We start from the raw sequence: 288,358 nt of genomic DNA, 5'->3' as shown, positions 1-288,358 counted from the left end.
CCTTGGCCCTGCTGGAGATGCACCTGTGGATGCACGACAAGGTCCGGTTAGCCCTACCAACCGTGACCTCGCATTGTCGGCCCATGTTCATCTTGGAGTCGATAATGACTCCAAGATCCCTTTCTGCCTCCGTGCTCTCAAGAAGGGAGTTTCCCATCTTATAAGTGTGCTGCTGGTTACTATTGCCCAAGTGCAGCACCCTGCACTTGTCAGTATCGAAACGCATCCTGTTTTTGTTAGCCCACCCTTGTAACCTATCCAGATCTTGCTGCAGTCTTTCCCTCCCTACTAGCGTGCTCACCTCACCTCAAATTTGGTATCATCAGTGAATTTAAATAGGTTGCTTTTCACCTCATCGTCCAAATCGCTGATAAAGAAATTAAACAGCATGTGCCCAAGGACGAAGCCCTGGGGGACTCCACTGCCCACCTCTCCCTGGGTTGAATATGACCTGTCCACCACCACCCTCTGAGTACGACCCTTCAGCCAATCTGCAATTCATCTGACTGTGTAGGCATTAATGCCACATTTGCTTAGTTTTTTAATGAGGATGGGGTGGGAGACGATGTCAAAGGCCTTGCTGAAGTCCAAAAAGACTACGTCCACGGTGACACCTGCATCCAATGCTTTTGTGACCTGATCATAAAAGGCAATCAGGTTGGTCTGACATGACCTGCCCCTAATGACACTGTGCTGGTTGCCCTTGAGCATCACCCCGGAAGCCGGCCCATCACAGATGTGCTCCTTGAGAATATTCTCAAAGAGTTTCCCTAGGTTTGAGGTAAGACTGATGGGCCTATAGTTGCCCGGGTCCTCCCTCCTCCCTTTTTTAAAGATGGGGACCATGCTGGCTATCTTCCAATCATCTGGCACCTGTCCCGAGCACCACGAGCACTTGTAAAGCTGTGCCAAGGGCCCTGCAATAACCCCTGCTAGCTGCCTCAATACCCTGGGGTGAAGAGCATCTGGACCCGCTGTTATGAACACCAGCCCCTCCAGAAGCAATCTAGCCCGGTCCTCCCCAACCTGAGGTCTGGAGGCGTTCCCCTCGAGTCTGTCTTCCATCACAGCAGGGGGTCGGACCTTGCCTCCTGCCAAACCCCCAAATCTCAATCCCTGTGCAGCTGGTCAGGACCAAACTAAGCACTCCTCCCCCAGCTAGACCATGCCCCTGATTCTGGATCAGGGTTGGGCCATACTCCCTTCCCTATCTGCAGGGCTAGGTTGGTCTCCCCACTTCTCTGACAGGGCTGTCCCCACCCCCTTCCCTCCCACTGAGCCTGGGCCATGCCCCCTTCCTCCACAGGGGTGGGTGCGGGCCTTGCCATGCCTCTTCCGCCCCCCTTCCCACCCCATCACTGCCAAGTTAAGGAGTTTGACTCAACCCTTTTCCTCTCCATGGGGTTGAGTCAAACTCCTTTCCCCTACAGGGCTTCATTGGATCCAGCCTGCCTCCTTCCTCCCTCCCCTGCCTCTGCATGGCCAGATGGTGCCCACTATGCCCACCTGAGCACAAAATCAGAAGCACCAGCTGGATTCAGCCCACAAATGGACCAAGCACTGACAATCCAGCCCAGGCAAAAAGGTTGGGCACCATTCCCTTAGACCATATTTAGACCTCAAGCATACCATGCAAGGTGACAGCTCTCTCAGGGATGCCATGCTGCTCCCTGTGGGCTGCCTCCTAAACCAGAAGCTGTGTAGCCATTAGCGCATGGCGCAGCAGGCAGGTCATTTGTCCAGAAGCAAGCTAATTAGCACTGTCTTTCATTAGTGCTAACTAGCCAGCCTGCAGTGGTACTACATGGCTTCTGCTTTGGAAGACAGCCCACACAGAGAAACATGGTGAGTTTGCAAGCATCACTGCCAAGCTAAGTAAGTGTATTGTCTAGTCATAGCCTCAGTCTCCACTGTGAATCTGACCTGGCATGAAAAATGAACAAATAAGTAACCCTTGATCCATGCACTATTTCTGCTGGGTTTATCTTGCAGCTTGCTCACAGATCCTCACTACACATGTTGAAGTGTTGGATTGCCACTGAACAGTACACAGTGTACTCTGCTTCTCAGTCACAAAAACATCTGCTATAAACAATTTTCCACTGATCCTCCTGTCATGATTCATAGTATTCTGTATGAATATCCTTGAGTATTTCTTATTCTTAAAATGCACTGGGATAGCTGTAGTACTGTCATTTAAACAATAATTTTTGCTCCATGCTTAATAAGTGTTTCAACTACATGGATGGTTGACCTGTTCTTCAGTGCATTCTTGTACTTTTCTTTTCTCCCTCTTGCTCTCACATTATTTGAGGTAATATATGTACTAGTATTAATCTTAATTAGGGGCACCCAGGCTCCACAAATGTGAAGCCTGAATGTCCCAAACATTCAGACATTTAGAACTTAACCTAAGCCCTTGAATTTTCATCTGGGATTTATGGAACACCTCAGTGTTACCTGGATTTCACTTTTCAAAATGCCCTCCATATGCCATTTCATCATCATAAACAGGGGAAATAGCTGACAGACACAAGCAACACCCTTTGTGCAGGGGATCCTTTGTATATACCCAGTGCAGGAACTGGCTCTATACCCACCAGTTCCTATTTAGCAGCACCTAGGTGTGAGGTGCATTCTCACTGTTTGGGGCTGTAGAGCATCCTACCCTTGGTTCTGGGCAGCAGCCATAAAACGAAATAGCCCAATAGTGACTTTCACTTATTTTAGGGGGCAATAAGGCCCTCAGCCAAGTCCAAAATTCAGGAACCACCTTCAATCCACTCCTGTCCCTGGCTTTCCCGCTAGAGCAATAGCATCTTCTGAGATGTAGCTCATAACCTGGCCCCATCTGTTTGTCAAAGTAGCTCTGGGAGTTTTCCATCTCCAGAGTGATTTGCTGACAACACGAATCAGACAGTGGCTGAAGGAAAACTTATAGTGTGGCAAGGAATGGTTGGCAGGATCACACACCAAAACAACCTGAAGGTATTAATATCTAGTGCTGATGATTTGTCAGCCATTAAAACAGAAGGCTGTGTTCACAGCAGGTAGCTTGCCAAGGTAAATTGTTTCTATAGTTCTTTTTAAACAGGCAGTCTCAGCCAGATTAGTTTGAAATTTTTGTAAACGCAGCATGTGCACATAGAGCAGTGATTTTGCAGTTGCCTCCATGTGGTGTGCTTTATTTTTAGTATACAAGGGAAACAATTTGGATTCTCTTAATGCCAGTTTAGTTTTGCTTATTTATTGCTGTTATCATCAGACATCTCTGACTCCTGATGACTCAGTGCCTCATTTGAATGCAAAGCTGAGCTGAATTGAGGCATGGAGGAAATTGGGATGACTAACACAAAGAATGAAGGTCAGAAGAAAGAAATAAGATGTACAGTGGGAATGAGGTGTTTATTTTTCACAGGTAGATGAGGTATTATATCCTGAGGAAAAAAAACAAATCATAATTAAGGCAGAAGGTAAAACAGGGTGGCACCTCAGAAACTAACCAGCTTTTTTGTGGGCAACAACCTGCTTAGATCATTTAGATGCCAAACTCTTATAAATGTCTCATGAGAATAAGCAATTCTGGATTCTTCAAAAGTTTTTAACTGGGCCAAATTTAGGCAGGTTTTATGAGGATAGCAAAAAGCATGTCCCTGATACCAATACAACCACTACTAAATTTTAAGTCCTTCCTCAGTAGTATGGAGGTGCTAGAGCTTCTCAATGAAACAGATATAAGGGTTGTTTTGTTTTGTTTTGTTTTGTTCTGTTTTGTTTTGTTGGTGATTCTTTGCGGGGAGGCTAGAAGAGAAGGAGAGGGGAGGAGAAAGCTGACGTGGACTAAATTAGATATTCTTCTCTCATCTCATTGTCAGAAAAAAAACTGAATCCTTTGTTCTGAAAGTTGTTGTTTTTTTAAGTCAACCTGAAGCAGATATCTGGCATGGAAAATTTCAGTCTAAGCAAGTTTGGCAAAGCAATAAGCAAATGAAAGCAGGGTCTTAAAATGGGAAGTCCTCTGTCCCTTAAAAAACAGAATTTTCCTGTAAGATACTTTGGAAAAAATGTCTCTGTAGAGTCCTTTGTTGTGTTTCTTTCATTTTGTTTGCTGCATGCATGATCCGGATCAGCAAGAAACAGCAGTAATAAAATGGAGTCATTAGCAGGCACCAGGCACTACCATTTGCCGTCCCTTAGGTGCTGTGCCTCGTCTATGTTCTTGCATTACTGAGAACCAAACAAACTGGTTTTCACACTCCTATAATGAAGAATTTAATTTCATAATTTTATACTGTATTTTTTTTATTTGAGATTTTCTCTCACTCCCTTTTTTCAATGTAGGAAATCTGAATCCTGTTAGGTTTTAAAGATTTGACTGCATTAGCAGCTGTGGGATTTACCGTGTAACCCTATTACTGATATACTCAAAACGACAACAGAGAGCTAGGAAAAATTAGGATAAAATTTCTCATATCATGATGAAAGAAAGGTATACTTATGTATCTCACTTTCTGTTCATATGCTCTCCTAATAAACCATCTGCTACTGCCACTGTTGGAGACAGGATACAGGGCTAGATGGACCATAAGTCTGACCTAGCATGGAACTTCTTACATTCTGAAATGTAAAAATCCATATACACTATGAAAATAAAGTTATAGGAACTTATATATTGCTGGAATACACATTTTTCCTTGCTTATATTTATCACTTTGGCTTAAGTACTATTTACTGTCTAAAGGAAACTTAGCTCTCCCAGTGAGGCCTGACTTCGGACCTACTTCAGACACAGCCAGATACTCTTTGCAACTGCTACAGTGATTCCCAAGAACATTGCTGTACAAAAGATTGTGGCACATAGCTTGGACCTTTGGAATCTCACTGTTAGGATCAAAGTGCAGCTAATGACATAAGTCCAGATTGCTCATTTGAATTTATTTCCTTTGGACACCAGACAACCCCAGTTACCAGACAACAGCCAGAGCTACTGCCTGACCAAAACAGCTCAGTACAGTACATTTTTTCAAGGAAAGTGCATGCCTTAATGCCTCTGTAAGTATCAAGTATATATGGCAAAGTATAATGCTACACCTTTTTTCCCAGAAAATTGGAGATGAGATCATTTATTGATCTTGCAAAGTGAACTAAAAGAGAGATTTTTGCTACAGCGCTGTCTACAAATATTAAGATTCCATAAAACTTTAAAACAAAAAAATATATAGCTAACACTTGGCATGGATTTATAAAAGAATGAATCTTGACAGAGAAATTTGATTTTAAGTCTGTAATAGATGAATAGCAAACAATCCAGTGTATTTATGCATACCAGATTTCACTTAACTACACAACACAGTGCCTGTCCTGATTTTGTGGCTATAGCTTACCATGTTAGTTATCTGTATGTTGGTTAATGGCATAAACCACATAAATGCATAGGAACTCTTCACCCCAAATGTCTACTATATTGTGTAATGTAACTGCATTCCTTTTACCTACATAACTGGTGAAACTTGCTAGCAGCTGTTAAATTAGGGGCTGCTAAAACAGTCCTGAACTATGTCACTTAGGGACATAAGGCATTCTGAGAAACAAGGTGAGGAGCCTTAATGAGGTATAAAGAGCTTAGCACTAGCTGTTCCTCTAATTAAAAGTATTGTTTACAGCAAATTTCAAAAAGTGTATACCCTGTACTTTTTCAGTCTTGAGTCCATATACATAAACAGAAGGCACTCTAGATGCCAGGTATTCCAATTTTAATGAAGCAAAATGTCATCTACTTCTTTCCCAGATTCCCTTCTATGAGATCATGGGCATTCATTCACCCCTGCTGCTTTTGCCATTGTTTCCCACCCCATCAGTGCTTCTTTCATGTGCTAGAACTTGTTCCTACGCTAAGACCAAGTCTTCTCTCAACCACTTTCTCATGTGCCACACTTGTGAAGTAAAATTACAGGATGTCTGTAATCCTATATCATGTTCCATATCCTGTGCTAGCTGGTACAAATAAATCAGTTTTGATAACTCCAGTAGTAAATAATTCTGTGCCTTTCATAGTTTCATAGTTGGTAGGGTCAGAAGGGACCTAAGCAGATCATCAAGTCCAACCCCCTGCCATGGCAGAAAAGAGTACTGGGGTCAAACAACCCCAGTGAAGTGTTCATTCAGCCTCCTTTTAAAGACCCCAGGGTAGGAGCCAGCACCACTTCTCTTGAAAGTTGGTTCCAGATCCTAGCAGCCCTGACAGTGAAATAGCACCACCTGATATCTAATCTGAATCTACCCTCTGCCAGCTTGTGACCATTATTTCTAGTCACTCCTAGTAGTGCTCGGGGGAACAGGGACTCCCCCAGTGCCTGCTGGTCCCCTCTGACTAGTTTGTAACAGGCCACTAGATCCCCCCTCAGCCTTCTCTTGTGGAGGCTGAACAGGTTCAGGTCCGGTAGCCTTTCCTCGTAGGGCCTGCTTTGCTGCCCCCTGATCATGCGAGTGGCCCTCCTCTGGACCCTCTCCATGCTGTCCACATCCCTCCTGAAGTGCGGTGCACAGTACTCCAGCTGCGGCCTGACCAGTGTCACACAGGGGGGGATCACCTCCTTGGACCTGCTTGAGATGCATCTATGGATGCATGACAAGGTATGGTTAGCCATCTTGACTGCATCCCCACACTGCTGACCCATGTTCATATTGAGATCAATGATGACTCCAAGATCCTTTTCTGCGTCTGCACTGACGAGAAGAGAGTTCCTCAGCCTGTAGGTATGCTGCTGGTTCTTCCTCCCCAGGTGCAGTGCCCTGTACTTGTCAGTGCTGAAACCCATCCTGTTCTCATCCACCCATCACTGTAACCTGTCTAGGTCTGATTGCAGCCTATTCCTTCCTTCTAGAGTGCCCACTTCTCCCCACATCTTAGTGTCATCTGAAAATTTGAACAGGGTATATTTTACCCCTTTGTCTAAGTCATTGATGAAGATGTTGAACAGTGCAGGTCCAAGGACCAAACCCGTTGGTCTACCCCTCCAGGTAGAAAATGACCCATCCACCACCACTCTCTGGGTGCAGCCCTCCAGCCAGTCAGTGACCCATCTGACCGTGTAGGAATCGACACCACAGTTTCCTAGTTTTTCAATGAGAATGGGGTGAGAGACTGTGTTGAAGGCCTTCCTAAAGTCCAGAAAGACTATATTCACCATGACACCTGCATCCAGGGATTTGGTGACCTGGTCATAGAAGGCCACCAGGTTGGTCTGATGGGACCTGCCTCTAATGAACCCATGTTGGTTGCCCCTAAGCATAGTCTCCCCTGCTGGCCCCTCGCAGACATGCACCAGGATAATTTTCTCAAAAAGTTTCCCCAAAGCCAAGGTAAGACTAATGGGTCTATAGTTTCCTGGGTCCTCCTTCCTCCCTTTCTTGAAAATGGGGACCACATTGGCCCTTTTCCAGTCCTCTGGCACCACACCAGAGCACCACGAGTGCTCATAAATCCATCCTAGGGGTCCCGCAATGACCTCTGCTAGTTCCCTCAGCTCTCTGGGGTGGAGATCATCAGGATCTGCTGATTTAAATATGTCCAGCCCCTCCAGAAGTTCCCTGACTAGGTCCTCGCTGACCCTAGGCCTGGGTGTGCCTCCCACGGGGCCTATGAGGGTCCCAGTGAGGGGGCATGACCAAGTCCCTACTCAGAAAAATGGAGGGAAAGAAATTGTTAAATAGGTTAGCTTTGCTGTCTGGTGCAACGACCAGATTTACTAGCGTGTCCTGCAGAGGCCCCACGTTACCCAGTACCTTCTTTTTACCCCCATGTATTTAAAAAAGGACTTCTTGTTGTCCTTGATCCGGGTAGCTAGTCCCAGTTCCATCTCTGCCTTGGCCTTCCTGACCACCCCCCTATAGTCCCAAGCAACAGAGGTATAGTGGTGATGGCCCCTCCCTTCCAATGGGTGTACACATCCTTTTTAGCTTGGAGACGTTTCCAGAGGCTCAGAACCAACATAGTCACAGCTTGTGCAACACAGCAGCAAAGAGCAGGCAGGAAGAACTTGATTAGTCCTAGGGAAACCAGAGAAAAAGTAGGTTTCACTAAAACTGTCTACTGAATCACTACCAATCACAGCTTACAAATGGCTGCTCTCTGACTCTGCTGACACCTTCTAGCTCTTTCTTCATTGCCTTATCTTTTTCTGCAAACTGCATTTTTACAAGAAGAAAACCTGTGGTCCAGCCCTCTGCACAGATACAGCATTTATTATTCCTGAACAATCTCTGACAAATATTTATCCAGTCTTCTCCTGAAAACCCAACACAAAAGAGTTTCCATAACTTCCCTAGGCCACTTGTTCCAATATCCTGCAGTTCCAACTGTTAGGAAGATTTGAGTTTTATTCCTGAGAAGCTAAATCTGCTTTGCTTTAGTTTTAAGTCATTGACTCATGTTCTGCTGCCTGTGAAAAAAGGACAACAGTTGATCTCTTTTCTGTATAACAGCCTTTCAAATATTGGAAAACTGCTCTCATGTCCCCCTTCATCTACTTTTCTCCTAACTAAACATACCTAGTTCTCTCAACCTTTGCTCATACAGCTTTTATTGCCACCCATTACTATCTTTCTTGCTTTTCTGAATCCTCTCCAGTTTCTTTCCCCCTTTCTTAAAATGCAAAGCTCAGACACGAAACAATATCACCTCCCATATGTTGCATACAATACTTCTGTACGAATAATGCAATCCAAAATTGCATTTGCTTTTTTACTGTAATTACATCATACTGCTGACCCCTGCTTGAGCGTGGGTTCCACTATAACCACCAGATGATTTTTGGCAGTACCACTGCCCAACCAGTTATCCCCCATTCTGTATTTGTATATTTGCTTTTTTTGATTTCCTAGGTGTAGCACCTTGCCATTGTACTTGTTAAATTTCTGACAGACCCTTCCTCTTAGCCTTGACAATACCTGCTAAGGTGCCAGCATTAGCTCTGATGTTCATGTTGCGGATGCAAAGGGCACTGGTGCAATAAGCTGATGCTACATCTATTAGGGCCAGGCAAATATGGTCACTGGAGTTTGCTGTGTCAATCGCCCTGATGCCTTAGTGATCAGCATCAATGACTGGTGCAGATTTCAACAGGATTTTCTTTTCCCTGCCTTCCTCTCAGTGAATTAAGTGTGGTGTTCATGTGGAACACTCACAGTTGAGAAATGTTTGGATATTTTGTGGGTGGCTTTTTTCTCTGGATAGAGAGGGCATATTGTCATTTAGTCAAGCTAGGTGAGTCTTACCCAAATGTGCTTCATCTAAAAAGATTTTACATATCAAAGACTTACCAGAGTTGTAGCCTTTCCTCCTAATAAAGAGCCTTAGATGGGGGTGGGAGGAGGTGTCTATCACTGGTTAGGTAAGACAAAAACCCTTGAGGGTTTGAAGTCCACTATGAACTCGAGCACATCTTCCTGTTGTATGGCGAGGTGACATACATACAGTTTTTTTAATAACCCCCAAGGAGAATAATAAGATAAAAGAGGGGAAGAATGTCTTCATGAGTTTAGAAATTGAGTTTACAGAGAATATCAGGTCAGATGCTTGCTGGGTTCCAGCTTGCTGCTATGTGCAGTACAGTGGAAGGGAGAGGGGGTCACAACAGCTCTGCCCTCTATTGCCTTGCAGTGAGGGAGATGGTATTGCCATTCAAAAGAATCTGGTCCCATGCCCTAAGGGATCCACACAGCTATATACTTGACCTAGTACATATTAGATGCTTCTATGGCCCCATCACCTTCAGAACTAATCTAAGCACCTCATAATCTGTAACGGATTTAGCTTTACAGCCCTCCAAAGAGGCAGGGAGCTACTAAACCAGCATTTCTCAACCTGTGGATCACAACCCAAAAGTGGGTCACATGAATATATGAAAGGGTTGTGAACAAACTTGAAAAATGGATTCTTCTTTAAAAGAGAAAAACATAGGAAATCGTGGCTCTTCCCTTGCAGGCTGGTAGAGCTCCAGCCTGCAAGGAGCTGCTTGCCCCCCCCCACACACACACACACCCCTTGCCCCATGCAGTGGAGGGGGAGGGGACAGTGGGTCAGGAATGAGCAGTGGGTCAGGACTAGCCAATGATATTTACAACTGGGTCCTTGTACAAAAGGTTGAGAACCATTGTATTAGACCATTTTACTCTGTATAACAAAAATAGCCAGTTATGTAAAACTGAGAGGGAGATCAGAACAGAAAAATATACAGTATTCAAAGATGTATGCCAGGGTTCCTATATCACCAGTAACTAAATCCAACCCTGGTAACAAAAGAATACTTTCCGCTTTCTACAAAAAAGTGTTTCTGGATTCTACAGCACACTTCACACCATCTCAAAAGGAAAGAATCAGCCTTGAATTTTTGCTTACAACTGTTTGCTCCATATATCAAAAGCCACAATCATAAGTTGCTGAAGAAATCAAGCTAAAGAAAATGCAGTTTGGACTAAGTGGGCTCCCTCCTTATTCCTGGGCATTTTGATTATCCTCAGCAAAAATGGGGGGAAGAGAGGAAGAAAAATCCAACAGTATTTATTATTTCTTTTCAAGTTCTGTTTTAGGAGAGCATTAAGAATTAATCTGTGATGATAGTAAGAGAAAACAGCTAAGAGAGATTCTTATAATAATTCAGCTTTAGTAAGCTGTGAAGTTATTAAGTAGCTGGAAAATTTTAAATGTACTTTATTTATATTAACTTATGCTCAATGTTTGAAACAATAGAAACATTAAGGATTTGCATTTAACTATCACCACCGAGAGAGTGGAAGGTAATTTGTACGTAATATTTCATATAATATTATACATTTAATTTTGATTGTGCATTGTGGTATAGATTCCGTTATCAGCTTGATCCAATGTATTTTTGTGTGAATGTCAGCTAAATTTGGATACAGCTTCAAATGCAGACTACATGAGCATAGACAAGTTTTTACTTTTTAATCCTTCAGAAGCTCAAACTATATGAAATAACTTTTCAGTTTTACTTTAGAACAGAAAGAGTTAATCTGTTGTTGTTTATAGAGATTTAGACATGATAAATTAGCCACTAGATGGCTCCTTTGGTGTTTCTTGAATGAGAGAAACCTGTTGAAAAGTACAGGGAAATTCAACAGAAAAATCAAATATAATACTTGAGATCAAGTGAAGTCACTGAATTAGTTCATAGTAAATTCCCCATTTACACAAAATGTAATTACAATAATTTCATTGTGTTGAGTAATGACAATGAAGATAAAACACTGAAAAATAGTCAGAGATAGTAAAACATACTAAAAATGCCAAGCAAATTAGAAGAATATCAGTACTGCTCCTTCCCTATGATCTGAATATACTAACTTTGTAAGATAAAGAAAAGATATTTTAATTGTACACACAAAGCAATGAGGACTTAGGAACTGATAGAGCCAAGCTAAAGAAAACACAGCTTGGGGTTAGCTGGGCTCCCTCTGTATTTCCATTTACTTATATTCTCTGTGTAGATTTCTGGTAGAAGGAGAGGGAATCCAATTGTACTTGGAATTGTTTTTCTCTTTTTCACACTTTCGTGCTACAAGGTATATAAGCTTATAATTAACATGCACTGAGATTCAAAGGAAATACTACAATGATAACATGCTTAGAACTGCAATGAAAATTCATTTAAAAATCAAGTTCAAGAGCTTCTGAGTTCATACTTGGGTCTCTTCATACACACAAGTGCACACACACCCACGTGCAAAATACCACATACTTTCAATTTAGGTTTTTCAGTAAAATGGGACAGTGCAAAAGACCGTACATATTCAGTTTTTGCACATAACTAGTTATTATTCCACTTCTTTGGAATCAGAAAACATAGTGTTTGTATCTCAAATGTTATTGTGATGCTACAATACAAATATTATGATGCTATACACGCTATACAAATAGTGCAACATTAAAACAGCTGCATAAGAACGCCAAACTGGAAGGGACCTCCTGGATCATTGGGTAGTCTTTTTCTAGAACAGGCAACTATACCACTTCACACTTTTTATTAATTGATTAAGCTCCATCTTAAAAGTAATTAGGTTTTTTGCCTTTACTACGTGTATTGGAAAGCTATTGCAAATCCTCACTACTCTGGTAGTTTCACATTTTCTTCTAATTCCCAGGTTAAGTTTATTCATGCTAGGTCATACTGTTCTGCTGCTCACTTTACACAACTATTCCCACTAAAGCCAATGGGACTGCTAGTCCAATAAGTAAATCAAGGCAAAAATGGGTGAAATTTGTCCCCTTCTTTCTTTTTTGGAAGTGCTGGTTCTTCAACCCCGATTTTATTTTTAAATGCCTCCTTAAATTGCATACCTATTACAATTATTTTGTTTAATGGGCTATTTGTGATTGAGACTTATGCTAAAACAAGGAAGATATAAAGAGTTATAACATTTTCAGAGCTATGCCTTGTTAAAACCAACCCAACAGAAACAGAAACAGCAGTGCTTTTTCCAATTTAATTCAAGTCATTCAGACGGCTGTCAGTATAACGTCATCAGTATAGATAATCAAACTTCAGTCAATCAAACTTTTACTGTAGTAGAAACTTCATCGTTACACTCTGCTCTGACCACGTGAAAAGATACATTAATAAAATTTAAGGCTGGAAAGAATCATCAGACCATTTGGTCTGACAACCTATATATCACAGGTGATTAAACATCACCTATTTAATCTACTGAGCACAGTAACTTGTGTTTGACTAAAGCAGATCCTCCAGAAAGGCATCCAGTGCTGCTCTGAAGCATCCAGAGACAGAAAATTCACCAATTCTTCGGCAGTTTATGAATAATCCAATGGTTGTCCGTGGTTACCCCAATGGTTAATCAGGCTCAACATGACAAGAGTGCATTATTTCCTATTTACATCTAGTTTCTGCTTCCACCACAGGTTCTTATCACACCTGTCTGCTCCTTATTAGAGAACCCTTTGTTACCCAATATTCCCTCCCTCTGGAGGGACTGATTCTTTGTAAACAGCTCCTCAAGCTTCTTCTCATTAACCTAATTGCTCTAATTAGCTCCCATTTCTCACGGTGAGGCATCTTCTTCAGCTCCCCCATCAGTTTTGTGCCTGTTTTCTGCACCCTCGCCAAACTGCGAAAAGCCTTATCAAATTATAGACACTGGAACTGGACACAGCATTCCAGTAGCAGTATTGCTCTTTAGGTGTCCACAGATCCCATTAGCCCTTTTTTGGCCCAACAGTATAATAATGGAAGCTCATGTTGAACTGCTTGTCCAAAATGACCATTCAATCCTATTCCAGAGTTACAGGTTTACAAGATACATCCCCACATTATACAAGTATGGCTTGCATTCCTTACTTCTATAAATACAACTTTGCTGTTGTGTATATTAAAATATATTTTATTTGAATGAATCCAGCTTATCAAGTGACCCAGCTTACTCTGTATGATTGTCCTGTCATTATTGGTACTTATTCTGCCAATCTTTGTGCTGTTTTCTGTTCCAGCTGATAAACACATCCTTTTCACTAACTGTTATTTTTCGCCTGTTTTGGGGCCAGATCCTGCCCTCCTTACTTGGGCTAAATATGACTTTATGCTATGAACAGTCCCACTGACATAAAAGTACTATTCAACATGATGAACAGTGGTAAACTCTGAGCTTCTAAACTGGAGCAGCGGTTTTCCTTCAGTCTGCACTCTGTTGCTAGCAATCTGACCTTCACTTCCCAGATAAACTGACACAGACATATATCAAAAAAGGAAAAAAACAGCTTTTAACGTCAACTCGCCATAATGTAACACAATATTCTGCCGCAAAACTATGTTACCCATACAAACATTAAAATTGAGAAGAATGAGTTGCATTCCTGGAATTTTTACAGTAAGGCAAAACATTTCCATTATGTTTCACAGGATATTTTGTTGTTGTTGTTGTTTCCACATTAAAAGGGACACCGGAGACCTGGCATCTCTTAACGTCATTCTATATGAGATATTACATTTATAGATTCTCTGCAGCTGCAGTGTGAGCCACATTCCACCACCTCATCCAAAAAAAAACTTATATGTCTTAGTAAGTGCAAAAATATTAATGGAAATGAAATATAGTCCCCCTTCCTCCGAAATGGGATATTTTTAGCCTAACTGCTCTAAATGTATTCTACTGTTGGGGGGGAGGGGAGACCGAAACAAGAAGCTACGGAGAGAACTGCAAAAATACGCTCTCACTTTCCAAATAGTGCTAAATGCAAACAACTAAACTTACATGGGATTCAAACTTGACCGAAAGTGATAAATTTCTTTCTAGTATATTTCAGACTCTTATTTTCATTCACGGTCTGTTTGTTAGGTTTTTGTTCATTTACAGATTCTGCGTTTAGGCTTGCTTTCCCCAGGCATACATCTCTTCATTTTTTTCCCATGCATACAGTTTTTAACTTTTACACCACCAATTACGCTATTGCCAAACACCAGCCATTTTGTTTTATGTCATGTTATCGCTTATAGTCTAATAACTTGCTTATCTCTCCATTGATCAAATTACACAGTCTTTTATAAAAAGAGACAATTCAACATATGTGTGTCTCAATTCTAATTTGCACTTTGTAGCACATTAAAATAAGGCAAGAGCAAGATTTACCTGTAAAAAGTTGGAGGGGCAGCTTCCCTCATTCCCAAAGCCACTTTGATCATTTTCAAGGTAGTACGGTACTTGTTGGCTATGGTGATGAATGAACGGAGAGAGCTGGGGCGCAGTTTGTAAGAACACCACTGGGCTCGGTGGGACATTGTTCAGTGAATGAAACCCTCCCAAACTGCTGGATCCATATGATTCAGAAGTAGGGGCATAACTGAGGCTAGTAGAGCTGTACACTGGAGCAGCAGTGGCAAAATCGTAAGTGGTGCCTTCTGGGTAGTTAAAAATGCCTGTCTTGTTGCTCTCCACATACATCTCACTGAGCGAACGATCTAAGGGAATCTTCAGCTGAGGTCTGCTCAAAGTCTCCAGTTCAGTGCCTTGAATCTGGTGCAGCAGAGTAACTCCAGAGGTTTTGGTGTGAAGGGTCATGGTCATTGTTAATGGCAGCGAGCAAGAGGCATATCGGTTTTTATTGTCAGCAGACGAATCAGCAGCTGGTAGCCCACCTGAAAAAAGAACAGATCATAGTCTGAGGCTCCACAAATATCATGTTAAGGCAGCACTGCACAGGTATTCATGTAATCTCAGCAAGGAGGAGCATACATTCAAATACAGCACTAGCACTGAGAAAACTCCCCCCCCCCCCCCCCCCCCCCCCCCCCCCCCCGCCTCTCTCTCCTTTCTCTGCAACTTTTAAGTACTTCTCATCTGAGCTAATATGCATTACAAAGGTGCTGGCCATAGGCCAGGAACTCTTGCCTTGTGCTGACATTGGTTTAAACATCACTTCAGAAGCAATTAGTTTTGGAGTGATACCAAATAATTGTTCTACTACACTTTACTTCACTCTTATTAGTTGTTTAATTTTTCACTTCACAGGGCCCTGATGCTCTACAGTGCTTAAGGCAAAACAGTACTTATATCAAATTAGGAAGACTAGTCCAGTGGTCAGTCAGATTACTGCTTTTTATTTTCCCACCAGGCTCCAATCTATCTCTGCTTATCTCTTCTCCCGTTTGATTCATTTTCATGTTTGCTAGAAATATGTAATGTGTACATTGTAATGACCCTGGCTAGGACTGTGCTGTAACTGAGATATGGCTGAGTACAATGTGTGTGTACATGTGTGTGTGTATGCAGCTAGTCACAGTCAGTAAAACTCCATTTAGAAGAAATTAATGGATCTACTATATCTATGTAGGAGAAAAGGCACATAAATACACTTTCTGCAATTATGATTATTCTTGTTATTTAACTGGCAGCTGAATGCAAGAGGAAAAAGAAAATCCTTTCAGATTCTCCTGTACATCTCTGCCTGCTTCTTGTTCATTATGTAAAATCAGAGCAACATAAGCTTAAATATGAAATAAAGCATCAATTAGACCTTGCCATATTGAATCCCAGATAGCTCATCAAAAATAGGGTTAATTATGTGAAACATGAATTGAATATTAACAAATTTAATAGGAGTATTTTCTTCCTGATTTCCTAGTGATAAACACTTAGGACATGTCAACTGAGACACCAGTTTAGAAAATCCAAAAAAATATAAAAGGTCCAATTTTTCAATAAAATAAAAATGTCCCTCTTAAAGTTACTTTAATACTAAGCAAGAAAAACAGAATTATACTGAAAAAGTGTGGCATGCATGTGTCTCCTGGTAATCTTTTTTCATTGTATTTTAACTTAACAGAAACTGTTGGTCCTGCACCAGTCTAATGAAAACCTCTGAAAATTGTTGCAAGATCTCTAGCAATGCTATTATGGTCTGTGGTTCCGTTGGTACAATGGATTGGTTTAAATACCTAACACACAAATACAGGGCTCTAGTTAACATGGCTTGAATATTAATATAAATCATACCAAAATAACTACATGCATCAGACAACCATTTGAAAATCATGTTAATCAAATAGGGTTGAAAGAAGTATAGAAATATCTTTGCAAGTTTTAACATGAATTAGTTTCAAATCAACTTTACAATAAATGGTTTAACCTAAAGAAAATAACTATTAATATAACATATCAGAGTTTTTGCTAAACAAGAAAAAAATAACCTGTACTTGTACGATTTCACAGAAACATACTCAAACTCTGCATACACACAGCAGCATACACTTCAATGTATATGTACTTGATAGATTCCCCCCACTTTCTACTCCCAACTCAAATTTCAGACTGTAGACTTTGATCAAATAGATAACAATGTTTAAATAAGGCTGAACTAAACACATACCTAGTTTTTTAAAAAAGATCAGACAATCATACCCAGCAGTACAGAAAGTCTTCTAAGAAATATTCTGAAAATATGTCAAAATGTGCAAATGTGTGTAAGAAAGAGCGTGCGTGTGTGCACGCGTGCATGTGCATGTGCAGTGTGCATGTCAGTTTTTGCCAGGGCTCATGAAGCAAGCATAGCTCTCAGCAGCTTCCTGAATACAAGAGCCAGTAGCTGTGCTACACAGACCAAAATGCATGGCAGTTTACAAGTTTAAGGTTAGTTACTGCATGCAGAGTCATTTAGCATATCTTGAATATATTTAAACCACAACATTATCTAACATGATCTGCTCTTATACTGCATAATTTGAGAATTATGATTAATTTTACTATTAGGAGGGTAGTACACATTTCTAAAATATGCTACACTTGTACATTTAAGGTTTGATTTAAAACACTGTATGATTTTATATTGTTTTATTTGAAAGATATGATATCAGAATATAATAAATGTTACATTGCCCTATAGTTGCAAAAACAAAAGTGACTTGACTTTTGAACACAGTGCCGTGAAATTTGAATGTTTAAAAGCAAAAACAAATGGCATTTTCACTGAATTTGCCATGGGGGGAGGGGGTTAGGAGACTAAAGCTAAATTCCATCATTTACAACTATTTGCTAAACGGCATTGAAAGGCTTTGTGTGGTACAACAAATGAAAACAATAGTACAGAACCCCGTCTTTTCCCCTTTATAACACTTTGGTTCAAAGTCTCCGTACCAGCTTTGTGTAGGCTAGTGTATGGAGCTGCAATGATGGCATGCAGGGCAGGGTCCAAAAGAAGGATGAAAACATGGAAGTAAAATTTACCTGTACCCAGTAACAGCTATGCAACTGATGCAGAGTGTCTGCAAAGAAATTTAAGCTGTAACCAGTTGTCAGTGTTTCCTGCAACACCCAGCCTACCTAGAAGGTACCTGTCCTGCTGAAAAGGGGCTTAGCAAGCCCTGACAACTACTCTGGAAGTGAGCTTGTTACCGCACCTGAATGTAAGGGAGGTGGGAGTGGCTCTCTTCAGTGAGGATCTAGGGGGCTGGACTAAGCAACTTCTGTTGCAGGACACCGCCAAACCTGGAAAGAAGTTGCCCCCAGATCTTCTTTGTTGCTGTTTGTTTCAGGAGGTTATTTTTTGAAAAAAGTTATTTACTTTGCAGCACATAAGACTGGTGAAAAGTTTCTAATAACTTGTAATATTTTATACGTTTACTTTTTTCTGTAAATCTCAAATCAATTTGTAAAGTTGTAGGTCATATTTTACAGATAGGTCTAACACGTTTAAAAGGTTTTGTGCACAATCTTGCACACACAAAAGTGAAAGCCCCAGAATTTGAAACAAGGTCTTTGTGCTTAGAGGCCAGAGCTTATTCCGCTTTGTACAAATCCAGCCTGGTCACTCTGATTTATTGATTCTTAGATTTCCCATCTGCAAAATATACCTAATACTCGTACTTGGCACTTTTGCTTCAGTGGATCCCACAGTTTTTAATAAAAAAGGGCACAGTATCCCATTTTACAGACATCCTGAAAATAATTATGTGATTTGATAACATTTGTGTGGGCAGTTTTTAAAATACAAATTGCCACTTACAGTCTGTGCATTAAGGATACATATAATTAACTAAATGGTTAATTTAGCCCACATCTGCTTGCTACAATGCCTGTCCTTAACTCATATGGATCAAAAGTGCTTTAAATATCAAGTAATATCAACTCTACTGATTTCAGACCCAGTGCTTACACTACTAATGCATGTTCAGTTGTAGCCTAGCTACCAAATATCTTGGTGTCCCATTTCTCACATTTGAAAAAGGCTATCTTGCTATATATTTACCTAGAACTCACATACAGGACAAGGCCATCTCTCTCTCTCTCTCTCATAAAATGTGAAGAGAATTTATTTTGAAAAGCTTAATTTGTGACATAGTGACATTAGACGTTCATCTCTAAATTAAGCATTTAGATCAGTTTTATCTAATTTGCAAAGAGTAGGAATATGAAAATAAAAGTAGTTATCATGCAAAAGTGGATAAAGAAGCTAATACAAGAACAGGTAGGGGAAAGAGAGAAACACGGGGTACTGCAAAAGGAGAGTCAAGCCTCTGTGGGCATGTCTATACTTGCATATTAATACATATGAATGAACTCCGGAGCTTATCACTCCAGAGATTGTTCCTGGGTGCGTGTCTTCAAATGCGCCTGGAATCACAGCACATTCAGCTAAGTCAGAGCAGCCCCTGCTGGCTCGGGGCCTAGGGAGTCAGTTTGCCACTCTAACCTGGCTCAATATGCTGCAGAGGGGCTAGCTCTGGAATGAGGATGCTTCACTGTAGGGCTAGGCAGCAGGCAGCCCCTGCACTGAAGCACCTTCATGTGCCAGCCAGCTGGGGCAGTGTTTACATATGTGCTGCTGTGGAGTTTTTTACTCTGTATCAGGGAAGTACTTGTACGTATGTCTCACATTTACACATGTGCTTCTATTACGCTGCAGTAAAGTAATTTACTCTGCAGCAGGATAGTACTTGTATTTACAAAGGACTTGTATTTACAAGTACGATCCTACTTCAGAGTGACTTTACTGCAGCCTAATAGGGGTGCATGTGTAGACGTGAGACATTTACTGTGCAGCTGATTAGTGTACTGCACAGTAAAAGTCTCATGTAGACACACTCTGTAACTGCAATGTATACACTTCATTTCAACAAGAAAATCAAAGCAGAAACTAGCTATACATGTGCTGACTTTCATGGTGAGCCCAAAGCCTAATACTAAGATTCTGAAATCAGTCTGCATTTAGATGTGTATCTTTTATTAATTCTAATTGAAAATGCGTAACTAACTCCTCTGTACTGCTTTAATATTTCAACCTAGAAGTTTGCTGTTCAAGACACTTCAGAGCTACACAGTCCAGGTCAGTGTTTCCATAATGAAGGATTCACTCTGAACTATGCTGGATAGAATAAAATACAGAATGGACTAACTAAACACAACTTTATGGTTAAAATAAATGTTATTTGAAGTTCATGGATCTCTCTTAACTTAAGAATTGTATTGGTAATTTTTTTTTCCATACTGATAGCAATCCAAACCATTTCAGGTCACTAATAAAATCTGCTGGTTTGTGGTTATCACAATTCTTCTAACTTGGTTGATGAAAACTGATCCTCTAATTATCTTAATATGATAAACATCAAAGTAGCAGCTGCATTCAAGCTGAGTGTTGGTTCTATTTTTTCACTGACAATAAACTGATCAGCTAAAACATAATACTAAACCAAATTTAGGATGCTACAGTGACAAAAACATGGGTATACTTCTATTAAAACACCAACCTTGAGACATAGATGAGGGGGAAAAAACATGAAGGAAGAAGTAGCCTTTGCACTGATAAAAAATGAAATGACACCAACAGGATGGTACATGGGCTACTGAAACAGAAAAGGGCAAATTGGTGGACAGAATTATGAAAGAAATGACACAGATCCTTACCATAAGAATGAAAAGGAAATTTGAGGGTGTCCAATCTTCTCTGCATTCTCACCTCTAGAAGTTTCTGACTAAACTAAAAGTCCCAGTTGAGAATTGGGGAGTGCTAGATAAGAAAGTCACACTTAAAAACCAAACAAAAACAAACAAAAAGATCTAGCATGACCCTGAAACAGATTCTTGATGCTGGAAAAGAAGCTACAGCTATTTAAGAGAGGGAGTGATTAAGGTAAAGCAGCTGTTACATACAAATTATTAGAACTGCAAAGAATCCAAAAGATACTGAAGTGTCCCAATCTACTTCTCTCCTCTTTTTCCCTGGCTTCAATTTTATTAGGAATCACAGCAAAAATAGCAAGCTCAGAATTAAGGGTATACTGTAAGTTTGCCCCAAAATTTGCTGAGCATGAGACCATACACTTCATTGGTTTGACCCCACACTATAAAAACAGAAATGTTTTTAGCTGCTGCATTTTAAAAAAAGAATCGATTGCACATAATAGAAGAAAGAACACTGTGTTTTTCCAAGAATCCTCCATAGTACTGCAGAAAAATAATGCTGCTTTATTTGCCCAGTGAGGAAACTCCTAGAGATAGACACTTAGGGAACAGCACCATCTATCCAACTACTTTATAAATCTTCACTGCAAAGGAACATAAAACCTTCAGACCACCAGACCAGTCCCTTAGGAGCTCCTTACACCATTGGCAAAAGATTAGCTCTTCAATATATTACTTAAGGCTTATAATGTTTGAATCTCCACATGTTGACCTGGGAAACATCTGTTCTGCTGTTTCCTGGTAACCTGCTGTAAACATGATTAGGACTAAGAGGCTGAGACCTAGGATGCCCAGTTTTACATTTAAATGCTAAGTTAGCTTATATAATAATGGGGGAATGGCTAATTTCTTATGCAAAAAGTTTATCTAAATTCCCAAATGAAAAATATAGATGCTGGAAACAGCTGCTTAAATATTTTTTAAATTAAACAAATGTGTATGAAAAAGTTAAGTTGGTTAATTTTTATAATTTTTATACATTACAGTTCTTGGTGATTCTTCCTGCTTGCTCTTTATAGTAAATGAGGATGTACTACATTTTTTTTTCACTGATTAACAGAACATGCTGCTTTTAATATGATCAAACTGTTAAGGGGAGGTGGAATTGATCATATATTCTGTTCCTGAAATGCCTATTTCATTCAAAAACTGATCAAAAGAAAACTGTGAGCAAGACAGCTAGCATTAGCTCTCATTAAAGTTGCCTTTTGCTTTCTATTTTAAAAGCTATTTTTCAGTTACTTGTAGCATTACTAAACTTTTAGCCACACAAGCTTGAATTTTAAACATTAGCATCTACTCACTCTTAAATGTTTTGGAAAATTTGAGCCAAATTTGAAGCCATTTCTGGGCATGAGGTTAGGGAGAAACGCCCTGTTTAGCCTAGGGGTGTCAAAGATACACACACCACATCTGGCCCATAGAGACTTACCATCTGGCCCCCGGTACTGCCTGAAGGTCCAGATGGAACTGGTCTGGTGCATGCTGTGTGTGGTCCACAGGGCCAGTCTTGGGTGTGCTGCATGGGGTGCCAGTCCAGGACATGTGCTTCATGTGGTGCCCGTGCCAGAGCAGCCCTATGTACTGGCTCCAGGGCTGGTGCAGATGGGTTCACAAACCCATCCTGAGCCTTGGAGCCAGCGCGTGCCTCAGACTGGCCCTGTGCACCACCACATGCAGCATGCAGGGACTGGATCAGCACATGCTGCATGTACTAGGTGGGCTGTTCTGAGACCCACACGCAGCACTGTGAGCTGAATGACAGGGCTCTCCCTAAGATAAACAATGCCTTTCTTCCTAACTTTGCTTCTCAAAATGGTTCCTTTTATCTCAAATGTTCCTAAACATTTCAAAGAAAGGTAGGCTGATATGTAATATTTGAGCCTGCATGGCTAAAAGTTTGGACCAGGGCACGCAGGAACAGTTTGTAGAACTTATCCAGCCCACCGACTGGCCCTGCACCCTTCATCTGGTCCACAGGGCTGATACCCCTGGTTTAGGCCATGCTAAAAATTCTGATAAACTCCTCTTTGAAATGCTCTTAGCAGTTCACGTAGGAATGAGCTGAGTTTCCTGGGGTCTGAGATGCATCATCACCAGCCTTTTCTATTTGGGAGTAGAAAAAGAGACCTCTTCCCCAGTGCTGATGTGGAACCTCTTCTATCACATCCAAAGAGTGACGAAAAAGACATTTGTTTAAATAGGACCTCATAAAAAGGGATGGGGGAAGTTGTCAGAAATAAGCATGGAGATGAACTAGATGGTATAACCAGTTGAAAATTTGTCCAAGACCATAAGGTCTGTAGTAATACAAGCTAATGTATGTATTAAGCCAGCCAAGTAGTTCCTCCCAAAGGGAGCTGGAATCACAAAAACTGGTTCAAATCTCTTGCCAGCCTTATCAAAACAACTATTTATGCCCCAAAGTAGAATGAGATGACTGGGACATCATGGTGGGTTGCTTTCGCCTCTTTCACCTCTAAGAAGTGCTGTCTTGGTAAGTTAGAGTATCTGTAGTAGAGAAAAGAAGGCTGCAGGATCAGTCTTTGAGGTACATCTGGCTGTTGTCTTATATGCTTCCTTTTGGGCACCAGCATGTAAGTGCCTAAAGAACAGGATGTTGCCCAAGAGTCCTTCAAAGTATGAAGCACATTACTTGCCTTGGTGCTGAACTACTTTGCTCCCTATAGCAATAAGTCTTCCACAGTGGCCTGTGCTTCATGTGGAAACCCTAATCCTTGCATCCAGCATTTCTCAAATGTGGTGCTTATAACTCCACTGCTTCAGTGCTCATGACAAATCACTTTCTGGGCTCCAGCAGTGGACAAACCAAAAAAAAGGAATGCAGTAGTCCCATTCAGACCATGAGCAAGGCCAGAGTATAATAGCAAACCCAATATCCTAGGTCTAAAATAGAACAAAATAGCGTTGGGTAACAAGGAAAACACAATAGTCTTGTTGTGTGTTTACTTACCTTTATGAAGGCCCTGGCATCTAGTAGTCTCTGGTTAGGTCCTGGCATTCACAGCCAATTTCACAACCATGCCTTCTTTTATAATGACAGGATAGGCCATCCCCTAGGGGAAAATGTTCTGGCTAATATCTAGATGCAGGTGTTTCTATTTGTGTGTTTTCCATGACAATACTGCCTGCTATTTCTGAAGCATCTTGCTGCAGGATAAATTTCAAAGACATCTGAGCTACACAAGACAGTTCTTTGCACAGTCTTTCTAGAAGGCCTTTTCACACATTTCAAAGTAATAGAACCTAGGGCTTCAATCTTTAATCATATCCATCAGGGAGGTTGCTACTATGATGAATCTCAGCACAAACCTACAATATTTTGCAAGTCCCAGGAATTTCCAACTCTTTTTTTTTTTGGATCCTTGGAGCATTTAAGTCCTAATTCTGGTCCTTTTAGATAAGGTGCCATGTACAAACTCTCCAGAACCTTCCTGAATGGCAGGAGGATTATACAGTAGACATGCAGCATTTTTCTTTTATTTGGTTATTTCAAATGAATTGGCCTCCCCCATGTTGTTACAGTATTTTGTTAGCTTCTGACACGTCACCAACTGGTTGGACTCCATACCAGGAAGTAGCAAGACTTCTCAGTCTCCAGATTTAATTATGCATGTGCTAGAACCCTTGTTGGTGGACCATCCCTGATCCTGTTGAGCATTAAGGAAATTCCTCCAGTCCCAGGAACAGAGAATTGGAAGGAGCTCCTGGGCCATCAATTCTAGTCCCTTGCATTCATAGGCAATCAAACTTACCTGTGGAACCCCCCAAGTCACCACTTTAACACTACCCTCCAACACACACAAGACACACAACCAAAAAAAACAAGAACACCATACAACGTACTCTCTGTAAAAGAAAGAGTCAAGGACACTGCCAAAATCCTGCCACTGCAATGACTGAGAAGCAATTGGCCAATAGGTGCTCAACTGATCTTAGGGGGATCATGCCACATGCTACAGAGGAAATAAAATATGCCACAGTCCTTGCCAATCTCAAGTAGAGGGAAAATTCCTTCCTGACTCCAGACTTTCAGGGAGCTTGAAGTTACATTACACGTCTTTGTCTTATGGCTCTGTTCTCACAATAGGTTCAAGATAACCCACAGCTGTATCCAATGCAGGAGTTAAAAGAGGGAATATGCAGTATATGACTGGATACCTCCTACACAACAAATAAGAGGGGAGTTAGGAATTGGTCATAGTGGCTGGGGTCCAAAGCAATACATTTTTCAGCATCTTTTGCAAGGTCTGGTTGACGCACTCCACCAGACCACCTGTTTGCCAATGAAGTCTGAGAGGTCATCATTTTCACCCTGCTATGTACAGGTTTCCCTTGCTTTATGTGGGTTCTGTATGTGCAAATTCACTCTTAAGCAATGGCCCTTTTTATACTAAAAATTTGTTATATGCAAGGTAAATTCGCTCTTATGTGATCAGTGTGGCAGAAGCCCACAGTCAGCTGCTTTGTGCAGTGCATTGTGGAAGTGGCACGCACCAAAATATGGTTTCCTGTGTGGATCTGTGCTCCTCATTCATTGTCTGTGACACACGTTTCTCCCTATTTTCATAGTGCCCTGTGCTTGTGTGTACTGTCTGCTGTTGGTGAATACCAAAATTCTCTTGTAAAAGTGGTAGAAATGGGTCTGGGAGGTCAGTACAATTGAGGTCTTGGAATGTATCACTATTAATTACATTGTAAAGTGGGTTCCCTTTACGCAAATTCAAGTTATGCACCGTTTTCCAGGAACGCATGTACAGCATAAAATGAGGGAAGCCTGTATCCCTTTCACTAAATCGTGACATGAAGTTGGTCACAGAGTAGTTTAGGCTTCCCAAGGCACTCTGGCCCTGACAAAGAACCCCACCAATTCCCTGCTGATAGCCTATACATCAGTAGAGTACCCAATGATATTATTTCTGGGTATCTTGTGGAATAATGAAATACCATTAGTAGTTCTTGATATCTCACTGTACTTTTCTCTAGGGGCCCAACCAGGTCATTAGCTAGCCTTTCAAAAGGTTGTCCACCAAAGGAAGAGAAACTTAAGGGGCTTTTCCCGCCTTTTTAGGAAAAATATGTTAACAGAGCAGGGAGGCACAAAAGCCCTAGATCTTTTTATAAACCTCAGACTTGAAGCAGCCAACATGAGTGGCCAGGGTTATCTCATGGCCAAGATGGGCTGCAGAAAGAAGGGCACAAGCTAAATGCTGAACTTCCTACCAACTGAGTCTTGGAACTGAGATCTGTGATCAGATCTCCTCCCTCTTTCTCCCACTGGTAAAGTCCTTATGCCTGGGGCCCAAACTTATGCTATGAATGGATTAATAATGGCTTCTTACTTCCCTATGTACTACCAGCAGCAGGGCCAAGGCCCATTTCTCCCTCTTTGTCTCTAACAAGGTTGGAACACTGTTAGGATTTCTTGCAGGGAAGTGGTACCATTAGATGAGTTTTAGAAAGCTTCTTGTTGGATGCTTTTTCCTGGATCCTTGTCTACCCCTACCAGGTCCAGGGGCTTATATGTCCTCCTCCACTGGACTCCCAGGTGCCCCCAGATCTTTCCAGCATCTTTGTAAAGGCCTTGTCACACCTTACACTATGAGCCACAGTGTTAGTGTTGCTTGGAGTCTGGAACAGTTACAACTTGAGGCTAGTAGGGGTGTGTGAAGCTTTGGTCACTGATTCAACTCAGAGAAGATTTGGCCAGATTCAGAGGCCAAATCACCGAATCCAAATCAAATCAGGAGGCCCAAAAAAACCTCTGAATCGATTCAGAAAAGATTTGGAAAATGAGTCAGAGATTTGGAGATTCGGATGGCAGTCTTTCAGGGGAACAGAAACTGAGAAGAATGAGGGGGAGCAGGGGAGAAAGACTGACATCTGTAGCTGGCCAGCTGACCATGAACATGGTTGTCCATGGGTGGGTATTTGTCATACAAGTGACCCAGACCCCCTTACCAAAAGTAAGCTCCTAATACAGTATTTGGCAGGAAAGATCCAACCTTGGCCCAAAACACAAGGCTGGTTCTTCATCGTGAGGCTACTTTGCATCCCCAGCTTGGCTCACCCTCTTGGGGGACTGCCAGAAACCTACAGATTCTCATTCTTTTTTGGGCCTCACACATCTTGGTTGCCCTGTCACAACTGCCCAAAGTCCCCAGAAATTGTAAGGAGTCTTCTGATTAGCATTTTAGGGCCCAAGGTTGGACTATCAAGCCCTTTGTTCTCTCAGCTAAGTCATCCTTCACCCCAGGCAAATGCTTTCATCTAAACTGCATTTTCTTGCTCTGTCCCTATGGTCACCTTCCAACCACCTAATTCTCCATAAACCTTACTGCTTTGACTTGGGCCTGTGCCCAATGCCTCAGTGCGTAGTCCTTGGCCAGAAACACTTGGACTTATGAGCTCAATGACCTAAATCTTGGTTTAAGTTTCTGCCTATAACCACCTCCACCTCTAGTTTTTGGGCCATCACAGATGGGTAGAATCGCAAAGGGTACCTCTTGTCTTAGAATCCTTGCTGGTATTCCTTCTTCAGGGGTCCAGTGCAGTCCAGTACAACCACTTCCACACAAACATAGCCTTGTATAGTGACCACATCAAGTCCTCATATATAACCTGTCCTGCTCCCATAAGGTAGGGGACTTACAGGATGCCACACACCACACTGAATCTGCTGAAGCAGTGGCCACCACCCACTCAAACAACACAGAAAAACCATCCGGGTCATCCTGCAAGCCCATCTTCAAGAACCTCACTGGTAGAGCTGCTGTATCGTGGGTCCTGGAAGGGAAATACTAACAGGCTTCAATAGCTGCAGCAAGGCTTCTGCTTGATGAATGAGTTTTTGTCGCTGCTCCTTTTGCTGTGTGCCTTACATATGGAGCAGCTGTCACTCTTGGGTGGCCATCTGATGCTCATGCTGCTGGCTCTTGGTCATTCATTTTCATGCATGATCCAGATCCATATTGCCAAGAAAGCAACATCCAACAATAGCTTATTAAAAACATTCATTCCCAGCCAGGAGGCTGCTGGCTGCAGGAGTACTGTTCAGACCCCGAACAAAGCCTAGGTAAGCAGCAAACCAGTATCCCTGGTCAAAATAACAACATGTCACAGAGCAGGCATGACTGAGTGTACCACCATACATTAATGATTTGGTGGCCAGCTTCAGATCTGTATAACTCATCCCAGTGCATTGTTTAAAAAATACTAACAACCAATTATTAAAATAGTCCTCAAGTTCTATACACGAGTGAAACCCCCGTAAAACATCAACAGTTTGGGGCATCAACTAGTTCCCAGAGAATACAATTCCTCAAATTCACAGTAAATGTACCAGAAAATTTAGGGCTGGTGTTACTTTAAATGCTATCCAAGAAGCTATTAGACAGCTCCAAACAGTAAAGAGTTATGGGCTTTCCTAGTGGATACTACAACAAGCATACCAAAGAAATTATCTTAGTGATGGTATTGACTAATAATGTGCAATCATAACCTGCAAAGAAAACCAGACCAAGCTGTGCATCATCCCCCTTACTATTGTGCATAGTATAAGGCTAATCATGAGCTTAAAGTTAAGTACGTGTTTAAGTACTTTACTAGATCAAGGCCTGAACCCCTGCCCTCACAGACACATCCTCTACCATTGCAAAAGTCAAAATCAGCAACTGTGGAAGTAATATTTCACTCTGCTAACTTGCAAAAATATTTTACTGCTTTCCAACACTCTATGCCTCAGGTATGAGGGCTCCTTCTTACTTCAGGGAAACTTTCCAGTCTTAAAATTGACTTAATAAATCTATAGTCATGTCCACTGGAGCCTGGACCAAAACGATGATGCCAAAAATCTTTCAGTTATAATTATTATTTGTACTGCAGTAGCACCTAGAGGCCCCAATCATGAATTAGACCCCATTGTGCTAAGTAGTGTACACACATAAAACAATAGGTACTTGTTTTAAAAGTACAGATTTAAATAACTAGGGTTATAATGCCAATGAATCAAAGCAATGCCTTGAAAGAAAACAGTTGACCACTACTTCAACAAACTACAGACGAGCCTGATAACACTGCAGAATCTACCACTTTCTTCATGGTGCCATATTTATTTGGGATCAGGAAGGAATTTCTCTCCTAAGTCAGACTGCCAAGGACCATGGGCATTTTGGCCTTTGTAGCACAGAGCATGACCTACTTCCTAGGATCGCCTGAATATAAATCAACCAATCAGAGGTCAGGAAAACAGATCTTACGATGACAGGCTGAGAGCCATGGGACTCTTTAGCCTGGAAAAGCGCAGGCTCAGGGGTGATCTGATGGCCACCTATAAGTTTATCAGGGGTGACCACCAGGGTCTGGGGGAACGTCTGTTCACCAGAGCGCCCCAAGGGATGACGAGGTCGAACGGTCACAAACTCCTGCAAGACCGTTTCAGGCTGGACATAAGGAAGAATTTCTTTACTGTCCGAGCCCCCAAGGTCTGGAACAGTCTGCCAGCGGAGTTGGTTCAAGCACCTACATTGAACACCTTCAAGAGTAAATTGGATGCTCATCTTGCTGGGATCCTATGACCCCAGCTGACTTCCTGCCCTTTGGGCAGGGGGCTGGACTCGATGATCTCCCGAGGTCCCTTCTAGCCCTAATGTCTATGAAATCTATGAAATTATTTCCCTGTTATTGCAGTGGCAGACCACTGGTAGTGCCTTTGTCTCCCCGACTTTTAATTATGGCATGTTATAAAGTAGGGACAGCCAATCTGCAGCACACATTCTACAAGTGGCACAGGCAGTCTGCGTGTGTGGCATGCAGCAGATAAGGGAGGAGCAGGCAACACAGCAGCAAGTAGGGCAAGGAGCAGAAAGAAGAGCAGCAGATAGGGCAGAGATCACAGGGCAGGGAGCAGAAAGCAGCACAGCAGACCAAGCTAGAGAAGGAGATCAGAGTGGCACTCAGGGAGGACACAAGGCTTAATTAGTTGCACGCCTGCCAAAAAGCTGGGACCCCACTGTTCTAGGGTGTTTCTGGTGTTTCAGATATTTGAATCTTATAGTTGTATATGAGTTTGAAGTGATGGTTTGGGGGTTTTCTTAGTTAAATCATTGTTGAGGAATGGCCAGAATTCCCTTTCAAGTTTTATATTCCTATTTCTTATATGTAAAAACTACTTTACCCTTTTGCAGAGGGAAAAAAATCCATGAATGAAGGTATCAAACCACTTAAAAACAGGAAATATATGAAGCTTATGATTAGCATCGGTAAGTTGCAATTGTCCAAGGAAGCTGTGGTTACAAACTTAGAAGACTGTAACTATCGCATCACTACGTATATTACAGGTATGGCAAAACTTCAGTTTTTGGCCATCACAATATGGAAGATACACACAAAAACCCCAATCACCAAGAATTGTCCAAGCAACGTCAGTCACTACCATCAGTAGGGTTCGATGGTCACAAGCTGATGAAAGTCACAAGCATGGGATACCCTTAGCACTGTTGGCAGTTCACTTAAAGTTTTCCAAGTTGCTTCTATACTTTTCTAGAAAGACAAAAATGCACTGTCATCTCTCAAGCGGAACAAATAGGACCTCAGTGAGTCGGTAACAGTTGCTCTTTCTTGGCAGATGTTAGCTTGTTTGAGGCAGAGAAGATCAAAGGACATAATTTGATGCCAAAAAAGAAAGGTCAGAGTTATTTCAGCATTCCCTTTTCTTTATTTGTTTTTCTGCATTGTTTTCTGCAGCAAGATGGAGCTCTTCCTGAAGTAGATAGGTCAATAATGCAGTGGCTGTTTTGTAATCCAGGCCTTCCAATAAATTCATCAGAACTGTTTGAACAAGTTTTCTGTGTTAATGAGGGTATGAATGCACAGTGTATAAACTGTGCATTCATACCCTCTTAACCACGGGAAACTTGTAGCACTGCAACCAATGAATTGAAGAAAGAGAGGGAATGTGCAGAGGTTGTTGGCATGGATGACACCCACAATGAGAGTAAGGCCATTTTGGTTTGGTTAACATTCATTTAGGTTTTTTTTCCTACAAATGAAATGAAATATTGTTATTCATATTGTTCAACTAAAAAGTGACAGAGCTGTACCTGAATATTCACCATAACTATAACCTTAATTGTGTACCACTGAGTACTGGAACTAGAACACGGGGGAAAGAAAGTCTGCTTTGCTTCATGGCATATTCCTCTCTAGTGTCCTAAAATGTTATTGCGACTCTTCTGCAATTTAATAATAGACTTTCAGTCACTATAAATGGGACAGGTTGTGGACCACTGGAGCTGTGACTGTGGCTCTACCCTGAACTAGCAGAGTTGTAATAATTATGTCTGGATTAGTGGAAAGGCAGCATCCAACTAATAGCAATGGCAAGATGTCTCTTTGTGGAAGCACTTCCTTAGTTTAGGGGTGGACCTGCCAAAATGCATTCTGAATCTTTGCTAAAAGCTAAGAAGGTCTGAGACGGAAAGGGAAAAGGCAGGAAAGGGAGTATCAAAGGGCCATCTGTATATCAGATCTTCATACTGCATGGAGGGAAATTGTAATCACTGTGTGGGGTGGGTGCTTTGCTTATTATTTGTATAAGCATAGATTTATTAATTGTGGCTGTATTTACCCAAATGAATACTATGTCCCTTCTCGTGTTAATAATAAGCGGGGGGGGGAGTTTTTTTATTTTATACACAGACTCACTGCTTGTAAGAGGGCAAGTATTGCCTGTATTGGGCACTCAAAGAAGATACTTTGTTTTTCCCAGGTTTTTGAGTGGGGGGGTTGAGCTGCTGATGTAAGAAGAACATCTAGATATTTGAAACCCATGTTTGTAGCTACCAACAACACAGAGCAGTAGATTTATATATGTAACCTCTGGTGAGATGCTGTGACAACTACTTCAGTGAGACTGACTCCTGCTTTAAAATAAGGAATGCATTTGCAATAGCTGGAAGAGAAAACATATGTACTATTAATCACCAAGATTGAAAATGCAATGCACCTGCCATGGAAGTCAGGAAAAACTGTTCTACCCATGATCAGATTATTATACACACACAAGCTTTTTTTCCCCCCCTCTGTGGCTGCATTCCCTTGGAGCATCTGATTTAAGTCACTTTTGAAGACAAAATATTTGAGTAGATGGACTATTACTGTGCTTCAGTAAGGAAATACATGTAAATATAAGTTCTTGTAATGCATTTGTGCAAAAACTAATAATGTGATTGAAACAATGCACAAGATACAAACTGATTCTTTATCAGTCCTGTTTTAGAACATTATTGTACTCTCTATTTATATAACTATCACCAATATAAGTCTGTGCCCAACAGTTAGTGAAGCTAAGACAAGTGATTGTCCTTTGTTTCTGTGGCTAGCTATAAATTCAAAATAGTTTTAAAAACTGTTTTAAAAATAATTGACTACTTCTATATTTTCACTAGCCATCATTGCAAAATATTTTGGAATTACAAACAACAAAATAAATATTGTGCCATACCTCTCTCCAGTTTCGATCTTGTTGTGCAACAGATGCACAACCACATTGTATAATCCCCATACACTGTAGCTCATGTCTTGGAAAACAAGCAATTAAAAGATCTCTGTGTATTTCATATGGTCCTAATGCAGAGTAGTTACAAAGTATTTGCAACTGGTGCAAAAATACCATACTTATGCAGGACTGGATTCTACAGTAATTATTTTGCTGTTAGTTAAAACATTCCTTTAAGTAAGGGCCACTGAAAGATTCATATTTTAGATTAAAATTTGGTCACATCGTTTTACTAAATATTTCAGTGAGTAATTTTTTTTCCTCTTCATGTTTGAGACTGTTGACTTTACCAAGAGATTTGTGTTTATGGTTTCAGAATATATATTTTTGTAATGAGCTATTTTAGAGCCTTTATCTTAAGAGTTACTTCAACAGGTGAATTCCTTGAGCTTGTCCCATAAATAAGTTTTATTAGTTTTGGAAGGCTAATGAGATGCTGTGGTTAGCTTTTGCTCACACTGATACTTGGCTAATGAATATATTTTTATTTTTAATATAATTGTTTATTTATGGCAAATTCAAGCAAAATGCAGAAGTCCTAAAATGTCTGAAGCTTGAAATAGGATCACAGAAATGTAGGGCTGGACGGGACCTCAGATATCATCTAATCCAGCCCACTACTCAAGGCAGAAGCCCCTGGGACTAAACCAATACAACGAAAATGGCTTTGTGTTTTATTCTGGGTGATTTATAATATTAGTTAATTCTTGATCCTCAGTATATTTCAAATCGTAAGGTCAGTGACAAGTTAAATATATACCTGCATTATAAGATCCAAGCCCCTTGCTCTAATCATCTTTAACATGCAGAATTTCTACTTTCACAGCAGAAATTTTCATAACATAATTAATTCTTAACAGTTATGTTATTTTGTGCCCTTGGTCAACTGAATCCATTCTACCCTGTGTGGCATAATGTGGCCTCATTGCTCTAGACTAAATGGCTAAAATATGCACTTAGCCTTCATTACAATGAGGTACTAACACCCAAGAGGGGTGCTCAATCCCCAGCCCATGAACCAAATCCAACCTAGGGAGCCATGTAATCTGGGCCACAGGGCTTTCCCTCAGACTAAAAATTTGGCAGCAGGGAAGTGGTGGCCGCATTAATTGCTGCTCCTCTGCTGCCAAATATCTGTTCCTGTAGGGATCCCCATGACCCAGACAGCAGATCCCTACATGCTAGATCAGGTGCACCGGGCAGCATGGGGATGATCTAGGTGTGTTCTAGGTGTGTAAGGCCAGGCTGACATGATACAGGACCCAACCAGGGCATGTAGGGCCAGGTGAGAACAGCACAGGCCCAATCCAGGCCCAGTCATAGTACAGGGGTCACAGAAGGAGTGGTGCAGGCCTGATGCAGGCATACAGGGCTAGGCAGAGGCAGCACAGGGCCTGACTCTGGCATGCGAGGCCCAATCCAGCTTGTGGACAGGCCCTGTACTGCTCACTCACCCTGTAGGGTGAAAAGACTGAGCATCACTGACCATCAACATGTAATACATCTCAGATACCTGCATTCTGCTAGTCATAGGTGCAAGGGAAACCCTGCTGCTTCAGGTGAGGAGGCAGAAGTGGAGGGAGCTGCCACACTGGAGGCTGGAGAAGAAATGCCCATCAAGAATGATAAGCAGGGCATGGCTCCAGCAGAGCAAGCAAAACAGCCAGAGTGGGGCAGGGGAGGGGGGGGGGGTGAGTGCTGCAGTGCCACACACAAGGGGTGCTGGCTGCATGCCAAGCAGCAGAGGGTAGGAGGGTGCACAGGGCCAAATGCGGAGCAGGCACAGAGATTGCACATGACTAGATGTGCAGTGGTGGCCGCACAGGCCAGTGGGTGGTTGTGGCGGCTACCACTTGCAAGCTTACTCCCCCCCCCCTTCCTGGGGGGCAACAGCATTATGGGGTGTTAGATGGTGGAGCTCCATCCCCACCTGTCCCCATCCCTCCCATCATTCTTGATGGGAAATTGGCTAGTATTTCTATATTATTTTATGTTGTAAAAGATTGATTCAGTTATGTTGAGGGTGTTGGATGTAAGGTGCCATGCTTAGGAATGATGACTGGGACCCTGAACTATTACCAGGGATCTGGGGTTTCCATTCATTGCAGAAAAATGCAGAAAAACATGGATTTTTTCATTTAACAGAGAAAGACATGGATTTTCTCCTTTAAAGGAGAAAAACGCAGAAACTCATAGGTTTCCCCTTTCAGGCTGGCAGAGTTCCAACCTGCAAGGAGCTGCGGGGAACAGGGAGAGCGATTGGAGGCAGGTACATGCACGCATACATGCACACGGCAGCCAAGCAGCAGCAGTGAGCAGCTCCTCCATCTCCCTGCAGGTACACCTATGAGACTTGGGAGAAAGGGCACAGGAAACACATTGGGGGGGGGGCACAGGCAATACATCAGGAGGATAGGGAACCAAGATGATGCGGGGGGGCACATGCCCCCACCCCAAAAGATATCTGTGCCTACAGCAGGACACAGGGTTGCAGCTAGGCCAAACCAGCTCTGGGCAAAAGTCACCTCATTTTCCAGCAGGCAGGACCCAGCACTGGAGGAAGCGCCGCTCCTTTATGGCTGCCAAAGCATGGCAGCAACGGTAATACAAAGTTGTGCCTCTGCTGCTTCCAGACGGGCAGGGGGTGCCTCACCTTGGCAGCCATGACAGTGTGGCACTCCCACCCACACTGGGTCCCACCCACTGGCCTGCAGAGATGGCTCCTGCCCGGAGCTGTTCTGGTCTGTCTATGGGTGCAGAAATCTCACAGGGCATGTGCCTCCCACCCCTCTGCCGTGTTGTCTGTGCCCTCTCCCACCCCCCCACATCACCTGTATCCACACGCTGTCTTCCTCACACAACCACCCTGTTTCTCCACACACTGAGGGGCTGCGGCTAGGGGACACATGTCCATCATCTTAGGTCCTCCCCTGGCAAAAATAAAAGTGCCTATGCTGCTAGTAACAAAACTATGCAGGATGCAAATGTTAGGAGGTGATTTCAGCTAATGAAAATATTAATCTTTTCTTTATAAAGCATCCCTCTGATGAAAGCCACTGGATTCTTTCACCTAAAGGAGTACCTGACAATTTACTTTTTGAGCTTGATTGCTCAACCCTGATTCATAGTAGTGAGCACTTAACCAATAGTCCCAATGAAAACAATGAGACTTTTTACGCAGGTATAAATTATTCTTCTGCAAATTATTATTTGTATTTCATTTATTCTCTGTAATATCCCATTCTAATGTAGCACATTAAATTTAGTACCTCCAATGTGAGGTATTAAATTAATGCACATTAGGCTGCCCTAATGTGCAGTGGCACAAGCACATGCTTTTTAGGTGACGTTTAATGCACAGTAGCCTATTTTACTGTGCATCAGTGTAATAGCATTTTTTAATGCACTGCTTTAATGTGCAGTAAAACAGTCTACTGAGCATTAAAACACATGTGTAGACATGCCCGCTGTGGACTGAAATGACAGGATTATGAACACCTTTCTCAAGGAAGTTCTTATAGGATAGTGTCATCTTACATACTTCCCAGAAATAAACAATTGGCCAATGAAGATCACCATGTCTAGTAAACCTAGAAAAATATTTATCCATTACTAAAATGGAATTTCTACCTTGTGGGCCAGCAAGTGTTTTCAAACAGATCTGAAATGTAGCCCCACATGGAGCACGTTACAATAACCTAAACTTGAGGGGAAAGTCTGTCTCCATAACAAAAGGCTGCTGCCTTCAAGACAGGTGATAAATTACAAATTCTGACCACAGCTCTTAGCAGATCATCTCATAGGAGCTGGGGATCCAAAGAGACTCACAAACTATGATCCATGATATATGCACATTCCCAACCAAAAAGGCAGTAATGACTCAACCCGTTCACCCCCCGTGTTTCTCTGACTCTACCAACCTTGCCTCTGTCTTGTTTGATTGCAGTTCAGCCAGATGCAAATTCCTTTCTCATCCAGATTCTAGTGATTTTAGGTGAGAAGGAAGATAGTATTGGGTGTCTAAATATTGAAGATGGCATGTTTTTTCCTAGAAAGTGGACTAAAGGTGCTGTTTGGTTTTCTAATTAGTAGATGTGTATTGGATCAGATAGCCACCTAATTAATTATTATTCCTCAGTTCAATAGTTCAACTTATTGTGAATATATCCTGTACATCAGGGGGGCCAACCTGCCTGTGTCTTGGGGCACACATCACAAATGGGACACACATGTCACAAGTGGCACAGACAGCTCCTGTGTGTTGCATGGGGCAGATCAGGGGGAGTGGTGGAAGACAGAGAACAGGACAGGCAACACAGCAGCAAGTGGGGCAGAGAGCATACAACAGAGCACCAGACAGAGCAGGGGAAGGGGATCAGAGTGGCATTTTGTGAGGGTACAGACTAATTTGTGTTATGCCTGCCAAAAAGATTGGCCCCACTGTAGTTCATCATAGCAACCAGTGAAATTTGAACCAAGTCCTCATAGATAAGTAGTGCCACCTCGAGATGGACAACAGAGTCCCTCTGGCAACCGGTTCCCACACATCTAGAAAGTCAACTGGAGTTCTTTATGGAAATGAGTGTGACAGCAAATCAGCTGTTTCTAATATAAATGAAGAGACATACAGCATCATAGTCTTTATGGCTGCTTGCAGATGTTAAAAAAAAAAACACATTTTACTTTAAATTCTGCATTCTCCCACACCGAGCCTAGCACATGCCCAACCAGCTCGCCCATTGTCTTCTAAAAACTCTTAGGTAAGACTCCTAAATTTTATCTGTCTTAGCCATGTAATAAGATCAAGGAATTGGTCCTTGTTCCCTGTAATAAAAAATTCTTCCATACCTATTAACAAAAAATACATTTTCCACATGCAGAAGCAATCTACCATATCTCAAACTTGCGCAGTTAACAGAAGTCCTATTAAGTCATAATCAGCAATAATCATGGACAGTTCAGCAGAATATAGTGCCTACGAATATGAAATCTTGTATCTTTGTGATTACCCGCTTAAGGCCTATCTATGTGTTCCAAGAATAACCTCCAACATTTATACACTCAGAGGATGGTGCAGTATGCTGATTTAGAAACTAACACTGTTATACAAGATTGTATGTCTATTTGGGAAACTAACATATCTTTCTTCCCCTGCAAGTTGTATAAGGACTTCGGATAAAAAGAAAAAGTATGGTACAAATGACAAATAGATGCTTAAATGCATCTCGCTCTTTCATCACTAGTAAAAATCAGTTTTTAAAAGTGTGAATGGATCTGATTGTCTTGCCACCAGAAAGTAATTTAACACTATTTTCTGGAATACTCTGGTTTCTTAGATTAATAATAAAACTATTAAAGCTTCAATAAAAACATGTATCCTTTTAAATAAAATACCATGTAATATGTTCTTTACACATAAACATACACATATGTTAAATAAAACATAACTGTTATTTTAACATTTTTTTTACTTCAAAATAGCAAAAAAAAAGTACAATTCAAACTAAAGGTCACTTCACACTTCTCTTCTTAACATATGCCATGTCCTTTTCTTTTCAGAACAAGAAGACAGACTAAGTGTTAGCTTTTCATTTCCAGATTTCTGTCAACATTTTGCACTAAATTATAAATGTGATTCAACAGTATGGCCTTTGGAGACTTATCAGCTGACTGCCACTATGTGAAGGATTTATCACCTGAATCAAACCGAAGGAAAACCTATCTTATCTACTTCTTACCTTCAGAGAGAAAATGATTTATGGTGTGAGAATAATGGGGAAGCTTGGAAGCATTGACCACAGGCTATTTGAACCCAGCATAGCAAGGAATGTGACCACAACATGCGTGCGAAAGTAGAGCAGAAGTTCAAATTTGGGAAAATGAAGAAATATAAATCTCAGTCCTGAAACCTTTATTCACAATAGTTCACTAGAACTAACTGTGCAAGTAAGGACTGACTATCTTACTTGGGGTTTCAGAATCAGGCTCCTCAAGAATAATGTTTGATACAAGGAACTATTTAAATCCACCAATGGACAACAGCAATAGGGGACCCCATAATTATGTTAGAGCAGGCTACAAACTTTCTGAAAAAGAAGTAAGAAACAAAAAATGGCTCAACATAATGCTCTAAGATGTGACACTAAAGAAAAGTCCCTGTATTTTAAATAGAAAAGGGAAAAAGCATAAACTAAACACATGATAAAGCAAATCTTGTAAAAGCAAAAGCAGAGCATAAAAGCAGAATGAAGTGATGCTTGCCAAAAGGATTAGATCAGGGTGGGCAAAATATGGCCTGCAGGCCAGCTCCAGATTGGACCTGGCCTGTGGCTGCACCCATGGTGCCAGGCCCCACCCACTCATGTCAGAGCCTGCAGCCCGGCCCCAGCCAGTGCATGAAGCTTCATGGGACTGTTCCTGGTGCAGCTTCAGCTAGGTGCTGCTCTGCTTCCCCTGCCTCCAGCAGTGGCTCCTGCCCTTGATCTTGCCCCTGCCATGCTATGCCACTCTGGGTGAACAGCTTCAGCTGGGCAGGTCCCGCCCCAACACATAGAGCTGGAAGCCAGGACCTGAAGTTGGAGCCTGGTGCACTGGGACAAAAGCCACCCATTAGGAGCAGTGTGGCATGACAGGGGCAGGAGTCACTGCTGGAAGCAGGGGGAGCAAAAGAGCACCCAGATGCAGCCACACCGTGAGCAGCCTTGCTAGAAGCCACTCCTGATCTTGCCCTTGCTAGGCCATGCTGTGCCATAGCGTGCTTCTCTGGGCAGGTGGGCAAGCAGCTTCAGCCAGGCAGGTCCTGTCCCAGCATGCAAGGCTCCAACTTCAGTTCCTGACACTGCCCAACCACCTGGTGTAGTGCATGTGGCAGGGGTAAGAGCAAGAGCAGGAGCTACCACTAGAGGCAAAAGAAGCAGAACAGCTCCTGGCTGGGCCAGGTTGTGGGCACCAGCAGAAGTGCAGCACAGGCTACCCCAGAAAGAGTGGACAGGGCTCAGCTTCATGAGGAGTGCCACAGGACAGTGTGGACCTCACTGCCCAGCCAAACTCTACTGCATTCATGCCCCCCATGCCTCACTTACGGCAGGCTCCCAGGACCTAGTGCCCAGGCAGCCCCGCTCCCAAATACACACACACATGCACATGCCCCCACCCCACAGCCTCACCACCCATCCAAGCTGTCACTGCTCCACAACCTGGCCCCATGATATCAGCCTTGCCCACCCCTCCCATCCCTCAACACTCCTCCCCACCCACCTTCAGCCCCATAGGGAGTTTTGGTGAGTTGCTACAGTGGAGGGGGTAGAGGGGTTGTGTGACCCATCCCACAACAACTCATCAAAACTCCCCATGTGGTCCTCAGGCCCAAATAATTGCCCACCCCTGGATTAGATGAACACAAAGGACTTTATGTATTTTATGGGGAAAGTGAAGCACCAGAGATAAAATACACATATTAATAAATTAGATAAATTAATTACTTAAAAATGGCTGAGTTTCTAAACATTTTTAATATTGTCTTTAACAAGAAAATAAATAAAAGAAGCTTAAGTCATTAGGAAATGAAGATGACTATCAAATGAGTTGTTCTGAAGAGCAAATAAAAGGATACTTGGACATTGAAACATGCACACATCAAGTTGACCTAATAACATGAAATGTAAACTTGTTTTTGCAAGTTTCATTTACTTATGTATATGAATTACTTTATTTAGGAAAGTATCCCTTTGAAATCCAGTCCCAAGGAACACAGCAGATTCAGATCTGGTCTTAGTAGCAAGCTTGAGTTCCCAAGCAGAGGAAAAAAAATCTCACCAGGGTTTATAGCTTATATAACAAGCATAATATCACCAGCCCTTGAGCACCTACAGTGTTGTACAATGGACACTGTAACAGGACTCGTCCCCCAGGATTGGCCATGATGTCCCCTGGCAGCCATGTGATTCCTGCTCCACTCTAGCTCCTCGGGGTACCCTCCCTTGCTATTTCACGTGTCATATCTTGATGTTGCTTTGGGAGGCTCCTCTAAGGTCTCCAGGGTGAGTCCAGTTCCCTGCTATCTTGCCCCTCAGGCACTAAGTTGTGGCCCTTCCAGCCCTAGGTCACCAAAAACCTTCTGGGTTGTATTCATGGCCTCCATCCACCCCTATAGCTATGTCCATGTATCAGCAAAATTACTCTTAATCAGACACCAGGTTGTACAGGCTTCAGCCCCCTTGGCTTTAGCCCGCTGGTTACTCTATCTGGGGACTCCTAAGCTACAGCCCACTGGCTCTGACCTGGCTTCTCAGTCCCAGGCAGTCATCACTCATGCTTCACTCTGTTGAGGCTCATGTTCTGTCCCTCTGGGCCCTTAGCCACCCCCATCCCATCTTTGGGACACAGGCTCCAACGGATGGGCCACTGCATCCAGATGTCTGAGAACTGCCTCCCTCACCAGATTCTTTTCTCCCAGCTCTCCATTGGCCAACACCCAAAGGGTGGCCAAAGGAAATAGTACAAAGACATGCTCAAGGTCACCCTCAAGCACAGAGGCATTGACACCAATGGCTGGGAGGAGCAAGCTGCTTACCATGCAGCGTGACACCACCTGGTCCACCAAGGCATGAACCACTTCAAGGCCCAGTGACTTGATACCAAGGTGGAGGTGGAGGAAGGAGAAAGAGACCAATCCAAGCCTGTGAATTCCACTCCCCTGCACAACAATATGCCCCCATTGCTGAAGAATATGTGCATCCAGAATCAGTCACCTGAGGACCCATCAAGCCTGACAGATGTCAGCCTCGAATTCAAGGGACTGCTGATGATGAGTAGGGTTCTCTCTTTATCACCCTCTCCTAACTCCACAATATGCTTGGGAGGTCTGTGAAAAGAGAGAGATTACCTACCCTGAGAAGCACCCCGGCCAGAGGAGTCTGCTGAGCCTCAACGTCATGGCTACACTGCAAAGAGACCTCCCAATCCTTATCAGCTCACTGAGTGAATTGGATTGGGTTAATTAAGCTGCTGGGAGGTATTTCCGGGGCGGCACACTGGGGTAAAGGGCGCAAAAGACCAACAAGGTCTTCAGAGCTCAGAGGACCTCAGATGAAAAAAAAACAGTCTCGCCTTAATTGGCCAGTGGCAGCAGTCACTTGAGGCAGCAGGGCACTAATTACTGAAAAAAAAGAAAAAAAACCCAACAGAGCACTGGATCGTGACTTTGGCAATCCAGTGGGTATACTCTGAAGTCAAGAAGGAGAGAGTCAGCACCAGAGATCCTGTAGTAAGGGAAAGATCACTGAACAGACAACAGGTTTCTTTTTTTTTTTTTTCCTTTTGCAAAGAGGGGTTTTTTGGGGGGCTTTTTTTTTGCATGGCCTGACCCTTTGGCTAGTACCAATCAGTTCTGGGTCAGGGAGTCATCTTCCCTCCCCAATTAATTGAGTCATCAAAGTCATGGCAGGCAAGATGTCAGAGAGGAAGACCGACCCAATTGTTTCTCTGGTACCGGCTCGGTGAGGGAAAAGACCAGTGAATGTCAACAGGATGCAAAGGCCCATGCCCATACAGGGTGATATCCCGATAAGGTCCTCTCCCTCCCTCAGTCACGACTAGACTGACTACTGGTTTGAGGGTGACCATCTTATACTCCTACGGCCCTCCCCTTCTGGCCAGTTTTCCCTATCATACCATGCACACCCAGGGTTCAATCATTGAGCAGTTCTGCCCTGCTTGGGTTTGAGGCACCTGCTGCATGGCTGCTGGTGACTGTGGAAACCCTGTCTCTACTCCTTATATTTTCTCTGCAGGTCTCACTTCCCCTCTCTGAGTCACAAAGACTCTCCCTTTAAAGGGCCTTCACAGGCCCTACCTGTCCCCTGCCTCTCTCCCAGTAACAGGGTGAGAGGGTTTTTTATAGGCATGACTGGACAAATGGAGTGGGAGCACTGGTAGATTCTGGTGATCCCCCAATGGTGTAAATAACTCAAGTGTGGGAAAAGTGGACAAGCCCTAAGGCTGTTCTAACTTTCAGCAGGAGATGAACAGAACCCTTGCCAGTTCCAATAACAGAGAAGTGGGCATAAACATTGAATATAGGTAGTCACCTGGCCTTCTGTTTCCAAAATTCTGCGCTAAGCAGAGATTCTACAGACCTGGTAATTTAGGCTTATATATGTAAGGAGGTATAATATGTGTACAGACACAGAGCTGTAAGTACAACTTTAAGATCAGCTGTATACAAGTCAGGCCTTGTCAGTACAGATCTACTAGGATATACTATCACAAAAGTGTTCTCAGTGTAGATTCAGTAAAAGTAAAGCTGAGTGAAATCATCACCAGGGAATTTACTGGCACTGCTACAGCAGTTGAAGGTTATACTTCATCACACCCCTGCCCAGCAAAACTACGACAGCAAACATTTGTGTAGACCTGGCCTAAGATAAAGTAAGTCATTGCTTCCCATTTGAGTGTTTCAATTTGTAGGCTGAATTACTTCTGTTGGCCTTCATCTTTTGTTAGCATTTTTCTGAAAAAATATTTTAAATAATTATAATAAAATATTTTACCTGATGTGAAGTGACTAAAACAAAGTGTGCTGTAGTCATGCTCAGAACTTTATGCATCTTCTTCACTAGGCCAGATAATTACTAGTAGCCAGGCTATGAGCTTGGATAGAAAATTTCAGGAGTGGCAAGGCTGACCTACACCTGCTGAAAGCTGGCTCTTTAGGCTAGGGACAGACATTACACATAAGCCCATTTACGTGATCAGAAACTGGTTTCAACCTTTAACAGAACAGATGTTCAGTGCACATAAGCCACTTTGAAAATGACTAAAACCTGTTTTACCAGGAGATAAACCTTGTAGTATCAGACTTAACTGATTTGGCTCAAACCAGTTTATGCAATGTCTGTTCCAGACCCCTTGCTGTTTTAAGTTGAATCAGACTCCCTCAGCATCCCGGCATGCTCTCTGGGTGGGCAGGGCCCTCTGCTCCATGGCAGAACTGACCTTCCCCTCTGCTACTGGCTGCAGCTCCAGCAGAGACTGCAGGTGTCTGCCTGGCTTCAGCTCTCTCCCATCCTCCCCTCTAAGCCAGGATTCCCCTGTTCCCTCTGCCTTACACAGACACACAGCATTAGCTAGCAGACCACGGTCCATACTATGGCAGATGGGACAAAGGCAGAATCAACAGGTAGCTGGTAATGTCCCTCTGCTGTTTTCTTAATGGGGTGATAACCACTGAGTTAGGGGTAATAAACACTGTGTTATGAATTCCCTGTTGGGCTGGTCCAGGAAGGGGCAGTCCCCTAATCAAAGCATCCTGCGGGGGCCTGGCCACACACCTGCTCCCTCAGCTCAGCATCATGGAAGGGAAGGAAGGGCTGCTCTAGCACCCCCCTGGCTTCTTGCCTGAGCCACTGCATGCATGTGCTTGCATTTTTTCCATCCAGAGCAGATGTCTGTATGGTTACAAGCCATTTTAGCCTAGCCAGGTTACACTAACCTGAAAAGACAGAATCAATTCAGGCTTTTTGAATGTCTGTCCCTAGCCTTAAAGTTGTCAAGATTTTATTCCATTTACTGTGTAAAATTTTATAGGAAGCAAGCAAAGGCTTCACAGGAACTTTTGAGTTCCTACCTATTTCAGTAAGTGCTAGTTTAAAATACAAACAAAAGGATATAGGGTTTCCTTAATTATTTACCAGAATCCTTAATATGCTGTGTATAAAAATGCAATGCAACTCTTTTGCTCAAGACATTAAACATGTAATTAAAGAAAAAACTGAACTTACGCAAACTAATTTTTCAAACCCTCCTAACTCATCCAAATCAAAAGCTATTTTTCATCAGTACATTCAAATGGATTTCTCCTCCCTCAGAACTATTTCCCTGCCAAATTTTCAGCTCTTAAACATTTTTAACAGAGCAATATATACAAACTACTGTGCTACTTTTAATATGAATATAGGTCATAAACCCTTACAAGCAAGGAAATTCTAAATGAAGCTGATATATTATCCATAGCAAAGCAGCCTTTAACATATGCAGGCTTTGCTTGTGTTACACAAAGATAGCAAATGAGTGCTATAATATCTATGTGAACTAACAGTAAGTAATTAGGCTACTGGTGGTCAGAATACCCTTACTGAAGTACAGTGCATAAATGCAGATAAAAATAGTCATCCACAAGGTAGCTATCAGGAGATGCTGTCTTGAGCTATCACCTAGAATCAGGCACCTCCTTGGTCTCTAACCATCCCATTTTTCAGTCCCACAGACATCTTGCAGGTCTGAAATACCTCAATCAATTTCCATTTAATAAATAACAATAATTTCTGAAACACTTTTCATTCTTGTTCTTAAACGTTTTCACAAATATTAAAAAAAGCCTCACGAGACTGTGATTTAAGCAAGTATTTCTGTTCTATTATACAGGTAAAGAGAAGCTATAGCTTGGCTTGCCAAGGTCTTACTGATCTGCTGCAGCAATAAAAGAGTAGCAACAATTGCTGCAGGGAATCATGGCTACTTGCTCCTTGATCTAACTAGTACACAAAGCTTCATCATTACATGTTGTTGGGCATGTCTACATGTGCATTTAAGCGCAACTAAATTTAATGAGCATTAAGCTAATGTCCATTAAGTGATTTTTGGCAGGTGTTTACTCATACAGGGACCTGGCCTTAAAGTTAGTGCCAAGTCCCTGCAGCCCTGCCTAGTGGCTGGGCAGACCTGGCACTGAAGTTAGTGCCGGGTTGTGTCTACGTCTGTGGTAATGCGCTTTAACTAACAGAACCTAAATTTGATACTTGCATCTGCAGGTATCAAATTTAGGTGTGATTAATCTAATTTCACCATTTTAATGTGCATTAAGGGCGTGTACATATCAACACATACCCATAATGTACATTAAATTAGGCTAGCCACTGGGAAATGACAGCCACACCATTTTTAACACCACAAAGAGTTCTGTGGCTTCTTTTGAATCAGTGTGCTGGGCTTTTTTGGATTTCAGTCACCAACAATATCCCTTACACAAGAAATAGAGAGGAAGGGAAGCAAATTTAAGCCTCTAAAAACCAGGAAATACAGAGTTATAGGTCACATCACCACCTAAATGCAACCTTAACTCTGCTCCCTTGAATTGTCAATAGTAATTGAAAATGATTAAGTAAAGTTAATGCTGTAATAAATAGAAGGCAGAGTGGATTTGCACTTTATATATTAACTAAATCAGAGCTTTTGGCATAAGCTTCTGAGAGTCAAAACTGACTTAATTAAATATCATTGATTTGGTTAGTCTGTAAGGTGCAAATCTATGCTGCCTTCTGCCTGACTTCAGACTAACATGGCTAACTCCCTCGCTGTAATAACTAGACATGACAGACTGTGACAAGGCACCAGCTTCCAGCTCCAAATTTCAGCACTCTTGGCTGTATTCACTGTGCTATGTAGGTGTCGCACTGAGTGATGAAGGAATTAGTTAGACCTGGTTAGGCTTTCATGATTGCAATGCCCAAGAACAGATGTGCGTATACCTTGAGGAATCTTCTATGGATTAGAAGCAATTTTAACCCATTATTGCCCTTGTAGAGCCACATTTCTATCAAAATTAATGAGAGACGAGCAACTGCACAGTTGGGATAGACTTAGACAAGCTTTCAAATGCAATTAAATCTTATTCATAATTAATGATATTCTGAGTAATTTTGGTATTCAACCAAAATTAATGATTTTCTGGGCATAAGGACTGTTTGATAAAGTATTTTAGTCATAAATAATTGCTTTTAGTATATTAACAGAGCAAAACCAGGTGTGAAAAAGAACAACTCTAAAAATTACTTTGCTTTATTTATGACCTCCCAACCACAAGAGCAAAGTTTCCTTATTAGAAGTGCATTACTCTTGCTGTTGTTATCATCTTGTGGTGTTTTGTTTTGGTTTTTTCCCCATATTTTAAAAGCTTTTTTAGATTAATTTTCCATTTCAACTTATAACTGACAAACACAAGAAATACAGTGCTTAATAACACTGGATTTTTTTTCTTCTATTACTAAATAATCAGGTAATATAACAACTGCACATAAATTGTAACGAAGGGCAAGTAAAACAAATTTTAAAGTGCTTTATAAATAGCTTAATAAATAAAAAGAACTTTTTGCCACAAAAAAACAAGATATATATTTATAACAGTGAAATTTCCCCCATGGCTTCTTGGCAACAGAAATCATAGACTAAAAAGTGATGCTTTCACAGCACTGCAAGTTCTCTTAAGAATATACATAAAAATAAAGCCAATTCATCACTGTGGGGAGATAAATAAAAATAAATACTGGCTTCATAGCTGCTAGTATCTAGTAAAGTTCTTGCAGAATATTTTTTCCTTGTATTCCAGCCACCGTTTCCTATTGCGTTAAGGAGACTTCATCTTTGTCTCCACTAAGGAAATAGTCTAAAAATCTTCCACAGCTACAATGCACACACCACTTCAGCTCTGCTCTTTTTAACAGTGTTGGAAGCCAAAGTGTGGCTGGGTAACTAGCCACTGTCACAGTTTTTAACACCACACACAGGTAGGTAATGGTTAGAGCAGGCATAATTGGCTCATCTCCCTTAGTGTTTCCACAGTTCCTAGCATTAGTGCTGCTGACTTGGTGTTAAAAAATTCCCTTAGCATAAATATCTTGACACTAGAATATAGTGAATTGCCAGTGTAAATCCTTGTCTAGTTTATTATAATTTAGTAGCCCTGGGATTAGCCAAGGTGCTGATTTAAATCTGGTGTGGTTCCCAGTTTCATTTTTTTCTCCTGCCTCTTCTATCCTAATGAGAGTTTGCTCATTAACCACAGAAATGAATCTTGAAATGTGAAGTACCAGATTAGAATGAGAATGGTTACACATAGAAGAAAATAATTCAGCAGAGCTCCTAGGAGGGCACTTAAATCTCTGCATAGGATCATATAAACTGATCAAATCATGTAGATGAGCTAAACAGATTAAGCTCCTTACATTTCTCGGTTTAAGATTTCAACACATCCCTGTTCCGTTTCTTCTGATTCTCTCCAGTTTTACAATATCCTTTTAAAAGTGTGGACAAAAAACCCCCACCCTATACACTGTTTTTTTTGGTGGAGATCACATCAGTGTCATATAGTTAGGAAATCACTTCTCCACCCATACTTGCTATTTCCATGTGTATACATCCAAAGATTATGTTAGCCTTGTTTGTCATGGCATTTTTGCACCAGGAATCCCTGGCCAGCTTGTTTTTTTATAATGACTCTGGGTACATACAGGCACTAAATTTAGATTAACTTAACCAAGATTAGGTTAACCAAAATGTCCAATTATATAGGCACGCAGATGGCTTAAATTGCCCAAAAATAGTGCACCTGATCTAAGTTTGTGCACCTAAGTATGTGCACTAATTTAGACTGAGATCAGGTGAAACCAATCTATGAAAGGGTTACCCTGATTTCACAAATTCTTGTATGTGTTTGCTGTGTAGCCCTGGGGCTGGGAAAGCCCAAATGCTCACCCCAGCCAAGGGGGGGAACTACTTTCCCTCCTCCCACCCCTCCCCTTACTGGGCTATTTTTGGCCCCTCAGCCCCTCCCATCCCAAGTTACACTGGTTCTCTGCATGGCTCCCGGGAGCAGCAATGACTGCAAGCACTGCTCCCAGCCCACATTTATGTAGCTTAAGCCACGTGAATGTAGACCAGGTGGAGCAAACCCTCTATGCCCATACTTCTACTGCATCCTTCCTAACCCCCACTGTGCCACAAAGAACACAGAACATAAGGACCGACTTCTTGTACCCGCTGGGACATACCAGAGACTAGCAATGAGGCATAATGAATAGGTCTGGATCAGCCTGAGCTAGCCATGCTCAGGCTCTCTGTCCTGGGGGAGAGGAGGCACTTAGGTTCACTCCTAGTGACCACTTATACTGGTGCATCCTCATGGGAGTGAGCAAACAAGTTATTTCCTTGAGGTGAACTCAGGTCAGAAAGGAAGCTGCGCTGATATGACCTAAGTATCTTACAGGATAACTAGATGCATCTACAGATGCGCTTTACTGAGGAGCTGACCAGTTAGCTCCACAGTGAAATGTCACCATCTACACATGTGCCAGTAATGTTAAGTATTAGGGTGCAGTAAATTAAGTAACTCTGCCATAAGGTAGTACATAATAAGATAGTACAGGGACAGTACTGTCTTATGGCAGTCATTTACTACTCAGAAACGCATGTGTGGACGGTGACTGGGACCACAGCAGTTTGAGCCAGGGTGGAGCAGCCCCAGGCTGGCAGCAGGCTCAAAGGGCCAGCTACATAGTCTGCAGTTTCAGCACTCTCGTGCCCCAGCCAGCCCCTCTGCCTCCCAATGCTGACCCCTCCAAGCCTGTTGCCAGCTCATGGCTGCTCCACCCTGGATCAAACTTCTGCGGTCCTGGGTGCACATACAGATGCTGCATTCAGGAACAGTTGACATCGCCTTAATGGCATGTGTAGATGCAGCCACTGTTTCCCAAGATGTGGAATATCCTGCATTCTTTACTCCTAAATGGATGGTTTGGTGTGAATTTCCAGCAAAAATAATAAAAATCACGTGAACAAAAGCTCCTCCTCTCCCTCCTATCCCCTCCCCTCCCCCCATGCATGCATCTATCTGAATAAAAAGCTTTTTGAGTGTTCACAAAAAAGCAAACTGAAAAAAAGTATTCAGGCTAGACTCTGAGTTTGATTTAGTAATCATGTTCCCAAACCCATTTCCCCCACTATTTGACTACCTTAACTCCTCAGAGCTCATCTGAAGTAATGTTTTTTAGTTTCACATTTCTGCCACACTGAAAAAGGGAACTTGACTTAATTCTGTCCTTTGGGAAATTCCATGAGACTCCCAGAGCACCTCTACAAATGAAGAAGGAGTAAAATAATGTGGATACCAGGACAAAATAAAAGTGATTAACAGTTCCTGAGAAACAAAGTAGGAGAAAATTTAGGAGGCATTTGCAAGGAAGGAAGTTTGGCCTGATTGTTAATATACACAGCAGAAAGACTGAAGTAATGGACTTTATTTCTGACTACACATACACAATTGCTTTGTCACCTTGGGCAAGTCCTTTAAATTCTTTGGGTACAAACAGAGGTGTAGCCAGGCAGCTCCACACCTGAGGCAGCCGTGCAATGCCCAGGGCAATGTGGGATGCCATGGTACTGATCACAGTGGCATAATTGGTCGCAATTGTGATCGTGGGTTTTTTTGCATACTCCCCCACAAAGTGCCTGGGCTGCTGCCCTGGTCACCCCCCTCAGTTACGATAGTGGGTATAGAAGCATGGAAGAAACCTTTGTGGAGCACCTAGATTAGGATCTACAATGGTAGCATGTAATTTATTTGGCAGTTGGGTAACTTGAACTGCAACCTGACTATAAATTCTAGACTAAACATATTCTTTGATCAATTTTCCCCTTTGGGAAACAGATAAAAAACACCTCATTCACTTGATAAAGGTTAAATTCATTAATCTTTACAAAGTGCTTACGGCTCTTCAGATGGTCAGCACCAAGAAAGCAAGAAGCATTATACTAATCCTAAGGTTGCAAAACTTGTCAAAGTTTGATGGCTTTGGACAGACATAAGAAAAGTCCTTCTGCTATCCAAAATTTATATCAGATTTATGACAAACACTATAACCACCATTACACCAAAGAGACAAAGCCAACATAGAAAAATGTAATGAAACAGTCATCACCCTAAATTCATTAAGAGACTAATTGTAATCTTACTAAAATCAATGGTGGTTTTGCTTTTCAGTTAAAATAAGATCCTTTTTTACACTGTAAAAAGCAAAATTCAGACTCAAAACAAAAAGGGGACTGGCTGAACTTGATTATAAACCAATTCAGGCAACACAAGAGATAAAATATACTCTAGAAAGCCAACACAAAGCAAGGAACTGCAGTGGAACCACTATTGCATAGGCTGAAAGAAAGGACTGAGGGCTTGTCTAATAGTTATCTCTGTATAAGTTCCCAATGGATTAACCTAACTCAGAGAAAAACCTTCTTATTCCTGAAAAAGAGTGTCCGGGGGGGGGGGGTCTTATATCAAAACAACTAGCTTAATGAATTTAGAAAATTTTGGTAATTTTCCAGCTGTAAGCAAGCTGATAGAAAATGCAAATGGAAAGCTTCAAATTGTCCATTGCATTAAAATGGTGAAGGAGTTAAAGGCACCAGATAGCAATTAAGAATGTTGCATTGAGGGCTAATTGCTTATAAAGTGTTCACTAACATTATGGCAGATAGCAGCATAACTGTTAGAGCAATAAAAGTTAAGGTTCAATATAAGTGCAGACACTGTTATAACATCCCAGAAATCATTTCAACACCAGGCACTAGAAATATAACTAAAGCCTGTTAAAGTCCATTAACTAACTACAGAAGGTTAGTAATATTTTGGCTATTAATTTGTAGTTTTTTCATTAATTTACAACAATTTCTAACTCAACTTGTGGTCTATAGAAATGGAGCTTGCTGTACGTAGTGGAAAAAATAAACCTAAATCTCTGAAAACTTTAGTCTTAAATTTTAGCTAATGGAATCTGAAGTGAAAGATCTACTTGATACACCACACAAGGTGTCCTGTACCAATGCTTTCAAAAGTAAAAGCAAACATTAACGAAAATGAAAAATATGGGTTCGTAGAGGAAGGTAGTGAGCCAATGAGTTTGGGTGTGTGCCAACAGCCAAAGAGGCAAAAACGAACTGGAGATTAAGAATTTGTGCAGACTTTAAGCTGTTGAATGAGGTAGTGAAACAAGAAAGATTTATGCTTTCTACATTAGATGAATATTGCCCTTAAATTAACTGAAGCCTGTGTTTTCTCCACACTCAACACTTCCAAAAATATTTCTGCCCAATGACAGTGCTCAACTTACTACATTTATAACCCCATTGGAAAGATTCTGTTTCCAGCAAACACCATTTGGAATTACCTCTTTAATGGAAATAAATGTCTGACAGCCAAAGTGCAGTAGTAATAATAGCTGTCTCTGGCAAAGTTGACCTTGTGGTTTGCATAACTATAGGATGGTCATCCACAGCTCTTAAGTGAAAGGTGGATGTCACAGATCCTTAGGGTGATCTTGCCTCTCACTTCTATAACCTCTCAAATATATGGGGAAGACCTCATAGCACCACTGCTGTAAGACTGAGTCTTCACTTCAGCATCTCTATTTATCACTGTAGCTCTTTTCATCAAGTCTAAAAGAACCTGAAGCCTTCCTAGTAATTTTACACCTTAGGGATGCACTTAACTTGAAGATGCTTCCAGCAACGCAGGACAGACTTTTCAAAACCAATTTAATGTAGCAAAACCCCCAGTTTTTCCTTTTTTTTTCTTTATTTTAAAATGCACTCCCTCCCCTTTCCAACCATTTCTGACTTTTTCTCTCCCTCCCTATTCTCTATAGATAAATATAAGTAAGCTAAGATGTAAGATAAGCTTTAACATTTTATTTTAGGTAGTTTTATTTTTCTCTCCCCTCTTTGCAAATAAGTTCCCTGCTATTTTGATATTGATACCCACTGTTTAATAGTGATAATTATTATGTCTGTACTACTTTTATATTGTGTGATTATTGTTTTAGGCCTATATATGTAAGTTAGCATAAGTCATGTCAAGTTTCCATTTTGTATGTTGTGGAAGAAATCAAACTTCGCATTGTGGTTGAATCAGAACTGACAGAGCCAGCTTTTCTTTATTTAGAGCTATACTGTGATCACAGGGAGAATTCCATACAGCATGGGGAATCACCCTTGTCTGTTTCAAAGGATTTCTCAGACTCTCTAAGTTTACAAGCGTATTTATACTAAAGACAGAGAAAGAGATAAAAAATACACCTTGGAGAAACAAAACAATAGTAAATTACACAGAAACTTAGAATGTTTACTTAAACAATTATCTATGCATAGGGCTATCCTTATCTCAGAACATTTGAATTAAGCAGTATCAGCATGTCTGGTCTTTGTCTGTTTTTTCTGGTCAAGTAAGCCAATTACTTCTACAATGTCAAGCCTCCATCTTGCGTCCTCTGCCCAGGCATCCCCTGTGTTGCAACTGTATGATTCATGTACCCCTCCCAGATGAATGAGAATGATTGGGAATGATTAAAAAACAATGGTAGCAGGCCTCTACTGAATGGTCTGTAATGACTAGGCCATCACCTCACATTGATTCATCCAGGAACCATGGACTTCACCCAGAAACAGAGACAAGAATCCAGCATTTGAAAGACAAAAGACCCTGTAGACCCAGCAACCTTACCATTGTACCACACCATTACAGACACCTGAAACAGCACATCCCTGCATGGAGCGCACATGCTCAGTATGCCAGGGGCTGACTCTTGCCTGGGCATGCCTCCTATCACTAGGGTCACACAAGGTCTGCCCCTATAAAAAGGGGCAGTGAAGACAGACCCAGTGGGACGCCCTCTCCATCTGGACCAGCACCATGCCACACCACCGAGAGGCCCTGCTGGTGACCCCCCTCTGGATAACACCTACTGGACAAGGACCCCTTTTCAGCCTGGATAGGTAGCTATCACCCCCTACCCCCTCCCCAACCAAGGATTTGGACTCTGCTTTCCCTACCTGGACTCCAACCCTTCCACTGAGTCTCTTTCTCCTGCTGCCATTGTGTGTGTGTGTGTGTGTGTGTGTGTGAGAGAGAGAGAGAGTGTGTGTGTGTGTGTGTGTGTATGTGTGAACCAATAACTTCTTGGGGCTGTGTAGTGTGTTATCTGTGTAATAAAACTGCTATTTCATAGATTTCATAGACATTAGGGCTGGAAGGGACCTCGGAAGATCATTGAATCCAGCCCCCTGCCCAAAGGGCAGGAAGTCAGCTGGGGTCTTAGGATCCCAGCAAGATAAACATCCGATTTACTCTTGAAGGTGTTCAATGTAGGTGCTTGAACCACCTCCAATGGCAGGCTGTTCCAGACCTCGGGGGCTCGGACAGTAAAGAAATTCTCTCTTATGTCCAGCCTGAAACAGTCTTGCAGTTGTTTATGACTGTTCAACCTCATCATCCCTTGGGGCGCTCTGGTGAACAAACGTTCCCCCAGATCCTGGTGGTCACCCCTGATAAACTTATAGGTGGCCATCAGATCACCCCTGAGCCTGTGATTTTCCAGGCTAAAGAGCCCCATGGTTCTCAGCCTGTCGTCGTAAGGTCTGTTTTCCTGACCTGTGATCATGTGCGTGGCTCTTCTCTGGACTCTCTCAAGTTTCTCCACATCCTTTTTGAATTGTGGAGCCCAAAACTGGACGCAGTACTCCAGCTGCGGCCTCACCAAGGCTGAGTACAAGGGGAGAATGAAGTCCTGGGATTTGCTCGAGAAGCATCTATGGATGCAAGCCAGCGTTTTGGTCGCTTTATTAGCCGCAGCATCGCATTGCAGGCTCATGTTCATCTTGTGGTCAATGATGACCCCCAAGTCTCTTTCTTCTGTAGTGCTAGCCAGCGTGGCATTGTTGAGCCTATAAGGATGCTGCAGGTTTTTCTTCCCAAGGTGGAGAACCTTGCATTTGGACCCCTGAGTTGGGTTTTGCTTTACTATGGTTTGGCCCTGCTCCAATCTCTGGTCCTCGCCCCTCTAACTTCTGTCTCATTTCTCCCTTTCCTGCTTCTGGCTCACTGCCACCTCCAATACCTGTCCTGAGCTCCTCCATGCCTCCAACCCCCATGTTTCTTTGTCACTGTCTTATCCCCACTGCCTTTTCCCCTGAGCAACCAGGTTTCTGCCTCAGTTTCTTTCCTGGCTGTCTCCTCCTTGCCACCACTTATCTGCCTCCCCCCCCAATATTTCAGCTGTCTGCCTCAGTTTCCAGCCCCAGTCTACCTTAAGTAAACCCAAGCCTCACTTCCTTAGCCAGCTTCTCTGTAGTCTACTGGTTCTAATCCTGGTTTTGGCAATTTTCACTCCCTACATATCAGCTCTCTCTCTCACCTGAACCTTCTCCCAAGCACACAGATACACACGGTACCATCCAAGTTAGGACCTTACCTGTGTGTATGTGTAGGTGGGTTGTATGTGTGTGAACTGGTGAGTGTGCGTGTATATAGATAGATAGATGTCCTTGTGTGCATGAAATATGAATTAGTGATCTGTGTCTAACTTTTGGGGTGTATAGTGTATGTGCTTGAACTGGTGATAGGTATGCATGTGCCTAGGCTGGTTTGGATGTGTATGTGCCAGAGCTGGTAGTCTGTGTGCATATGCACCTAATTGATTTGTGTGTTTGTATATGTGAAATTGTGTCACACCCTCCTGGCTAACAGTGCAATATTGAGATCCTGAGAGTTGGCCTGACCCCACGGAGCAACATTAGTATTATAAAATAATACAGTAATTTAAGTCCTTATGCTAGAATAGAAAAGTAAACCTTGTACTTTAGTCCAGGTTAGCAAAACCTCAGCCTCTCTAGACAAAAACATCTCTCTTGTACTTACCCCTATGCTGGGCAGCAGAGTCTTTTTCCCAATATCCTGACACCTTGGTTCTAGTCACAAATTTTTCACATTAAAAGATAATGTCCAGTCATTTTCTCTGATAGGTAATCACATTCATTTGTTGATAGATCCTGATGGTTCATTTGTAGCAACTAGACACATTTACACAACAAACACCCCTCTCAAATACCCCTGTTTGAGAGGTTAAATTAACTTCTTTAGTCTTAGTTGGTCATAATACAGTGATGTCTTGTGGGTAAACTCAGTCATACATATTTTTCATAGAAAATATTACATAAATTTCCCACATTCTCCACAGAGATCTATTTATAAGTGCAGGGTAGCACAAAGAAAACCGATATGCAGACAACAATTAAGAATTCATGAAGCTTGCCAACTAACTTATTTGACAGAAAATTCAGAGCTCCGTGGCTCCATGGGCATCACTCACAAAATCCTTTCTATCTTATAAACTGACCTTACTCAGTTTGAACTTTGACACTTTTGAAGCCATCTATAGCATCACCTATCGTAAGAATGGACTGTAGTCGGAGCACAAGAAGAACCTTGCTTCTAGCTTCATCTTTTTTTAGGATTCTTACGTTCAAAATCTGATGGCATGCATAGCCCCAGCAGTCCAGCTACAACATCAAGGCCTTCAGTGCCTACCTACCATTAGAGAGGTTCTACACTCTTTTCTAGTGAGAAGCATTTTTCAAGAAGTGTCATCTAAAAAGCTGCTGGCTACTCCTAGGTGATTACTGCTGGGAGCAAGGAATTTAGCAAAAGTTGAGTTTAGTTAACTCAAATAAATAGGAAGCAGCTGAGTCATAAAGGAGGAGGGAAAAATCCCACATCAAACATTCAAATTAGGCCTAACTAACCTTCCACCTAGTATACCAACTAATTTCCACAACTACAGAGGGTCATAGGCAGCCTCAAGTGACCCATGGTCACAATGACTTTCTTGCATCCTAAAAGACAACATTTTGCAAGCACTACTGAACACTATAATTAAAACTAAAGAAGGGCAAGTATGAAGTTAAGAAAAATGACACGATAACACAATAGTTATATGAGCTCTCAGGCACAAATTCAGTTTTAAAAAGCCGCTTTCACACATTCCATTTATTTGGTTTACCTAGCTAGTTATTTGTGCCACATTCATCACAATAATATCTGACCATCTTCTGAAATATCCATTAAGGACCCTGCCATACTTTCTTCATTTCCTACTGTGTTCCTGGGGGCTGGGGTGCCATGGACACACAGTTGACAGCCCAGAGGTCATAAATTCTAAGCCGTAGCAAAAGTGTGATGGTACGTTCCTGTAAAATTCTAACGAATCTGTGAATTCTGCTAAATACCTTGTCACAAGGACACAAAAAAGGAAAGGAAGGACTGGGTCCCTGATTCTTTGTCATAATGAAGCCCCTAGGGAATTTTCCCTTCTTACTGCCACTCCTTGGACACATCTACATGAAACATGTCTCCTCTCCGTGAGACATATTAGCCTAGCGCACTTCACAGTACAGGCAAGCAAGTATGTGCACCCGTACTGCACAGTAAAAATGGCTGATCACGACTAAATTTGATGCCTGCATTTGCATGTATCAAATTTAGGCATGATTAGTTAATGTCTAGTAACACACATACAGAGATGACCCAGCACTAAGTTAAGTGCTGGGTCTGCCCTGCCACTAGGCAGCCAGCCTGAGCCCTTCCCCAGGGCTCCTGCTTGGGAGCTTCTCCTGGGCCAGTGCTGGACTGCGCCTGTGGCAGCCCCTAGGTACAGGCTATAAAAGCCTGCAGCCATTTTGTACTCTGGGGCACACTTCACAGTTTCATAGTTAGTAGGGCCGGAAGGGACCTGAACAGATCATCAAGTCCGACCGCCTGCCATGGCAGGAAAGAGTACTGGGGTTAAACTTCACAGGAGCCTGAGGGAACTATAGGCCCTGTGTGCTCCCCTGGCAGGCACAGGCTGCCTATGCCTGTCTACCCGCAACACTGAGCTGCTGCTTGGCCACTGCTGGGTCACACAGCTACCAGGGCACCTCCACTGAGTCAAGTGGGTGTTAGTAAGGGCTGCAAGCTGCCACACCCTCTGTTCAGCCCAGTCAACTCCCTAGAGCTGCTTGCATAATGACTCTGGCAGCAGGGCCAGCACCAGCTCCTTGCTGTTCACCCCCAGCAGCCTGCTCTGTGCCTGCAGGTGCTGTGGGGCATAGCCTCCACCATGCGGCTCCCAGTCCATTGCCGTGCCCCTGCACCGGGCATTGTGGGCAGATGCCTAGGGTCGGCAACACAGGAACAGCTGCACAGAGGCCCAGAAAACTGGCACAGGATAGAGCTTGTCATCCTCTTTCTCGTCAAGGCCTGGACCCACCCACATGCGAATGCCCGTGCCATCTACCTGGGACCCCAGTTGGAGCCTGGAGCTTGGTGACCTCATGGCACTCTGGGGCAACATAGAGGTCCAGAGGCAGTTCAAGAAGTGCAGGCACTTGGATGCCCATATTCATGAGGCCCTGTCCAGTGGGCTGTGGAAGCACACGCACTCCCAGTCAACATGGCAGTGCTGCATAGAGGTCAAGGCCTTGTGGGCATAGTGGGTGGCTGTAACTGATCACAGTCATCAGTCCAGTTGTGCCCACAAGACCATGCCCTTTATGTGGCAGCTGACCAGGATTTTAGTGCCCCAGAACCCAGGCTGCAAACCTGTGGTTTTTACCATCAGGGGCTTCCTGCCCAAGCCCCCAGCTCATCCCTTCCAGTGGTATGTCCCCAGAGGAGGGACCCTGGGGCTCTCAGCACCTGGCCCCATCCAGCTTCCTGGCTGCTATATCCCCTAGGAATTTGGGGAGCCCCAGCCAATGTAGCCCCAGAACACACCACAAGGCCAGCTCTTCCCTGGGGAACACCAGGTGCAGCTGGATGCCATTGCCAATGGGAAGGCCTGCACTGAGCCACCAGCCTCACCAGCCCTGGACACGTGGTAAGTCCCACACTAGGGGGAAGCCCCTCCCAGCCCTAGTCTGCTGCTAGCCATAGCCCCTGACCCACCTCACCAGCTAGGCCTCTCCTCTGACCCACCTCACCTGACCCACCTCACCAGCCAGGCACAGGCCTCTCACATCCCAAGGAAGGCATCGGTACCGGTGATGATATTCTCCTCAATAACAGGGGTCAGGGATGTGTAGCACTGCCACAGGTAGCCCTCCAGGCAGTGGCAGAGGTTGCACAGCAGCCCAGGTTTTCCCCCCATGCCATCATAGCTCAGGAACCCAAACCAGAAGTGCAGGTGTGCCCAGGGTACTGGGAGGATCAGCAATAGTGTGGCATAGTGGCTTGGGCACCTTTCTGTCTGCACAAACAGCTCATCACGCACTGCCCAGGGCACATGCAGCAAAGGCATGCTTGGGGTGCAGTGGTGGCATGCCAGGGGGCTGGTCCTTGGGCACCTCCCCAGAGAGGCCCCCAGTAAGGAGGGTGGGGCCGTGACCAGCTGCTCATCCCGGTTGTGTGAGAGACTCACATCCCCTGAGCCCAGGTGCTGTGGCCTAGGCAGAAGTGCAGCAGAGCAGTTGGCCTGCAGAGGGGGAGAGTGGGGTCTGAAACCACAGCAACCTGGCCTGTCCCACCCTAGAAAGGGGGCAGGGGAGGCAGACTGTTTGCACCCAGCAGGCCACCAGCCCCAGGGGAGTATGCAGGGATGATGGCCTCAGCCACTGACTGCCTGGGTTTACCATGGTCCCTGGGCACCCATACACAGTCAACCCTCGATCTGAAGCTGGGCAGAGCACAGCCTCTGGTGCAGAGCATCTTATCTTTGAAATGTTGCAAACAAGCTTCTGTCTCTTGCCTCTCCAAGACCAGCACCTGAATGCAGGAGAAAGGCAACCAACCCCAGCAAGGATGATGGCTCAGGGGTGCCACCACTCAGTGATGGAGCCCTCTGCATGCACCAGCTGTGCCAGTGGTGCACACAAGACAAGACCCTCCTTCTCCAGTGGCTGGTGGCAGTGGCCAAGGAGCAGGCTCAAGAGTGCCTTGAGCTCCCCAGGCAGCAACATACCCTCCAGGCCCAGGAAGTGGAGACCACTGACAATGACCACTGGACCCTGGACACCATCCTGACGGTCCCATACATGCTGCCCAATGCCTGTCACCTGGCCTTAGCTCCACAGGCCCCTAGTACCCACCCACCACCCCACAGCAAGTCCCTGCCTGTGCCTCAAAAGAGGGCCTCCAGAGTCTCCCACCTGCAGAAATTCCTGGCCCAGCTGGGGCATGTGGCAGATCCACTGCCACCCACCTGGGCGCCCTCCTGGGATCCGCTGCCATGGATCCACTGCCACCCACCTAGGCCCAGGCCTGCCACTCATCCCAGCTCTACACAGGTGTACCGGAAGTGCCAGGAGCAGCGCCACAGGGGGACACTGGCTGCCTAAGTCCAGGGCCAGCAGGGCCAGGGAGGGAGCCATCTACCCTAGAGGAGCATCGGCCACTGTCACACACGGATGAGCCTGCCACCCACAAGCCACAGTCGCCACAGACCCTGGACACACAGCAGAGCAGCACAGGGGGCTGGTCCAGAGCTGCTGGGAATGTGGGATAAAGGCAGCTTGCTCTGGAGCCAGGGAAGAGCTTTGATCTGTAGCCTGTATGCTCTGGGCAGGGGTGCACAGGCAGGAGATTGCAGCTCTGCCCCAATTCCTTGCATCAGTGACGGTCTGTCTGGAGATGGGGCAGAGCCACAATCCCCTTCATGTGTGCCCCTGCCCAGAGCATGCAGGCTATAGACTGCAGCTCCAAAGCAAGCTGCCCATTCTGCGTTCTAGGCTGCTCCAGAACAGGCCCTTGTGTGGCTGTGCCACATGTGTTGCTGGCACAACTGAGGTCTCCATGGAGACTGGCACAAATCATGCAGGCAGGGGCAGCTGAAAAATGTAGTCCTGGCCAACTGGCAGCCTGGAGGTTCCCCATCCCTGATCTAGAGGTTGGTGGATCTTCATAGTTTCATAGTTGGTAGGGTCAGAAGGGACCTGAGTACATCATCAAGTCCAACCCCCTGCCATGGCAGAAAATAATGTTGGGGTCAAACAACTCCGACTAGGTGATTATCTAGCCTGCTTTTGAAGACCCCCCAGGGTATGAACGAGCACCACTTTTCTTGGAAGTTGGTTCCAGATCCTAGCCACCTGACTGTGAAGTTGTGCCTCCTGATGTCTAGCCTGAATCTACTCTCAGTCAACTTGTGGCCATTATTCCTTGTTACTCCTGGTAGTGCTCCTAGGAACCGGGGCTCTCCCATTACCTGCTGGTCCCTCTGCTGGTCAGTAGAACAGGATCTGCTCCTCTCCTACTGACTAGGCCTCAGAGGACTGGGAGCAGACACTGGCAGCAGCATCCATTCATTCCAGCAGAAATTAGAAACAAGGAGTTTATTGCCCTGCTTGCTCAAAAGCCACAGGAGAGGAGACAGAGCAAGTCTAAAGGTTTTGGAGTTGAAAGGAGCCTCCCTCCTCCTGGCCCAAGCAGCACAAAGGAGCTGAAAAAAAAATATTCTTCTTTATTAAAAGGTAAGAGTTTAAATTTCTCTGAATTCAGTATATTAAACTACATTTTAGCTGCATTAGTATATTTTCATAACCTGTGTCATTCATAATCGAATTCCTACTAATCTGATGTTTTATGACATATCACCCAACCTTAGCAGTGAGGTGAGGTCTGCAGGGCAGGGAAGTTGTTCACAGTTAACTCTAAGTAGGCTTCTCCTCCATCCGTTACTAAATTTGTACATGCTGTAGCTTAGTGTTTATATATGTAAACTAGCCACTAAGTTACATTTTTCTTTTCTCTCCCTCAGCAAAACAGTACGACCAACTTCTAGCATATGGAAGTATTTCCACACTGCAAGTTATTCTGAGAAAAAAAATGTGATTTGCAAATACTGTCAAATAAAATACATATTTCCAAACGCTACTAGGATGACCAAACATCCTTGTATGTAAGAAGTGTCTTGCAGACATTAAAAAATCTTTCATGGGTAAGGGAGGAGAAGGTAGATCATGATGATGAAAGTGCAAGTAGCTCTTTCCAAAGTTCTCAATCCACAAGTCATCCTACTGCTGCTGCTTCTACAACATCAGCATCACAAAGGGTTGCCCAATCAACATCCTCAAGTAACCAAATATTGCAACCAACTGTATACAAAAGACTCTCAATTGCTTAATTTGTAGACAAGATGACACCTGAAGATCATGAGAGAATTGACCGAGCTCTTGCAAGAACAATATATTCTTATGGGATGCCATTGTCAATAACTGAAAATGCTTACTGGCAGGAAGCTTTTAAATTACTAAGACCATCATACCATTTGCCCAGCAGACATTCTTTGAGCAATCCTCTTTTACAGTCAGAATATGAACATGTAATGCAATCTGTGCAAGGAAAAACCAATGAAGCACTGTGTCTTGCAGTACTTACAGATGGATGGACAAATGTGCAGGGAGAAGGAATCATAAACTTTGTGATAACAACACCTCAGCTAGTTTTTTATAGAAGCATTGAAACAGGAGAGAACAGGCATACTGCAGAGTATAACAGTAGTAAAATATGTGAAGTCCTACAGAAGATTGAAAGTGGTGAAATATTTGCTTTGCTGACTGATAATGCAAGTAACATGCAAGCAGCATGGGCAATCATAATGGATAAATATCCACATATTACTGCAATAGGATGTGCATCCCATGGGCAAAATTTGCATCTTAATGACATCATGAAGTTGGACACTCTGCAAAAGAGCTAAAGAAGAACAAAAGAAGTTATAAAACATGTAAAAGCTACTCATATTGTAGCTGCAGTCTTTAAGAAGAAACATGAAGAAAATAATGCAAAGAATAAAATAGTGGCACTCAAACTCTGTAGTAAAACTAGATGGGGTGGAGTGGTGATCTCATCTGAAAGTTTACTAAAAAACAAAGAAGCTCTTCAAGAGACCGTAATAATTGAGCATTTTGAAGTACCAAGAAGTGTAAGGAACACTTTACTTGACAAGGATGTCTTCTGGATTCAGCTGCAGAACTCCCTGAAGATTACAAAACAAACAACACACTTAGGACTTGATGTTGAAAAGGTACTTTCAAAAGTTGCAGAATATAGAACATCTTCAGGTATTTGGTCCATGAATGTAGTCTGGGACTCTGCCACACATATCCCTCCTGCAGCATGGTGGCAAAGCCTTTGCACAACACAGCCTCTGACTTCTCTTGTTTCTCACCTGTTTCAGATTCCTCCATCTTCTGCGGCATGTGAAAAAAAAATGGACTATGTTTGGAAATACTCACACCAAATCAAGAAATAAACTAACATATAAAAAAGTAAAGAAGTTTGTCTCAATCCGGGCAAAACTTCAGTTTTCAGAAGTCTGTGAAGATGATAAAAATGAAGGATCAGAAGAAGCAGAAACTGCTGATAGTGATAGCTCAAAAAATGAGACTGATTAGACAAAGTTTCATGTAGCAAAATTTGTATTCAATGAGTCTTGGGGTTTGGGGGGGTTCTTTTTTCTCAGCTCTTTTTCTAAAAATGAATGCTTTCTGTATCTGCTTAACACTGTGGAGGAGACTAAGTCCAGAATACATAATAACTTTCTTTGTTTTACTATAGTGTTGATGGTTTCTTCTATTTTCATTTTAATTTTTGCCTGCTGGCAAAAAATAAACTGGCAAAAAATAAGAGATTTTAGGTTCCTTAGAGTTCAGTAGCTTGTAGCTCCATTTGTAACAAAAATTAAAAACATTTTAAAGTAAATTCAATTAATAAATTTGTACTTATTGTCTGAATAAACTATGCTTTTAATAAATATACCAAACATGATAATTTTATGTGTAAACCAAGTTATACATAATACATTTTATGGTCTTAAAGTAGCAAAGTGAATTTAGATCTGTAAAGAGTACTAAGAAAATGAGTATATTACTATTTTTCAAAAAAACCCTAGGGAAAAAAACGTTTTTTTCCCATGGCTTCAAAATTTCCAGAAATTTTACATCTCTAGACAGTGCTCAGCTGCAGATCCTCCACTCCTGGTGTGAAGCATCCAGTTTCCACCAGTGCACCCAGTCCAGAGCACCTGAACATATGGTCATCATGCATGTTGCCTACCCAGTCAGCACTCACATGGGTAAAGGTCCCTGTCACGGAGTGGGGCCTAGGAGTGGCCGTGATCCCACTAGCACTCCCTACAGTGTCAAGTAGGTGATCCAGCACCCTCTTTTCTCACCCACCACACCTTGTTGGTATATATAAGTTTCTATGGGACGCTGCCTTTGATCCCCTTGTACATGGTGTTATGCTGAAACTATCCCCCGTTCCATATGGGGTGACTCGGTGCACCCCAGCCTTATGGGCTATGCGTGCCTCCTACCTCCCCTTTAGCATGCCCCAAGCCTCGCAGCTCTTCTGGACGTTATCAGGTCCTTTTCCTTTCTGCGCCCTGCCTAGTGCCCTTGGGCTTGCCACGCCCTTGGCGCCTCTGGTGCCCCTTCTCTGGTGCCCCTGAGCTTGTCACACAACCGGCGCCCCTCTATTCGTTAGCCCTCTCAGACTTACTAACAGTACTCTTCCCAGTTGGGCTCAGGTGGCCTGAGCCTTACCTAGCCCCTTTGACCCTTCGGGGTCCCCACCACTGTGGAGCCCCTCTGGGATCCTTCTCAGTCCGCACCCCTCCTGGGGTTTCTATCAATTCCCATTTGGGCTCAGGCAGCCTGAGCCTTACCTGGCACCTTTGACCCTTTGGGGTCCCCACCACTGGGGTTCTTCTCAGTCCGCACCCCTCCTGGGGTTTCTATCAATAGTATACGCCCCCTCCTGGGGCTTCACTCAATACTTGCCCTCACCGGGGCTTCTCTCTGTACCTGCCCTCTCGTGGGGCTTCTGTCAAGAATGCGCCCGCTCCTGGGGCTTCTCTCTGCCCTCTCCGGGCTCTCTGTAATTACGGACTGGCCCTCTCCGGGCTCGTCTCTCTAGTAGCACCCACCCTGGGCTTTTCTTCATGTGGCTCTCCCCTTGGAGCCTAACACAAGCCCCTGCGGGCTTCTCACTGGTGCTCCTTGCCAGTGGGGCTCAGTTGGCCTCAGCCGTGCCTGGCCCCAAAATCCTCTTTGCCCTTCTCAGGGCTGGGGTCTTATACCCCAACTACAGTGCCCTCACCAGCACTGTGCCCCTCCCCAGGGCTGGGGTACTACACCCCGCAATGTAGCACCACACTCCAGCGCTGGGAGCACCCCCACTCTACTGGGGCGCTCCTAAATGAGGCCTCCTCTCTCCCCTTATAGCCTCACCCGGTCCTCCGGTACAGTAATGAAACAGAACCATAAGCCAAACGGCTGTAACACAACAACAAGCCTCCTGGCTATAACATAGGATCTAAGCGCACGTGGCTCTCTAGCAATGGCCTTCCAGTCAAGGTTCTCTCCACCCTTACCATGGTGCAGCCCCTTGTGTGCTCAGGCTGCACCTCTCATCTCTGCTCTTCTCAGCTCTCCTGCAGAGCTCCTGCACCTCAGGCTGCCAGACGGGAACTGCTAACTAGGCTGTTTATAAAGGCCCGGCCCTGCCCCCTTCTGGTCACCTGACCAGCACGGTTGCCCCAGCAACCATCACCTGAGCTGCCCTTGTGATGGGCAGCTGCCCTTATTCCTTCCTAGGAACAGGGCACCTGCGTGACCCTGTGACAGTCCCCTAGTAATCTACAACCACCTGCAAGATCATGAAGTGGAAGCCCCTGCGGCTGCAATAGGGACAGTCTGTACAGGGTGGGGAGGTCACTGGTATGTGGATGCCATCCAGGGCCCTGATACACTGGGGAAGCCCCAGTGCATGGAACCCTACAATCACCACCCGGAGGTCACAGACATGGAGGATGGTGTCCATCAGTACATCCTGGAGGGTGCTGCACATCTCCATGATGGCCTCCCTAGTGGTGGCCTTGCCTACACCAAACTAGTGTCCCACATACCACAGGCCAGCTTAAGCAGATCCAGGTCCAAATGGCTGTCGGCAGGGAAGGCTGGGCATATGCTAGTGTCCTGGTGCTCCAGGTGGGACCAGAGCTACTGGAGAAGTTTGGCAAAGGTGGCCTGGGTCATCCTAAAGGCACTGACCCATTGCTTATCACCCCAGTTGTATTGCACCAGGCACTGCCACCAGTCTCAGCTGGTGCAACGGGCACAAAGGCAATGGGGCTGGAGGCCCAGGAGGGTGATGGCAGCCTCAACAGTGGCCTACTGGAGCCCATCAACACTGCTGGCAGCAGCAGCAGGTTGGTGGTGGGGGCCCTTGGAGGGCACACAGTGGTTGGCCAGGTGGTTGCTGCATGTGAGGGAGCTGGGTGGAGCCAAATGGCTATGGATCAGACAGTAGTGACTGCAGCAGGCCAGCCGGATGATGAGACAGCCAGCAGGATCAGGAGACCCTGTTCCTCACTGGTAGGGCCAAGAGCTGGGCAGCCATAGCTCAGGAATGCAGAGGTCCATGTGCTGCCTCTGCATGTGCCACACTGCTCATCAGAGCACACGTACTGGCTGCCCAAAAACACAGTGCAGAGCTGCCAAGTGCTGGCAGCTGGGGCTGGAGACTGGAGCTCCCCTCAGTGGCCACAGGGCTGGAGAGACCTGGCACTAAATTTAGCACCAGGTCGCTGCACATGCAGACATCTCCCAAATTCACTTACTGCCCGTTAGCTTAATACACAGTAAATTTAGTGGCACATAACTGTACATGTAGATGTGTCCCTTGAGTCCTTGGTGAGTTGGGTTCTCCACACCACCAGGGTATCTCTGACTGACCTCTATTTCCATACACAGGTAGGCTCCTTCCCATATGTGCCACTCCCGAAAACTGTGAATCTAATAGTCTCTGAGGGAGTTGAGGTGGAAAAGGCAAGGGTGCCTGCTCCCTGAGAAGTCAGAATTAACTTCATTTTTAAAAATGAAAATAAATAAAATGGGTTGGCAAGTTACTTTAAACAAGTCAGAGGCCAATATTACTCTTACCTGCCAGCAAGAGGAGCTTCTAGTAATAAATAAGACAGCTTCCCCCAGTCTTTATGGCTACCCTGGGGAGATGTCTACACATGCAGGGAAGCGGGAACAGATTTGCTACTCATGGCAGAAGTCTGCTCCTGCCCGTGCTGGCCCTGCACCAGCCTCCTGCACCAGCCAGGGGCTGGCAGGCAGCAGAGGGCCAGGAGGTAGCTGTCTCCTGGTGGGGCTGGAAGCTGCCAATTGTGAAGTGAGGGCTGGGAGCTCCCTGATGCTGGGGCAGGAGGATGTTATCCTCGCCCAGGCTGCAGTGGCAGAAACCGCCCCAGCAACAGGTAGCTCCCAGGGCAGAAAGCAATCTCTTGCCCCCTGCTGCCCAGTTGACTGGGAGCACATTTGCTCCAGTTGACTGTCTACACATGCTGTACTACAGTAATTACTCCCAAGTAAATTTGCTACTTGTATTTACAGGTAGCAAATTTACTCATGATTAGAGCAAAATAATGTGCAATAACCCTCTGCACTTGTAGATGGTGACACTTGCTGCAGGGAAATAGAATGGTACCGTTTGATTCCTTTCCTTATTTGGTACAGTGTGTGTTTGAAAGCCCAAGGGGGGTGCCTGTGTGTGTGCACACACACACACACACACACACACACACTTATTTTGATGATTATAGATTTACCTGGAGAACGGATTCCTTTCCAATTCCTTTACTTCCTTTTCCAATTCTTTTGCCATGCCCCACCACATAGTGATGCAATGCCACTTTATCACAGAATGTCAACTCCAGGGACAACATACCACTACAAGAATTCCTGAACTACTCAAATTTTACTCTATTTTAGCTACAGTTCTGAAAGTATAATTGAAGTACAACAGTTCTGAAAGCACAGAATTTAATGTGCTGGCTCTCACATAGTTAAACAGTAATTGTAATGCTATAGGATTACGTTCTGATTTTCCTCCCAGGAGGAGCCCTGGAGAAAGGATCAGAGCTCCAGAAACCAGGCAGAGGATTTTTATGGCACTCTTCACTGTAGTGCAGATAAAAGTAGAAAGGGGAAGAACACTAAATATCAATCCTTACTTTAGAAATAAAAGTGTGACCTTCCTGCAATTCCAGCAGCTAGAGGCCAGCAGGACAGGCAGAACATTCACCACACTCCTGAGACACAGAGCACTGCTGAGGGCACTTGGAGTGCTAGTACAAGCTTTCTACCAGGGTCCTAGGCAGCCTCAAAATGGTGGGAAAGCAATTCCACATGCTTTTTTCCCTCCAGCATGCTTTACAATGCAGGACTAGCCAGAATTTATTTTGTAGACTGTGGCATAACATCTTATGATAAAAATGCTTAAGTGCTATTCTAAACACAGTACAGTTCTATGGTCACAACTATTTATGTCTGCAATACTCCTGGGTCCCATTAATAAACCTGATAATTCCTTTAATGGATAGTCTTCATTCCACCATAATTGCATAAATAGAATATTTCCACTTTTCCATGCATTATAACTTGCACCAGTTAATTCATTTTATGTGCCCTGCTCTTCCAAAAGCATTATAATTTGCTTGGAGGTGTATTATATTAAACTCCATTATAGGAGATATGACACATCTGCCGATTATTTAGGATGCCTAGCCAGAGCCAGTCTTAGCGGGGGTGTTGTGGGCAACTGTCCAGGGTGCCATGGTCGAGGGGGCACCACACACACGCACACACACGTGATGCCAAAAGGAGGGGGTCTCAGCAGGGTGGAGCAGACTTATTGGGATTCTGTTTGTGGGGGGGGCATCAGCAGCAGCACCTGCTCCCAACCAGGTGGGGCAGTGCATGCAGGGATCCCCAGGGCTGAAGCCAGCAACCCATGGAAGAGAGTGGGGGGGGCTCCAGTAGAGTCTCGCCTGCACACAGCTACTTGCGTGCTAGGCCCTGGAGGAGCACCTTGGTGGCTGTGGGGCACTGAAGCCCCCATGCCACCACTTGTCAGCTGCTCCTCACAGGCTTCTGCTCCCTCTGCTTCAGCTCCACAGGGCTGCAGCCAGTGGTCCCTGCAGACACCCTACCCAGTTTCCCAGTTTCCATCAGGTGAAACCCCTCTGAGGCAGGGCAGCAGCGCCAGTGATTTGGGAGTAGGGTGCCAAAATACAGGTTTGCTCAGGGCACCATTTTTCCGAAGGTTGACTGGCTGCCCAACACCTTCTATTTTAAGATCCTGTTTTTGGATGCTTTAAGAATTTGCAAAGCCATAACCATCTGGGTAAAAATTTATAAGCCAGGACTCTGTCCAAGTTTTCCTAAGAACAGGATTACATTATTTTGCCCATGTTAAAAAATCCCAGTTACCTGTTTTATGAATGGCTCTACCATTCTTTCCAGCAAGAACTGGCCTGTGAGTCAGAAATAAGCCATTTGCCATCTTGGGATAATCCAATCCTATTTGGTCACATTATAACATGATCCAGCCTCTCCCAGCTCCCACACTTGACTAAACAATGCATGTGCCCTCGTGGGCAGATATGGGGGTAGGAGGTGCATGGGGACAGTAGCACTCTCACCCTTTTTGTTTCCTGGTCCACCTAAAGTTTCAAATTAACTGCCTTACAGTGACAGCAGCCTTTCTGTTCAGGCAGGGAGGGACACAGCTGACTTAATGGCTCATTATAACCTATCCCATTCCTTCTAAACTCTTCATTGCATGGGTGTTAACAACCCTCTCTCCTTTTTTAGAGAGATTTTTCACTAATCAGGCTATCCTTTCTTCTGCAATTCTGCTCTCTGTTAGCTGTCCCTGGTAGTGCAGCTCCTATTTCACAGCCCTGCAAACTGTTTTTAACTCTAAACAATTCAGGTATGGAAACATTAACTCCGGTAAACATTAACTCAGATGATAAAATCACTTGTCTATACATAAATGCATGAAGACTGAGAAACAAGCAGGAAGAATTGGAAGTCCTTCCACAGGCAGAGAACTATGACATGACTGGCATAACAGAGACTTGGCGGGACAGCTCACACAACTGGAGCACTGTCATGCCTGGGTATAAACTGTTCAGAAAGGACAGGCTGGGTAGAAGAGGAGAAGGAGCTGTCCTTTATATAAAAGAGCTGTATGACTGCTCAGCGCTGCAGTATGAAACTAGAGACAGGCCTGTCAAAAGTCTCTGGGTTAAGAGCAATAAGGGTGATGTCATGGTTGGTGTCTGCTATAAACCACCAGACCAGGAGGTTTTTCAGACTCAGCTAGACAAAGCCTTGGCTGAGAAGCTACAGTTGAGGATGGTCCTACTTTGAGCAGGGGGTTGAACTAGATGACTTCTTGAGGTCCCTTCCAACCCAAATTTTCCAAGATTATATGAAAATGTTCTTTGTTTTTTGATTAGACACTGGGTTCTTTGATAATGTGGACCAAACCAAATGAAATTGTTGTTCCCATCCCCACACCCCCCAGCTTTTGTATCAGGGTTGACCGTGTAGTTTTAGTAATAGGTTAGACCAGGGATGCTCAGGCCCTGGCACACAGGCCACACCAAGCCCACAGCGGTAAACCATATGGTCCTACAGTGCTCCCCATGGATCCAGAAAATTGGTGGATGAGGAATGACAACAGCATTAATTGGTGCTCCCAAATTGCCAAATTTCTGGATCTGTAGGGAGTCTTGCTGATGGACAGGATGTTTCGGGGCAATAAATCAGTGGCACAGGGCCTGACTGAGACAGTACAAGGCTGACTCATGCACTGACCCTTCACAAGATATGGCCCATGGACCAGTCCCATGCTACTCAACTGGTCTACAGGGTCAAAAGGTTGAACACTACTGTATTAGACAATGGATTGGTATAGGATGGTTTGGATAAGGATGATCCTGCCTAAGCAAGGGGTTGCACTATGGGAGTCCCTTCCACCCTACTTCTCTATGATTCTATTAGATGCACTATCAAGATGAATCTGAAAAGACATGTGAATTTAATTCTAATGACTACAGGATTACAGAAACAATATCTTATCATTTATTTTTTGCCTAGTTCGTTGTGTTTTTATACATAGTATAGAGCAAATGAATGCACCTTCCAATAAGACTGAAGTAAAAACACTTATAAGTTTAAATTGAATAATATATCCCTGGGCCCCTAACTTATTAGTAAAGCTTCTAGCTTCTAGAATAATATGTGTTACGTTATATGTGATGAGGCACCACAGCATTTACACCGCCCTTTTCAGAATTTTAGATCTTCCCATATGTGCCATCTCCGCAAAGTGTCCATCCCAGGATTACAGGAGCAAAGCTTGACTTTCCCTATAATGGCTATTCTGGGACACTACACAGACATTGTTCTCTGTAGGTGTGGAATTAGGCTCACTGGTGCTGTCACTCAGAGCGTCACAGCTAGGAAGAGAAGTAGCCTGTCTGTCCTGTGATCTAGGTACAGTCCCTGCTGAATCCAGACAGTGTGAAAAGGAAACTGTCTATTCACACATAGAATTGACAAATATCAGATCAAAGGATAAAAAAGGAGTGGCTTGCAATCACGAGTCTGGCAAACCTGGAACTGAAGCGAGAGGGAGAGAAACTGGGACATGGAAACTCATGAACAACTGGTGCCTCCCAAGACTAGGAGGTACCATTTGTGGGTGGCAGTGGGGACCGCCTGCACAAGCCAGCAGTGGTGTCGGTGACAAGGGGGTGTGGCGAGCAGCGACCACCCACAGCCGGTGGCGTCTGCGTCAACAGAAGTGGGGGTGGCAAGCGGCAACAGCCTGCTGAAGCCAGTGGCAGCCAATCTCAGGAGAACACGTGCCTATGTGGAAACTGGGACTAGATGCTGAGACTGGTGGGAGTGGTTAGGCAAGAAAATTAAAGAGGAGCATGCTCTGAGTCCCAGAGTCAGTAACAGAACCCAGTCTCGCCATTCTTCTTCTGTCAGCAGACATCTATGAAAACCACTGACAAGTGTTCCTCATGTCTTCTACTGCTATGACTTATTCTGTAAGATTAAATGACAGACATCTCGGCAGAAGATCTGTAAGTATGCACCCTGCTACTGAACCACATGGTTGTCAGCATAATGCCATATGATTTTTACTTACTTTTTTATTTGAGACCTAGAAAATGACACAAGAAAAACTATACAGTAAGAAACTTTCGGCCCCAAACCCCAAAAGCAGTGTCTATAAACACACTAGGCTGCACCAGGACAAGCCAGCTAGCGGCTGGCTCTCTGAGTGACAGCTCCAATGAGCCTCACCCTGGTGGCACAGCTACTCTACTTCCAGCCAGTGAGGGAGCACATACAGAATAGCATGGTGTTTCTGAGGAAGCAGCTGTTTGGCATGGTGAGTTTGGAATGGCGTGCTGCTGCAAGGTCAAACACGCGAAAGTTAGGAACTGTAAGACATAAGGCTGAGTACATTTGCATCTAAAATACTACACAAAGCAGATTCTACACAGAGAGAGAGTGAGAGAGAGTGCACAAGCTTTTCTGGGCTAACGCACCTTTCCTCAGATGCTGTAAAAGGACATGCACAAAGCAGTGTAGAAAAAGGAGAGATATAAGACTCCCAGCCAAGCTTAATGTGCCTCTCTTATACATGATCTAGTCTTTACTTGTTCCACAAGACCCTGCCTCATTCAGCACAGGAAAGACCTACTTTGGGGATGAGTTGGGATGACATAGTATTGTAATTAAAGGAGATTGTTGTCTGTAGGACCCTTACTTCATGTCTGTAGCAAACAGAAGGTATGCAATGAATGAATGAGGCAAAGGTTTGCAGGAAGAGAAAGGATGAGTGCATGGGAAACTGGATGCTCTCCTAGGCCTCTGCCACACAGTCCCTGTACTGAACAAGTCATATAGAATTTGTGATTAGGACACTCTCCTGGGAAGTGGGAGACAGAGGTCTAGACATCCACAGGGTTAGGGGGGCCTAAAACTCTGGTACCTCACTTCCTAGGCATGTAGTTTAACCACTAGGCTGTGGGGCAAAAGGGTGTGATGGCATCACCATAGTTCTCAAATAAGGATCTGGAATTAATGAGTCTTCCAAGACAGAACTGGACCACAACAGAGCATAAATGGAGTTAAATGACTGGATGGCTGCATTGGTTTTCTTCCAAGTATGCACAGTAGGCGAAGTATTGCTGTTCAGGGATCGCTTCAGGCTAACAGGCAGCTGCATGAGGAGCCCAGGCTCCTCACTGGAATTTTGGCTGTGGCACAGGATGGTTTAGCTGCCAAAGGATGTATAAGAGCCACTTAGGTGACTTAGAGCAGATAGGATCCTGGTCCTCATCTTCATTTTAGAGTTTGAATAGCGAACAGTAAACAAACCCTGTGACCACACACTAAATAACAAGGACAGACTATTGAGGAGCTGCCCATTGTCTGAGCACCTCATATCCTGTATATAAAATAATACAGAGATTTGAATGAGTATGTCACTGAAGACTGCACATACTCAAGAGAGGACTGTATTAAGGTTGCATTTCCTTATTTTACAACCTTAACAGTGGTTCTTTAACATAACTTTATGTGCATTTGGTGTTCATTGGGTAAAGATAAACAGATGATAAGATGAACAAAAAAATAACACTTCCATCACCTTTAAGCTGCCAAGTAAGTTAAAAAAATACTGTCTGGTATTCAGCATTTAGCCTCTGAAATTGCCATCAGAAGACAAAGGGCAAAACATGGGATATAAAATACCCTGTAGCTCAGCTGTCTGTATTATTATTATTTTAAAAAAAAAGAACTCTTTAAGAAAAAAATACAACATATTCAAATCTCTATGTTTTTGCAGGCAGTCTGTGTATTGCATACATATCTTGAAAATGTATAGGCATACTTTTATTACAATTTGATTTCATATGCATCTGAGTTCATAAACGTATCATGGTCATAAGTTTATTTGAATATAGATTGAAAAAATATTGCTTCCCAGTAAACATTCTGGAAGAAGTATCAATAGATTTATTTTTATGGCAATAGGAATTACTGTGATGTTTCCCTATATGTATGCATATAAAGTGCTACAACAAAGCATTTCTTAGTCTCAGACAAACAATACTACCAGAAATAAATATTGAGAGAAAAGAGGACAAAAAACAGAGTTTAAAGATTATAGCCACAACACAAGCCCTTTCTACCCGTTTTAAAAACCTCTACAAAACATCCTCTTCAATAGTCAGGGTAAAACACCAAGAATTTTTCCCTTCAGCAAACGCTATTCATCCACCTTCTACTTGTAAAACAAGAGGAAACATTATCTTCTAAACAAAACTTACAAAGCTGATGGGGTTTAATTCCTCAGAAAAGTACTACAGGTAGACTATGTGCAGGCACATATGGTTACTGATAATTGAAGCTATTTGCTTTTAGCAAATCTAGTTGATGCTAAAAGCTGGCTCTTAATAGAAAACTCCGTGAATAAAAAGAAAGACGTTGTGTTACATATAATTGATTGTCTTAGAAAAACATCTTTATAAAAGAATTTGCAGGCTAAGCATAGAAATTAAAATTCTGCCACTGAATGCACCTGATAAGCATTAACCGACTTCAGTCGGAGACCAAAATTTGGCACACACCCTGTTCAGACCCTGGCACCTAATTCTACAAAGAACTGGTTTCTGCTCATTTCTATATGAGTGAAATGAGGAATCCTCCATCATTGTAGCAGATGGATCAGCAGCCAAGCATACTTCTTCAAACCCAGGGCTGCAGTAGTGGGATCCACAGCCACTTCTAATGGCCCCTTGAAGTAGCTGGTTATATGATTGCCAGGGTCCATGTTCACATGCAGATACGTGCTGTCAGATAACTGCAAGAAGTTTCTATTTTTTGTTGTTAATTTTTCCCTTATATTTTTTAAACAATTAAGTGAATCCAGGCTTTTTTAAATAATATATGATTGACAGAAACAGATTTCATAGATTTCATAGACATCAGGGCAGGAAGGGACCTCGGGAGATCATCGAGTCCAGCCCCCTGCCCAAAGGGCAGGAAGTCAGCTGAGGTCATAGGATCCCAGCAAGATAAGCATCCAATTTACTCTTGAAGGTGTTCAATGTAGGTGCTTGAACCACCTCCGATGGCAGGCTGTTCCAGACCTCGGGGGCTTGGACAGTAAAGAAATTCTTCCTTATGTACAGCCTGAAATGGTCTTGCAGGAGTTTGATGGGAGAGTCAGAGTTATGATTCTCATGCTATGCCAGTACCTGTTTAGTCTTGCAATCAGGCTGAATTAGGGAAAGACTTGCATATATGTGGCACCCCTTGCTCTTCAGTATGACTCTGGGAAGCTCGCGTAGATCTGATCACAAGATTAGGCTGTAGTTAATTTCCTGCAAAAGCCTTGTTCTGATACTTTTTACAAACATTTGGGTTTCTATGTTGCAGCTTGTTCATTGTTAGACAAATATGAATTACTCTTAGGCTTAGGAAATTAAGTATCTTTTTAACAGCATCTAAAACTAGTTTCCATGTGCATATATGTATGTATGTGTGTATATATTATAACTCTCTCTCTATAGCCATTGATTCTGCCCTTCAAATCTTTGCTTCTGAGAATGTGCTTCAAATGAATGTGGGAGATGTCTAGAGTCTGTCAAATCCTTCTGAAAATGTATATACTGGAAAAAGGCATGCATGTACCTGTGTTCATATGAATATATGTACATTTAGACAGAGCACGTATGTTATCATGCACACATGTCATGTTGTCTTCAGGTGGCCCATCTGTATTTTATTCTACATTACAACTATGGTAGATCAAGAAATTATGTTTACTGACTCTTTTCTACAGCTAGAAAATTATTATTAAATTGCAAAAAGACTATTAAAATCATTATGCAGGGAGTTAAAACAGGCACTGGCAACAAATCATGAAACGTGCTTAAAATCTGGAGTCAATGATTTAATTTTTGCTGGTGTGAAGAATCTGAAACAACAACTCATCTGGGAAGCATTTCACTGATGTAGGAACCCCAAGGGCTTACCTCCCACAACCCATTTGTCTAAAGTAATGATTGATTCCTTAGAGGCAATGTTACATGCAAACAACAACATATTTGTGGTGCCTTCTGTGAATTTGCGGGTGTGTTCTTTGCATTCAGGGTATATGAGCAGTCCTGTATACAACATGTTTTGTTTACAAGAAGCTGATTAGGCACACACATGCTCCTCTAGTGCCAAGGGAGGGTGTAACAAGCTTTTTGCTAGTTTAAATGACTTTATCACCAAGTCAGTAAAATAATATAACTTTGAACTGTACTTAAGTGAGATAAAGCCTTCTTTAAAAATGATAAAAGTTGGAGGACAGAATTAATTCTTCAACATACCTGGCAATGAAAAACAATGAAAATATTTATGAATTCATACAACAATGAACAAATATATCAAATCTGACCCCACTTCCTTTTGTATTAAATGTCTTCCCATCTCTACAAGCAGTAAACTCATCTTCTAAGACCTTAGCACATCACAGGCTCCAGCTTTATATCCATTTACCAGCTCTCTCAGTGAGAACTGTAAGATGCATGTAACTGAATCTGAGAATAAAATGTGGTTCAACTATATGAAGAATATTCTATGTAATCAATCAGGCTTTGTATTACCTGAATGATAGGTGAATTCTACCATTTTTATCTCTCTTTTTGCATTTGTCTGCTAGAGAGGAACAGCATGCACATGTACCCACACACTCAGAATAGTTACCTTTAGAGACTGCCCCAACAATCCTGGAAGACCTTGAAGATAAAAAACAACAAGTATTTGTGAATCTTATTCAATAACTAGTAACTCCACACAGGTCAATAGTAAAAGCACTCCCTGACCTCACAAATTAAGAAATTGCAGGAGAAGAAAAGAATGAGCAAAAGGGAAAATGAGAGCATGATGAGTCTCCAGAGTGACTCTTACCATGGACTTAGTACCTGTAGATATGGAGTGCCTTCTTTGTAGTTTTCAGTCAATTATATTGAATGGTACACAGTCCGTATGTAAGGGCTTGATTAATCAAATCCAGAGACTACTTCATGGATCTGATCACATACAGAAGATTGCATTTCTGTTCTCTTTTCTGACATTAGTATGGCTGCAATAATAACTATACAAAAGGGCAGAGGATGGATCTATAGACCTCCATGATGTACCACAATGATGCTTAAGAAAAGGAAAATAGAAGGAAAATTAAAAACTAAGGGCTTTTTCAAGTGAGGTTACACAAGACTGCAGAAAACACTGCCATCTTACTGCTAGTAGAGGATGCTGTTAAGTGGATCCAGAGAGCTAGCTAGACAGCAGGAGGAAAGAAAGAAATGAGAAATGAAGAGAGGCTAAAAAGAGAATTCTTCATGTACTGAGTGCAGCAGTCTGAGAAAGAGCAATGTAACACAAACAACCTGTTCTTCAAATTGAGTCTGAAAGCTTTTAAAAAGCAAGAAGCTTGTTAAAAATAAAACCAAACTATGGTCATGTAAAAATAAGAGTAACAAATCCTTGAGTAACACGCAAACCAATACCCAAGAACACTTGGATAATAACATTCCTGTAGCAACTTCCATATGAAAATTTCTAAAAGCATTAACAATATTCAGGGATTAAGCCTCATCACACCACCATTATCACAGCATCGGGAAGTGGCAATCGTGCACAAATACAGACTAGAGAATAAATGGCTTAGTTGTAGTATTGCAGGAAAAGACCTGGGGGCTTATAGTGGATGACAAGCTGAATGCAAGTCAACGGTGTGCTCTTGCTCCACAAAAAGCCAATAGCATACTAGCTTGTACTAACAGGACTATCATCTGAAAGTCAACACTTCTGCTCTTGTTTCTTCCACTTTGTTCAGCACTGGTGAGGCCTCACCTGGAGTACTGAGCCCAGGCTGGGCACTGCACTTCAAGACTTGAAGAAATTGGAAAAAGTCCAGAAAAGGGCAACAAAAATAATTAGAGGTTTAGGACACGTAACTTAATAGAAAAGGCTAGAAGACCTTAAACTATACAGCCTGGAGAAGAGAAAACTGAGGGGCTGCATTAAGTCATGAGGTCCCTTTGAGCCCTACTTTCCTATGATCCTCTGAGATGTGATAGCCAACAAGAGGATGATTATAGATAAACTATTCTCTGTAGCTGTAGGGAACAAAATAAGCAGTAACAGTCCTAAATTATATGAGGTAGTTACTTTGAGCATGAGGAAGACCTCTCTAACTATAATGGTGGTTAAGCATTGGACAGATTACCTAAAGAAATTATGGAATCACCATCCTTGAAGTTTTTAAGAGCTTAGATGAGATGGTTTACCCAAGGATGACCCAAGTAGCGGGGTTGGACCAGATGACCTTCTGAGTTTCCCTCCAAGCATATTTTCTAGAATTCTAAGAGCAGAGAAGACTTCACTAGAGGATCAAAGTAACAGAGACTCGTATCTGGGACAACTGAATTAGACCCCAGTCAATTCACTTCAAAGCCCTGTATTGCAGCCTTACCATACTTCCTGGTATTTTGTTCCAGTTCATAGTAGAAAAGGGTTGTTCACAACTATAACTACCTCCCAAAATGAGCGTGCACACTACACCCTACGGGCACAGCTCCAGACCTCATAGTTCTATCACAGTGATTCTCAACCAAAGAGCCACAGAGCCCTGGGGTGCCTTGAGATCCTTTCAAGGGTGCTACACAATTTTAACACTGTTAGGTGTACAAACATGATTCACAAGATAAACCCAGAGGGCCTTTATACACATGATCTAGGAGGCAGGAGAGGAGGGGCCTTTAATTAAAGCAGCTCCAAGAGTAATAAATAAAAGCTCCTGGAGCATCACATGTATCAGCATCCCCACGCTGAAAAATGGTAGCGGGGGTGCTTTAATTACAACTCATAATGAGCTGCAGTTAAAGCACCCATGCACCATTTTTCAGTGTGGGGACGCTGATACATGTGACACTGGAGTCTGCTGGAGCACAGTAATTGCCATACTCCAGTGGACTCAATTAATCATGCACTGTAATTACAGCCTCGATGCACATGTATAGGCACCCAGAGATTTCAAATAGGAATTTGGAGGGTTCAAAACATTCTGACCTGTTTGTGGTCTTTTTTGAATTTTTAGCAACAGAAGAATTGCTCTATTATTTTTCTGTGGTCAAAAAATGAGTGAAACTTAAGAGCTAGCATTCACCAAGGGGTGTCTTGAGTCTTAAAAGGTTGAAAACCACTATTCAATCCCTTATAATGGAAATGAGGCATAGAAATTTAAGTCCATTCATTCTAGCCAAATGTTGGCTTCAACTTCCCTGGATAATCTGAAAATGGATCTGAAAACAAACTGAGCATTTTTTTCACCTTTAAGAGTCTGAACCATCAAATCTATGGCTCTTGAAGTTTCTGGATCCACTTAGCACTGGAAAAATGTATCTTTAATATCTGTTGGAGAGTTGTGAAGTTTACACAGTACCTCAATCATACTCCCCTTTTCCATACGTGTATATCTGCCATCTCCAATAATGCGCTGCTTCTGGTGCAGAGATAGCAAAGCTGATACCTGCGCACCTTAGCAAGAGTACAGCAACCATGCTCAAGCCCTGATATAAATGAGACGTTATGAATATACAGAGCTAGCATATTCCACAGAGGAATGGGGAAAGAACATGGAAAAAGAGAAGCTGGAGGGATTTGGAGGGAAAAAATTGCATTTTTGGTTAGCAATGCATAAGCAGTGTCACTGGCTGGGCTACTACAGAGCAAATGTAAGAAGGCATTCAAGAGACTGGTTTGTGGAGAGGAGGAGAAAGAGAGAAAGAAATTAGGACTATGACAAAGGGCTGTAATGGGATGAGGAAAGGAGACAAAGTGGAAACCATTCAGCCACTGGGAAGGCCTCAAGCTGAGGGAGAAAAATAATAAGAGCCACTTTGTCTTAATCACTGAAAGGTAGTCTTAGTGGCAGTACTTCAGTCTGTAGTATTTATCATTGAATAACACACTATGTTCCAATGTAGGCAAGGCCTAGCTAAACAAGCCATCTCAGTTACCGGCAGGAGCCTAGCTGCAGTAGCATGGTGCTCCCTATCTCTACACTGCACCATGGTGAGCCGTATATACACACCACAGTGCAAAGAATGGTTTCTGTTGTGGCATCTTTCTTTGCACTACGATTTGCACTGGTGTAAACACCATTTCAGCAGACTCAGAGCCAGTACAGACAAATCTAGGCAGCCAATGATTCTTCAGGTCACATGCAGAAGGCTTTCTTTCCAAGCATAAAGACTACGTTACATTCTGCAGAAACAGCAGGCTGCCATCCAGCAACATAAAATATTTCACTGAGCTGGATATGGCCTTATATATGCCATGCATCATGCACCACACAGCATGATAAATTGATGCAGATTAAAAGAATGAAAGAGCCAGAAAAAGGTATATTTTCCTTTCAACTGAGATTATGAAGATTTTGATTCAAATTCCTATTGTAAATGGATTATAAAAATCAACCTTCATCTTCTGTTTGCCAAGCACAAGTGAATAGAGTGGCTGAAACCAATTGTACAATCTCTTATATAACAATTTTCTTTTACTGATGCTTCCCAGAACAGATTAATGTCCTGTGAAGTTAGCCAGCAATTTATAGGGGTGAGTTTTATTTTGCCATTGAAATATAACAGCCATTCCAGGATGAAGAGAACATTATTTCTTCAAGTCCCTCAAAAAAAAAAAAAGCCTTGGACTGCAAGTTAGTTATTTAAGTTTTTAGATATTATCTCACAAAAAAAAAAAAAAAGAAACAGGCACAGAGCAAACAGATGTCACAAAGTAGGAGGTAACGTCAATGCTCTGATGTACAAAGAAGGGAGTAAGGTTCATGGCTTCAAGTTCGTGAGTTTCAATGATTTTGCAAGAGTCCATATCCCTGACAATGCAGAACAGCTATTCGCTTATATTTTACAATAGAGCTAATATATTTCCAGTGTCCCACAATCTGCTTTTTCAGAATAACAGCACCAACAGTTTTACAATATGGAATAGAACAGATGTCTCTTGTTACTAGCTGGGGGAAAAGGTGGAGGTTAGACTACTGTAATCATTGTACCTGCATAGCTCTCTTGCTGCTGTTATCATGAACCCAGGAGTTATTCTTTAGGTACAAGATACATATTATAGCTGTTAGTGACTTTGTATTTTTGAAACTTTTTGATGTAGTTATCACTACAAAGCATAGTCATTTTTTCAATACAACAGACTACTTTATAACACTATCAGACACTGTAGATAAACACAATGCCTAGAATAGTAACCTTGATAGCATGAAGTCTGCTTGTATAATTTGCACTTCAGAGCCAGAAATTGTGGGGAGAAAAAGGGAGATGGAGAGACTAGAAGGGGAGGTTTGGAGAGGTAGAGAAGCTGGGAAGGGAAAGAATGAGACAGATGTGAGCTGAGTAAATAGGGTGAAGAAAGAAGTATAAAAGGAAGAGTCAGAATGAAAAAGCAAAAAGGAAAAAAACAGGGAATAACAGGGAACTTGGGCCCTAATCTAACAAAGCTCTTAAATATGCACTTACCTTCAAGTATATATATATATTTTTTTATTAATTCTATATTAATCTTTTCCACTAGCTTGCTACAATCCACCGCTCTGAGAAGCCTAGTTGAGGACTGTCTATCACAAATGACCTTTCTTTTTTAACATAAGACTCAGTATTGCTTAAAATATGTTTTGCAGTAAGGGACATGACTACATTTTACATAAGCAAACACCAGCATCAAAATATGATTTCATTCCCTCCCTGCCCTACAAAAATGAATATAGTTAAGCAAAATCATTATGAACATATATGTTTCATAGGTGGAGGAAGAAGGAAACTTTGGAAGCAGAAACATTAAATGACCATTATTGGTGAAAGTAGATAACAAAAATAAGTTCAATGCAATACTACTGCAATCAAGAACAGTGTGAATTCAGAAGTTATAGGTTAATAAAATATGTCAAAGCAGAGAGGTAGCAGGCCTATCTAATCACATTAGAGAACAAGATGACCAGTTTCTTCACTAGTTGTCTGTAATGCATAGGAAAGAAAATCTAGTTTTATCATGGGACACTACAGTCCAAGCGTCATATGCTGAACATCTCATTTTTCCAATTTTAAAGCATTCTTGGAATTTCTATAAATTAACCATGGTTTTTTTAACTTCAAAAAGTGCTGCTTCAAGCACATAAAACTCCACATTACACATGACTTTTGTAAATAAAGAATTGACTACAGAACTTAAAATTAATGGTTGCTTAGCTGCAAGTAACAGTAACCCCTGATTACATTTGTTAAGTGAATGTAATCTTTGGGTATTTCTGCAACTGCTACTAGGACACTAAACCACTTCTGGTGTCCACAATTCAAAAAGGATTCTGAAAAATTAGAGACGGTTCAGAGGAGAGACAAAGAATGATTCAAAGATTAGGAAATATTTTTAATACTGACAGATTCAGTCTTATCAAACAGAAGATTCAAGATGACTTGATTGATTTGGGGAATAAAAAAATGATAATAGTTTTGCAATCTTTTTGACAAAAGTAAAGCCAGATCCAGTAGCTGAAAGAATTAATAATTAGCATATTTAACCATGGGAACAATCTACAAAGGGCTGTTGGCCAGTCCACTTCTGGCCAGTCCACTTCTATTATTTGTCCAGTCTGCTTCTGATACCAATGTCCACATCATTAATAAAAATGTTAAAGAGCCCAAGGCCCAAGGATGGAGCCTGGAGGGACCCCACTGGTCATGGCACACCACAATGATTGACTTCCATCAAATACCGTTCTCTGGGTCAGACCACAGAGCTGATTCCCCAGCCAGTGGACTGTGATGTAGCCAAGGCCGCAGTTGGCCAGTTCTTCTATGAGATGATCATGGGATACCAGCTCAAAAGCTTTTTTAAAATCAAGACATATGACATCAATCTCCTCTCCCTTGTCCAGGTGATATGTCATCTGGTCATAGGAGGCCTTCTTCCAATCTTCAGGTGCTTCACCTAAGCACCACGAGTTCTCAAAGATCCAGGTCAGTGGCTAAGATATGATGCTTGCCAGCTCCTTAAGTACCCTGGGGTGTAAAATGTCTGGGCCAGCTGACTTGAAGGTGTCCAGCTTCTCAAAGTGTTCCCTCATGTGGTCTGCTTCGATGAAGGTTAACAATTCTCCCTCACCCTGGCCATTCTGTACTGTATTGACCAGGGCCATCACCTGGGGCTGGTGAAAAACAGACGCAAAATACTCATTAAGCAGGTTGGCTTTTTCCTGGACATTGGTTGTTAGTCATCCTATATGGTTTTGCAGGGATCCAATGTTACCCTTGCTTTTCCTCTGGTTCCCCACATACCCAAAAAAGGACTTTTTATTATCCTTGATGCGTGTAGCCAGTTGGAGTTCAGTCGCAGCCTTGGCTTTCCTAGTTCACTCCCTACAGGTCTGGACCAGTGCAGAATACTCCTCCTTTGAGGTGGATCTAGTCTTCCATCCTTTGTAGGTCTTTCTTTTTAGACACAGGAGGTCCACTAGTTCCCTGCAGAGCCAAGAGGGCTGCTGTGCCCTTTTGCTGCCTTTCCTCCAAGACAGGATAGGCATTGCTTGTGCTTCCAGGATGACTCCCTTGAGGAGCAACCACTCATCTTGAACTGCCCTCCCCTTCAGATTGGTAATGCTATCTCCATGTGGACCAGTCAATAATTACAAAATCCTTTTTTCTCTTTATCTTTTTTTTCTCTAAAAAAGGGATTCCTTTTTCATGTATGTGCTCATGAAAGTTTCTGAATGATAAACCAGGACACGATAGTCCTCTATTTATCTAATGAGTAGCTATTACTGTATTTTCTTACATGCAACATACCCCTTGCTTTTGGAAGGCAGAATGTAGAAAATTTTTCTTTTGCCAGTCACAGCCAACTGTGACATAGACTATGTTCTCTTGGAAACACAGTGTTTCAAAGATGTGGCACCAGGAACTTCCTGGTCTGGCTGACTATTTCCTTCAAAGTTATACCTGGGCACTTTATGTCCCAGGACAACTTACTTTTTGTCACACACTTAGTCCTCAGACCTTGGCAAAGGGCAGTAGCAAAATTGTCAGGTCTTTATTTTAAGTAGCTCTTTATATATATATTCCTGTAAATAAAGTGTTTGTCTGCATCACAAGCCTCATTAAGATACTACTAATAGCAAACTCGCTGTTCCAGGTATGAGCTATAGTGCTCAGCCAATAGCTAATACAAGCCTCCACCCCTTCAGTTTTCTGAGCCAGAGACAAGTGGCAGCCATCCTGGCAGCTGCATGGCATGCACACTGTCTCCAGGAGTGCTTCTTCTCCAATGAAGCAAATAACTTCCCACTTAAAACATACATCCTAATTTTGAGGGGATGTATTTCTGAGGAAAGGTACATGTTGCATGTGAGAAACTACAGTATATGGATAGTAAAATTTCCAGCTTCTCATTTCTCAATCCCTCAGACCTGAACTGTGCTGATCTGAATGAGGATGAGGTTGCCATTCAGTTTCCAGGCCTATTAATTGTTTTTAGCTTCTTTCTGAAGTTGTCCCAAAGTAAAAAAAAATGATGATGATATTTTGTGATGTGAATATGAAACAAGACTGGTATCTACCAAGAGACTTCACATGCATCACCAATGTCCATTATGTAGTAGTAATGGTAATTTACCATACCATGGTAAGCCACAAACATTATATAGCTGTAAAAAAGACTAATGTGATCCTACAAAGTATCATTGTATAGGGCATTGATGAGATGTGATCTGGAAAAAGTATATGATTCAGGTCACTCATGTACAAGAAATATTAATTTGTGTTGGAACAGCAGCAGAGAGTGGCTACTAGGTTGACTGAAGAAATGGAGAGACTTTCATATAAGCATACACTAAGAGAAACTGGCTTGTTTAGTCTAGCCAAATGAAAGCTAAGAGGGGATTTGATTATTGTCTCTAAATGCCTCACAAGGATAAAGACCACATAAGATGAGCCATTTAAGCTAAAGGACAATCTTAGCACAAAAACAAATGGATATAAATTAACTAAATCAAATTAGGCTGGGAATGAAAAGTGTCTAATTCTCAGAGGACAGAAGTTCTACTACAGCCACAGCCTTCCAACAGAATGAGTGGCAAAACAACCTAATCAGGTTTAAAATGGAGTTTGAAACATTTATGAATGGATTACATGACAAGGTTGCCTGTGACAGCCAGGATTGGACTCAGTGACCCAATGGGACAGGGCTTGATGACCCAGGAGGTCTGTAAGACTTTCAATCTCTGTAGCTGAGGCTGGATTTAAGGTATTTTTCTAAGTGAGATCAAGGGTTCAGCTTTTACCAAAGATGCTTGGTTTTTCCTTTGATTTAGCTTCTGAATCATTGGCTATTGTACAACAGCAACAGCTTGTATTTAAGAGTTGCTGAACAGCAGAAAACAGACATTTGTCAATGATATAGTATGTACATTTCCTAGGCTTAAAAATGCTGCTTTGAACCTAATTGGCTGATCATTGTTTTGTCTGGTTGTCAGTCATTTCGAAGGTTAAATCTGCTTGGTATCTTCCTAAAGGTTACAGAGGATTTATCCCTCAGGCAGGCTGAAATAGCCCCTAATACCTGTGCTTTGTCTACCTTTTCAACAGAAAACCACTTATTTCAGTGTCTGATTTATAGTATTTAAACTATTATTGCTTTACCTGCATCCTTGCTGACTTCTCCCTTACCACTCTTTCCCTGTTGCATTTTAAAAGCATCCCCACATCCTTCATGCTACTGTGTTTGAGAAGGGGGAAATACAAGAGAAAACATGTATTTAAACAAGAAACCAAAATACTCTTGAAGCATCATATCAGAGTGCATGAAAATAATCATTTTAAGATGTATATGTGCTGATCCTTCATGCATTTTGAGCAGACAATGCATCTGTTGCTGCTGAAGATACTCTGTATGAAAATGGACATGATGTAATAGAGGATGCATTGTTGACAGGAAGACTGCCCAAGAAAATTAGGTGCTAACAAAATCATGAAAGTATATTTACAGTGACATTAATTCCCCAATGATTGAAAAATTATATATAGCAGAATCACAGTGTGTACAAACACCACTGAAATGCAACCACGTCTGGCACAAATCACAGCAGCTGTTCACTAGGGCATAGTAACTCCACACAACACTTTAGGACAAGTAGTTAATCCAGTTGAAATGTATCCAAATGAAAAATTTGGGCCAGCACAACATAACAATTCAAATTGCTGTTTGGCCAAAAGATTGACATCAAAGACCCTATGGCACTTATCATAAGAATAAGGGTGTTAATGACTACAAGAAGTCAAAACCTCTGTTTTATTTCTCACCCAGAAGTGGGGTGAAAAGCTAGGGCATCAGCTCTTATACAGAAAGGGCCCTCTTGACAAAGCCAGAAGTAGTTAACACAAATAGAAATAGACTGTTTTCTTGGGATGATAGAATATGGCTTGGCAATGGTCGTGGATAAACAGACAGCAGGCAGCAGAGCTGTCTGAGATTTGCGGTATTCTTGGAGGGTATTAGAGAACTGCTGATTTATAACATTATAACAAATCATTATCTCAGAAAGAGCACCATGCCTAAAAATGAATCCCAAACCACTTATCTGTATCTCACTATCTAAAACTTGGAGTTCAGATAAAATGTGACCTAGCTACAAGATGTTTCTCATTTTAGCTTGCAAACTAAAATGCTAATTGGCTCATTTGCCAAACAAAGTCGTTTTCTCACCTCTATTTGAAATATAAATGAGGTAAAACTGTAAGTTTCTCCTGCATCCACTTTCAAGGCCAGATCAGATACAAAACAGATACCCTATTGTTTTGGATTTACAAAATTCAAATTCAACCAATGTAGGCTTTGCAAGACTAACCCCTGTCCTGACTCTGCCCTTTGTTACCCTCCAAATGGATTTATTGTCCGTAGGAGTAAAGACAGAAACAGACAATAGATGGTGCATAAACTGTCTTGACAAACCAGCAATAACATGTGGTCAGTTTGATCAGTCAAGGCCAGTTTTGGTCAGTTAAGGACATAAATCAGAAAGAAAGAAATATATTAATCAACTAGAACTAGAGGAAGTTCAATGAAGAACACACTGCTCGACCACCAAAGCCTTATCACTTATGTAAAGTTCCATGGAATTTAACAGAAAGAACAAAAATGAAGGTCTACAATAATTTCCATAATAATATAATAGGATACTAGATAAATTATTCTAAAAAGTTGCACAATTGCAGAAATGTATACATTCTCTGTATGGGTTGTTGTTACCCTCCATTCTTGTTGTCACCCCCCCATTCTGTAATTCTGTATTACAGAGGTTCCCAAACTTTTTCTTATTGTGCACCCCCTTCTAGATTTACCAGCTGCCCGCATACCCCTACCAGCATATGCTGTATATTTTAACCCCTTAACTGCTAATTATTATTATAATGAAAATTAAATCCACCGCTACACAATGTTTCCCAGGTACCCCCCGGAGATGTCTTGTGTACCCCCAGGGGTACACATATCACAGTTTGGGACCCCCTGCTGTATTGCATTTTATAGAATGCTTTATAATATTCCTTACGGAAATGCATACCATCTTCTACGTGATTTTTCCATATGGTAACTCTAGTGTGAGTTGTACATTAATAACAAACAAACAGCGTTCCTGCTTTGTAATGATAAAGCCAAATGAGATTCTAGGAAGTTAATACCCTTTTTACTTGAAGAATCAAGAAATGATTGAAATTGAACCCCAAAATTAAATGCCTAGTCTTTTAAACACTGATTTACTCTAACAATTATGAAATAAAGAAAGCAGAAAAAAAAACAGGAGAGGTCACCCAAATTACAGGGACCAAATTGTTTATTCCACAGAACCCACTATAATAGGCCATACTGCATATAAGAGAACGTGCAGATGGCATAACCACTCCAGTAGCAAACTAAGTGTAAATTTATCTTCTCAGTTTAGCAAATGTTTACTATCCAAAATTTACTTCTCTAATGCTAAGAAACCTTTATTTTTTAATTTATAGCCTAAATTTATTCATAGCAAGTTAATACTCATTTGTTCTTGTGTCGATATTGTCCTTTTGCTTAAGTACTTAAGTTCCATTGAAATCCCTGTGATTTAAATATATGCTTAAGAGCTGTGCTAAATCAGGTCCCCCATTATTAAGAAAGGGAAACAATTAAAAACCTAGCTTACTTTTCTAAATAGACTTTGTGTTACTGCAATGCAGTACCCTCTTTTTGTTAGCAGTTGATGTTTCTTTTTAAATATCTGCAAAATGTGTTTGTGAAGTGAGTTAAATAAGCTTTCTATAGTTTAATATTTTAGTGCTTCACTTTTGTAAGTAAAGATTTTTTGAGCTTTGTTCCCACTATTTACATTTTTTTTTTTAATGTGCAATTTGCAGTTTGCAGACTTGCCAGATTGTCTCACATTTCCCCCTACTATTTCTGAGGCCCTTTCAGGTATCTTGTATACAGCCAGATTGTAGGGGAGTTTTGTCAGGTTTCTCTTTTCTACAGCCATAAGGACAAGTGTTTCCTCACTTTCCCTGCCTGTTTCCCTGGCTTCTCTTGCTAGCTCCTGTTCCTTTTTTTCAGCTTGTATGTGTTCTTTACACCAGGAAGCAATTATAGTAAATATAATGAGAAGGCAGCACATAAGGCGTGAATGTTGGCCCTCTGGCCCTAATTCTTTCTATTCACTCTCCTTGAAATGGTCCCACCTCAACTTCAAACCTTTCTTTCCCTAAATTTCTTCATATTCTCTTTGGTCCTGTCTCCATCACCCTGTATTTGTCTCCAAAAGGTGAAATGTATTACTATAGTACCAGGAAACTGCAATACCGATCATCCATTCCTCCCTGCTGTCTGCTTCTGTGGACTAAACTGAGTGACAGAGGGTGTAGCTACACATACAATTAATGTGAAGCAATAAAATCTGGAGCAGTTTCAGCTGGAGTAAACTGCTCCTGGGCACAGTTTTTACATGTGTGTCTGGGACAGCAGCAATTTGAGCAGAGGCAGAGCAGGCCTGGGCTGGCAGGGGGCATGGGGGTCAGCCCCAGGCTCCGGGTGGTGACGTCAGGCATCAGGAGGAGCTGGCTGGGAGGTTCTGGCTGCATTTAATCACAGTTAATCATTCAGCCATAAAATAGTACTGTCAATGACAGTACTATCTAATGGCCGAGATAATTAGTTTATTGTGACCTAATACCACTGCACATGTAGATGGTGACTCTTTATTGCGCAGCTAATCGGTCTGCTCCACAGTAAAGTGCACATGTAGATCCATCCAGAGAGAGGCAAGGGAATTAGACAGCACCAGGAAGAGAATGAATAAAACATTCTGCAGCCTAGGCAAAAGCTACCTCTAGAAGCCAGCAGGAAGAGGTGAAAGGGAAATCTCACTTGCTGCTTGTTACGCTGCTTATAAGTGACACTTCACCTGTCTTGAACAAAAGAATTTAACTAGGGACTCATACATGACTGTCACTCCAGATGAGTGACACTTGTTGATCAACATAAAGCCAAATGAGGACAAAAAAATAAAGGAGAGAGAGAAAGGAATATAGTTTAAGATTCATGCACAGGCAACTTCTCATCTGACTCCAAGTCATTTAATAGCATGGTCTAATCTTCTGTGATTAAAAAAAAGTATAAATAAAGGAAGAAAAGTTAAGCAGTAAGAAAGTTAGAAGAAAGGAGAGTAAGCCAAAAGCTCAATAAGGGTGACAGTGGAGGTCCATTAGTTACACTTTGTTTTTTACATGCTGCATATTATTAATGTTTTATAGGAAATCTACATCTTTCTTAAAGTTGGGAAAGATGTTCATGTGTCACTGTGAAAAATAGCAACAGGCATTTTGCAGCTGTTGATAGGATGTCTCAAAATTCTGGCTGTTACCAGCTTAGGGCTCAGTCCTGTGTGGAGGTGAACAGACTTTATAATTCTTAATTTGTATTGAAGCCAGTGGGAGTTAAAAGTATTGATATGATGCAGAAATAGTTCATAATCTTGAAGAAAATGTTTTGTTTTGTCAAATAAAATTGATACTCTTTACAATTTTATGAACAATCACATTTATTCAACTGGAAAAAATTAATGCATTCCCTTCCCCTGCCCATGCATGTTTGGATGCAAAGTATTTATCAGCAAATACCAATGTTCCTGATATCAGAATAAAATTATTAGTATATCTACTTGCTTCCTGAATTTCATCCAGCTTGAGAAATGAAAATGGCCTTCTGTTTCCAATCGGTTTCGGTTTCTGAATCACATATGCCAGCACATGGCTCTTGTGGTTCGGTTTCCTACACCACAGGGGGGAATATCTATATCTGAACATTTCATACAACACATATCTAAGCACAAGCCTCTGTTTCATACTTACAATGAAAGAAAGAGTTGGATTAAAAATGCAACATTCCTCATGAATTATTTTCCTTATGAAAATTTCTTTCATGTGATGTGAATTTATATCACCAACCAGTAAAAAAAATGGAATAAATTCCAAAATTATACATTCAAAACAATTTTTAAGTGCTTAACTAAACAGAATGTGTATCTACAGAGACCTATTGATTTATCTATGCAGAAAGACTCAAGAGATACTTCTGCCTTCTTATAACCCTTTCTTCTATGATATTGTTTAGCTGTAAGGACATGAACCGCATCTCATGATGAGGTTAGATATACACATAAAAGCAGTCACAAGCTATGATGATGATTCTGATGCATAAAAGGGCTGAAACATGGAGCCTAGTCTTAAGGGCACTAACATCAAAAGAAACAATTAAATGGACTTCATAGGCCTTTGGATCAGGCTTTTACTGCAAAGCTCATTTTCCATACAAAACACCAAAACTCTTGCATCATACAAACCCAGAATCTACAGCACAAAAATAGGTCTATAAAGGTGACCTGTAAATGCCAAAATTGGCATTTGTGCCCTGAAGAAAAATTAAGTATTCAAGTAGAATTTCCATATATGTTCTCCTGGAAAGCAAACAGCATCCCAGGAAAAAACAAATATAATATTACAAATAAAAAGGTCTCCTATACGAAAGGATCAAGAACAATTACAAGATAATCTTTGCTTATTGACTTAAGACTCTGGTCACAAATATCCTAGTAATGGAAAAGGAGATGCTTTGAATAAGACTCTCACCTTGAATTGAGAATGGGCCCATAGCTGTAAAAAAAAAAGAGGGAAAAAATCTGACTTAACATATTATTTAATGTCTTATTCTGTAAATAAAATTTTAGGATTTGCAGAGATCAAAATACAGTGTTTCCACTCAGGAAGGAGGGCCATCTACTGTTTGCCACTGGTAAAAATTATCTGAATTCCACTCCAAAGGTTCTTCATTCCTTCATATATGCCACTTCCTTGAACTGAATTTATTAAACCCTTGTTAAATGTAATCCAATTGGTTGAAATAAGGTCATGTGATTTAAAATAATTTTATTTACTATTGTTCTCCTATCTGTTCAATTCTGGCTGAGCTTCACATGACTTGGACTGAAATGTTAGCATGGCTGCAACTCATGCTACAGAACATTTAAAAGAAAATAATATTGTATTGGAAACAATCATTGGAAACTTGTAATATACACAAAGCAACATTTGGAACACATTTCCTCTGTTTTCTGTTGCTTTTTTAGGCTTTTCAACCACATTGCAGGACACAGGAAAACAGGAACATAGTAAAAAAAAGTAACGTTAGAAAAAAAGTTTTAAAAAAATGTTTAAGTATCCCCATGGGCACCATGAGGCGTTCCCAGCAATGTTTTGAGTAAAAACAACATTTAAAAGTGAGCGTGAGGAACAGAAAGTGGAAAAAAGAAAACCCTAAGAACTATTTTCACTTACAGTTATCCAAGAAGACTGTTGCCATTACTTCTGAAGTTTCCTTATTGGCTGAGAGGGTCACATGACCCACTAAACTAAAATAGAAAAGCCTCAGTAAAGAGAAAGTGAAGTAGCAACACAGTTCATATTAAATAAATTTTTTTAAGGTTATGTAATGAATGGATATGTTAGAGTGAATGTTTAGTTTATTGAAAATAAGTATCATCTATTGGACTGAAAAAGTGACTTCCAGTAGGCAATAGCTGAGAGCATTATAATCCAGTATTAGTCACTATTTCAAACCACAGCGGTATGTTTTCTATTATAAATCTCAGTTTCCATCAGTTCTAATTTAAACTGTTGGTTGAGCTAATAAATCTCAATAAATCACCAGAAGCCTTAGAAAAATACATTCTCTGGTTCATTTCAAAATCAAAAGCATCCTCTACCATAGCTGTTCTCATCTTCAAGAAGCTAAGGGTTATATAACTGTCTGTGAAAGGGAGTGAATACACAAGCATACATATCTTTTTGAGATAACTGCTGGAGCTATATAATGTGTTGCAGAGCGGTCCTGCTTCCACACTCTTTCAAATGAAGAAAATATATTTGCAGAACTACAAATAATTAAAACAGGTGCCATAACTCTTCAGGTTCCAAACAGAGATAAAGTTCAAAGGATTCAAACAGTGCTGATGTGCTAGTAATGAAATGCAAATGAGATATTCTGACTAAACACAGGTCATTGTTTAATTACACTAGACAGGAAAGCAGCTCCCCCAGCAACTTAAAAAAATTCTAGCAAAACAACGCTGCTGCAGTATGGATTACTGTGAATGCCCTAAGTAACTTTTACATCAATTAATTTTTTTTCACCATATACTCAACTTTCTTGTCAAGTTATTTTGTTCCATCTTCAGATTTTAAAAATGCCAAGTGTTTCCTTGGTTTTATACTTCTGTCTTTATAGTTATGGAAAGGAAAATGTAACGAGTGATACTGCAAACAAAAAACAATTGGGGGGGGGATCAGGCAGAACGAGAGGTCTGCTGCGATATGGTGGTAGGACAAGGGCAGCAGCAGATTTATTGTTCCACTGGGAAATTCTTTATTAGTACAATCCTCTCAGCAACAAAGAAATATACTGAAAAGTGCACCTTTTCAAAGCAAGTATTTAAAAAAACTTTTGAAGAAAAAATCTTCAGGAATCGTATTTGGAATCAGAGTTTCCCATTGCTGAAGAAGACTGGAATTATGAAGGGGGAAGGAAAACCATATTGATAAACTAAATTAATGTCCCTCGCTACAAATAATACTAAGAAAATTTGTTCTAACTGTACATTCATACAAGAAATTCAGATAATCTGTATACACATCCCAAAGTTTATGTCCGTCCTAAGTTACATGTCTGTCCTAAGCAAGAGAGCACATTTTCCCCATTAAAACTGTATAAATTATTTATTAAATTACAGATTCTGATAAATATAGATTAAGTAATATTTTTCTCCAATGGAAATCCCCTTAATTACAGCAAGACTACACAACATAACTATGGGTTCCAGAAACTGTCCCATGCCTAATGGCAGACATTGGCCCACTCCTTCCAGCCCTCTGTTCATTAGCAATTGAAAGAAAAAGACTAGATATTCACCATAAGTACCAGGGTAGGAGAATGAGTCTGAAGCAATGTCAACTGCCTTTCAAGTTTAAAAAGAACCTTTTTGTAATTAGTAAACCCAAAATATCTTTGGTTTATTTTTTTCTTGGAAAGTCCATTTAATATTTTTCATCTGTGATTCATATATGGAAGGATTTGTTGTCTATATTGTTCTGTCCAGCATCACTGTGGTATCTAGGTATGCTTCCATATCTTAAATTTGAGCTCTTAGAACAGGGGTCATCAACTTTTTTGAGCAGGGTGCCAAAAACACCCACAACCTCGACTTGTAACATGTTGGTGTGCCAGGGCAGACAATGGGAGAGCCAGAGGGGCCCGATCCTTGTTGTGGAAGCAAAGCCCGCGTCCCTTCCCCACTGCCTGCCCCAAGGCATGCATGGCCACCAGAAGCCTAAGCTGCTTGCAGCTGGCAATGGGGAAGCTGCAAGCAGCTGCACCAGCATCCATGAAGCCCCAGCCCAGCTCAGTGCCAGTGGTGGGTGCACGCACGCCTTGAGGGGGACTGTGGGGAAGCAGTTGGGGCTGCACTGCCACAACCAGGATTGGGTCCCTCACGGCTCCCCTGCTGTCCTCCCCACAGCGCATGTGCCAAGCAAAATGCCTTCACATGCCACTAAAATTAACAAAAGCTTTCCATTGACTTCAATAGGAGCAAAATTAGACCTTCGCCTTCCAAATGAGAAGATAGCATATTCCATTAAGATCCACAGATAGAACAACAAAGACTGAAGCCCACTGCATGTACTGCTAATCTGTTAGCAATGCCTGGACAAAAAGTATGTCCTGAAGTCTTTCAGATGTGAAGAGAGTATGTTTACCCATACCTGTGAAGAGAATGAATTGCAAAACTGCAGTCTCCTCTCTTGAAAAGGTCCTGCCACCAGCACCCATAACCTCCATCCATGGAACACAGTTTCCACCTTGTGGAAAGAATGCTGTAGTTATCTTTCAGGTAATGGACACCTGGGCCTGCACAACTAGGACTCTGTCTACAGGCACCGGTATGTTTAACTTCACAAGGCAGGCAACAGAATCAATGCAGAGAGTAGAGTTCAGGGGTGGTGTGTTCTTTATTGCTCACCTAATTTATAAAGTGGGCAACTGCAGTCTGCATTAGCTAAATTCCCTGAGGTGCTTTCAGAAAATAGTGCCAACATGGTAGTGTTTACCATGATGGTACAAATAAAAAGTTATCAAAATATGGATTATTGAGGCAAGTTCAATACCTCGTGGGGGGATGGGAAACAGCACCCTGTCTTGTTAGCCTGATATGAAATGATACTACTCAGGTATCCTCAGGTAATTGTAATCCTCAGGTAAGTGTTGCCTCAGATAACATAGGATAATAAGAGTAAGGATGAATACTTAAAAGAGCATTTGATAATAGTAGGCAAAACATGCTCAACTGAAAGAATGATTTTATATTACCAGGCGCTCAACCTGTTGATCAGCATCATTTCCTTCGTTTTCAGTATGCACTGCAAAGAAGTAGTAGCATATTTAGAACTTTCACTAAAATGATACAGTGAGACTGACAATGATATTATGTATAACAATACTATATAATGTATAGCGATCAGTAAAAATACACACTGGGGATATACATGCTACCAGTTTAACCAAAATAAAAAGAAACATAATATATGAGGATGCAAGAAATAGATCAAATAAAACAATATTGCAATAGTAAAATAAAAGAACACAAACGGGACTTTTATTTTAGCATGGCCCTTATTCTTTGCACAAGTAATGCAAATACACCCAGGACAGTATAAGATAGGCTGTATGTTATTACAAAAAGGAGCCAAATTATTTTTTCCTCGTGAATCCATCATCTATATTTTCCAATTAATGGAGAGATCCAGTCTAGTTTTTCTGTTAGTTTTCAAAGAATGTGCAAAACCACACAGACTGATGTAAATCATCTACCTCAGTCTTCCTACAAAAACATACACTGTCTGTATATGTTTCCCTCCAAACACAGTCTAGTAATGACCTCTTATTATTTATAGTTTTGTACGTCAAATAGGTAGGTCTCTAGGCCAGCTGTTCCCAAACTGTGGGTTGCGATCCCAAATGGGGTCATAACAACATCAGTGGATGGAGTCGGGGGAGTGGGGGGCTGTGGGTTGAGAGTGAGGGGCCATGCTAAGGAAATGGGGTCATGCTGAGGAAAGGTTTGGGAAGCACTGTTCTAGGCCAAAAGAATGCTTTAATAATCCATTGCCACCTGCTGGTTTCTATCCCACTTTCTACCCTGCTAGGTGACAATAAGGATAGTGATGTCTGGGTCAGATGATAAGGAGCTGCATATCATTAATATATTGACATTACTACAGGTATCACCTCACACTCTCCTCCACTTCAGAACAGAACATGATAGGAGTAAACCTTGCCAGGACTAAATCCACAGCTGAGAGTCCTTGGAAAGAAACAGTCACTCATCACCAGTTTCTAGAAACGATTTAAAAAGGCAGAGGTGGAATCTCCTTCAGAAGACTGGCACTGCCTCTTCCAAATTGCACTCTTTCTCATATCATGGACACATCCTGTTGGAGATATAGGCTGTATTTCCACACCTTCAAGTTTTCAGGAGTGCCATCCATCAAAAATGATGCAGGCCAGAAAACTCATAGTAGCATGCCCAGGAATGCCAGAGCATGCCTCCCCAAACTTGGTGACATAGAAATGTAATTACAGCAGCAAAAATCAGGGTTGGAAGAAATATATCCCATTGAGTGAATAAAGCACAGGTAGAGGAACAGCCAGGTAGAAACAGAAAGAAATGCTTGAAGAAAGTGGAAAGGCATTGCAGGAAGAAGAATAAAGCTAAGAGACACACAAAGGGCCTTGAGAGAGAGACAGGTGAAAAGGAGCGCAAAGAAAAGCAATAAACAATAGAACTTAATGCCAGGTGAAAGAATATAAGGAAGACAGGAGAGGGTCTTGATATGGGGAGTGAAGCCTGGAAACAGGTAGAATGGTAAACTATGGTATTTCCTGTATTTCAGAAAATCAGAAGCAAGTCTGTGGTATTCTGCATACCAACATCTGTTATGTTTATTAGCATTCTTCACTCCTTGTTGCTCTACACTTATTATGGTGGGTAAACATTCAGCAAATTATTTATTTTACAAATGTTTGTTTGTTATATTTAAACAGTTCTTTAATGTTTCGAGTATTAATTTGTGTATATATTATTCAAAAATACTAGTGGGTAGTAGAATATACCCACTAATATATTTGCCAAATATGCTTTCCTGCTATTTGATTTACCCTAACTGCAAGAAACATTTTCTTTTTAAATTTGTTTTATAAAAAGTGATTAACAGTACTCTGCAATCAGTGCTTATTTAAGTATAACTGTTTTAATCCTTGTAATTGCAGGAACATGCTTTGTGGGAAAGAGATATGCAGCTTTTTGCATTTTGACTAACCAATATAGTTCTTGGATTAGTAAATGCTGGGTAATTTTGTCAAACCCTTCCAGGACCTCCTCACATCCCAGGGTCAGAAACTCTGTTTAATAGAATGTCTCTCAGGTTGTTTTTTAAATGCAATATTCTGATCCCTCTCATATCTGTGAGCATTGTATGTACATTATAAATATTTTTCCCACCACTGATACACAAAAACTAAATCACTGTAATATCATTGAGTTCTCAAAACCAATAAAGCACCTTAACAAGGACAATCAATTTCTTGCAAAAGATATGCAAATAGATCAATAGTCTTTTCATCCTTTATTATCTATTTAAATAAATCCAGATATACTTATAGCACAGTACCCAGTTGCACTAAGAGAAGACCATTGAACATTACAGACTGCTTACAATGGAATAAAACTGAAGCGCTTTATCTTAAGTCTCATTTAGAAAAGATGTTCAGAGTGTTCTGGGTTTTTATGTTGTATGTATAAAATGTTTACAATTTTGGTTTGCAACTTTGGTACTGGATATTTTTTCCAACAAACACTAAAGGAAAAAGTAATTCTAAACAATATACAACTTAAAACTAAGAATAGATTGCCCTCTCTCACTTCTCCTTAATGTAGTTGTAATCCATAGCCATTTAAACCTCACTAATTCTCCTGTTGTTAAAATTGACCTCTGTGGCCATGTCCAGACAAGCACACACATGCAGTTTGCAGTGCCACAGACCTTTCTGGCCCCTGCCTGCCCTCTCCCACCCAAAACGTTTTTCCCCACACTAACCCCATGTGCAAGGGCATGTGCCAGGGTAAAAAGGAACAGCAGGAATTTGTACCGCTGCTTTTTCCCCACAGCAAACACAAGCCCTTGCTCGTGGGAACACGGCCTGTGAAACTAAAGATTAGCCTGTGTGCAGATGGCCACCTAATTTATTTAAACTGACCCACACATCTGTCTCCAGATTTACTAAAATCTTAACATTAACATACATATGATATCCTCCTGAACTAGTCTCTTGGAAAATGCTACCCTCAGGTTCTCAACTGAAACGGTCACTTAATGGATTTAAATCTCAATGATTGGAAATACCAACTATTTATACATAGTTAAAAAGAAAACATATTCCATCCCTCCCACAAAAAATCCAATCTGCTCCAGCAGTAATAAGATCTACTACTCCCACCTGGGTATGCCAACATATACTTAAAATTTATATCCTACCCATGTTACTACCATATATTTATTAAATCATTCTCATATGTCATACTCTTTAGGGAGAAAAATATTTAGTTTAAAAAATGTTAAGAAAGAAAAAATGAACTTTAAAGCAAGGGAAAGGCTTACTTACAATGCAACCACCAAATGATAAAGGAGATGTTACTGTATCAAGCTGGAATGTAGAGAATTTCACAGTATCATTAAGAACAGTTTGGGAATAGAAATATTTTAATCCATGTTCACACTCTCAGAATCAACTTGGCACACAGCTGAGAGAACTCAAGACAACTCAAACAATAACTCCACCACAATGTCTCAGCCAAACTCTTAACAGCCAGCCAAATCCAGTCCTTATAAACCTGTACAAGAAATAGCAGAAAACTGAGGATTTTCAAGGTACCTGTATGTGAAATTACCAGATGCCCAACCTTTGGATCCAATTTACCATATATCAGTTTAGTGGTATCTGAAAAATGTTTAACCCAGGTTTTTCTCTCTACTAAGAAATAAATATCAAAGCTACGGTTTTCTAGTAGCAGCCAAAAAAAAAGCCCAACAAACAAAAAAACAGATGCATCTTAGCTTGGTGAAACTCACATAAATTGTAAGAAAACAGAAAATTGTGTAGGTACAGCCTGCGTTCCCAGAGTGTCTAGTCCTAGAATAATCTATTTGTAATGGCTGGGACTTAATAACAACTAATACATACCCTGGCCTTTCTCCCACTGAAGTGAATTTTTAATTGTTTTCTATATGAGCACAATTTACCATACAACTGTAAGAATTTGTTATAACCAAAAATGGACATTCCAAAAAACACATTTCCATTGGATATAGTCCAATGACTTAACCAATCCTGGTAAAATCTTATAGGTCTAACTTTTCAAAAATTACTTAGTGATTTTTTTAATTCTTCTATCTTTAAGTATGCACCTTGAGTCATACTAAAAGTTTCAGAAAGTGGTAAGCGTGCCCTTTTTTGGAAAAATCAAGCCTTCAAAAGCTATCAACTTGAGCATCCAAAAAGTGATAAATGCTAAATTACTAGGTTTTCTGAAAATGTAACTTAGAGAATCAGGAGAGCATTCTGTAAAAATGCGAATGATGTATACACTTCTTGTAAAATGCAGTGTATGCATAGGCAATTCTTGATCCTCTGGATCATGGTATACATGTAAGAGGTCTAGTCAGGTGCCTGTTGAATTTGCTTGTACAGAGTCCTCCAACCATCACATCAAGATCTTCAACCATAGGCAAGAGTATGGAGGAGTAGAGGCTGCCCAAGACCTACCATCCCCTCTCTAGACCATTAAGACAGAATACAAAGGCCAAACTGGCCGTGTCCAGATGAACGCAGCCATGTGGTTCTACACATCTGCGGCACCACACACTGCATGCTTTGTTGTTCTCCATGCTGCAAGGGGATACGCAGGAGTCAAAAAAACCCGTGGAGAAAAAAAGCAAAGCTGCGCACAAAATGGCAGCATGTGCCTGGCTACCCGGAGTTACGCCTCGCTGCCAGCCAGTCTCTATGCAGCCGGATCACTGCTGCTGCAGCTGCAGGAGGCCCCCAGAGCCACAATAAGGCTGTTGGAGCCAACCCCTACCCCACCTGAAGAACCTGCTGCACAACAGCACACACGTGCACAGGTGCACCACCGCTAGTTGTCACCGGGGAACCAAACATCCACACATGTCTGGACACAGCCGCTGAGTCCAGACATTTAGTTCCTCCACAGTTGTAGCTTCTGCCAGAGAGTAACAGACAAGAACTGCTGCTGACTGCCTAATGCTTCAGCAAGGGCACATTTCCATCAGGGTGATGTCCCATAGCCTTTCTCCAACAAAGGAGTACCCACAAGACAGTGGGGGCTATGGCTTTCAGGCACCCTATGCTCACCTTACTCTGGACTTGGCAAAATGGTGTTATTTTATAGGAGCTACCCCACCACAAGTAGCCAAACCAGGCAGATGCAGTTTATAGTCATACCCAGTAGGCATGTCTACACATGTTTTTATGGTGCCTAAACTTAATGCGCATTTGCCTAATGTGTATTAAGGCAATCTAGGCGTATGTCTACATGTGCACATGCTAAGGCACATGGTGTGAAGACCAATTTGGGATTAAATTAGCCCCAAGTCAGTCAACATTTGATACCTGGTCTTGCAGGTAGGGCCACCCTTGTGGGGGGTGAATTGGGGTGACCGCCCCAGGCCCCGCAGAGCTGGGTGGAGCAACCACAGTGACTCCACACTGGTGCTGGCTTCACAGCCAGCTGGCCTCTTGCCCTGTCCCCCTCCCCCCCACACCAGATCTGCCGCTGAATCCGGAACATCTGGCTGCTCCGCACCACACACACAGAGACACACACACACCCGAACCACTGCCAGCTTCCTTGCATCTGGGGGTGGAGCCCTGCACAGGCTGATTTGCCCCAGGCCCTGCTTGGGTTGTCTCTGCTTGCATGTATCAAATTTAGGCACAAATAACCTAAAATTGCCATTTTTAAGGCACATTAAGGACTCACATATAAAGACCCACACCCTTAATGTGCCTTAAAATGGCTAATGCACCTTAAATTGGCACATGTAGACATGCCCAATAAGGCTGATAACACAGCCCAATCAAAGCAGTTTGCATAAGAAAATGCAAACACCAAATTCCCTGTATCTATTCTCAGCCATTCCCTTTATGGAACTGTTTCAAAGTTACAGGCATATTTTGTTATCATAGAATAAATAATGTGTTTTTCTACTTTTGTGATCAAATAAATAACTGAACCCCTTTCCCATCAAACCTTCCATTAAAAAAAAGGAGAGAAATTCATCTACAGATAAAGATCAAGCATGAAACATGAGCATAGAAGATGAAAATTTGGGAAAGTGATGAATCACTGTACAAGAAGAGGTTATTCTGGATATTGTCACAAACTTTAACTTTCATAGATTTCATAGACATTAGGGCTGGAAGGGACCTCGGGAGATCATCGAGTCCAGCCCCCTGCCCAAAGGGCAGGAAGTCAGCTGGGGTCATAGGATCCCAGCAAGATAAGCATCCAATTTACTCTTGAAGGTGTTCAATGTAGGTGCTTGAACCACCTCCGATGGCAGGCTGTTCCAGCCCTTGGGGGCTCGGACAGTAAAGAAATTCTTCCTTATGTCCAGCCTGAAACGGTCTTGCAGGAGTTTGTGACCGTTCAACCTAGTCATCCCTTGGGGCGCTCTGGTGAATAAACATTCCCCCAGATCCTGGTGGTCGCCCCTGATAAACTTGTAGGTGGCCATCAGATCACCCCTGAGCCTGCGCTTTTCCAGGCTAAAGAGCCCCATGGCTCTCAGCCTATCATCGTAAGATCTGTCTTCCTGACCTCTGATCATGCGCGTGGCTCTCCTCTGGACTCTCTCAAGCTTCTCCACATCCTTTTTGAATTGTGGAGCCCAAAACTGGACGCAGTATTCCAGCTGCACCCTCACCAAGGCCGAGTACAAGGGGAGAATGACGTCCCGGGATTTGCTCGAGAAGCATCTATGGATGCACGCCAGTGTTTTGGTCGCTTTATTAGCCGCAGCATCGCATTGCAGGCTCATGTTCATCTTGTGGTCAATGACCCCCACTTGAGCTGCCACTACAGTTCCCTCTGAAATAACAGTGGCATTGATCCATGCACCTAAGCCAGGGAATTCAAAAGTAAAGCTTGTGCTCCATTATTTATCCAAATCCCAGTATTTTTCCAACTATTACCTGAATCACGAGTAGTACCACCATTCACTTTCCATTTTCAATTGCCCTCTTCAATTGCTACAACTTTTTTAAAAGTTCATCAGACACAGTCTTGAGGCCACTAACTCAGCAGTCCTACCCAGTATGCTCATGTCTATACAAGGCCAAGCCCTTTCATAGGACCAGGTCAACTGTGGAAGAGATTCCCAAAGGAACTAACAACAACAAAAACTTCCCTATACCCCAACTCCACATGCAAAACACCCCTCTGTAATCTGACAAGAGCATACACTTAAATAAAATAAAACAAATCTACAATTTTTCTGAATCTGCGGGGAAACTGGAATACATGATTTTTCAATTTTCTGGCAATTCTAGGAAAAGGCAGGGGAGGAGGGCTTGTTCTGGTTGAATAAAATGTATGGTTTAGCTCAAAATTGAAAAGGTTAATGCCAGATTTGACTTGTTCCAGGGCTTGTTTTTCAATTTTAAATAAAGTTGAAAGAAATATAAAGAAAAGTTATTTTGTACCAAAATATAAACAAGATTTCATTTTGAAAATCTCAAGCCAAAAAAGGTTTTTACGTATTCTTTCTTTAGCAAGAATAATTTGCTGAAATTGCCTAATCTGCAAGATTACCTAATCCATATTTTGCAGGATTGCCCATCTGAATTTTTTCCAGAAAGGTTTTATACAGCTGAGAATTCTATGTATGGAGTGGTGACAAGGTTGATCCCAAGAGTTTGGCATTTCATATGATAGCATGTACACTATTCCAATCTAATGTTACATAAACCGGCATGATTTATTTTAAGCAGATGACGATCACAGGAAGTTATTATTTTATAGAGGTACAGACAAAATATAAATTATTACAGATATCTAAAAGCAATTTGGTAGCTAAGCAGAAACTCCAGACTATGTATATGTGGAAGAAAATCCTCTGGATGCTGACAAAAATATATCAGAAATAATTATATCAGAATCAAAATTAATATCAGCAGTCGGTACAAGTAAAGGCAGTATCTTACTTTTGTCTCATCGGGATTAATATTTTTGTTAATTTGTAACCATTCTCTAGATGGTCTTTCATTAAATTTCTTTTGAAAAAAGACGAATTAGTAGGAAGCAAAGCATTATATTGATTCAGTTCTATAATTTTACTTGTTTTGCCAAATCACAGGAGATCAGCAAGTAACAAAAGTAGATTTTTTTAATTACCGTTCTCTCCATAGACATCATGAAAGAAAGAAATCTGGCATTCTGAGAAAAACAGAAAAGCATTTTTTCACATAGTACTTGCCAAGCAGCATGATGTGGTTAGAAGACAATTCAGATACTAAGCTCTTAATTCAAACGAACAAATAAAATCCTTCATTGCAAATGTAGGATTTGAGAATAGGAGTTATTTAAAACAAAAAGTTAATCCAAGAGGTCTGAAAAGACTTTTTTTCAAAATCAGAATACCAGTAAATAGGATATCTGCCAGTATTTTATAAAAAGGCTTTCTTGGAACATGGTTTTGTATAAAATTATATGTATTTGCATAATACTTATCATTAACACGCTTACTAATTATGTAGTGGATTCCAGCTGTTTTCTCTTAGTATAAGCAAAAAGCCCAAAGTATGGAGGGCACCTGCCAGGTCCTCTAACACTTGATTCTAGGCACATAGCTAGAAGTAGCCTAGAGAAACTGGTTCCTAGCTAAGGGCAACCTGTTTCCTCTCTCCAAGATGATGATGATGGGTGTTCTCTCCTTCCATCTTCCTGTCCTCCTAGATGAAACAGAGTGGCAGTGAGGAAAAGAAAGGGGAGGGGAAGCCTGCATAGGGCACAGTAAAATGATTTAAGGGATGGAAGGGGAGATTTTATGGCTGGGATGGCAGGGAGGAGAGGGCTGTGAGGTAGGAGGAATTGGAAAAAAAAAAGGTTTCCTGTCTCCCTCTTCCTTGACCCTAAACCTTCCCCTCCATTCAATCCCTCAGATTATTGTTTCCCTCCAAACACAGACCAACTAATTCACGAGTTCTGCCACCCAACACCAATTCATTCACAGATGCATAGATTGTAAGGCTGGAAGGAACCTTGGAAGATCACCGGGTCCAGCCCCTGTCTTATTCAAAAAGGGCACATTAATTTTGGCACATGCAGACACCCTTACTCTATACTGTTTAATTCTGCTACTCATTCGCTCGCACACCTATGATGTGAAGCCCTACACCTTTTTCTTTTTTACTTTGTCAACTCCTCTCTGCTGGGCCCTATTCCTTGCTCCTCTTCCCAGGAAGGGAGCAGGGACCCTGCTGCTCTCCTGTGGAGGATAGATGCTTTATCCAGACAGCATCAGAGACTCTTTATTCCCGAGAGGGGATGAGGGGGTCAAGAAGCTGGGAGAAGAAGCTGTAGACCTGGGAGGACCATGAAACCACCAGCCCTTCTAAGTTAGCCTAGAGCACCAGCATGCGTCTACTCCACAGCACAGGCTACCCTAAGCATAATAAACTTGTCCTTGGTTCTCTACCCTGACTTCTTATGAAATATTGAGTCAAATCTGGGCCTTGGGCCTTTTCTTCAAGATTCCCAGTGGCCTGGGCTGAGCACATCTGAAATTGCTTGGTGAGATCCATAATTGGCAACTCTGGTACATACCATATGGCTAAGCTCATTCATAGGAGGTCAAACCTTTCAAGGGGCCAGCCCAAAACTGTGGAAGAAATTCCAAAAGGAATTAGGGACCAATGTAAACCTCACTATAACCTAACTAAGGTGCAGAGTTTCACTGTGACCAGAGTCTACACTTAAACGAAATTAAACCGAAAGACAAAGCCTACCAAAACAAAACTCAGTGCTGCCCATCTAACTGTCCCCAAAGGGAAAAGTTCAGAAAAAGAATGAACTACAAATACAACAGATACCAGGTCTTCTTGCTTACAGAACCATTAGAAGAATTTAGAAGTTATAGATAGTGCTGAAGGCTAAATAATAACTAATGTAGAACAGAACAGGAAACAGCCATCTCCAAGACAACTGTGAGCCCAAAGGATTTAGCTTTCCAAGAGAACCCCCTTTATGCCTCAGCCTAACATGCCATTGTTTCAGTAAACAAAATCTTGAAAACACAAGTAAAAGTAAAAACAAGGACAACAGTAATGAAATACCTAAAAAAAAACCCAGAAAAAAACCTGTTTGCAGCATTCTGTCTCTTGCTGTGCCCCCCCAAATTTGCATAAATTATTTATCACAAATTTCTCTTTAACAGCACCCATCCTTATTTTTTAAATACTTTTTCAACTGATGTTATAAAAATGTGTGCCTTTGGTCTGAGGTCTCAGTATGCATAATGCAATATTGCATTATTAATATTAGCAATATTAGCAATATTAAAAGGCACTGATTTTTTTTCACTATTGCTCTTTCTCCAAAACATTAGCATAGTTTGTTTGTGTCCAGGCTTTGGGCAGTGGAGATCTAATTTATGAGCTTCTTTCAAATTTTAAAAAAAAAAGAGAGAGAGTAGAACGTTTCAAACTATATTTAGGCCTCTTCCAAAAATCAGCAGGGACGTAATGACAGATTTATGAGGACAGATAAACTGATATCTCTATTTGTGGGATTAGGTGCTCTTTGAGTACAGGGAGACAGCTGCTTCAAAGAGGCAATTAACACATTTTGGTAAGGTGGGCCAGGAAAGAACTCTTCAACTCTTTGGGCTTTGGTAACCTTTTCTTTGGGAGCAAGGAAAAAACTCTGTTCTTAATTTGAATTTATGTTGTCTGAAATAAAATAATTAATAATCCTAACATGAATAAGGAAAAAAAGCTGTTCACATTTTATTAAGTGTTAACAGGTCAATTCAAACTGTGAGCAGGACAACTGGTTTCTCCTGGTTTGGACACAGCCTAATCCAAATATCAGTCCCAACAGGATAATGGGTGACAAACTAAATCAATGAAGCACAGCCAGATATGTTCATCTTAGATACTAATCAATGCATTTTTGTGGTGTGTCATAGACAGACATCACAAACCTTCTGCCTTTCCCTGAAGTTGTAGAAGAAAAACTTCCATCTGTCTTAATCAGCTAACCCTGGAATCTGATAAATTCCAAATCAGGAGTGAATAGAAAAAAAAATGAAAATGAAAATAATACAGTGAAAGTAAAAAAACAACAAAACCAACTACAGAGGCAGCAGAATCCAATTACAGCCTATCAAAATATCAGGTACACAGATATCACACAAAAAATCATCACATTAAAAAAAGTATACTAAATTGTGTTGGGCCTTCTTATTTTAATTTGGAATTCTTTACTACGTGAAATTTTTAAAGTTAGACTGGACAAATCATGAGAAACTTTTCCAATTTGACTGCCCATTGATAGGATAATGAATTAATAAGTAATTTCTAGCTTTTATGCTCTTAATCAACTAAAGCATTTATGAGTAAGATACTGTATTTTATTTCAAGGCACTCACAACTCTTGCTTTTAATTGTTGTAACCCATCTACAAGAGATTTCTAGGAATCATGCTTATAAATCAAGTATCTTAATTCCCTCAATATCTAACATGGTTCCTCTGTTTAGCATGGATATGCACACAGTAACATGTTAGCATTCTGGCTTTTTAAAACTTAGCTTTAAGATAGACTCTACATTTAATATGTGGCCCTACACATATTGATTTGGGACAGAATAGGGGAGTTGTCTCCTTGATGTGTCCAAGAGTGGACATTCAGTTATCCAGACTGACTGGCTTGCTTAGAGTTAAGGAAGGTCTTACACTCTCTGATATCTGTCAAAACTTTTCTTGTGCTGTTCATAACAAGATGTGCGGTAGGAGTTGCAGTGATGTTCTGGAAATGGATTGTGGAGGCCCCTACTTGGGTTTTAGCTAAACTAAAACTGTTTGCAAGTGGCATAGTGTAATATGACAACAGGCCTTCTATGTGCCTTAAAAAATTTAAATTGGCCTTCACTATCTTCACTGTAGCCCTGCTGAACCCACTTCTGTATGAAAAGCAAGGGCTCATAAAGAACATTTGTAAACCACATCTTGGAGTGGTTTCTTGAAAGCCTTCAGTAGGGAAAGTGAAACTCAGGGGGTTACTTTGAGAGCTAAGAATGAAGCACCTTCCTTAAATTAGAGTGCAGAGCTTGTTTTCCCAGTCTCAGCAATGCTTGGAGTGGGTTTACTTTCACAGTTTGATATCTGACCTTATTCAATCTATGTATTAGTTCTAGGTTTTTGCTTGCCTTACAGTTTAGCAGAGGTCAGTCAAGGTCTTTCTATATATGTCTTCTGTGTAGATGTTACCTTGTGCTTCAGCTGCTCATGCAGCTTTCTGGTGGTCGACGTGGACTTCCTCTAAGGTATGAATCATATTTGTCCAATGGGACAAAGCTTGATTCGAGTCAGAACATGCAAGAAGACATGCTAAATAGCCCTTTTAATGGCATCAGTTGGACATGCAAGAAAGATAGGGTTGTGCCTCAAAGTTTGCTTAATATTTCTGCCAACTATACAGCTGGTCTAGCAGAAAATGGCACCAAAAAAACCCTTGCTTCTCACATATGTCCTAGACCATCATGGATACAACAATATTCCAACAGAGGTATAACATCAGGAGAATGCACCACTGAGTGCCAGAAGGTCAGGATTTCTGAGAATGGAGAGGGAATGGGGCATGGGAGCCAGGGCTTCAGAAACAGTTTCCAGCTGTAATATGGTCAGACTGTCTCACCTCTTGCTGCTAAGCCACAACCTTGAACCTGGGGCCTCAACCTGATCACTTATCGTGACCTACCACCCTACAGCTAGCCACTCAGACTGGTCAAGGGTGTTCTGAAGCCTCCAACAAGGCCTAGCTGTCCACCCACACACTGGCAATGGAGTGGCCAGCTAGAGTCAGCTGACCCCTACCCAGAACAGGAAGGGACTGGGTAACAGGGCTCAGACTTATATGAGGCTGTCTTGCTTTTCCCTCTAGCTGTACTCTTGACATAGTATCCATGCACCTGTCTGCTACTGCTGCTGCTGCTGCCTGGACTCCACAGGGGTAGGGGCACAATACTGGCATCCCTACTAAGCTGGAGCCCAAGTTGGTGCCACTTGCCAACCTGAAGTTATGCTACTCTAACTCTACTATATATTAAACATGGTATCCTTAGCAGGGCATTCAGCATGCAGGTGCCTAAAAGCATGTCTGCATGTAACTGTGGCCGATTCAAACTGCCCTCAGTGATGGAGTTGCTATTGGGCTGTTTGGGAAGTTGGCTGTAGACTTGCACTGATGGTTGCTATTTCTTTCATGGATCCCATCAGCTACTGATATAGGTTGATGCTGTCTATTGTCTTAGCAGGAGCACCTAACATCTCTTGTTGCTCTGTGCCATTCCTGACCTGTCTAGCCACTGTAATGGTTTTCTCAAGCAGCAAGCTATGTTTGAGCTGTAATTTCTATGACACAGAAAACACACTGATTGCATGTCATTTCATCATGAAATCTTTCAGAAAAATTTCAGGGCTGGGCTAAGGTATATAGGATCATAATGAAGTCTTTAATTGGGTCCCCCTCCTCTTAATACTGGAAGAAGAACTTGCATCTCTTTTCTGACTGTTTAAGGAGGGAAATAAAATGTTTGTCAAAAACCAAAAGTGGTATCACATGGTTTTGTTTCTTAAGTCATAAGCATGATATCCCCAGTAATCTGAACTAATATAGGACAGGGTCCTTCTCTTTTTTCAGGAGTGTTTAGCCATATAAAACTTGAGCTGACAACTAGATGTCTATGAGGAGAAATCAGAAAAGAACTGTTTATGGGGTAGAGATACACAGATGGTTTTGTGCTTTTCTCTGCCTTCCAGCCAACAATTACTTTGTGAATGTCTGCTAGAGAGGAGTTTTAAGTGTATGAAGGGGAAAGTCTAGAAAATCATTAAGAGAAGCTGAAATCATCAGAGAAAAATATCAGTGGATGAGAGGACTAAGTAAATTAAGTGGGGGAAAACGTTTTATTTGTTATCTAGGACAAAGGATGACAAAAATCATAGCAGTGGTATAGGCCCAAGTAGAATGACATTCTACTTGCTGATTTAGCTGCGTAAGTCACTCACATGCATATGCATAAACTGGAATTTTAGTTTCTATTCCTGAATGTCTTCTTCCTCCATCTGTAGGACTTACATGTGTAGTGCTCCCTAAAGTTAGCTGTATGAAACAGCATGCATCTGATCCTCAATCAGTTATTTCTTCTTGAATTCAGCAAAAAGAGTTATCATTCTCTTCGCAGGTAGTGAGTATAAATAAGGAAGTGGTTTTACCTCTGTAAACATCACTGGTAAGATCCCTTTTGATTTCCTCAATCCACCTTCATCTCTCTCAACTCAGCTCCCTCCCCCTTCCCTATCCCTTGTATTAAAAATTATTTTTTCCTTTTTATTTAGTTTTGATGTTCTCTGCAAGTCCATTCTTAGCATGTGATAAAGTAGGGTAGCCTATGAAATTTTATGCCTCTTGCTGAATGTGTTAGCCTCTAATGTGCCACTGTGCCCTGCCTTCTGCCTAGCATTGGTAAGGCTAAATACTGGCATGCTACAAAGAGTTCTGGTCACTGTGTCTTAAACAATATGTTAAAAAATTGGAGAGAAAGAAGAAAAGATTGAAAAGAATATTTAAGAGCTTGAAAAGTAAATGTACAGTATTAGATTTAAAAGGTCAAATCTATTTATCTTAACCAATAAGAAGAGAATAAGAGCTGATTTGATTATGGTGCATCTTCACGAGGGTATAATAACGACTGTTCAAGTGATCTTTAGTCTAGGAAAGAAAATAGTGTTTGCAATGACAAAATTAAAAAATCATTAGTCAGACCAACAAAACTCATGGAACTGGCCCAAATCATGAGAAATTTTAATAAAGATTATATTTGTGACTTTTTTTTACCTCTCTTTGCCTAGGTCAGAATGAGTGCTGCCCATTCTTCCACATTGATTAAGAAACATGATTTTGGCCCCTGGTGCAGGAGCTCTTACCTGTTATTGGACTATTTATCACTCAGCAATTGGTGTATTTATTCACATACCACATACACCTTTTCCCCAAAAATCAGCCCCCTAAAATTGGGGTGAATGTCTTAAGCAGAGAACCTGATTTTCTCCCTGAAATAAAAACACACCACTTTGATTCCTGCTCCACACAGCAGCAGCAGCGTCATTTCTATTCAGGCAGCTGAGGGAGTCAATTGAACTTAATGGCTCATTTTTCTTCACAGGTTTTAATAGTCACCTCTCCATTTTAATGGTCTTAATGTACCACTAATCAAGCTAACATTGCTTCTGGCAATTTTGCCATCTGCTAGCTACTCCTCATTTCTCTCCTCCTATTTCACAGCTTTGCAGACTGTTTTTAGCTCTTTTCAAAATCATAGATCCACTCATGAAGGTAAGACTTCAGCAGCAGCTTGGGTTTCTGCTTTTGGTTAAGTAGAAAAGGGGAGTGCATAAGATAAAGATTACACTCTGTCCCTGCTCTATGCAGCCATAACCCTGGGAAAATCTTTTCTCTTCATTTTGCCTTCCCAAAAAGAAGGTGCATGTCTTATATGGGGGTGTATGGTGTGCAAGAAAATATGGTAATTCTACTCCACTGACCTACAAATCAGTCGTGCCCCCCAACATCTGCCCACCAGCCTCCCATCAATTCTACCCATCACATCTGTCCCCAAAGCTCATACATCTCCACTACCCACCTTCAAGGCCCCATGATCAATTTTGCCTCCACAGCTCTGCTTCCTAGGTTTACCTTTGCCCCTCCCCTCTCCTCCTCCTTCTAGGACATCCTGGGGAAAATCTTTAGATTTTCACTCCATTCCCAAAATGAAAGGAAAAGGGAAGAGGCGAGCAGAGGAATGATCCTTGCTGTTCACAGGAGGTGAAAGGAAAGGAGACATTCTACCTTCCGGCAGGATAATTGCAACAGCACTTTTTTACTTTAAATCTATTAACTGCCTGTGTTGCTTTATGATTCCATCTAGAACATTATGACCACAGAGGATTCATTCTCTGTTCCTGTTTATGAGCTTACCTTTCAGTAATGTCTCTAAATTAAACATGTCAATTTCTGTCTCTGTCATTCTCCATGTTTCAGCCGCATGCTCTACAAAGCTAGTTATGACTGAAGTGTTCTCTTTAGCCACATACCAATCTTAAACTATGACTATAGACTGTGCACCAGTCCAAGTGACTGGAATCCAGACACTTCTATAGTGCCATTATAGAAGTGTCTAAATTTTGTCAGAAAAGCAAGAGAGGAAAAACAAGCAAATTAACACTAATCAAAGGATTAGTATGGGGAATGAAAAACAGTTCTGACAAGAAAGGGTTCTTAGACAAATATTGAGAGAGAAAAAAAATAGTACTACCATTAGGAGAAAGTAACTTGTTTAATGCAAGAGAAAGAGAACATATACTAAGCTACTTAATTCCCCTTTAAAATCTGTTTTCAAATGTATATAGGAATGTGCTTTCAAACACAGTAAAGTTTGAATAATTACAAAGGAGACCTGAATGTAAAGTATGTTTGCATAAAAATCAAAGTTAGAAAATAAATGGAAAATCTGGAGATCTACACATCTGCTGGTCCAGAGAAAGTATATCATAGCATGTTATGGGGATTACCTGTTAAGCTCACTGAACCACTGCCAATTACTTGTAAAAGTTATGAGTATCTAGGGAAGTACCAAAGAAGGGCAAAAATAAATGTAGTATTAATCTCTGAAAAGAAAGATAAAAAGGAGGAGAAAGACAAGATTTTGGTAATTTTCATCCCATAAATTTATCTCTATTGTTAAAAAAGTAATGGAACAAAAATTTTTAAAAATATACTCACTAAACATCTAGACAGAGGATAGTCATAACAAACAGACAGTTCTGGATTATATAAATAAAAAAACTTGCCAGACATACTTGCTTCTTTCCAAAAATGCAATTACAAAATTATGGAAGGGGTCAACGCATTACAAGTAATATATATGAAATTCAGTAAAACATTTGATATGTCTCACAAAAACTCGCAACTGAAAATTAATTAAAACAATCTTGAAGAACAACAGTGCCAAACACAATGAAAAGTAGCTAAAAGATCATAAACAAAGTAGTAGTAATCTTCAACATGTCATGGAGTATGAGATGTATAAGTGATCTATTTCATGTAGAAGTATTAAGACCTAACCTATCCATTAAATGATCTGGAAAAGGGAATATAAAGCATGATAATTATGAATCACAGATTATATTAAAACCCTGCCTACATCACACATACACATTTTTAAATCAGTTTAAGGCTGTTCTTCTACAACTTGCTTACTACACATAATGGACAGAATTCAACCATAAGCTACATTTTTCTCACAATACAATTACAGAAAATTAATACATTAAGGGTGCAGACAGAAGTAACAATTTTCACTCCGTATGACCACAGAAAGCAGTTTATAGCCATAAGCAAACACAAATGCATGGTTTCAGGCAGCTTCAAAAATGGTCTGGGGAAAATCTGACCCCTCATTTCATGAGGGGTCAAATGAAGATGTTTCAAAACAGAGCACCCTTTGTAACTTCCAGCTTCACTGCATCTCAGTCTCATGCTATTTTCAGAATGGAAGTGGGGAAAGAGAAGAGAGAGAGTTCATCTGGGCATTTTTCAGCCCCTGCTGGAGGGTGGGGTAGATGAATTAGCGCCCCCCCCCCCACTGCCCCCTCACCGAGGGAGGGGCCTCAGTTCATCTGCCCCAGCTTCCAGAGCCAGCTGGGGAAAGCACTTCTAAAACAAGCTCTTTCTGCTCCCTATCCCCCTCCCATTCTGAAACAGGGACAGGCTGGGAGAAAAGAGGGACCATTGCTAGGGGAAAACAGCTGCAGGCTTGAAGCCAGCAGCTAGATTCCCCTCCCCACTGGAACCAAAATTGAACTTATTGTTCCAGGAAATCGTTGTAACTCAGAATGCAAAATTTTCTCAGTTACAGCAGGAAGCTGCAGTGCCATAGCAAGGGAGGGGCAAGTAGAGTGACCACCCTGGGTGCTATAGCGAAGTGGCACCAGCAGGCACTGCCCAGCAGGGTGGCGTGCAGGACAGAGCCATAAGCAGCTCATTTGGGGGGGCACAAAGATGGGGGGAAGGCAGCTCCCATCATTGCATGCGCTCTTGGGCAAGCCTGTAGGGTCATGTGCTTCTCAGATCTGTGCACAGGGCAAGGGCGGGCTTCCACTGCAGGCTTTGCCCCAGGTGCCAAATTTCCTTGCCATAGTACTGGGGAGCTACATTTCTGTCTGCAACCTAACTGCTCATCAGTCCTGCTAGCAAGTATGCCTCAAATAGGACTTGTGTTCTCATAGAAAGCTGCCTCAAATTGTGCTAAGGCACCACACTGCCCTTTGGATGAAAGACTCTTTATGACCATGTTGCGCACCCACACTTACCAAGCACTCAAACAGAGTTTGTCTCTCTGCCTCCAGGAAGAATCTGAACAGTCTCCCATTGTGCATCTACAGAGGAATGTGCACTTAAAGCAGCAGATGAGCCAATAGCCATCAGGATGTCCAGCACAGAAACAGTTGGGAGGAAAGCAGGACTGGTCAACTTGCTAGACAGGTACAATTAGAGTCAGCACTTGTGTGGCTACAACTTCGACATGGTCTTTCACCCCATTATCATTAAAAATTAGGTGACTGTGGCGTTGATGCCGACACAGTCAAATGGGTTGCAAATTGTCTGGAGGGCTGCACCCAGAGGTCTTTGGATGGGTCTTTTTCGACCTGGAGGGATGTGGGCAGTGGGGTTCCCCAGGGCTCAGTCCTCGGGCCCGCACTGTTCAACATCTTCATCAGTGACTTGGACAAGGGAGTGAAAAGCACTTTGTTCAAATTCGCAGATGACACTAAGATGTGGGGAGAAGTGGGCAAGCTGGAGGAGAGGGACAGGATGCAACTAGATCTGGACAGGTTACAGGGCTGGGCAAATGAGAACAGGATGGGTTTCAATACTGACAAGTGCAAGGTGCTGCACCTGGGGAGGAAGAACCAGCACCATACCTACAGGCTGGGGAACTCCCTTCTCATCAGTGCAGAGGCAGAAAAGGATCTTGGAGTCATCATTGACTCCAAGATGAACATGGGCCGCCAATGTGAGGATGCGGTCAGGAAGGCTAACCGCACCTTGTCATGCGTCCACAGATGCATCACAAGCAGGTCCAAGGAGGTGATCCTCCCCTCTACACAACACTGGTCAGGCCTAAGTTAGAGTACTGCATCCAGTTCTGGGCGCCGCACTTCAGGAGGGATGTGGACAACATGGAGGGGGTCCAGAGGAGGGCCACCCACATGATCAGGGGGCAGCAAGGCAGGCCCTACGAGGAGAGGCTACAGGACCTGAACCTGTTCAGCCTCCACAAGAGAAGGCTGAGGGGGGATCTAGTGGCCATCTACAAACTGGCCAAGGGGGACCAGCGGGCACTGGGAGAGTCCCTGTTCCCCTGAACGCTACCAGGAGTAACAAGGAATAAGAGCGATAAGTTGACTGAGAGTAGATTCAGGATAGACATCAGGAGGTACTACTTCACAGTCAGGGTTGCTAGGGTCTGGAACCAACTTCCAAGGGAAGAGGTGCTCACTCCTACCCTGGGGGTCTTCAAAAGGAGGCTGGATGAACACCTCGCCAGGGTCATTTGACCCCAGCATTCCTTCCTGCCATGGCAGGGGGTCAGACTTGATGATCTGCTTAAGTCCCTTCCAACCCTACCGACTATGAAACTATGCTTAGAGCTAATCTTGTCACTAGCTGATTATAGCCATGATCATTAATTTGGCTGGTACCTTTAAGGATGAGGAGCTATGGATACTGGTCTCATGACAGATATAGCACAAACATGTCATACTTAACTTCTGGGCTGTTCACAAGCCTGTCTGTACCCATCTGCTCTCTTACTTGTCACATTCCTTCTGCTTTCAGCCCCCTTTATTCATCATTTATTCTACCATTTGTCCATTCCTCCCACATCCATTTAGTACTTTTTTCCCCTTACATTTGAAACACACTTCCTGACTTGGTCCATAAAGCCACTCTTCTCTGATCATTCCGGTATCTCCTGTAGACCTCTATCTATTGCTACAGCTACAAAAAACAGGCAAATTAATAACAGCCAAACTGGTTGACAGCTGGTATAAGAAAGCTTTCATTGCATATTTTCTCCTTTTTCCTCACCACTCATGCATTGCTTGTCCTCTAAACTAAATGCTTTTAGGAACAAGACCTAAGCCTTTTTGTTACTTTGTATGGTTATTCATGACAAAGACAGGTACCAGATCACAAAGCAGGAAAGTGGTAAGCTTTCTATATATGGGTACTATACTTCCTGCACTTGAGACGTTGCATAACCTTTTGAGGCACCTTTTTACTAGAAAGATATTGACAACTTGGAGGGGATTCAGAAAGCAGAAATGAAAACTAACAAGTGCTGAAAAGACTGACATATGAGGAAAGACTTAAAAGGTTACATAAGTACAGCTCAGTTAAGTGATGACTAAGGGTCAACCATTTATGCATACCTAAAGGACACCAAGGAGGGAAAGTAATTATATAATGTGGTGTCAAGTATAAACAGGGACAGTGGTATAAAATTAAGGGAAAGTCTGAGTCCTTGGGATGCATGCAAGGCTTTTGGATGTGTAACTGTCTCTCCCAAAGAAAGGGCCTTGTAACAACATTGCACTTTGAGCTGCTCCAATGTTGAATAGTGCTAGCTCCAGTTTGAAGCAGCCATACCTTAAGGCTAAAAACCTTCTTTGACTGTTCCCTACCTGCACAGCTGTGATTCGCCATTAGAAGGCTGTGAGCAGGGGCCTGACTAGGAACAACAGCTGTGAGTCACCACCACAGGGCTGGTGAACCAGGACAGGTTTTGATCCCTATCCAAGGTCAGGGTGTGTAATAAATGGGTCGGGAGGTGAGAACATGAAGCTATGAGGTGGACAGTTAATCATATGGGGGTGGGTAATGAAATGGGAGGTGAAAAGGTAATGGGGGTATGGGAAAGGTGGTGAAATGAAGGAATTCAGTCAATGAAGAAGTCAGACTTCCCCTGCCACAGGAAGAAAACCCTAGCTCATGGGGCCCCCTACCTTGTTCCCCCCCAAACCCCACCTCCTGGACACTTCCATGCCCTCACTACTTGGCATGTGCTCTGCAGGTTGTTTGCACAGGGTTGCATGCCTAGGGTGGGAAGGTCACACCCCCAGGGGCAGAAGGGGGAGTTGGCTCGAAGCTAAAACCACTCCCTGAGCAGTAGAGTTCACGGGGTAGAAAGTTTGTCAGTGGAGGACAGGAGGGTGGGGAAGAGGACACTGCAGATTCTGCAACTTGGGTGGTTTCATCTGGGGGGAATGGCCACACACTGATGAAAGACAAGCTGGGTAACACATATCAGAGTGGTTCAACTTTAAACTGCCTAAAGTGTGCTTAAAATTAGTTTCAGTTGTTAATGTGTGAACAATCCAGGGCTTAAGAGCTCTAGGAACCATCCAAAATTAATGTGTAATGAGGCCCAAAGCAGTAAAAGGCTACTTTTAAAATTGGAGTGAGCACACATCAAATATTCTGTTTGAAGGAACAGTATTATATGTGCCTGTAGATAGACTTAATCATCTCCCAGGTCTTTCCGACCCTAACCTTTCATTTTAAATGACAGTGCTATTTTACTAGTCAGCCAGACACCGGGTCTGAAAAAAAAAACCAGTTTTAATATATATTTAACAGTTTTAATCATGTTCCATCTGTAGATTATTAAAACAATCTATATTAGTTCTTTGGATTTTTATTATCTGCATAAATCTGAGATTCTAAGCATAAAAGTTCCTGCCTCCCCTAGAGAAGAAATGACACTTACTCTTATGTGACTGATTCCTAAGAAACTGTAGTCCTTGAATTCTGCCTTGAATTCAAGGATGTACTTTTCTTCCCCAAGTTCTATCCAGATAATCTGTGTTATGCCATATACAAATGGCCTGGTCTGGTATTTTTTAATGACCAATGCAGCACAGGAATTTGTTCTTCCAAATGTTTTGAACTCTTCCCTATGTATTTTCACAGATGCAGACAATTTTGTCCTTTTGCATTTTATTTCTTTTTGTGAAAGTGTCTCTATGTAATTCTTCCCTACCTATCAGCAAACTCAGCTAGGGAAAAGTAGGCTTCAAACTGCTGTCTGCTTTCCATTGCCTAGACTCTAAATCACAGCTGTCTTCTTGGTCACTTTGGATGCCATTGTTCTTACTGAGAATTTGAGGATTTGGAACACCATCCTTGCTAAGAAGATTTGTTAACAATTGGTTTGAATTTCTTGTCCATGTTCATAAAATGAAAAAATGTATTTTAATGTTATTGCATTCTTCCAGTGTAGTAAGATAACCATGTTTTCATTTAATATTGGGAACAGACCATATAGAAAGGTTGGGTTGCAGACACAATAAAGACTAATGGAAGACTACAACAATGTATGTGTAATTGCTTCTAAAATGATAGAAGATTCAATTTGGTCATTTTGGGGAGATTTTGCAAATTAAACACTTTTTCAATTTTCTTTTTTTAAGTTTTCATTTAATAAGGGTCTTCCTTCCTTTGCTATCCTTTTGTTCATCTTAGCCAACTAAACTGGAGAATGGACTAGAATGCATCTGTATGATGCACTGAGCTAGCTGCATCTGATTTTCAAATGCTACCCTTTCCCTGAGAGAAAAGTGCACAGAGGGTACGTCTTGATATACATTCATGTGCTGTTGTTACAGCACATTATGTTTAGTACCTGTAATAACCAGCACTACAGTGCAGTAGCACCAGCATATGGTCTTTTAGTGACACTAATGAGCAGTAGACTAATTCTACTGTGTATTAGCACAGCTTTAGTTTCCAGGGCCATGCCCAGGCCATGTAGAAACAAATAAACTGATATAATATAAATAGCTGCATCTGTGTCTGCTTCAGGCTTCGTCTTAGCCTTGCAGCTGGCAGCCACGTTCTCTTCAGGTGATCGAGGCTCTTCAGGATTTGCCCCCTGTTGCATGCCTAGATTGTGTCCAGCCAAACCCTTCAGGTAGTTTGAGGCCACCAGTATTATGAAACCCCATGAGACCCCTGTAGGTACCTGACCTCTGGTGTCTGCAGGGCTGTCAGGTTCCTGGTGAGGGAGGCAAGGTTGAGCTAGTCTCAGGTCAGATTTCCTTGGCTCTGGTGCAGGGAAACAGCATGGGCCAGTGCCTCCCCATCTCTGGGGCTGATGCTACCCAATAAAAGAAGTTCCAGGTTGGCCTGGGCCAACCCAGATCCCTGCATATCCCCATGCGTGCTGCGGCTACCGCCAGGTACTGAGAGCCCTGATGGAGCTCAGCATCGCTTACAGATGGCCGCTTGTTCTCTTCCCGGGCTGGGCTCTGGGCCCAGGGCCCAGGCAGAGTCCGGCTCCTGGCTCTCAGCTCTGCCTGGGGGGTGGGCCCATGGGGAGCATGTTGCCCAGTGTCTGCCTGCCCTGCCAGGGAGCAGGTTCATGGGGTGGGGGGGGCGCTGTTGGCCCACAGGCTCACTGCTTTTTGTCAGGATAGCCCAGGGGGGTCCATAGATTGTGAGGCATCCTAGTGGTCATCACCCTGGTAAGTGCAGGACCCAGCTGGGTCCCTACTGCACTCATGTAGATGTGCCCAGAGTGAACGAGATGAGGAGATTTTTGATTTTGCTTTCTCTGAATTGCACATGTCCTTTTATATTTCTTATTAATTCTTTTCAAGAACACAAAATTAAACCCAACTCTTGAACCGGGGAGCATTTAAAGCAGTCATCTAATTCATAGATATGGCTTTAATTAAATCACTCTGGCTGTAGTATCCATTGTATTTAATTTAATGACAGTCACCTACTACCTGACAATTCTGCAACTAGAAATAAAGTGCAGTTGAGATACGGGCTGATAAAAGAGTTAACAGAGATTACATTGGGGATAATTTATAGTTTCCTTCTCAAGCAAAAACAAAAATTATCAGTCTTGTCCAAAACCTCTGGTGAAACTGTAGCATGAGTAGGGAACTGTCTTGGGTTTGTATACTGTAAGATCTTGGCACCTGGTACTTGTGTGTAAGGCTTCCAAGGTACTGCTCACCATGGTCTACTCTGTGAAAGGATCATTTAGTTATTTCTGGTCACACTTCACAGTTCCATAGTGCGTTCATTCATAACGTATTTGTGAGGTAGGTTTTAGACTCTTTTAATATACAGAGAAACTGAGGCATCGAGGCATTAAAATCTACTTTTTAAAAAGGTACTAAGATACTCCCACTGGCTTTCTATGGACCTGAACACATGACTTCAGTGAAAAGTGTTTTAAATACAGCCTTAAAAATCTGGCCTTCAGTAACTAGTTCAAGGAATCAAGCAAAGAGGTGACAGAGTTAGGAAGAGAATGAAGAAGTCACAAAGCATAGTCATGTGCTCTTACCACTAGATTTCAGGCGGGTACTGACCAAGGGACTTGGATCCCAAAAGCTTGCAGAAAAGGACACTTTTCTTGCGATTTCCCACTTGGTCTAATAAAAGATATCATTTTGGAACCTAGATCTAGTTTTTTGTATGTCCTCTTACCACTAGATAACACTCTCCTCACATACTGCTCAGTCTGAAAGCCAGAACCTTACCTTATTTATATGCTGAGTCAGTCTGTTCACTAAGTACAAAGGGGAATACTAACTTCTCTCTGAAGCTCCTGTTTTGAATCTTGTTCTGACTCTCAATTGCTAACTGTATCAAATGGCTCTTTACTACATGACAGACAGAATTTTCTCTCAGGAAAATGGCTGCATGATCCCACATTTGTTCCAGTTAAAACACGTTTGAGTTGCTTTTGGCTCCCCCCCTCTATCTACCATTATAATAAACATGGCCTGATGGCTGCATCAGCTTCAGAGAATGCTTCCAAAATAATAAATATTTCCACTTCCTCCTTCCAGGATATAAAACTATATATTCATTCCTTCTGTGTTCTCACCTCAGGATTTGCATTAATTTTCCCAGCAGAAGAATACGGCAACATCAGCCTCTTTATGGACGGGCCTGGTCCATGACAGCCCTGAATTGAAAGGTGTGGACCACCTCCCTATGTTGTCTGCATACAGACTGGCATGTACATGCATAACTATACCAGACAGCTGACTATAGATTGGTATGTTTGAGTGTTTTCTTCCTCTTTGTGCCTGATCTGTAAGCCAGTAGGTAGATATATACTGCATGTTAGCACTTCCCTCTACCGAGGGGCTCATTATGTTGATCAAGCACCAGTTCCAAATGAAACCTAAACAAAACATTTCTAGAAGTCACTTGCTAATGCAAACTGCTTAAATGTCTGCCTGGAATTTACATCTGTGATTATTTTCCAGCTGCATTGATTCACAATCCTGCCACGGTAAAAACATCAAGATTTACCAAGCATACTAAAGAAATATTCCTGTTTGTGGACAGGAAATTTACATTTTCACGATGATACCTCTCATTCAGTAGGGGGATATGAAGCAAATGTGTGTCCTTGTCAGTAGGAGGCTTGGCTGCTTACTCAAAGGGGAAAAAAACCCCTGCAGTTTGGTTTCCAGGCTCACTGAAAAACTACATAGATCCGCTTACATCCATCCAGAAGGCTCAGGTTGAAAAATGAGCCAGGAGCAACTAACATAAGTACATTTGTATTTGGAGATGAAGTGTGAGAGATATGCCAGGGAGAAAGGAAAATTCTGTGAACCCTGAATAGGAATATTATAGTTAAGTTTACATTTGCCTGCTTTGTTATTTGGCATAGCTAAGGAGCCCTGACTTTCCAGACTTGTGACTAGGTGAGATGCAACTTCAACACAGAACATAAGGAAGAATTTCTTTACTGCCCAAGCCCCCAAGGGCTGGAACAGCCTGCCATCGGAGGTGGTTCAAGCACCTACATTGAACACCTTCAAGAGTAAATTGGATGCTTATCTTGCTGGGATCCTATGACCCCAGCTGACTTCCTGCCCTTTGGGCAGGGGGCTGGACTCGATGATCTCCCGAGGTCTCTTCCAGCCCTAATGTCTATGAAATCTATGAAACATCAGCAAAAGAAATCTGTAGAAAAACATTTAGCTGTGAGGTAGAAGTACTAATGCAGCAACGTTACTTACCCCAAGAGCAGTTTTGTTGAATTAGAACTGCCCCAAAACTATTGCATTTCAACAGCATATTCACCCTTTTATTGTGGTTATTACAGTGTTAGTGGTATCTCACCAGTGGGCAAGAACAAAGCAGCGGCCTAGGATATTACAGTGAATTATTTCTTACAAGAATCCACAGAGTGAGCAAGCCCTCCCACTTCACTCTAACCAGCCTGCTGACCACAAACAGTTTATATTAATGAGGGTGCACAAGGCTATTAGCACTCCAATCTTGGAAAAGAAATCTCAGTCATGTGCATCATACGTTTAATCTCAACCCCATCCTTACTGTACAGCAGCCACAGCTTCTTGTTTACCTTTTATTTATATGGCTAAAGAACCTTTTATTATCCTGTCTTAATTTTCTCTGCAAGGTTTAGTTTAGCTTGACTACTGGCATTTCTCACTTCATCCATTGACTCTATAATCTCCACAACACAGTTTTGCAGGCTGATCAATTCCTCCCTCCCCCCCACCTTTTTTTTAAACACACTATGGAAATTAAGCTCTTTGCTTACTCCTAACTCGCTTTTTGAGGCAATTATTCATCCAACTAGGTCTGCAACCCTTGCCTTCAAGATTTTTCTCTGTTTGGGGAACACGATAGAGACAACTTTTCCACGTTTGACTTGAAGAAACTCTAAACACACCTCCACATTCAAGTTACTGAGCTTTTCAATCCACTCCACTTCAGAGGTAAAGTTACATGTTACACTTGGACCATACTAAATCAGTGTAAAGTTAAGCAGTGTTAAAGTTAGAACGTTCTGTGAGCAGTTGCATGTTAAAGGTTAATGTCATTCCTTGCCTGCACAACTCTGACTGGCCACTACAGCGTTGGTGAGCAGGGGCATGGCTAGGAGCATGATCACCTCTTAGCAAAACTGGCGAACTGCGGCCTCAGGTCCACCATGATCTGCTGGCTGGGGAATTGGCTCCACGGTTGGACCCAGAGAGTGGTGGTTGCTGGAAGCCAATCGTCGTGGTGCCCTGTGACCAGTGGGGTCCCTCAAGGCTCTGTCCTGGGACCCATCCTGTTCAACATCTTCATTAACGATGTGGACATTGGAGTCAGGAGTGGACTTGGCCAAGTTCACCGATGACACCAAACTTTGGAGCAAAGCGTCCAGACCAGAAGATAGGCGGGTGATCCAGGCTGACCTGGACAGGCTCAGCAAATGGGCAGACAAGAACCTGATAGTGTTTAACACTGAAAAATGCAAGGTTCTCCACCTTGGGAGGAAAAACCTGCAGCACCCTTATAGGCTCAGCAGTGCTACGCTGGCTAGCACTACAGGCAAAAGGGACTTGGGGGTCATGATTGACCACAAGATGAACATGAGCCTTCAATGTGATGCTGCGGCTAGTAAAGCAAGCAAAACACTGGCTTACATCCATAGATGCTTCTCAAGCAAATCCCAGGATGTCATTCTCCCCTTGTACTCGGCCTTGGTGAGGCCGCAGCTGGAGTACTGCGTCCAGTTTTGGGCTCCACAATTCAAGAAGGATGTGGAGAAGCTTGAGAGAGTCCAGAGGAGAGCCAAGCGCATGATCAGAGGGCAGGAAAACAGACCTCACAATGACAGGCTGAGAGCCATCAGACTCTTCAGCCTGGAGAAGTACCAGCACAGAGGGGACCTAGTGGCTGCCTATAAGTTTATCAGGGGTGCTCACCAGGTACTAGGGGAACATCTGTTCACCAGAGCGCCCCAAGGAATGACAAGATCAAACAGTCACAAACTCCTCTATGACTGTTTCAGGCTGGACTTAAGGAAGAACTTCTTTACTGTCTGAGCCCACAAGGTCTGGAATAGACTGCTGCCAGAGGTGGTTCAAGCACATACTTTGAATGTCTTCAAAAGACATTTGGATGTTTACATTGCTGGGATCCTATGACCCCAGCTGACTTCCTGCCCCTGGAGCAGGGGGCTGGACTCGAAGATCTTCCAAGGTCCCTTCCAGTCCTAATGTCTATGAAATCCATGAAATCTATATCCCTGGTATGGGAAAGGCAGACATGAGCAGTGCATCCTGAGATGCTGGAAGACTTCAAATTGCTTGTTTTATCTCCATGGAGCAGACTGAGGTTATCCTAACACAAGCTAGGTAGTACAGCCCAGAGTTAATCATCCTCTGAAGTGGGATAACTTTAAGATGCTCAAAGGACATGTAACAGGAGTTAATGAGCTTCAACATGTGGATACTCACATTTTAAGTGCACTTTTTATGCTTTAAGGCAGTGGCTCCCAACCTTGAGGCACGACGCAAATCAGGGTAGCAGGGGGGTCTGCCCCTCACTCTGCCCCTCCTGCCTGCAGGGCTCTCCCAGCACACGGTCCACGCAGCTCTTGCTGCTGCTGCCCCCCATGATCCTGGCCAGGCCTGGGCTCTGCTGGCACCGTCGGGCATGTGTGAGTTGGCAGAAAGGGCGGGGATTGCAATCTGGATTTAAGGTCGCAGCAAAAAAGGTTGGGAGCCACTGCTCTAAGGGCATTTGTACCCTGATGGTAACTTTTAAAAGCTCCCAGCACTATAGCACATCAGCTCTGAGAAAATGACAGCAGTGTGCTTTTGAACTAAAACACATCATAGATATTTTCGTTCAAAACTGCACTGCTGCCATTTTCTGTGCGCTGACACACATTTTGCCATTTATACAAATGTATGCAACAGCACTGGGCATATCAGCTCATGTGATCCAGAGACTTGATTAATTGAGTCTGCTCCAACATGCTGGATTTCTGGCATGTTGGAGCAGACGAAGGTACATGTATAAATGCCCTCAGTGTAATGTGAAACCTCACCCTAATTAATTCCCTGAATGTGAGAAGTTTGACATGTTGCAAATACTTAATCTCTTTCTGGTCCAATGACTCTTTGACATTTGTTCTCCAATCTGTACCCAGAAAGTCAAAAATCTCCTATATTAAAACAGTTCTGGTTTCTCTCTAATATTATTAGAGGGAACTCAATCCAAATCCAATTCTAGCACTACCAAAACTGTATCCCTTTTATAATCCTTTGCCAAGTAATTCTTTTTATCTATACTATCATTAGTTACATAGTTCTTGACAGAATAACTTTATTGATTTACAATGCTACCACTATCTTCACCCTTACTTCTACCTTTCCTTAATCTCTTATACACTTTAGTACCTGTGTACCAGTTACAATTGTTCTCCTGGCATGTCTGTTATGCTTATAATATCTGGTTTCATGTCCTGCACCAATAGATCTAGTTTTCCCCCTTTTTGTCATCCAAGCTTCTTGAATTAAGTGTACAAATGTGCCAGTTGTTTCAAAGAATCATATAATTATAGAAAATTTGGAAGAGAGGTCATCTAGTCCAACCCCCTGCTCAAAGCAGGACCATCCCCAACAAAATCATCCCAACCAAGGCTTTGTCTAGTTGGGTCTTAAAAATCTCCTAGAATGGAGATTCCACAGCCTCTCTGGGTAGCCTGTTACAGTGCTTTACTACACTTCTAGTGAGAAAATTCATCCTAATATCTAACCTAAAGTCCCCTTGCTGCAACTTGAGACCATTGCTCCTTGTTCTGTCATCTGCCATCACTGAGAACAGTCTAGCTTCATCATCTTTTGAACCACCCTTCAGGTAGTTAAAGGCTGCTATCAAATCCCCTCTCAGTCTTCTCTTCTCCAAACTAAATAAACCCACTTCCCTCAACCTCTCTTCAGAAGTCATGTGTCCCAGCTCCCGAACCATTTTCATTGCCTTCCACTGGACTTTCTCCAATTTGTCCACATCCTTTCTGAACTGGACTTAGTACTTCACATGTGGCCTCACGAGTACTGAAGAGAGTGAAATAATCACTTCCCTTGGTCTGCTGGCAGCACTTCTACCAATGCAGCCCAATATGCCAATAGCATTTCTTGGCAACAAGGGCACACTGCTGGCTCATATTCAGCTTACTGTCCACTGTAACCCCCAGGTCCTTTTCTGCAGAGCAGCTACTTGCCCAGTTGGTCCCCAGCCTGTACCACTGCATGGGATTGTTCCATCCAGACGTTGCCATTCTCTTTATTGAACCTCATGAGATTTCTTTTGGTCCAATCTTCCCATCTGTCCAGGTCTCTCCAAATCCTAGCCCTAACTTGCAATGTATTTACTACTTCCCCCAGCTTGGTGTCATCTGCAAACTTGCTGAGGGTGGACTCTATGCCATCTTCCAGGTCACTGATGAAGATAGTGAACAAAACCAATCCCTGGGGCACTCCACTTGATACCAGCTGCCAACTAGACATTGAGCCATTGACAACTACCCTTGAAGCCAGATGATCCAGCCAATTTCCTATCCATTTTACAATCCATTCATCTAACCCACACTTCCTTCACTTGCCTGCAAAAATGTTGTGGGAGACTATATCCCATGGTTTCTTTCCACCCTCACTTAACTTTCTGCCAGGATTAAGTATAATCCTTTCACTAACTGTATTGCTTAGTTAACAATTGTTCCAATCATTTTCTTTTTCCATGCTTTCCATACTACTGCTCCTCTTGGACATAGTCCTCCATAGGTCAAGCTCCTTATCCAATATTCTGCCATCTAAGTCCAATTGTCTGTTCAACAGGTTCTGCAAATCATGAGCTATCCATGCAGGATCTTCCCCGCCATCACACCTTCCAACTGCAATACATCATCTCTAGCTGTGTCCCTGATCCTTGGATAGTCTCTTTCATGAGATGCTTCATGACATGACATTTCATACACGTTCACTGTAATATAACTTCATCCCACAGCTTCTACATCCAGTAATCTCCATTGTTTTCTTTCCTCCCTGAATGTTGCCTCTTCAGGCTTTGCTACATGTTACACTTTGGACATGCTGACTCCACTTACAACACTATAGTGTCCAAGCAGTGAAGCAAGGAAGTATACGATAGCATGCTAAGTGCTATCATAGTGTAGTAAACTTAGTATCTCCAGATCATATCATCTAATCAGGGTTGAACTAACATCAAACTGCTCCATAGAGGTAATATGATGAGGGAACTCCAGTGTGGACAGGAGACAAATAGCTATTTATTAGGCTTCCAGCCTCCTTACATCAGGGCCTTGAACTGGAAAGGCTCCGGTGTGATAGGGCAGGTGGGCACCTGACAAACAGCTGTTTGTTGCCCAAATTTGGGCCCTGAGAATTTTTTTCTTTTATAGAATAAATAAATAAAGGAGTTTGCAGGGGTATAGTGAAAGGAGGAAGGCTCAACACTCTAGGAGCTGAACCTGAAGCAGGGGAGGGCTCAGAGGATAAGCAGGAAACCACATGGCCAGCCCAGCTGGAATAAGACAGGCCTACCCGGTCTGTGGGTTTTATTGCAGGGTGCCTTGGGGCAGGTGCCATTTGGTGGGGACAGAGATAAGGAAAAGGAGCATTTATTTAAATTGAACAGCCTGTTTCTCTACAGGGGAGGGAAAGGAAGAATGAGTGGGTTTGGGGGATAGCCACAGGTACCCTTTGAGATGGGGCAGTACAGGTTGTGAGGGACCATAAGGGAGGGCAGACTCCCCTTGGCAAGGGGATGTGAGGCAGCAGAGTAAGAGTTGGGTAGGAATGGGATGGAATATGGGGGCGGGAGCAGGATTATTGTTGGCTTTCTTTCCAATTCTTTTGCTTCCTAACCTCCATTCTATTGAATCTGAGTTAGTAGGTGAGGTTGGGTTCGATTGGGTGGGATGTTCTCCTTGGTCAGAAAAAGAAGAGCAGGACAGGATAGGGTGGGATGGATTGCTTTTTTTAATTTTTTAATTTTTGGAAATGTTCTCAGGACACCAATCCTAGTGTTTGCTCAGGCTGTGTTTAGTCCTTATTTTCTCTCTCTGTGTGTTTCTCTGGTGTTTCTTCTGCTTTTTTCTTACATACAAATCAACTAAACAACATGCAGCAACAACCTTACACCCATATAGTTCAAATTTTAGAGTGGCTTCCCACACACCATTAGTTTGGGCAATGATATGTTTGTGGTCCAGATTATTTATTCTATTTATCCCACAGACAATTACACCAGGGGTTTAGTAAGAGTAAAACGTGTAATTCAATTCATGTCAATTCATGTCATTTTTTTCACAGCAGACATGAGAGATATCAGGGCCTCATAACAGTCTTGGAAGTATTAGCCTCATTTTGCAAATCATAAACTGAAGAAGAAAGTGATTAAGATCAAAAACCTCCACTAATTTGGGGTGCCCAATATGGGATGCCCACTTGCTAATTTTTCAGAATACTTACTGTTATACAACACATATGCGCAAAGCACAGCATTTATTGATATCACTTACAGTTGTGAGTGTGCTTAGCATTTCTGCAAAATGAATCCCAGGGTCTAAGAATAGGCACCAAGGAAATGGAGTACACAACTGAAAGTTTTCTTTAAGTTATCTGACCAACATCAAAAAGGAATTCTGTAGGTACACCTTTTTCACCCACCTGCATACACATGCTCCACACAATAATACACTGCTGAGGACATTCATGTGTACTCTTCTGTGGTCTCTGACATGCTTATAAGCAACCCCTAAGAGTGACTCTGGAGCAGCATCACTATCTTACTTGGATTGGAAGCATGTCTGTAGGAACAGGAGGCAGAGGTATTTTTAGAGCCATCCCAGCTAGGACACCTCATCTCAGAGTGTAGATATGCCCAATAATAGAGGCAGGAGGAAAATCTGGCTCCCTGAGGCAATGTTCAACTACCTTAGCCACATAACTATCCCTTCCTATCCTGCAGTCCCCCACTTTATTCACTTCACACTTTCTGACTTCTGCAACAAGTGAGGCAGGAGTTCTATAGATAACAACCTCTTGATTAGACAGTCCAGATTCATCCTTGGATGATGCCCATCCTATGCACTAGAGACAGGGGTCCTTTCAAAAAAAAATAGTTTATGATCAAGTAATGAAGAACTGGAATGCATAAACAAAGGATCGAAAATTAGGTCGTATAGATAACCTAATTGACATCTCTTAGCTTCTGAATGCTTGACTTTGCAACTTTCAAAATGTATTTCTTTAAGGAATTTGTGTGTGTGAGCACATGTGTAATTTCCTTGGGGTTAAGAAAGCAACCTGAAAAAATAGGAATTCCATCATTTGTCATCATCCTGACAGCCATATGGTTCATCAGGATGATTGAGACCTATAGATCCACTACACAAATGACTGAAACATGAGCTACCAAAGGAATTAATAGGAGGAGTAGGTCATTATCTTCCACATGGGTCTATAGAGAGGAGGATGAGACGTTTTGCCAGAGGACATCACAGATATTTTTTCTAACAGTAAAAGAACGAGGAGATGCAGGACTCTTGGGTTCCATTCCAGCTCAGGAGGGAAGTGTTCATCAGGGCCTATAGACTCTTCTTCCCTCCTCCCCATTTCAAACTTGAACCCTTCTTACAAGTCCATTCTGACCCTGCATCTTCCCCATTCATAACTCCTTGTCCATATCCAATTCTGCTTAGCTAGCTAGTTCTAGTGACTGTACCTACACACATGCTTTACTGTGGAGTAGACTAATTAGCTCCACTGTAAAGCATCAAAATATATACATGCACCAGCATTAGGGTGCAATAGATTAATTAACTCTGTAATTAAGTTAATTAAACTATTGCACCTGCTGTAAGATAGTACTGACTGGGACAGTCTGGGACAATACTATCTTAAGGCAAAGTAGCCGTGTGTGGACTGTGACAGGGGCCGGCTGGGGAATGAGGGTGCTAAAGTGCGGGGGCTGCCTGCCAGCTAGCCAACTGACACTGGCACCTGGAGCCCGGGACTGACCCCCAGATCTCTTGGCCGGCCTGAGACTGCTCTGCCCTGGCTCTAACTGCTGCAGTCCTAGACACGCATGTAAACACTGTGGCCAGGAGCAGCAGCTGGCTGTGGCACAAACTGCACTGGAGTTTATTTCATTGCATTAATTGCTTCTGTAGATGCACCCACTCTGTATTAAGGAGGTTTCTTGTCTGAGTCCTAGTTACCTTGCCTAACCCATCCTAGTCTCCCTTCTAGGACACTGCAGCCCAGTTCCTATTCCCCCACTTCCAATATATTTCCTTTTCCCCAGAACACACCACAACCATGTCCAGACTCTCCTTGCCCAGTATACAGTTACCCACTATATCCTGATTCTGAATGTCATTTTACTTATTCAGCCAAGAAGTTCCAATCTTATCCCTATCAATTTGTCTGTTTCCATTCCTAACCCCCCACTAGTCTCCAGTCTCAGTATTTATAACTCTTGGGTTCCTGAACAAACTATTCCCCCCATCTCTGGTTCTTCCTCCCTTTGCATTCAGTTAAGGTAGCTTCCTCCTTTGCATGGCTTAGTCATCAGCAGAGAAACTTCCTGTGATGTCTGTGAGTCACAGTCCCTGCCCCCAATTTCAGTGTCCTGCTACTACATGGCTCAGAGCAGCTTGGAACTGCAATTCCAGGTGAAGGGGTGAAGGATGGAGGCCTTGCTCAGGTGCACACTCAGTGAACCCTGGGGAAAGAGAGGCAAGAGTCTGAGCATGCACAAACTGCAATTTTTGAGAGGTTTTTAACCTTACCAAATTTGGGCAGATTTTCACAATAGTGAGAGCTTCATCCTGGTATAATGTGCATCCCTTCACCAAATGTCTCCACCCTGTTCCAAGGCATGGAGGCAAGAACTTTTTAAAGAAAAGGTCCCCAGGATGGGTTTCAGATAAGTAAAACCATCTTTTCCCCCTAGCATGTTCTAAAAAATGGCTGCCCCATTTCCACTGATATTTTCATCTAAAGGCAGATATGCAACCATGGAAACTTTCAGCCCAAACAGTTACAGTCTGCCAAGGTTATAAGCGACTGAAAACAGAGATATATTATAGGAGGTATGGGGCAACCTCCATTCTAGGCAGTGCTACCAGCTCCACCTCCAATACAAAATTCCACATTTGCAATAAGATCATCCATGAAGCAAAGTCCTTCCCATCAGTACCCCCCAGGCCCACTGGCTTCCACGTTTGACCATTTGGTAGCCCAGGGACTAAGAGGCAGAGCCGCTATTTCAGAGTGGTGATAAAGCACAAGCCTTAGAGAGCGACTAATAAGTAGCCTTTCAAGCTGAAGCTTTGTGAGTATGAATGAGCAAGGGTACAGCATGCTTTGCTTCTGCAATAAATGCTCAAAGTCTTTAAACAAACATTTCCTGAAGGCATCAACTTCATTCTAAGCCCCAGACTTGTGGCTCACAGATGTTTTACCTGAATCCACATCAATGTGTTCAGTGCACACACTTTAAATCTCCAGAATTATTACTGCACATTTAATCCAGGACATTTTAGGTCAAACATCCTCCTACAAGCCTATGCATAAGCAACTCAGCTAAAAGATCACTGTGATGCAAACAAGTATTTCTATAATATGGCACTTCACAGGGAACTGTGTACAATCTATTTTCCTGGGAGTGCAGCAGGACAGGCTGTCATCACTGTTCTCTGAAAAGGGCACCCTACGAGTGAGCTGATTATTGCTCCAGATGTCAATTCCCACCGCAGCAGGTTTAGACAGAATCCCTTCTTCACTCTCAGAAACTGCATTACAAAATGCACAGTGGGTATATTTACCAGCATGCAACAACGTACACCTGACTATTGTTTGTATAAATGCAGGTGTGCACTAAAGTTACAATACATATGCATTGAGACAATCAACCAACAAACAAATAAGATTACCTACTATGACAGGATCATATTACCTGAAGTCTTCTCATTTTAAGGCAAAGCAAGAGAATGGGATATTCAAATTTCTTGTCCATTGAGTGGCTTCTTTGCATGTGTTTTCAGCTATGATGAGATACGTTTATTGGCAGTAACCAGGACGCTGACATGACCATGAAACAGGGAAACAGTGACTGAAAAATAAAGTACTAGCACCACCATTCGCCTATGGCTGGAAAAATCTCTTGAATACACTCAAGGCCCCTGTGGACCTGTCTCCACACTGCAATTTTAACTTACTTACCATTGCTGCAATTGGAGATGTTTGATGAAGACACATTGTCAGCATTAATGATTTGCCAGAAAAATCCTAACGCAGTCCAGATGATTTTTTAATCTCTTTGCTATAAATTTTGACGTTTAAACTGTATATCTTAAAAATATATATTTAGTAGGACAAAATATTACACAGTGCTGCGCACATTGGAAACAAAACGTACGCTGAATGCTGGCAAAGGGGGGTCAAAAGAGTTATTGCGCCCCAGAAGAAACAGGTATTTTATTGTCGCTCTTTGCCCCCCGACCACTAAGAAGTCATGTTTTTGTAAGAAGTGCCCCTGGAAAGGGTTAGTTCCCCGCTGACTCTTAAGCCTTTCCCCTCTGTCCCATGACCTTTCCATTTCTTCCTCGTGTTTCATGCAGCAATTTAAGTTTCCTTCTGACGCTGAGACAAAGGAGGTCAATGAGGTAAAAAGGGACACTCTTCAATTAAAATTTGTATTCGCTGACACCAAATTTAGACACCCGTGTTATAGCCACAATTTAGATTATCAGATATAGGCTAGTTTATAAATGTAAAAAATCTATTTTGGGGGTACCTGCTTTGTTCGCTGCTAGCATGTTGCATTGTACTTTCTTGGGAGACCAAAAAAAATCATAAACCCATCAGTGACATTTGTTAATGGCCACATTTAAATCTGTGTTCATTTTCTGATTTACATGACATAGTACAGAATGTAATTTCAAGCTAAATATTGTAGGGTCAGGTTTAAAACTAAAACTAAAGCTGTCCAAAATTAGGTTTTTAAAAACCCATGGAGGCATTCCTCTTGGTTTTATGTCCTGTTAAACCTTTTTGCTATCAATTTTTAGTTTGAAGCCCTCTTCCAGGATTATTACAAATGTGCTTATCAAGTCCTTGCAATTTTTCCCCTCCAAATATTCATTATTGTCAATGGATTTTGATTTTGGAAAGAGAAGTCTTCATATCATAAAAATAACATTTCTCTGCTCTCATTTAAAATTGGCTGATGTCCATTCAATGAAGTCCTTTCAGAGGAAGATGAGGAAGCCAAATCAAAGAAAAACTCCTATTCTGAGACTTAGGTAACGCATTTAATCCAAAGTCATCCTTTTTTATTGCTGTGGGTGGGCAGGAATGACACACACAATGAGAATAATCCCATTTAAAGTGGCCTAAAACAAGGGAGGACGGAGAGAGTAGCCCTCCCAAGCAGAATTTGGAAATATAGGCCAGATCTTCAGTTTATATAGATCAGCATAGCCCAAAGGAAGTCAATAGAATGACTTTGATTTACTCATGCTGAGCATCTTCCCATAGTGACATGGTGAAGGACACATTCAAAATGTATAACCAGATTATACATAGTAGAGATAAAAGAAAGCAAAAAAGCAGAGTCTAGCTTTGTAAAGACAGAGGCACTTTGATCTGGAGAGCCCTTTCCTATTCCTTACCATTTCTCATCTTTTTGTTGTTTTTTCCATTTCAGTCTTTGCTCACTCTTTCCTGTTCACATTGTCACCACTGCTTATTTATTAGCTCCAGACCCATTTTAAACACTCCTTAAAACTCAGGGAGCAGGGATAAAAGTCCCAGGAGATATAGGAAGCTGTCATTTCTTAGGATGCTGATCTGATACATTTCTTCCCCCAAAGCACCTGATATTGGCTACTGCTTGAAACAAAAAATCAGACTTCAGAGATTACTTATGTGACCTGTCTTCTGTTTTTACATTCCTATGTGAAAAGATGACAAATTAGATGGCCTACATATGAGTCTCAGAAAAATAAGATCATAGCAAGGTGAGCAATTCTGACCTGCTTCATTGTACAGTATGCTGTACACACTCTACACATTTTGGCCCACTTTTGATTTTATTCTCTAAATCTGAACTGACATACAATCATATCATGTGTTTCTACATATCTCCAAAAATCTGTCCTTACCTCTCCATCCCCACTTTTAACCCTCACAAAAATAAGTACAGACAAAGCACTGATAAGAGCTCTTCTTTGGTGCTTCAGTCATTTTCTTTCTTGAATGCTCCAATATTCCTACTTGGTTCTAGCCTGACTACTGAATGACGATGCTATCCAGAAAAGAGTAGGCATTCCCAACAAAAGGAAATTAATGCTATTGGCTTTATGATCTGTATAAATTATTGTGATATCAGGAGGTTTATGCAGTGTCTCAGCAGTTCCTGTAGTGTCCGAGGCACTGGAAATGCATAGGGGGTGCATGCAGGTGCACGTTTACCCCCTGAGCTTGGCACGTTTACCCCCTGAAAGAAGCACCGCTGAGGCTGCTGGCAGCACCTGCAGGCGGTTGCTGCTTGCCACCCCCATTCCCACCCCCCTCGCCACTGACACTGCTCACCACCACCATGCCCCCACCGCCACCGCCTGTGGACAGTTGCCGTGCCACCCCAGCCTCTGGGCAGGGGGCTGAATCAAAGGAGAGGGGCTGTCAACACTGTTCTCACTATTACTGCTGCCACTACAGATGGCTGAATCCTAGATGCTGGTGCCTTCTAGGGATCTAAGGCTTTAAGTATCTACTAATGGATGACTGATAGGGGGGAGAGGGATGACCTGATATGGAGAGTTAAAGAGACAATCCTCTCAAGACCCTGTAGTGGTGGATAGGCTTTTATGTCCCGAAGAGTTTTAGAGCTGTTGCCTGAAATATCACTGAGTGGAAGTTCCAGACAAACCACGATCTAATCCCTAGTCCTCAACAGTGGAGCAGGCAGAAGACGTCAGGATCTCAGTGGCTGAAAACATGAAAGAAGGCCAAAGCAAAACAGTGGTCTCCCATTATCTAGAGTTCTCCCTAGATACTGGGCCCAGATCTCCACCTTGTCAAACTTGTCTAGTTGCTGTTTCCACACACCTAGGCTGTTTTATCTGCTCCTGCTGGATAACTATGTCCAGTGGGATCACTCTCTGATCTAAAACATCATACCACGAGAATGATTTTCACAACATGGAACGTTCCCACTCTGGTGGTTAACCAGGATAATAAATAACTAGAAAGAGGAACTGCCATTGTCTCCAGGGAACTAGTGAGATAGAACATCAACACTGCAGCTCTGAGTGAGACAAGACAACTGGCTGAAGGTAATGCTGAAGGGAAACTGGCCCAGGACAGACACATTCACAGCATCAGCTTTGCCATCAAAAATCAGCTTATCAGTCAATTTATGAACTCCTTGTGGGCTTTAACAGATGACTTATAACCCTCTGTCTTAAGCACAGCAACAACCAATATGCCACCATCATCAGTGTGTATGCTACATAACTTGATGTTGATGATGACGCCAAAGAACAGTTCTACTCCAGCCTTGACCACGTACTGACTAATACTTTCAAAGAGAAAAAGATCATTCTCTTTGTGATTTCAACATCAGTCAGACATGACCTGAAACTCCGGAGTGGCACTACTGGAAAGGAAAGAGTAGGGAAAGAGAATTCCAATGGCATTCTTCTCCAGAGCAAATGCATGACACATGGTCTTGTCATCGCAATCACCGTGTTCAGACAGAGTGGAAATACAAGACCACCTGGAGGCACCCTTGCTCTAAGCACTGGCACCTCCTTCACTACCTTATTGTTAGAGCCTGTGATCAAATGGATGTCCATATCACAACAGCCACATCATGTGAGGAACTGATGAGTACTGGACAGATCACCATTTTGTCAGATCCATTATGAACATTGGCTTGTTCCAAAACACCAAAAACAACCAAAAGCAATGCAAAGGACTCTCAACACCAAATGTCTTCAAGATCTGAAGGTTTGTAAGGATCTCCAACAGTGTTTCCATGGAAAACTCTCTGCCCTGTCCACAAATGAAGGTAATATTGAGGAACTCTGGAAGGTGTTTAAAACTGTCATCCATATGACTTGTGCTGAATCCATTGTCCATACCACCTGTTGACACCAAGACTGGTTCAATGAAAATAACACTGATATCCAAGCCCACCTTGATTGGAAGAAGAGGTCTCATTCTGTTTAGCAAGATGACACCTTATCAGCACCTTAAAGCCAAAGCTCAAAGGAGGAGCCAGGAAATCAAAAATCTATGGTGGCAAGATAAATCCAAGGAGATCTAGCTCTATGCTGACAAACATGACATGCACAACTTTGTTCCAGGCAATGAAGCCCTCTATAGCCTAACTTCCCATGGTCCTATTTTTCTGTGATCACAAGATGGTTTGAAGCTCCTCAGAGATGATAAATCTATCAAAGCTAGATGAAAAGATAACTTTAAGGCACTCCCAAGCTGAGTTAACTATGGTGGGTACCACCATCAAGTCCATCCCCCAGCACCCCGAAAGTGGATTCTGTATTAACCCTCCTATCCTAGAAGAAGTCTCGCATGTCATCCAGGAAACCAAGAACAAGGTTACTGGACTGGATGGTATACCTGCTGAAATCTACAAGGCTGGTGGTGAGGAACTAGTACTGAGACTCCATAATTTATTCTTCAAATTTGGAACAATGAAGAGATCCTTGGGGCCCTGAGGAAGGTCAATATCATTACTATCTGCAAGAAAGGAGATAAGTCTGTGTGTGGGAACTATCAAAGTTTCAACCTCCTTTCTACAGCAGGGAAAATTCTTGCCTGCATGCTCTTGAACAACCTTCTACCTCTTGCTGAGAAAGTCTTGGCAGAATCTCAGTGTAGTTTCAGACTATCCCATGGGGCAATTGACATGATCTTTATTTCCTTCCAGGTTCAATAAAAGTGTTGGGAACAACATTAGGACCTATATATGGCCTTCACTGACCTCACTGAGGCCTTTGACTGTATCAGTTGCAAAGCCTTGTAGAAAGTACTTGCCATACTTGGATGTCCTGAACAGTACATCAAGGTTTTGGAGCTTCTCCATAACCAAATGACTGTGACCATGTGATTGGAGACAGATCCATTTGTCACCCAAACTGGGGTCAAGTAAGGATGCATCATTGCTTCAGCTCAGCTCTCCTTTTTTTGACAATTATCCTGGTTCTCATTAAGGACTCCCTTCCTTCAGGATCTGACATTTAATACCAAACAGATGAATGACTCTTCAATCTGAGTCATTTTCACTCAAAGACTAAAGTGCTCATAACACCCATCCTTGAACTTCAATATGCCAAGGACTGCACCATCCTTGCACACTGAGGAAAACCTTCAGAACATGCTGGATCTTTTCAGAAAAGTCTACTGAACTTTGGCCCTCTCTCTCAAAATTGAGAAGACTAAAGTGCTGTAACAGCCTACATCAGACCATGAATGTGACCTCCCCTTCCCCCCCAATACCACTGAAGTAAAGACCCCCCTATCTCAGTAGCCATCTGTCTCAGAGAGTGAACATTGGTGAAGAGATCATCATGGGATCCAGTGCATAAATGCCTCCTTTGGGAAACTGCATCAGCATGTCTTATTCCAGATCTCCAGGAAGACACCAAGATCCAGGTCTACAATGCAGTCATCAACCCCATCGTCCTCTACAGATGGGAAACACAAGTGACCTACTGTCATCATCTCAAGAGCCTACAGAGGTATCACCAAAGATGCTTCTAGAAAATCTTCCACATGAAACAGGAAGATCACCTCACAAATGCCAACGTCTTTGCTGAAGCCAATGTTACCAGGACTGAGTTGGTGATCCTCAAGTACCAACTTTACTGAACTGGACATCATATACAAATACCTGACGCTCGACTCTCAAAACAAGTGTTCTACTTCCCATTTAATAACAGCCTGAGATCTCACAGTGGCCAGAAGAAACACTACAAGGACACACTGAAGGCAAACCTCAAGAAAACATATGCTGACATCAAGTTGGGAGGAGCTGGCTGCCATCTGACTCCGGTGGCACCACAACCTCAAAGAGTTGAATTTTCTGCAGATGGATTTGTGGCTCAGAGGTTGAGCTCAAGTTATTTCAAGACACATAAATGAGCCGTGATAGAAATCATCCTTGAGTCAAGAGATTGCCAATGACAGAGACTGCAGTGACCACTGTCTTGAAATAAGGAGTGAAAATAAATCCTGCAAGTCCTTGTTGGCTTTAGATCCATCTTCTATCTGATGCACACAATTAACCTTTAGAAGAAAGGTTTTGTGAGAATATTTGAAACAGACACCAGGTTTATCCTGATTGTCTTGGGCATGGGACAGTCATTTACACAACCATCTTGGATGACAATTAGCTCAAATTATCCTAGATTGTCAGGGGGGAGGCAGAGGCAGGGGAATCCTAGATACTACACAGATACTTAGAGTGGGGCAATGGGCTTGTACACCTGTAGTATTACAGAATAAAAGGCTTTATCTTGGGAGAAATCCAACATCTGTCTTTTAGGTACTGAACCATGGGTTGGGATTAAAAAAGGAAGGCAAGAAAAACATGATGGTCCTAACAGCATAATTTTAAAATGTAGCCTAGCACACTGAAATGTTTTGAAGTGAGATCTATCAGCTTCTCCTGAGACACTAGGAGTGTGTTCAAAGTTTTCTGACTTATGTAGGTATCACAGTATTAGTCCTAAATAATATTTCACAGTAATAATATGTAGGACTCCATTAAAACTATCTTCATTTCTGCTCTGGAAAGTACATTACACTGTAAAGCAAAGCACAGTCCTTTGCACAGAAGTACAAAGGCATATTTGGAACAAGTTAGATATTGGACCAACCCCTCTATCATAAAAAAAATCCCTTAAATACATTTTCTGACTGCATTACTTTTCTGTATACATTGAAACCAGTTTGATGGCAATAATTAAACACAGTAATAAGACTGAATTGCTGTGTAAAGCTTAAACTTCTGTTTTGATGGACAAAGACAATTTGAAAAAACAAATACATCCTCCTTAATCCTTTCTTAATGCTTTCGTTGTTCATTCCCTCCAGTTTTAATAGCAGGGTGGTAATAGCTATTGGCTGGGCTGGTGAAATGAAAGTGCAAGAATATGAAAAAGCTCTCCACAGCTTAAGTGTAGCATTTATTTTAAATCAAATTTATTGCTATGATTATATACAGGGGATTGCCTTAGAGCTATGTCAGCCAGAAAAATAGCGATTGATCTTATTGTAATGAAATGGCACATATTTTTTATTTGTGTATTAAAATGCACTATTTAAGTATTAATACCTCTATTTTAAAAAGTTATAACTGTCCAGGTCATGCAGATGCCCTGTGTACTGATTCATTTGATGCTTATTAGTTGACCTTTATCAGATTGGCTCTCTGACAGAAAGCTGGTCGGTCACTCTGTTAAAGATAAAGGTGTGAACTTTGCTACCCAGACAAAAATAGCATTCATTAGTTACTATTAGTTCAGTACTTATCACTATACAATAACCATGGATTTTTATGGTGGAATTCCTTTCTAGCTGGGTGTTGAGCTAAACAATATGATGTGAAAGTCTATCTCTATTTAATTAATTTTAATTGATAAGTGTATCAAAACATTTAAATTAAAATTGGAACTGGAATTCAGTTTTATGTACTATTTACAATAATGGATGAAAATCTAACCTACTCCAAGAAGATATAAATTCCAAATAGTAAGTAGAATACTTTGCTACCTCTTCCAGAATTTCCAGATATAGGGACTCTTTTACACCCGACTCTACCTTGATACATAATCTAAGCCAGTGTGTTCTTTAATTTAGACTGGCTGTTTTTAGTGGGCTAGATCCTGCAGTTCTTATTCTCCCCAACACAGAGAGAACTTCCACTGAATACACTGGGAACCAAATGCAATTAACTCCTTTCGAACTATGCCTGATTGAGGACATGTTTTGGCCAGTTGTATTCATCTTCTCTCTCAGAAAAAGGGGATCATGAGGCAGAAAATATCAAACAAAAGGCAATGGAAAAGACTCATAATTTAAATACATGTATTATAAATAATATCTAATCTGGAAGTTACATCACACTCTACCCATCTGATTCCATTGGAATGGTAGCTTTTAAAACAATTAACATAGATTAATATTTGTGAAAGATAAAACGTAATAACTTTACAAGATTAATCTTGTGAAAGCAAAAATAACTGAAGCTCTTTGCCCTCCAGTTGCTGCCATTGATTGATCTTTGCTAGTTCAGTATATTCACTGCTTTCGTGTCCTTATTTTAAAACCCATGTGACAACCATTTCCTACTTCCTAAATAGGTTTATTCGCATTGAATTGCAGAGGTATTACTAGACCTCTCACAGATATTACTATACCTCTAAACTGATTTCACTGGGGTCTTACTTGACAATTCCCTTATATAGTATGTACTAATCCTATACAGATTGCACATTTGCTTGGAAACATTACTAGACATGAAAAATATGCTAATTTACACAGCTGACAACTGCAATGTAAGCATTTTGCTTATTTTGCTTTTCTAATTTTAATTTGCATTGATTTACTTATTTTATTTTTCTGTAGCAATACCATTAAATAGTATATTTCACTGAATCACAATAACATTTCGTTCTATGGGATATTATTACAGGGTCAGTACAATACACTCGCATTTCAATTTCAGATTAGTATTTGGTAATAAGCTTAAAATGTAAATACAAATATAATGCAATATACTAAAGAAATGGCGTAATGTTTGGTTGTATTGCACCTCAGTTTTTTGTAAAGGCTGGATTTCTTAGAAAGAAAGATCATGAAAAATGGTTTGAAAAACAAACCCCAGAATAGCCAAAACTTTATCTCCTTTCTAGACTATCAACCGATAAGCACTGATTTTGAATTTGCCAGTTAACCTTGTTCATTATACAGTTTTACATCTCCCATACAACCTTTCCAACAACAACAAAAGAGAAATCAACTTCTCTCAAAGAATGCTCTGTAGTAAAATTTTATCAAGTTACAAAAATTGCTTAACTATCACCTACCTTCAGCACCTAAGAACCTTTTAATTTCTACTGTAAAATTAAAGCTAGAAGCAGAATGGCAAAATTGGCAATAAATAGTTATTAGATAGGTATTTATACATTTAAAAATAATACCAACCTTGGAAGAGTCTCTACAAGATGATGGAAATAGGCATTTCTGGATAGAAAGACCCTTAGGTTCACCAGAGTTCTGAGAAGAACAATGAACTTCTCAACAGGCATGTACAGATGTCCTAGTTTAATCTTAACCACCAGCACCACTAGCCTTTGTGACAGATTTTTCCACAAACTAATGATCCTTTCAGTAAAGAAGCTCCTCCTTTTCTGTTTGTTTATTACTGCTCTAACAATTTCCCCCCTGCAAACAATTTCCATACAGTAGCTCCTAATCTTTTATATAAAAACAAGAATTGACTAATGCCAAATGAAATGGGATGAATGAAAAGAATTCAAAAGCAGCGTAGCTGGTTGAAAAATAAGTTTCCATGAATCTGGTTTGATTTCCACGCATTTCAAGAGTCATTCAAATGTCAGATTTTCTTAAAAGGAATGGGACTGGATAATCAGTATTGTTTTGTTAAATGAAAAATCCTGTTATTCACTTTGACAAAAGGAGCACAAATCACATACTGAGAATCATTTCAAATTGAAAAATAACTATTACCTTTTAAAGAGTGAATAAACACTTACCTATACGGAATGATAGATTTGTTTTCCAAAACAATCCACAGGCTTAATCCTACCGTCATTACCCAGGCCAAAATCCCTCTTAAAGGTCCTTTTTAGTGAATTCCATATCAGAGCAGACACATCCAATGCCAATTGACAGTAGTGGAAGTATTACCACACTTAAGTCCAAGATGAGGCTTTTTCCCCTAGTAACATGGGGGGGAAAAATCCTTATCTTTTATTTGAGCACCAGCCCAGGGCAGTTGGTAGCTTAGCTCTGGCTGAGCCACTGCCTGCCTAGGCCAGAGTGGCTTTTATGATGGGGGAGTCTAAGGGAAACCATAAGGTGGGCACAGTGGAAACCAGCCTGTGCAGCTTGGGGGAGCATCAGAGACAGAGCTCTCCACCTGCTCTCCACCCTGCCACCCCCAGTCTATTCTCCCCACTGCTGCTTTCCTTCTACTCTGGCCATGCCTAAACTGCTGCTTCTGCGCCTGCTGGGCTCAGGCGATCACCACTGACTGCCTCAAAGATGAAGAGGAGCAGAGCAGAGCAGTAGAAAGGTAAGTGGCAGGGGAGGTAGGCACAGGGAAGAGATAGGTGGCAGGGGTCAAACACATCAATGCAGGGGGGCAAGGGAGGGGGCAGACAGCAGGGGGACCAAGGGGTGGGGAGCATGCCCTAGTGGGGCAGGGGGCAGGTGGCAGGGGGGAGGAGGTGGCTGGCACAGGCAAGGGTCACCAGAACAAGTTTCCTCAAAGACAGGGTCACTATTATGAAGTCGAGAAACAAACCACTAAGGGGAACAAAGGATTTGATAGCTTTCTGAATATAACTGCACTTTAAGATGCACTGGAGTTGGAAATGGATCATTTTATTTCATCAAAATGACCAATTTGCTGTGGGTGAGTGTAACAGACTTTTCAGCACAGCTCAAAATATGATTGTGTTTCAAGATTAAAGGACTTTAATCTTGGAGTCCTGAAACAAAACTAAAATTATACTCTACCCAAGAAATAAATGTCTCGGCTATTTTGCTGTCAGTGAAATGCATATCTCAGTTAAATAATATAGGGCCATGTCCTCAAGTCACCACAGGCTACCAGTTCTCATGGACCTCCAATCAGATCAGCGTTGGGTTCCCTGCCAGGCTCCTAACCAACAATTTTTTTCAAGGGAGGGGAGGCTAGGAAGCAAGATATGAAAGCATGGAGACAGCGTCTATTGTGTTTTCTGCAACCTACCTAGTGCTCATGCCTGCCCCCAAAGCCCCAGTTCCATCTTCTCCTAGAATTTCTCAGATAACTAAAGTTTTTCAAGTCCTGGCAACAAAGTAAAGCACTTGCCGAGGTAGGTCAAGTTGCCAAACACTGCATCCAATCTTCCCTCCGCCTTGGTCTGTTATTCTTCATTATCTCCTTTCATCCCTGATTCTGTTGCACAGCTGTTGGCTAATGCTGAAGTGGGGGAGGTGGAAATGGGACAGGGGACCCCGGAGGATCATCTAAAGTTATTGGATGAGATTTTGCAGCTGTTGCATAAAGTTGGGTTAAAGGTTGAGCCAAAAATAAATAAATAAATAAAGCAATGGCAATCCAAAAAAGTTAACTTCCTGAGATTATTGATTTCCAAAGATGGAGGAGCTCCAGATCAAGAGGGTAACTAGTGTTCAGAATTTACCTCTTTCAACTTATGCCCACAGTCTCAAATCCCTCTTAGGCTTAATAGAGTTTCACTAAGATTTTATTCTTAATAATGTAGGGCTGTGCAAAATTTTGCTGAGTGTTTTATTTCAAAGCTGTTTCAATGCGTTCTTAGAAAACAGTTTCAAATCGAAATGAAACAAAAAGCATTGAAACAGCTTAAAAAAGCTTTGAAACAAAATGAGGGCACTCAAAACATTTCAAGTTTTGAAGCAGCCCATGGTGGTGGGAGGCAGGGGAGAGCCAGAACTGCACTCTGTAGTGGCTCCGCGGCACCACGTAGCTTCAGCTTGGCGGGGAGTGCAGCCCTGGCTCTCCACGCCTCCTGCTGCTGGGCTGCACTCTGTGGGGCTGGTGGAGCAGATCGGAGTGTAGTGCCAGCTCTGTCCACCTCCGGCCACTGGGCTGCACTTCAGTTGGCTCCGCCAGCCCCATGGAGGTTAACCCGGTAGTGGGAGGCAGAGCACAGGCACTGTGCTCCACCTCCCACCACTGGGCTGCACTCTGCAGCCCCTGGAGCACAGCCCAGTAGTGGGAGGTGGGCAGAACCAAGGCTGCGCTCTGCCTCCTGCCACCAGGCTGAGCTCCATGGAGCTGCATTGGGCACGAGCTGTATCCAACACTGGTCCCAGGTAGCAGCAGCAGCCTCCTGTCATCTGGCGCAGATCTGGGGGCCTGCACCCCCAGGAGGGCTGCGGGGCTGTGCTGGACTCCTCCCAGTAGTGTGGGCCCCTGGATCTGTGCCCAGGAGCCCTGGGGCCAGTGGCAGCATCTGTCTTCCCTGTGCCGGGTGTGGGCTGAGCCCACTGCTGTTCCCAGGCAGCAGCGGCCGCCTCCTGTCATCCAACACAGCTCCAGTAGCCCTTACCCCCAGGAGGAGTCTGGCACAGCCCTGCAGCCCTCCTGGGGGTACAAGCCCCTGGATCTGTATGCCAGATGACAAGAGGCTGCTGCTGCTGGTAAATTTTGTTTTCATGATTTTGATGTGCAGTTTCTGAGAAACCTCTGCACCTATCTCCTTGAAAATTGGCAGACTTCATGCCCTCAGAAGGGGTTACCATCCCTACAATTTGCATCCATATCAGGCAAGATATGGATTTTAGGCATTTTCATTATTCCCTATTATAACCTATGAGCAAAACATCGAAACAGTTTCAATGAAATAAAACGGGACAGCGCTTCAAATGAAGTGAAATGACAAAACGAAACACTGTCCCTTCAAAATGGTGAAATGGACATCGAAACGAAACAATGGAAACAAAACAATGGAAACGAAATGACAATGTTTTAGGCATTTTCATTATTCCCCATTTCCCTATGGGCAAAACATGGAAATGAGTCCAAACAACGAAACAGTTTTGACTAAACAAAATGGGACAGTGCTTTGAAATGAAATGAAACGACAAAATGAAACACTGTCCCTTTGAAATGGCTAAATGGATGTTGAAATGAAACAATGGTGTTTCGTACAGCCCTAACACACAGCATGCTCCTCTTCAATTCTTGCTTTTATATAACAAAGACAGACAAGTAGACCATACTAGATTTTCCTGATGGACTGCTGAAAAGACAGGCAAGCAAATTAGTGTTCTCTAGTAAAATGCCATCTCTGCTGCTAACAGCACTCTTCCTGATGGTGTACCTCATGAATGTCCAATTAGTTATATCTAATTGCCATAGAAAACGTTCTTTTTGCCTTCTCCATTGAACACTGATTTTAACAGTTCTTGGCTCTATTTGTAGATGACCCCAGTTTTTATGAGGAAGGAAAGAAATGCACCTAAATCTCTAGTTTAAGTCATCTACATTCAGCTCAGGGTGCTGAGGCAGCCACAATTGGCTCTACTCTGGCATAATGTATTGCAACTGGCTAGGCTCAAAATCCAGAACCCCAAATAATCCTTATAGTACATAAGAATCAACCAGGCCAAAGCAGTCTGAGTTATGTCACTAGTACTGTGAGGTTCTATAAAGTCATCTTTAACTATTTATTCAGACTACCTGATTTTATTGGGACAGGAATTTCAAACCTATTTTGGTGCCTCAGACGATATATGGGGGCCAACCCAGGGTAAAAAAACCAACTTTTGGGAACCTAAATCCAAAACACTCTAAAGGGCACTTCAGAATCAAAGGCCTCATTGGAACCAGAGGTAGAATGGCTGCCTCAGGGTATGGACAGAAGTAACTTTTGAAATGTTTTCACACGTAATGGAGTTGGAAACTTTATAACAAGGGCATAAGTTCATCCATGGGACATACATACAAGCCCCTGTTGTGTCCTGCCCATGCCAGAGAGATTAAAATTGCTGTGGATTTATACAGCTGTGACTCTCTAACCAGAGGGTACTACTACAGAAGGCTGCAGCGGCCTGAAGCTCTGCTCCCCCTTCCCTGCTCCCACCAGAAGAGGATGTCTTGAGCAAGGGGGTAGATAGGTTAGCAGATGGGGGACAAAGGGGTGGCAGGGAAAGGTAGGTAAGGGGAGGTGCCAGAGTCTGTGGCGGCAGCAGTAGCATAACTAGAGTGGGGTGACCAGGTCAGCCACCCAGGTGCCAACTGGAGGTGAAAGGAAAGGGCAGGAAAAAAAACACTGCCACCACAGCTTCCTGATCATGCCAGCAGCATGACTGCAGCCAGAAGCATTTCAAATGTTTCTGAAATGTTTCAAATACTACTAGTCTACACCCTCCATGAGGCACTGTGGCTTGGAAAATTAGTACAGCCATGCAGCATCTCAGTGTTATAATCACCTCTGCTTAAGTCAGCTCACCTGTGAGTGATTAAACCTTGTTTTCTCTTGCATGCATGAAATGTTAGTTTATGTTGTGACTCTCTGTAGGAGAAATTATGAAGTTAAATTGTATGGTAAAGAAAGTAAGAACAAAACAAACAAAGAAACCCAGAAGTAACTTTCTGAACTTGCTGCTTTGTAGCCTGGCTTTGCTCCTTAAGTTGCTCCTCAGCCAGTCCTTTAAATACAAAAGCAGGGTCCTTGTACCAAACAATTAAGCCAACAAACAAGAAACTTTAACCCCTTCCCCAAGCAGTAGGAGGGGCCCTTTGGTTCTGTCCCAGTAGTCATTAGTGCCCATTAGTCCGGGCAGTAAATTTATTTGGGTTCCAGTTCACCTCCTGCTGTAGAGGTAGGAACTGCTCCTTCCCTTCCCTTTGCTCTCTCCTCTGGGGTTTAAAGCTGCTATTGGGATACTCATTACCTGAATGCATACAGATAAGCTTCTTCAACAGGGCTAGCTGCTCCCTCTTAAAGGGCCAGACTGCCTTGGTATGTAGTTTCATAGTCATTAGGGGCCGGAAGGGACCTTACAGATCCAACATTACTTACTTTAGAAATTAGAGAATATATATTTTTATACTAGAAGATTAAGAATTCTGCTGGTCTCCAAAGCTGCAACTCGACTGATCTTACAGATTTAATGATATACGAAAATAATATCTATTAATCAAATGCTTTACTTGAACAAAGCTATTCAGGTTCACTGAAATAAAGGTAACAAACTGAAGAGTTTTATTTATATATTCGCATAGTTCTGTCTATTGTAACAAAGTACAGAGGTAAAGCTGCTCTGGTGTTGTTTTCAGTAGGAAATGTCCAGGTTTTTGTTTGGTGGGGCAGTGGGAGGAGGGAGACTGCAAAAATTCCTCACAATGTTCTTAGGAGAACTCCCATTTTTTGAAAAACAAAAAAAAAATGCAGAGAGTTATAAAGTGGAAAATTATTATAGCAATGGAACCATTGCAATCTTACGAATTGCTACATTGCAAGAATAGAACATTTCCTCTTTGTATTTATAATAGTTTCAAAATTACCTTTTCTCATTTTGACAGTAATGTTAAAACTTGTTCCAAAGCATGAAGCAGTTTACTTTTTCATTTAATCTGTTTTTCACCCACAATTTATATCCAAGATGGGGCCTGTTTTTCAGATGGGCACTTGCATCTCCTTTTCATTTTAATAGTTTTTTTGGATTGTAGTCACATCTAAAATTAGTCATTACAGCCATTCTTATAACAAGTAGAGCTATCTAATTGTACAGCGTACAAAAAAACCCTTTGTGTATACACTAACCGAAGGACATTATTATCTCGCAGATTTAAACCATGAAACGTTAGAACTTAACAGAGCTAAGGACGGTGCTTCAATTCATTTGATTCCCCAAGTAGATGCAACAAAAAGACACAGATAAGAGGATGAACAGGATATGACAGATATTAGTTATGCTAATATTTTGTAGAAAGGCACTTACAGGATGACAAACACACAGTCCTGTCACATGTAGGTCCTTTGATGCAATGGTCTGGGCACAATGTGCTCAGTAAGTGACAGCTGTAGGTAAACCTTAAGATTCTCGAGAAAAGATAAGCAGTATTTCTTAATAATGGACAAAATAATAAGGCCAGGCCCATTCAGTATAGAAAACAGATGCTTGAGGGGGGGGATATAATAAGAGTTTACAAAATTCTAAATGGTGATGAAAAAGTAAATGGGGATATATTATTTACTCTATCTCTCACAATAGCAAAACTGGGGGTCATTAAATGAAACTAGCAGGTAGTAAATTTTAAAATAACGAAAGGAAATTCTGATTAACACACCATGTAATTAAAGAGTGAAACTCATTGTCACAAGATATTATGGAAGTGACAATTTAGTCAGCTCCAAAAAGGGATTGGAATAACTAGTGTATCAGTAGCTATTGAACATGGGAGCTAAGAGTACAGCTTCTGAATCAGAACTTTCTGGACCTTAAATGCTGGAGGCTGAATGTGGGAGAAGAACAAAGGAAAAAACCCGTCATACCCTGTTCCCTGTCCAGTATCTACTCTGCCACTGCTTGATACAGGATACTGGGCAAAATAAACCTATGGTGCAACTCATTAAATGGCAGTTTTGTTCTTATATATTCTTGTGCTCAGTATAGATTTCCCTACTCCTGTTCTCATAAATGGGAAAACCATTTTGGCAGCAATTAAAAATAAATAGGGAAGGAAAAAAAACAATAAATTTTGTGGCAATGTGTAGAGGGTGCACGGGGGTGCATATGCACCCCCTGAGAGTGCCGGTGCACCCCGACTGGCTGCAGTGATCGGCTGCCTTGCAATCAACCACAGGGCTACCCCCCCGGTCAGCGAGACTGGCTGCGAGGGACCTCCCCCTGGTCACTGACTGATTGCTGGGGACACACGTGCCTGACTAAGGCAGCACCAGTCACCCATGTTGAGTCAGATACCTGGTTTGTAAACTTTGGTAAAGGTATAGGTCACTAAAAACAGAGTTGAACAAAAAAATGTTGAGAGACCTTAGCAACAGGGAAAACTACCAGTGTTACCAATAATGCATGATGATAAATGTATCAGAAATGAAAACAAATAAAAAATTTCTCTAGCAACATCATGCTGGGAAAATGTTTGGGCACATACAAACTCCTCTTTGATTTCCATGCCAGGAAACCACTATAAAGATAAGTATCGGTAGTATCTGACACCAGATTACTTAAAAATAGAACAACCGCCAAAAATAAATGCTGCCCAGACTGTGGGAATATCGGTTCCCTGTTATATATTTGGTGGTTCAAGCTTTTTTTGTGGTTATCAGAGACAGATCTAAGAGGCAACACAGATGCACTTCCCCATCTGCTGAGGTTAAAAAAAAGCTTGAAAAAACTGAATCCTCAAGCAGTTCTTCAGTTCTTCTTCTTCCTACCTATCTAGCCTCTATCCATCTTCTGTTGGCTACCCCCGATATTCTTCCTTATATACTGAAGCCAGAAGTCCTAGGTGTCTAGAAAGAGCTGCCTCTTCTGTCTGCCTGAGCCCTCAAATCCTCTTTCTCCTTTCTAGTGAACAAGGCAGGTTGGGAAGGGGTGGATTGGGAGCTGAAGAAAAATTTTCCAACCAAAAGGGACCAAGGTAACCAGGACTCTCACCAACCCAAGATACAAGGTGGTTGAGTTGACTCTAGGGATAAGATGGATTCTGTTCCTAGTTAAGAGGAAATAATGCCCTTGCAGACTGATTCAAGGATATTGTTCTGTGTGTGATGGATGGAATAGAAAAATGTGGAAAGCTATTTGCATAAATGTCTAATCAAATGGTTGAGGCTGGCATGATCACTGGAAGAAGTGAAAGGTCTAAACAATACAAATTTAAATATTCTTATAGACAGAATGGTAATCAATATAATCAGACAACGGTGGCTTCTCATTTACCTGTGTAGGTATTGAACACATACCACTGAAGTGGTAATATAAGTGGGTTGGTGGTTATATTTTTCTAGTGTTCAAAAGTTAGTAACACCTATCTGTAGCCATCAGTAAAGCACAGAAAATAATTCTGAAAATAATCTGAGAAGGCCCCTGAATGTGAGCAGGGATCCTAGAAATCTGTTTGCCATGGAAAATGTGAAATTTGCATTTTTACAGAGAATATTTAGAATCACTGGGGGGGAAAAAATTACTGAAAAGAAGTTTCCCAATGGGAGCCAGCAGTTCTCACATCCACTGTGATAGCTGGCAAAGGAGGAAGTGAGGAAGAAGGTGCTGGCACACAGGGAAGCAGCCAAGATGGCAGGTGCTCTTTCCTCCCTCTGCCACTGATTGCCTGAGAGGGTTGCCAGTGAAGCAGCCCCACACCTTACCACCAATAAGCAGCAAGGGGTGGGACCACCACCAGGGCCCTTCAACTAGTTAGCTTTGTGGAGAGACTTGCCACAGACAAACATGGATTTTTACAATTTTTTAACAGAGAATTTGTTTGGTTTTTTGTCATTTAGGATCTGTGGTAGTTTCATAGTAGCTAGAGTCGGAAGGGACCTAGGAAGATCATCTAGTCCGACCCCCTGCCTTGGCAGGAAAGAGCACCGGGGTCAGATGACCCCGGCAAGGTGCTCATCTAACTTCCTTTTAAAAATCCCCAGGCTAGGAGCCTGCACCACTTCCCCTGGAAGCCGGTTCCAGGCCCTAGCCGCCCTGACTGTGAAGTAGCGCCTCCTAATATCTAATCTAAACTTACCCTCCGCCAGCTTGTGACCGTTATTCCTGGTCACTCCTGGCAGCGCACGGGGGAACAGGGACTCCCCCAATACCTGCTGATCCCCCCTGACCAGTTTGTAGCGGGCCACAAGATCCCCCCTTAACCTTCTCTTGTGGAGGCTAAACAGGTTCAGGTCCCGTAGCCTCTCCTCATAAGGCCTGCCCTGCTGACCCCTGATCATACGAGTGGCCCTCCTCTGAACTCTTTCCATATCGTCCACGTCCCTCTTGAAGTGTGGCGCCCAGAACTGGACGCAGTACTCCAGCTGCGGCCTGACCAGTGCCGCATAGAGGGGGAGGATCACCTCCCTGGACCTGCTCGAGATGCATCTGTGGATGCATGACAGGGTACGGTTGGCCTTCTTGACTGCCTCCCCACACTGCCGGCCCATGTTCATCGTGGAGTCAATGACGACTGCAAGATCCTTTTCCGTCTCTGTGCTGGCAAGAGGGGAGTTCCCCAACCTGTAAGTGTGGTGCCGGTTCTTCCTCCCCATGTGCAACACCTTGCACTTATCAGTGTTAAACCCCATCCTATTCTCATCCGCCCACCGTTGCAACCTGTCAAGGTCAGCTTGTAGCCTATTGCACCCTTCTAGTGCACCCACATCCCCCCACATCTTAGTGTCATCAGCAAACTTGAACAGGGTGCTTTCTACCCCCTCATCCAAGTCACTGATGAAGATGTTGAACAGTGCGGGCCCGAGGACCGAGCCCTGCGGACCCCACTGCCCACATCCTTCCAGGTCGAGAAGAACCCATCCACTACCACCCTCTGGGTGCGGCCCTCTAACCAGTTGGCGACCCATTTGACTGTGTGGGCATCGACACCACAGTCTCCCAGCTTTTTGATGAGGACAGGGTGAGAGACAGTGTCGAAAGCCTTCCGGAAGTCCAGAAAGACTACATCCACAGCAACCCCTGCATCTAATGATTTGGTGACCTGATCGTAAAAGGCCACCAGGTTGGTCTGACAAGACCTGCCACTGATGAACCCATGTTGGTTGCCCCTGAGCATGCATTCCCCCGCAAGGCCCTCCTGGATGTGTGCCAGGATAATTTTTTCAAAGAGCTTACCCGGGATTGAGGTAAGACTAACTGGCCTATAATTTCCCGGGTCCTCTTTTTTTCACTTTTTGAAGATAGGGACCACATTGGCCCTCTTCCAGTCCTCTGGCACCTCACCAGAGCACCACGAGTGCTCATAGAGCCGCGCCAGGGGTCCCGCAATGACCTCGGCCAGTTCCTGTAGAACCCTAGGGTGAAGATCGTCCGGACCAGCGGACTTGAACACGTCCAGCCTCTCCAGAAGTACCCTAACTAACTCCTTGCTAACCCCTGGCCCAGGCGTGTCTCTCCCGGGGCCCGAGGGGGGCCCAGCAGGGAGGTGGCTGAACTGGTCCCTACTTAGGAAGACAGAGGCAAAGAAATCGTTAAATATGTTAGCTTTGTCATCTGGCATGACGACTAAGTTGCCCATCGTGTCCTGCAGAGGCCCCACATTACCCGGGACCCTCTTTTTACCCCCTATGTATTTGAAGAAGGACTTCTTATTGTCCTTAATCCGGGAAGCTAGTCCTATCTCCGTCTCTGCCTTGGCCTTCCTGACTGCCCCCCTACATCCTCGGGCGACTGTAACATAGTCCTTCTTGGTGATGAACCCATCCCTCCATTGGGTGTATGCCTCCCTTTTAGCAAGGAGACATTCCCAGATGCTCCTAGTGAGCCATGGGGGTTTATGTGCCCTCCTGCTCCCTTTGACCCTTGTTGGGATTACCTCCCTTTGGGCATGGAGGATCGTCTCCTTAAGGAGCAACCACTCACCTTGGACATCTGGCTCCCTTCCCCTCTGGGTCCTCAGCGCTTCCCCAACGATCCTCCTTAGCTTGTTGAAATCAGCCCTCCTAAAGTCTAGGGCTGTTGCCTTGCTGCAGCCCTTTGCCACCTTACACTGGATGGTGAATTCCAGCAAGCGATGATCACTGTCTCCCAGGTGGCCCATCACCCGCAGCCCCCTCACCAGGTCATCACCCGTGGACAGCACCAGGTCCAACAAGGCGTCTCCCCTGGTGGGGCTGTGCACCTCCTGGGTTAGATGGAGGTCCTGCACTCTGGCTAAGAACCGACGTGAGCGATCAGACTTAGCTGACTGCTCCTCCCAGCAGATGTCTGGGAAGTTCAGGTCCCCCATGATGACCACATCCTTAGCCCTCACTGCCTCTGTGAGCTGACCTAAGAATTCCTGGTCGAGCTCTTCTCCCTGGTTGGGAGGTCTATAGTAGACTCCCACCATTAAGTCTCTATCCCCTGGACTGCCTTTTACTCTAACCCAGAGCACCTCAGAGTGCCCCCCCTCTACCCCCTTACTAATTGACGAGGAAGTATATTCCTCCTTGATGTAGAGTGCTACTCCTCCACCTTTCCTTCCTATCCTGTCCCTCCTGTATAGCCTATAGCCCTTGACACTCACCGCCCAGTCATGCGATGAGTCCCACCACGTTTCTGTGATCCCCACTATGTCAGGGCTGGTGACAGCTAGGAGGAGGGCGAGTTCCTCCTGCTTCTTCCCCATACTTCGAGCATTCGTGTAGAGGCATTTGAGGCCTCCAACAGTTGTGCCTACTGACCCCCTAGTCTCAGCAATGCCCCGTCCCCCATCACTTACTTGTTTCTCCCTTTTGACCATTGGTCTGGGCTCGCTGGCTGTTGCTGGGCCTGGTAGTTCATCATCTCCTCCGCCCTCATCTTCCCCCTCCCCCAACGAGCGAGGTGTTGAGTTCCTTCTACTCATCTATGACGCGTTCCTCTAGTCTTGTCATTGTCCAGCCTGGAATAAGGGGTTTGAAACTTCCCAGCTACTCCTTTCATGGCTGCCCAATTTCTTCTTACATTTCCAACTATCCTAGGCCCCTACCTCCTCCCTGAATCCATGATGGATGCTGTGAGTGCTGCAAGATATGTGAATGTGTTGAATCTGCACATGTGAATCTCAAGTTACTTTCTGTTGAATCTGCTCATGCCAATTCATGTCTAGTTCTATTTATGTTTACAATCTATTCTGTGCCTGTCAGTCTGGCAACATTCGTTCTACATTTGTGGCTGGAATCATTTATTTATTAAGGCCCTGGGACAAACATAACAAGTAGAAGTGTACCAATACAACAATCCCATCTTGTATCGGCACCAATAAAAGGAAAATTGACATTATCAGTGATCGGCCTTTTTTTGGCTGATGTGGCTGATAATGTTGCTGACAAATGCTACATGCATGCGTACTGCCACAGCACAACACACAGGCAGCCAAGAGCACAGCATGGCAGCTTGGAGAGCAGCATCTGGCTGGTAAGTCTGTTGTAGGGGAAGGGGCATGGGGGAAGGAAAGGGCATAGGAGGGCAGACTGGGGCACCAATAGTGAGGGAGGGAGTGGGGCAGGCACTGTGTCTGGGGCAGGAGCCGGCACTGCACAGCTGGGGTAGGGCAGGGCACGGGACATAGCCATGAGTGGCTTGCCCGGGGGACATGCGGGCAGGGGGCAGCTCCCACTGCTGCAGGCACCCTGAGGGGTCATGGGAGAAGATGTGCCTCCTGGATCTGTGCATGAGGCAAGGGTGGGGCTGGGGCAGGGGGTAGCACTGAGCTCTTCCCAGTGCAGGGGCTGAGTCAGGGCTGCGCTTGGAGTGGGCAGCAGCAGCACTAGGAGGGGGTTATGGGGGGCTATAGTCACCCCAAAATTCACTTTAGCCCCTCTCCCAGTGCTGCCACTGCCCACACAGCCTTGCCCAACCCTCCCCACACACACACTGATCAAAAAGAGCCCAGCACTTACTACAGCCCCAGCCCACAGTAGCAGTCTGTACTCACCCCATGCACAGATCCAGGGGCACCCCCATGCCCTCCTGGGGGGTGTGCAGCAGTGGGAGCTGCCCCCTGCTATTCCCCACCCACCCAGGACGAGCCACAACTCCATCCTGCACCCTGCACCCTGCCCTGCCTGTGCAGTGCCTGTCCCTGCCACAGCCGCAGTACTAACCCCACTCCCTCCCTCACCATGGGAGCCTTGATCTGCCCCCTCCCATGCTTCTTCCCCCACAACAGACTTCCCAGCTGGGCACTGGTCTCCATGTTGCTGGGCCACATATTGGCAATCAGATAGGTATTGGCCAATATGGCTCGTTAAAAACCAGACATCAGTATCAGCCAAAAAAATCTCTATTGGTGTGCCCCTAATAACAAGCGCCTCTTCCTACTGGCCCTTATTCCTAAATCCATTTGTGGTTGCAAGATGCCTTTTCTTATAGAGAACAAAAGACAGACAGACTCACATGCTCTTCAGATCCAGCTGTCATCATCACCATCATCATGGTTATGTATCTTATAACAGGAAAAATGTACTGTACTGTATTTACTTGTATAGCACACACACCTGTTTTCCAATGTTAAGGCCCCAAAATTGGTGCATCTTAAGCAGGGAAGATTGTTTTTCTTCACTGGAATAGAAGCAAGCAGGGAGACACTGCTGCAAGATGAATGCCAAGCTTCTCCACCTGTCAGCCTCAGGGAGGAATAGTAGAGAGTTCACCCTTTAAGCTCAAAAATGAAAGTTTTAACCTTCTTACAGACACAAACATGATCCCCAGCAGTCAGAATTCAGCCATGACTAGAAAAAAAATATTTTCTTCATTTTGTCTTCCTAAAACAAGGTACATATCTTATTTGGGAGCATGTGGTACATGAGAAAACAATGTAATCTTATATCTATTAGTAACAAAAAAGATAATATATGGCAAATGTTAGCAAGAGGAAATGTATCTACATATGTGGCTTCCTTTTCTCAGTTTCACTGGTCAGGCTAAACAAATGCCTTCAAAACAAATGAGTATCTTGAAACTGGTAAATATTTCATGAAAACCTAAGCACTGCTAACTGAAAAGCATATCAAGGTTTATTGTTTCTTCTGTTTTATGAAAATTAGAAAGTGTTGTGGAAACATTTTAAATCATATTTTGCCCATTTTGTGTCTACAGGTGTATGTCTTTAACGGGTATTTGTCATTTACTATGTGATTGTATAAACAGGAGAGAGTCATCCTTAGACTTAATTATATTGTCACCCCAGGATTGTTAGGTACACCACATTTATCAGCCCAATTATGTATGAAATTATATTTCATAGATTATTAACAAAATAAAACTAGGCACTGTTGACTATTCAACACAATATTCCATGTACAGGTGCTGCTATAAAAATCAGCAGCTGCTTTCCAGTTCCCCAGCATCTCTGAAACTTTGCTGGATCACTATTTAATTGTGAACCCTTTGGAAAAACAATTCCTGCAGGAAATGGTCCTGATGATTCAGAATAGTGTTTAGGAGAACTTTGCTTCTGGATGTTCTCTCTTTCTCATGAGAAGTAACACAGAGGTCCTGGCTCTGACAGTAGTTTGATAGTAAATCTGCTCTTACTTACCAGATGTTAATCTAAGTAATTACGTTCTGTCAACTTGCATTTTATCTGCAGTTTCAATTGGATACAAGTTCTTCACTTCTTCCTATGAACTACCTACAAGGCTGTCAAGTGCTAGTAAGGACTTCTACATTTTACCCAGATGTGGACAAAGTGCATTTACATGTGCACCTGACTGCACAGTTGTTACTGTACAGTCATTTAGTACTCACTTTAGCAAGTACTATATTTTGATAGCAAACAAGCATATTTAGCAAGTACTATCTTTTGATTTGTCAACTGATTGCAACTTATATCAAATGGCACAAATATTATTATTTTGCCTTAGTAGCAACAGATTATATTTATGTATATACTCACCTCCCACCCCTCCCAGAAGATCTGAATGGGCTTTGCAAATATAAACTTACAGGTAGTTTTGTATCTGACATGTTAGCTAGGGGATCTGCCCAAGTTTATTGCCAGCTGTCATAGGGAAACAGTAGTTTTATGATGACACTTTTTTCTGGGCACCATTTATACTTTTTTAAGTAGTGATGAATGCATGTTAGGGAAATATTAGAGAACCATTGAACACATGGATAGGAAACACTGGGCACATCTACACGGGACTCTACATCTCCATACGGCAACATAGTATCGGCAGGTAATGACAACAAGCAGTAGCGACAACAAGCTACTGAGCAGTAAGGTTGGCAATTACCCTTGCACCACCAGGATTCTGCAGTAATGGCAGTTACTGCACAGTCATTTAGTACTTGCTTTAGCAAGATGCAATTAGTTTAAAAATCAAAAGATTGTTTAGAGAACTTAAAGTTTACTAATGATGCTCAGAGAGCTAACTATCTTACCCTTAGATTGAAATGCAACTAACTTATTTCAGTTATTTTTCTTTGGTGTGCCGCTCCAAACATAAGCAATGGTAGTTGTAGTACCAAGAAAAGGACACATTCTAATCTGCATAATTCTCATGCATAACACAAAACTAATCAGCAGTCTATGTTCAAAAAGAAAGTTACGAACTTCTTTCAGAGCAATTTTCATCACTTGCGTCACAATGTTCAAAGCAAGAGATAGCATCTGAATTTAACTTTAGTAAGAGGCATAATATGTATTAACAAAAACAAAGGCGTCTCTAGTTTTTGTGAGGTCACAGTATTAAAAAAAATCAAAGGATCTGATTCTGCAACTTCTTTGCATGCTGCATTTTGAATGAGCCTAAGGAGGAACCTAAGTAGGGCCTGAACACCCTTGTGTGACAGTGAGCACATCTGAAGCCAAAGGCTGTCAATAATAGAGACATTCAGCACCTTACAACTTTAACATACATCTGGGAGCTGGAGAATGTTATTGGATAAAGTACAGGTTGGATAGCTTTACAAAATATATATATTTAACTCTACTTCAGATTTATTAATATGAATTTTGTGTATGAAGAAGGTGCCCAGACTTAAGGACTGAAATCTTCTTTCTACCCAGAAGAACAGGTACAGCATAAGAGGCAGCTCTTTCAATTCCACAATTACTTTACTGAAACCAGCAGCAAAGACATCAATTCCCTGGGCTGTGATATCACAGCTTTTGTGGAAAACTATGACTTCAGTGAGAGAAGCCAATAAACTCCTAAGAAATAGAGCATCTGGCCTTTGTATACAGTATGTAGATTATGTGTGTTGGGATTCTTCACCCTAAGCAGGTCTTTTATATGTCTCAGGTCCAGATGCAGTGGGCTGGACATAAATCTATCACAGCAAAGTTACCTAGGGATGGGGCTTTTCCATCCCTCTTCCACAATCTTGGAAGGGAACTTTTATGTTTTTCCCTCTTTGGGTTGAGGCCTGTTACCAAATAATCCCTCTGTCTCCACCTCTCCCCTGCAGAATGAGAGGAGCATGCACAGTGTCTTTTCCTGAGACTCTGGGGGCATGTCCAGATGAGCATGTACAAGCAGTCCTCACACTTACAGCGGGTTACATTCCTGGAAAAGGCATTGTAAGTCAAAATGATGCAAGTCAAATCTGATTTTCCCATAGAAACAATGTTATAATATGGGGTTATGTTCCTGACCAAGGGCCTGATGCCCAACTTTTTATAGAAATGGCCATAAACACCATATTTAAATCAACTACTTAATCAACTATAAATGATATACACTGATAAACGATATATACTGTACAGTACAAAGCTTTCTAAAATGCAATGCAGTAACTAATCACATAAAATTTTATTTAATCAGGAGGCCATGGACCAGATACAATCAATTGATTGAACTGGGAGGCACCGGGGCCAGCGTGGGACACTTACTGAATGTAAGCTTAGTCCTCACATGGGGCAGGCAGCAGCTCCCCGCTGAGGCTGGGACTGGTGGCTGGCGTGGGCTCTGCCGGCTCTGGGGAACTGCTCCATGGGCTCCGCCAGCTCCAGAGAACTGCTCCGTTCCCCAGCCCTGATGCCTCCTCTCTCCCCGAGGTGATGCGGGGATGCAAAGCAGTTCCCCAGAGCTGGCGGAGCCAGCACCCAGCCCCCGTCCCCGCCTCGCCATGCCTCTGGGAGCGAGGAGGCACATGGTGTCGGGGCTAATAAGTGGACCAGTTCCCTGGCACCAGCCTCAGCCCCCTTCCCCATCTTGCCTGCAGGAGCACATGGCCTCAGGGAGGAGTCACTGCCTGAGCTTACCTCCACCTCCAGTAAGTGTCCCACGCCAGCCCTGGTGCCTCTGTCGTGCTCCATGCCCAGCTCATTGCCTGCCATAAGTGCGAGGATCTGGCACCGTTAGTAATGACGGGTGTAAACAGTGGAGCACCGCAAGTGTGAATCACCATAAATCAAAACACTGTAAGTCTGGGACTGCCTGTATGTGCATTTCCCACATAGTTGTGTCATTGCCACTTGTCCCTGGGGAATGCCTCAGTATGCGTGGCAAATTGACCTAGGTGGTGTAAGTGAGGCTGGGGCCAGCACCTGAGCTGGCCCCACCAGCCTGAGCTGGGGTCCTGGGGGCCTCCCAGGGATGCAGCATCAGCGATCCAAGCACACAGAGCCTGGCCAGCAGCCGGAACATGGCTCTGGCCATCAAGGCTCTGGTTTTGGGTGGCATGCATAGCAGCCACATTCACCACCCCATTTTTTTTGGACCATGTTTTTAAATAGCAGGATTTCACAGTATCTAAATTTTGGCTCTGCACTGCAAATATGCAGCACAGAGAACTTTTTCACACACACTACAAAGCGCAGGTGCACGCTCATCTGTACTCACCCCATATGTCTAATCCAGGACCGTTTCCTCTCTATATACACATACACCTGCATTTTCTGTCTCCAACGTTTTGTTTGCTTGAGATACCTTGAAGTGGCCCCACACTTTCATCCTTTCTCCTTTTCTTAAAAGGCTATTAACCCATTACAGTTGGTAATAATCAAGAAGAAAAGAGTAAGAAACCACAGGAAAAAAAAAATAAAATCATAGAAAATTATGGTTGAAAAGGTCCTCAGGAGGTCAACTGATTTTTTGTAATCAATTTATATGTGGAATGTTCTTTCGGTTCCATGAATCATCAACTGACCTTTCAAATTGCCAGAAAAGTATAACAGACTTTTTTCAGACAAAATGATTTGTTTTGTTTTTATTTTATTATTCTTTTAGTTTATGTAATTTTAAGGTTATTCCTGAACAGTGATTATATTAGTTGAGCCATTCAAGCTTATACTTCTCTTGTCAAGACCAGTTTAATCTCCTATGCAGGTCTTTCACTTTCTATGGTAATAGGACTAAATTGCTGCTTGGAAATGATTAATCTTGAACATACTTCTCAGTCTTGGTTATTGTTCCATCATTGTCCACCACTGTGGGTTCTCTGATCTTTTGTTTAGTTTGTGTGTTTCAGTGATACCAGAGAGCTTTTTCTGTTAATTCACGATACTTGCGTCCGTTCAATGAGTCTCTCTCTTTCTCTCTTTTCTTCTCCCACAACCCTCATCCTGTTCTCTCTTGATGGTCCACTTTACTATTTCAGTTCTGGAAAATATGACACCTCCTGTCAGAGTTCTGGTGAACACAGTATATATGGTAACTTGATTACAGAGCTGTACCATAGTTTCTAGAAGTTCATGTTTGGTTCCATACTCAAAGTTTTCTTTATTAACATCTGGTCAGCTTTGGGCTCCCCACTTTCTTCCCAACTGAAATCTTAAATATTGTTTAGTATCTGATACAGACAAATGATAACTGCTAATCTTCTTTATTTAAGAAAAAGGGTGAATGGATTAAAAACATTACACTAATAATAAAAATATCTCATGTCCCCATCACATAGAAGACTGATTCACAGGGATCTTGTCTTTTCTCTTGTGGATTCCTACTCAGCAAAGTGCTTAAGCTTAAGCACATGCCTAAGTGCTTGTTGAACCCTACCCCTATTACATAATGTTTTACTCCATAACACTTGTTAATAATGCTTTTTCAGAACAAAGGAATTAAGTCAAGATCACATACCTTTCTAAAAAAAATAGCTTATCCTAACAGTAGTTATGCATTTCTAGGTGTTCCTACTTATCCTATTCACAACGATTTTATTAGCTCAAAATTTGTGTTACATATGATACAATAGGTATATTATCAAACGCAAATACTAGAAACATATTTGCTCAGGGAGTGACAGGCTGAGAGATAAAAGAGTCAGTAGTTTATTTTCAGCTAATTTGTTTAATGGTAATGGCTCAACAGTTTTAAAATGCATTGAGCTAAATTCTGTCCATTTTATCATTGCAAATCTAGTAAAATGATCTTGCCTACAGCTAAATCTCTCCAGAGTTATGTCATTGTGGCTAAGAATAAAATTTGGCCCGTTATTTGGAAACAAAACATCCCCTAGTTACATGCATGTTGTAATTCTGGGATTTTTATATTTTGCATATTATACCAATACTTTGAATTTTATAATTCAAGAATCCTTTGCCACAGTGAAAGGAAAATATTTGTAAAAAAATAGCAGGTGAATCAGTAAATTCTTACACTTGTTATTATTATTCACACAGTGAAAACAATGATCTACCCTTCTAGATAATTGCTTACATTTGGCACTCCATGCATTTTCAATCTTAAAAACATACTTTGGATAAACTTTTACTAAATGTGCATTTGGGTTTATGTGTCTTGTTTTGAAGGAAAAAAGATTCAAAGAAGATTTAAACTAAAACAATTTTCCTCTTGAAGAATAAGTAAAAATACGTTCTAAACATTATATGAAACAAAGACTAAAAGAAGAATATAAAAGTCAGCTTAACCTTTGTTCAGAAGTTAATTAGTCTGCATGCATCAAAAATCACTATGAATTTTGTTCATGGCAAACTACTGCTTCACTTATTCTTTTTATTTGATTTGGCTATGGGAACAAAGATGCCAATGCTTTTCCAGAATAAAAGCAAATATTGTGAATATTAACAATCAGCTAATGAGAGAGATGCATTCAATTATGTACACATTTAAAAAACTGTAAATAAAAATAATGTATGAAAGAAAGAGTCAGAGCTGAAATTAAAGTAAGGAAGTAAATTAAAGTAAAGAATTTAACCACTAGACATGAGGCTAGTGATTTCTTTAGCCTTGAAGTAAAAGTCATTAGGTAGCTTTAGTGGTGACTTCACTGGAGCCAGGATTTCACCCTAAATTTAATCTCAGGATCAGCAGGACCCACAAATACCCAAGTTCTAGTCTTGGCAGACATGAAATCACTTTGTGGCTATTACAAGCCATCTAATTTATCTGCCTCAGAATTTCAAATCTGGAAAATGGAGCACTTATCTACTTCTCTTAGGGATGTTCTGAGGTTTCAGAGACTAATTCTAAAGATTGCTGAGGGTGCATAACTCCTTGAATGGTTAATATAGTTTGTTTAATTTATTGCTTGTAAAGTGCAGTGTGTTTCAATGTTTTTAAGTGTGTTTCTCTTACTTTATATTAATGAATATCAGGGTGCATGAAAAATAAGTGACAAGTCTATATATTGTACATATAATCTAGGTAGGATAGGGTAATCCACTTATCAGCTGGTAAAGTATGTAATTATGGAACAAATGAAAGTGCAGGTTGGAACCACTTGCCTCATATACATTCAGTTTGACTATAGTAATACACCTTCACATTCCAAAAATGCAAGTAGCAGAATGTATCTTGAAAAAAACCCGTATTATTTTTCCTTACATTTCTAAATATTAGTTAACCCCTATCTGAATAACAAAATAAGTACAATTGGACTTGCAAAATGTAATAGTTTTTTTCCAGGAGCAACTGATCACTGATGTTTCAGGGGCAAGCAAAAAAGAAACAATCTAAACTGTGAAGTCTTAACCCTCTGCTAACATAATTATTACCTTTGCTTTAAAATAAATCTAGTTTTGGTAAAATACAGACTAGCAATTTTAATGAGTTAAATAAAATTTCTTGAAATACCCCAGTTCCTTGAATTTATCTCATAAGTGCATTTGCCATTATTACTATTTTGTACACAGCTATGAGACATACATAGTAGAAATCTGAAGAACATGGAAGAATATCATTGTTCAATTAAGCCAGTTTTATGATTTAAACTTTTTAAAGATGGTATCATTAATAAAGAACTTGAAAGAATGCTAATAAGAGCAGTTCTAGCGACTAAAAGATTTCTGGGGAACAATTAAGTGTCATCATTGCCTAGTCCATTTTTTTTTTAAAGGAAAAGCAAAATCGTTTCCTGTAATTCAGTTTTTTGATGTAATGGGCTGGGATTTCTAAAATTGGCTTTTAATTAGGAAGAGCAGCAAATTAAAGAGCAACAGCCAAGGAAACACCACAGCTAAGAGATTTCTGCTGCTTTACCAATTGCATTATAAAGCCTTTCTCTATAGAAAGTGAGAATAAGATATGATTCTATGAAAAATCTCTCTGCCACATATATGACAGGACCTAGTGTGTGGAATGTTTCTAACTGAGGGGAAAAATCATTTTAGGTCTTTGTTTTGTTAAGTCAGTAGTAGACTAAAGAATAACATTGGAAGACTGACTCCCCCTTCCCCAAACTACAGTTCTTTTCCATCCTCCAACGACAATTATTTCTATCCAACTTGAAGTCCATTTCTCCTCTATACATAAAATATACACAAAAAACAGTCTGATCTTGAAATATCAGTGGCAGCTGGGCCATTACCGTTCCACTGAATCATCATCAGCTGCAGACAAAGCAGAAGGCTTTATGTCCATGACACCGTAGACGTCAAGAGCCATTAAGAAAAAACACAGCAAAACTGTGCGCTAACCTTGCCCTTTACAAGCCTCCAGTTCTACTGCATGAATACTGGATGGCCTTGCACTGTCCCTATCTTCTTACTGTCTTTGCAGCACTTTAATTATGCAAAAGGGAGCTTTCTCTGGTTGTAATGTGAGCTGCTGAGGAATTCTCACTGCCTAAAAAGACATGTTATTCCCTGTCCCAATAACCTTTGGCCACCCATTCAAACTAGTTAAAAGCTCGTGAACAGCAGATATAAAAAGACTAGCAAGGGAGATGGCAAGTGGGAAACAAAAATGGAAATATGCCTTTCTTCTCTGAGTAGTTCTGTACAACTGAACATTCATATTCTACTCCCCAATGAACCATGCAACAGAGGATAGCACTACCCCTGAATACCATCCATCAAGCCTACAGACCTTACTTACAGACAAACAATATGTACGGTGATGTGTTTTGAGTCCCATGAACCCCTGTAAATTTACAAATCTAACCACTGTAACAAGAGGAAGAATGACGTGTAATAGTCCTTATAAAAAATACTTCAGTAAAAGAAGTTCAAGTTAGGATAGAATTTTCTGTAGTTGGTTTCATAGTCATTACTGTAGGTGAAGCCAATGTCAGAACTCCCATTTTGTTCCCCAGTGACCAGAATTTCACTTCATACGTTTAGAGAGCAATGATGTTGGACTATTTCCTCCAGTCATCCAGAACTGACTCATCAATCACATTGCCTGTTGAAGAGGAATAAGAACCAGATGAATTTAAAAGGTGTTGTTCAGTGTAGAAACTGTAAATGATTTGGTGAGTGCTCATCTTGCCTCACAGATGCATCTTTGAGGCAGACACAGGGAACAAAATGGTGTTGATGTGAGTGGATCAACCCCTCAAGACGTGTGATGATCTCGTAGTCAGGGAGAGCAAGGTTGGCAATACTGAGTCCCAGCATCCGTGAGACCACCTCCCGAAAATCTGTCAACTGCAGGAGCAAAAAGAAAGGAACAAATTAAACATGGAGCCAAGGGAAGGGCGTGAAAAAAAAATCTACATGTATGGGCAGTGATTCCATCACCACCACCACCACCACCAACCCATGCAGAAAATATTTGTGTTGAACACACACAGAGACACCTGAAGGAAGAGACAGGTGAAATAATTTAGTTTTGTCCATATGCATGAAATAACGAAGCCAATAAAGAGAGGGATAAAGGGATGTTTTAGGATTATGCAGTTTCTCCTAATAGCATGAAACATTTTTCAGTGTTCTCCAAATAAATACAGTTCTGCAAAATTAAACATTAGAGGTTTCTTAGGGGTATTTTTTGTTTTGTTTGAGGGGAGGCCAGCACATGGCTTGTTTGACTGGAAATTGGATATGAAGAACCTATCACCTCTATGTCTAGTGGTTGAGAAGACATGACATGAAGGCTATATGGCAGCCTGTGCTTCTTTCCAAAAACGTTTCTCCAGCTCCAAATGGAGAGGCATTCACATAAAAGGGCCCTGCCTGTGCTGATACCCCTGTTGACAACTAAAGCAAAAAATTAAGACTAGGTGGCCATGGAAGCTGGACTACTCTTCTCAACCTTGTCACAAGCAGTTAATTCACCAAATAAAATCTAATCAATGGAACACAGCTATCTCCATATTGTCATTATTTTCCAAACAAAATGTAAAATTACCTTCTACTTACATGTGGGTAAGTGACAAGGAACTTTCAACATCACAATCCTATCTCTTGGTATTAAAGAATGTTAATTTCTCAAATCACTTTTGGAGGCAGTTCCCTCAGAACCTTCTTCTATTGACAGCTGTCAAGTTTTATGCAGCTTTTTGTCTTATATTTCATAGATTTCATAGACATTAGGGCTGGAAGGGACCTCAGGAGATCGAGTCCAGCCCCCCGCCCAAAGGGCAGGAAGTCAGCTGGGGTCATAGGATCCCAGCAAGATAAGCATCCAATTTATTCCTGAAGGTGTTCAATGTAGGTGCTTGAACCACCTCCAATGGCAGGCTGTTCCAGACCTTGGGGGCTCGGACAGTAAAGAAATTCTTCCTTATGTCCAGCCTGAAACGGTCTTGCAGTAGTTTATGACTGTTCGACTTTGTCAACCCTTGGGGCGCTCTGGTGAACAAACATTCCCCCAGATCCTGGTGGTCACCCCTGATAAACTTACAGGTGGCCATCAGATCACCCCTGAGCCTGCGCTTTTCCAGGCTAAAGAGCCCCGTGGCTCTCAGCCTGTCGTCGTAAGGTCTGCTTTCCTGACCTCTGATCATGTGTGTGACTCTTCTCTAGACTCTAAGAAGTAACTCCAAGAAGTTCCAAGCTAGACTGAGCCCCACTGTGACAGGAAGTACAGAGTGAAAACCATGCTCATGCCCTGGGTGGCTTTCAATCTTAACTCTAACAATCAGTGGGTTTGGGACAGTATTACCCAGATTAAAAAAACACTATCCAAATACCCTGGCCACTACTAAATTAGAAGCCAGAACTTTAAGGTTATCATACCACATCTAAATCTAATCCAGTTTTCATTCTAAATTAGCTCTGCTGGTTGCAAATGAAAAGCTACAATAATGCAGCACTAGCAGGGTGACTGAAAGAGACAAGCCTAAAGACCACGGATTTCTAGTAACTGTGGCAGCATGCTAGAGCAGTATGGTATAGCAGGAGCTGATATTTCTGAATAGCTGGAGATCCCTTGCAGTGCTGTCCATTTTGAATACATAAGCCTCCTAGATAGACAAAATCCTTTGGGTAAATCCAATATCTATTATTAAACCAACTCAAATAGCTGGAAAAATTCTTTGCAAGCTGTCGGGTATAATTACCCTTCCTCAGGCTGAAGAAGTGTCTGAAAATGCTTCCTCAGGCTGAAGAAGCATCTGCAGATGGTCTGTGCTGTTTCTGGATGGAGCAGCCAGAAGCCAGTATGTATGCAAGAAAGTCATTCCTTCCCCCCTCAACCCCCAACTCTCTCTCACCTACTGACTACCTCAATTTACATTTTAACTGACTGGCTTTCTTGCGTATATGCTGCCCTCTGGCTGCTTTACTACTTCATCCAAGAGGAGCATAGACCATCTGCAAATGCTTCCTGTGCCTGACAAAGAGTAATTGTACCCAAAAGTTTGTGAAGAAGAATTTTTCCAACTATTTGAGTTGGTCTAATAAAAGATACCAGATTTACCCAAAGAACCTTGTCTACCTATGTCCTTAGACCAACACGGCCACAACCTACGCCTATAAGCCTCTTAAATGAAGGTGAATGGTACTACTGATATATTGATATTAAACTTAATCTGATATTGGCAAAAAATAACCACAGTAGAAACAAGGGCATCATCACAGGCTATGTATGACTGCCAGGGTCCCTAAAGTCATATTTGGTTGGCTAGTCTGCCCTGAAGTCCTTGGCATCATGTCTTACTTGTGCTAGCTAAATTGAAATTAGCATGAATAAAGCAGCCCACACTACAACCATACCTTCATATGCTGGCTAGGCAGACTCCCAAATAACAAGTTGACTGATTTCAGAAGAAATGAATGCATATTAGTGGATATACCAAAAGTTCCTCACTTTTTTTCTTTTTCTTGCTTTGATGGCCACACTGAATGAACTGTTAATATGTTAGGGCATTTATACATATGCTCTGGGAATAGGGCGGGGTGGGGGGCTGCTTTAATTAGAGCAACTCTGAGAGCCGCTCTAATTCAAGCACCTAGAGCACCACATGCATCAGCATCCTTATCGAATGAGCTTTAGTAAAAACTGCCATTTTTCAGCACGGGGACACTGATACACATGATGCTGGAGTCTGCTGGACTGTGGTAATTACCACTCCCCAGCAGACTTAATTAATTGAGTCTGCTCTGATGCACTCTAATTACAGCACACTGGAGCAGCCTCCCTGCATGTGTATAGGTGCCCTAGGGATCTGGAAGTACTTACCAGCTTGTAACTAGGCCCTGTGAGCCTCCAGTAAAATCTTTTTAATCACACAGTAACATACTTTAGAAAGAAATAATTTTTCTTACCCTAATGTTAATAGAAAAAACAACTTTCCTTCTAATCAGACTATGGGAAGGAGAACAGAAAAATCAGTATTTTCAATAAAGAGTTGAAAGGAAGGCTAAGTGTCCTGCAGAGCAAAATACCTTGAACTGACATATGAGCAACATGATTATGGGTTGTAACCATGTTTTCCAGAAGGCTCCAGTCTGAATGAAAATATTTCTAGCAAAGTGAGAAGTTGAACAAAAGCAATGCAGGATACTTTTTTTTTTTATAATGCTACAGTGCCTTGTAAAAGAACTGAATGTTTGTGGTCCACTTTGAAGTACTGCTGTACACATTTTATGAACATCTAATACAATTTCTTACTAAAACATTCACTGCAACTAGAAAAAAAATAGATGGAAAAATCTCTTCCAATTTTGAAAACAATACAACATAGGAAAATAAAAAGACTGTTTGGCTGAAATATCAAAAACTTCTCACCATCTGAAGTTTTAGTTAGGTTTTCTTCAGCAAAAGTTATTGTTTCAAAGAGATAATCCTGAGGGCACAGTTCTGAATTTTACTTTAGTTGGTAACAGTTTTCACGCAAGTAGGAAAATAACAGAGGGGACACAATTTCTCTCTATATGCCCAAGATTTGTGATCCAGAAATAAATAGATAATTGTGCTATATTTTCTTTACACGTCGGCCAAAAGAGAAAGTTGAAAGGAGTCTCATTAGGAAAGGCACAGAAGCAGTGCCTCAAAAGATTCTTACTACAAACAGACCAAAACCATAAACAAGTACTGTGAAATTTACATTCCTATCATGCATTAATTATTGCACTTCAGTGGTCAAGCTGAATCAACGTCAAAATTTATTTGGAATTTGGAATTTACTTTGTAATTGATTGCGTGTAAAGGTCATATAATGCTGTCAATGCTTTTTGTGTATACCCTTTAATCTAATCTTATTAAGATAGGTGATATTAGATTGAATACACGTGGTATTATTCTTGAATGTGCAGCAACAACTAAATTGAATATGTTTTTCCTTTCATGGTACAAACACAGACCTCTGAGAACTACAGAAATAATTATTCTTTCTTAGAAATTTTTAACACATCCCTCACCTATACTAAGTAGAGCACTCAAATCTTTCATGAAAAGTCAAAAATCCACCCAGGAAGTCTGTGCCTATTTACTACATTTTACCAGATGAGTCAAAGTTTCTTAAATAAACATTTAAGTACATCTAAGTTTCTTGAATAAACATTTAAGTACCAGACAAAATGTAAAAACAACACCAGTGATATATTTGCTCTTAGGAATATGCATGCTATGCTGTTAATGCTAACCAGCAATTGTTATTATCACCTATAATCCGAGTTTTGCATATCACAGCTTTGACATTTTAATTTTATGCCATACTTTTTTTTTTTAATCCTGACAGGGACAGAACTCTGGCTTATGTTTCAGTCAGTCAGCTGAGGTACAGGAAGAAGAGGAATCTAAATAACATTACCACAGCACCCTATCTACTGTACTAAATATGTTAGCCACTATGGGCGCATCCATATGTGCAAGCACATGCGCTTGCAGCAGCTCAAATAGAAGCAGTGCAAGTTTGAGCCAGGACTTTTTGCCTCAGCGCATGTGCCCGGACATGCACTTTGGTGTGGGGCAAATTGTGCTACTTGGGGCAAAATAACCCTGCCTGGCTCCTTCCAGATCTGCAACCAGGGGGAGCTAGAGACCAGGGCCAGCACCTGCATTGTCCCCAGCAGTATAAAAAGCTGCCCCGGCAAGTAGCTCAGAGCTACTCACTCCCAGGAGCTTCTCGGGCCCAGACAATTCATACCTGGAGACACTACCCCTTGTGCCACCTGGACTGTTGAAGCATCTCTGAGAGTTTCCTGCACCCTCTACCCGCTGCACCAGTCTGGCAGTGGGGCCTGCTGCCTGGCTGTGATCCGGATGGGGACTGCACATCCAGTAGAGCTATGTGCCCCTCTGCACCACTACTGCCATGTGAGCCCCCTACCTGGCCATCTGGGCAGCTATCGCCCAGATGTTCCCAGTGTGGTGGCCTGCTTTGAACTGTCAAAGCCTGTCCTCCTGGCCCCAATTGGCCAGGAGGTCAGCCACCTCCACCTGGGTTCAACGTGTCAACTCTGAGCAGGCTCCTCTGCCAGGATCCTGCCACTTGCCTCCCTAGCAGGAATTCTGGTGTTCCCTATTTGAAAACTGAAAAATCCCTGATAAAAAAATTCCAGTCACTCTGTAACATACCCCAAAATCCACATTTCTCCACAATTAAAACAAAATACAGAGAGAGACAGCGTGAGAGGCAGAGAGACAGCGATCAGTTGGACAATGTTTTATTGATATCTCTACAGTGTTAAAGCAATTTGGAAGCCTACCAGTGTCTCTATCATCATAATAAAATGAATTCTAAATTCCGATATGTTTTGCTCTTTGCCTTTGGTTTTCTTACCATAGAGCAGTTACCATAGGTTTTTTTACCATAGACCCACACAGGGTCAAGCACCCTGTGACCCCTTCACTAACCACAATGTGGGTACAGCTGCCTCTGCAGCCACAGCTCCTGCCAGCAGGTCTCATCCTGTCTGGCAGCAGGGCATGCAGGGTGTGTGCTGGGGGGATGTGGGGTTTGCACGACAGAGGTGGGAAGAGGAGTGGGGGAATGTGGGTGGCTGTGGAGGGATGTGGGAGGCCATGAGGTGTGTAGATAGGTGTGGGTGGATTGTGGGAGGACTGTGTAGGGGAGCTGCTCAGGAGGGATGTGTCCCCTGCCCTGCTCAGGGCACAACCCCCCCACACAGCTCACAGACTGCCCTCCACAGGGGCCACAGCCCCCCACAGAGGCTACAGTCCCCCCAACAGGGGTTTCAGCCCCCCCAATAGGGAACACATGGCCCCTGCACAGGCTACCACCCCCCCCACCAGGGCCCGCATGTCCATCCCCTTTTGCTCCCCTAGCCCCCTGGATTGCTGCCCTGCCTGGCCCCATCCCCCACCAGCTCCTGCAGCCCCCCTGATGGCTTCCCCACCTGGCCTCACTCCCTACCTGCTTCCCCAGCCCCCACAGTGGCTACCCCACCCAGTCCCAGCCCCTGCTTGCACCCCCATCCCACCCCCCTGATGGCTGCCTCGCCTAGCTCCAACCTTCAGGCACATTTAAAAAAAAAGCCTTGCACTCACCAGCAGTAGCAGCTGCTGTCAGGGTCACTGGGACCTCGTGAGAGACCCCCCTACACAAAGCATGGGGCAGCAGGGCCTGACCCCAGCCAACTGGCACCTGCACTGCCACTACCCTATCACATGGGTGAGGCTGTGGTTGGCAGGGCACTGTGCGGCTCCACACACTGTTGGGCAGCTGGGGCCCATGTCACCCAGGCCCATGCTGCACAGGTGGAGCTCTGTCATGAGGTGACCGTGATGGCGGCTGCTACTGTCAGTGAGTGTGGGGCTTTTTTTTTTTAATTCCCAGGATGATAAGGCCAGGCAAGGCAGGGATCAGGGGGGTTCAGGGGGCAGGCAGGGGATGGGGCCAGGTGAGGTAGTAATCAGAAGGGCTCAGGAGGCAGGCGGGGGATTGAGATGGGTGGGAAAGTGATTGGGGGGGCTTGGGGGATAGGTGGAGGGTGGGGCTGCACAGGGCAGTGATCAGAGTGGCTGGGGGGGCAGGCAGGGGATGGGGATGGGCAGGGCAGCCACTGAGGGGCTCAGGGGGAAGGCAGGGGATGGGGGAGCAGGTGGGGCCAGCAGGAGTCCCCCCATGTTCTCCTCCCCCTCCTTTAACCCCTCCCACCCCCTACTTACCAGCAGGAGCCCAGGTCCAGCTCCCTGCATGGGCAGGAAGTGGTTTCAGCACTGGGGCAACGGCCAGCCATAGAGACGCCCTGGCTGGCTACCAGAGCATCTCTGTGGAGGGCCAAACCTCTGGTTACCTACCCCATTTTTTCCCCCGCAGTTTTTTTTGATCTTTGGCTATCCAGGGGTCTAATTTTGCCCCCATGCTGTTCCCACACTTGCTTCTTGCAGTGTATCAAAGGGCTCTGAGACAATGCAAAGCGCACATACACGCTTATGTAGACAAGCCCTGTGCTACTGACGCCAACTCTAATTCAAATATGCTTCTCTAAAAACCTCTAAGTATTTATTTAATTGCGCTTTAAAAATGTTTTTTACCTTAAATACACTGCAGTTCAATATATACACTACTAAAGTTCTTTTCCTGAGGCTCTTTTACACAGCAGCCCTTTATTTTTCCCTAAATCAACATTTCCCTTAATTTTAAGCTCTGCTCCTCCCCTCACTTTAAAATTTCGGTATTGCTGAGGACATTATTGGGCACACCTAGAAATGCCAAATACTAACTTGGGCACTAACGATGCGGCCAGGACGAGCCCTGATCGCCTGATGGAGGACTACCACGCTCTGGGGTGCGGGCTGAAGGAGATGGGCGCACAGGTGGTTTTCTCTTCTATCCTGCCAGTGAGTGGACAAGGCAGACGGCATGAAACGTGCATTGCGGAGACCAACTGGTGGCTGCAGGAATGGTGCTTCAAGGAGGGCTTTGGCTTCCTCAGCCATGACCGGCACATCACGATGAGAGACATGCTGGGATGGGATGGGCTCCACCTTTCCCCTAAAGGTAAGCGTGTGTTCTCTTCTACGTTGGCGGACCTCCTCCAGCGGGCTTTAAACTAGGCTCATCGGGGGAAGGGGAAGACGAGGGCGGAGGAAACATCAGACTGCCAGACCAAACAGCACCCACAACTACAGTCCAGCCCAGACCAATGAGCGAAGCGAATAAACAGGTAAGAGATAGGGGCCAGGGTAACGCTGGGACTAAGGGGTCAGTACACACATCCACAGGAGGCCTCAAATGCCTCTACACAAATGTTCATAGTATAGGTAACAAGCAGGCGGAACTCACCCTCCTGCTGGCTGACACCAGCCTGGACATAGTGGGGATTACAGAAACGTGGTGGGACGCAACGTATGATTGGGCGGTGAATGTCAAGGGCTATAGGCTGTACAGGAGGGACAGGATAGGAAAGAGAGGTGGGGGTGTGGCGCTCTATATTAAGGAGAAATACACATCCTTGTCAATTAGCAAGGAGTCAGGGGAGGGGCACTCTGAAGTGCTTTGGGTTACAGTACAAGGCAGTCGAGGGGAAAGAGACTTAACAGTGGGAGTCCACTACAGACCTCCTAACCAGGGAGAAGAGCTTGACCAGGAATTCTTGGGTCAGCTCACAGAGGTAGTGAAGGCCAAGGATGTGGTAGTCATGGGGGACCTCAACTTCCCAGACATCTGCTGGGAAGAACAGTCAGCCAGGTCTGAACGCTCACGTAGGTTCTTGGCCAGAGTGCAGGACCTCCATCTAACCCAGGACCTCCATCTAACTCCATCTAACCCACAGCCCCACCAGGGGAAACGTCTTGTTGGACCTAGTACTGGCCACGGGTGATGACCTGGTGAGGGGGCTGCAGGTGCTCGACCACCTGGGCGACAGCGATCATCGCCTGCTGGAATTCACCATCCAGCGCAAGGTGGCAAAGGCATGCAGTAAGGCAGCGGCCCTAGATTTTAGGAGGGCAAACTTCAACGAGCTGAGGAGGATAGTTGGAGAAGCGCTGAGGTCCCAGAGGGGAGGGGAGCCAGGTGTCCAAGGAGAGTGGTCGCTCCTTAAGGAGACGATCCTCCAAGACCAAAGGAAGGTAATCCCAACGAGGATCAAAGGAAGCAGGAGAGCACACAAGCCTCCGTGGCTCACCAAAAGCATCCGGGAATGTCTCCTTGCTAAAAAGGAGGTTTACACCCAATGGAAAGAAGGGGTCATCACCAGGGAGGACTATTCTGTAGTTGCTCGGGGATGTAGGGGGGTAGTTAGGAAGGCCAAGGCAGAGATGGAACTGGGACTAACTTCCCAGATTAAGGACAATAAGAAGTCCTTTTTTAAATACATAGCAGGTAAAAAGAAGGTCCCAGGTAATGTGCGGCCCTTGCAGGACGCATTGGGAAACTTGGTCGTCACACCAGATGGCAAAGCTAACATGTTTAACAATTTCTTTGCCTCTATCTTCCTAAGTAGGGACCAGAACAGCCAACTCCCTGCTGGGCCCCCCTCGGGCCCCAGGGGAGGCACACCTGGGCCACGGGTTAGCGAGGATTTAGTTAGGGAGCTTCTGGAGGGTTTGGATGTATTCAAGTCAGCCGGTCCAGATGATCTCCACCCTAGAGTTCTAAAGGAACTGGCCGAGGTCATTGCAAGTCCCCTGGCATGGCTTTACGAGCACTCGTGGTGCTCTGGTGAGGTACCGCAGGACTGGAAGAGGGCCAACATGGTCCCCCATCTTCAAAAAAGGCAGGAAGGAAGACCCGGGAAACTATAGGCCGGTTGGTCTTACCTCGATCCTAGGCAAGCTGTTCGAGAAAATTATGCTGGCACACATCCAGGAGGGGCCAGCAGGGGACTGCATGCTTAGGGGCAACCAACACGGGTTCATCAGTGGCAGGTCCTGTCAGACCAACCTGGTGGCCTTTTACGATCAGATCACCAGATCGTTAGACGCAGGGGTAGCAGTGGATATAGTCTTCCTGGACTTCCGGAAGGCTTTCGACACTGTCTCTCACCCTGTTCTCATTAAGAGACTGGGGGGCTGTGGTGTAGACACCCACACAGTCAAACGGGTCGCCAACTGGCTGGAGGGCCACACCCAGAGGGTGGTAGTGGATGGGTCCTTCTCAACCTGGAAAGACCAGTGGGGTTCCGCAGGCCTCGATCCTCGGGCCCGCACTGTAAAACATCTTCATCGGTGACTTGGACGAGGGGGTAAAAAGCACCCTGTTCAAATTTGCTGATGACACTAAGATGTGGGGGGACGTGGGCACACTGGAAGGATGCAACAGGCTACAATCAGACCTAGACAGGTTACAGGGGTGGGCGGATGAGAATAGGATGGGATTCAACACAGACAAGTGCAAGGTGATGCACCTCGGGAGAAACAACTGGCATCATGCCTACAGGTTAGGGAACTCCCCTCTTGTCAGCACGGAGGCAGAAAAGGATCTTGGGGTCATCATTGACTCCGAGATGAACATGGGCCGGCAGTGTGGAGAGGCAGTTAGGAAGGCCAACTGTACCTTGTCATGCATCCACAGATGCATCTCGAGCAGGTCCAAGGAGGTGATCCTCCCCCTCTATGCGGCACTGGTCAGGCTGCACCTGAAGTACTGCGTCCAGTTCTGGGCGCCACACTTCAAGAGGGATGTTGACAGCACGGAGAGGGTCCAGAGGAAGGCCACTCGTATGATCACGGGACAACAGAGCAGGCCCTATGAGGAGAGGCTACGGGACCTGAACCTGTTCAGCCTCCAAAAGAGAAGGTTGAGGGGGGATCTTGTGGCCTTGTATAAACTAGTCAGGGGGGATCAGCAGGCATTGGGGGAGTCACTGTTTCCCCGAGCACCGCCAGGAGTGACCAGGAATAACGGTCACAAGCTGGCAGAGGGTAGGTTTAGGTTAGATATCAAGAGGCGCTACTTCACGGTCAGGGCGGCTAGGGTCTGGAACCAACTTCCAAGAGAAGTGGTGCAGGCTTCTACCCTGGGGGTGTTTAAGAGGAGGTTATATGAACATCTTCCTGGGGTCGTTTGACCCCAGTACTCTTTCCTGCCATGGCAGGGGGTTGGGCTAGATGATCTGCTCAGGTCCCTTCTGACCCTAGAAACTATGAAACTATGAAACTAAGACAAGATGAGAGGAATGAGTCCTGCAGTTTGAATAAACTAAGTCTGTATGAAGGCCATTTTTCTGAATATTAGGTTTAGTCAAAAAAACAAATAGGCAAAAGAGTACGCCAAAGAATTGGTAATACTGATATAGTCATATCATCCAAAGGGTGGACTGCTGATGATTAGTATACAATATGCACATTAACATGACAAAAGTAGTAGTCAGCTATCTTACAACACTTCAGTTGGTACAATTTACTCACTATCTAGGCAGCACTATCTTACAGCAGCAAAAATAATTGTGCCTAAACACAGTTGTAAATGTTGAGCCAGGCATACATTGTGCCTGGTCAGCCTAGGCAGCAGGGGGGCCAAACCCCTGCCTGCCACCTAGCCACAAGGTTCTGCATGCTGGGACAATCTTGTGCCCTAGCCACCCCCACCGCGACCCAACACAGCCTCCCAGAGCCTGGGAATGACTAGCCCCGGCTCAAACTGCTGCAGTCCTGGGTGCAACGCCTCTGTGCACCTTGGACCATAGCAGCTTGAGTATCTACACGTACCATTAAGGCACTGTGATAAATTGTGGTACAAAGTGTGCCGGGGTTTACCACGTTGCCTTAATGACATGTAGGTGCACCCTCTGTAGTGAGAAAGTACTGGAATACTGTGAATTATAGGATGCTGTAGGGACATTTTGTACTTTAATAACGAAGAGACTGTAAAAACTACTACATCAGAGTGCTTAAGCTTTCAGTTCTATATATCTAATTTCATTTTTTGTCCCATGCTTTATGATTTTGGACACCTAAATAGGCCTAAATATTCATAAAACCTTAGGGTGGGAAGGAGCCTTGAGAGTAATCTGGCCAAACTCCATGCACAGATGCAGGAATGTTATTCCTAAATCATCCCTGACCGATGCTTACCGAACAGCCCACTGAAAACCTCCAGTGAAGAGGATTCTACAGCTTTCCTGGGCAAATTATTCCATTGCTCTCATAACAGTAAAGAAGTATTTTTTGCAATCTAATCTACTTTGCTTCAGTTTAAAGCCATTGCTTCCTGTCCTGTCTTCTGCAGCAAGAGAAAACATTTGTCCTCCCTTAAAAGCCTCCCACTATCCCCCAAACCCTTTTCTTCAAGATAAACATACTTAGTTCTCTCAACCTTTCCTTGCATGACTTGCCGTCCAACCTCTTTATTTTTGACATCCACCAACCTCTCCACATCCTTCTTAAAAATGAAACTCAGAATTGTACACAATGCTCTAAATGAGGCCTAAGCTGTGCTGAATGGAGTGGTATATCACCTTCCCTGTCTTATACCTGTCTTATACTCCTGTTGATCCCCCAAATTACATTTGCTTTTTTTTCTTTTTAGCAACTACAGTCTGTTCCTGACTTGCATTGAGTCTGTGATCCACCAAAACTCCCAGATCCTTTTCAGCAACACTACTGACTGGACAGTTGCCTCCAATTCTGTATTTGTGCATTTGGTTATTCTTCCCTAAGGGTAGTACCTTACATTTATCTGCTTTGAATGTCATACTATTGTCTCTAGCCCAACATCCAAATCATTTATAAACCTGTTAAACAGCACTGGACCTAAGACAGACCCTTGCAGAGCTTCACTTAAAACCTCCTGCCATTCTGACATTGATCCATTTATAATTACCTTTTGCTTGTAGTTACTGAGTTAATTAAGTATCCACCTTACAGTAACTTTTTTCAGTCCACATAACACTAGTTTACCTAGGGGAGCGTCACATGTGACTTCATCAAAAGCCTTACTAAAATCTGAATACACTATGACCAGTGCATTTCCTTCATATACCCAACAGGTTAACTTCTCAAAGGAGGAGGACAAGGACAAATCCATTCTGGGTGCTAACGATCAGCTTTTCTCCTCTACAGCCTTGTCCAGACGAGTGCAGATGTGTGATATGTGGTGCCACAGACCCATCTGTGGCACCACATTGCACACAGAGGCCTTCCCTGTGCTGCTACCTTGCAGCGCAGGGTGTTTCTTTTTACCCCAGGAGATCCCAGGGTCAAAAAAATGCATGCCAAAAAAAAGTGGGGCAGTGCATATGGTGGCAGCACACGCTGCCCAAAACCAGAGCCTGGCCAGCTGGAGCCCAGGCTACCAGCTGCAGGAGCACTGAAGCTGCAGCTCCAAGGCCCCCAGACCCCCAGGTAAAGCTGCTGAAGCCAGCACAGTTGCTGGCCTCAGCTTCTCCTACCCAACCCAGGGTAACCTACCACACACCAAAGGGCACGTGGCATAGGCATCCCTAGAGAAAAAAACATCCGTGCTCATTTGGACACAGACTAGATGTTTACAAATTCTTTTCTTTATAATTTGCTCCAGTAACTTCCCAGGTATTCACATAAGCCTAACTGGTCTATAATTCCCCACATTTTTTTTCCTTTTTCCTTTTTTTTTTTAAATGGGGATGGGCCCTGTTAGCCCTTTTCCAGTCTTCTGGTCTGTCACCCATTTCCCATGACTTTATAAACATTTTTGCCAAACTCTGAGATCCCTTCTGCCTGCTCCTTCAATGTCCTGACATGAATTTTGGTAGGCCCTGCTGTCAAATTCATTCAAATTAATCAAGAGCTCACGGATGCTCTCTTTAGTGATCATGATCTTTGGCCCTTACCTTTTGTTGTCTGCATTATTTACATTAGCCATCTAGATGCAGCTCTTGCCTTCTTTTTATCTTCTGTTAATAGCTCACCCTGGCTATTAAGCAGAGGACCCAGAGCTTCCTTGGTTTTTCTTTTAACCAGAATATGATTTCATACAGACTCCCTGGAAGTTTGGGAGAGGCGGGGTAAAATACCGCTCCTTCCCCTCCATCTAACTCAGTGTCTAGATAGGTGGTAGAAGCCTGATTTAAGGTAAATTGGGTTGGGAGGCAGGGTCCATGAGAGGGGAGGGAGGTTGGGATCCAGGGGGGTTGGTGGGATCAGGGGCTAGCAGAGTCCATGGGGGAGCATCAAGGGATCAGGTGAGGAAGAGTTTAGCACGATTGAAGAGCCTCTCCAATCCTACCAAACCCTGCCCCGCATGGGCCCTCTTCAGCCCTCGCAGATGCTGCTGAACCAACCTTGATCCCATAAGCCACTCCCAGGGCTGGTTCACCAGTGCCAGGAGCCCAGCTGAAGTAAGCTGAGGTGGGAGGTGGGGCAGGCAGATGTAGGGAGACTGGCAGGGGTGGCTAGCAGCTACATGGGGGAGCTGGTGGAGTCCAGGGGCAGGAGGAGGGGGTTGGCAGGATCAGGGAGGTTTTCTCCTCTTCCTGAAAAGGGAATAACTTTTGCTGCCCAACACTCCCACCCCAGAAATCTAAACTGTGCTCCATGCCCATCTGCCTCTTCCCCCACTCCGACTTACTTCAATCAGCTTCTGGCACTGGGAATAGCTTGCAGGGTCAGGGGAACTGGCAGTTTCCAGAGACTGGCTGGTCCCCCGGGTGGGAGTTGTATGTCTGGGGGTAGAGGAAGGGGTCACTACAAATAAATCAGTGGCAGAAGGAGGTAGGAAAAATATAGCCCCAGGGTTAGGGCAAGTGGCTGGGCTTTCCCAGACCCAGGGCTGCACTCCAAACACATGCAGACATTCAGTTGGATTGGTCTAGCTATGCCCAATCAAACTTTTTGCACTTCTGAGGTACAATTAAATTAGATTGGGTCAGCCATTTTTTGACCAATCTAACTTTCTCTTTGACTAATCATAACCTGGAACTTCTCTACAGTTTGTATTTAGATCAACCTAACTAAGTATAAGGTCTGCACATAGGTGAACTAAGTAAGATTAAGTGGTCATTTTTAACGTGGTCTAACCTCCCCCTAGCCTCCCAGAATATCTTTATCCAGTCTGTGTGTAGAAGCCATGTTTATTGTCCTTAACTTCTCTTACCAGGTGTAACTCATTATTTTACTTTGCCTTCCTTACTGTGACCCTTTAAGCCCTCTTGTTTTTTTTATATAATTCCTTAATTATTTGCCCTTCCTCCCACTGCCTTTTTTTTTTGAGGCATCCAAGAATTTTCTCATATAATCACATTGGTCTCCTGCCATTCCTTTTTATGGTTTCACTGTGTTGAATTAGCTTCCTGTTGAGCTTCCACTATTATATCGTTAAGAAACTACCAGCCCTCTTAGGCTCCTTAATCCTTTAATCTGCGTACACATAGGATCTAACCCACTATTTCTCTGAGTGACTTGACATCTGCCCTTCCAAAATCCAGTATCTTTGTTCTGCTAACCTCATGCTTTCCCTTTCTTAGAATTATAAATTTCTTTAAACCATGATTGCTTCCCTCTTAAGTTTCCAATCACGTCCACAGGTGGATGGATGCAAGATGGAAGATACCCTAGTCATATCCTCACTTTCTGGAACAAAAAATGATTCTCTACACCAGTGGTCTCCAAAGTCAGGTGCGCGCCCCAACGGGTGTGCAAGACAATCCATTGGGGTGCAGGAAGAAAATATTAGAACTTCTATTTATATTTATTTTATTTAAATATACATATATTGGGGGTGCGTGCTCAAAAATTTTTTATTGATAGGGGTGCGCGAATATAAAGATACATATATCAGGGGTGCATGCTCAAAAATTTTTTACTGATAGGGGTGCGTGATCAAAAAAGTTTGGAGACAACTGGTCTACACATCTTGGGAGCTTATTGGTCATTTTATGCTTTGTTGTAATCCCCCATTGGTACCATATCAGATTTTTGGATAATCTTATTATCTCCTTGAAGAGTATCTGATCTACCACTTCCTTCCTGACTTCCTTTCCCCTTTTATCTTCACCCAGGTACACTCAGATTTGCTTCTTTCTTCCTCCTGATCCTAGGAACAAACTTAAGTATTTGTATATAGCCTGGCATGACTTTCTTTTTTCCCCAAACCCATACTTCCAAAACAGAGTATACCCCTTGTTGCTGATATTCCAGTCATGGGAGTTGAAATATCAATTAAATCACAGTTTTCTCTATAGACTATGACTTCCAGTTCATCCTGCTTGATCCCCATACTCCTTGTATTTGTATGTGTATACAAGGTATTTTGCATTTTGACGTACTTATTTTCTTCTTGCACCTCCTCTTTTGCTCCTCTGGGGTTCTATAGCCCTTCCCCAGAATTAGGCTTCTTCTCCTGGTCCTCCACCTCTGAACTGAATGCTCTGTGGCTATAGGGTTTTACCTGTTCCTCTACTCTCTGAACTGAATGCTCTGATCACCAGGGATCCTGGTTTTCTCTGATACAAAAATTACAAATTCTCTGATGAAAAATCTCAAATTCTCTGACAAAACCCCCAAAATCCATTATTAAAATTAAAAGCTCCCTGCTGCTCCCCAACCCTGCTGGTGCCCCTCACCGCCCCCAATGCCTCCCCCAGCACTGCTGGTGCCTCTCACTGCCCCCAAAGCCCCCCCAGTACTGTTGGTGCCCCTCACTGCCCCCACTACAGCCCCCCCGCCCTACTCATGTCTCTTGCCTCCCACTCACAGCCACTTCCCCCCAGCCCTGCCAGAAGGGGCCCCCAGCTGCCAGGGCTATGGGGCCAGAGAACCAAGTCTGCAGCTCCCTGCCCCCAACAGCAGGAAGCTGCAGCAGAAGCAACATGGAGCCAGCTCCCCCACTGCTGCTGCCTGCTCAAGTGGGACCAGGGCTCCTGGCTCCCCCCCCCAGCGCTGCTAGTGCCCCCCCAGCCAAGACCTGCAACCCCCCAGCCCTGCCAGAGGGGCCTCCAGCCCCCTGCAAGCCCCATTTATGTTAGGGTCCAGGAGAAGAGTGAGAATGAGCTGACCTGAGCTGAGCTGAGTGGAGCAGTGGCTAAGTGACAGCTTCAGGCCCTACCTTCGCCCACCCCCCAGGCAGGGCTGGGTGTTTTCTGCCCTGTTTGCAAACAGGTTTTGCAGGCTGAAGCTCAACCAGCCTGCAAAGCTGTTTGCAAATGCAGGGAATCTGCAGGTTTCTCTGCTGAAAGGATAAATCCGCATTTTCTCTGACAAAAAGGGAAAATCCGTGGTTTTCTTTGTTTTTCTATGGGAAATGGAAAACCTGGATCTCTGCTAGTCACCCACCATTAGAACCTTGTTTAAAGTTCTCCTTAACAGGTTAGCCAAACAAGGCCCAAGGATGTTCTTTCCAAATTTCATGAGCGGGCTCCCAGCCTTCAAATCAAAAGCATTTTATCAGCTATGCATTTACTTCCATGATACAACATTCTCTGCCTGGACCCTTACCTGGGCCATTGACAAGAATGCTACCTGTGTATCAACTGTCCTGCCTATAACCTTGTAGTTTCCTCTGATCTGCTCAGCAGCATTGTTGGTTCCTGCATGGACAAGCAACAAGGAGTACTGGTCTGAGGGATAGTTTCATAGTTTCTAGGTTCGGAAGGGACCTGAGTAGATCATCTAGTCCGACCCCGTGCCATGGCAGGAAAGAGTACTGGGGTCAAACGATGGATGAGTTCTGGCAATCTCTCCATGCTATCTTGGATGTGGACTCAGGGGAGCAGCACATTTCAGGTCTGAATGATAGATGCATGTTTCTGTCCCACTCTGGAGGGGACAGAACTACCATCTTCTTTCTCTTCTTCCTCACCATGGTGAGTCATGGTGCCCCATCCCAAGGGCCACAGGATTCCTGTTTTTTGGCCTGTGGGATACATCTCTGGTCCTTACCAGCTTTCATCTCCTCTGATGCCCATTCTAGCAGTACAGATGCAGCATGCCTGAAAGCAATCACTTACCTACCTATTGCTACTATCCCATCCATTCAGTGCATAAATATTTCTACAATCAACGACTATTTAATATTTTATTTTCTAACCCTTATTCAAATGTCATGCAGGAAACCTTTATATCAGTACCTCTTAAATTTTCAGTGCTCAGTTTTGCAAACTTTATCATTTTCTGTGATGGCAGCATGCCGTAGAAATGGTCAAGTTAGCTTTAAATTAGCTAGCTTCTCAAGCAAGATAAACTGGCACACACTGAGTTCCATACTATGACAAATAGACTGCTCCCAGCGACCAGGTTCATTTAGATATTTCTATGTTAAACCGTAACTACATATCTATACCATCTCCCTGTCACATCCCAAAGTGCTGCCAAGAAGCACACCCATTCCCATCACTACTGCTCAATACACACCAAGTCTTGGAAGGAAGGAAGTGTAACCCCTTGAAGCAAGCCTGAGTGTGCACCAGTAAGCACCTTCTAGACCCCAAGAGGCATTGAGTCATATGCTCAGGACCTGCCTCATAGGCATCGAACTGACTAATCATGGGAATTAGTCCCATGACAAACTGACTAATCATGGCTATTAGTACTAGCTGAGCAAGCAGACAGATAATACTTCTGAATAGTGCACCAATATGTAGCAGGCTTACCTTTCACAGCTTGGGTTGAATCTCAGGCTTGAGAACCTGCTGTTTTGATTGATGGAGCCCATCCACCAATCAAGAGGCAGCAAGAGAAATAATATCACGCCCCTTTCCTGAGGGGAGAGGGAGAAGAGCTCCCCCGACCTGACTGAAGACTACAAACTGTCAGGTCTGGAAGACTTCAGGGGCAGAGCCCTGGAGCTTATAAAAGAAGCTGTGTGCCCAGCATGAGGGGCAGATGCGTCGGGGACAGAGAAGAGAGAAGAGCAGGGCTTAGAAGAGCTGAGGAGAGCTGCTCAGCAGGGCGAAGCAGTAGCCCAGGAAGAGCCCCTGAAGACTTCTATCAGCCGGAAGCGTGGCATGGCTCCAGCAGTTAGGCTCTCAGTTTGCCGTATGGCGCACTGTGTCCAGACCCTGGAAGCTGCGTGAGGCGGCCAGAGACACAGTGCACAGGCTGGTGCATGGAGCAGGATCTTTGGAGCCCCTGGGGTGGCTCAGGTCCTCAACCCCCCAGAACGAGGCTGGGAGCTCAGTGCAGGAGACGCTGCACAGAGGGCGAGAGACCCTGAGAGACACTTGAGGTGGCTCAGGTCTACAGCTGCTGACACGGGGCAGCAGCTCAGTGCAAACGACACTGCCCAGAGGGTCTGGGAACAGACAGAGAGCCCTGGTGCTGCACAAGGCTGTCCAGGCCTCTAACCCCTAGCACAAGGCGACGCTACACACAGCAGTGCACGTGGTCCTAAGCCAGGACAGCAGCAGTAGTCAGGCGGCAGGAAAACCCGGTGGGGAACAGAGCTTGACTTGGAGAACAAGAGGCAACCCTCCAGGACTGTGGAGTAGTAAGTTACCCTGGACAGAGGGTCCCCACAGGGGAGGGACCCCCAAGGGTTGCAAAGGGGCACCACGTGGGCTGCTCCTGGGTGATAGCAGGGTGGCTAAGGAGTCTTTGGGGTCTTCCTCTCCTTTTTGTTTCCCCTGCCACCTCCTTTCCTGTAGTGGTATCTTAGGAGTGGGGCCCCTGCCCTGAAGGGCACCCAGGTAGTCTAAGGACTGCTGATTATATCTATGGACTGTGCCTTACAGTTTATGTGAATAATCTGAAGTAATAGTTTGTATATGAATAGAGCTATAAGGTTGCCCAATTGATATCCTTTGGTCTGGTTTGTTCTATTGTTCATCTGTATTTAAATGACAACTGGGTGTGTGTATATCTGTGTGTGTGTGTATATCTATACACACACACACACACACACACACATATATATATAGAGAGAGAGAGAGTTTATTGTTTTGTAAGTTTGTATACAGTTAAGTAATCAAATGACTGGACCTGACTTTATAGGGGACGGAGGTGGCTGCTGGGCTATTGTGTCCCTCCACAGCACACTGCCCTGCCAATAATTCCCTCAACTGGAGAGGGTCGCATGGCTCCCTGGGGGCTCAGACAGTAAAGAAGTTCTTCCTTATGTCCAGCCTGAAATGGTCATGGAGGAGTTTGTGACTATTCGATCTTGTCATCCCTTGGGGCGCTCTGGTGAACAAAAGTTCCCCCAGATCCTGGTGAACACCCCGATAAACTTATAGGTGGCACGAGATCACCCCTGAGCCTGCGCTTTTCCAGGCTGAAGAGTCCCATGTACACCCAGGCTACAAACATAACCAAACCCAAGGGGACACAGGCTCCCAGGCTCAGTTCTAGTGCCAGGCCCCACCTTGGCCTAAAGTACCTGGAATCTACAATTACAGGGAAAGTCCTGCTTCAGTAGTAAGCCCTGGAATTTTATCTGCTAAAATCTAAGTACTCTCTAAAGCCCACAAACTACAATTTTTCTAAGGATTATAATGATCACGTTAGGGTGTGCTTTTGCAGGGCTGCTAAATCTCTAGTTCTTTTCCCAATGTGAACAGGCGTTAGAGCTTTTCACAGAAAAAAGTTATCAGAGGTTTTTTTTAACACAGTCAAAACTTTCTAGACTGATTCTTGAGACTGAACCATTTTGACTGAGATTTTCCCCCACAAAAAAAACAGCCTGAGGAAAAATGTGGAGTATGGAGAGTCTTTAATAACAGACTATCTATAATGATCACCAAATGCAATAAGCAGTGGCAAATATATGTCATGAGCTGCAATTTTATTGTTGTACTTCTCACTCATCTCACCTCTTAGGGCACCTATACATGTGCCAAATGTCTGCTCCAATACATGCTAAATTAATCAAGTCTGCTGAAGCACGCTAATTAGCATGCTCCAGCAGCATCTGCATCACTTGTATTCACTGTCCCTATTCTTCAAAATGACAGCAGGGACACTTTAACTAAAGCTTATCAAATGAGCTTCAGTTAAAGTGTTCGTGTTGCCACTTTGAAGTGTGGGATGCTGAACGCATGTGATGCTGCTCTCAGAGCTGCTGTAATTAAAGCGTCCTCCTCTACATCTCCACTCTGGAGAACATGTAAAGATGTCCTTAGATTCTAAGATATCAGATTAATGCATTTTACATCTATGTATTTGAAAGTTCATGGGGTATCAGATTTTAAAATCACTTTCACATAACATTTGTTATACGAAGTTGCATGAGATTGCTTCTAGAAATATTACAACACTTTAGTTTTTCATTACTTTGTGGCTTGTATTTAGCTATAAGGTAACTAGATTTTACAAGACAAGATGCATGAAAGACAGAGCAAATAAGCAGTAGTAGAAGTTCTAAATCATCATTAACATCCAAAATTTGATATAAACTGAAAACATGATGTGAAAAATGACAGAAAGGTCTTCTACTAGTCTTATATTTGCGTAACTCCACTGATGGTTTTGCCACTCACAGATAGTGCAGCCACTGCAAACTCACATCAATAAATTCTAAACATGAGTTCCCAGGTTAGCAGGATAATTAGTCCACATAGCAAGTTCCCATGTTCTAAATGACATCTCTCAGTTGTGAATCACATTTATACCTACCTGTTTCTCTCTCTTTGTTACCTCTGCCAAGGTTGTTTTAAGTGCCTTCACTTCACTGTTTGTTGCTTCTAGCATATTTCTGGCTTTTTCTTTACCCTCCTTAGCTTCATGCTCCATTAAATGTAGTTCTGATTTGACAGCAATCAGCTGCTTCTCAGCCTTCTCTTTCATCTTTCCCAGCTTTCCTTGGGACTTATTTAGCTCTTCTATGGTTCTGTTCTGTTCAAGGGTCTTAATCTAAAATAAACAATCCACAAAGAAATATTACGTTCTTCACACTTTCATCAGTGAAAACCAAATATTAAAAATGGCTCCTCAAGAATGCGTATCTGCTCAGTTGAGCTTAAAAAGGCTGTTTTCACTACTATAATACCACAAACATTTTGAAAACATACAGAACAGTGGAAAAGCCAAAACTTTGCCTGTTTTAAAGTGTCTTCTCCCAGGCTCAAAGTAAAGCAGATTTTCTAAGGGAAAATAAAGCATGTTCTGCAGGACTAGTTTAAATTTTAGCCATCGGTACAAAAAAGAATGTGAGCATGTTTGGTATTTTACATGCCATCATATTAACCTGAATCCTTTTGGACAATATTACACATTTCTTAAATATGCATGATAGATTCTGAAATATCAAACATATTTTGACATTATTAAACTTTTTTTTCCTAAAACAGATAGGTTTACCAGTTCTTCATTCATATGCTTTTCCTTTGTTAGTCACTGGTGAAAGGTACCCTTCTACTTCACCTTAAGTTCACTGGTTTCAGACAATTTAGCTTTCAGGTCAGTGTTAGATTCTCTTGCCAAGTCCAGCTCCTTCTGTAACCTCTCCACTTTCTTATGCAACTTTCTAATAGTGAGATTGGCCTCATCTCTCTCCACAGCCAGGGCTGTTCGCACTTGTTTCTCTTCTTCCAGCTGAGAGATTTTCTGCCGCAGAAGATTCATGTGCAGCTCTTTGCTCTCAAGCTTTTCTTTCTGAGTCCTCAACTGTTTTTAAGAGAACAAGGAAATTTAAATCAAGCAAACAAAAACAACTTCAACACCCATTACATGTGAATGAACTATCATAATAAGTTTGGTCCTGCTATGGCACATTTCTCTAAATTTGAACTCCTCCTCCTCCTCCTCCTCTCTTAAAAGGCTCTGTATGATTCTGCTCTGGGTTACAGTCACTTTTATCTAGTTCTCCTATATGTCACCATTTATCAGATCACTGTACTTCCTTCATCATGCCTCCGAGTCATCCTTTATATGGTAAAATACTGTACTCCTTCCTGGATGGTTGAATATATATTGCACCTAACACCTGAGATTGCTTTTACAACTACTGAATGTAAGATGCCTGATGGTATTTGACCCAAACCATATAAAGGTACTGTGCTATTGATATAATCTATTACCTGTATCTGAATATTTAAAACACTAAGAGAATCAAGGTTTAGGAAAGTTATGTTTTATTGATAACTGGTGAATTCAATGTGTTGACTGGGCCAAAAAGGGATTTTTCTAGGTTTCAATAACTTTTGCTATTTTTTATATGCTACAAAAGTCATATTTTTGTTAAGACTGTGCAAAAGTTGTGTTTTGTCTTCAATTAACCAACCTCATAACTGTTGTAAGCAACTTGGTGAATATGGAAATGTATTCAGCAAAATCTCTTTAAGGTTGCAAATAATATCTATGCATGGGAATACAGTGGGGTCCCAAGCCAGATTTCTATAGAAAGGAAATAATAAGAACATCCATCTGTAAAACATGATTAGGTTAACTTTTGTTCATCTACCTTTCTCTGTAGGTTGTGCGCCATGGTCTTGTTTTCAATTACTGCATCACCTTCCAGCTTGACCAACTGCTCTGCCCGAACCAGAATTGCATCAAGTCTCATGTCAAAACCAATTTCAGCTGCTATTCTGTCCAACTTCATTTTATCAGAAAGTTGTTCCAGAAATTTCAGGTACTGAAACAAGAAATGAAAGAGTTAGAAAATAATTTTTAAAAAATTCCCCTCGAGTCCTTGAAAATCTAAACCAATTTCATAGATGCAAGGGACCTTGCGAGATCATCAGGTCCAGTCCCCTGCCCAAGCGGCAGGAAATCAGCTGCGATTAGATCACCCCAGCAAGATAAGCATCCAAGCATTTCTTAAAGGTATCCAGAGTAGGTGCTTGCACCACTCTTGGGGGGAGTCTATTCCAGAATCTGGAGACTCAGGAAGTAAAGAAGTTTTTCCTTATGTCCAGTCTAAAATGGTCTTCCAGCAGTTCCTCTGTACTGGCAGCAACTAAGACCATTTATTGGTGAAATGAAACAGTATGCACCACAGATGATGCGACTGATAAAGATTTCTCATATTGTTCTTTTTAAATAGGTATTTGTTTGAAAAAAAACAAACAAACCCCTTACCTCATTATTTAGCATGTTAGTTATAAGCTATTATGGCTTGTGGCACTGGCTACCACAGCTAGCCCAAGAGGCAGAGTATAAGTAGAACTTACATAAGAATGCCAGCTATTCTCAATCGTTCTGGAAGGAGAAACAACATTTTAAACCCATTAGATTATACTCCTACTGTAGGTCCTATTTCATAGATTTCATAGATATTAGGGCTGGAAGGGACCTCAAAAGATCGAGTCCAGCCCCCCGCCCAAAGGGCAGGAAGTCAGCTGGGGTCAAAGGATCCCAGCAAGATAAACGTCCAAATGTCTCTTAAAGGAGTCCAGAGTAGGTACTTGCACCACCTCTGGTGGCAGTCTGTTCCAGGCCTTGGGGGCTTGGTTGAGTAAAGAAGTTCTTCCTTATGTCCAGCCTAAAATAGTCTTGGAGGAGTTTGTGACTGTTTGACCTCGTCATCCCTTGGGGCACTCTGGTGAACAGGCGTTCCCCCAGATCCTGATGTACACCCCTTATATACTGTTAGATAGCCACCAGGTCCCCCCGAGTCTGTGCTTTTCCAGGCTGAAGAGTCCCATAGCTCTCACCCTCTCATCATAAGGCCTGCTTTCCTGCCCTCTGATCATGCGCGTGGCTCTCCTCTGGACTCTCTCAAGCTTCTCCGCATCCTTTTTGAATTGTGGAGCCCAGAACTGGAAGCAGTACTCCAACTGCAGCCTCACCAAGGCCGAGTAGAGCAGGAGGATGACATCCTGGGATTGCTAGAGAAGCATCTATGGATGCAAGTCAGAGTTTTGCTCACTTTACCAGCTGCAACATCACACTGGTGGCTCATATTTATCTTGTGGTCAATCATGATCCCCAAGTCCCTTTCAGCTGTGGTGCTACCAAGTGTAGCACTGCCGAGCCTATAAGCATGCTGCAGGTTTTTCTTCCCAAGGTGGAGTACCATGCATTTTTCGGTGTTGAACACCATCAGGTTTTCATCTGCCCATTTTCTGAGCCTATCAAGGTCAGCCTGGATCACCATCCTGTCCCCGACTGAGGATGCTTTACCCCAAAGTTTGCTGTCACTGGCAAACTTGGCCAGTCTGCTTCTGACACCAATGTCCATATCATTAATGAAGAAGTTAAAGAGTATAGGCTCAAGGAACAGAGCCTTGGGGGACACCACTGGTCACAACGCACCATGATGATTGACTTCCGTTAACTACCATTCTCTGGGTCCGACCTTAGAGCGAATTCCCCAGCCAGCAGACTGTGATGTAGCCAAGGCTGCTGTTGGCCAGTTCTTCTATGAGATGATCATGGGATACCGGATGGAAAGCTTTTTTAAAATCAAGATATATGATGTCAATCTCCTTTCCTTTGTCCAGGTGATATGTCACCTGATCATAGAAGGAGATAAGACTGGTCAGGCAAGACCTACCCACAACAAACCCATGCTGGCTATCGCTCAGGATGTTGCCATCAGCCAGTTTGTCAAGAATGGTCTCTTTGATAATTTTTTCCAAGATCTTCCCTGGGATAGAGGTCAGGCTGATGGGCCTATAGTTCTCTGAATCTACTTTCCTCCTTTTTTTGAAGATAGGCAGTATGTTGGCCTTCTTCCAATTTTCAGGCACTTTACCTGAGCGCCACAAGTTCTTGAAGATCCGTGCCTGTGGCTGAGCTATGATGCTCACCAGCTCTTTAAATACCCTGGGGTGTAAACTGTCTGGCCAGCTGACTTAAAGGTGTCCAGCCTCTCAAGGTGTTCCTTCACATGGTCAACATTGATGAAGGGTAACAATTTTCCCTCACCCTGGCCATCCCATAACATATTGAGCAGGGCTGTCCCCTGGGGCTGGTGAAAAAACGATGCAAAATAACCATTAAGCAGGTTGCCTTTTTCCTTGGCGTCGGCTGTCAGTTGACCCATATGGTTTGGCAGGGATCCAATGTTACCCTTGCTTTTCCTCCCGCTCCCCACATATCTAAAAAAGGACTTTTATTATCCTTGATGCGTGTAGCCAGTTGGAGTTCAGTCACAACCATGGCTTTTCTGGTTCACTCCCTACAGGTCTGGACCAGTGCAGAATACTCCTCCTTTGAGGTGGATCTAGTCTTCCATCCTTTGTAGGTCTTTCTTTTTAGACACAGGAGGTCCACTAGTTCCCTGCAGAGCCAAGGGGGTTGGTGTGCCCTTTTGCTGCCTTTCTTCCAAGACAGGATAGACATGGCTTGTACTTTCAGGATCGCTCCCTTGAGGAGCAACCACACATCCTGAACTCCCCTCCCCTTTGGGTCGTGGTCTCTTCGGGCCTCAACAACAGGCCTCCTGAACTTGTCAAAGTCAGCTTTCCTGAAGTTGAGGACTTCTGCTTGCTGACTGACTTGCCAGCTTTACGGCAGATAATGAAGGTGATCAGCCCATGGTTGCTGTTTTCCAGCTTCCCTTTGATTGTTAGGTTGCTGATTAAGTCATCCCCTGTTGCCAGTACCAGGTTGAGCACCAGTTTGCCTCTCGTTAGTCCATAGACTTCTTGAGTCAGATAGAGCTCATCCACGCACATGAGGAAGCTTTGCAACTGTTCAGATTTAGCCGCATGCTCTTCCCACGAGATGTCTGGGTAGTTGAAGTCTCCCATGACAACTATGCAGCAGGAGTGTGCAGCCTCAGCCAGTTCCCTGGAGAATTCCTGGTCGAACTCTTGATCCTGGCTAGGAGGTCTATAGTAGACTCCCACCATTGTGTCCCCTGTGCCTTGTTCACCACAGATTTTAACCCAGAGAGTCTCCAGTCATCCACCCTGCCAACGTCAGCTTGCAGGCATGCGTAGATTTCCTTGACATAAAGAGCTACACCCCTGCCCCTTTGGTCCACATGATCTCCCCTGTATGAGGTATAGCTATCTATACCTGTTGCCCAGTCATAGGTGGAGTCCCACCAGGTCTCTGTTATCCCGATGAGATCGTAGTCATTCTTGTTTAGCAGGAGTACCAGTTCTTCCTGTTTATTCCCCAAGCTCCTGGCATTGGTGTACAGGCACGTAAGCGTCCCATTTGGGGCCCTTGCCTTCCCTACACATTGTTCTGGGGCTGGGACAGAGGTGGGTTCCCTTAAGTGCCTTAGCCTGCTGGATTTGCAAAAGTTGCCCAGTGGGCTTGCAGTAGCGGTAGTCTCCCCATTCCCCAGTGGGCTTAGTTTAAAGCCTGGTCAAGCAGGTCAGCCAGTCTGGCTGAGAAAAGCCTCCTCCCCAGCACAATGAGGTGAAGGCCACTTTTCCCAACAGACCACTGCCTCTCTCACCAAAGAGCTAAAGCCTTCACAATGACACCAGCACCACAGTCTTTGGTTGACTACCTCGATCCTCCTCTCCCTCCTCAGCCCATAGCCCAAACCCGGGAGGATTGAGGAAAATACCACCTGTGCCCCCAACCCCTTAAGCCCCTCTCCCAAAACCCTGTAGCATCTCATGACCCGGCTGGGATTGCTCTGAGCCATGTCATTCATGCCCACATGGATAAGAAGCATACGGTAGTGGTCAGTGGGCCGGATGAGTTTAGGGATTCTCTCGGCCACGTCCCAAATACAGGCTCCTGGGAAACAACATACGCCCAGGTCTAAGGGGTTGGGGTGGTAAATTGATCCCCAGTCCCCCTCAGGACGGAGTCCCCCACGACAACCACTCTATGAGTGGCCTTAGGGAGAGCAGGGACGGTAGCTGTGGGTGATCTTCCATTGCCTGCAGGAGCTGGCAGCTCTGCAGGCTCTACTGGGGTTGCAAGAGGTTCGTACCTGTCGCAAAGCTCGAGAGGAGAGGGGACCTTCACGCAGTAGGCTTTGGGGCTGTTGACCACCTTGGTCCAACCCCCTGGCTGGACAGTATGGGAGATCCCCGAGTCCTCCCTTGCCCTGGAAAGTGACCTTGGTCTACCCTCTGCCTCCATGGGGTGAAGGGCCTGGCAGTAGGTTTGGGATCCCTCCCTCCCTGCTGCAGGCCCTACCTACCTCCAGATGCATTGGGGGTCCTGGTCAGGGTCCTGCTGGGGGAATCCTAGGGGTCCCTGTGTTCAACAGGGATGCGACGGGCTTCCACCCGTGCATCTCACACCGAAGCCAGGGACAAACTGAGGCCTTGGTGTCACCAGGCCCTTCTTAAACTGCACGCATGTGCAGAAGGGCTTGCCAACAGCGCCTTGCCACTCTTGGAGCTGGGGTGTCCCTGCCCCATGGAAGAAGGGGACAGGTGAGTGCCCCCCCCTTTCCCTGACTCATGCACTGGGTGAGACCGGTCGCATGGCTCCCTGGGGGCTGGGTCAAGCAGGAGCTGGGGGGGCGGTGTCTTTCCTCAGCTCCCACTCAGCTGCCCTTCAGCTGACTGGGTTGGGGTCCCTTCCTCCCTGCCGCAGGCCCCACCTACCTCTGGCTGCACTGGGAGTCCTGGTTGGGGTCCTGCTGGGAGGTTCTGGGGGTCCCTGAGCTCAACAGGAGCGCGATGGGCTTCTGCCCGTGCATCTCATGCCAAAGCTGGGGACAAACTTTTCAAACTGATTTGAAATAATATGAACAATAGTTGAAAAATTTATATAAAAATAAAAGCAGAGACAAATGTGGGTGGGGGAAAAGTACACACCACAGGCTTTAGAGTCTTGGGAAGAAGATCATGTGAAGAAGGGAATGAAAGCTAGGCAAGACTGTTGTGATCCTCTGGTTGAGAGAACAGAGTATTTTTTTCCTAATTAGACCCAGGAAATGAAACAGGAAGAGGCAAAAAGACTTGGATCTTTTTTAAAAAAAATCAGCATCTAGCTGTGCTGTTGAGCAGGAGAGCCAGAGGAATTATAGAAAAGTTGGAAGGGACCTTAGGAGGTTACCTGGTCCTACTACCTTTTCTGGACAGGAACATCCCCCTCCAAACCATCCCAAAATAAATGCTTGTCCAATCTGTACTTAAAGACCTTCAGTCATGGCAATTACAGAAATTCTCAGTAAACTATGCCATCAGCTTGGTCCTAGGTATGACTGTAAACTGTATCTGAGTGGAGGACCTAGTGGCAACATGGTGGGATTACTCATGGCAGCATAGCTCCTATAAAATACCACCATGCTGCAACCTCCAAAGTACGGTAAGTATAGGGTGCTTCAAAACCCTAACCATCACTTCCTTTTGGGTACTCCTTGGTTGGAGAAAGGCTAAGGGACATCACCCTGACCAAAATGTGTCCTCACTGAGGCATTAGGCAGTCAGCAGCAGTTTTTATCTGATGCTCTCTAGGAGAAACTACAACCATCAAGGCACTGAAAGTCTGGATTTGGTCTGCCTTTTGGATTCTGTCTCAGTGAGCTAAAGGGGGCAGGGGATGGTAGGTCTTGCATAACTTCCACTCCTCCATACTCTTGCCTACATATTCACATCAAAGGTGATTAGACCTGTTACATGTACACCATGATCCAGAGGATCAATGATTGCCTACTATGCCATTAGCTAACCAACTTCATAGTTAGAGAGTTATTCCTAATATCTAACCTAAATCTTTCTTGTTGCAACCTTTATCTCTTGCCCTATTCCCTATGGACTCAGTGAAAGGTTGATTACCATCCTCTTTAACAACAACCCTCTTTGTATTTGGGAGCTGTTATCAAGCATCTCGACTCCCTTATCCCCCATTCTTTTCTTCAGACTAAATAATCCCATATTTTTCAACCTTTTCTTGCATGTAATGTTTCCTGGATGTCTTATGAATTTTTGTTGCTCTCCTCTTTCAAAATTCTAACCTCCTTATAGAATACTTTTTTGTTGCCTTTTTGTGCCTTGGCCTTCCAGATTTTGTTCCTACATGAAAAGTTGTCTATTATTCATCCTTTGCAAATGAGTAACAGACAACTTCCCATTTCTTGTATGCCTTTTTAACTTTTAAGTCATTAAAGAGCTTACTTTTAGCTAAGCTGGTCTCTCGTTGTTTCCAATCCTTTCTTCTGCATAAGGATAACACACTCTTGTTCTACTGGCTCTTCAAGATACTGCTAACTCCCCTTAACTAGTTTGTCCTCAGATTTGCCTTCTATGAGATCCTGCCCAGCAATTCCCCAAGTTTAGTAAAGTCTTCTTTTCTGAAGCCCAATGACTTTATTCTGCTGCTTTCCTTTCTTCCTTTCCTTAAGACCACAAACTTGATCATTTCATCCTCACTGTGACCTAAGTTGCTTTTCACCTTCACATTCTCAACCAATTCCTCCCTATTAGTAGGTAGCAAGTTACAAAGAGCTCCTCTTGGAGGTAGTTTTGCTACCATCTGCATCAAAAAGGTGTTTACAACACAATCCAAAAATGTGCATTATCTGTACATTGCTGCATTACCCTCCCAACAAATATCATGAAAATTATAGCCTTCACAAGCACCAGGCCCTGTAATTTAGATATTTCAGTGAGTGTGGTTTTTTTTAAAGTCTCGTTCACCTTTCACCTCCAACTACTGATTTGGTTTGGTGGTATACAGCAGACACGTACCAGGACACTGCCTTTCATCTTTCCTCCTTTTACCTTCACACAGAGATTTTCAACCAGTCAACCTCCCACTTTGTTCTGTACCAGAATAAGCATGTGTGTGTTTCCCCCTATCTGTTCTTCCTAAACAAGTTATACCCACCCATGACAGTATTGCAGTAGACCTATCCCACCAAGTTTCAATTATTCCACTTAGACTGTAATGTTATATGTGAACTAGGTTCCCCTTCCCTTCTGCTTATTCCCAGTTTCTTGTACCAATATAAACAGCTTGGACCATGGATAGATGTTACATGTGCAACTATGTAGCCTTTCTCAATACTTTATTACCATAACTGTTTAATTTTTTACCTTAAAGGGTTTTTTCCCTCCCTAATTTCTAGTCCTGGGGAAGGTAAAATATGGCCTGGGGGCCAAATCCAGCCCACGGAGGGATTTTGTCCAGCCTGTGGCAGATCCCTCGGTCCCACCTGGCCCAAGCATGATGGATAGCTCAAGCCATGGCACATGCAACTGGTCCTGCCATCCCTGGACGCACAGCGGGGCTGGGGCAGCATAGCAGCAGGTCTCCATTTCCCAGCAGCCCTGGAGGCAACTCCTTCTGGCTGCCACTGCTGGACCTAGCCCTGCTGCCCAGGCACCCTTGCCCATTTACCCTACACCCACTGCCAGGGATGGGACCCACACAGGAAAAGTGCAAGGCCGGAAGGCTGGGATGGAGCTGGGAGCTGGTGGGGAGTGGCATCCAGAAGTGGAATGGGCAGGCAGGGCTGTGGAAACCCTGGGATCTTGGAGTGATGATAGCGTAGGCCCACGTAGAGCCACAATCTGCTGCACACCCCTGCGATGGGTACAAGTTCTGCAGGCAGGGATGTGCAGGGAGCTGATTGGAGCTCTGCCCCAGCTCCAGCCTTGCACTGTCACCACCCCACAGTCGCATCTGTGGCCCTGGATGCTGTTCCTCACCCACCCCTGTATCCTGCCCATGCAGCTCCCAGCTGGTCTCCATGGAGACTCCAGGATCATGGATCCATGACAGCACAGGGTCAGGGCAGAGCCTGATGTTCCTGTCCCAGCCCCATGGAGACTGCCTGAGAGTCATGCGGACAGCTACATCCAAGGCCAGGGCTGGGATCTTAGGGTGGTGGCAGGTCACATTTCTACAAATGGGAAATAATCTATGCCATTACTTTTTGTTTCTCTGTTTTCAAACCATCTTTCTCCACATCTCCAGACACCAATTCTCCCTCCAGATGCCTCAATTGATCCTGGAGACTTTCAACTTGTTTTTCTGCTTTCCTGGCCCCTTGCAGAGCATCCTGGTATGACTTGGTTTGAATCTCCAACTGTTCAGTCAGCTTAGCTATTTGGGCTTCAAACTGGGACATCATCTGGAAGCAAGCACACAAACAAGCCAGACTAAGTTAACTGATATGTAACGGTCCAAGTCATAAAAATGCTCATCCCCTAAACTATTAAAACCAGTAGAAAATAAATTCATTTTTCCCAAATAAAAGTTTTTTTAAAGTAAGGGGGGAAAAACCTTTGGTGTAACTATAAGAAAAAATGACAGAAGAAGCTGAAAAAGCTGATTCAGTGAGTCACTGAATCAAAAATAGACAGTAATACTGAGATTATATCTAAGATATGCCCATGAACTGAAAGTAGATAGCTACTTTTTTTAATATAAAAACTGCATACACATTCCAAAGATGTTGACTAGCTTGAATTAATTGGCAAACAGTTACTATATTTACTCAAATCCAAGATGAGATCCCGTGTCACCCCTCCCCTCCTCATCCTGGATTCAAGCACCAGCATAGGGCAGGTGGCAGCTCAGCTCCAGCTTTGGCCCTAGCCTTGGACCTAAATTCAGAGCTGAACCATTATTTGCCCCAGGCCAGGATGGCTCATTTGTGGGGGGAGGGGACTTGCAGCTGAGGGAGCATGGGAGAGACTGCAGGGTGTATAGGGAGAACCTGCAGTCTGCCCTCCCCGCAACACTCACTCTCTGCTCCCATGCCTCTCTTACATTCTGCTCTGGCTCCTGTCCTGATTTGGCCCAGCCAGGAACAGCCACTGTCCTTCCTGGCTGGGCTAGGCTAAGGCTGCTGTTGTTGCTGACTGCCCCAGAGGAGCAGAAGTACAGCAGAACGTGGGATGGGGGCAGGGTATAGGGAGTAGCACCTTAAATTTGAAGCTGTCTTGGATTTGGATAAATACTATAATTCTAGTAAAAGTAAGCTCTCCAGGTGCCTACAGACAGGTGGGGAGGTTGTTCTGACATGCTGTAATTGTAGTGCATAGGAACAGACTCAACTAATCAAGTCTGCTGGAGCATGTAATTAGCACGCTCCAGCATCCTCTGCATCTCATGTATTCAGTATCTCCATGCTCCAAAATGGTGGCAAGGTGCTTTAAACCTCATTTGATGAGCTTTAATTAAAGTGCCCCTGCCACCATTTTGAAGCGCAGGGACACTCATACACAAGACACTGCAGGCACTTTAATCAGAGCCACTCTAATTAGAGCTCCCCTCCCCACCATCCCCAGAGCACATGTAAAAATGCCCACAAACTCTAGTCTACACCTATTCTGAAAAAATGTTTTATTAAGGGGAGTTAAAAAATTTAATAGCATCCAATATAGAATGTGTTACAGCTGGTCTTGGTCAACACTACAACGCATATCAAAAGAAATTCTTGAAAAATGTCATGGTGTCCACGTTGGGTGCTAATTGTTTCTGAACAAATCACTTCAATAAATAGGTTTGCTAAATACATTTTCTCTAGTATAGCTAAAGCCAAAACCAGAAGAGACAAAATTGTATGATATGATACTACGCTAACAATGTGAAAGCTATACTTACAAGATTTATTTCAATCAATTAACGTAATTCAAAATTAATCACTCATAACTTGGTGCTCAACAGCAGCAAATTGCTAATTACAGCACTGCCAAATATTCAATTATTTGGCCATAGTCAAGAAATTGCTTGCTTTTCCCCCTACTTTTACAGCCATATAGGTATTTGGTCAAATATTTTTTTATCTGTTCAGTTGCAATTTCACACCCTGTTATTTATCCAAATACTTCCTTTATCTTTCCCATCTTCTGGCCTCGTGTTCACAAATTGGCCTGCCCAGGCACAGAAAACTATGATTAATTCCAATGACAGTTATCACTACATCAAAGTTCACCTTTAACATCAGCATTCAACTTCAACAGTATAATTTACACAGTTTGAAAAGGCTTTATGGAAATATAATTGATTGCAAACAGAGAAAAAGCAGCAAACAAAATAGAACTGAGAGAAAACCACTACCCACCCATGTTATTCAGCATCATATCTCATTATTTAGCATCATATCTCATTAAGGAATAGATCTAGTCCTTTATGTCTGGCCCAGGAAAGATGTGCTGGTGGCACAGAACCCTCCACCAGCTGACCCCTTTGTGGTTCACTATGCATAATCAGATCAGTCCAGCCTCATCCCATTTCCCCTTCCCCTCTGCATACAAATGGACAGCTCCTTAGGCACAAAGGAAGGTTTTGTATTATATAAACACACAACCACAGAAACATTTTTCCTGAAACAGTAAAACTACACTGAGTTTGCAGAACACAGGTCAGCCGTGGTAGTGATGGAAAAAGTGTGAATTCATCCTTGGGTAGTGAAATCTGTATCTAATAATGCTAACTTTGAAATATTTGGGAACTGGGTTATTTATTTCAATGGGGAACAATTAAGGCTTGAATCAAAACCTATTAGTGTCAACAGTAATTTCCAGTCTTTAATGAGCTTTGCATCAGGTACAAGAGCATATCTACACTACCATAATAAAAGTGGCTGCACTGTAACTTAGAGATATAGGTGAAAAATTGAAATTAGCTAGCTTGGGTATCATTATCAATCTAACAATAGCTGCAGAGATCAGCATTGGATAATTTATGCTGAAAAGCTTACTGACTCACAGTTGAAGGTCATTTTCTTCAGGTTTAGTACAAACTTTTGGGGAAGGGTAGGTCTGTGATATCACTGAAGACTCAGTCATTCCACTGGACACCACTTTATACGTTGTACATTGTACAAAAGGGATTAATCCACACTGAGCTATAGTGGGATTCCACCTAAGCTAAAACGATCAGCACAGATATAGAATTTGCAAGAACAGGGCCTTATTAAGTATTTTGCTTTATGATTTGAGTAGAGAAAAGCAGTTCACTACATAAAAGAAAAAAGGAGCCATACACGAGTGCTCCAGGTTAAAAACCATTTTTGATGGAGGAAGCTTTACCACAGAAATAGCTCCAAAAATGCACAACAGCTTTGTATCTTGGGAAACGATGCAGTTAGACCATGCTCAAATCCGTTCTGACATAGTTACTGCAAGGTCTGATCTTAATGAAGAACCTCTCCTGGGAGCTGAAGTCATCAAGCGCAGGTTTCTCTTTGGGACAGGGCACACAGATTATTTCCTTTTTCTCCAAACCTAAGGCTCATGGGGACATGGGGCTGAAACACTAGGCTTTCTTCACAAACATATGATACTTTTTTAATTCTTTGGTATTTACTGAAGTTCATCTGTAAAGCCAAGGGAGCTAATCATTCCTCCCCAACGTTTTTAAAAATTTGATTCAAATGATTAAACTAACCACCTAATGGCCACAGAAGGTAAAGTGAGGAGAAAGCAAGGTTTTCCTCTCTCTTCCCATTTTATTATGTTAAAGTTGTAACATAAATACTGTGGAGGCGAAGAGTGTATCTCCACAATTTAACATTTGGATGGATTTTAAGTTTATCCTTTATGCTACATTTCCTGGGTTTATAACTCCTGACTTGATAAAAATTACATCATCCCTGAAAATATTCTTCGCTTAAAAATGAACATAAGAACATATGTAGCGTGATTCTGGCTCATATCAAAGGTCCATAAGTCTAGTATCCTCTGACTGTGGTATGTACCAGAGGCTTTAGAGCAATGATTCTCAACCTTTTTAGACTCAAGGTACCCCTCAGAAAATGTCAGGTCTTAGTTTTCACTCCTTGTTTGACTATGGAAAAATAATAAAGCAATTGTTTTGCTGTAAAAGTGGTGAAAGACACCAACAGGAGCTAATAGACACCAACAGGCCCAAATGTTTTTAACATTACGCATTCCTAGTTGAAATTTACCTATTTACCTTGTGAATCATGTTTGCATATCTCACAATGATAACATGGTGGGGCATCCCGTAACACCTTTGAAAGGCTCTCAAGGCTCCCCAGGGTGCTGTAGGACCCTGGTTGAGAATCACTGCTTTGAAGGGAGAATACTTATCTACTTAAGTATTTACTCAGATCAAAGATAAGGTTGTTTTCCCCCATTCAACATGGAGAAGAAAGCTCCTTGTCTTGGATTCAAGTACAAAATTGTACTCTGGTATTTTAGGGCTAGAGTCAGAGCTGCAGCAGCCTGTGTTCCTTCTCCCACTCTCCTGCTTATCATCAGGGCAGCTCCAGCTCATTCCTTTCAGGCACAGAGCACATGGAAACTCCATTGCCTGCCCAGCCATGGTTGCTGCATGGCTGGCCAGGGATGCAGCTTGTATGTGCTCTGTGCCTGGAAGGGAGTGAGTCTGAGCTATGCCAGACAGTAAATGAAAGGGGAGGGACACAGACTGCAGGAAGGGGAGGGGCTGCAGGGAGCAGGGGTTCAGGCACCATCAGGGAAGGTGGTAGGCTGCAGGGGAGACAAGTGTGAGCGCTACCTGCCCCACTGCTGCTCTTCCTGCTTTCCCCATGGCAGTGGTGGGGGAACATGTTTAAGACAACCCTTCAATATTTAGATTGTATACATGGGAAATTATAATACATTTATAAATATTCCATATATAGAATCTAATTATTGGTGGTGGGGTGCTGTGTATGCTGACTGGGGCTGGGGCCAGGGACCAGTCCCTCCCACGGGCAAGGGTGGCAGTGCGTGGGGTTTGGCCCGATGCGGAGTGCAGCAAGAACAGCTGAAGGCAAAGCTGGATACAATTAATTGGTGGGCACCTGCCTGCAGGCTGTACGAAATCACCTAGTGGGCTGGATGCAGATCACAACCTCTGCTCTACAACCTCATGTGCCAATGAGTTCCATAAGTTAACTATGCATGGTTTAAAAAAAAAAAAAGAATACTTTCTCTTTCTTGTTTTAAACCTGTCTCCTGTTAATTTTAATAGTTCCACCTATTTACTGTATTCTGGATCTTGGGACTTGATACCTTATTCTGCCCTCCATGATTTTATAAATCTACATCACATCCCCCCACCCAGGGCCATCCTTTGGTGGGGGAGGGAGTGAATTGGGGCAATGGCCCTGGACCATGCACTTTGGGAGGCCCTGCAGAGTCGGGCAGGAACCAGGTGGAGCAGCCGTGACCCAGCCCCTCGCAGTGTTATAGGGGCCTCACACAGACTATTTGTGAACCCAGGCCCTGCAACCCACTACAGTTGTCTCTGCCCCCACCCATAGCCTGATAATTTTGGTTGCCCTTCTCTGTATCTTTTGTAATTCCATCACATCCTTTCTGAAATGTAGAGACCAAAACTGAACATAATATTTAAGATGTAGGCATGCCAGTGGTCAGCAACTTACAGTCCATGGACTAGATCCAGCCTGCAAAACCACTGTGGCATGGAGCTTCACTGGCATTCAGCACCAGGGGGCTTTGGCTGTGGGCCTTCTGCTCATGCTGCCACAGGGAGAAGAACTGTCTATGGGCACTTTCCCTATGCCACTGTGGGCAGGCCATAGTGTCTATGCACCTCTGCCCTGAGACTAAGAAGTGATCAGCTGTGGATACTCAGAGGATACTCCCCAGTATCCTCTAGGGTAAAGATGGATGTAGTGAATTAATTTAGCTCCTTGGCTACAGCTTATTATCCCTCAATGCCCCTTTTATACCTTTGTCATTTAATGGTCCCACCAATTTTCTGGCTGGCTTCCTGCTTCTGATGTATTTTTTTAAAAATCTAGTGATCTTTAGCATCTTTCACAAGATGATCCTCAAATTCTTTTTTGGCCTGTCTTATTACCTATGTACATATGACCTGCCAGAGTGTGTGTGATTTCCTGTTTTCTTCACTTAGGCATGCCTTCAGATTTTGATTGATGCCTCTTTGCTTTGGATAGCCTCCTTAACTCTGTCATTAAACCATGCAGGGTTTTTACTGGACTGCTTAATATCTTTTAATTTGCACCATACACTTTTCCTGAGCCTCTAATATGATGTTTTTAAACAAATTCCAGACTGCCTGATTTTTTATACATTTTTTTATATTCTTGGCTGCTTTTCATTTTTTTTTTAAACTAAAATTGCTCATTCTTGTATAATTTTCCTTTGTAACATTAAACATTAGTACGGTAGAATTTTTGGCTCACACCCTCAGCAAAAGCACTGAATTTGATTATATTATGATCATTATTACAGAGCAGTTCACCTACAGATACCTTTTGAACCTGGTCCTGTGCATTAATCACGGTCAGACATGTCTCTCCTACTGTGGGTTCCAAGATTAATTGCTCTAGAAAGCAGTCATTTATTGTATCCAGAAATGTTATGTCTATATCTCAGCCTGATGAGGTATTTACCCAGTCTGTGAGAGGCACAGACAGAGGCACAGAAAGACATACTTGAAATACCATGGTTCTTACCTTGTCAACATATTAAATCAATTTGTATGCTTAGTGCCTGTAGGAAAAAATAATGGCCTTAACTGAAGAATTCACTCTCCTTTGCCATAGCTACTAAATCAAAGTAACTGTAAAAAAAAAAAGCAATAGTGACACTTCATACTAAAAAACTACTCTTCTTTCAGAACTCTCCAATAATTCTGGCCTGTAGTTTTAGGTACTCTCTCTTGATGGCTTGTCACTTTATCAATATGGAGACCTACGCCTTTCCAACAAGAGCCTCAACACCTCTAGGTGCATTTACTGTGTGACACTCCAAATACCAAAAAGGACAGTCTTCCTTGCACCATTATTTAAACAAAGATGACAGCCCTCCTCTTATTATTTGCCTTGTATTTAGATTGCCACATACTTAAATTTCCACCATTTTAAAGCTTTTCTAAGTAGCTTCCAGTGACCAATTTAAGTTATTTTAAATAACGTTGATTAAACTGTTACATGACAACAAGAATGACTATCACAAAATAACAGATGCAATGGAAATGAATTATGGGAAAAGGGTTCTATAGAAAAAAATAAGCAAAAAACTGCCAAGTACTGAAACACTGTAGGGACTGGACTAAGTGAATCTTAATGTCAATTCCAACCCAGAGATTCTGTGATTATCCACAGCATACCCAGGAAGTGCCTTTGCTCTCCCCCTCAGCTTAATGCTGTCTTTTTTAATAGACTGGAAGAGAACTCACTAAAATGATAAGCAAGGTGCAATGGAGATGTGCTTGGGCATATGGCCTTCTGCTGGGCTAATTTTTCATACCATTTCTTCATCTCTCCAGCAAAATAATTAACAATTATAGCAAAACCATTTATTTTACAATAAAATTAAATAAAACTCTTTTTGAAAATAAATTTACACTGAACAAGGCCTCTTTGTTTCCCAAAAAAGCAGAAAAAGAAAGAACAGAAGGCAGTCTGACTCTGTAAGCCACGTGAGAAGTTCTAGGTTCTGGTCTTCATGTCCTTTCAGAATAGAAAGTCATTGGTTAAAAATCACAGGAAATAACCCGGGCGGCAGTGATCAGGTCTCAGAACATGCCATGCCCAGAGGAATGCCTTCATCCTTATGCTATAGTCATACTGTTTTTCCTCTTTTGGACTATGACTTGCATTCTTGGCTGCAGAGTTCCCATAGGTTTCCCAGCCAAGACTATAGCATAGTGATTAGAGCACTTTCCTGGGAGATGGGAGATGTGGATTTGAATCTCCTCAGGCCAAGAAGGCCTAGAATCCAGGTTTCCCATTTCCTGAGCAAATGCTATAACCACTAGCTTATTATGCAAAAGATGTATGGCACCCCACCATGAGTCAGGAGGAGCTTGGGGTATATTCAATATCAGTAGAGTCCATCAGAAATTTGGCATGCCCTGCCAACATCTAACAGAGCAGGTGGACTTCTTCTGAGTTTGAGGTGCCCCCAAACTAGTTTAATTAGAAAAGAGCTTAGGCAGGAATCAGGCACCTTGGCACATGATCTGGGTTACTCTGAGCACTACCTTGTAAGGACGAAAGAGTACACAGTTTAATTTTTCATAATCTTGATTTTGCAGTCTTGTGGTAGCTGTGTAATATTTATAGTTGGACCATAACAACATTTGTGCATTTTTATAAATCACTTACATTCCTCCTGTGAGCTAGCCAGTGTGGTACCAACACTGCATTAGAAGATGGTAGATGGACAGTGCAGGACAGTGAGAGCCAACCTTTTCAGCAGGTGTCCCACAAATCAGACCTGCACCATCCCCAAGTGACAGTCTGGTCCCCTTCCTCTGCCTGATCAACTAATCTGTGTTCTGCTTCCTGTCCTATGCTCCTTGTCCAATCTACCTCTGTGTTTCTGGCTTCTTATTCTGTGCTCCCTACCTGATCTGCTGTTCTGCTTTCTGCTCCTTTGCCCTACCTGCCACAGTGCCACCTGTCCCCTCCCCAGTTTGGAACATGCCACACACACAGAGGCTGTCCATGCCACAGGTTGGCCACCCCTGGCATAAGAGATGTCATATCTATCTACTAGTGCACCAGCTGAATTTCTCTTCTGCTGTCACAGCTGCTGCCCAGCTAATCAGACTTCAGGATGGGAGCAGGATCTGTCCTTTTGCAAGTTAGCAATATCCTCAGAGCATGCTTGAATGCTAAAAAAAGTTGGAGGACTTGAAATAATTTATAATTTCTGACAAAAGATCATCTTTAAAAACTTGCGGTCAGCTTTTACTGAAATACAGTGTACATACACTACCAGCAACCTCTGCTGGCCAACTGATGAAGGTAAAAGGCAGAGATCAGAGGACAGAAGTGCATTTAGATGTTTGGGCTAATCCAAAAGCCTACCTCCATCCTACAAGCAGTGAATTTATGGGAATCTTAATTTCAATAATATAAACCTAAAACACTGAAAAGAGAGAATGAAAACCCTTAACATATGAGTAATAACAGAACCCAGCCTTGATGTTTGTATCAAAAATAAAACAATGAAAGGAGTGTACATCATGCTGGATTCAATTAATACGGATTTTTTTTTTATGTTAAACCCTAACATAAAATAATAGAAGGAAAAGCGTTTTAGTTCATTTCATTTTTTTAAATGGTTGTTTGCAAACACTGCTATTAAGTTTTGTGATATTTCACATAACAACTTAGACTTGTTTTACTAATTTATAGGAACTATGAGTCACTGTTTGGCAAAGGCCATATGAACTTGCTAATAGTGGGTAGCGTACCCAACTCCTGCTCCTTCTTAAGGATATGAAAAATGAAAGCAAAGTTTCTCTACAAATGATAAAGATAAAACACTAAAATATTCCTGAAGACAAGAAATAAGACAAAACAATGTGAGTAACATGAAGTTTTATCATACCTAACAGGGGTATCAAACACTATATTCCTTGTAGTTTGTGTCACAAAAAAGTTCTAAAACAAGCAAGCAAACAAAAACAAAAATGCATTGCATGGTGCATTAACCACCTTACAGACAAAGGCACCAAAAAATGACATTGCCCTGTGTCAGCAAAATCCACTGAGAACATGCTGCGTAACAGCTGCAAATACAATAACCCAAGCAAGCAACACACAGAAGTGATAAGACACCAGACTCATGAACAACTTAAATCACTGAACATCAACCTTAATTTAACAGCTCCCAGCTCTGACAAGTTCAGCACAGCTATTATAGCAATCAAGACTGGCAAGGCTGCTGGACCAGATAAAATATTCCCAGAATTTGTTACCATGCTCAGAACCACAATGAAAATACAGGACACCCTCGCTATTCACGGGTTCGGCATTCATAGTTTCAAATATTCGCGAATGCCAAACCCACATTTTAAATAGACTTTATACACTTACAGGAGCGCCTCAGGAGCTCCACACTTGCTGCTGCTGAGCTCTCACCGCCACAAGCCACCAGGGGCACTGCGTTCATGAATGCAGACTGCATGCATTAACACAGTGCCTTATTCATGGATTCTGCCATTTGCGGGGGATACGAGAACTTATCCCCCAAGAATGGTGAGGGTCGCCTGTATGGCTTCAGAAATTCATGTGTAAATGTCTGGAAAGTAACAGGCTGCAAATAATCTGGAGAAAAGCTAATGTCACTACTATCCTGAAACCCAGTAAACTACCAGAGGACCCAAAGAGCTACCGACCCATCATTGATCCCCAGTTCCCAAAAGAACAAGCTGGCTTTCAGAAAAAAGCAGTATACCATTGGCCAAGTTACATTACTTGCATCTGAAGTAGAAAACAGATTTGAAAAAGGGCAAAAAACAGGTGCAGCCTTTATCAACCTTACAGCCACCTACAATAAGGTATGGCACCAAGACCTCAAATATAAACTGCAGTCTACGGTAGATAACTGCAAACTATGCACTTTCATCATGAACGTGATATCCAGCAGATAATTCAAGCACACTACCAGCCAAGGAGAAAAAAGCAGAGTATAAACTTTGAATAATGGAGTCCCCCAAAGGTCAGTGCTAACACCAATACTTTACAATGTATATACCTCAGACTTCCTCCATACAACATCTAAGCCAGCAGTTCCCAAATTGTGGGTCATGACCCACTGAATTGCAACATCAGTGGATGGGGCTGCAGGGCTATGGGTTGGGAGGAGCCATGCTGAGGAAATGGGGCCATACATGAGGTCATGGTGAGAAAAAGTTTGGGAAGCACTGATCTAAGCAATACATGTACACTGATGCTGTTGCCATAGTATTTCAAGAATAGACAGTAGGGGTGTAAAGCTTCAGTCGCCTTTTTGTTTTGGAGAAGATTAGTTCTGATTTGGTGGCCAAATTATCAAATCTGAATCAAATCGGGAGACCCATTAAAAGCTCTGAATCGATTCAAAGCATCCAAATCTATCCTGAAAACATTCAGCAATTCAGAAGGCATTCTTGCTTGCTGGGAAACAGACACTGAGAAGAGGGAGGAAGGGGAGGAGGGGAGCAGGACTGCTCTGATATTGACATCTGTAGCTGGCCAGTGACTGTGATCTTTCCCTGAGTTCCCTTTCAATCTAAGTGCTCTGGGAGAGGGATGTAGAAACAGCATATAAGGTTCTGTGTGAAGCCTTTCTCTCCTTTTTGTGAGCTGTATGTCTGGAAGCAACAGCATGTCAAAGGTCCTGGCTACCTAGTTGGTCTCTTGCTAGTCTCCCTTCTTGGAAAGGATTGGATTCATCTAATTACCCTTGCCTAGAATCCCTCCACTTATCCCTATCCAAGGGAAAGCACAGTGTTGTCACCCATATATATTACACACACACACACACACATTTTCCACACAGAAAACATTAAGAAGCATGCTGGAAAAGCAGGTGCCAGGTCTTCTGGCAGGGGAGGGAGAGGGGGTAGGGGGAGCAAGTTCCCCTGAGCCCAAACTTAGATTCATCCTCTTCCCTAGCAGCCATGAGGCTTCTGCTGCTAGTGGGAGCAAGGAGGTGGGAGCAAGGAGGTCCTTGTACCTGCACCACCTCCGCTAACACCAGAAATAGCTACCAGCACCAGCATGACAGTCTCCTCCACCTCAATTTCAGCTCCCAGCGTGAACCTCCCAGTGCCAGAGAAAGAGCTGGATCTGGAACCAGGGGAGCTCAGTGCCATAGCCAGGGAAATTCTGGGGAAGAAGTGGGAATTTGAGTTTGTGCTCCACACCCACCAAAGTTCCCCTACAGGCAGGTCTCTTCTGGAAGGCACTTCGGAGGATGTTGTAGCGGCAGGTGGCTCAGCTTCCCCTGTTGTTGTGCCTCCTGAGGAGGGGGATAAGGCAGGATTCCCCCCTAAACCCAGATGCAGGGGTGTAGTGTAGTGTGGGATCATAGTTTCATACTTTCATAGTAGCTAGGGTCAAGAGGGACGTAATTAGATCATCTAGTCTGACCCCCTGCCACAGGCAGGAACAAATGCTGGGTTCACAAGACCCCAGACAGGTGATCATCTAACCTCTTTTTGAATTTGCCCAAGGTAGTTGCCCTAGGAAGTTGGTTCCAGATTCTGGACACCCTAACCGTAAAATATTGCCTCCTGATCTTTAACCTAAACCTATTCTCCATCAGCTTATTACCATTGTTCCTCATCACCCCAAGTGGTGCTGGGGAGAATAGGGATCTTCCTTTTTGCTGATGATCTCCCCTGATGAGTCTGAAGGCGGCCACCAGGTGCCCCCTCAGCCTCCTGTTGCCGAGCCTAAATAGGTTCAGGTCCCTCAGTCTCTCCTCGTAGGGCCTGTCCTGTTGCCCTCTCACCAAATGGATGACCCTCCTCCGAACTCTCTCCAGGCTGGCCACATCCTTTTTAAAGTGTGGTGCCCAGTACTGGACACAGTACTCCAATTGCGGCCTGACTAATGTTGCACAGAGGGGGAGTATCACCTCTCTGGACCAGCTTGAGATGCATCTTTGGATGCATGACAAGGTATAGCTGGCCTTGCTGGCTGCTGTCTGGCATTGGCAGCACATGTTCATCTTGGAGTCAATAATGACTCCAAGATCCCATTCTGCCTCTGTGCTTTCAAGAGGGGAACTCCCCAACCTGTATGTATGCTGTGGATTCCTTCTCCCAAGGTGCAGCACCCTGCATTTGTCTACACTGAACCCCATCCTATTCTTATCTGCCCACTTTTGTAGTCTGTCTAAACCTAGTTGCAGCCTCTCTCTCCCTTCAAGTGTGTCCACCTTGCCCCACATCTTAGTGTCATCAGCAAACTTGATCAGTGTACTTTCAACCCCCTCATCCAAGTCGCTGATGAAGATGTTAACCAGTGTGGGCCCGAGGACCAAGCCATGGGAGACCCCACTGCTCACATCTCACCAGGTTGAGTACGACCCATCCACCACTACTCTCTGGGTGCGCCCCATCAGCCAATTTTTTACCCATCCAACTGTGTAGGCATCAATGCCACAGTCACCTAATTTATTGATGAGAATGGGGTGAGAGACAGTGTCAAAGGCCTTCTTAAAGTCTAGAAAGACTACGTCCACGGTGACACCATCATCCAAGGATTTAGTTACTCGGTCATAAAAGGCAATCAAGTTAGGCAGAACCTGCCTTTGATGAACCCATGCTGATTGCCCCTGAGCATGATCTCCCATGCTGGCCCCCCACAGATGTGCTCCTTGATGATTCTCTCCAAGATCTTCCCAAGCACCGAGGTGAGGCTTACGAGCCTATAGTTACTTGGGTCCTCCTTTTCTTAAAAATTGGGACATTAGCTAGTTTTGACTTGGCAGAAGATCCCAGGTATGCTACCTGCCAGCACTGGCAAAGGCAGATCAGCCGGGGCAAGACTGTGAAACACTTTGCCACCATGGCAATGCTGCTGCATCTCAGGAGGCAGCACCCCCTTGCCCTTGTTCCTCCTCAGCCTATCACCAGTGGGAGCATGCCCAAAAAGAAGACCTCCCCTTGCTCCAAAGCCTCCATCCCCATGAAGCAGAAGCAGGCCACCCTGGAGCAGTTGGGGAAAGTCACAGACAAAATGGGGCACATTGCAAGGGCAAGCCTACCAGAGCATTGGGGAGATGCTTGCTCTGGATAGCCATCCCTTCTCCTTTGTTGAGCGTCCAAGGTTCAGGCAGCTCATGGCACTCCTGGCCCCACCCTACCAAGTGCCCACACACACCACCTTTAGCAGGATGGTGGTACCCTCCCTGTATGAGGCATGCAGAGAGTATTTTAGGGAAGAGCTGTGCAAGGCAGGTCCACAGATAGCCTTGTAATTTGCCTCAGACATCTGGAGGAGCTGGGGTGGAGATCATGCCTACCTCTCCCTCACAGGGCATTGGTGTGATCAGTCAGGCCATTGGTGGACTCTCTTTCAAGCAGAGGTGATGGATGGGTCCCACACAGCAAGGGAGATCATGATGGCCATAAGCCACATGGTGTTGGGGTGGCTTATTGGGCAGGGCAAGCTCACCTGCCGGTTCATGGTCACAGACAACGGGGCCAACATGGTCAAGACGGTCCATGATGCCAACTTTGTTGGCATCCGCTGTGTGGCACACAAGTTCCACCTCATAGTCAGGGATGCCTTGGATGGGGACAGGGCTGCTGGTGACAGTGCCATCACTACCACTACTGGCCAGTTCATTTCAAGATGCAGGAAGGCGGCAGGCTATTTCCACTGAAGCATCAAGGGGTGTAAGATGCTGCGGATCAAACAGGCAGAGCTGAGCATCCCACAGCACAAAATCATGCAGGATGTGAAGATTCAGTGGAACTCCACATACCTGATGCTGGAAAAGCTGGTTGAGCAACAGAAGACCATCCACGAGATGGCCTTGGTTGGGGAGATTGGAATCAGTAGCCCCGTTAACAAAACTGAGTGGGATACCATCTCCCAGATCTTGATGGTCCTCAAGCCATTCCTCAAGGCCACCATGAGCCTCAGCACTGACAATGCCCTCCTTAGCCAGGTGATCCCCAAAGTGAAGGAGCTTGAGAACCAAATGAAGAAGTTCCAGAGGATCAATGTTCCTGGCTAGGAAAGCCACTGTCACCAGAGGTGTAGGCACTGGTGAAGCAGCTGAAGAAGGGCATCAAAAAATGGCTGGATCCATTGTGGTCCAGTATGGTCCACGTGCTGGCAGGCATGTGTGATGCGAGAGTGAAGGGGAGCATCTGCAGCAGCAAAACCCTTGATCACCGGATGGACATGCTGGTGAACAGAGTCAGGGAGGCAGAAGGTGGGAGGACATGGAAGAGGGGGATCCACTGTCCCGTGCCAGCACTCCATCCGTAAGCCAGTCTCTTCCGCCACAGGTGCTGCCATTGTAGGCCAAGAGCATGGCTTCAGTAGTGGAGTCCAGAGGCACCAGAATCCATCATCTGGTAGGTAGCGTGGAGGCCTCAGTGGATACCTGTCTCATCAAGGATGCAGAAAGGCTGCACTGTGACCCTTTGGCCATGGTTGCCTGGGAACCCCCGTCCTGTCCACCAACCAGTGTTCCAAGTAAGAGGGTGTTTAGCATTGCTGGGGATGTTGTGACACTCCTCTGCACCTCCTTGTATCCTGGTTTGGTGAAGCAGCTGATCTAGCCTTTTAAGAGGAGGCTAGATGTACATCTTGCTGGGGTCGTTTGACCCCAATACTCTTTCCTGCCATGGCAGGGGGTCGGACTAGATGATCTGCTCAGGTCCCTTCTGACCCTAGAAACTATGAAACTATGTTCCTGAAGGTGAACCTGCCGCTGCTGGGGTTCTCCAAACACCACATGCAGACAGAGTGAATGCCACCCTCCTCACTGTGCACCTATTTGCTTTTTTAATTTTCTTTGATAACCATTTAATGCCCCACTTGCAGAACTGGAGGCGGCAGTATAGTTTATCACCAGCCAGCAGGGGAAGAACATCTTCCTGCTGAGCTCCCATACCAGGACGAACCTGGAGGTATGGGCTGGGGCTATGGGGAATGAGGAGCCCTAGATCCTGGGCATGACCTAAAACTGCACTCTGCCAGGGTCAGGAGGCCTGGTGGGATTGCCAGTTGCATGGCAGCCCCAGGAAATGCTAGGACCGCGAACCTCCCTGGTGAAAGGTGGATAGGGGGTATCTTATAACCTCCAGCCACCACATGCATGCACAGTCCTGGCTAGGGAAAGCCCAGGCCTGCAAGATCTTTGAGAGGCCTGAGGCTTGCTGGTTGCAGTGGAGTTGTGACGGGGTGAAGGGGGAGGTAGCAACCAGGTAAAAGCGGAGGCCCATGTACAAAAGGTGTTTTATAAACTCCCTTTGAGGATCAGGACTGAGAGATTAGAGAGAGGGTGGTTTTCTTGTGAGAAATGTGCCGCCACTGGTAATTGGGTGTTCTTGTCTTTAATAGATGTCCAGTGTGCATTCATTCTGGTGCACAGTTATTATTTGGTCTCTCCTACATATTTTCCATCAGGGAATTTGGTGCACTGGATGAGATATATAACATTTTTGGAGACGCAGCTGTAAAAACCAGGAATGGTGATGGTTCTACCGCTTGTGGGCGTACCAACTGTGGGGGTACTGGAGAGATATTGGGAGGTTTTGCATTTCTTGTCATGGCATGGTCTGGATCCATTCAGTGTGTTCTGAGCTGTACGAAGCTTGTTTCTGGTGATGAGGTTAGTAAGGTTCAGTGCTTGTTTGAATTTACAAAACACCTTTTGTAGACAAGCCTACAAACTTCATTTCATAAATCTATTGGGTATAAAAACTCATTGACTCAGTATAGACATTGGATTTATGACACACTATAACTTGCCTGACATCTGACTCCCCAGGTACCTCTCCACTTTTACCTGCTACATCCCCTTTCCCCTTCCTCCCCCACTCCCAGCCTGTTGCTCACTCCCTGACACCTCAATTTACATTTTCACTGACTCGCTTTCTTGCCTCTGGTTTCTTTACTATTCACTCCATCCAGGAAGAGCATACACACCAACTGCAGATGCTTCCTCAGCCTCATGAAGGGTTTTTTAAGCCAAAAGCTTGCCAAGATATATTTCTCCAACTATTCAGTTGGTCTAATAAAAGATACCAAATCTACTCAAAGAGTCTTGCCTGCCTGGTCCTTAAATCAACACAGCTACAATCAGAAAGCCAGTTAACACACACAAGTGACATGAGTTTTGCTTTCAACAGTTTGAGGTGCAGTTTCACAGAAACTCCTCCACCTATCTCCTTGAAACTTGGCAGGCTTCGTGCCTTCAGAAGGGGTACCATCCCTGTAGTTTTCATCTAATTCTGCAAAAACATGACAAAGTTATAAATATTTTAGTGAGTCCCCATTATATTATAGTCTATGGCCAAATCACTGAATCACACTGAATTAGCAGCGAATCTTTTGAATTTGTTTCAGCCAAATCAATTCCGGACAACAATCCAAATCACCAAATCAAATCACTGTCCCCTGAATTGGGCAAATCTGAATCGAATACTGGCCTCTTTACATAGGCCTAATAGACAGGACAGAACTGGAAATGAAACTGAGTATTGACATGGAACTCATCACTGACTATCTCCATACATGGCACTTAAAATTGAGCATCAATAAATCAGTATCATCACACTTCCACCTGGACAATTACCAAGCCAAGGTCACACTGAATATCAAAGTAGGTAACCATATCCTTCCCATGATCATACCCCAACTTACCTAGGAGTCGCATTATACCATTCCCTTACCTATAAACATCACTTGCAGAAAGTCAGTAGTAAAGTCTCTGCCCAAGTAGCTGCCTAAAGATGTTTAGCCAGCTGTAGCTTCCCATGTCTTTTGCCTGTGAGTTGAGGTCATGTGGATTTTTCTGGCTTCGCCGTAGCTTTAAGGAAGGAACAGGATTGTTAATGCACTGGACCTCAGTCAGCACCCCAGGGGGGGTCTCGCCTGCCGCTTCTTTGCTGGAAAATTTATGTTAATGGGGAGGAAGACGATCTGTCTCATCCCTCCTGGTACCTTCCTACAATCATTCCAGTTGTCCTTCCTGCTTGGGGCTCCGCCTCCCTACACCCCACCTACTGCCAACCAAAGATGTTGTTGTCTGGGCCACCAGCATTGGTCTTATGCCCACTTTGTATTCTTGACCTTTTTCATTTATTAAGAAGGGATAGGGACATTATTTGACCCGATTATTCCCAGACGTGCTTTGCCTTACTTATGTGTCTCATCGGTCTCAGACTGTCGTGTTCCCTGGTGTCTCACCCTCAATCCGAGTTTTATGTCCACCATGGGTCGTTTGTTCGTCAGTCCTTTCTCTATCTGGTCCTGCCGGGATCCAGTCTGTGCTGTGGATATCTGAGATCCACAGAGTTTCCTCTAGTAAGTTATAGAGCCATCTCTGGCTCTGACTCTTCAAGCAAACCTGCCTTGGGGTAGCCACCACGTTCCTGGGCTGGGACTGCGTTCAGTATCTGGCCCCTCCATGCCAGTCAGGGACCTCACTTCCAGTTCCTCCCACTGATTCCCTGCCAGTCCTTTTATTTCTGCTTTGGAGTTCTGGGCAGTGAATCGGCCACACATACTGTTATAAAGCATGCCCATGCTGATGTGGGAGCCAAACCCGGCTCCTTCCACTTCAGCAGTTTTTTTTCCTTTTCTTCCTTTGCTGCGGTAGCTGGGAATGCCATGGTTTTACTTTCACTTTCCGGCACAGCGTCCTCTTCTCCTCTGACAGGGATAAGTCTCTTCCACACCAGCACAACATGGGGTGCCAATTTCAAAGTGCTCAGAACCACTGCACTTGCAATGGAATATGCCCAAGCAGAATATTGTGCTCCAGTGTGGTCCAGAAGTTGTCATGCTAAAAAGCTGGACACTGTGCTTAACAGTCCAAGCAGTCATAACAGGCTGCACAATCTGTACACACCGGTGTACTCCCTGTATGCTCTGGTATTAGACTAAGTGATACAAGAAGACAGACCCTAACATCATGACTGGCAATAAAGGCAAGATATGACAAAAATCACCTACTCCATCAACTATTAACTGAAGACCCGAACAGATGAAGGCTTAAGATGCTTAAAAACCATAAACCATTTATACATAGAATCATAGAAGTAGGGTTGGAAGGTAGATCTTCAAGTCCGACCCCACCGCCTGGGCAGGAGAAAAAAACTGGACTCAAATGAGTCCAGCCAGGTAGGCATCAAGCCTCTTCTTAAAGATCCTCAGGGTAGGTGCCAGCACCACTTCCCTTGGAAGTTGGTTCCAGCTCCTAGCCACCCTAACTGTGAAGTAGTTCTTGCAGATGTCTAATCTAAACCTACTCTCCAATAATTTGTGTCCATTGTTCCTTGTCATGCCAGGGGGCGCTAGGGGAAACAGTGTCTCCCCCAAACCCTTCTCATCCCCTCTAGTGAGTTTATAGACAGTCACCAGGTCCCTCCTCAGCCTTCTCTTGTGAAAGCTGAACAGGTTTAGGTCCCGCAGTCTTTCGTTGTAGGGTCTGCCCTGTTGTCCCCGGATCATGCGGGTGGCCCTCCTCTGGACCCTTTCAATGTTGTCCACATCCCTCCTGAAATGGGGCACACAGAACTGGATGCAGTACTCCAGCTGTGGCCTGACCAGCATCGCATAGAGGGGGAGGATCACCTCCCTGGCTCTACTTGAGATGCACCTGTGGATGCACGACAAGGTCTGGTTAGCCCTGCCAACTGTGACCTTGCATTGTCGACCCATGTTCATCTTGGAGTCAATAATGACTCCAAGATCCCTTTCTGCCTCCGTGCTCTCAAGAAGGGAGTTTCCCATTCTATAAGTGTGCTGCTGGTTTCCCATTCTATAAGTGTGCAGCACCCTGCACTTGTCAGTATTGAAACGCATCCTGTTTAGGTTAGCCCACTCCTGTAACCTATCCAGATCTTGCTGCAATCTTTCCCTCCCTACTAGCGTGCTCACCTCACCCCAAATTTTGGTATCATCAGTGAACTTAAACAGGTTGCTTTTCACCCCATCGTCCAAATCGCTGATGAAGAAATTGAACAGCACAGGCCCAAGGACCAAGCCCTGGGGGACTCTGCTGCCCACCTCCCCCCAGGTGGAATATGACCCATCCACCACCACCCTCTGAGTATGACCCTTGAGCCAATCTGCAATCCATCTCACTGTGTAGGCATCAATGCCACAGTCGCCTAGTTTTTTAATGAGGATGAGGTGGGAGATGGTGTCAAAGGCCTTGCTGAAGTCTAGAAAGACTACGTCCATGGCAACACCTGCATCCATTGCCTTTGTGACCTGATCATAAAAGGCAATCAGGTTGGTCTGACATGATCTGCCCCTAATGAAACTGTGCTGGTTGCCCTTGAGCATCATCCCTGAAGCCGGCCCATCACAGATGTGCTCCTTGAGGATCTTCTCAAAGAGTTTCCCAAGGATTGAGGTAAGACTGACGGGCCTATAGTTGCCCGGGTCCTCTCTCTTCCCTTTTTTGAAGATGGGGACCACGTTAGCTATCTTCCAGTCATCTGGCACCTGGCCTGAGCACCACAAGTGCTCATAAAGCCATGCCAAGGGCCCTGCAATAACCCCAGCAATAACACCCTGGGGTGGAGAGCATCTGGACTCGCTGACTTGAACACGTCCAGCCCCTCCAGAAGCTCTCTAACCCGGTCCTCCCCAACCTGAGGTCTGGAGGCGTTCCCCTCGAGTCCGTCTGGCATCACAGCAGGGAAGTCCCAGTCCCTGCACAAGAAAATGGAGGTGAAGAATTGGTTAAAGAGTTCCGCTTTCTCCTCTGGCACAACCACCAGATTGCCCAGCATACTCTGCAGGGGCCCCACATTACCCAGTGCCTTCTTCATCCTCCCTATATATTTGAAAAAGGACTTTTTATTATCCTTGATCTTGGACGCTAGTCCTAGCTCTATGTCCGCCTTAGTTTTCCTGACAGCCCCCCTACAGGCCCGAGCAGAGGAGGTATACTCCTCTTTGGAGATAGCACCCCCTTCCACTGGGCGTATGCCGCCTTTTTGGTAAGCAGGCATTCCCGGACGACTTGGTGAGCCAGGGGGGCTTTCGGGCACTCTTGCCCCCCTTGCTTCTTGTTGGGATGGGCTCCCCTTGGGCCCTGAGTATCGTTTCCTTAAGGAACGACCACTTGTCCTGACACTGATTTCCCCTGCCCTCAAAATCCTAGAAGAAATTGCAGATGCTGAACCAAACCTATGGGCAGTAAAAAAGTGGGCTGACTACTGGGAAAGGTCAACTCCTGGACTACTGCCCCCCTATTTACTTTCCCAATTAAATGATTAGTGGCATTTATTGTGAAAATAAAGAAGTCACATGCAATGTTTAGATCTTACTTTCATATCCTGTATCACTGCACTCTAACCTTTACTGAAAATCCCACATACTGAAGAACAGAAGGAACCAAGCTATGCAGAAAATATTTGCAACAGAAGACTGCTTATGTAAAGAATGAAAAAACCTCTAGCCTTAAAACCCATTGTCTTGCCTTTATACTGATGTCCCTGTTCTGCTTACATATGGGAGACTCAGCCAATTATTAATGCATCTTTCCTGTATCTTGGGTTTGTAGAAGAACAGCTACAAAGAAAATGACAATTGGGTCTGCTGAAAATGAGAAATGTTGGGAAGAATTCAAATGTCACAGTGGTTTAATGCTACTCAGAGGAAAATCAGCTTCACCATTACAGCCTGAGTTCCTCCTTTCCTTCCACTGTGCAGAAGGATGTAAGCCCCAGTCAGGGGTCCATGAGAACTAGCTATGTTGCCATAACAGAATGGTTGAGTGGCCCTTTAACCTTAATCTGACACTCAGAAGAACTTCAGTAACACTGTGTGGTCAGGTACCTGAGACTTTGGTCTGGAGCTTTCCAGAGGTCCCTGATGGAGATGAGCAATGTGCATAACATTCGCTGAATATTTTGCAAATCTTCTCAAGGAAGGAGTAATATAACACACAAAAGACTTGCACCAGCCAGTGGATTTGTGATTATGAGTTTTCTTTTTTCTTCTAGGGAAGCTTTCTTGTGGGAAAGATGAGCCTCACATAACATCCTCTTCCAGAAGACAGTAGTTCCATCATTTGATAGGAGTTAAAATGACTCCTACTTTCTGTACAAACTGGTTATACAAGCAAGACAGTTAAAGCAGGCACATGCACATCACTGTTGTATTACAACAGTGGTTTAAACCCAAAAGAACAATACAGAGGCATAGCAGGGCAGCTCCATGTCCAGGACAGCTTAGATGCACAGGGCATAGTTTCATAGTGCTTAGGGTCAGAAAGGACCTAAACGGATCATCAGGTCTGACCCCCTGCCCCAGGCAGGAACAAGTGCTAGAGTCATAACACCCCAGCCAAATATCTATCCAGCCTCCTCTTGAAGAACCCCAAGGTAAAAGAGAGCACCACCTCCTTTGGGAATCCAGTCCAGACCCTGGCAGCCCTAACCATAAAGTAATGCCTCCTGACGTCCAGCCTGAACCTTCTCGCTAACAATTTGTGGCCATTATTCCTAGTAACCCCTGGTGGTGCACGAGGGAACAGAGCCTCACCCAATTTCTGCTGGTCCCCCCTGGTGAGTTTGTAAACAGCACCAGATCCCCTCTCAGCCTTCTCTTGTGGAGGCTGAATAGATTCAGGCCCTCTAGCCTCTCTTCATAAGGCCTGCCCCGCTGCCCCTTGACCATGCAAGTGGCCCTCCTCTGGACTCCCTCAATGCTAGCCACATCCCTCTTGAAGTGCAGCGCCCAGAACTGGATGCAGTACTCCAACTGCAGCATGACTGCTGCTAGAGTGCCAGCACAGTGCTGATGGCTGCCGTGCAGTCAGCCATCATTGCAGTAGTGGTTATTTTTGCTTCTCTGTGCTTGAAAAGTGAAACTAGATCAATCTGTTTTATTTTTTTTAATTGAAGCCAATTTTACTTGTAGATTCTCATGAGAAAACAAGTTTTCATTTATTTAATTCTATCAGGTTTTGTATGCCATTTAACCTTCTTACTCCTTATAATGCCAAGCTTAAATCTGTTCCTTCAAAAACATCCAGATCTAAAAACCCCACAAAATCAAAGTGGGTTAAACTATATGACAGCAGAGATTAAAAACTAATGCTTACTATATCTTAGTTACAAGTTTTCTTTTAACACTTGTGTTTAAAATTCTGTGACAGAATCATATGTATATAGAATCACAAATCAGAAGGATGGAATGGACAAAGCTCAAGATTTTACCTGTACTAGGCAGGATCAGGTATGCCTAGACCATGGATAAGCAACCTCTGGGATGGGTGCCAGAGCATGGCATTCAAAGGCATTATATTTGGCATTCATGAATGGCAGGGAAGGAGCCATGGCTGTGCTGCTACAACAAGGAGCAGGCCCCTTGCAGCTCCCCAGCTGTCCACCCTGCACACCAACATCTCACAAGTCGAGGTTACAGATGTTCTTGGCACTCCACCCAAACACATTACTGAGCCCTAGCCTAGACCATAACTGTTGGATGTTTGTCTAACCTAGTCTTAAAAGCCTCCAACAAAGAAGGGCCCTCAGCCTACCCAGGTTATCAGTCTTCTCCTGTCTAGACTAAATAAAACCAATTTCTTCAACCTTATTTCATAGACCATGTTTTTAAACCTTTCCTTATTATTGATGCTCTCTGCTGGATTCTCTCTAGTTGGTCTAAACCTTTCTTTAAAGCTTAACACCAAACACAAGACAGAATTACAGTTATGATATTCTTTAGGATCAAGTACAGTGGAATTACCTCTGTGTCTTACATACAGCACATCTGCTAATACATTTCAGAATGAGATTTGCTCTGTGTTGCAACAACATCCTTTTTTTCCACTCATAATTCAGATTCCTATCTCAGGCAAGGAGTTGTACTACATGACCTATGGGGTTCTTTCCAGCCCCTCTCTACGATTCTATGATTCTCTATGAGTATGATCTAATATAACCCTGAGACCTTTTTCTAAAAGTACCACTGCCCAGAAAGTTATTCCCCATCTTGGATTTCTTTTTCAATTCCATTTCTTTTTCAATTAATTCCATTTCTTTTATGCACAGCATTTTGCACTTGCTTTATTGAATTCCACCTTGTTTTCAGACTCCTTCTCTAATTTATCAAGATCATTTTGCATTAGTATGTTTCCAGCCAAAATATTTGCAGCCCCTCCCAGGGTGGTGTCATCCAAAGTTTCTACAGACATACACTACATTCCAAATCCAATTTGTTAATGAAAATACTGTGCAGAACAAGAGATCTCTTAAGAAACTTCCTCCAAATCCTCCCCACATGGACAGTGAACCATTAATAACTATTCTGATTTTTCACTTGTGTACCTAGGCTTATGGTGATTACATAGAAACTATAAATCTTGACTTGCTTATTAGAACATCATGCAGACAGTAACAAAACCCTTACTGAAGTCCAGGTATAGCACACCTTTATGCACTACCCCCATTATCCTGTCAAAGGAGGAAATTAGTGTGGTTTCTCCTAATTTTCTTTTAACAAATCCACGTTGGCTGCTTTTGCTCAAAAATACTTTTTCTCCTTTCTCACAAAATGAAGGAGCAGTGCTCCAAACTAGCACAATAATCAAGATGTTTCTAATGTGGTTAGCATTAGAGCACGGGTCTATTGATCAAAAGACTGAATTTTAGCTCTGCCTCTAGCACAGCCTCATCACGTGGCCACTGGCTAACTGCTTAACATTTCTGTGCCTCAGCTTCTTTTTTTTGTAAAATGAAGCATGCTAAGATATTCAGAAGGCATGTGCTATTATTATCATATTTAACAAAGTGAATATCCAATCAACAGAATGCAGCTTTTAATAGCAAAATGCTGTTTGGGAAAAACACATGACTCCCAAGCAACTGAGAGAAAACAGTATCTGTAATGAAACACAGACTAAACCTGCTGCCTGTCCAATGGAGGCTGAAAAACAATTGCAGATGATAGCCTAGAATGCTCAGTTAGCATGCCAGGGCAAAGTAATAGCCAGGAACAAGAAGTGGCGAAGCAATTCCCACATTTTCTGCATGTACTGTACCACTTGCACAAATAGACCTAAAGTGGTTGGAGAAGCTAAAGGACAGATGCAGCGTGAGCCTGTCATACAAAAGACACAAATAATTTAAAGTATTTTCTATTAATTAACACTGGGCTTAAATCTGTTCCTTCAGAAGGATCCAAATTAAGCATCATCCCACTCAAATGGATTATCCAAAAGACAGCAAACAATCAGCAAACACTCACATGAGATTTGCATTGGATACTCGTGGGAGACAATGGTAATGACAATACCTCATGGTGGATTAGTATAGGGAAAACTGAAAGGACACCTCCATTAAAAGTTGCTCTCATGCTTCCTTTCCAAAGGATCCTTTTCAGTTGTGTATAATTCTTTGAAAAACTTGGTTACACTAACTCTCAAAAAATCAAGGAAAGAGTTTCATCAAAATTCAGCTACTTTGTCAAGAACAAAGTAAAAAAATTCTGCTGATAAAATCTTTTCATAACTTAAAAATAAACCACCTTGATGTAACATGCTGGAAACTTAAAATTTGGCAGGGATACAGACCCTGAGAGATGTTTTTCAGTGATTCAGTGAAAAATAGTCTTTGATTTGGCAGTTATAAAGGATTTTAACTGTATTTCCTTCAAATGTGTAATTTTTTATTAAATGGTAAAACCTATCTGCCAATGTTCCCTTGGCACAGCACATGTACCCCCTCATAAATGGAGTAGAAACTTCCATGACAGTGATAGTCTTTGTGCAACCAGGTGCCTAGAAGCACAGGAGTACTTCAGTTTTAATAGAAACCCCCCTTGTAACCCAAGTGGCTAGCCAAAAGTTGGGATCTTGTAGGACATTCAATTTTATAGACAAAATTGGTGATTGAGATAGACATTTTGGTGTGATTTAGTTTGTTCACAAGACTATACGAAGTCCTGCTTTCTTGGTCATGGAAGAAACTAGGGGCTGTTTCTCTCCTTGAAGCTCCAGATGTCCTCTAGCCAGCACCCCAACCCAAAAAGGCCTAATGTCTAGGTTTCTTTCAAGGTCACACATCACTGCTATACAAGCTGTGGTTGAAGACACCTTCTCTAATTCAGTGTACTCTCCTTTGCCATCTGAACTCTCTCTCATCCACTTATGCCCATATTCCTCCCTAAACAATACCAGCTGAAGTCCCTCAAAAACATTCACATTTTTGAGCAGGCTTCCATTTCCCTTACTTTGTGTGAAAATATATACTTTGCTATTTCTTATAGCTACCACAAAGAGCTGCATTTGAACCTATCAAGCATGTCCCCACAGGTAGGGGCATGCGCTTGTGTGACAGAGGGCCTTCCCAAGGCCAGTTCAATCATTGGCCCTCCCACCTGTCTAGGGCAGTCCACCCACCTGACTCACCTGCCACACCTTTCTTGGAACTGACTAGTTGTTCATAGGCAGGAGGCTGCCCATTATTGCCAGATGCCAAGGGCATAATACACAGCTCCAAACCTCTCCTTATACTGTGTCCCATGCCTCACAGATGGCATCCAAACAGCTGACTCACACTTAGTCCTTTCCAGGGCCAAACTCTGCCCCTATGCTGGTCCTCTTTCACATCCAATAATTGGGTCACAATGCCTCTTTTACTGGATGCCACTCATTCTCGCACTCAGCCTTCGGCCCACTCAGGCCTCCGGTGTCTGTTGACATACCTGGACCCCAAGCCTGTCCCCTCTATGGGGTTACCCACCAGGTCATGAGGGCCGAGGCTTTATGGCACCCCATCCTCACCTTTCACTAGGGAGGCACAGATGTGGCATTTTCTGGACACCGCCCAACCACAGGCAGCTCCACCACACCATCCAACCCCAGCAGTGTAATTTCAGATCTTACGCAGGACCAGGAACACCCTACAACCCCATAATTCCTACCCTAATCTCCAGGTGTTCCAGGAGCTGCAATCTGCAGGCTGAGTGATGTGGCTCTTCTGGCTCCCTAGGTATACCTGCCAGCTCTGCTCCTAGGGTCTGGCCTCATACTGCGGCTGCCCAGCCCTCCTCCACTCTGGTGGCCCCCTTTTGGTCATGTGAACATCTAATTGGGCCAAACTGCACCTGCCAGCTAATCAAAGCCTTCTAGAAACCTCTTAAAGTAGCAGGCACAACTTGTGCTCTCCCACAGCTTGCAGCAGCAAAAATAGTAGCGGCAAAAATTTGTGCTGCTACTTTTTGCCATGGCACATGCCCCTGAATGTGTGCTTTGGTGTGGGGCAAATTGTTGCGCTTCGAGAAAACTGCCTTTTCCTGCTCCTCCTGGCTCTTGGCATGCTCTTGGCATGCTGGAGGAGCTAGAGGACAACTAAAGAACTGGAGATGCTTTGTGTCTCCTGGGAGGGCCAAGCCTCCGTATCTGCTAGCATACACTCCCTTCATGTGCCCCACAAATTTTTCATGCTGTTTTTTTTTTGCTACCATGATTTCCCAGTAGCAAAATTTACAGCACAGGGCACGTTTTAACATTCAGGGCATACAGTTTGTAGTGCCACAGAGAGGTTTGTGATGCCACAAACTGTACATGCCTACACATCTGGATGTAGCTATCAAGTTTATCTCATCCTAAAATAAGTTTTATGAGATTATGGGATACGGTGTGCACAGGGGAGCAGGGCTGTAAATGACAGATTAGGATGCATTAAGGAGGCAGTTAAAGCTTCTACATTTTCTATTGCATATTATGGGCAATGCACTGTGTTCTACTAACACATAATGAATAATTTCACCTGGGGAAATTTTAGCTCCTTCTTTTAAAAAAAAAAGCTATAAATTCCATTAAAAATGGTGATACAATAAAGCTATCTTAAAGGAAGCAACTAAATGTTAAGTAACACCAAAATTAGAATCGTGCATTATTAGTACTGGATTCTATACAGGTCACTTCAGATGATGCATTGGAAGTGAAAACAGGTAGGATTCTAAAGCCACCTGTGCTTCTCATCAACCCTGCTGGTTCTAGGAGATGGGACAGTCCTTGGAGCCACCATTACGGCAACTTCCCCACGGCTGTCAGTGAGCTGCTTATCTTCTTAAAACACCTGTAGTACTAAATTTTGTGGTTACCCCACAAACCCAACACTATTTACTCCACGTGGTGCTGCAAGAATGGGGAGGGAAGAGATGTCAGAACAACGTACAGGTATCACAGGAGAGGCTACATTTGGCCTTCATCCTTTAATCCTAGGATCATTCACAAATTTTCTCTCTGAAGAAAGTAGGATTTATTCCATGTGCAGAATGGACAGTGCTCACTAGATGAAGCAGATACTTAAAGTTAATTTTTCCTCACTTCCTACTTCTATGCCAAACCACATGAACACTCTACTGTGAAGGAGGACTTTTTTTCTTTTGCTAGGGCTCCCTCATGATGCTGATCTACAGCCACATTGAAATAACTGAACACAGTGGTGAATTTACCTTCAGAATAAACCAGTAAAGAAGTTCTATCACCCCCAACCATATAGCAAAATAATCCAAAAGAAATGAAGATATTAAGTAAAAGCAAAAAAGATTAAATACATGATTACCTAAAGTGTCCCCAAAAATTTTGTAGGAATAGAATCCAATTCTGTTAAGGTCATATTCCAGTGTCTCAACTGGAAGACTACCCTGCCTCTTCCAGGGTGCATCTACACATGCACTTTACTGTGGAGTTGACTAATTAGCTCTGTAGTAAACCATCACTGGTATCAGGGTGCAGTAAACTGATTAACTGTGCCATAAAATAGTACTGTCAGGAACAGTACTTTTATGGCAGAGTACTTTACTGAGCTGAAATGCACATGTAGATGGTGAATGGGGGGTATAAATTGTGCACAGTCAGCCTACATAGAAAGACTTGCTCTGCCCCAGCTCAAATCGCTGTTGTCCCAGGCACACGTGTAGATACTGTGCTTGGGAGCAATTTATTCCAGCGTGAACTGCTGTGAAGTTTATTGTATTGCATTAATTGCATATGTAGATGCACCCCCTGGCTGCATCCCCATGAGCAGAGGCATGTGGTTTCTGCAGGCAAAAAAGCAGCAGCACACATTCATGCCACTTTTTGCCCTGGCACATGCCTCTGTATGCAGGATTAGCACAGGGAAAAATGCTCCAGGTGGTGTAGGGGAGGCTGGGGCCAGCACCTGGGGTCTTGGGGGCAGCAATGGCAGTCCAGGTGCAGGAAGCCTGGCCAACAGCCAGTATGGCTCTGGCTGGCCAGGCTCCGGTTTCGGGAGGTGCATGCTGCCGCCACATGTTCCGCCCCACTTTTTTTCTGTGTGCTGTTTTTTGATACCAGGATTTCCCAGTATCTAAATTTGGCTCGACGCTGCACATATGCAGTGTGACGAACCAAATCACATATGCTGGGTATGTTTTGCAACACCTCAACAGCCTTTGAGGTCCTGCAAAATGCCCATGTACTCTCATGTGGACATAGCCCCTGAATACTAAATGCTGTTTCATTCCCTGTAAATATCAGCTTCAGGGCACTCTCCCTCATCATTCTAAAAACCTATAGGGGTTGTCAAGCATACCCCTTGGTGTATTTGGAAAGACCCTAGGGGGTATGCACAGGCGAGCATGTACAGAGCACTGCCACCCACTGCCTTGCGCCACCGTGTCTCAGGAGCAGGGCTAGGGAGGGGCGAGGGCAGCAGCACCCCTGTGTACGGGCCAGATGCTGTGTGGGGAGGGGGAAAGAGGGAGGTAAGTTTACACACAGCAGTGGCTGCCCCCACCCCCACTCCACAATTTCTCCTGAATACCCCCCACAGATGAACTGTGTACCCCCAGGGGTACATGTAGCAGTCTGGGAACCCCTGACACAGAGCAAGTGCAGTAGCTCTTGACTTACTGTCTTTTTGCTCTCCACACTGTGGCTCATTGCTCGAATCCTCTCCAAGATGGCACCCTCAGAGGATTTAACTGTTACAGAACTACTGTGGAGAAGAACAGCTATTTGCTCTTTAAAAGCACTCAGCATGCTTTGGGCAGTTCTTGCCTCTTGCATACTGTTCTTCAAACTCCCATCCAGTTCATTAGAACATCTCTTCAAGTGGTGAAGTTCCTGCTTTGAGGCTTCCCATGCCTCCTGGCTGGCAGCAAGTTTATCTTGGAGGATGCCGATCTCCAGCTCTAGACTCTCTTTGGCTGTTTTAGCACTGTCCAGATCCTAAAACAGGGGAAACACATCACCAGGCTTTTAATTTCAGTAGAAAAGTAAAAACAGAGAAGTATCAATGATCTCTGGGGAGACTGGGACAACATGCAAGAAAGCTCGATCCTTAAGGACCTGCTCCACAACTTGTCCAGGGACTGAGATGAGACCAACCAGTCTGTAGTTCCCTGGATCCTCCTTCTTCCCTTCCTTAAAGACAGGCATTTTATTTACCCTTTTGAAGTCATCTGGGACCTCTCCTGATTGCCATGAGTTTTCAAAAATAATGGCCAGCAGCTCTGCAATCACATTGGCCAACTCCCTCAGCACCCTCGGATGCATTGCATCAGGCCCCATGGACTTCTACACATCCAGCTTTCCTAAATAATCCTGTAGAAGGAACCCAGTTTGATCCTGCACTTACTGGGATGACAGCTGGTGTGATCAGGAGCCAGCTGGATCCCAGGCCACCCCAGTGGCAAACAGCAGGCTTTCAGGTAGACAGCATGACCCCCTATGTGCTTACTCCCCAGACAGCGCATGGAAACAGGTGGCACACCCCCACGCACCCATCCCCCAGGTTGGGCTAGGAAGCAGGGCCCCACACATGCCAAGAGCCCAGATAGAGCCAAAGCCAGGCAACTGGGGTGCTCGGTTCCACCTAGAGCCCAGGAGCAGCAGCTGTAGACAATGAGCTTGATAGGGGGTTTTAGGATCTGGCAGTGGCAGCAGAGCACATGGGGGCCTGCAGGGGTCCAGATCAGCCCAGAGCAGCCTGGAACTTCCAACCTCACCTGGCGGGGGAGGAGGAGAGGAGACTGCCAGCATAGGTATCTGCACTGCATCCCTCCACTGGAGCCTAGAATGCCCCATCAGAGGCTAGCCCAACCTTTGCTCCTAAGACTGGAACTGGACAACCTTGCGAACACTGGATGCCAGGTACCTCCCAAGGTCTCATGGGAGTTCATAGTATCTGTTGCCCCAAACCACCCACAGGGCTCATGACCTGAGTGCAAGCCCTAAACAGCCTTAGATGCCTTAGGTGGTCCTGCCTCCAGTATGAAGGCAGGACCACAAATGAATGATGGACATGACTGCTTATGTTGTATTTCTTTATTAATACCTATACACTATGGACATCAGTTGTGGTAAACACCTGCTGTAATAGCAGAGCCCACCCAGCTCACATCTGTCCCAGATTGTTGTTTCCTTTTCTGGATCTTTCTTTTTACACTTAGGGGACCCAGTGCCTACCCTGATAACATCACAAGAACACCTGAGTGGAAAGGGGTGGGATGTAAAAGAGGTGGAGCTCCACAGAAGATGCCCAGACACTGAGATCCATGTCCATCTCAAAGTTCCCTACTACAGTCGGGTACTATCTGCTGGTATCCTTCTTATTAACAAGTCATGGCAGGCAGGATATAGAGAAGGGGACTAAACACCCATTGAGAATGTGGCACTCAGGCCCCACCCTAGTGTGACCATTCAGCCCAGGTCCCATTACAAGTTCCTAACCTTTTCTTTCACCACTATTGGCTGCTCACCTCCTCCCCAAACTGTGCTACAAGGTGCAGTAGTCCAGGAGTTGACCTTGCCTTTGAAGACTGAGGTGAAAAAGGCAGAGTACTGCAGTCTTTTCTGCATCACCTGTCATTAGGTTGCATACCCCATTCAGTAAAGGACCCACTCTTTCCCTGATCTTTTTCTTATTGCTGACATACTTGTAGAAATGCTTCTTGTTACCCTTCACATCCATTGCTAGTTGCAACTCCAATTGTGCTTTCACCTTCCTGATTTCATTTCAGCGTGCCCAAACGATAATCTTACACTCCTCTTTATCAAGCTTACAGACAACAAAACTGGAACAGTTTGCAAATGCTTTAGAAGACAGTATTAAAATTCAAAGGAATTTTGATAACTGGAGTCTGGGCCATAGACAATAAAATGGAATCCATAAACAGACAACTGTAAGTGGTTATATATAGCAAGAAAAAGACAGATGTTCATGTATGGAATGTGGGGGACAACTGGCTTGGCAACAGTACTGCTGAGAACGAGGTGGGAGTTATAGTGGATCACAAGGTCAGTATGTCACCAAAAAGAAAGGCAAATGCGCAGTATTATAATAGCAAGGTATGCACAAGAGAGACTTTAGTTGGTTTATTTAGGCTTCAGCTGAATAATGTGGCCAGTTTTGGGTACGAGATTTTAAGAAGGATTTAGAGCAATGATTATCAACCAGGGTGCCATGGCACCATCAGGTGCCTTAAGATCCTTTCAAAGGTGCTGTGGGGTACTGCAAAATGTTAGCAATATTAAGTGTTCACACATAATCGACAAGAAAAAAAACAGTTTTTGCATAGGAATTCATAGTGCTAAAAGCATTCTGACCTGCTGTGATGAGAATTGTTTGCAATACAAGAATTGCTGTATTATTCTTCTGTAGTCCAAAAAAATGAAAAGAAAACTAAGAGCTGGCATTTTTCATGGGATGCCTTAACTCTACCATGCAGTACCTAAAATCTAAAAATGTTGAGAACCCCTGATGTAAAGACACTGGAAAGGATCCAGAGGTGAGCAATGAAGATGATAAAGGGGTTGGAATGCATGCTTTACAAGAAAAGATTTAAGGAAGAAGGTGTGTTTAGTCTGGAGAAACAGATATTAAAGCAAAATGCTATAGAAGTTTGCAAATATCTGAAAGGTTGCCATAGAGAAGATGAAGGAAAACTCCTTTCCCTTGCCACAGAAGGCAGGGTGCTAGGCAATCAGTTAAACTATAGGTAAGCAGATTAAATCAAATATCAGGACACACTTCCTAACTGGAAAAAAAGGAGAATGGAAGAAGCTGCCTAGGAATTTCCTTCACTAGTTTTAAAACATTCTTCACTCAATTTTTCAAGAAAAGGCTGACGGCATCAGGGTAGGATATTTGCAAACAACAAATCCTATTTGTGATATCCATCACAGAATACAGGACCCCAAAGGGCCTTTAAAACCCCATTATTCTATCAAATCACACTCTATTTCCTGTTTCCAAAATGAAAAATAGGGCTTCCCAAACCAGAATGTATTGGACCTCAAATTTCTTTCACATGCCAAGAGGGTCAGCAGGGGGAGGGGAGGAAGAAGGGGTGAATACTTCAAGCTTTCTGCATAATTTGTCCTTTCCTTTGTTATGATCCAGTCCCCAATCTCTGAAAGACAAATAAGCAGTAGATGTAAAATGCTGAACAGTGCAGAGAAAGCAACTGAACAGAGCTTTGCATCATGACCCATAATATGAAGGATGAAGAGAAGGAGGAGGGAAAAGAAAACCAAAAAAAAAAAATGGATCCATGCTTCATTTAATTAGACCATGAATCACCACCCCAGGATACTTGTGAAACAAATAATTTAATACGACAAACAATAATTATGTAATAGAACAAAATATGCAGTCAAACCAGAGAGTACTAAAATGATACAGGAGTTTAAATCTCCATACTGAAGACTTTGTTTGTTTGACAACTAGTAGGAAGTAAAACTCCCCTGCTTAGGTACAGCATAGCGATTTCCTTTCTACAGAAGAGGCGGTTTCCATACACTGTGGGAGGCATGAAACTTAACAGGCTAACATAATAACAACTGTATTACAAACAAACTTTTTTTTTTTAATTAAAAACATAAGTAAAACCCTCTTGATCAGTCAAATATTTATCACTCAGTACTAAAATGAACTGTAGAGCTGCTTGCCAACTGAATTTTGGCACAGTTTCATATCCATGTTTCCATTTAAACAGGGCCTTCTAACAGACAAACTGTGCCAGTGCTGAGAATTAAATTCTAGGTATTACAGCAAAGAATGGAAGCAGTTTATTTCAGTTACAGCACATTATTTCACCAGCATGAAGATTTCCTTTCAGAGATACTATCCAGAAGTAGTTTGCTAGTATTAATGTGAACATAACAAAATACATTTTTTATGATCTCAATTTAAAATTTGCACACATAATTACAGCTAGCCAAATACTGAGAGAAGTACATAAAAGAACATATTTCATACTGTTTGTCTCATAGTCTATAGCAAACCACACTTGTTATTAGGAAAAAAACTTCAGCTTTTAACAAGTAGTATCTGCAAGTCGCCTGATGCCAAGTCTTAAAAAAAAAAATTGCAAAATAAAAAAGTAGTAAAACTTTATTTTAGAATTAAACACTGAACAACTGAAAGATTGTGTTGCAGAAATTTGGATTAGCCTGTACGTAAAAATTGTGTACGAGCCACGGTGAGAAAAAATGGTTGTGCTGCAGTACAAAATATTTAGACCAAAAAGTATTGACATATCACAGCATCATATACCAAGGCACTCTGTACTATGGACATTACCTTTTCACGTTATCAGTGCTGTTGTGTGTGGCAATAACAAAATTCATGCACTTGAAATCTCAGAGAGTTTTGTGCATTATTTCTTAATGATATCGAGGAGGGAGAGCTACCATTTCATTGCAACATTAAATAGCTGTGAAGAGAAGATGCTTGAAAAATGTTGGAAATTGAAATTACTGGTGCTTATGTTTTTAGATAGCAATGGGGAACTTGCTGATGGATGTAGGCTCCTGAAAGACAGAAGCTGGCTCTGTGGCCTAGCTTTCATTGTGGATATCAGCAGCCATCTCAATAAGCTATGATTGCAAGGCAGAGAAATACTTTCCCCAATGAAATTCAGTCTCATTGCTTCTTGTAAAACCAAGCTCACAAGTATCTTGTCTCAGGAAAACACAGATCATTTTCTTCACTTTCAAGAATCACAGCATGGTGGTGATGTCAGTAACTCTGGAAAATACACAGCTGCATCTTCTTTTCTCTGAAGTTCATCTGAAACCTATTTCACTGATTTTTGAGGCAGATCAGAAGTATGTGAAACTTTTTAATAACCTATTTTCCATCTGGGAGGAGGAGAGGTTGAAAATTATCCACCTGAGACGCAGCTTAAAATATTGGAACTGAAACACAGTTCAGGAAGTTTGCCCATCACCAGCAAATGAAGAGCTCATCTCAGTCTGGAAATTCATATTCATGAGCAATTTGCCTCATTTATTATGTGACCTGGCTCTGTGGTATGTGGCCAGGTTTGGATCAACATACATCTGTGAACAAGCATGTTCAACAATGAACTTCTGAAAAATAAGTTTCATTCAAGGCTGACAGATAATCATCTGAAAAAATGGACTGCTTCTGTCTTATTTAAAACAGGACACTGATCAGAAACAAGTGCAAAACTGTGTAAAATGCCTTATTTACATGTATAACCCTATATTAGGCATGTAGTTATATGTTCTTTCTCTGCATAGTATGCATGTTCAGAAGCTTGGGGGCTGCTCATACCTATTTTTACTTTTTGTGAGCCTGGACTTTACTGTTTGGGATGGGATCAGGTGGATCAGATTTTTTGATCTCTGGCCCTCCCTTCCAAAACTGTGAAGTTTGTAAACTCACAAAATGTGCTAACGGAAAGCTGCACAAAGGTCACTGTGGCTGTTTATAACTTGGAGATGTCTCCCCTCATTTCTTACTCCCCTACTTTGGGGTTTCCCTTGCCATGCCTTGATGTTCAGAAGGAAAGAAAGAGAAGAGGAGCTCATGAGGTGTTTGTTACAGTTAGTGGTAGAAATTAAAGTGAGGTCTTTCTTCACAGATCTTTCTTCTCCCCTACACCCTGCTGTTACCACACCTATATGGGCGCAGGCCCATGATCTCCTTTGGAGTTTCATTCTCACATTAAATATGATGTGGTGCCTGGCTGCTGACCAGTCGCCCTGGCCTTCTACCCGCAGGAGCCAGCAGTTAATAATCCTCTACTTGCCAGCTCAGGCCACCCTTTAATTATCTTTTAACTGTCTTGTTAGTAAGTTCTTTGCCACCGGCCCACCTAATACCTTGGTCCTTATTAATACTGTGCTGCTAGATGCATTTATTATTATTTGAGTGATCTTCATTAATCTCTTTTCAGTTAACAAGTTTATCCCCATTCAATTGGTCCTTATTTATGTTCCTTCAATTAGCATATATTGTCACTTAATAAATCTTTAGTTACATTCCATTAATTAATCAGTTTACCAGGATTCTGTTAATCAAATTCTTCTATATTTAATCAATCAACTTGCTGGTTAATTAATAAGCTTATCAACATTCAATTAATCAATTATTCTATATTTATCTTTTATCAATTAGTCATGATCCCATTTCTCATTAAGCTCACTGGTGACAGGTCACCTCACTCACAGGTTCCCTGACCAATAAACCAAGTCTAAAGTCCTGGTGACTGGCACTTTGAATTTGTTTGATTCACTGGTTCAGGTAGCTCTCTCTCTCTGCCCTGGCTCTCTGTGCTGCCTCTTGTGGAGGGGTTGGTTCTCCCCAAAGTCTGGCTTTGTCTCTGGCTCACTGTTTCAGCTCCCAGCACTATCTCTGTGCCTCCACGCAGCCTACGTAGGCTCAGCTCCTCGCGTGCTTCCCCTCTCTGGGAAAGTTCAATTGTGCCAGTGGCTCCTTTCAGCTTCCGGTGGGACTCCTGTCAGCCAATACGAGCATGCTCCAGTCACACGGGGCCCCGCACAGCCTGAACAGACTGGAGGGGACACCATTCTTCCTTGGGCTGCTGGCTGCACTGCTCTGGTAATCGCATCACCATCTCAGGGTCCAACCGTAAATTTTTCAATGGGCTCTGGTCCAGCGGGACAGCCTGGAACATAACAGGGCCTGAGGCTGGTGCCCATTACAGTCACCCAAACATCAGCACTCACTGTAAGCTTGTAGAATACCCCCTGCTCAAAAGGGAAAGCACTTCTAAGCACGAATCCCTGTAGTGAGCTCAGGTGGAAGCCTGATACTACCCCTAAAAACGCTGATAATCCTTGAACCTGTAGTTGGGTAGGACGGGGTTTAAAGGAGACAGGGTTTCAGAGGCAACCCAAAGAGGACCAACCAAGAAGACTGTGACCCCTGATATCATGGACAGCGACCATAGTAACAGTGAGAGCATTGATTGAAACACCTGGCAGCACAAGTGAGTAGTGGTGACCCCAGTGGAGCAGCAGTGGACTCTCAGCAGTGATGGAGCAGTGACCCCTGGCAGTAGGCAGCATACTCCAGTAGCAACTCTCAGCAGCATACTCTAGCAGCAATCCCCAACAGAAAGTCCAGTGTGAGCCACTAGTACTTACCTCTTTGGCTGGGGCAGGTGATAGCGTCCCAGGAGCAGAGTGGCAAGCCCCTGATGGCAAGGAGCAGCAGGGTCCTTGGGGGTGGTTCTACCTACCCAGAACCTGCCAGTGTTGCCAGTGTAGCAGAGCCCCCTTACAGCAGCTTTGAGTGAGTCTCCCATCCCAACAGACTGGGCTATGTGGTAGCTACCCTGGGATAGTTTGTCTGTGACTAAGACTGTTAATAGTTTTGGGTTTCATTTAATGCTTAATAGTTAAGGCTTTCTTGAAGTTGTGTATTTGTTTTCCCTTTCCTCCCCATTCCATCCATAATAAACTCTGTTATAGTTGCTACTTGCAAGAGAAGTTTGTTCACTTTAGAACACCCAGGCAAGGTTGTTTTTCCAAGGTTTTCGGGTGGCGGATCGAGTCAGATTTAGAAAGTTGGTGGTAAACCCCTAAATTTGAACCCAACTTTGTCTGTCCAGTGTCTGGCAGAAGGGTTACGTGTTTTACTTATTTTCCAATACTGTAATTTTCCCAACTGTTTTATTATTGTCTAATGCTAATTATTAGAATAACACTATCCCATACTTTGGCACACTTGCAAAAAGGTTGGCTGCCACTGGTCCATGACAACAGTTTTGAACAGTTCCCTAACATTCTACCCCTGGAGCAAATAACCAAATTTCCCAAATAACACAGAAAACATGCTACAGGCTCAAATGATGTAGAAATAAGGTGCTTTTCTTTCTTACTGCTGACTTATTTAAAGGATGCCTGAGCAATCACTAAGGAAGAAAGTAAACAGAGCAAAAACAGATGACACCTGGACTAATGAAAGAACAGCATGCTACAGCAAGTCAATTAAATGCACCCGCCTTTTTCTCACATTCTTACATTTTTTCTATTTTAGACCTTTTAACGAAAGACCTGTCTTCTTAGGATTAGACCACGTATTTGCCCAAAAGCATTTTAATGAGAAAAAATAGCACATAAATCAGGCTCAAATGATTTAAAAACAGGGGTGTCAAATTCATCTGGCCCCATGGACCGGATAAGCATTGCTGGGTCAGTCTGCAGGCCAGACCTGACTGACCCACCCTGTCTAGTGCCTGTGGTGATGGATCCAGCCTGGATGTAGCATGTGTTGGCCCCCAGAACCAGCACAGAGCACATGCAGGCAGCACAGGGGCTAATCCAAACTGCCGGTTGCAGCCTGAGCCCCAGACCTTGTGCTGCCTACAGTGCTGTGTCCAGCCCACACACTGAGGGATGCACACACCCCATGCCAGTTCCAGGGGCTGCACGCACACTGAACCCCGGGGCCAGCACATCTTGCATTTAGCAGAGGTCCAGGATGCAGGCTCCATGCTAATTCCCTGTACTGCAAGCAACCCACACAGCAGCAAATCCAACTGTGTGCCACATGCAGCACATGAGGACTGGCTCATATGGTCAGTCTGGCAACCCATGGACCAGGTCACACAGCTCCATATGCCAGATCCAGCCTGCAGACCACATGTTTGACACCCATGGTGGATCAATTGTAATTTAAAATCAGCACGCAGGAAACTTCCATTTAAATAATAAACGAATCTGGTGTTCCATTTTATCATTTTTCCTCATTGGTTGAAATGAAAAACATGCTAATTTGCAACCAAAAATTGCCTTCTATCAAATTTGGTGGTACCTTTTCCTAACCAGAAAGAGACACTGTATCTAAACATAAGCAGTTAAACAATATTTAGTTAGTTTCTTCATTCTTACTATATTTTACTTTTTAAAAAGGGTGAATGATACATATCCATTTACCTGAGATTTGTGTTGATGTACTCAGAAATACTGTATACAAAACAGAATTTTAAAATGTTATTAATAAAACTACTTAAATGTTCTTGATACATAAAAGGAGGACAGAAAGTATAGGGATCAAGTAAGAATTGTCAAGAGTCAAGCTGAAGAAATTAAAGGAATAGAAAACTAAAGCAAAAAACTAAAGATTTCATAGGCTTTCATAGACATTCGGGCTGAGAGGGACTCCAGAGGAACATTGAGTCCAGTCCCCTGCACCAGGGGCAGGAAGTCAGCAGGGATCATAGGATCCCAGCAAGACAAGCATCCAAATGTGTCTTGAAGGCGTTCAAAGTGGGTGCTTGAACTGCCTCCGGTGGCAGTATATCCCAAACCTTGGGGCTCAGACAGTAAAGAATTTCTTCCTTATGTCCAGCCTGAATCGGCTGAAGCATTAAGATGCTTTAACCATGTACATAAAAAGAGAACAAGGAAGTAAGTGGGGATGCTGTACAGGAAAAATGGGGTTGAAATTAAAAATAATGTAGGTACAGCCCAAACATCATGGCTGATTCAGTAGAACATGAGGACTAACTTGGAGTGGCTAACAGAAAGTAGTACTTAGAAAGGGAAGACACTGTACCTGAAGTAGAAGACAAACTCAAAAATCCTAATGCACTCAAGAGCCAAGTACTTTTTCCAGTTATCCACACATATGTCACGTCAACTGTGTACGTCCTAAATTTTAAAGAGTCCTATCACAGACTTACAAAATTATTATTTTCTCTGGAATACCCAATAAGAAACTACTCTCTAGAGGGGCAGGTATCTGTAGCTGCACAGACTATTGCTTGAGTCAGACATGAGAGTGTAGGAGGCTGGTGAGTCTTTAGGCTGACAGCTTCTAGTTTATTTAACTGACAGTGGCAAAAAGCACCAGGAATTAGAGTCTTGTCTAATATAGCGGAGCCACTGATACTACTGGAGGACTTTTCCCCCTACAACAAAATACCTTAGTGTAGGCAAGGCCTTAGTTAACCCTCTTATGGATAGTTTCACATAACCTTATGAAACATTCATTTTGTTTCCAATGAGATTGATATTAACACTCCTTGCAGACATTAACAAACAAACACGCTTTACTGGAAGAAGCAGTGTGTTGGTTAGACCCAGCTCTACAGCATCTGTATAGATTGGGCTTTTTGGTGTTCTGAGCTAAAGCTGATCCAATCAGCTCTTAAAGTGCCAAAAGAGCCCCACTAAAGTGCTGCAAGCTGTACATGAAACGCATACACATCTAGTTGGACCAGGCACATATTAGCCTGATCTGCATAGTGCACCTTCTTAGGGGAACTAAATTAGATTGGGCCAGCCATTTTGTGTTTGACCTAAACTCCCTGAATGTATGTACAGCTCAACACTTAGATCAGTGGTTCTGAACCTTTTCCAGTAGATGCACCCCGTGGTCTCAAACTGAGACTTCACATACCCCCTAGGAGCAACGTTTCCAATGCGAGGTTGAGGCATGGAGCAAGAGTAGGATATCTATTGTCGAGACTTTTTTTTAGGCCCTTTGACCTGTGTTAGACAATGTATGAAATATATTTCATGTACCCCTGTTCAGAACCGCTGACTTAGATCAACCTTACTCTAGTTAGGTCAATTTAAGAGTAACATCTGCATGAACTCTTTGAGAAAATTAAATGGGAAAGATTTTTTTAGTTGAAAGAAGAACATTTTCTCTTATAATACATTGCTATCCTTATCTTCATGGAGCCAGGGCTTTCTCAGATTTAGACACTTCACAAACATTTAGGAAAACATAATTGCCTGCTTATACAGAAAGCAGGTTAAGCCTACAAGAGCTAACTAATTATTAAAGAACATGTATTCTTCTTGAACATAACTGTTGCACCGTAAGCTTTGGCAAGACAACTTGTTCTTATCCCTCGTCTTACCTGACAGTACAACCTAGCTAATATTTGTCAAGCCTGCAAACTTGATGGACCATGAAATTTTACAGAAATCTCTCCCATATATTTATTTTCTTATATCTTATGAACAAAGAAAGCAGTTCCCCTAATGTGAAAGCCAGTATCTTATCTGTTTAGAAGAGCAAAATTCAGTCATTTCTTAACTTATTTTTGTTCTGTATAGTCACAGGATGTAGGTACAGTATAATTAGGAATACTGCTCCTTCCTATATTTTCTCCAGTTCCAATGCTTATTCTTAAACTTTTGCATATTTTAACATAAATATAAAAAATAAGTCTGAACACAATTAGCTTGGTATCAATAATTCCTATAAATCAAGTATTTTAGCAATTTTTAAAATACATGCTTAAAAAAATTAAATGTTGCATAAGTATTTAAATGCAAAAAATAAATAGTATCACACAGAAATATGATAAAGTGCTAGAACGCAACTTTGCTAGAACAAATCGTGCATTACATTTTTTGAAAGACCTGTGACCTCCTTGCTTTCTCTTTACTAGATAAAATGTCTTTCAGAAAATAACTGCTCTATTTTGGCACGCCATACAAGTTTCTAGCATCCAGTTTGACAAATCTGGCTACTGTCTGAATTTCTTTCTCCAATAACAATGAACTTGGTATTCAAAATTACCCACAGAAGATTCAGCAAAATATTTATAGAAATCTGAGAGCAGGCTGGAATATCCAATTAGAGCATGCAGGATATTCATATTGCTGGAAAGACAGACAATTATCTGAGGAGAAAGCAGGAGTGAGAGTTTGTTTGCATCAAAGGCCACTGTTGATGAAGCATACTTTTGCAGTTCACTGTTTGATATTTGTCATCCACTGAAACTGTTGTCTTGAGGCAGCTACTTCTCAAATAAACACTGCTTATTACAACACAAGATGCTGGACCATATTCATAAAAACTATCCCACAATTTATTCTCAAGCATTAATCCGGCATCCTCTTCCAACCACTTCTGAATTGAGCCAACTCTAAAAAACGGAAGTTGTATATTCTCTGTGATTAATTTTAGAATACAGCAATTTTCATTACTTAGCTATTATGAGGGAATTAAAGTCTTCCTATATTTTATTTTCCCCATGGCACTGTCACATGTCTATACATGTGCTCCAGTGTGGGAGGGGAGAGGCATTTTAATGAGAGCAGCTCTCAGGAGCTGCTCTAATTACAACACCTGCAACGTCTCATATTCAGTGTCCCAAGCTTCAAAATGGCAATGGGGGCACTTTAACTAAAGCTTGAATGAGCTTTAGTTAAAGGGCCTCCACCACCATTTTGAAATACAAGGACACTGAATACATGTGATGGCAACGCTGGTAGAGCATTCTGATTAGAGTGTGCCAGCAGACTTAACCCTGCACATGTCCAGGTACCCTGAACGGTCCTTTAAAAGGAAACAAGTCCAATTTACCTGCAACTACATAGTTGTCTCCTAAGGGAGCCTAAGAGAAGGCACCTGCCTGTAATAAAGACCAACTGCAGTTAGAGAAAAGGGAAGCAGTAAGAGATCAAGAGTTATCTAGTGAGAGCTGTCCGAGGTCCAAGAGAGCAGGCCTGGACAGCTGTGAAGGAAAAAAGTTAGCATAGAGAAGCTAACCCAGAGAAAGTATGGAATGAAGATGCTGGGAGAGTACTGTGAATGAGAACTTTGTCTTGTTTAATTGCGTTGTTGAACGCTCGGGAGAACTGACAAAAAAACCCAAACAGTCAGGAGAGCCCTGCTGAACAAATTCCTGTTCTAAGAGAAGGCTAATGAAAGCCCCCTAGCAAATTAAAAGAACCAGCTCAGAGCAGGCCAGACTCAGAACAAAAGGGTTAATCGTGGAGGGACACTCACGGGACATAAACTTAGCAGGTGTGGAAGTCTCAGGTGAAAAGGGCTGGGGACCCCTTTCTCAGAAGCTCTGGTGTGATGGTTATGGACAAAAGCACCAAGTGCAGAGGATTGCCAGAGAGGTGGAGACTACAGAGAGGACTAGGAGCACAGACCTGAGGCAGTGCTTGGTAGACTATGGAAAGGTGCTAAAGAGGGAGACACTGTTAAGCATATTATCTGTGTGTAAGAAGTCAGAAAACAGTGTATTTACTACTTCTAACAGTAAGCTATCTGCTTATTTTCTTTGATGGTAGGGTTTCCCCTCTATCCCCTGCTGAGTACACACAGTGCAGTATATCCATTTGTGCTCCTGCAGCCTAACATATGATAAAATCAAACATATTTTAGAAAACTGGATATGCTTCTGAAACAACCTTGAAACCAACAGGCAAGAATGCAAAAGCCACAGGCAACATCATACATTTTCCTCATCAAAAGTAGTTCAAAAGCCAGTTTTGCACTGCTTGGATACAAAACGATTTAATACAGTGAGGATGCAACCTCTTCTCAACGTTCCATATATTCATCTAATACCTGCATTTTTTAAGTGGAACTGAAGGAACACTGCGAGACAACCACCAGATAAACCATGATGATAAATCTTTTGTTTGAAAAGGCAAGAAGCATTGCCCTTACAGGATCCCCTTATATCTTAGTTATTCAATCTAGTCTAAAAACATTTCTGTAGAATAAAATAAATAATGTGTTTGACATCTGCATGATAAATCATAGGCAGATACTTTCATACAACTAGCTCAGCTTAGGAAGTATTCTGGCAGCCAATGCACACTTGCAAAACAGCTCAAAAAGGGCCATAATCTCAGTTTAAAATGACTCTATGTTGAACCTTAGCCTAGAAAATATATTACATCCTTCTCATATCCTCTCCTACATTTTATCTGAATGATGGGAACAGAAAGCTGCATCAAGAATAAAGCTGTTTAAATTCTCAATGCACGCTCTTTTACTTTTATCCAAGCTTAGGATAAAACATGTTAAATGATTGACCAGCAGTCTTTTCAGCAAAAACTTGTGTAGGTACTGAGTAAACACATCACATGATTCTTACCATCGTTCTCCTCTACATAATAAAAATGTTGCTATCCAGAGTATATTTATCAGCTGTTTTTCCACCTCCAGGGTACTGTGTGTACAACTAAATGACACACTTTCTTTTCCAAGAATTTCTGCTTTTATGGGTTATAACTGGGAACACTTATGGGTGCATCAGCGGGTTTTTGTTCGTAAAAATAATGATAATGCAGTTTTTCATATTTTGTATTTTAATACCCCTAAAAGGTCATTTTACAAAGTTCTCTTTAAAAAGCCTTGCTAACTATTAGCCCTCTAAACTACCCAACTTTCTGAAAAACCTGCTAAGTGAATTTGGCATATTCAAGATTTATTACAGCTTCACTCAGATTTCTCAGTCGAACAACACCTCTTCTGCTACACAAATTTTCCCTACTGAATTTCTTCTGTGGAATGAAGGACAGCAAGATAATGTTTTCTGATGGAGGCCATGCTGCAAGCTATAATTTTTTTGTATGAGTCAAATCAATGTTTCTGATTAGGAAAATGAATTGATTATATAATGACAATAACCAGGTGTTTCACAGCTAAGACACATTATTTTCATTTTTAATGGAACCAAGAAAACATTATGAGTTAAAATTACGGTAGTTTTTACCGTTTTAAAAATTACAGTAATTTTAAAAATAAGCAGAGTTGTGAGACTCTAAAGAAAATACCTGTAAAAGTCTGAAAGTCTATTTCTAGAAATGAAATAAAAATTTCTAAGTAGGCAACTCTTCTTATGTACCATACTTGTCTTAGAAATACCAAACTAATCCGTACTTTCACACACTGCCTTACACATCATTTGCCCAATTACAAGTTTGAGGTATTAATACAGGTGCGTAGAATTGTTGAACAAGAACAAAAACTCTGGTGAACAGGAAGGTGTCAAGGTTATAGCAACATTCACAAGCACAAGTCATTCCTTTAACCTCCCAATACTACTGAGATTTCAAAAACTTGAGGCAGGGAAATATTTAAACTTTTTTTAATAAAGCAAATCTTCCTACTTCATAGGCCCAAACATATTTCCAAAGTACATACTGCTAAGGATATGTATTGAAATCTTATAACCATTCTCCTGTTCTGTTTCAAAGCATGATCTTTTATCGCAAAATATGTTTTTCGTTTCCAAAAAATGTCAGTAGATCACACAGACATGCACTATACAAAAACAGTGTACCTTGTTAAGCTTGTCCCTGTCTTGCAAGTAGGCTGCTGCCTTTTTCTGCTCTTTGCTCACTTCTGAAACAAGCCTCATGATGGTTTCTCTGCTAGCTTTTGACTCCATCTCATGAACACTGATAGCTTCTTTGAGAGTAGTAATCTGCCCTTTTAACATTTTATTTTCTTTATGCATCTCAGTGAGCTGGAGAGAGAAACAAGTTAAATAAGTATTAATAAGCTTCTTATACCACTTCCTATTAAAAACTGTCTATACTCATTTCAACTGATGGCAGCACTCCACCATCCCAGTCCATCCTCACCACTGCCCATCATGACTAGATGCGGGGGATGGAGCACCGCCACCCAACACCCCATGGCGCCACTGCTCTTTCTCCACCCCTGTATGCTCCCCCTACTACCCACTTCTGGTCTCATGTGCCAGAGCAGGGGGGCGAGGCTAGCACTCCACGCTCCCGCCGCCTCCATGAAGCAGGACTGGGAGTGCGGGGGTGAGGCCAGCAGTGCCTCACACCCCCACTCTGTCCCCTCCATCCCCACCATCATGGCAGTGCTCTGTTGTCCCAGTTTATCCCCGCCATCCCTCTCTGCCTTTAAGGACCAGGGCTGGGGGGGGGCAGGGCAGCACCACTCCAGCCCCCCGCTCCAGCCCCTCAGTCCCCGCTGTCATGTTGGCATTCGGCCATGTGTGTCTGTCTGTGCAGAGCACTCAGATTAGTTGTTTCAGTCAGCACTGTGACTGGCTGCCAAGACAACCAATCAGAGTGTGACTAAAGCATTACAGGCAGGCAGACAGACTAAGGCTTTTATTATATTAGATAGATTATAGCAAACCTTAATGTGGGTTAGTCTATTAAACACACACAGACAGACATACACATGCTCAATAATATATCAAGCATCTGAAGGGCTGTTATCATTTCTGCTTGTCCACACTGTTGGTAAGGTAGGGCAAAAAATGAAGAGATCATACAACTATCTGTAGGTGGGAAACGGGGGTTTCCTGTACAATTTATGGCGGTCACGCCACTGGAATGGGAAACTAGCATAGGCCATGTTTGAAATATTATGTTTGAAATGTTCTCAGACATAAGTTTTTAAATTTGCCAATGCTGCTTTCTTGAGCATAAAAAATAGTAGGAACATCTGATAGACAAATAAGTTACTGGGTTGCTGTTCTGAACAACATAGTAATCTGGGAGGGCTGGTAGCCCAAGGAATATTTGAGATATATCACTGCCAGGGCACCAGGATAAGGAAGGGTAAAGAATACCCCATGATACTTCAGTAATATGGGCAGGGAAAACATGCTCCTTTCATTCTTCTGATAGAATGTTTCTTAGTTTAAGCAACTCCTATTCTATCTTTAATTCTAATCTTTATGGAGAAAAGTGAGAGACCCTACTAAGACAAAAAGAGTAGATATACTGTGCACTATACTTGGTAAAACTTCAAATTTAATGTTTTGTCATGAGAATAGGATTTAAAAAAAAAATTCATAAGCTAGTATAAAAGAAATGGTTCAGTTATAGTTACTGCTCATCCTGTCTTAGTGACAGTTGGCTCATTAGTGACAGGAACTATTTTTTCCCCTATGAGAAAACACTGCAATTTGGGTACACTTTGATTAAGATGACATACTGTAAGAAACTTTTGTTATATACAGATAAAGGTTAAATTTAAGTATTTTTCTTTTCAATGGTTAAAGTCCAGAGCTCCTAAAATATTTGTTATAAATGTAAATAAGGTAGTATTTCAGTATTTCAGAAATTGGGATAGTATAGTCAGAGGCAACCCAAGCAGGGTGTGGGGCCTGGGGCAAATCAGCCCATGCGAGGCCCTGCCCTCTCTCCGATCCCAGACCTGAAGAAGTTCAGCAGGGTGGGAGGGGGGATGTTGGCGAGCAGCTCAACACGGAGGCACCCTAACAGAGGCACCGCTCCACGCCACTGCTGCTCCACCTGGCTCCACAGGGCCCCCCAAAGCACGGGAACCCAGGGCGGTCACACCACTTCGCCCTCCATACGGACAGCCCTGAGTATAATGGAACTAACCAAAGAAAGCAAAACATGCATAATTAAAATAAGTTGGCTTTTCACACTACATAGCAGGCCTACAAAAAGATTGGTTTTGTTTTCTTGAATGAGAATTCCACTGCCAAAAGTTTGAAAAAATCTAAAGAAACATATCAGTTTCATGCAGTGTTTTAAGAGAATGCTGTAGGATGAATGGTTATGGTTCAGTTATGAATGGCAATAAATGTATCATACTACAGAATCAGAGTTGAGGTTGCTTTTCAGTGGCACCATGGAAATGTCCTTGTTTAATGGGATATGTACATGTACTGAGCATTAGAAACAATGCTAGAATTTTCTGTCACATTGGATAGATCTGTATCATGGCAACAGTATGCCCATTCTCACTTCTCAGGAGATAAGAAGCATCTCACCCTGGAAATTAGCCTATTACAACACCCTGAGAGGCGACCCCAGTATTGCACTGAAGATGAGGCTTGTCTGTATGCTCAAAAGCAACATAGAGCTAAGTTCATCTCCTCCCCTCCCCCACACCAGGGTGTCATTACTGGCTCATTTGGGGATTTTTTGTGGGAGCATCTAGACAGAATTTATTTGCCTGGCAGCAAGACTAATCAACCTGCTACCCTTGTGACTTCAATAGTTTATGATGTTTTAGACAAGCAGTCAATTACATGCCTTGCATGCTAAAATTTGAACCTAGCAACAATAATGATAGTTGTAAGTTAATGTAATATTTACATACAGAAGGCTTGACTGAATTCAATGAGAGCTGAGGGTTTTCAGTATCTGTTGAAAATTAGGCCAATGTTTGTAAAAACTGTTTTAAATGGTTTCCAACTTCAAAGTTTTGTTAAAGTTATTTAAAGTTCTTGAAGTTCTGTTGTATTTTTCCTATTACTATCAAAGAATACAGTGCTATTAAACTATCCTACAAATGGATTTGTATATTTTGAAACAAATAATTCAAAAGGCAACAAAGCCTTATTGTATAACTGTCCAGTAGAGCAACGCAATACAATTAAACATTTAAGTAAGTCTCTACAATAAGAAATATAACTGCATGTAAAAATATAACTGCACATAAACCAATAACTGCACATGAATACCTTGGAAATCACAAGTTCCTGTGGTTCTTCTTTTCCTCTGATGTCTATGTCCAAAACCCCAGAAAGATGTGCTAAGAATTCACCATTCTTCCTGCTGATCTCAGAAATTTGATTCTTGCTTTCTTCACATTCATCTATATATTTGCTGAAACAAATCCACATCAGGATGAACACACTCAAAAGCAGTATTTTCTGTAGCAAAAGGTAATATCAACCTAAGCTTATTGCAGGTTTCTATGTATTCTACACAACCTTCATCAATTAAATTGCGATTTAATACATATACTATTTTTGTATTATACTTTCAACCTTTGATCTTGACTGGCATCTCAACAAAGTCCTCAACAAATGCAACCCCATCTCAGCACCAGACTTGATAGAACATGTTAACCAGACAACCAAACACTTACATCATTCCAGTAGGAAAAATCAAAAGCACAAGCTGCAAAAAGAAGCTGAAAATAACAAAGCTGCGGAAGACAATCTAATTGTTATAGAAATGCTAAAAGCACTTGACATCAGCTTCCTAATGAAACTGACAGAGCCATTGTCAGAAAAACATGCTAGGGAGACTGCTGAGTGCAAGACCTGCAGAGCAGAACTCATTGTAAAAAAACCCATGCAATGTGCTACTAAACTGGGTGAAAAGGATGGAGTGGATGAAGGGGTTAGGAAAGACTAGGCTGGATTAGGCCAAAGAGAGACTGTGTAAACCAGATATTCAAACTGTTGACTATCACTAAAAAGATGCATAGAAGGGCAGGACAGGCTGTCAGGACCCAGTCCCAAACCCCTGACCCTAGGTAATGAGCACCAGCTCAGCCCTCCACTAAGCCACAGCTTATGCAAGGAGACAGAATAACAGGAAAAAAGGTCCCACCAGAGAAAGACCTCCCCCTCACTGACCCCTAATTGACCTGGGGCTCCTGTCCCCTGCTTGGGTCTTCCCATCTGTACAAGGCTTCCTGATTCCTGGGGAAGCTGTCTAGATCAGCATCTCTCAACCTGTGGGTTGTGATCCAAAAGTGGGTCACATGAATATATGAAAGGGTCACAAACAAACTTTAAAAAATGGATTCTCCTTTAAAAGAGAAAAACACGGCAAAACATGGCTTTTCCCTTGCAGGCTGACAGAGTTCCAGCCTGTAAGGGGCTGCTTGCTCCACCCCAACACACACAACCACCCCTTGCCCCACACATGGTGGGGGTTGGGGCCTGGGGGCAGGGGGCAACAGATCAGGAGTGAGAGGCACTGACTCAGGACTAGGAATTGATGTTTACAAATGGGTCCTGGTACACAAAAGGCTGAGAATCCCTGGTCTAGATAACAAGGATCCTGCCACCCTTGGATTGCCCTGTTGTTTCCTTGCCTCTGTGCCCTGCTTCAAGACCTGACCACCTGAGCTAAGGACAGAAATTACACATAAACTGGTATAAGTAATCAGAAAACGTTTCAAATCTGTAACACAGCAACAGTTCAGTACACATAAAGCACTTTCAAAATGGCAAACCCTGTTTAAGATAAGCTTGGATGGATGTGGTATCAGACTTAGCTGATTTAGGTTAAATTAGTTTATTGAACTTCTATCCCAGATCTCCTCCAGACTCAAGTTAACTCATAGTTCCCCCCAGCACCCCAGGATACTTTGCACCTCCCCCACAAACCCCTCCCCCCGACAAAGTAGGCAGGCTAGCTTTGGCCCAAGCTGTCTGCTACAGCCTCGCATACAGACATGCTCTAGCACCCCCTGGCTTCTGGCTTGGGTCACTGCAGGCATGTGGCTTCATTTCCAAAATCAAAAGTAAATGTCTGTTCACTTGCTTATCGGTTCAATCTATGCAGTTTAGACTAACCTGCAGTGACTGAACTGATTAATTCTTGGGCTTTTTAATTGTTTGTGCTTAGCCCCATTGCTGACTCTGCTTGGACTTTGACCACTGCCTCTGTGTGCCATCTTGGATTGCTGTAACCTGGCTCTCACAGGTATCTAACCCAACCTGTTCCCTGATCTTGCTCTGCCTAGTATTTAGGTCCCAGTTTGGTCTCACACCCTCTGGATTTGACCTCAGCAACCCTCAGGCCTTGGGCTAACAGCTTGAGCAACTTGCCAGTCAAACTACCTACACCTTGACGCATGACACAGGCTCATCTGTCACCATCAATTTCGTTGAGGTTTTATAGGGCATTTGACTGCTTGCACAGACTGACTTTATGGAACATCCTTCAGTTCCATGGAATTGCAGCTGAAGTCATCAAAGTGCAGCGGCACAAAATATTCTTTAAGGACAAATGACCAAACAACAGTGGTTCAGCTGGACACTTATTTGAACCAGCATTGCATTCTTTCTCTATTGTTGCCTGACATTAAAATAGAATAGATAACAAAGATGTATACAGGCAATACATACTGTAGCATAGCATGGACAGAGAGCAAATGGATCAAGGTTTGCTGATGTCATTGTACCACTGAGTGACACCACAGAGAAGGTACAAAGACAGACAACCTAGCAAACAAGCAGTCAAAATGGAGCTCAAAGGGCATGTCTGCATTGCTATGACAGTGTGTCTAATCCTAACCATTTCTGAGCACATCTACCCCTTGCTCCTATACATACGCTCCAGACACAGGAATACACCTATAAAAGACAGTCTAAGATGTGCACCACACTTCAAGATGGACATGGATAAGCTCAAGATGGTACAAAGAAGAGCCACCCACATGGTCAAGGGCATGGAGAATAGGCCCTACAAGGAGAGACTCGGGGAACTGGGCCTGTTCAGTTTGAGTAAGAGAAGGCTGAGAGACGAATTGAGATACCGCCTACAAGTACATCGGGGTGAACACCAAGATTTAAGTGAGCAAATCTTCAGGAAGGCACCTCAAGGGAGGACAAAGACCAATGGACATAAGCTTATAGAGGGTAAATTCAGGCTAGATTTAAAGAAGAACTTCTTCTCTGTAAGGATCACCAGAATCTGGAATACACTCCCAGCAGAGGTGGTGCAGTCACCATCCTTGGAGGTGTTCAAGAGGAGGTTGGATAAGCACCTTGTTGAGCTTTTCTGAGCCCAATAACTTCCTGTCCATGGCAGGGGACTGGACTTGATGATCTTACAGGTCTCTTCCAGTTCTACAATTCTTTGATTCTATGACTATGTGCTTTTGTGACTACTCAAGACCTCAACCTCTGTCGTGTTTGAGAGTGGCCACTGGGGATGATCCTAGAGTCTCACTAGAGTACTTTAGGTTTGGGGCATGCATGCAGGAGAGAGCCAGTAGGGCATGATACGGAGCTTCATGGATTACACACGCTACCCCCAAATTAACTATGCCAAAACAAACATCCTTGAAATCCAGACATCAAATAGCAACCTTGCAGTAGGAGGCAAGAACATCAAGGTCTCCAACCCTATCTAAATTGTACTATATTAATCAATGGAGACCTCAAGGAAGAAGTGACACTGAGGATAGGAACTACAGCTACAGAATTTACTGAAGTCAACAATGCATGGAAATCAAAGATTTACAGTACCAAAATTAAGCTGAAACTCTTTAACTCAAATTGTCAGGGGTCCTACTAGGCACCCAGTCTGGGTGAATTGCTTCTTTGACAACATCTGCCTGGGGCTCTGATTGGAAGCCCTAACATCAGCATATGATCCAGCTGGCCACTGTAAGGACCTTCTGATTGGCTGCTGGGAAGTGTTCCATCTGTGGCTGCAGCTCTAGGCCAGCTAATAATTTTGCCTGAAGGTTTGCTGCTCTGGTAGGCCTCTGAACCTGTGGCTCCCCGGTTTTCTGGTCCCTGACCCTACTCAAGTATGTTCTTGGACTCTGGTGTTTTGGAAATTGTCCTTGTACATGGTAACTCAGTATACAATCCTTGAACTTTGACTCAGTCTGTCATTTGGACTCTGTCTTTGGATTTCCCACCTTGGATCCGGTAACTCAATCTCTTGAGAACTTTGACTTGGTCTATAACTTAGGTTCTGCTTCTGGAATCCCCCCTGGTATCAGCTAACTTGGATTATATTTCCTGCCCTTCTCCTGTAACCCAATCACTAGGCAAGACTGCCTACAACCTAGCTCTTGCACAAATATAATCCCACTACTAACAAACAGCTGGAGATCTATCAAAACATTTAGAGAGGAAATTAGATTCCTTTCAAAACAACTGCCTACAAAAGATTCTGGGTATTGGCTGGAAAAAAACTTAAAAAAGAGAGAATCATAGAAAAAAGTAGGGCTGGAAGGGGCCTCCAGAGGTCATCTAGTCCAGCCTTCTGTCTGAGGCTGGATACCCCTATCAAAACTACCCTATACAATCCATAATCTGAACTCTACATAAGAACTACCATCAACCCTGACAACACAGACATATCACCCTAACCTGCCACAGGTAAAGAGGGGCACCATGGAAGCTAATGTCCTGCTTCTATGAAATCTTGTCAATATGTGCTCAAGAGATCCTGGGTAAAGGGCATGCCCCCTTGTCTTCTTTCTCCTGAATCATGGAACAAGAGTATGCATTTCTGATATATAAGGCACACCACCACTTTTCTCCCAACCCTACCTTTGCAAACAAGAGTGTAACCCTCCAAGTTGACTTTCCAGTCATAACAGCTGTTCCACCAGGTCTCAGTGATGCCAGTTAGATCATAGTTATTTTCACAGGCTGCAGCTTCCACCTCATCTTGTTTATTCCCCACACTATAGCATTTGTATCCTTGTATCAGATGTATTTTGCATTTTGACCTCACTTCCTTTTTGCACCACTTGCTGCAGTCCTGTAGCTCTCTGACTCTTTCCCAGAGTTAAGTTGTTTCTTTGAGTCCTTTCCCCTCTGGACTGTGGGCTCTCCTGTTGGAGAGTTTTGGTCACCATTCCCCATGGAATCTAGTTTAAAGCTCTCATTACTAGGCTGGTCAGAAGATACCCAAAGATGCTCTACCCCATTCTTGTCAGATCCTATCTCTTGACAGCAGCCATCATCCCAAGAACATCTGCCCATTGTTGAAGAAGCCAAAGCCTTCACCATCTCAGCCACATGTACACTTCCAGCTCACTGCCTGGATTCTTCTGTGGGAAGAATCAACCAGAGCACAACTTGTGCTCCAAGCTCCTTAATCCTCCTGCCAAGAGCTTCATAGTTCCTGCAGATCTGCTCAGTGTAATTCCTGGCTGTAACAGGGTTCTCCTTGAGACCCTGTTGTTAAGGAAAAGGGGGCAGCTGGAAATAATGAGACCATGAGGAGGGCGGGCCCTGGTCCTCAGGTGCCAATGGCAGCTAAACCCCGGAGAATAAAAAGGAGAGGAAGATGAGGAAAGGTGCCTTCGGGCACCACAGAAGAAAAAAGAGAGAGGAGCTGCAAGAGGGACCCTGGCTCCTGACTAGAGGGATCTCAGGATCCAGATCTCATCTGACCTTACCTTGAGTCCACGGGAGCAACGGTGAGTGCGGGGAGAAGCGGAGCCGGGCCACGGGCTGGAGCCGCGCTCAGCATTAAGAATTGGGGACATTCCACTGAGCCGGAGGGGCAGCGGGAGGGAAGACCCCGCCCAGATCCCTGAAGAGACTGGGGGACTTCAGGAACTCCAGGAAAAGGGACACTAAGGGCTGAGAGAGCAAGCCCCAACAGCGGGAGAGCCGTGGAGCCTGTTCACTGAAGCTGCACAATAAAAGGAAACAAGCGGCAGTGGTAACAAGCTGCTAATTAGTCAATTAGCGGCATAATAGAACCAAAAGGAAGGAAACTTTTCTTTTTTCTCTGTCAGTTACGGGGGGGAGCGGGCTAAGACTCAGACATGACTGAGAAGCCCGGAGACTCCCTTTTGCAGGGCAGGGGACGGAGATCCTCTGCCGAATACAGAGGGTGACCCAGTGGAGACCCTGGGGTTAACCCTTAGGACGGTGATTCCCCTCTCCTCTACGAGGGGATTTCCCTGTAAACCGGCAAACCAATGAATAAAAGCAGAAAGAAAAAAAACAAGTTATTTCAGCGTGGCATTTCCAGTGAATACTTCCTTTGGTAATAATCACTTCTTCCCAATTTAATTTCTTTCAGATCTAAGTCGTGGCAGGAGGGAAACACATGCTGGAGGAGGTGTTCCACACATGCTGACGCTGGCGGTATCATTGGTGTCTATATGGACAAGGAAGGGGTAATAATCCAAAGTGGCAGTCTGAATTCAAGCTCCAAGTAGGCAGCATGCCTCCCAGGCCCCCAAATCTGGATGACAAATTGCTGCCCCTGTCTCCTGCAGAAGGGGGCCACCAACCACCACCACTCTTCTCTTCCTTTTGGGTGCAGTGGTTCTGAAGCCCCTGGCCTTGGGGCCTTGCACTTCTTGCTCTTTAGGCTGCTGCATCCTCAGCCTCATGCCTGCAGATGTCCTCTCCTCTGCCTTTTCCTCAGCAGTTCCACTACAGTGATAGAAAGCAGTTGTTGACTTCAGTCTGCTGCTCTTCAATTCTATGTATTCTCCTTCTTCAAGTAGTCACATGCTGCCACTTCTCCTCCTTGCCCTTTTGGCCTCTCCAGGACCAGTCTCTCATAACACTTGTCCAAATAATTTTCCTGATCCTGGATAGAATGCAATGTAAATACCCATGCTTCCAGTCTTTGAATCTTCTCCTCCAGTGCAGATCATCAGCCTGCAGATGAAGTATTCCTGAACCTCTGAGAGGAATGTGAATGTGGCACATCCCAAGCAGGTCACAACAGTTGGAGGTCTCCAAACTCCATTAGTACCTCCTTAGCTCCCTAGAGAACACCTATGCCATAAGGAGAGAAAAAAAATAGAGCAGGAAGGGGGAAAACAGATACACCACAAGAACCTGCACACCTAACACCTACATTAAGACCTTTGCACACACAGTCTCCTGCTCTCTGGCTCCCTTTTCAGGCAAACTCACTCTCTGTTTGCTGCCCTGTATTCATTGTTAACACACAGTTCACTGGGGGCTGCTCTTTCATAAAGCTGCCTATCCTAGCTCCACCCTTCAGTTACCTAAATCAGACCCACCCAAAGCAAGACCTGTCACTCAGGCACTCCAGAGGTGGGGAAGAACAGAAGAGGAAAGAGGGAAGTGCAGGAGGCAAGAAAGCAAACACATACACAGGGGAAAAGGGGGGAAAAAAGGCCAAACACATAGCAGGCACTAGACAAACACTCTAGTATCAATCAGCCACCCTAAGTCACAAGCACAGAGAAAAGCCTCTTCCAGACAGTCCCACACCTGAGCTGTTTATCCCAGAACAACTGCTTTCTGCTCAGCTTGCTCATCACCAACCAGAAGCCTGCCCTAAAACAGGAGGAAGGACTTAAGTGGGGCACATATGCTACAAGACAAGACATAAACATACGGGGATATTAAGCCGTGAAGTGGAAACCAACTGATGTGAGGAAGAGAACATGTAAGAGAAACCTTAAGAAGAACATTTTGCAAGTAGAACAAGCAGCCAATATCAATTCCATCAACCTTCAACCCCATGTACCAGAAGACTGGTGCAGAGCTAGTCCACAGGACTGATTCTGCATGGTGTTGACTCCTATGCACCCAGATCAGACCCCATACACCTAATCTCGCAAATACAGCCAACCTATCTGCCTGCAGCGTTCCCCAAGGTCCGGATGTTTGGCAGCATGGCAGCAACAATTAATGCTGGCACTGTTCCCCTGCAGCCAAATTTTCAGACATGTAAGGAGCCCTGAAGGTCAGATGACACAGCTCTGCAACCTGGATCTGGTGTGCAGGCTGGGGGCAAAAATGCAAAGCAAATGGAGGCAGCAGGAAATAATAGAGGGACAGAAAAGACTAGCTTCTAGTGGGGTAATGGTAACATGGGAAAGATGTAACGTAACAAAGCAATGCATCTATAATGGGCAACCACGCATAAACCATTGCGACTTTCTCCAAGCTTTTTCATCCCCTCTAATTAACAAAAGGAGTAGGTGGCCCTGTTCAGCCTGTACATTTTACTGCTGCCTTTGATAAAAGTAAAGCAGAAACAGAAGGGAGGGAAACTTCAGATACCACCCACCTCCCACAAACACCACCCACACACATGCACCTATGCACAGAAAATACTGAGAGAATCAGAAATTGCATTGTAACAAACAGCATAAACATCGTAACTGAAATCAGCGTAACTGAAATCAAACATTTTCTCTATTTTGAAACATAGCAGGCAAAATCTTGGCCCTGTGTAACTTGATGTAAATCTTTAAAAGGACATCCACACTGATAAGAAAAACACAATTTTTGTATTTCTGATGGACAAACCAATAATCATCTGTCCAAAGACCCTATTCCTCTGCCCACAGAGAATTTATTCCTTGTGGAAAAAGACAGAAGCCCGCTATCCTTGAAGACATTTAAAGCTTGCTGAAACAAAGCTCTTGGAAAGTGTATTATTGAGAATAACAGTCCTACCTAGACAAAAAGACGGATTAGATCATCGAAAAAAATTCCATTCCCATTTGCTACTCTTCTGATCTATAAGAAATATTTGTGGGAATTCATTGACCAGAAGAAGCATATGGCCCTAAACAGTAAGTTGGCAAGTTAAACCTTCAAGTCAAAATGAAAGTTGTTCCTATAACTGAGAGAAATTGGTTTTGCAACACTGAGACATTCAAGTTACAGTATTTTGAAAGTCTTGCCTTTAATGGAACCATAAATTGTATGTGCTTACATTTGTTCTATAAACCTTATGATTCATTCTTTCAAAAATATAGACTATTTTACATAATCTACCCATGTGGTAAAAAAAATGGATAAACTTTAAGGCCGATGGGCTGGCTCTTAAAGAAAGAAATTTTGCAGAAAGCAAATTGGGAGTACATATAATACAAGCACATTCATTTATTGAACATTTTTATTAAAATCTTTTTCATTTTAATTCTCTAAATCACAGATAAATACAAAATGCAATAAAGGCTACTGATCATTAAAGTTCAGTAAAGAACATTAAAGTTCTCTCTCTAAAAATTATATGAGGTAGGTCCCAAGCTTATTTCTCTCAGTGCTTGCTGCTTCAAATTCACATAGTTTATACATTTACAGAATTCCCTTGACTACCAGCTATGCAGACTCAGGCCTGGCTCTGAGAAATCAAGCTCGTCTACACCGTGTACTGACTGCCCGTAAGAAAGGTTCTGTAAGGCAGTGTATACCTTTACTGACACTTATGAACTCCCCTTGTCTTTAGAAGGGCAGCACAGGTATAAGTAACTAGAAGCTATATTCTGAAATACTCTGTTATGTACAGGAATTAATATATATAATCCAGTTCTCACAAGGTTGGCTAGTTCCATAGAGCGAACAGAAACATATGGTAATAAAAACATGCTTGAAAAAATAAAATGGCAGTAGATCTGCTGAGTGAAGCGGTGTCATTTTTAACAGGAGAGCTGTACTATAAACCTGACAGTACAATGCTTGCTGATCTCCTTATCTGTTTTCAATAGAGCCAGGGAACTCCTGGCTAAATCTGTTCCCTGTTAATAATTCAAGCTCACTAAGGGTTCCTAGACTGGATGATCTTAGCTGGAACCAGTGCTGTTTTTTTACCTTTGAACCACAGCCTGCTGTTGTGACCCAGTCATTTGCAAGATTCTTCCTGTCAAGACAGGCAGTGGTGTCATTACACATTCAAGCACATTACATGACACATTACAGCTTCTCTTTCTTTTAAAAGATAGCTTTATGAAGACACTCAAATCCATTATTTGAAGTCTGATGTTTAATTCACTATCAGTGATTCATAATGTAACAATTAGCACAGCCTTCTCTCCTATTTTGTCCTGGGATTTCAGTCTTTGAGATTTCTGACTGTCAGCAACAATCAGACTTCACTGACGTTGGTAACAAATGCGTGCCTTGATATTAATTTGTATAATTAGCAAAATGATTTTATGAGCCACTGCAAATTCAGAAAGCAATTGAAGAACCGTGCAAAATATTGATTTGAGAAAATAAAACATCTAGTATATATTTGCTTTTAGAATTGGCTAGACAATGTTAAAAGATAGGTTAAATGTCTTGCTTGAGTGTCAGCAAAAAGAGTTGTGCAATGCACTGTAAACAACAATTCTAATCCTGCACATTTTTAAGCTCCATAGATCTATTTATTCTAAGTTCTACTGTGGGTCCACATTACTGATCTAAGACATGAACCATTATCAGTAAGAATCTCAGAACTGATAGGTCAATGGCCAAATCCAGTATGGTAAGATATATTCTAAAGGGCAATGTCTTTAACAATCTAATATTATACATGACCACTACACACATTTTAAAAAATTGATAATATAGTTATTTATATTAAAAGGAAAGTGGGGAAGAAAACTGTGATAAAGCTAACGTTACTGGGGCCTTTAACAGATGTTGACAAAAAAATTGAGAGCTATGGGCAGGTGTCTGTGAACAACTCATAACACATTTTCCACAGAGGTGCCCTCTCCAGCCAGGGGATGATATGGGACTGAGTCGTTAGCTCCCCCTGGCCCCAGGAGAGATTATCAATGACTCACTAATAGGCTTGGCTCCATCAGTTGTTGCTGTCATAGAACAGTGGATTGAAGAAACCACTGCTGTCACGGTGCTCTCCAGCCCCAGTTCCTGCCCTTTAAAGTTCCTAATGTGCAGGTAGCCTGAGACCAAGAAGCACCACTGGGGCTGCAGCAGCGTTGTCTGATCTTGGGTTGCCTGACAGCTAGGAACTCTAAAGGGTCGGCAGCTAGCCCGATACTGGAAAGCAGAGATTTATAATAGACTTCCTGCCAGCTCTTTAAAGATCCCCACTTGCAGGCAGTCTGAGATTCAGTAGGATGGCCTTCAGTATGAGGACAGATGATTGGTGAGACTAGATAAGGGGCAGCATGCTTGGTGTTCTGACACCTCACTACTGGAAGGGCTACCAGGGAGTCAGGCACTCTCCCTCCCTCCCCCTTGAAGGGAGGAGTAGAGGGCCATGGGATACTGGGAGTCTTTTGGACAGTACTATAACTAGACAAACATTATTGTTTTTTCGGCCAGCAACTTCTTGGGGGCAGATTCGCCATTTTGGCATTGGATACACTATTTTTACCCCATGACAAACTGCTTTAATGTCTGTTTGGTCACAATTTATTGCAGGGAACTCATATATAGTCACCACAAATGTAATGTCTGACAGAGCCCTGAAAAGTGAACAAACATTCTCTGCTCACTCCAGGAACTCCTTAACATAGTAAGAAATCTGTCCATGATGAAAGGATGGCCCAATGCACAAAGCAAGTCAGGAATTTTCCCTGCCTGCAAATACATGGACTACGAGGTTGATTTTTGCAGTCCATGTGTGCTGGAGGCAAAGTCAGGAGAAAGCCCATAGAAAACACAGAGATGCAGTGGTAAATATCAAAGCTAGGGAAGAAAAACTGGTAGTACTCTGCTTACCATGGATTCCTAAGTCAGGAAATTGGTCCAGCTGCTTGTTTCAACAGCATTTAGGAAAACAGGGTTTTGGGTACATTACCCAAAAGATTATACCAAAGATTATAGCTGAATCATAGAATCAATTTTCCTTCTAAAAGATGCAAATTCTCAAGGCCTCAGTGGAGAAGCAATATATAAAGCAATACAAATTTGTAAAGCTGTTTATGCTTTTTAATTTTCTGTCAGCCACTATGAAGCTCCAATATTTCAACCCAAAATAAAGCCACCACTTGTAATCTCTTACTTAAGTCTGACTTCTTGATCACGGATCTTCTCCTTCAGCTCCCAGTTCTCCTGGAACACTGCCTGTGCTGTGAAATCAGTCTGTTTTTTGGAAGTGGCAAGCACATTTGATTCCTCCTCTGCCTCCTGAACTCGGTTTTGCAGCGATATGAGCAGAGATGATTGTCGAGCATTGTTTTCTTTGTAGCTTTCCACTTCTGCTTTCAACTCTTGGAATGATGCTTCCTTAGAAGCCATTTTAGACCTGAGTTCAAGAAGCTATAGACAGAAAAGGGAGAACAGAAAAAATATACAGAAGGGAACAAGAATTTAGTATAGACTAAAACATCTGATATTAAAATATTTTTGGAATCTAGCAGGAAATACATTGTGGAACCATATTTTCCTATTAGGAACTACAAAAAATGAGATAACAAATAGCTGCCTTTTTTCAGTATTTCCCAACTGCTTTCTGTTAACTTCAGCTCAGGATTTTGAAGCAATAAGTAACTAACACAACCTTAATTAGTACCAGCTTCAATGCTGCAAAGATAACGAAGTAAACAAAAATAGCCACTTTGTTTTCAACAGAACTGACAAAGGCTGCTTGCAGATGTTAAAAAAAACCAAACAAACAAGCTGTGACTTACCAGAAGCAGCAGCACAGTACTTCAACCCGGGTCCGGAGCATCTGTATAGATCAGGCGCATCAGCAGGGCTTTTTGGAGCCTTTACCTAAGCTGAGCTATTAAATAAAAGAACCAAAAAAGCCCCATTAAAACACCCAATCTATACAGACATTGGGAAAGCTGGGTCCAGCTAATGTGTTGCCTCTTCTGGGCATGCGCTGGGCTTGGTACGGGAGCTCTGAAGCTCATAAAGGATCTAGAGTTTAAAGTAAAGCATCATTTTTGTTGGGGTTTTTTAATGTCTGCAAGCAGCCAAAGTTAATAAGAAAAAGAGTATTTTAAATTTCTAAAATACTCTGGAAAAACAGATTGAAAAATAAAAACCAGAAAGGTTACTATTGTCTCTTTAATATAAATTACATTAAAAGGTATATTGGCAAGAAGAGTCATTCTGTAAGTTCTGCGAGAGCAGGAGGTGCTCCTTCTTACTGGAAGAGCACTATGCGGGGACTTTTTATCATTTGATACATCATGTGGAGATGGGATGCTAGAGAATGTTGCTGCCAATCACACCTGTACATGTGTATGACAAAACCTGATTTTCAAAGGCTTAAGAATTCAGCTAAATTCAGATGATTAACACTGGAACAAGAAAAGGATCTTTCTGATCTCATATGAGTACCCCTGTTCCAAGGTATGAAGATGCTAAAGCTTTACAAGACTGAAGATTTTTTTCCGATACCTTCTAAGAGACCAATACTATAGTTCGGAGAGCTATTAGACTAGCCTTCAGGTGTGAAGTGCCCATTCCTCAGGTCCTGATGTTAAAGCAGTTTCTCAAGGGATAAAAACTTAGGTCCTGAAGAAAGGCACCTGATAAAAAGCTTGCACAACAGCTCTCAACTATACAGTTGGTCCAATAAAAGATACTACCAAAAAGCCTTGCCTCAGAGACATTTCTTAGATCAGAGGTCAGCAATGTTTTTGAACAGAGTGCTAAAAACACCTACAACCTCAACTTGTAAGATGTTGGCATGCCAGGGGCAGATGGCAGGGTACCCACAAGGGACCCCAATCCTTGTTGTGGCAGTGCAGCCCCAACCCATTCCCCACCATCCACCCTGAGGTGTGCATGCCAAGCAAAATGCCTTTGCATGCCATGCTCTGGCACCCGTGCTGGGAGTTGCTTACTCCTGTCCTAGACCATCACAGCTACAACACTCCAATCCTACTAAAGCTTTTCAACTCACAGCATTTTGTTGGTGTTTTTCTCCAGTAGGAAATAACATATTTCCTCCCCCACATCACCCAAGTCATTCCTGTAAATGGCTGAGCCATTTCTGCTGAAAATTTCCTCCCAAAAAAATCATCCTGGAGGCAGACATCTTGCATGTAAATTTTCAATCTAACTCTTCAAAGTATGGCAATATTATAAACAACAGAAAGCAGTCTTACAATAAAAAAATGTTAAGCAACATTTAGACATTGTTGCCAGCCCCACTTATAAAGAACAAGATGAAACATGAAGCATTTCATTTTGAACACATGAAGATTACAATTATGCAATCAATTAAACTATGTTGAGTAGTTCTTAGATGTTGTTTCAGGGCATAGGCACAAGAACAAGCAACTGTGATGTAAATCAGGGATAGATTTCCTGTGTGTCAAGCTTCCCTGTGGTAACTGTCTATGTATATGCTTTTACTCCATAGTAAACAAAAACTAATATGTGGTAGTTTAGCCCTGAATGAGAGAGACAGATTAAGTATCTTGCTTATGGTCACAAAGAAGAAGTCTTGTACAACCACAAATACACACAAATATCCTGAGAGCTAGTCCAGTGCTTTATACATAAGATAATCCCTACTGAGTTTACAAAAAGACACAACTGAGGGGACAGGCGCACCAAATTCGAACACTCAATTGGCACCATCGTTCTTTACAGAGCATGTTGTATGCGCCAATGAGTTCCTTGGTGGCCACAGAGTCCGATGCGTGAGTGACAGTCTTGCCCACAAGTAGGGCACACCCATGCACTAGCAATGATCTGAATCTGAGCCACAGATTCTTTCCTCCTCTGACACTGGTCATCACAAAACTTAATCCAGTCCGCCTCACAGCACCTCGCTCGACCTGCAAGCTGACCCCACCAGCCAGGGGAGCATTCTGAACTGCACATCCTTTGGAATCTCTGTGGAAGATTAGGACAGAAGTCATCTTGCAAGCATCCTAAAATTTGCACAGCGGTCTGCCTCTCTTTCAAGACCCTTCGCGAACTTCAGAGTACAGCACATGCTTCAGGATCCTTGAGATCTGGCATTTGCATGACAACCTAACCACCTGAATCTTTTCTTACAAATCAATGTTCCCATAAATGACATACCAGCATGATTTAACACTTTCACATTTATCGCCCTGTCTTGCCATTTTATTCAAAGAAGTTTACACAGGCATCTGATACAAAAGCTGTTTAGTCTTTTGGTATGTTTGGCATAGGTCATCAATGTTTCTGAGCCATATAGAACGGTGAATAAAACATGTCCAAAAATATGGATTTTCACGTTGGTTGATGGTTTGTTATTGTTCAAGGAAGCCAGTCATAGATTTCATAGATTTCATAGACATTAGGGCTGGAAGGGACCTCAGGAGATCATCGAGTCCAGCCCCCTGCCCAAAGGGCAGGAAGTCAGCTGGGGTCATAGGATCCCAGCAAGATAAGCATCCAATTTACTCTTGAAGGTGTTCAATGTAGGTGCTTGAACCACCTCCGCTGGCAGACTGTTCCAGACCTTGGGGGCTCGGACAGTAAAGAAATTCTTCCTTATGTCCAGCCTGAAATGGTCTTGCAGGAGTTTGTGACCGTTCGACCTCGTCATCCCTTGGGGCGCTCTGGTGAACAAACGTTCCCCCAGATCCTGGTGGTCACCCCTGATAAACTTGTAGGTGGCCATCAGATCACCCCTGAGCCTACGCTTTTCCAGGCTAAAGAGTCCCATGGCTCTCAGCCTGTCATCGTAAGATCTGTTTTCCTGACCTCTGATCATGCGCGTGGCTCTCCTCTGGACTCTCTCAAGCTTCTCCACATCCTTTTTGAATTGTGGAGCCCAAAACTGGACGCAGTACTGCAGCTGCGGCCTCACCAAGGCCGAGTACAAGGGGAGAATGACGTCCCGGGATTTGCTCGAGAAGCATCTATGGATGCACGCCAGCGTTTTGGTCGCTTTACTAGCCGCAGCATCGCATTGGAGGCTCATATTCATCTTGTGGTCAATGATGACCCCCAAGTCTCTTTCTTCTGTAGTGCTAACCAACGTAGCACTGCCGAGCCTATAAGGATGCTGCAGGTTTTTCCTCCCAAGGTGGAGAACCTTGCATTTTTCGGTGTTAAACACCATCAGGTTCTCGTCCGCCCATTTGCTGAGCTTGTCCAGGTCAGCCTGGATCACCTGCCTATCTTCTGGCGTGGATGCTTTGCCCCAAAGTTTGGTGTCATCGGCGAACTTGGCCAGTCCACTCCTGACTCCAATGTCCACATCATTAATGAAGATGTTGAACAGTATGGGTCCCAGGACAGAGCCTTGAGGGACCCCACTGGTCACAGGGCACCACGATGAGTGACTGCCATCGATTACAATCCTCTGGGTCCGACCACGGAGCCAGTTTCCCAGCCAGCGGATCGTGGTGGAGCCAAGGCCACAACCGGCCAGTTTGGCCAAGAGGTGATCGTGGGATACGAGATCAAAGGCTTTTTTGAAGTCAAGATATATGACATCAATCTCTTCTCCCTTGTCCAGGTGATAGGTCACCTGGTCATAGAAGGAAATGAGATTGGTCAAACAAGACCTACCCGCAACAAACCCGTGCTGGCTGTCCCTTAGGATGTTAGCCTGGGCCAGTCCCTCAAGGATGGCCTCCTTAATAAACTTTTCTAAGATCTTCCCCAGGATAGAAGTCAGGCTAATGGGCCTGTAGTTAGCTGGATCCACTCTCCTCCCTTTCTTGAAGATCGGCACTTTTCAGTCAATGAAAATGTAAATTGAGGTGTCAGGGGGTGAGGGACAGGCTGGCGAAGGGGGAGGAAGGGGGATGTAGCAGGTAAAAGTGGAGAGGTACCTGGGGAGTCAAATGTCAGGCAGATTATAGTGTGTCATAAATCCAATGTCTATATTGAGTCCATGAGTTTTTATATCCAGTAGATTTATGAAGTGAAGTTTGTAGGCTTGTCTACAAAAGGTGTTTTGTAAATTCAAACAAGCACCAAACCTTTGTAACATCATCACCAGAAGCAAACTTCCTGCAGCCCAAAACACACCGAATGGATCCAGATCATGCCATGGTAAGAAATGCAAAACCTGCCACCATATCTCCAGTATCTTCACAATTATTACACCGCACAACAGAACCATCACCACTCCTGGATCTTACAGCTGCACCTTCAGAAACATCATATATCTCATCCAGTGCACCAAATGCCCTGATGAAAAATACATAGGAGATACCGAGCAACAACTGTGCACCAGAATGAGTGCACACCGGAAATCTATTACAGGCAAGAATACCTGTGGGGGCACATTTCTCACAAGAAAGCCACTCTGTCTCCAATCTCTCATGCCTGATCCTCAAAGGGAATTTACAAACCATCTTTCACAGACAAGCCTATAAACTTCACTTCATCAACCTCCTAGATACAGAAACTCATGGGCTTAATATAGACTGACATTGGATTTATGACACACTATAACCTGCCCGATATCTGACTCCCCAGGTACCTCTCCACTCTTACCTGCTACATCCCCCTTCCCCAGTACCCCTCCTGTCCTGTCGCTCACCCCCTGACACCTCAATTTATATTTTCAGTAACTGGCTTTCTTGTATGCATACTAGCTTCTGGCTTCTTGTATGCTTCTTACTAGCTAAGCTTACCTAGATCCTCAAAACACCACTGCAACCAGCAAGCCTCAGACCTCTCAAAGATCTTACAGGTCTGGGCTGTCCCCAGCCAGGACTGCATGCGTGCAGTAGCTGGAACTTATAAGGCTCCTCCTACCCACCTTTCACCAGGGCTGGTTGTAGTCCTGGCATTTCTTGGGGGCTGCTGTGCCACTGGCAGTCCCACCAGGCCTCCTGACCCTGGCAGAGTCCAGTTTTAGGTCATGTCCAGGACCTGGGGTCTCATTCCCCATAGCCCCAGCCCATACCTCCAGGTTTGTCCTGGTACGGGAGCTCAGCAGAAAGATGTTCTTCCCCTGCTGGCTGGTGATAAACTAAACTGCCACCTCTAGCTCTGAGAGTGGGGCATTAAATGGTTGTCAAAGAAAATTAAAAAAGCAAATAGGTGCAGAGTGAGGAGGGTGGCACTTACTCCATTTGCAGGTGGAGCTTGCAGAACTCCAGCAGCAGGAGATTCACCTTCAGGAACACCTGCTGGTGCACCAAACCAGGATCCAACAAAGTGTGTGCGGGGAGGGGAGTCGGGGGGATCACAACATCCCCAGCAATGCTGAATATCCTCTCACTTGAAACACTGGTCGGTAAACAGGACAGGGGTTCCCGGGCATCCATGGCCAGATCCAGCCACATCTGGCTGCAGGTTGCCCAATAGACCAAGGGGTCACAGTCAAGTGGCTTCACGTCCTCAGCAAGATAGGTAGCCACCAAAGCCTCCGTGCTACTTGCCCGAGGCTGGGATCTGGTGTCTCTGGACCCCAACATGGAAAGCCATGCCCTTGGCCCACATGGTCAGCACCTGTCATGGAGGAGATGGGCTGCTGTTGGCAGTGCTGGCACGGGAAAGTAGATCCCCCTCTTCCACATCCCCCCTGCCTCTGCCCTTTTCCCTCCCTGTTCACCAGCACCTCTGTCCAATGATCAAGGGTTTTGCTGGTGCACATGCTGCCCTTCACCCTCAGATCACACATGGCCACCAGCACGTGACCCATACTGGACCACAATGGATCCACCTGTTTTTTGATGTCTTCCTTCAGCCACTTCACCAGTGCCTGTACCTCTGGTGACAGTGACTTACCCCAGCCAGGAACACTGATTCCCTAGAACTTCTCCATTTGGTTCTCAAGCTCCCTCACTATGGGGAACACTTGGCTAAGGAGGGCACCGCTAGTGCTGAGGGTCTCAGTGGCCTCAAGGAATGGCTTGAGGACCACCAACATCTGGGAGATAGTAACCCACTCTGCTTTGTTAAATGGGCCACTGATCCCAATCTCCCCAAGCAAGGCCATCTCATAGATGGCCTTCTGTTGCTCCACCAGCCTTTTGAGCATCAGGTATATGGAGTTCCACCAAGTCTCCACATCCTGCATGATTCTGTGCTGCGGGATGCTCAGCTCTGCCTGTTCATCCCACAGCATCTTGGCCACCTTGATGCTCCAGTGGAAGTAGCCCGCTACCTTCCTGTATCTTGAAATGAGCTGGCCGGTAGTAACAGTGCCATCACCAGCAGCCCTGTCCCCCTCCAAGGCATCCCTGACTATGAGGTGTGTGCTACACAGCAGATGCCAACAAAGTTGACATCACGGACCACCTTGACCATATTGGCCCCCTTGTTGGTGACTATGAACTCACAGGTGAGCTTGCCCTGCCCAACAAGCCACCTCTACATCATGTGGCTCATGGCTACCATGATCTCCCTTGCCATGTGGGACCCATCCATCACCTCCACTTAAAAGAGAGTCCACCAACGGCCTGACTGATTCCACCAGTGCCTTGTGAGGGAGAGTTACGCATGATCTCCACCCCAGCTGCTCCAGCTGTCCGAGGTAAAGTGCAAGGTTACCTGTGGACCTGCCTTGAGCAGCTCTACCCTCAAATACTCCCTGAATGCCTCATACAAGAAGGGTATCACCTGCTAAAGGCGGGGCATGTGGGCACTTGGTAGGATGGGGCCATGAGCATCATAAGCCTCCTGAACCTGGGATGCTCAACTAAGGAGAAGGGCTAGCCATCCAGAGCAAGCATCTCCCCAATGTCCAGCTGACCTTGCTCACCCTTGCAACGCTCCCCTCTTTGTCTGTGACTTTCCCCAACTGCTCCAAGGTGGCCTGCCTCTGCTTTGTGGGGACGGGGGCTTTGGAGCAAGAGGGGGACTTCCCTTTGGGCATGCTACCACTGGTGATAGGCTGAGGAGGAGCAAGGGTAAGGGGGCGCTGTCTCCTGAGATGCAGCAGCATTGCCATGGTGGTGAAGTATTTCACCTCCTTGCCCCAGCTGATCTGCCTTTGGCAGTGCTGGCAGGTAGCATATCTGGGATCATCTGCCAACTCAGAAAGATTCCACACTACACTACCCACCCCACTTCTGGGTTGAGGGTAGTGATCTTGCCTTATTCTCCTCCTCAGCAGGCAGAGGCACAACATGAAGGGAAGCTAGGCCACCAAGCCCCCACAACCTCCTCCAGAGTGCATTCCAAAAGAGACTTGCCTGTAGGGGAACTTTGTGGGATGTGGAGCACAAACTCAAATTCTCACTTCTTCCCCAGAATTTCCCTGGCTATGGTACTGAGCTCCCCTAGTTCCAGATCCAGCTCCTCCTCTGGCACTGGGAGGTTCACGCTGGGAGCTGAAATTGAGGTAGAGGAGACTGTCATGCTGGTGCTGGTAGCTATTTCTGCTGTTAGTGGAGGTGGTGCAGGTACAAGGACCTCCCTGCTCCCACCTCCTTGCTCCCACTAGCAGCAGAAGCCTCATGGCTGCTAGGGAAGAGGATGAATCTAAGTTTGGGCTCAGGGGAACTTGCTCCCCATACCCTCTCTAGCCCCTCTCCCCCCCTGCCAGAAGACCTGGCACCTGCCTTTCCAGCAAACTTCATAATGTTAGCTGTGCTGGAAAATGTGTGTGTGTTTATTATATCTTCTTCTATCTGTTTACTATATCTTCTATCTGTTTACTAGATAAAAGAGACCACCTAGAGAGACTAGATAGGGAGACTAGCAAAAGAGTGAGGAGGATGACTAGGAAGCCAGCTGTTGCAGCTAGTACCTTTCACAAGCTGCTGCTTCCAGACAAACAGTTCACAAAAGGGACAGAAAGGTTCCACACAGAGCCTTATATGCTGTTTCTACGTCCCTCCCAGAGCACTGTAACTGGAAGGAAACTCAGGGAAAGATCACAGTCACTGGCTAGCTACAGACGTCAATATCAGAGCAGCCTTTCCCCTCCTTCTCCCCACTCCCTCTTCTCAGCTTCTATTTCCCCACAAGACCGCCTCTTCCAAATCGCCAAATCTTTTTCCGAATCGATCTGGAAGCTTCTAATCAATTTGAGCTTTTTATGGGTCTCCCAATTCAATTTGGATTCGGCTGCCAAATTGGGCTGAATCTTCTCTGAACTGAATTGCAACCGAAGCTTTGCAAACCCCTATTAACTAGTGCTAAATGACCATTAGGCATCTTAAAGTTACTCCATTTTGAGTCACGATTATATTTGAGCTGGGATACCTAGCATGAGTCGAGTTAACCTGAAACAAAACCAATTTGCAGTCCTCCAGTATCCCAGGAGACACAGCTGCCAGATGTACTAGTGATCACCCAAGATTCTATGGCCCTGGACTGACAGCTGGGAACAGTTGGGACATAGGTGAGTGGGGAGGGAGAGAAAAGAGGTGAAGGGGGGTAGGGAAGCCAGGGCATGGAGAAGGGGTGAGGGGCAGGACTGAATGGCAAAAGCAGGAGGGGGTAGGAGGAAAGCGGGTGTAGGTATATGGGTACTTGCCCCCTCATCCCCCCCAAATTGCCCCCCCACCCCAAGATAGCTCCCCCGCCACCCAAATTGTCCCCTCCACCCTCCATTTCTCCCTGCACCCCCAGATCAACTGTGATTAGTCCAAAAGTAGTGGAGATGCAGGTAGAGGACTCCCTTCCTGCCTACTCCTTGGGTCCCTCCAGTCCACACTGCCCCAGCACACCCAGATTGAGCCCCCAGCAGGTCCCACAATGGAAAGGAAGGCAGGGGCAAGTGGGTGGAAAGAAAGGGGCAAGGAGCTGCCAGGCACCTGTGAGGCCCAGTAAGGGCTGGATCCAGGTGTGAAGGGTGGCATGGGCTTCAGGAAGCCTGAGAGCACGTAGTGGAAGAGACCTCCCCACTGCTGTCACTACCACTGCTCTTGGGCAGATTGGGGTGGTAGGACATTGATCCAGAGGTTAAAGTGGGGATCGAAAAGCTGATGGGAGGCAGCAGTGTGATTTTGGGGGCAGAGAGGTGATCCAAGTAGCATTGGGGGAGGGCCTCCTCCCTCTCCTCCCCAACCTATACTGTGGCTAGACAGCCCATGACCAGGGCAGGAACAGAGCAGACTTGCAACGCCTAGCCATGCCCCTGCTCATCAGCCCTCTAATACCAACTTTGAGCAGCATACATGAGAGAGGCTATTAACTCCAAATATGCGACTAATCACTAGCACTAATTAATTTTAATGTAGACTAGCATTCCATAGTCTTCTTTCTAAATCTACTGTGTAATCTCACCCTAACATATTGTTACTGTGCTATATTCAACAATTGCTAAATTATAGATTACATGACAAAGGCAACAACATTTCATTTACTGGCAAAGTGATCTCATTTCATTGTATGCATCCCATACAGGTAAATTTTAAGGCACATTAAAAAGTGATAGAGAGAACACGTAACTGTAAAATGCATTATGTGCTTTACAAATCACATAAATTAAAAGTACTATCACATATAAGTGTAATCATTCCTTTCTATCACTGGCAAGCATCTGTCTCAGTTTAATCAAGCACTGAGACAAAGATGGGACAATTCCCATTTGGAAAAAAAGGATAGCAATCTGTATGGCAACATTGGTTCAGTTAAGCTGATCCAGAAAAGAATCTTAGAGTCATTATAAGATGCCAAAATGAACATGGGCCGACAGTGTGGGGATGCGGTCAGGAAGGCCAACCGCACCTTGTTGTGCATCCACAGATGCACCTCCAGCAGGTCCAAGGAGGTGATCCTCCCCCTCTATGCGACACTGGTCAGGCTGCAGTTGGAGTACTGCATCCAGTTCTGGGCGCTGCACTTCAGGAGGGATGTGGAAAACATGGAGAGGGTCTAGAAGAGGGCCACTTGCATGATCAGGGGGCAGCAGGGCAGGCCCTACAAGGAGAGGCTACGGGACCTAAACCTGTTCAGCCTCCACAAGAGAAGGCTGAGAGAGGATCTAATGGCCATTTACAAACTAGTCAGGGGGGACCAGCAGGCATTGGGAGAGTCCCTGTTCCCCCGAGCACTCCCAAAAGTGACAAGAAATAACGGTCACAAGCTGGCAGAGGGTAGATTCAGGCTAAATATCAGGAGGTGCTACTTTACTGTCAGGGCGGCTAGGATCTGGAACCAGCTTCCAAGAGAAGTGGTGCTGGCTCCTACCCTGGGCGTCTTTAAAAGAAGGCTGGATAAATACGTTGCCGGGGTCTTTTGACCCCAGTACTCTTTCCTGCCATGGCAGGGGGTCGGGCTTGATGATCTGCTCAGGTCCCCTCCGACCCTACCAACTATGAAACTATGAAGCTTCCTTCACAAATACAAATGAAAAATAAGCATGTTAAAAGCAACAGGAAAGTATGGGGGACCTGGACCTGATAAATGTTAATGCCACTTAGATAATCAAAAGATTGAAATATTGTTTTGAATTGTAAAATACTGTATTTACTTATTAACAATAAGAAAGTGATACACTCTATGCAGAGAGATTTAGTGGATGTACTCCCTCTACATGGCATATGCACAACTCTCATTAACAGGAACATAACTCTTAGAATTTCAACCTCCTCCCATACCTCTGACTGGGTGCATTCATACTTCACAAGAAGTGCTGCAAGTTCACTACGTGTGGTTTCAGCTGCAGCCCGATAGCGACTTATCTGTTCTCGAATGACAGGGATGTCCGAAAGAAGATGATCATAAGCTCCCTGGGTAGCAGAGTCAAAACAAAAGGGCAAAGTTAAGGCATCATGTTTCTGAACATCTCTGTTTCTGCATATGTTTGCTTCAGTAACTTAACCCCTCCCCACCATATACTCAAAATACTGTATTCCTGCATACTAAATGGTTTAGATAGGTACAAGTCCATACAAATCAAAAAGTTTTATCTCTTTATATAATTTGACCCTGAACATTATTAAAATTGGAAAGTCCAGTACCAGTGATATGTGGCTATTACGTGTTTAAAAATTAAAGACAAAGAATTATTATATAATACCTTTGGCCAGAGACTGAGGTTGTCTACCCCATATCAACTCCCTTCTCTTACCTGTGCATGACTATTTCAGTATTCAGTATACACATATACTGGAATATACTGCATACCGATATTGTGTACAGCTTTCTATTCCCAAAAATAAAAAAATATGTATGTTAGGGAGAAAAGTAGAATGAGAGATTTAAAAGCATCAAAATATAATATATTAAAGTCAGGGAACTATCCACCCTATCCCCATCCTTCCTGTTCCCCTGACGACCCTATAATTCAGTATGAGGACAATGAAGGTAGGGATTCAGCTAATGCCTCCACCTCTATTTCGGAGGTGGAGGCTCTCAACCCTGAGTCTTGTTTTTGTGCTCTCTGAGAACAGCTTGCAGCACTTATCCCAGGAAGCCCAATTATTGTACATAAAACAAGATTAATCTAATTGAGAAAACAAAGCAAACTGAGGAACAAAAAGTAAGTATTCCAATTCATGTCTAAATAGAGGTCTTGGCAACAGGCCCTCTAGATAAAGCAATAGTAACCACAAAATATGCCCTAAATAAGATTGTGTCTAACATCCTTAATATAGAATTGTGTTCAGTTCATTCAGGGATCACAAGGAACGAGAAGACATAAGGTATTTTTCCCTAACTCCATCAGTTTTACTGCCAAACTGGAAGAAAATTGTACTCCTCTTAACAAATACAACACAGTTCAGGACTGCTGCTCAGGAGACACTCCGAGGGCAAAGGAGGAGATAGGATGCAGTCTAAATCACATATTGGCCAGCAAAGCAAATAGCACACTGGTATGTGCACAGTGAACTCCTGTTAAGGCTGTTTTGGAGCTTATGTACATATAGTATCCCTGATGATTAACTATTCCTGATTTATTCCACATACATGGAGTTAAGCAGGAGTAACTCCCTGTGAAGGAGAAACCATATTTGGGACTTATTTACACTTGCATGTTCATACAGAGTAAGGCAGGGCTTGAATCTAAAGTGGGACAACTATTCAAGAATAACTCCATAAAATGTGTGGATACCCACAGAATAAAAATCTGTCATTAGTGCAGGACTACTCTGACCTGAGCAATTATTCTGAGGCTACAGGTTATCTCCACATCAGAGGAGAAAATGGGGAAAAAAATGTTTGTGGCATTTAAAAAAACATAATTGATGAGTGTTGAGAAACACTAGGAGTGACTGATTAGCAGGTATAATGGAAGCAACTATACTGAGTGCAGCTGAAGCAGGCAAAAGTTAAAGGTAAATGTGATAAAGGCTCTGAAATATACCATGCAGAGCATGTGTGCCCATACACATAGGCACATACACACCCACTTTCTCCTATGCATTTTGATTGACAGCCAAAAAACATCAGTGTTCTAAGGATTAAAATAAGAATAGGCAGCATGGAGCACTTATACAAAACAAAACTACAATCATCTACCTCAGGGCTGTGCAGTTCCCTAGCGGCAGTGGCCACATGACTGCAGGCTGCACCAGGGAAAGCCATGGACTCTCTAAGCTGCACACCACATGTCCTGCCCTCCCCCCCACCACTGTGCATACAAACCCCCCCACTGCTGCACCATGTGCCCATGTGGCACCAAGCTCGCCCTTAGCCCCCTGGGCCACATGGCACTAAGCTGCCCCACCAACTGGGGCAGGAGCAAGCAGCAAAAGACAAAGGAAGGAGGGGGAACCCAGAGATTCTGTTTGGTGTTGCTGAAGCAACAGCTGGGTAGGGGCCCAAGGGCCACAACTTACTTAAACCCTCACGAGCTGCATGCGCTCCATCTTTTTAGCTGAAATACTGTCGCATGTAGTCACAGGCCATGTGTACAAACCCTGCACCACACAAAAATAGGGTTGAGAGTTACTCTGGAGCCTAGTAGTTCCACTTCACCATACCCTGAAGGCATGTGAGGATTGGAAAAAGACTGAACAAAGGAGAACCCCAACTCAAGAGGAAACAGGACAGACTGTTGGGGCAATTTCTGACAAAGTGCAGAGCCTATTTCCACCCTTATTGAATGCTCAAGGTCCCAAAGGTGGATGTAGGCAGGACTATTACAAACTATTACTTTCAGGAGTTCATTGCCAATTGACTAGCAAAAGTATCATCACACTCCAGACTGTTCAAGGCTGTAGAAGGAAGGTGAGTTCTCTGGGACTAGTTATTTTGTTCTTACTCTGTTTCCATGTTCTTCTTTTCCTTTTATTTCTCTTTGTTTTCTCAGAGGCCTACAATGGATAAGTTTCCACTCCTAACCAAGGGATGGCAACTGTCCTGACCTGGATTGCCAGAACTTGAATATGTATACAGTTCCATGGCACCAAAGCGATGACAGCCAAATATCACTCTTAACCCAGTAGTGTAAGAGCAGTGTTGTAACCGTGATAGTCCAGAAGTTATACAAGAGCCAGGGATTTCACATGGACCAGCTATGTAGTTCAAATAAAGTAAGACGAGCTTTGGAATACAAGACATTCTTCCGTAGGCCTTGATCTCCCAGTAATCATTTTCTTTTCTTCTGCTAACTGTTTGTCTGCTACTCCTGCCTTCTGCTGTGTCTGGGTTCCTACGATCAGAGACCTGATGAAGAACGTCTTGCATTCAAAAAGCTTATCTAACTTTATCCCAGCTACATAGTTGGTCCAATAAAAGATATCACCCTAAGAAATCTTTGCCTCTCTCAGTAGTAACCCACAAAGAGTTTGTTCTTATTGTTCAACTATGTGGCCCTGATTTGGAGAAACTAGAAAAAAAACAGGTCTTAGGGTAACACTGTATCTCTTCAGTAACTACCTAAAAAGTTAATGTAATTGATATTATTGTGCATATAAGAAGTAAAACAGTCTGTTAATGGCCTGAGTAATTGGTTTTATTTGAGGATAAAACAAGTGCACAAATGAAAACAATGTATTCTAGAGCTGAAAGAACAAATACTGACACAATTGCTCATAAAATATTAAATCTTCATAGAAAACTCTGCCCAGTAATTTAGTTTGTAGGATTATCATATTTTCCAAAAGGCTAAACTGTTGACTCAACAGATCACTGAAATATATTCCAAATGACAAGACAACCCCTGCCTAAACACAAAAGGAACCACAAGACAAAAACCACATCAGCTTCTGCAAAATACATCTCTTACCACATGAATATTTACACCCAGGCACAAATTTCCCAAGCCTCCATCCTTGCCAAACACCTATACAAATAGATGTATGTAAGGCTTCATTCCTTAACCACACTCAGGCTATACTGATCAAGGATGAAGCAAAGTGGAAGGTAATTCCAAGGCTAAGAGCCTTCATGAAGAACTCTCTACTAGCATGTACTCTAGTTTATAGGCTTTCATTTATCCCAACTGTGCTAATGAGGTGAGTCATATTTCAAATCACAAAGGCTTCACAGGACAGACTTACCACCTGAAATTCCATCCAGAAACCTACAGATCAATAGAAACTTCAGCCCACATGATCACTTGCTTACTAATAAGCTACAACATGCTTCTGCTAATTTCTGTATCAACTTCAGTTTCCAGATTGAATTAAAGTATAAATTTAGAAGGCATTGTACAAAGCCAACTCCACATCAGAAAGAAACATAGTCACAATTTCCTGACCAGATGAAGGTAGAAAAAGTCATCTAGGTTACTACAGATATATGGTTGTCTAAACAACATGGCAAGATACCTTCCATACCAACTTGCTAACTGGAGCTGCAGCAGCAGATACACTCCCTCAGAATCACTCCTATGATCCTTTCCACATGTAGCCCGGGTACACCCAGGGGGGTATGCCCTGTCCTCCAATGACAGTGGCGGGGGTCAAGCAGGGTGCTGATGGAGAGGCCAGCTACTAGAGCAGTTCCCTCTCCTCTCTACAAAGCCAGGCCGAGACCGAGTGCTTAATTATATACAATTTATTACTATAATAAATACTTAAGATAAAACAAGAAATATTTACAGTAAAGCTTAGCATATGACACTACATATAATATCCCACAATTCACATAAACCATATAACTTACAAATATATAATAATTAATACATTGAACATGATAGTTGCGGTTACAACACGATAAACATATATGGTGAATCAACTTATATAACCCAAATAAGTTAATACTATTTCCTAGACCTACCAAGTAACAATACAAATATACATATTAACACATTAAGAACATATAAACCATATAAACTGCCTTAAAGAATACCCATAACTATATAGACCGTGACACAACAATCACCCTAAATAGGGTGTGCACTCAGTACCTCCCCTCGCCTTTAGGGCCTTGGGATATGGACACATCCCTCCCGCAATAGAGGTGTCCTGTGCCCACCTTCCCTGCAGGGCCCGCTTCCCCATCAACTCATGCTTCATTTCTGAACCAGCGAAGGCTCATCCCCTGGAGGCCAATCCTGAAAGAGCCTCTCTCCAGTAGTGCCTTGAGGTCTCCTCAGTGGCCTGGCAACCAGCACTGGGCAGCCCAGGGCTCTTTCTCGCTCATGTTCCACTGTTCCACTGTCTCATACCGGGGGTCCTCCCTTTCCTGGGCCCTGCTCTGAGCACCAGGGCTCTTTTAGTTAAAGGTGGAGCCACACTGCGGGGCTCCACTCACTTGGTCTAGGGCCAGGGCTAACTAGGCAGGTCCTCAGTGCACCAACCCACACACTGGGTGAAGCCCGAGCAGCTGTAAGCTGCTCCCAGGGTGGATTCTCCATGTGCTGATCTGCACACTGTGTGGGGCCCGAGCAGCCTTGAGCTGCTCCCAAGGCCAGCTCTCCATGTACCAATCTGCATACAGACTGCCCAGCCATTTGCCAGGTTCACAGACTCAAGCTGCCTCAAGTGCCTCCTAGAGCCTGATGCCCATGTGCCAATTTGCACCCTGCTGAAGCTCAAGCAGGATCCCAAGGACAGCCATCTCTGGAGCTCCTCTCTCCTTGCTATCCCTTGCCATCTCTCCCCAGCATGCTGAGCATGCTTCTCTTTTATACTTCTCAGGGGCTCCACCCCCAAAGTTCTCCGGATCTGGCTGGTGCATTTCTGATCCAGGTCCAGATGCTCCTTGCCCCCTCCCTTTGGAAAAGGGCAGGGCATTGCTTCACTTGCGCTGCCTCCGGGTTGGTGGGCAGGCTCCACCAATCAAACAGCAGACCCTCGAGCCTGGGACTCAACCCAAACCCCAAAAAGGTAAGCCTGCTATACACGTTATCTTGTTTTCAACCTAGCAATACCCCCTCGACACTGCATTAAACATCAATAAGATCACTCCTGGGTCCTCAATCATGGACAGAAACAGTTGAGGAACTTTCACCCTCACACAAGGAGTTTCTACTCATTCACTAAGTATGATCCAAGCTGTCACATATATTATATTACATTCCCTTTTGGTTGGAAGACACATTGATTTCCCAACATCCTGTAGTTACTTTTACTGATACTTATTATAATATACCATTTCTCCAATTGCTACTTCTTATACTGTACCATTTCTCCAAATCCTGATCTTCCTTTATGTTTTACTCTATTGGTTGTCTAACGTAATATATTTAGAGTTTATGCTCTTTGGAGCAGAGATTGTATCTTTACAGCATAGCCTCCCAAAATTCAATGGGAGAAACACCTGTCTAGAATGAGTTTCCTATTACTGTATCTTTTCTTCAGAATAGAGCACAATATAAGGGCAATAAAGAAGATTTATGATCCTCAGCAAGGATTTCAGTAATAATAAAAAAATTCCTGTCCCGAGCATCTAAAACCTGACATATTCAGTTAAAGCCCATAATTTATAAATATGTTTTAATATGCAGATCAGCACCAAGTGGGAATTTACAAAAGTACAAAAGCAGGTCTAACTCCCACTGAAGTTGGTGCAAGTTAGTATCCAACAACTCTTTTTTGTGCTTTTCTAAAGTCCACTACATGCCTATCTGCATCTTTAGATGCTTAAATGTCTTGGTACCTCTAGTCCTTAACCACCCAGAGACTTGGAATGGCAACATTTTCATGTTTCCTGTGTATTCATATGAGATGTTTTGAGCTGAGTATTTGCATTTGTGTAACAATTAAATAGATGTTTTGGGCTGAGCATCTGTATTTGTGCAACATTATATGTTTTTCTCCTGTATTTTGCCAGGTAGCATTCACAAGCCTGTACCAAACAGCTAATCATAAGCAATGTGGCTAGCTTTAAAACAAATATGTTTAAGCAGAGCAAACACCCCTGAATCCAGCGTTAACCAAGCTAAGACTGGAAAAGTGAAAATGTTTAATGTCTCAAATCTACCATTTACTCTGTGCTCTGCAGGCTTCATGCTAACAAAATGAAATCAACAAAATTCAGAAACAATGAGCAGCAGCACCCAAGCAAAGCCTTCTCACATGCTGTACCTTTTCTTCATTTGCTTTATTACTTTGGGTAAAAAGAGGATAAACAAGCATTTGCAAGTTGATCCTTTCCCTGCATATACAACCAATCCTGAAAAGAATTTATGCACACTCTTTTAGTTTAAATATAACTACTACTAGCAACAAAAATGTAAACCTCTCTGTCCTACGTCTCTTGTCCCACAGAATCACTTGCACCTAACTTAAGCCTGGAAGAATTTAGCAGGCTGCATCTGCCACACTATTCACCTTTGCCTGTCTCACTTTTATGTAGGATTCCAGCACGTTCTAAACAAAGTGGATCACATGAAGAATTCCTCTCCTCAACACCCTCCAGCTGCCCACTGCCACTCCCTCTGCCCATCATACTTTCATTCTCCTTTCTCTTCTCACTATTTACAGATCTCCATCCTGCCACTGTTCTGTCACATTTCAATCCAACCATCACCCAAAATCCCAATTATTAGTGAAAACAGATATACGCACATGGAAAAAAAAACAGTAAGACAACTGTTCACCATCATCCCAACTGACTTCTGAGCACAATGCCTTTCCCTCCCCATCCACCCCCACTACACTGTCATCAGATGGTGTGATACTCAGGAAAGGGATTGCATTTTCTTCTGAAAAGTACTTAGTGAATGTATGCTGTCACAATACAAAACACACTGACCTTCTGTAACTCTGTTCTTCCTTTGTTTCTGCAAAACAAGTGGGAAAAAAGGGATTAAAAATACCTGATGTAATACTAAAGTGTATCTGAGAATTCTTATAGATCTGTCCTATTAATCTGTTTCTTCTTAGAGTTCCATCAAAAAATAAAGGCATAACAGCAGGGCACTACAAGGGTATGCAGAGCTTCCTCAAGAGCCTAAGGGAGACTCCAGAAACCACTCTTACTATAGCCAGAATTTATGCACACTCATCATTCATTTTTGAATCCTCATCTTCCACCTCTTACCATAGACATTTTCTCCTAAATTTTTTGGCTATGGTGTCCACTCCAATCACATACATAACCGCTCCTTCCTCTTCCATATTTCCTTCATCCTCTTCTCCCTCCAACTCAATCCCTGCTTCTTTCCCTGTTTCCTAACCCCTAAGGAAAAAACAACCATCAGTAAAATGATTGTGTCGTGGATTGACTTTAACCTTGAGCTCTTATCATATACTGCAGCCATTTCCTCCTTCCCACTTTCCCCACCCCATCTTTAAATTGTGTTTATTTCTTTAAATGAAGACTCCTTCCTAACTGCTCCCTCCTCTTCCATATTTCCTTCATCCTCTTCTCCCCCCCAGGGGCTTAGTAGGTAAATGCACTGGGACCTTGATTTGTTTTGATTTGAAATCATTAAGGCCTTGCTACAAATAAATTGAATACAGAGGACAAAAAATTGAATAGAAGAGTTAAGTCAGAGATTTACTTTCAATCAATCTCAACATCATAGCAGATTCTTACTTAACAAAGTGTCTTCATGAGTTGGTAAATTAATGTCCATGGCTGCTTACATACATTAAAAGGGTCTCATTCTACAAAGGAATTAATATGGGTAAAACTGATTAGATAGAGTGACAAAAAATTTCAAGACTGCTTGGAGAAACTTCTTGTTGTTTCCTAAGTGTTTCTCTGACTAATAAATCAAGAAAAAAAATAATACTTAGATTCTGAACATCCAATTCAACATATAAAGGCAGAACCTTCTAAATGTCCTGAGCCCTCATAAAAATCAGTGGGTTCTATCAGACTCAGTCTTCAAGGTTTCAGTTGCAGGATGAAGGAGCTTATCTTTTCAGATGGGCTGTAGCTACAGCCTGAAACTCCATCTACTATTAACAGCTGTTATCTATGATCTAACTGTATTTCTCACTCTCATGAAATAATCAGTGCCTGCTTTAGAAAGATCACTTTCAAAACTCTTTAACAATTTACACAAAGAAACAAAAATGTTCTTTTAGGATGTAGGAAAGATTTTAGCTTCCATCTATTTATGATGAGACAAACCCTGGATTTTTTTTATATTGAGACTCTTGCTAGAGAAGCAATTTTAGGTAGCTGCTATGCAACTCCATTATTCTTCTAAAGCCTAACAACTTTGAGGAAGTAGTAAACATCTGAGGACAAATTGTAAAGTGTTTTATTGAAATTTTGTCTCTAAAAATAGGCCAGTTCATTGAATCTGAACTACTGAAAGTAGAAAGGCAGGTTCTGAAAACAGAATTCCTGATTAGGTCTCACAACTAGACTAGGAACTCCGTTCAGATAGCATTCTCCCAACCTCCCGTGTAAAAAAGTTTTCCTTCCACCTGCTGTTTTCCTTTAGCTGACTAAGGAAACTACAGTTAGCTCTATAGAAACAAGACAACAGTTGTCTTGCAGCAGGTGTGAGTGCTAAGACATTTGCCGTGTTGCAAGGAAGCATACATACTTTGCTGCTTTTGCTAGTGCTGCATATTCTCACTGTGAAGGGTTCTGTCCGTAGAAAATAAGAACGGGCATGCCAAACTGGCATTTTATTGGCAGCTGCGTATCAGCTGAGGGCTTGTGTTATTTGGAAAGCTACTTTTATTCAGGAGTTTCACTGATTTGCATCAAATCTGTATGCAGTCACAGACAAACCTGTGGTGACAAAGGTCAACTTCTGTGGGCAAAATGTTGCAGTATAGACCAGGCCTTAACTCCAAAATAAGCTCAGGAGAATCCTCAGAGAGGAATAAACAGCTGTCAATAAGCAACATCACATGTACAAATTTAAAAAGTATCAACATTTTATGCATTAGAGTTAAAATAAAATCTGTTTTATAAAGGAAAACAACACCCCAATTTTCCGTGTAAATGAAAAACTACATAAAGTTAACACTTATTTTATTATAGTTTTACATGTTATGACCTTTAGCAGCTCCAAGTTGTTGAACTGCAGTCACTAACTTCTTTTTCACACTAGCATGTCTGTATGAAGTAGGCTACCACCAGCTGACAACATGGATTAGTACTGAAAAAGAAAGCTTGTCCAAGGAGCTAGAAAAGGCACCTTGTATTCAGTGTTTGTTATGCTCTAAGATTTACATCAGTCTTACTTTGTGCACTATGGAATATAAATATTTATATTTATAAGCCATTTTGTGTCCCGCTGGATGTAAAGTAAGACTGTACATGAAGTTTAAGGAACTGTATGATAGAGCATAAAAGCTGGTTGACTTTTCTTTCAGTCTGGTTTCCCACTCCCATACTGTCTCTAGGCTGACAATCATAACACCAGCAGAGGGATTCATGATATCAACAACACCTAGAGAGGAAAAGCAGAACTCCATACTTGAATGCTGGATGCAAAAAGAATATTTGAGAGTATTTTTTTTCAAAACACATTTTTCTTGGAAATTTTTCATGTGCGTACAAAGACATGGATTCAACAGTCTCTCCCTTCTAAAAGCTTTGCAAGTCACCCTTCAGATAAATGAAACCTTCTCCGTAGAGATACAAACTGATGACTGATTATTACTTATTCAAGAGTGCTACTAGATGAAGACAAAGGATAAGACTGTGGGACTGTTTGGAAGTAAACCAGAGAGCCCCTATTTCCATTTTGGATAAAATTATGTATTTTTCAAGCACCATTTCATACCTGAATATCTCAAAACACTGTATAAACATCATCTTACAACTAACATATTAGTATATACAATTCCAATATAAATTCCAAAGTTATGTTTTCATTTCATGTAAAACTGTCATTGGGTTTTGAGGTGTTTTTGCTTTTTTTCCTCAAGAATTTTTTGGCTTTTCCTAGTCTTCCCATATAATTGGTGTCTAATGAGGGCTGAAGGAAACAAAAACAAAGCACTTTTAGCCAATTGTAAAAAACTGAAAAACTTCAATTCTCCAGTTTCCAAAGTTGGGATTTTGTCTCTCTCTCTCTCTCTCTCAAAAACAAAAAAGAATTATTGAAAAACATTTTTATGTAAAAAAATGTTTGGTCTAAATCCATTTTTCATAGGGAAAATCATGTTTCAATCATTTTTTTTTAGCCTGTCCTGTTGACAACATCCCTGTAAGCTAGATCAGGATTTTTACCCCCACTTCATACCTGGGGAAAATAAAGTAATGAGAAATAAAGTGATCTGGACACACCAGACGTCTATGGCAGAGCCCTGCAAGTTTCTAGCAGTCTTGGCTCCCAGGCTTGATTCTAATTTCACTTTCACTGGTATGTTTCAGTACCAAATCATAAACTTCAGTACAGTTACTCCTAGTTTACACATACATAAGTAAAATAATGATCAGGATTTGCTAACTGAAGAAGCAAAGTTATCTGCCATACCAGCTGGATCACTAATACAGCCTCCAAACACCAGCTAGGTCAAATACAAGAAGTGAGAGTCTGAGCTGTACCTCTGAGACAGACAGGACAAAATTCACAGCCCTGAGGATGAGAGCTAAGACATTCTGGTACCACATGGAGCCTGAACTGATTTGGGAGTAGGGAAAGTGTCTAAATTCCAGCAGCCTGTCCCTGCATACCTATGGTAACAGTGCTGTCCAGAAAATGTTGAAAGTGCTACATGCTGTGGCCCCACCCCAAAAAGAGGGTTTGTGAGGGAGGGTCCTGAAGGACAGTCTGCAACTGTTTTCCTCAGCCCCTACAGCTGTCTCTTTCTGTTCCTGTGCCAGGAGAATTCTTCCTCATCCAGCTGGACCCTCGACCTCTAAGTACCCCTTTACACAGCTTCATCCATTTTATCCAGTGCACAGAAGGCAGACAAGGAGGTGATAATCTCACCTAAAATGTTTGAGATTAAAGTAAAAACAACAATATTAATACTAGCAAATCTAGACAAGCACTTCCCAGGCTTTAAAATCTAGCTGATTGCATCAAAAAAATTAGTGTTTCATCCCATGTAATCTTAAATAAATGTAACAACAGTGGATTCTAATTTGTTAACCAACTCATCTAACACCTGACTACAGCCCACACTGCATACAATACTGTCTGAGAAACACTGACCAAGATAAAGTTTTGCCTTATTTAAAGTACTTTTCTGAAGCAAAGAAAGAATTCTTGGCATATTACACAGTATTGCCAACCACCAGGATTCAAAAATCATAAACTTTAACAAACTGCAAGATTCGTTTGGAATCATGAAGTTGTAAAAAATTTGGTACACTCTTCCTTCTGGTTTCTGGTCTTGGTGAAGATACTCATGTCACATTTTCAAATCTTCCTTAGCAAACCAGGAAGGCTAGAGATTTATTCAAAAATATTAAAGTTGAGATTCTTGTTTAACTACTTGACTCCAGAAATGAGGGCTTTTAGGAAACCACCAAAAATTATTGGCCTTGCAACAAAACTGCAAGGATTGGCAACACTAAAGAGTGTCAAATAATGTTGGCTTATTTATTTTAAAATTGTTGATAATACAGCTTTCTTCTCGGAAAAGGCTGTAAACAAAGGTTTGATCATTTTTCTCTATCTCCATCCTAATAAAGTTCACTCACCCTTTGTTAAGTCTTCTTTCCAAAGTGACCTGAATTTCTGCTGATTTTTCCCTCTGCAATTCCTGTCAAACTTTTAATTATTTGTTGTGCATCTGTGTATTTTTTTTCCAAACATACTTTGTTTCAAGAAAATGACAGTAGTCTCTAAAGAAAACACTCCAACTAAATAAAATTAATTATTTCTGGTATTTTTTGTATTTCTCTCCTGAATATACCTATACCCACCCCACTTCTTCTGTAATCATTAAAATGATCATTGAGAGACAAGAATCATTATCCAGTTCTGTTTATTTGATGATTTGCCTCAGTCACCAGTTTTTGAATGAGAAAAATAACATTGCAATCAAACTTTTTCTTACCTTGTAACATTACAAGTAACAGATACATTCTCTCCTTCTTCCATTTGTCTGTCAGTTCCAGTGAACTGATCTTGGACCTAATTATAATAAATCTGTATTCAGTATGGTTAAGGAAGGAGGTTATCTCAAACCATTTATCAGAAAAGTGGCATTTTAGCTTTTATAACCACTTGCAAATTCTGGTAAGACTTACTTATTTAGGAGTTGTAGTAAGAGAATAAAATTTAAGGAAATGGGTCCCCCTGGTGCTTCGTCTCAACAGTTATACAAATAAATGTTTTTAAAAAGCCAAGATTTGTTACTTGTAATTATTTTGAAACATTGTTGAATGTGCTTTACACATAAATAGGGACCTACTGAGATCCAGCATTGCCCACAAAATCAGGCAATGTCTGCAAAACCCGCAAAAAAAAAAAAAACCAAAAAGAAAACTTGCTGGAAATAAAATGCTGGCTTCCCAGAGGGAACCAGCAGTGCTCATGGCACAGCAGCCCAGTCAAACAACTCCCTAGCCCCACCAACAAGGGGGAGCCAAAGATGCCTGCCGCCCCCCCCGCCTTGCCATTGATTGTCTGAGGGCTACCTGTCATGCCGCCCCCACCCCTCTCCACCAATCAGCAGCAAGGGTGGGGCCATATGATGGACAGCCTTCACAGCCAAACAACAGAAAGGGGCAGGGCCCATCAACCAAATGGGGCTGGGTGCCCTGACTAGCCCATGAAAGTGGCAGGTGGCCTTGTGATTTCCCCACAAAATCAGCTGGCCACCTCCTCAAGTTCGGTTGACCCCTACAGGTAACCAAACAAATCACACTCTTGTCCCTTAAGGATCTGGCCACATCCAGACAAAAGTGGGTGAAATTAAATGCAGCAATAGTACATGATTTGCTATGCACTCCTTGCAATTTTACTTGTTTGTTTGCGGGGGGGGGGGGTTTATTAGAAGTGGATGGACTGATTTATAAAGGCCTTTGAGAAGAAATTTGTTTTATTAAGCGATGTGTAAGAAAAGAGACTGTGAAGGTGATGGACTTTCATACCATGCCAATATTCTATTCTAATGCCTTATCTGTACTATGCCTTTCATATCTTGTATTATATGGAACAGATAATAGACATGTATGTGATAACTGTGACTGATCTGATCTTACAGAGAACACAGCAAGGCACAGGATGTGATCGTCAACTTACACCATCAATTTCCACCATTTTTATGCATATTCATAAAAGTACATTATTTTTAATTGGTTGTTCATTCATAAGTTCTCTACTTTCAGCCCAAGAAACCTTTTTTCCCCCTTATTTTTTAATACCATTGATTCATAGAATCATAGAAGTCGGGTCAGAAGGGACCTTGTAGATCTTCAAATCCAACCCCCTGCCTGGGCAGGAGAAAAACTGGGCTCAAATGACTCCAGCCAGGTAGTCATCAAGCCTCTTCTTAAAGACCCCCAGGGTAGGAGCCAGCACCCCTTTCCTTGGAAGTTGGTTCCAGATCCTAGCCGCCCTGACTGTGAAGTAGTTCTTACAGATGTCTTATCTAAACCTACTCTCCAACAACTTGTGGCTGTTATTCCTTGTTATGCCAGGGGCGTGAGGGGAAACAAGGTCTCTCCCAAACCCTTCTGGTCCCCCCTAGTGAGTTTATAGGTGGTCACCAGGTCCCCCCTCAGCTTTCTCTTGTGAAGGCTGAACAAGTTCAGGTCCCACAGTCTCATTGTAGGGTCTGCCCTGTTGTCCCTGGATCATGTGGGTGGCCCTCCTCTGGGCCCTCTCACACTTGGACCCTGATTCTAACACTTAAAAATTGTTTCTAAAAACGGCTCTGTAACAGGTTGAAAGAGCTGTATTTACTTAAATGGTAGTGGGCCTTGGAATGTTAAAAAGTGTAAGTTTAATGAAGGAACATAACACTTTTCTCCAATTCAAAAATAGGTTTTCAGTATTAAACTACGCCAGGTGACAGCTACTCACTCTACTAATAGCTATTTTCCCTATTAAATAAGGCATTGTTAAAAAGGTGAACTTTTGCCTTGGTGACCTTTTTTTGCTATTACTTTAAAAAGAAAGTGGTTGGATAGTCCAGTCTCAATAGCCTTGAGACTCCCCTTTGACTTCAGATCAAAGCCATCAAACCACAGTTTCAAAGGAATGAGTTAGAAGAGAGAAATATAGAGAAGAAAACTTCAGATAACAGTAAATTCCTGATACACCAGAGATACTCCCTTTTGCAACATTTAACAAGAACACTTTTGTCCTTGAATTTGTAAAGATAAGCTCTAATGGCCATTTGAAATGTATTTAAATATCACTGAAGCGAACAACTCTATCATTTTGCAGAGAATTATGTGTGGCAGCTGCTGAAATAGATTAAATGGTGAAATAAAACTAAAATTTGAAAAAAAAAAGGATGATTTGCACCATTATCTCCCATCATTATGATCAGTTATCCTTCATAGAAATGAAAAAATAAATAAGAAGCATGGCATTACTTTTCCTTCTAGGCATATAAAACTGACATGTGACCTGTTTATGGGATTTCCATACATGCTAAAGAGGAAAGATAATGCTGTAAAGTGGCTAAATAATCAAAAGAGCCACTTTTGCAGGAGTTAGAAATTGTAACCCTACTAGAAAAAGTAGGATGGAGGCTTTAGACTAGTGGTTATCGAATTTTCTGACTTTGTTTAAAGTTTGCCAAATTAATGTCCTCACCTCAGATACATAAAAGCATAAATAAAAATGCACTGCTTTGTCTTCCACCACAGCAGTTTTTCTATATGCAAACTGGGCTCCAGACTGTGGATTTTTCCCCCAAAAGTTTGCTAATGCTTTTTAACTAGAATTATCCTAAGAAAAAAAAATAGAAAATAGAAAATAGAAAAAAATGTTTTATTTCAGTTTTGACATTTGGATCAATCTAGTGTCTACCAACTAGAAAAAAAAATCTTCAGAAATATGATGTGGGAATAAAAGTGTACCCTAGCTAGGCTGATTTAACACAGCCAGATGCTTAGGGAGGCTCCAAAGGGGCAAAGGAATTCCACATGACTTTGATTCAACTTTGGAAAGGCCAAGGGCTCTTACATTGCAGATTCACTGCAGTTTGAGAACTGCTACATCACCCACTAGACAGAAGGGGCTTCCATCAACTGCAAACTAAGGGTCTTATCCAAGAACGTCTCCAAGTTATGACACTCCCCACATCAGGAAACTCTGTGGCCCCTGGAGAGACAAATTCCCATCACAGCTATAGTTTTGGGAGGGAGCAGTTATTTTAATACGTTACGTCAGGGGTGGGCAATTATTTTGGGTGGAGGGCCACTTATTGAGTTTTGGCAAGCCATCGAGGACTGCACGACAGGCAGCCAAGGGCAGATAAATATTAATTTTCCAAATTTTTGGGGGCCCCGCAGGCTGGACAGAATAGCCTGGCGGGCTGCATCCGGCCCCTGGGCCGCATTTTGCCCACCCCTGGATTATTTAGATAGAGCGTAACAGGGTGTTGGATTAGTGAAGCATTTGCTAAAATGAAGAGCAGGAAGTCAGAACATTCACTGGGACCCTACAGTGTAGCACAAAGCAAGTGTTTAACAGAGGTCAGAGCCATCCAGGTGCTCAGTGCAGGTCCTCAATCCTACACAGCAGAGCTCTAGATGCCAGTCCTCCCAGCCCCAAACCGTTCCTTTCCGCCAGCCAAGTAGAATCAACACTGCTGAGTGGAAAAGGGGCTTCTGCTGCCATCAGAAGGCAAGCACAGACCTGCCTGCACCTTCTGTCAGCTGCAGCAGCCCACTTGGCAGCAGGTGCCTTTCCAAGATGCACTTCAGGCTGTGGCAGCAGAGCTATGTAGAAGCCCCTCTCCCCCCCACCAAAAAAAGGGGCTTGCGCAGTGGCTGCTGCCTGCCACCAGAAGGGCTGGGGAAAGAGGCAGGTAATGGCCCATGACAGAGAAGCAGGGCTGGGAGGGACCTCCAGAAGTCACCTAGGGCAATCCATAGGCCGTGACCCAAAAGTGGGTCTCAAGAATATATGAAAGGGTGGCAAACAAACTTTAAAAGTGGTTTCTCCTTTCAAGGAGAAAAATGGTGGCTTTTCCCTTGCAGGCTGGCAGAGCTCCAGCCTGTGAGGGGCTGCTTGGAGCCCCCCCCTAGCCCACACACTGGGGGCAGAGGGCAGCAGGTTGGGAGTGAGGGGCACTGTGTTGGGACTGGGCATCCACGTTTACAAATGGGTCCTGGTACACAAAAGGTTGAGAACCACAGATCACCCCGCTGCCAGAGGCGCCATTGCTCCTCTCCAAAGAAGGGCAATGGGGCAGCATCCCTGAGTTGCATAAAAAGAGAAACCGAAGTCGTTCCCCCCCACCCCCCGCAGGCTCCCTTGCTGCTGCTGCCTCCGCACGGAGAGGGGGCACAGGGCGTGAAAGAAGGGGGCCCAGAGCCTCGCCGGCTCAGTGCAGGGACGAGGAGCTGCTACCCGACCCCTGAGCCTTTCCCGTCCCTCCCCCGCCGCCTTCTTTCTCCTCCCTGCTTGGATCCAGCCCGTCAGGCACTGACGCTGCATTGCACCGCAGAGAGCTGCATCCCGGCGCAGGCAGGGGCCAGGTACCTCGGGCGCTAGGGGTACAGCCGCCGCGGCGCAGGGCAGCAGCGCCGCGTTGCTAGTCACGTCTATGAGCCGGGAGGTGGCGGCGGAGCCCACCCGCCAGTTCCCGCCGCTGCCGCTGCCGCTACCGCTGCTGCTACTAGAGCGGCTCATGCCCGCCGCGCGCCCCGAACGCCGACCCGGCCAAGATCCCCATGGCAACGCGTATACACTTCAGGGACAGCGAGCCTGCGTCGCAAGTCTCGCGAGAAGCCTGCAAATCTCGTCGCCGAGATATGAGGCCGAAGAGAGAGAGCACATTCCAGACTCCCCCCTCCGGCCTCATAGGTGGTTGAAGCCGAAGAGAGAACACATTCCAGGCTCCCCCCCTTCCAGCGCGGCCTCAGGTGGTTGAGGCCGAAGGGAGAGCCCATTCCAGGCTTCACCCTCCCCCCCCCGCACGGCCTCACAGGTGGTTGAGGCCGACGGGAGAGTGTATTGCACGCCTGACCAGCCCCGCCAGCCTTCTGCCTGCCCCTTCTGTAGCTGCAATGGGCGCTGCCCCTGCAGTGGAATAATTCCCTGGGAAGCTGAGGTTTACCTTAAACGTGGGCCACGAGTGCATCATTAAAAAAAAAAGGGTGGTGGAGGAAGAAGACCTCCCCACAGACAGCTCCCAAAAACTAGCACAGCTCCAAACACCAATACATGCAGTGATCTGAACCCAGCAGCACCCAATAGCCCCAGCAGCAGCATCCCAGAGCTCCCCCGGCCGTCACCACCAAGCTGCGATGTCCCAACTGCCCTTACGCAAAGCCTAGCACCCTTCCATGCAAGGCTTGTGGAACTTTGGTAGATGCAAGTGAGCCAGCATGGTCCGCTTTTGGGCCGCCACTGGGAAAACTGCTGGCTCAGGGCCTAATTATATAAAGCGGAGTTTATTCCCATCAGCACTGGAAGGGGAAAATAAATATGACTGGGGTGGCAAGAATCACTTATATATCACCGGCATGTATTTCACCATGAGTCAAGTCTGCTCAGAAAATACAGGGCTGAGGCTGTCAGGAGAAAATGAAACATGAACAAGATGCTGCTCCCATACAGATGTGCTTTCTCCTGCGCTGGCAAGACTAGCAGCAGTATCAGCGTTCTAAAGCCAGCAAAAGCAAACCCTGTTTGATGAGTCCAGAGTTTACAGAGATCAAATATGTAGTGCTACAAGCATGACAAAGGACTATGCATAACAAAGGTTTGGGATCAGTTGCTATTGCAGACACACTCAAAATCTAAATACACTTTATGCTTCTGATCTTTGCCATCAAAACATTCAATAGCCAGGATGAAAAAAGTGAACAGTTTTGTTGGCAGGGTATATACTATGACTGGAACTAGATTAAAACTTTTTATCTGCAAAGGTAAATTTGATAACTGGCTTCCTCTAATGCCACAAAAAGTTACCTTGCTTAGGAAGCCAGTCCAGTTGCCATTTAAGTGAGAGAAAAAAAGACTACTGACTTCAGTAAGAATTGGATTCAGATTTCAGAGATTTGCTCTGCAGAACTGAACACAAAACATATTATGACCAGGGATCCCAGTTTTCTCTGATTAAAAAAAAAAAGCCCCAATTTTTGGATTAAAAAAAGTAACTAAAATCCACATTTTTCCATGATCAAAATGAAACACCACTAATATGTATCCAAAATCCACATTTTTCCATGATTAAAACAAAACATATATATTAGTCATATTAGTAGTGTTTCATTTTAATCACAGAAAAATGTGGGGTTCAGATTACTTTTTTAATCTGAAAATTGCGGATTTTTTTTTTAATCAGAGAAAACCGGGATCCCTGGTTATAGTGCATGCAGGGAAGATTGCCTTACTACAAGTAAATTTCAGGTTAGACTTCCAGGCTACATTGTGGTCCCAACAGAGTTCAGGCTGCTTTGATAATTCAAGATAGATGCCACCCAAAGAAAGTAACATGGGAACAAGTCTCTTCCAGTAGAGATGTTTTCTTCTGTATCTTTAAGGTGTTGGAAGTGTACAGTCCTTATCAATTCTTGTTTTCACTTAGCTTCTGTGGCTTCCAGGGCCTGGGAAAGAGTTGCAATACAAAACTGCCTCCCTTTGTCACTTTTCTTAAGATGAAGATAAGAATCGGGGCCAACAGTGCCTCAAGTCATTGTTTAGTGAGCAGAGTATCTCACTGTGGTTCCTGTGAGCTAGTCTCCATTAGTTGAACTCTGTGGAAATGCAGGTAGATGGTTTTCCATACCATCTCTTCTTACCAAGTAGACTTTACTTACTTCTACAGTTACATTGCCTTCACATGCTGATCCTCCCACTGCACCACTGCTTTGCTGTGGCCTTAGAGAAAAACAGAGGAACTACTAATGAATTGGAGTTGTTTACTTCCTTGGTTGTGGCACAGGTATCTCTACACCTCTACAGAATCCAACTTTTGCTTTAAAATAGCTCTTATGGCTCTGTAGCTAAGCACAGCTCCTATAGTGAGGCACATGCAACAGAGTCCTACAAAAACAGAATTAAGATAGAAAATTGTGATTGTATACCCTAGAAAAATGAACTCTCTTCTGATTCCAACAGTATTCTTAGTCCCAAAAGGCAAAATAACGGTAAGTGGCAGGAAAGCTGAAGTGCTGCCTTCTTTTACGCAAAAACCATGACCTTAATTTTAACAATATAAAATAAAATAGGAAGTCCTACTACAAAATCCAAGTTGATTTGTATTCCTATTTGGAAGCCACATAAGAGTCTAACATGCATGCATGCATACGTGCATGCACAGAGTTTAAACTAATCTGAACATTAAAAAAAACCTACAGGGAAAAAAAGAAATGATATTTTGCTCTAGAGGCATTGATACTGAATGAAGACTACAGCCTGATGTACTTTTATCAAAACAATTCTCCCTGGCATTGATTCAATATCATTAGCAATAACACTTTTTTAGTATGGTGAAACCCAGATCATTCATATCCAAATGCTTCCCAACTCGCTTAAATTCACCAGTCCACTGCGAGCAAGACAGAAGTAGGCAACTGTTTGCTGCAAGCTCACAATTGTTCATCTTTGCAGGAGGGATAGGCAAAGCTGACCCTAGGGGTGTGCGGGGCCCAGGGCATATCAGCTTGTGGGGGGCGTGGCACGGCGAGTGGCCGGAGCGGAGAGCCAGCGGTGTACAGAGGGGTGGTGCCCTCAGCACATGCTAACGGTGCTGTCCACGGGGCCCGGGGCAGTCGCCCCAAGTCATGCCCCCCCACCCCACCCCAGGGACAGCTCTGGGGATAGGAAAGTAACCCTGCAAAGAATGTAGGTTCTACTACACAGACAAGCCCCCCCCGATGGCCACCAGCATTGTAGACTCTGCTTTACCTAACTCCACACAGCTAGATAATATAATGTCCAAAAGAGATTTGTCATCTGGAGAACTATCTATACTGAACACTTGCATCATTGCTGTCAGCCTAATGCAGACAAAGCCACATCTAGAGGGTTGGGTCCAAGACTGAGAACCCGTAATACCTAGACTCAAATTTCAATTCCAATGAACAGCAGCCAAATTATGACTGAGGTCGGGGGCCAAATTCTTGGGACCAAATTCCTCAGCTGAGGTGACATAAATCTAGACTAATGTATTTGACTGGCTACAGGGGTGGGGAAATGGGCATTTCAGTGAGGATCTCACAAAAATGTGGTTTCCTCCATGCTGGCAGTGACTCTGTGAAATTTATGGTGCTTATAAACTGATACTGCTGGCTAGGACAGAAAAAATGGTTTCTAAGTTAGAGTATACCATTCATTCAAGAGTTTTGTGGGCTGACAGCACTTCTGATCTAAGAGATAATTTTAAAATTAGAAAAACGACTGAGTATTTGGAATTATAGGGAAGGGAAGAATTGAGAGGAAAAATAGTACATGAAGGGCTACTAAACAAGTGAATAAAATAAAACACACACAAGCAGTGGTTTTTGGCTACTATCTGGGAATATTTCCTTGCAATATTGAAAACAGGTTTTCATTCTCCAAAATATGTTTATAACTGTTATTTTCAAAAAAAGTGACTCTAAGTTAATCATAGACACACAAGAATTCCTTCAACGATTCTAAACTAGTTGCCTGATGCAGTGGATAGTGCTGGATTAGGAGTCAAGAAACTAGTTATTCTTTTCTGGGTCAGCCACTGATTTACTCTGCAGTTCCCATCAGTCAACATACCTAAATTTCCTCATCTATATCATGGAGATTATGAGATTGAACCAGTTCTGTATAGTTCCAGAAAATTTGTAGATTACCTGACCTAAATATTACTCTTGAAGAGAAATGTATGAAAACAGCCATAAGAAAATGTATGTCCCTGAAGCAGAAGTTAAGAAAATAAAAATAGGCCTTGAAGCAATTTAGAACAAAGTAAAGAGTTCAGAGTCATAAAAATCTTTTTCAAAGGACAGACCCTTTCCTTATTTAGCAGTTAAAAAAAAAACAAACAACCCAAATATTTCAGAAGTGGAGCAAAAGATCAAGGATATTATAATAGACTGGAGAAGAATCCAAATTGCATCATGGGCTATAAAAGAAAAGGGTTAGGTTTAGCTAAATCTATCTGAAGTAACTAGACTTCTGGGTCATTTTCATCAGGGACTGTATTTCATCTCAGAAAAACCTATGGATATTCCTAAAAAATAAAGAGCACCTTGCTGAAGTCTATGATTGGTTTTTAATTTCAGAAAAAGATAAACCTATTTCAGCTTTCCATTTGGGCAAGGTCCGAGCTCCCACTGCATGAACAATTAGTTTGTTTTTTGTTTTGTATTTTAATTACAATATAATGAGGAGGGGGGAGGAAAGAGTGTGGGATTTGCATGACCTATTTAGACAAGTTTTAGGCTTCTTTTAAAAGTTTGCCAACTTCCTTTCAAAAATAGAACTATAATTCATAATAAGAGAGAGACCAAAGGCTTTGTTCCTCCTATGGCCTAGTTTTACTTGTCTATGTTGACTGCCAAAATCTTGGACAGGATGTTACATACAGATTAGAAAAGCTTCTGCCAACTACTAAAAATTTAGGCACCGTGGATATATTGCAAATTGGAGTTCTGCCATCAATAAATACACTGAGACTCGTTTATGGAAATTTCATTTACTTTTTCAAAAAACATAATACATTACACTCCTTATCAGACTGTGTGGGGAAAAATGCACCTTTCAGATTATCACATTTGCCCTCAATTAAAATACTGCATCATTGAGACACTATAGGGCAGGAATTTGATTACATACCTTCCCGTTGAAGATGAGGGGCTGCAATAAATATACCTGCTGACATGCTTTGCTTTTTCAAAACAGCTTTCTAGCACTGACTAAGTTCACATTTTTATAGTAAAATGCTTATTATTTGGCTGGTATTCCAACCCAATGACTTTGGAACACCAAACAAAACAAAGTAGATGTGAGAAATGTAAAATGAAAGCTGTGGACAAAATAAACGCTAACTGGAATAACAAAAAGGCCAGTAATGTTCATGCAACCACAAATAACAACACATTCAAATGCACACACACTGAAGAACATTAAAATACTTTATCATGCCCTTCTAAAGCTGCAAGACTCCCAGAGAAAAGCTTGATTCACATCTTTTCAAAATATTGTTCTGGCAGGAGGCACCCATCATTCCATCGCTAAAGGATGAAACCTCAGAGATTATTGATTCTGTATTATTTGAATTGACAAGAGCACTTCCCAATTCTTTTCATTCGTGAATCAATTCTATGGATAACAATATATTTAAGTGTTTATTTCATTTTTGTTTAAATAAAATATCAACAGTTTAATATGAGGATAGATTTTAAAAAGCATATACGGTGCATCTAGACAAGCACAGCCATGCAGTATGTGGCACCACAAACACACCTGAAGCACCACATACCACGCAGTCAGATGTTTTCCATGCTGCAAAGGTGCACTGCCCATGCATGTGCTGCTCCGGATTCTTTTTCCATGGGTTTTTTTGACCCTGTATATCCAGGATTTAAAAAAAAAAACCCACAGGAAAAATAACCCAGAGCAGCACACACATGGGCAGCACGCGCCGATGAAAAGCAGAGCCAGGCCATCCAGAGCCATGCCGTGGCTGCCAGCCAGGCTCCACCCGGAAGAATCACTGCTCCTGCAGTCCCGGGAGATCCCCAGGACCTGAGGTAAAGCTGTTGGGGTCAGCACAATGCTGGCCCCAGCCTTCCCTACTGCCCCTGGGGTAACTTGCTGCATGCCAAAGTGTGCATGACATGGGCATTCCCCAGGGACAATTAGCTGCGGTGCAAAGCGTGCCACTGCTACTTGTCCCCCAGGAATCAAATGTCTGCACTCATCTGGACACAGCCATAGAGTCTAAGTATTAACATTAGTTTTCAGATAAGAAAGCCTTTTGATGGAGTAGTAAGATAGAGGTCATCTTTTTTCAGCTGTTGTTGATAGCCATCAAGATTAATGGTAATACCAAACCTTATCTTCCAATACATACATTTTTAGTGCTTCCTCCACCCCACCCCCCAGAATCTCCAAATCCTTTGTTAAGTGTGTATCCAAATTTCATTCTGCCATCACCAAGACGCAGCTACAGCTCAGTTTAAACACAACAGCTGGTGTACCCAATGAAATTGCTTAGTGTTGCTGGTAAAGTGGAGTCTACTTCTACTAAAGGAACTTCAGAGTGAATTCAAGAAGCAGAATCTTATCCTAATTTTGAATTTGGCTATAACCTGTGGATTAAAAGTGGAAAAGTGTCATGTAAAGCACCTGACCATGAGAAGTCAAGGGTTTTCATTCATATCTCTTCCAAAAGATGTTGGCCTTACTACCTCATGTT

General features: G+C 43.2%; 2 protein-coding genes across 3 annotated transcripts in view; both read right to left on the bottom strand.

Annotated features, from left to right (window-relative positions):
- Positions 1-14,952, bottom strand: part of ESR1 (estrogen receptor 1) — a 215,894-nt gene extending 200,942 nt beyond the window's left edge. Inside the window, exon 1 of the mRNA XM_090041560.1 lies at positions 14,659-14,952. Within this exon, the coding sequence (XP_089897686.1) occupies positions 14,659-14,807 (149 nt within the window). The 5' untranslated portion in view covers positions 14,808-14,952. The remainder of the gene's footprint in view (positions 1-14,658) is intronic.
- Positions 14,953-157,274: 142,322 nt separating this feature from the next.
- On the bottom strand, positions 157,275-281,687 carry CCDC170 (coiled-coil domain containing 170). 2 transcript variants are annotated; one of them, XM_090041504.1, is made up of 13 exons: positions 281,494-281,687; positions 276,884-276,960; positions 271,707-271,734; positions 264,215-264,346; positions 252,817-253,073; positions 241,089-241,233; positions 237,942-238,127; positions 222,517-222,834; positions 193,149-193,349; positions 184,860-185,033; positions 183,821-184,063; positions 183,074-183,310; positions 157,275-161,898 (listed from the first exon to the last, which is right to left on the bottom strand). In XM_090041504.1, exons 1-13 carry the CDS (start codon positions 281,641-281,643, stop codon positions 161,698-161,700), a joined length of 2,349 nt encoding a protein of 782 aa, XP_089897630.1. In that variant the 5' UTR covers positions 281,644-281,687; the 3' UTR covers positions 157,275-161,697. The 2 variants fall into 2 exon arrangements, with proteins under 2 accessions (XP_089897630.1, XP_089897621.1); XM_090041495.1 differs by lacking the exons at positions 264,215-264,346; positions 271,707-271,734; positions 276,884-276,960; positions 281,494-281,687 and adding an exon at positions 253,445-253,541.
- Positions 281,688-288,358: the final 6,671 nt, after the last annotated feature.

The sequence above is a fragment of the Crocodylus siamensis genome, chromosome 1 (genome assembly GCF_052110815.1).
Source record: "Crocodylus siamensis isolate JL-2025a chromosome 1, ASM5211081v1, whole genome shotgun sequence".
NCBI lineage: Eukaryota > Metazoa > Chordata > Crocodylia > Crocodylidae > Crocodylus > Crocodylus siamensis.
This window is presented reverse-complemented; position numbering and strand designations above follow the sequence as displayed.

Bases quoted from the DNA above. Each gene is read 5' to 3' on its own strand.
- CCDC170 (XM_090041504.1), bottom strand. From the start codon at position 281,643: ATGAGCCGCTCTAGTAGCAGCAGCGGTAGCGGCAGCGGCAGCGGCGGG. The intron at 264,347-271,706 runs GTCAGTGTGTTT...TCTGCTACCCAG, and splicing joins GAAGAACAGAGTTACAGAAG to GGAGCTTATGATCATCTTCT. The intron at 183,311-183,820 runs GTGAAGTAGAAG...TGTTTATTTTAG, and splicing joins CTGAAACCAGTGAACTTAAG to ATTAAGACCCTTGAACAGAA.